This window comes from Diadema antillarum, unplaced genomic scaffold (assembly GCF_040938485.1).
Source record: "Diadema antillarum isolate AM-2024a unplaced genomic scaffold, OU_Dant_1.0 seq00001253_RagTag, whole genome shotgun sequence".
NCBI lineage: Eukaryota > Metazoa > Echinodermata > Echinoidea > Diadematoida > Diadematidae > Diadema > Diadema antillarum.
In genome coordinates this window covers 482,978-725,455 of record NW_027272039.1, presented here as the reverse complement: position 1 = coordinate 725,455, position 242,478 = coordinate 482,978, and the positions used below count along the sequence as shown (strand labels likewise).

At 38.8% G+C, this 242,478-nt stretch overlaps 5 protein-coding genes across 5 annotated transcripts; 2 read left to right on the top strand and 3 right to left on the bottom strand.

Moving 5' to 3' along the window:
* The first annotated feature begins 29,677 nt into the window (after positions 1 to 29,677).
* Positions 29,678 to 46,829, top strand: LOC139745333 (peptide-N(4)-(N-acetyl-beta-glucosaminyl)asparagine amidase-like). The gene is made up of 12 exons (XM_071655733.1): positions 29,678 to 29,790; positions 31,364 to 31,478; positions 32,121 to 32,246; positions 32,904 to 33,066; positions 33,803 to 34,031; positions 35,104 to 35,225; positions 36,594 to 36,739; positions 38,083 to 38,193; positions 42,652 to 42,846; positions 43,816 to 43,998; positions 45,638 to 45,818; positions 46,663 to 46,829. The coding sequence occupies exons 1-12, from the start codon at positions 29,678 to 29,680 to the stop codon at positions 46,827 to 46,829; spliced, it is 1,851 nt and encodes a 616-aa protein (XP_071511834.1).
* Positions 46,830 to 59,921: 13,092 nt separating this feature from the next.
* LOC139745335 (neurobeachin-like protein 1) lies at positions 59,922 to 153,618 on the bottom strand. The gene is made up of 50 exons (XM_071655735.1): positions 153,237 to 153,618; positions 146,559 to 146,650; positions 143,695 to 143,859; positions 133,771 to 133,852; positions 124,179 to 124,294; positions 123,370 to 123,443; positions 119,970 to 120,064; positions 119,203 to 119,382; positions 115,815 to 115,905; positions 114,710 to 114,822; positions 113,774 to 113,956; positions 111,374 to 111,620; positions 110,308 to 110,513; positions 109,209 to 109,330; positions 108,251 to 108,383; positions 107,458 to 107,577; positions 106,744 to 106,908; positions 106,138 to 106,279; positions 105,328 to 105,506; positions 102,586 to 102,760; positions 101,462 to 101,595; positions 101,154 to 101,310; positions 100,415 to 100,517; positions 99,040 to 99,190; positions 97,458 to 97,613; positions 96,522 to 96,675; positions 94,785 to 95,680; positions 93,031 to 93,270; positions 92,113 to 92,247; positions 91,307 to 91,436; positions 90,370 to 90,554; positions 89,502 to 89,651; positions 88,275 to 88,432; positions 87,065 to 87,189; positions 81,689 to 81,812; positions 80,770 to 80,921; positions 79,898 to 80,034; positions 78,827 to 79,030; positions 76,290 to 76,414; positions 75,395 to 75,535; positions 74,824 to 74,954; positions 74,126 to 74,232; positions 68,950 to 69,067; positions 68,184 to 68,416; positions 66,518 to 66,610; positions 65,824 to 65,933; positions 62,984 to 63,371; positions 61,939 to 62,112; positions 61,093 to 61,241; positions 59,922 to 60,075 (listed from the first exon to the last, which is right to left on the bottom strand). The coding sequence occupies exons 1-50, from the start codon at positions 153,285 to 153,287 to the stop codon at positions 59,922 to 59,924; spliced, it is 8,145 nt and encodes a 2,714-aa protein (XP_071511836.1). The 5' UTR covers positions 153,288 to 153,618.
* Positions 153,619 to 160,108: 6,490 nt separating this feature from the next.
* LOC139745325 (protein CNPPD1-like) lies at positions 160,109 to 178,507 on the top strand. Its single transcript, XM_071655726.1, has 9 exons — positions 160,109 to 160,236; positions 161,580 to 161,670; positions 169,512 to 169,593; positions 170,684 to 170,804; positions 171,610 to 171,682; positions 172,048 to 172,103; positions 172,920 to 172,981; positions 176,004 to 176,121; positions 177,611 to 178,507. Exons 1-9 carry the CDS (start codon positions 160,174 to 160,176, stop codon positions 178,466 to 178,468), a joined length of 1,524 nt encoding a protein of 507 aa, XP_071511827.1. The 5' UTR covers positions 160,109 to 160,173; the 3' UTR covers positions 178,469 to 178,507.
* A 7,543-nt stretch (positions 178,508 to 186,050) lies between these two features.
* LOC139745336 (angio-associated migratory cell protein-like) lies at positions 186,051 to 196,180 on the bottom strand. Its single transcript, XM_071655736.1, has 11 exons — positions 196,078 to 196,180; positions 195,096 to 195,248; positions 194,048 to 194,167; positions 192,970 to 193,109; positions 191,761 to 191,905; positions 191,282 to 191,365; positions 190,205 to 190,320; positions 189,787 to 189,869; positions 188,578 to 188,668; positions 187,592 to 187,746; positions 186,051 to 186,402 (listed from the first exon to the last, which is right to left on the bottom strand). The coding sequence occupies exons 1-11, from the start codon at positions 196,178 to 196,180 to the stop codon at positions 186,327 to 186,329; spliced, it is 1,266 nt and encodes a 421-aa protein (XP_071511837.1). The 3' UTR covers positions 186,051 to 186,326.
* A 23,881-nt stretch (positions 196,181 to 220,061) lies between these two features.
* On the bottom strand, positions 220,062 to 236,650 carry LOC139745332 (deoxyhypusine synthase-like). The gene is made up of 8 exons (XM_071655732.1): positions 236,273 to 236,650; positions 226,480 to 226,638; positions 225,799 to 226,017; positions 224,982 to 225,068; positions 223,669 to 223,780; positions 222,598 to 222,701; positions 221,760 to 221,891; positions 220,062 to 220,159 (listed from the first exon to the last, which is right to left on the bottom strand). Exons 1-8 carry the CDS (start codon positions 236,648 to 236,650, stop codon positions 220,076 to 220,078), a joined length of 1,275 nt encoding a protein of 424 aa, XP_071511833.1. The 3' UTR covers positions 220,062 to 220,075.
* Between the last annotated feature and the right edge of the window lie 5,828 nt (positions 236,651 to 242,478).

Genomic DNA, 242,478 nt, shown 5'->3' with positions numbered 1-242,478 from the left:
TCAACCAATCACTATAGAATACATTTTTTATTCAAAATATAATATCGACTGATCATACACAAATCTGACCGAGCCATACACTAATCTTCACTAAATTCTATTTGCTTTTCTCAAAAGAATCTTATTCTTTCAAACAAACAATATCTATCAAATAAATCACAAGTTGAAAAAGTATCCTTTGCACCATTTGTTTGTGTGTGTGTGTCTGTCTGTCTGTTGTAAAGATCACTTGGGGGAGTTGCTAATTGTCGACCAAATATATAGAATGTTCATGCATAAAATGTTGTGATGACCTTTTCTGACATTTCCGTCATTCTTTTCGTCTGGTTTTTCTGTTTACGTATTGTCTCTCGATTATAAATGCGCTTACAGGCAGTGCTTTATCAATATACTGGTTAAGGAAAGTTTTACCTTTATGCTTGCTATTATGGTTATACTTGCGGTTAGGGTCAGCGAAACAAAATGAAATGTCAGAAAGAAAGGAGGAAAGAATAATGACTTGGAGAATACCATGACCATGATAAATGTGTTATAACTCATCCTGTGTTTGAAATCATGGAGCCACAGACAAAACCGGTGTGTTGTAGCCCGTGGTCTCAGGAGCAAGGGAGTAGGCCCTACTCACAGCAGCAAGGAGGTGCCATTACCTCTTTGCTCACAGCAAACGTACCCGAAAATCACTCGTGGTTCGTGAACCTCTCTACACTGAATCCACTCATTACTACTATATCCTTTCGCCAAACGACTGTACATTATGACAGCTCGTTATAGCGTCTTTCCTTCCAAATCCAACTGCTTTTTACTTTTTTCAAAGTCACAAAAGGGACAACACATATCTCGTGCATATAACTATAGGCCTAAATGTCTGATTTAATACATTCATTCTGCGTCTTCACGCCAAAATAATGTACCAATAGGTCATAGGTAGAACTACGGCAATGCGAAATGAGAAATCGCGTGATGGTGGGGAAATCGGAATGAAATCGCATTTTGTTTGTGAGTAAAATGATTATGTCGATAATAAACTAGGAGAGTTTCCACAAGAAAAACAAACAAAACATGATATTGTCCGTGAAATGCACAGATTTAGTACGTCCTATGTGTGTTGATATCATGTGAGTATTTCTTAGTTAGGCCCCTATATGCGTAGGCGCCATTTTATCAGAAAATGTTTTGAGGGGGCATTGGCTGCTCCGGTCTATAAAGAAATTTTCGACTTCAGAAAGAGCATGGGCCTTCACGCGCCATGTAAAGAGGGTCTAAAATATGTCGTGCGTAGGCTGGAGTGTGTGAATTATCCATAAAAAACAGTGTCCCACGACAATAACGGCAGAAAATCCAGCGATGTCTGAAATCAGGCTATTATATCCCCTCACGCGGCCGTACGTCGGTCGGTCGATTCGTATCTATCCCGCCATAGGTCTCGGGTCATCGTCCGCCCAGTCCCCAAGCGTGTTTTAGCTGGCAGTGGCACACGGCACACTCCTGCGCTCTCCCCGCTTTTGTGCGCATTTTGCGCAGCGGGTGTTTGCACTATGCAATTTAACACGGGGCCACTGACGCTCCATGAAAGAGCTTTCGCAACACTTGCATTTCCTCCTCTTCTTCTTCTTCTTCTTCCGCTTCTTTTCTTTTCTTTTCTTTTCGTGCTTTTTGGACATCTCTCTGACTTTTTGGAAAGGGTTTTGTGGGATGGAAGCGCCAAGAAAAAAGAAAAACTCACACAAGAAAAATATAGCTCATATACTTGCGTGCTGTAAATCCAGATGGCAAGAATAAGCGCGAAAAGATTCTATAATTCTAACAAGAAGCTTTCCAAAGCTCCTTGCTTGTGTTGTGATTGTCCCTCCTCGTAAGGTATATAAGGAGGCATTGTCCATAAAGAGGAATGTACCCACTTTTAAATACATTACACTCATAAGAATTACATGCTGAACAAGTAGATGATGCACTTGCAAGCATGCCTTGCTTGTGGGTTGTGTGTACATTTGGGTGCAGCGGATGATTGGTTCAGGGACACTGGTTTGAGCCGTGCTCACTGCGTGCAAGAGCTGTAGTTCAATGGCTGCAGTTCACATGATCAGGGCAGGCAGCCGAGTTCCCACGGAGCCATAGGGTTTTAAAAAGCAAAGTCCATGCTCGAATCAACTCTCAATTCACCCCCACCTCCACCCCACCCCGCAGTTGCGAATGTCCAGTGTAGCTGCTATTCCAAAAGTGGATAATATTTTCACATGACTAGTAGCAGATTTAGAATAATAATGTATAACTGTGTTTACTTTAAGAAATAAATAATACGATTTATACTTTGGCGGTGAACGATGATGACGCAGAAGCATCCCTTTTAGTCCAGTCATGGTTTCTTACCTCTATACAATTCTCTCTCATTACAGACTGAAAAAAAATGACTGACAACTTTCCAACTTTTTTAACCGATATGTATGCCCCGTTACATTTTATACTGATAGGAGCATGCATTTGAGTACCCCAGCTTCCATCCCCCAGACAGCGAATCTATCTATGAATAACATTAGAAGAATAACTTTATGATAATGATCATTGCGACCTTTGCAATCGATTGTCTATACCAGTGATTATTGTTATATGATTACTGATGGTGACTTTGAGAACTGAGGAATTTTACCTGATAAAGAATTATCGATTAAAGTATTTTATCGGTATGTACAAACCAACGTTTTAATTAAATAACTAAGCGTGAGCGTAGCGTGAACGTGAGGAAAATGTTCGTTTTATCTAAATACATTTGTTTTTTATGGGTTTTGTATGGGTTTTCCTCATGTTTTGCTCATGAAATCTACAATGTGTATGTGACGTCAGGTTATGAAACAATGACAGCATTTTCGTTTCTGTGCGTGTGTTGGAAATTTCCATTGTCAATGCAGACGATGCATGATACATGCTATACATTGCGTTTCTATTTTCAGACCTTCAGGCGGTCATCATTAACATCTTGACTACAGTTTCTTCTTTTTTAATGCATTCTTCATCAATTCGTAAAGTAAATGTATGAAAAATCAAAGCGAATCACAAAATGATAAGAAGTGTGGTTTGTATGTACAATGATCAATTCTAGCTCAAACCATGAAACATGATATTTCATTTCAATATACAAAACAATGAAGCATTAATTGATTGAGTATAATATAATTACGTTTTTCCTTCATAGCCTTATTTATGACAATGATGGTGATGATGATGATGATGATGATGATAATGGTTCTTAAACTAATCGTTTTCTGTTATTGTTACTTTGATCATTATTTTCAATAACATTGCCAATAACCATTGTTATTTTCACCACCACCATCGTCGTCGTTATCACTATCAATGTAATAATCATATTGTTGTTGCCGTTTGTACTATAGTTTCGTTGTCGTTGATGATGATGTACGTGTATTCCTTATGCTTCCTATTTGAGATCCTTTCCCAGACATTACAAAATAAATGGAGTAGCAAAGTGTGATGTCACAGCCATTCATCGCAGTGGAAACTGGTTCTAAACAACCTCACCTGGCCCGAATGTTCATGCATCGCGCACACCTGTTGGTCCGAACCTAAGCCGTAACAAAAGACTGTGACTTCACCACTTCCAGATGACTTCCTACTACATTACCACTGCTATACTCTCTCAACCAAATGCTTTTATCATGGTGATGGCGTCGCGACGCATCTGAAAAGGATTATCAGGAGACTGGAACCACAGGGCCAGCGTCGGGGGCGCGCATTTTGCCACCGTCGTCCTTTACACCCGGCATCATTTCACTTGGACAGGTGACACAATGACTTTGATAATTGGGGTGCTTTTTAGTTTTAAAAGAAAAAGACAAAAGGAGACGAAACAATGGTGGTTTTTCTTCTCATAGTTGTACTCGTTAATTGTGTATCATCCAATCAAAACTTCAGGGGGCCTCCTCTTTTTTTTGTAACAGGCCGCCTCAAAGGCATTAGACCGTCTGGCTTCGCGCGTATAGGCCTAACCATAAGGTTGCAAATAAAAGGTATAGACTTGAAGATTAGGGTATCCTGAAGATGACAAAAGAAGAGATTTCTGCACCACTGACTGTAACCATCAAGTTGAAAATCTATAGCCTTCTATAGTATACGCTCTCTAAATTCCTAGTATAAAATAGATGGAAAATCAATCTATAAGATTGTGGTTAGGGTCAAATCCAAAATTAGACTTGAAAATTAGATTAACTTCTAAATCTATCAGATTGAGATTTTAAATCTATCAGATTGAGATTAACAAGCTAATTTTGGATTTGTCCCTCATCTAAATCTGAGGAATTAAGAGAGTACCTTAACTATGAAGCAGCTGGTGAAGGTCTTTCGCTCCAAATTTATTTTGTAGAAGTGCCAATTATTGCAGAAACATTTAATTCCTTTTACAAGATTTACAATAATTTTCTTATACATACGGTAAGGTGGAAACACCGAGTAGATGAACAACCATAATATTAGTATATGTATGTCATTGCACAGACTTGCTCTTCTTTATATACACTGATGAAGAGAACTCGTTTAGGCACAATTTCACTGAATGACTGTTGCGTAATATGTTCTGTCAGAACAATGTTATCGATCACAATAAAGCAATTATGCAAATAATGACGTCACACTTGGTCTCGAATAAAGTTATACACTTGCATTCACGCAAATCTTCAGTGGATTCATTCTCTCATGATATACGTCGCGGAGCTTCAGTTTTAGTTGTAGTTGTCGTTCTTTATACCATTCTGGTATATGCTACTCTGCTCATTATGTTTAGTTGTCTCTATGATGTTATTTTATTTTCGTGGGCCTGAGCAAAATAAGTTGTGTTTTTTAGTGAGCCCCCCCCCCCCTATTTGGTTCTTATTACTACTACTTATTTACCATTTGTTGTAAACGTCTTAGAATATACGTTTCAGTTATTTTTGAATATATATATGTAGTTATGAATTATTGACAAAAATACAAATTTTCATAATAATTCTATGTGTGATCATCAAGGCTAAAGAGATGTGTCACAACAATTAAATTGTTTTGCAAAAACAAGATTTGTTAGACAATAAATTTCCATATAACCCCGTCTTTTGGGAAAACTGTAGTGAAACTTGATGCTCTTTTTGCATGATTGCACATTTCCCCCAATAAGATTAAACAGCAGAAATCAGTGTATGGGTGTGTTATGTCATTTCTTGTTCATTGTCTGCGGTGTTCCCTTCCTGCTTTTTTTTTCCTCCTAATTAAGAATCAGAAAGTTGCCATGAATGAATTGATATGATATGTGTATTTTCAATACAACCTGTCGCTATCACTCTACTCATATCTCTTTTCTCCTTCTATTTAGCTACCCTATATATTACTAATTGATTGAAGGCTTACTTGCGCATCGAACAAGACTATAGTTCCTTCTCCTGTGCTAGAGCATATAATCATTACGTCACTCATTTAATTGTTTTAGCTTTGGCACGCTTCGACAGAGTTATTGACTGTTTCCAAGAAAATTTCGTTGACTCTCGTTTTTCCACTCGTGCCCCACATGAAAAGGCTTGGTGATATGTGTTCAGACACCAGAGGCAAATAATTATTTTGCTCTTCTGATATGAATTAGTGAATAATGAATGGTGACAAAAAAGGAAAATAAAAAGCAAAGTATAGTAGCACATTTTGCAACACGCTCAGGAGCAGAAGATAATGAATAGAAGATTATTCATATTATCCACTCACCTTTCTAATGCGATGACTCATAACCATCAAACAGAGTTCGAAGTTCCATATCCAATGCTTCCACAGCTCGTCATATAACATGAATGGACGACAAAGGTGATAAAGGTAAAAGCGATGTAACGCAAACTGGATGTAATTAAAGAATGAACCACAAACAGTAAAATGGCGGAGGAATATATCCTGTAGAATAAATAACATATTCTCTTCCATGTCCTGTATACGTATAACCTATAGGAAAGTTCGATATAGAAACTCATGCTCATGCAATAACTTACGTGATGATACTCTAAATTATGTATTTATACATAGTTATAAAAATCACCTCCCTGCTTTTATGTCGATAAATACTAGTATATTAACATAATACTTAAAGTTGTTGCATAATATGCACTTTTTCGTATTTCTGACATGTACAATATAATGATTTGTTTTTATAGGCAGTTCCCTGCACTTACAAATTCAACACAATCCCAACGTCTCTTGGAAAGGCTACGTTAGATTCAGGATCCGAAGTTGCTCCATATTATTTCTCACAATACGATTATCTTTCATTCGTATAAAAGACATAATATTGTGTTCCAAAACCACAGCCTTGACCGTAATCCCAGTTTCGTAGTTTGTAGGAAGAACGGAGGATGCACTTTTTCCGATTGTCGCATCCTTTCCACATGCGATTTCGACTAGTCTAGCCATTTTCTAACGTTTTTAATTCATGGACAATTCCTGACCACACAGAAAGTTCAAAGCATGCATGCTCCATCCTGCCTCAACTCGCAATGAGGAATAATAGTTTTAGTTAGTCTGGTACTGAGACTAGAGGTAAAGCAGTCGGAAGTATGGCACGCTGCGAGTTCACTTGACAGTAAGTAACCCCTTGATAAGATCATTGACGAGCTATGGTGTAGCCAAGGGGGAAATCATATATGGGAGGGCATATTTTCATTCACTTTCTTAAACTGTCTACATCCCAAGTTCATGATAATAGTTTTGGTACGCCCTCTTGCGCCGAATATGAGATTGATAGGACTTACATCTCCATTTTGTATAACTGAGGAGCTTTAAAGGGGCTGTACAGTACTGGTTGAGGTGGGGATTCATGTTTTTTACATTCCTAAGTGAGATAATGAGAAACCTCTTATGAAGTATGAAAGAGCATGTTATTTTAAGAAGGATTCAACGTTTATTTGATGAAAATTGGTTTTCAGATGGCTGTGATATTCAAAAAAGTGATAATAATAAAAGACTACATGCCCCAACTTTATTAGGATCTCTTTGTTTCACCTTGTTTTTTGGATATCTCGGCCACGTCAAAACCGATTTTCATCAAATAAACTTTTGATACTCCTTAGAATTGCATGCTCTATGACATCTCATGGAGTGGTTTCTGAATATCTCGCAAAATGTTAAAAGCTAAATCCTCACCTCGACCAGAACTGTACACATCCTTTAAACACATAACACTGTATGTATACAGCGTTGACTCCTGTTTTTTGTTTTGTTTTGTTTTTTGTCTGCACATTAGAAGTGTTGTGTGACAAGTCATGGACAAATCAAGAGAATAGAGGCGAAAAGTCTATACCATGTGTTGAAAGCAGAGACCCAATGTCCGAAAATAGTTACTTCACACGCCTCATTTACCATTTTCAATAATAGCAACAACAAAAAAAAGGAAGAAGAAGAGAGGGGGAGAGGCAGCATAAGACTTCCTTTCGAATTATTAATAAACCTACAATGGAGACAGATATGTGCCTTAAAAGACAAGTGCTCTGTTCTACTCTTTCCCACTCTTTCCTATATGACTCTTTACAGACAACTACTATAATGTTCAAGTTGATTTCATTTATTTTCATACAGTTTGAAGGAAAATAAAATAATTACGGGCTCTTACACTTACACAGGCTTCCACGAAAAGATTATCTATAACAATTATTCTATTACATATCTCTATTCGATTCATATACCCCATTTTTTCGCATAATGAATTAGACCTGTTCACAAAATACATGTATCTAATAACCATCTTTTTAAATCCTTTCTTATTTTTTTCAATTCATTCTATACATAGATTAAATTTTGATGGACTGCTGTGGACTTGAGGGAAGAGTTATACAAAGGTATCATCATTATTATCATAAAAATTCCACAACATTTTATTTTTCATAAAAAAGTACACATTCCATCGACTCAGAGTTAAGAGCAAGAGAAATGTTATATTATATTGTATTATATCATATTATATTATATCATATTATATTATATTATATTATATTATATTATATTATATTATATTATATTATATTATATTATATTATATTATATTATATTTTATTTTTTTATTTTATTTCATTTTATATTATATCATATCATATCATATTATATCATATTATATTATATTGTATCATATTCCCCTGCTTTCTGAAATAGGTAAGTCGGGTGTTCTCTCGTTATGCTGTAAAAAAAAAAAATGCAGAATTTTCTTTTTGTTTTCTATATTGTTGTCCACAATGACGTCATGAAGTGTAGGAGTGTCCTTATCCGGCAAACGGATGGCACCGAAACTTTTGAATCGATCGTCAGATTTTCTTCAAACTTTCACTGCTGTGTTTTTACTTATCTTGCTGCTTTCACTCAACCCATATTTTGAGCTTTGTTTTCCTTGAAATGTGGATAACGTTAGTCGCTCGAGTCTTGTCACAGAGTATATCATTCACACCCCTGACAAACCGCAGTGTCAGGCGCCCTGGGTCTGTGACGTGACTTACGAGTCGGTACCACAACACATGCCTACTAGTACTCCACTGGCAGCATGAAGAAAGATAGGAAGGGAATATTTATACAGTACATTGCAGAACCATTTTACGTCTTCCTGAGGCTCCCACCCGCCTCGTCCATATAGAGTCAATCTCCATAAGTGACGGTTATGAATCAAACTGGGCTGCGGATGTCGACATGGTTTAATTGGTCCTTTTTGTCTCTTGTCTTCACGATTCCATCGGATCGGAAAATCCCGGGATTAAACGCTGGAGCCCCTTTGTCCCGTCCTTTTTAATGCCCCCCCCCCCCCCCCGGCCCCCTTCCCCGCTGGCGGCGCTAGACCTGGTCTTTGCGATCCTGGATCCGTTGTGCAAGAAACATACGAAGACAAAAGAGGAATCAGAGAAAAAATGAATGTGTACCATGGTGATTATGAAGAAAATGTATAAGCACAAAATAATGGCGTTAGTTAAAAAATGGCTAAGTAAAATTGACAAGGTAAAAAAGATCACCTTATACTGATGAAGGAGACGATAGCATCTCACAACCAATTGTGATTCGGGGCTTACGTGTCCATTACAACAGATACTTGTCTCCCTGCAGTTAAATAGGAGATCTCCTTTTCCACATTGAAACGCAACAGTCCGGGGAAGTAAATCGTTCCGGTATAAGAAGCACACTGTACTGCGTGACTTCGGACATCTCAGTTGGAGCCCGTCATGTTAGGCTGCATGACCGTTCCCCGGCCGATACCCCACATCGCAACACCCTTACGAACCATGCATGACTCGAGCTTAAAGGGATATTACAGTTTGATTTTTTAAAGGGGAACCTCTTTATACTGAGATGACACAATATGCATGTAAACTAATGGGAAAACAGTGATGGGTTTAGTGAAACAAATTTGTTTGTTCGTTTGTTTCTAAAGGAATGTCGGATGCACATTTAGATAAGTGATAGGGCCTACGTGTGTGGTATGAACCGTTGAAATTCAGAGTCATCTAAGATAGAGTTGTATAACGTGATTTCTGATGAAGTATAATGGGAATTTAAATGATGTTAGTTTTGACCCGTAAAACACGCTAAAATATTCATATAATAAATTGGCCAACACTGAGCATACTTTCCGTCTTTCTTCGAATTGTCTCTCCCAGTTGTTTGTTTTACATGAACCTGCGTTCTCACTATGAACCAAAGAAAGTGCTTGATGTGTTTTACCTCGCGTGCACACCATCTGCACTTAACTGCAGCAAATAACAGTAATAAATAAATACATAAATAAATAACAAATGAAAAATGCACACTTTTGATATGATATTGAGATGACTCAGTGGAGTAAAAGAAAATAAATAAATACGAGCTTTGCAGACTGAATTGTATTTAATAAAGTCCACGTGAATGAAGAAATGTTCTTGTATACCAAAACTTGGAAAATCATGCTATCCCTTTATGCAGATATTTTGTCAAATAACAGCATCGTGACAGCAAACCGTTTAGAAGGGGTTTCTTTTAATTGCGTTTGTTCTATTTTCTTTTATTTCTACTTTATCGTTTCTGGACAAATCGAATGCGATAACGATCCTGTTCGTTACAAGTTTCGGCTCCTTAATCGCTATCTTTGAGAGTCATTTTAACCCAAAGTGTTTTTGTATTTTGTTTTTCGTAGATTTATGTCTACATAATACTAGAGACATACGCTGTTGGTGTATACTTGTACTACCTGTAGTTCATATTTTCAATATGGAAACATCGCTAAGTAATGTCGTCATATTTATTTATTTCAAGCCGTTATTTTACATTGCACGCATCAAGCGTTCAGTCAAATTCAAATGACGTACCGTTGACGTCAAATTAAAGTATTTCATGTGGCACAAAACAAACATTAAAATGGCAATCAACTGAAACTATGACTGTGCAAAAAAAAAAAAAAAAAAAAAAAAAAAAACCTGGTGCGCAGACGGATATTAGACAAAGTCACCTACGTGAGCGAGATCGATAGAGCAAATCAACGTTTATGTAGCCTGAATATGTGATACAGAGCAAGTTTGGTTATCTGCGACCAACCGAAGATGGCGTGTCTTCTTGACAAAAGAAAAGAATGTAAGAAATTTGACGCCTAGGAAGAATGATGCCTAAACAGTATTACACAGGAGGCTTACACAATTGCAGCGGTCTGAGACGACCAACCATGATATGGTTTTGAAATAATCCAGTGTATTTATACAAACTCAGAGATGTACTCTGGTCCTCGGTGAAATTCGATGCTAGTGACACATGACGGATGTAAAGATGTAGCAATGTGAAAAAAAGTAAAGATATCAAAAGAACGCTGAGCGCTCAAAGCGCCAGAAAAGTGAAAATCTGTAAGTGACCGAATTTCCCATACTCATTTTTTCCATGGCATACACAGTTGCTCCTAATGTGAAAATAACTCATTCCTACACGATGAACACATATTTTAACCATAATTATGACTGTATTCACAGTATAATGTAGAATAATAATTTTCAAAGGCGATATCATACATGCTAGAGGGTTTTCTTCATCCATGTAAATTTTTGAACATCATTGTGAAATCAGTTAGAAAATGTGACAATTGATGTAAAAATTGAGCAACTGCAATGTTTACCAGTATCGTGTATCTCTGAGCCAATGATTGTCTGTATAGTTTATAGCTATTGTATCTTAGGAGATGATTATCCTCATAAATGCATACTGATACCATCGCCGTATGTTTTTTTTTTTCCTCGTTTCACTAGCATCTCCTTATTTTCAACATCCATAAGGGCTTTTTACACTTGTAAATTTTTGCTTAGCCCCGGACCAACGGTGGGGCTAAGGGGGGGCCTTAGCCCCACCGTTGGTACGGGACTATCCTTAGCCCACTTTCTGTTTACACTCGTTTTTGCCAAAGTGGGCTAGCCCCACCGATAGTACCGTACTATCTGGCCCTGCAAAATAGCAGGGGTTAGCACCGCAATTGCGGTGCCAAGCAAGTGAGTGTAAACAGAACGAAAAAATAATCCTGGGCTAAGCGACGGAGACGAAGTCCGACCCTCACTGACCAATCAGAAACGAGGTAATCAAGTGCTGCCGGTGCGTACGTGTACGTGTACAGTACACAGCGTAATTATGAATATTCATGTGGTTTGGAAAGTCCGGGGCTAAGAAATACGAGTGTAAAAAGGTCAGTTTTCTCCTTAGCCCCGGACAAGAGATAGTACGGGACTAATTGGCGAGTGTAAAAAGCTGAAAAAATTGGTACGGGACTAACGATAGTCCTGGGTCAGAGAAAGTCCGGGGTTAAGAAACACAAGTGTAAAAAGCCCTTAAGAGAAATATTTTGGGATTGCATGCGAGAATCGGACGACATGCAGCGTTTATAGAGAGCGCCACCTACGTTCCTACATGACCGCCACACTACAAGCTAGGGTGTGTTGCCCAATCACAAGTTAAGATAATTAAACGAAATTGTCTTTAGGTACAACCCCGGCAAAGTGGAACAAATTGGCAAAAATCTATCATAATGCTGACCGTCAAATTGAAATGTACGTCTCTAGTAATCAATGCTGCATCCGCAAATGCACAGTTTGTTGACCTTATATTTGGGGTTTCATTGTCATCTTGCTAAATTACGCGAACTGACACCGCAGTGATATAATATCATGCGATGCACAATAATATAATTTTTCCTCTCTCTTTCTCCGATGACAATACATCATAATCTAATGGGGAGGGCGCATAAACGGGGACTAATTCGAACGAATGGGCGACTGGAAATCTTTTATTTCCGACGCGCATTAAACTGGACCTCCGGAATTAGAATTAATGCGAGGATTCAATCATTGTGGGCCAGGTATACGACAGCCTTTCTTTCTCTTCCTCTTCCCTCTTTTTCTTCTCAAATGGGGAAAGAATAATCTTGGCGGTCATCGCAGATCTTTTGTTTGTAACGGATGCACAAAATGTCATGAAAGTGTATCGAAGTTCAGGCCTACATTATACGCAATGGGCATAATGCCTATAAGACTCTTACAGCCGCGGAGTGGTATTACATTTTGTAATAGTGTATCGCTGTATGTATTGTATATTGGTATCGCAACTGTTAATTAGAACAAACTAAAGTGGAACTTATACCCTGAATTGAAATTTTTGTATTGTAGCGTTATTTAGAACAAAATAGAGTGGAACTTACCTCTGAATCAAACATCAATCTAGATCTCATGTTCTGATTCATTTAATGCTCTGTGTAGAGCATATAATGTAGAGCATTAAACTGAATGATGATAAATCTGAGTTTTTGTTATTGGGTTCAAAGCATAATACAATATGTTAAGTAAAGTCGATTACCAATCATGTCATGTCAACATCAGTAGCACTTGAATTATTCCGTCAGAAACAGCCCGTAATTTAGGTGTTATATCTGATCAGGAAATGTCATTTCGAAGTCATATATTACTCAAATTCAGCGGAATGTTAGATATCAGTTGCGTAATTTAAGTTTCATAAGGAAATATTTCTCTAAATCTGCAGCTGAGATACTTATTCATGCTTTGATTTCTTCTCGGTTGGATTTTCGAATTCGTTGTTGTGTAATCTTCCAAAAAAAGATGTCACCAAACTTCAACGGTTGCAAAATTCTGCTGCCCACTTGTTAACTTTTACTAATGAGTTTGATTCCATATCACCAATTCTCCGTTCCTTACATTGGTTACCTGTCAAAAAAAAGGATTATTTTCAAGATTCTGTTATTAGTACATCATTCAGTTCATTCTTTTTCCCCCGTATACCTACGTGACTCTGTTAAAAAATACAATCCGACACGAAGCCTAACTTCATCATCAGATGCATTGTTACTCCAAACACCCAGAGTGTATATAAAACATGGATGGGGTGATCGTGCTTTCTCCGTTATGAGACAGGCAACTGTCATCTACAGAAACATTCAAATCCAACACTTAAAACGTATCTGTTCCTCTCACACTGATCGGACTATAAATTGCTGTCTATCAATGTTCGGAACAATTGTTTATGGGTTTGTTTGTTGTTTGCCATTTTCTTCTCTGTTGTCATGTTTGAACATGTACACATGTAGGCCTATATCTTTTTTTTTAATATCTTTTTTTTTTATTTTTGAAGCGTCATGAGCACTGAAAGGTGAACCTCTGCACTATACAAGTAGCCATTATTATTATTATTATTATCATTATTATTATTGTTATTATTATTATAGAGGGTCAAATATTGCGGCAATAACGCACATAACGTTCCGTTATTCACTGATACGAATATAGCGGGCCTATACTAGACATGACCCTAATCATTTCCACGGTATAGTCATGTGCACACTTGCAATGTATCTTCATAACCACTGATGGCTTTATTCTAATGCGATCTATTAGTAATCGTCACTTGGGGACAATGATAACAAAATTACTAGTCGGTGTATATCAAAACCGTTTTATTTCAATTTTCAGTGTTGACAAAATGTCTGCATTTTGAAAGATAGAAGCATATGGCATGTACTTGCTCTAAAACGTAATTTGGACAAAACGAAATACGTTATACAAAGTGCATTTCTACATACAACGACTTTATGCAACAGACGTCATAAATCGTTGTAATCTTGTCGGAATCGGAAATGCAGGAGAACATCCCCTTTTTAAGCAAATTTCATGAAATCATTATCCGATTAGTTTTGACTGGAACAGAGCTGCTTTGCTGACTAAACTAAGAATCATTAACAATCTTGACAGTTTTTCCAACAATTTCGTTATCAACATACAACGTTGCTTGATGGACATTCACACCGATTTGATAACGCTACATTGCAAAATGGCAACTCAAGGCGCGTACACAGTCAGACAGACAGACACACACACACACACACAGATACACACATGTATATGTATAATAGTATGTATATACACTTGTATGTGTGATTATGTGTGTGCGTGCGTGTACGTGTACGTACATGTGTATTCATTTTGATTGTCGTTGTTTTTTTAATATTTGTTTAATCACAAAACAGTCGTTCATCTCTGCCCACCAGGGGCGTCACCAGCATTTTTTCAAGGGGGGTGCGTTTTGACACTAAAATGTTTACGAGATTTTTTTGGACAGACATTTGGAATATAGGAAGCTCTCAATCCCTAGACTTTTACTGTTTTTTTTGTTTTTTTTTTTTTGGGGGGGGGGGAACCAAGCGGGGAAAGGGCACCGGCGTAACTAGGATTTCATCTTGGGGGGGGGGGGTGGGGGGAGGGGGGTTAGTATGCGAGGGAGCGAGAAAGGGTGGGGGAGGGTGTAGAAGTGCCGGAGGGGGGTGTACCCCCTATAAATGGATTATGGAATGACGGTGTGAAACGACAAATTACTGGCAACGATATCAGGAGAATGGCATAACGACTACATGCGAGCGAGGGGAGCGAGCGAGCTTGAAAATTTTGACATTTTACAGTCCAAGAACTGCCGTTTGTAGCCATATTTTTGTGCTTTGTAAATTAAGGGGGGGGGGGGGCGCGTACCGGGCGCAACTGCTGGTAATTACTGGCAGCAACATCAGGAGAATGGCATAATAATTAAATGCGAGCGAGCAAAGAGAGCGAGCTTGGAAATTTTGACATTTTACAGTCCAAAAACTGCCATTTGGAGCCATGTTTTTTCGCTTTGGAAATAAAGGAGGGGTGGGGGGCGTAACGGGCGCAACTGCGGGTAATTACTGACAGCAACATCAGGAGAACTGCATAACAATTAAATGCGAGATTGAAAATTTTGACATTTTACAGTCCAAAAACTGCCGTTTGTATAGCCATATTTTTTTGCTTTGGAAATTAAGGGGGGGGGGGGGCGCACCGGGCGCAACTGCTGGCAATTACTGGCAGCAACATCAGGTGAATGGCATAACAATTAAATGCGAGCGGGCGAAGAGAGCGAGCTTGAAAATTTTGACATTTTACAGTCCCAAAACTGCCATTTGGAGCCATATTTTTTCGCTTTGGAAATAAAGGAGGGGTGGGGGCGCAACGGGCGCAACTGCCGGTAATTACTGGCAGCAACATCAGGAGAATTGCATAACAATTAAATGCGAGCGAGCGAGCGAGCAAGCTTGAAAATTTTGACATTTTAAAGTCCAAAAACTGCCGATTGTATAGCCATATTTTTTTGCTTTGGAAATTAAGGGGGGGCGCACCGGGCGCAACTGCTGGCAATTACTGGCAGCAACATCAGGTGAATGGCATAACAATTAAATGCGAGCGGGCGAAGAGAGCGAGCTTGAAAATTTTGACATTTTACAGTCCCAAAACTGCCATTTGGAGCCATATTTTTTCGCTTTGGAAATAAAGGAGGGGTGGGGGCGCAACGGGCGCAACTGCCGGTAATTACTGGCAGCAACATCAGGAGAATTGCATAACAATTAAATGCGAGCGAGCGAGCGAGCGAGCGAGCGAGCTTGAAAATTTTGACATTTTAAAGTCCAAAAACTGCCGATTGTATAGCCATATTTTTTTTGCTTTGGAAATTAAGAGGGGGCGCAACGGGCGCAACTGCTGGCAATTACTGGCAGCAACATCAGGTGAATGGCATAACAATTAAATGCGAGCGGGCGAAGAGAGCGAGCTTGAAAACTTTGACATTTTACAGTCCAAAAACTGCCATTTGGAGCCATATTTTTTCGCTTTGGAAATAAAGGAGAGGTGGGGGCGCAACGGGCGCAACTGCCGGTAATTACTGGCAGCAACATCAGGAGAATTGCATCACAATTAAATGCGAGCGAGCGAGCGAGCTTGAAAATTTTGACATTTTAAAGTCCAAAAACTGCCGTTTGTAGCCATATTTTTTTTGCTTTGGAAATTAAGGGGGCGCACCGGGCGCAACTGCTGGTAATTACTGGCAGCAACATCAGGAGAATGGCATAATAATTAAATGCGAGCGAGCAAAGAGAGCGAGCTTGGAAATTTTGACATTTTACAGTCCAAAAACTGCCATTTGGAGCCATATTTTTTCGCTTTGGAAATAAAGGAGGGGTGGGGGGCGTAACGGGCGCAACTGCGGGTAATTACTGGCAGCAACATCAGGAGAACTGCATAACAATTAAATGCGAGCTTGAAAATTTTGACATTTTACAGTCCAAAAACTGCCGTTTGTATAGCCATATTTTTTTGCTTTGGAAATTAAGGGGGGCGCACCGGGCGCAACTGCTGGCAATTACTGGCAGCAACATCAGGTGAATGGCATAACAATTAAATGCCAGCGGGCGAAGAGAGCGAGCTTGAAAATTTTGACATTTTACAGTCCCAAAACTGCCATTTGGAGCCATATTTTTTCGCTTTGGAAATAAAGGAGGGGTGGGGGCGCAACGGGCGCAACTGCCGGTAATTACTGGCAGCAACATCAGGAGAATTGCATAACAATTAAATGCGAGCGAGCGAGCGAGCAAGCTTGAAAATTTTGACATTTTAAAGTCCAAAAACTGCCGATTGTATAGCCATATTTTTTTGCTTTGGAAATTAAGGGGGGGCGCACCGGGCGCAACTGCTGGCAATTACTGGCAGCAACATCAGGTGAATGGCATAACAATTAAATGCGAGCGGGCGAAGAGAGCGAGCTTGAAAACTTTGACATTTTACAGTCCCCAAACTGCCATTTGGAGCCATATTTTTTCGCTTTGGAAATAAAGGAGAGGTGGGGGCGCAACGGGCGCAACTGCCGGTAATTACTGGCAGCAACATCAGGAGAATTGCATAACAATTAAATGCGAGCGAGCTTGAAAATTTTGACATTTTAAAGTCCAAAAACTGCCGTTTGTAGCCATATTTTTTTTGCTTTGGAAATTAAGGGGGGCGCACCGGGCGCAACTGCTGGTAATTACTGGCAGCAACATCAGGAGAATGGCATAATAATTAAATGCGAGCGAGCAAAGAGAGCGAGCTTGGAAATTTTGACATTTTACAGTCCAAAACTGCCATTTGGAGCCATATTTTTTCGCTTTGGAAATAAAGGAGGGGTGGGGGGCGTAACGGGCGCAACTGCGGGTAATTACTGGCAGCAACATCAGGAGAACTGCATAACAATTAAATGCGAGCTTGAAAATTTTGACATTTTACAGTCCAAAAACTGCCGTTTGTATAGCCATATTTTTTTGCTTTGGAAATTAAGGGGGGCGCACCGGGCGCAACTGCTGGCAATTACTGGCAGCAACATCAGGAGAATGGCATAATAATTAAATGCGAGCGAGCAAAGAGAGCGAGCTTGGAAATTTTGACATTTTACAGTCCAAAAACTGCCATTTGGAGCCATGTTTTTTCGCTTTGGAAATAAAGGAGGGGTGGGGGGCGTAACGGGCGCAACTGCGGGTAATTACTGACAGCAACATCAGGAGAACTGCATAACAATTAAATGCGAGATTGAAAATTTTGACATTTTACAGTCCAAAAACTGCCGTTTGTATAGCCATATTTTTTTGCTTTGGAAATTAAGGGGGGGGGGGGGCGCACCGGGCGCAACTGCTGGCAATTACTGGCAGCAACATCAGGTGAATGGCATAACAATTAAATGCGAGCGGGCGAAGAGAGCGAGCTTGAAAATTTTGACATTTTACAGTCCCAAAACTGCCATTTGGAGCCATATTTTTTCGCTTTGGAAATAAAGGAGGGGTGGGGGCGCAACGGGCGCAACTGCGGGTAATTACTGGCAGCAACATCAGGAGAATTGCATAACAATTAAATGCGAGCGAGCGAGCGAGCGAGCTTGAAAATTTTGACATTTTACAGTCCAAAAACTGCCGTTTGTATAGCCATATTTTTTTGCTTTGGAAATTAAGGGGGGGCGCAACGGGCGCAACTGCTGGCAATTACTGGCAGCAACATCAGGTGAATGGCATAACAATTAAATGCGAGCGGGCGAAGAGAGCGAGCTTGAAAATTTTGACATTTTACAGTCCCAAAACTGCCATTTGGAGCCATATTTTTTCGCTTTGGAAATAAAGGAGGGGTGGGGGCGCAACGGGCGCAACTGCCGGTAATTACTGGCAGCAACATCAGGAGAATTGCATAACAATTAAATGCGAGCGAGCGAGCGAGCAAGCTTGAAAATTTTGACATTTTAAAGTCCAAAAACTGCCGATTGTATAGCCATATTTTTTTGCTTTGGAAATTAAGGGGGGGCGCACCGGGCGCAACTGCTGGCAATTACTGGCAGCAACATCAGGTGAATGGCATAACAATTAAATGCGAGCGGGCGAAGAGAGCGAGCTTGAAAATTTTGACATTTTACAGTCCCAAAACTGCCATTTGGAGCCATATTTTTTCGCTTTGGAAATAAAGGAGGGGTGGGGGCGCAACGGGCGCAACTGCCGGTAATTACTGGCAGCAACATCAAGAGAATTGCATAACAATTAAATGCGAGCGAGCGAGCGAGCAAGCTTGAAAATTTTGACATTTTAAAGTCCAAAAACTGCCGATTGTATAGCCATATTTTTTTGCTTTGGAAATTAAGGGGGGGCGCACCGGGCGCAACTGCTGGCAATTACTGGCAGCAACATCAGGTGAATGGCATAACAATTAAATGCGAGCGGGCGAAGAGAGCGAGCTTGAAAACTTTGACATTTTACAGTCCCCAAACTGCCATTTGGAGCCATATTTTTTCGCTTTGGAGCCATATTTTTTCGCTTTGGAAATAAAGGAGAGGTGGGGGCGCAACGGGCGCAACTGCCGGTAATTACTGGCAGCAACATCAGGAGAATTGCATAACAATTAAATGCGAGCGAGCGAGAGAGCGAGCTTGAAAATTTTGACATTTTAAAGTCCAAAAAATGCCGTTTGTAGCCATATTTTTTTGCTTTGGAAATTAAGGGGGGCGCACCGGGCGCAACTGCTGGCAATTACTGGCAGCAACATCAGGTGAATGGCATAACAATTAAATGCGAGCGAGCGAAGAGAGCGAGCTTGAAAATATTGACATTTTACAGTCCTAAAACTGCCATTTGTAGCCATATTTTTTCGCTTTGGAAATAAAGGAGGGGGGGGGGGCGCACCGGCCTAACTGCTTGTAATTACTGGTAGTAACATCAGGAGAATTGCGTAACAATTAAATGCGAGCGAGCGAGCGAGCTTGAAAATTTTGACATTTACAGTAAAAAACAAACTGCCGTTTGTAGCTATATTTCTTCGCTTTAGAATTTAAGGGGGCGCATCGGGCGCAACTGCTGGCAAATAATGGCAGCATTATCAGGAGAGCATAATGATTACATTCGAGCGAGCGGAACGAGCGAGCTTGAAAATTTTACATTTCACAGTCCAAAAACTGCCGTTCTTAGCCATATTTTTTCGTCTTGGAAATTAAGGGGGAGGGGCACCGGGCGGAACTGCTGGCAATTAATGGCAGCAACATCAGGTGAATTACATAACGATTAAATGCGAGGGAGCGGAGAGAGCGAGCTTGAAAATTTTACATTTTACAGTCCAAAAATTATTTAATTATGGTTTAAAGAAATCATAGAAAAAATATCTTATTTCTTGATCACCCTTTCATTCAAAAAGCAGTTTACTAACACTTGAACTACTATTTCGGTAGGTTTTGTTTGTTTTTTTAACCAGCGGATTGGGAGGGGGCGCACCCCCCCCCCCCTCCGTAGTTACGCCACTGCTTTTGGGTGAAATAATTGGACAGATTTCTTAAATTCTAACAAAAAAGCAAGAAAATCTTTTCATCGCGGGAATTATGATTATGTGGGGTGGGGCAAATGGTGCGCTTGCCTTCCAATATTTTTATGGGGGCAACATTTTTGTTTTCTTTCAAAAGCAAGAAAATCTTCTCATTACGGGAATTATTAATTATGGGGGGGGGGGGCAAAATTCAAATATGCTTGCCCCTCCAATATTTTTATGGGGGTAACATTTTGTTTTTCTGTCAAAAAAAAAAGAAAATCTTCTCGTCTCTGGAATTATGGAGAGGGGGGGGGGTGGGCAAAATGATATGCTTGCCCCTCCCTTTTTTTTTTCATTTTTTTTTTTTTTTATGAGGCTAAGGCTCGCTCTTGGGCTGGCAATATGGATTGGTCAGAAGTAACGTACATAGTCCCTACATACTTGTAAGTAGCACACGTACATGCAAACGTGACTATAAAGTGCTCCGTATCGCACGGATGTACGATACGGTCGATAGATAGTAAACACTGTAGAATACTAATAGATATGTATAAAATCAGTGCTGCCAGAACCAGGGGTGCGAATTGTTTTTGCCGACGATTTGTGTGTGTGTGTGTGTGTGTGTGTGTGTGTGTGTGTGTGTGTGTGTGTGTGTCCCTGGTGTCAAATATCTAAAAAAAAATAGAAAAGAATAATTATTTTGCGTCCGGCGTTGAGGTCGCTCGCAGACTGATTTTTTTTTTTTTTTTTTTTTTTTTTTTTTTTTTTTTTTTTTAAGGATCTGAAGGGGGGTGCGTTCGCACCCAACGCACCCCCCCTGGTGACGCCCATGCCCACCCATTTTCCGCTAACTTCTCTTGCGCGAAGGGTGTGGTACCAGAGCGTGATGTTATAATCCGTCATACTATGCTCTTCGCTTTCGCAGAATCCCCGCCAGCCGACCCGGGAGGCCTTCCCATGAGCGACTGCTTCCAGGAGGATGGACGCCTCTAATGATACGGTGAATGACTTCTTATCAATTGTTCTCAATTCAGAGAATAGTATACTCGCACGACCCCCCCCCCCCCCCCACACACACACACACATTAAGAAAAAAAGCAACAACAACAACAGCAGCAACAGCAACAAATCAAACGAGGAAAGATGTGACAGAACCAATAACGGCTTCTATAATATAAAACTGCGTAGGAGCCATAGATTTCAAGCCTGCATCAGAAAACATTTTTAGAGTATTTCCTTTTTCCTGGGGGAGGGGGTGTTTTAAATTTCCGAAATGTCAAGATTATAGTGAAAACAGCAATGCTACCAGTAATCAAAACGTCAACGTCGATAATGATGATTGAAAGAAACAACAACCGGGGGGGGGGGGGGGTGTTTCATAAAGCTGTTCGTAACGTTACGAATGACTTACGAGCGACTGGTGATCAGTTCTTACGCTGAATTATGGAAATTCTGATAAGTATAGCACATCGGAACTGATCACCAGTCGCTCGTAAGTCGTTCGTAACCTTACGAACAGCTTTATGAAACACCCCCTGGATAACTACCGTTACCAAATCAGTGTACGAAGGATATCCATTTCGAACATATTGATGATAATATGGTGACCGTGCTGACGGTGATCATCTTTGTTATTTACGTTCATGTCATCATTGTCGCTGTCGTCGTCACTATCGTTATTGAATTTTGAAAGGAGAGTTCGAACCGGCAAGACTAATTTATTCAGAATGCACCAAAGTGGGATCGTGGAGAGAAGCCTGATGAGATTGTGGAAAGAGATGAACAAAGGGTTATAGGGTTACAGTTCGTTATTCCGAAGGTTCGTTATTCTGAAGGTTAGTGGAAATGTTTTGAAGATTCGTTATTCCAAAGGTTCGTTGATCCGAAAATGAAATAAAGTTTGTTATTCCATAAAGGTTCGTTAATCCAAAAACGAAATAAGGTAATTCGTAATTCCGAAAATTCGTTATAGTACGCATTTGTTTTTATAATTTTCGTCCTATATAGAACATTGTTTCACTTTCGGACAAGCGAACTTTCGGAATAGGGAACCTTATTTCATTTTCGGATTAACGAACCTTTGGAATGACGAACATCATTCGAACCAACTTTGACATGTGAATATTGTGTCGTCTTGTCCGATGAAATCGATTATTACTTGCCGGAGACAAAGCAAAACAAAGCAACAAAAAAAAAATTATCGAGAATCAGGCCCCATCGTATCCAATTCAGAACAGTGCATGGTACACTATATATCATCCATGAGTAATCCTTCAGAGTACATCTCTTGTGACACAGTCATCGTTTAAAAGAGATTCTCGGGACTCCGTCTAACTCTAACAGCGCAGTAAAAGCGATCTAGATTTTGTCTTCCTCGAAAGAGAAAATAATTGTTGGCACGGTGTGGTTTTTCTAACGCGAACATGCAAAACAATTACTTTCACGTTTCATGCGACACCCTCATGCACCCACAAAGTCTCAGCGCAAATTAATTGAATTTATTTCTATGGCGCTGCAGTGCGTCATAGTGCAAACAATTCTTGTTTCCCCCCAGAACCAGATTATTATGATAATCATGTTTACTCTACAAAAAAAAGCACATTACACAAGAGGTGTTTTGTAATCTAAAGATCCGGTGTATAATATTGACAGATATTTTCTCATATTTAGAGGGAGAGAGAGAGAGCGGAGGAGGGGAAGAGGGGAGGGGGGGGGGGGTAAGAAGAGGGAGGGAGCGTAAGTTAGAGATTGCCTTATGGATATCGATATCATTAGCGAATTAACTTCCATCTATCAGCATATTCTACAGGAGCTTGTTACACCATCCGTTATGTGTGAATTCCCATTTTGTCTCAAAATCTCAGTCATTGTATTTAGTTTTCTCTCTAGAAGGATGATCCTTTTGATATCAGCAGCCGGATAGTATCAAGTAAGTTTGTTTCAATGAATAGATAGTGAAATATAGCACCGCAGATCTTAGAAATGCAGAGCCTTGTAAAAACCAGGGTCTATTATACCATATATATAGAGGTATACTGTTACATGCAATATTTCTATATAGCCCTACAGTCTATACCAACTTAATTAAGGCAGTAGATATTACCACTGTCTAGATGCATTAGTGTTCACTGTGTCACATAAGATACAGCTGCAAACATGGCAAATAAAGTGTATTGATAATTATCGTTGCAAAACCTCGGGTGATGAAAAGTGGGTGGGTTCACGGAGAGAGAGAGAGAGAGAGAGAGAGAAATAATAATAATGACTTAAAAAGGTGAACCACTCATCGCGTAAAACAAAGGCGCAGTGACCTAGATGTGCGTCCCAGCCGTCACGAGCTATTCTGCGAAAATTAACAAGAAACACGTCATGGGGATCACGGGCTCCAGCGAAAGAGACAGAGAAAATAGAGAAAGGGGAGGGGAGAGACTGACAGAGGGAGAGATGGGGGGGGGGGGGGGGGGAGGGGAAGAGACGAAGAAAGAGAATTAATGCACCTGATTTTACACGCTTAGATTCCGGATGGTGCCCGTGGTAGAAACGCAGCAAGACATCGCGCCAATTACTTCCGACGCCCTACCCCGCGCCATTTTAAAAAACAGAACTGAAGCAAAATGAACGACGGGAGAATACAAGAGATTACCCCCTCCCTGTCACATTTCAGTAATTAGCCACACTGGGGACCTAGTCTCATGTTTCGGTCTTTGAATCTTGCGAATCAAATTATCCTTGGGGAAATTTGATTTAATCGTTATAACTAATATAGTCCGTATACATGGCCATCAATTTGCAAAGGGAAATTCAGGAAAGAGAGTGCATCGAAAGTATGCCGGAACACCACTAGAGGAGATAAGGTTCTGAATATTATGCATCGTATACTATGAAATAGCCAGATATTCATAATTATTATATTATGGACAGAATCATTACAATGTGTATGTCTGCATAGAAGACATGCAGGGAGAAATAGACACACTAGGTATAGATAGATGAATAGATTAGTATTCGTTATACACATTTTTTTTATGGGGGGGGGGGTAGGCACAAAGAGGGAGAGAGGGGAGCATGACTGAAATTTCACAGCGAAAAGTGTTGGGAACTGTGAGACATGTTGTAAAATGCCACTCTTGTGAATGAAAGAAAGTGTTCGCAGTTTGACAAGAAGGGGCGATTATTACTTTTGATGTAAAAGTAGAAAGCAATCGTCTTTATCGCCCGGTCTAGTAATGTGAAAAGAGTTGGCAGCAGATGCGAAATGAGATTAAAATGGCGTCTTCTTATGAAATCACGTGCGGATTGGCCAGATTAGGGCTGAATTGTGCTTTCATTCAGCTCTAATACTCATCTAATTACTACACCTCCCTCCGAGACTGTCTCGCCTTTAATTCCCTTTAATAGGCAGTAATGCTCTTGAACAAACACTCTCCAAAGTGCCAACTAAAAATAATCTTTCAACCGAAAGTGGTATCCGAAATACGCATCTTTATAAGGAATCAAAATTGTATACACGTGGGTGTATACAACAGTGTGTGGAGAATAAGCTTTTTGTAAACACTTCCAAAAATGTCCACAGTTGCAGTTCTTCAATTAAATCGGAATTGGTATTTTACACACACACGCACACACACACATACACACACACACACACACACACACACACGCACATACACATTCACACACAAAGTTTGATATTTTTCATACAGAACTGACAATGATTGAAGAAAAATGAGAAGAAGGAGAACTGAAAGAAGACCCACGTGATACAAGTCTTTATGACGAAGTTGAATGAACTGCGGTTTCCTTATAAATACAGCAGATTTTCCGCTGAACAAGAGCTTATACTTCTGAAGATCATTAATTCATCACAGTTCGTTGCCCATCCACCCCGGGGCCATCTACCCTTCCAGCCGTCCACCATTTTCTCTATCCATCGATCGTTTCATCTGTCCATCTTTCCATCCATTCATTCAGTCACTCGTTAATCATGCATCCATTGATCTATCTATCCATCCCCAGGCGGCAACACTTTAGAACGGCTATGAAAGAGTCCATCCTAAAGGAAACTTGCATGGCGTTTGCATAAATATACATTTTCTACAAGCGCGTGTTGTCTTGACAATGCCCAATATGAAAATGAAAGGTTGTTGCGGCTTGGGGGAAGGATGGTGGGGAAGGGGGGGGGGGGGTACAGGGGATACAGCTCGCCTTTTGGGGTTCAAAACGAATCCAGCATAAACATTTACATATTTGGCCCGACGAGTAGCCAGGGGGATTCTGATAAGATGAATACAATGGCCAATCGGAATCCAAGCAACCCTCAATGTGGTACCCCCTTTTTTCCAGGATTTTTTTTTTTTTTTTTTTTTTATGCGTGGACGGAATGAACATGTAGGTCAATTCTTGAAAGGGTCATCTTGTCGTTGTTTTTGTTTGTTCTTTATATTTTTCTTCAGAATAAGCGCAAATATTTTCCAGTATGATATGCAAAAAATGTAACTGTCCATAGGGGAAAAAAAAGAAAATGAACCCTCTTACTACATATCTCAATAGACATTGTACTGCCACAATCCTTTTGACAACAATGGTAACAAACGAACACAACAACTTATCAAAATCACAATAACAATATTGAATTAACACCATTGATCGTGGAGAATATAAAAAGTTCTATAGCCAAATAGTATGGAAATAAGGCCTGCTATTTTACAGTCCCCAGACAAGACAACCGATGGTCTCTGATAACGTATATAACGAACACAGAAACACTAAATGTGTAGTGGGTGTGGGTTTGTTTGTGTTTGTGTGTGGGTGTGGGTGCGTGCGTAATGTACAGCAGTTTCACTATGAAAATAAGGGGTATAGTCTACAAAAAAAAATCAATCATGTATATACTTTGAAGATTCATTGTGGCATTATCTGATACACAATATGTAATGGCATGTATATCAACACTCTGGAAAAAAGAAGGTTCAACTTTGCACCTTTACCTGTGTCAAGGTGCAATTTTGAACCTTTCAGACCAGTGTCGATCTTTAGGTTCTCCGATTGTATAAGTACAAATTTGAACAAGTCTTTCTTAGAGCGCAGTTTTATAAAATCATGAGGTTATATTGATGATGTATAATATTATAACATATTTTGTTTCTTGCATGTATATATAGACTATGGATATAGTAAATACTTATTTCCAATTTAGATTAGGCTTGTGTACTTATCTCCGTCTATAGAGGGACATGGTGGGTAAAATATGTAATTCAAGGACGTACAAAGCACCTGACGGGATTCGAACTGTCAACCTCCTTTTGAAAGCCAAGAATCTTATCCACTATACCACGGTACTCTTACTCTGCTTTTGGAAATTACGCAAGTTGAAGAAATATGCATGGTTATCAATCATGCAACAGCTTCCTACGGAAATTCAATTCAATTCAATTCAATTTAATTTAATTTAATTTAATTCACTTCAATTCAATTCAATTCAATTCAATTCAATTCAATTCAATTCAATTCAATTCAATTCAATTCAATTCAATTCAATTCAACTTATTTCATTTCCTTTTTCTCAGAACATTATAACGTAATGTAGGAAAATTACGCAATGATCTTGAATACACAATAGTTGACTGTGTATGATGAAAAGGAGAGGTATAAACGAATTAAAAGCATATCGTATATATACAATAGTTTCTAACCAATTATGTAATGTGTCACATTATCTATATCCCCCCCCCTTGAGGGAAAAAGGAAAAACTGAGAAGTCCACTAAAAAGCAAAGCTTATATAAGCCTACTGCGTGGACAACTCATAATTTGTGATGGCCGCCAAACGGATTCACCACTTTGAGAGCATTCAATGAAAATGATGCGTTGTCTAACAATCTGACAGTCCCATCTAGATTTACACATTATTTCGTCCGCCTTTTGTTTCGTTATCATGAAAAGATAATAACTAAACAGTCATGATTATGTTAACCAACCCTGCAAACCATTTGGAATATCTAAAATGATGAGCAATGGAACAAGCCGCTTCCTATGTCGTTAAATCTGGATAATATTCTCATCTCGAGCCAGTGTTCAGGAAAATAAAATGATGCGACAAAGAAAGAGAATGGTAAAAGTGGACGCAACAGTAACCTCGGTTTTAGAAAATGCCAATTTCGCGAGGATGTAAAAGCAGAGTGAAACGAGGGAAATTGTTGAAATATTCATGCTTAGGCCTATATGCTCAATCTTACATTGTTCATTATCTGTTCACATTTCAGGAATAATGCATGTCTCTGTCACGCTTGCGAGAATGGAAGAGCATAAACTGACTTGAAGATGGAATGTATTTCTTAATCTATTATGAAGAGCCCGAGTGGACTTAAATAGCTTTACTTTCTGTTGCTGCCAATGTGTTTATAGAGTGTCAAAACTTGTTATTTCATGCATTGATCCATAACGCATAAATGAGTGTTTGTGAGAGAGATAAAAAAGAAAGAAGAGAGAATTGGTAACACGTTCTCGCTTGAAAATAAAACGCCTCCACAATGTATGTTCACCGCCTTCTTCGACGGTGGCACGTCTCCCCTCCCGCCGCCCAGGCACGAGCGCTGGCCAAGAAGCACGGCGGAAGCCGTCGCCGCGTCTTTCTCGTGCGTCAGGGCGCAAGCTCCGACGTCACGCCGGCACTCGGCAATGACGTCCAGTGCTGCCCTTGCTTTCCTCCCGCCGTTCGGGCAGGGCGGCGGCTCGCTCTAGAGCCGTTCATAAAAGTGGGGCCCGTGTTGAATCTCGCGTCTCCGACAGCCGGTTGTTGGGCATGATGTTGTTTGTGATGATGGGCGATTTGGGGTTTAGATAAGAGACGATCAACCTCTCGAAAGAGCTATGATAATAACATGATGACCTTTTGACAGGAGTGTTTATGCGTTGATCATTTTTCACAAATATTTCCCCTTAGTAATTTTCAACCAGCCCACAGTAACATTGCCAGTGAGTATAGTATACCTAAAATGTGTACCTAAAATATTCATTACGATGCATACAAAAGCAGTTCCACAGCGTGGTCAATATAGGCTTAAATGAATCAGAGTAAAAATCAAACAAGCAGAAAAATATTTCATCAAGGACGGATCGAAAATACAATGATAATAAAGTATTTAAGAGTTTCACCGATTACCTGGAAGCATTAGGCCCTACTTTTGGTTGGATGGAAATAAAGAATATGATATAGGGCCTAAATGAATTGATTTAAAAAGTACAAAAGACATCTATCTATATTAGATGAGATGATGATGGTAAAATCCAAGGAACCTACAAGGTTCCCATGTCACAATAATCTAGACCTACATTGAATTTTACTGTTGACATGAAATCAAAAAGAAAAACGTGTTTCCTTCACGCTGCAGAGTTTCTGCATGTTGCAGTTAATAATCTATAACCAGTGATGATGAGTTCAGGAGGAGGAGTTTGTAGTTTACCAAATCATCGACTTAAGCAATACAATCATGTTGGATATACGAGGTAGTGGGCAAGACGCCACATCAGCACCTAAGATATTATTATCACTCTTCGGTAAAACTAGTCATATGAAACTTTAAAATCAAAATTCAGTGTTAATGTACACTATACTAAATTTACTGTGGGGCCTTTATTTTGGTGAGATGTGTTTTGTGCATGTTAGGTATTTTGTGTTTCCAGAAAGTATTGCTTATCTTTTGAGAACTATGAAAATAAACCAAAACTAACAGCTTTAATGTGTGATTTTTATGAAACTTAAATCATTTTTTTTTCGTATGAGCTTACTATACTTTGAAAACAAAAACACCACCCCCATTACCTTAAATTTAAGCATGTCTTTAAAATTCGGCACTGTAAGCTTTATCTTTTTTTATTCTCCTTTCTAAAAGATTTTCCCGAAGTTAAAAATGCTATCGACGACAGTTATGTTGATATATTACAGTACTTACTGTAAGAATATAGATATTCATTGTAGAAACTGTATGATGAGTCAATAAGAGCACGCAGGTTGAAATAAATTCACGTGTTTATCTTTCTCTGCATTCTTCTGATGTGTAGCCCTATCTCATACTTCTGAGTAACTTATATCCATAAAATAGAAAGCATAATTTCTTGTATCACAGTAGGCATACGAAATTTGAATACTGAAAATTTAAATGTATTACTTTCTTCTTGTTCTTTTTTTTTTTTTGGGGGGGGGGGTCTTTAATACCACAGAGTTTTGAAAGTTTGTTTTTTCACTGAGCTTTGCCCGAAGAAGCAACATTTATTGTAATAATGCATTTGCAAATGGGTCCAATTTCCGCAATCCCAGTTTAAAACAGGGATATAATAGCAGCAATCGGATCCCTGGCATTTCAGCCAGAGAGATATCTATGAGCCTGGATGCAAACATGTATTTTTTTTTTTTTTTTTTTTTTTTTTCATGAGAATGAGTCACTGTTTACAAAATTGAAAATTATGAAAAAATAAAATCTTAGTGACTGGCAGGTAGGCTAACATACAATTACGAGTAGATTTTGTGACAACAAAATCCGTACAATGGATGACAATAGGGAAATACTCAGCGTTTTCCGCGAACTTTCTCAGAATGATACGACGGCCTTTCTGGACGTCTCCGAATTGCTGCTGAAATATGTAAACAATATCATCAAGTATGTGTTCTGTTACGCAGCTTTCGAGGTTTATTTCAGATTTCTACGTACAATGATCTTTTTGTGATAGTGTAAATTGTGGAGCAGGATAATATTTTGCTGTGTCCCACACGTAGGTTTTTATGTTAGTAGATCCTTTCTTTTTATGCTACGATGATAGATGGGCTAGCGTTACGCTGATATGCATGCCAATCTTGCGTAAACTAGAAGTCTGTTTATAGAGGGAGCCAATGATGATGTATGGGCATAAACTAGATAGTATAGAACTACTTCTGAAGCTTCTTGCTACAGTATAAACTACTAAATCCTAATGGCATTCTAGGCTGTGCTAATTAAATATCGTGTCGTCGTTGCCTAACGTTGGTTAAACTTTAATTCTTCTTCTTCTTTCTTCTTCTTCTTCTTCTTCCAGTAAAGTACAGCCCACTGTTGGCGTATTATCGTACTTGTGCTTGTCAAGTGCCCAGATGAAAAGTGCGAGTAAAAGGATCACTACAGATTCTATATGTGCAGTTAAAAAAGACAGAAGAGGCTTAACGAAGCCTAATCTGTTGCACCCCCTGTTTGAAGAACTGTAGGGAGGTGCTTCTACTTATACTTGGTGGTAAAGAGTTCCATAGTTTAATTGCGTCAGGAAAGAATGTCTTCTGATATGTTTGGGTTCTGGCATACAGGATTTGAAATTTGTTTGGATTCCCTCGTGTAGATGGTCCAGTGGCTGGTATGAAGTGTTCATGCGGGATGTCGATCAGCCTGTGCTGATTATGGAGTATACCATGCACACTCTCTGCTGAGCCCTTCTCTCCTGAAGAGTGGCCCACTGAAGTTGCTTCAACATGTCAGTTACGCTGCTTGTACGGCTAAAATCTCCTACGGCAAAGCGAGCGTAGCGGCGTTGCACCATTTCCAATTTCATGATATTCTTCTGGGTAAATGGGTCCCACACCACGGCAGCATATTCTACTAGAAGTGGGAGGACAAGTGTTTTGTAGCAGAGCACTTTTGTCTTTAGGGGGCAGTCTCTAATGTTTCTCTGAAGGAAGCTGCTTGTTGAGTTAGCAGACTTGGTAGTGACATCCACATGTTTGTTCCATTTGAGATTACCCTGGAGATTGAGGCCAAGGTATTTTGTCTTTTCAGTTTCTGTCAATGGTATTCCATGTATGCAGTGAGGTGTTGAACTCTTGACCAACTTCCTCTTGTTGGTAACATGCATGACTTGGCATTTCTGAGGGTGAAATTTCATGAGCCAGTCTGTTTCCCACACTTGGAGTGCATCCAGATCCCTCCGCAGTTGTTCAGTATCTTCCTCCGTCTTGACCCTCCTGATACACGATGCAGTCATCCGCAAAAAGTCGCACAGTGGTCTCTGCAGAGACATACTCGGGGAGGTCATTGTGATTGTGATTGTGCATTAAATTCAGTCACTACTGGCTTAATCTGTTGACGTGTTACTGTGCATTTGAGGATTGGATTTAACAACTATTTTGCTTGCAGCCGTCAACTCATCTACCCATCTTCTCATAATTGTAATTTTATATTCCAATTTTTGTCATGTTTTAACCACCAACAGACACCCAGAAGTCTCCAAGTACCGTTCCATTCGCCTCGGCAACAAATCCTTTGAGAGTCGAGTCCTTCCAGTGAGCGGCGCCCTCGAGTGTCTGTTCACCGTCGGCTTTCAAGAGGTATTTTGATTGAATAAATTTCCTCCTGGATATTGTACAAAGTAGTTTTATTTTTCCTTCTTAGATGAGAAGAATTACATGTATTAAACCCAATTTGTTTTGGTAGGTGAGATTGATTTTGCAATGCAGAACAGTGACTGTGGATTGATACTGTTGTGTGTGCTGCCATAATGCTTTGATTCATAATGTGGCAGTAGTCACCTGTGTGAATAGCTTGCTCAGCGGCTGTGGTAATTTTCCTAATATTGTCGTCTGTGGTCAATCAGATGAGCTTCCACCATATTGCATTGTGCTGATTGTTAAGTAGTTTTTAAGTGAAATACATTAACTTTGATGAGAGGTAATGTGAGTATTGATATTGTATTGTTACTATGACTGTTTTCAATATTATGATGATGATGACAATAAGAATATTAAAAAAATAATAAATGAAGTTTACGTATGATCTGAACCAAAAAAGAGCAGGTGATTTTTTATTACAGTAGTTCTGCTGATGACAGTGATGTAATGCTGCTGTTGCTGCTGCTGAAAAAGATAATGACAATGATGGTGATGATGATGATGATGGTGGTGATGCTGATTGAATTATCATCGTATCAATAATAAATGAAGAATACTTGTGATATTGTGCTGCTGTTTCAGAATGACGATAAGATCACCCTGAATGAGACCGACTCTCTGGAGGGACTGAGATTGTTTCAGAAGCTGCTTGGCCAGGAGAGACTGGTGGTCATCTCTTCTCAGCTCAACAATCACATCTTTGTACAGGTGAGACTTCCATGATAATGTTAGTTCAGTCCCCAGGACATCACTGCAACCCATTTTTTTGTTTTTTGTTTTTGTTTTCTCTCTCAAAACTAGCCATCACATGGAGATACAGCAGCAGCTATGGTATTGTGTATGAAAAGATTCAGGCAGTCATTTCAGGTTAAAACTTCATTGTGTTATGATTGTACTGCAAGCAATATGAATGGAAACATGAATGTTATGTTCCCCTTTGCCGATGAGTATCTATCCCACTGACTTCCAATGTTTGCCATCTTCTGAGTATAACTTTTTTGTTCATAATACTGTCTTATTCTGGTGATGTAAACGAAGAAAAACAACAGCATAAAAACACAGAGATTTTAGATATGAACTCTAAGTATGTGATAAATCATTTATTGTGTTTAATACAAGAGATTATCTTGTCCTTGAGATCCGTTGGTGCGAGTGATGATGGATTGTCTTATATTTCTATCGATTTGATCAGAAATGAAGGTAGTCGCGTCAGTTTTTGTCAGCAACGCTTTCAGCTTCAAGTACAATGTGATAAATCCCTAACAAACAGCAAATGCATGACCTTAAAGTAGTCCCATGTATTGGAAAGAGTGGGTTTAAATATACCGACATTGTTTTGCATCATTTCTCCATTTCCCATTCAAGGCTCAAGAACAGAGCTTTGCACAGAAGTTAACAAGCTCTGCATCTCATGTGATGATTTATGAGGATCCCCTCCTACAGCAGAAAGCCAGGGACAAGATACCATATGAAGAGCTGAGGCAGAAGGCTCAACAGAGACTGAACAGGATCGCCACGGCAACATCCGGTAACATCACCTTCTCTCCCCCCCCCCCCTCCTAATTTCTGTACTTCAATTCGTGAAGCACATGGAAAAGAATTGCAACTTGTAATGACTGCAGTCAATATTGCAGCACGCGTATCGATTCAAATCAATAATTGATGCGTTGGTTGTCCATTGTTATCCCGTCACTCATTTTGTCATTCAGACTCTTTTAACTTGCTGTTCATTTGTGCCTTCAACTATGAATCACCAAAGCTTCCAAAATAAAAAGCCCTTGCTTTCTCTTCAAGTGTTTTGTTATTTTGTGTTGTGAGTGTGTGTGTGTGTGTGTGTGTGTGTGTGTGTGTGTACTCGAGGGATTATGGAAAAGCTGTATGAGAGAGGATAAAAGATATATGCTAGATTTTCTTACGTCAGAATTCATTCAACACAGTCATCTTGAGTCAATTGGCATGCAATGAATTCAATGCTAAACATACATTTTCAGATATTTATATTCATAATGGTCTTTCAATAGTGGTTACCTGTACTTTGTTATATAAATGCATGTTTGCAGCTTTTAATAAATTCATAAAACAAATAATGACCCCATGATGCATAATCGCATGCGGGCATTTATATGTATTCACTGCATAATCAGCTGTTAAGAACAGAACTCAAACAATATCCCACCTTCCCAACTCAGTAACATAATAATGTATGTATCACCCTTCGATGTTTGATTGTCATGCTGCGTCATATGTTTGTAATCTGCTGACAGATGAAGATGACGCTCCTCTAGATCTGCGAGACTGTCTCCTGTTGGAGCTCCTGAAGTGGTTCAAGGAGCGCTTCTTCCGCTGGATGAACGCTCCCAAGTGCAGCTCCTGCCGGGGCCAGACGAGGAGCGTGGGTATGCTGGAGCCGACGGCTGAGGAGCTGAGATGGGATGCAGGCAGGGTGGAAGGGTACACGTGTACTCGCTGCAACACCATGGAAAGATTTCCCAGGTATGGCACTCACTGTGAACATTTTGAGTTTTTTATGTACTGTATATACCATGTATTCTTTGTGGGTATAGGCTTTAATGCGTTGGGACTTGTAGGATACTTTTGCAAGTGGTTGGATTCGTAAGTTAGTACTGCATTATTGATAAAATGAGAAATTAGCATATTCCTTTTCAGAAGAAAAAATGTGAGCAATTTGCCACCATGGATACAATGTACTTCCAGTAATGCACCATATTATTAGTGTCACAGACGGCAATAATTTATTGAGTTGTTAAATTTGCAAGTATTGATTGGTGAGATATTTTGCGTATATAGTACACAGAGTGTGTGTTTTAGTGTGTATATTTGCGTGAATGTCCTTGAGTTTCGAGATTTTTTTTTTTTGTGTGTATGTGTGTGTGTGTGTGTGTTTTGAGGGTTGTATGATATGTGTCTGTGCCAGTGGTATGGATATAATTCATTAATTCATTCATTTTTCCTTTTCCAACAGAAACATATAAATATTTTACAGAAATTGAATACATAAAATTTCATCACAATAAATAATAAAGGATAAGTTTACAAAATATTGTAAGTGTACAGAAATGCTGGAAATGAGGAGAAATGCTAAAAAGCATAATTGTATGTTCTTGCAGAATTTGTCCAGTTATTTGCAAGTATAAGAGGGGAACATCAGTCTATGGTCAAGTTAACTTTTATGAATAAGACTGGGAGAATTTTATTTTGATTTTGAGGATTTCATTGTCTCAGAAATATCTTGTTGGTTTATACATTTAAAAAGATGCAGCCATATAATGATGTAAAGAATTACACCATAGACAGTATTACACAAATTAGCATAGCATACTGTACTTACATGAGGCTGGATGCAGTCTTGCTGATATCTCTCAAATGTCAGCCAAGATCATTACTAAGTGACAGTTTAATGTGTCTTCTACAGGAACAGAAATTGGATTTTTGTTTATCTTCATTTTGGATTTTTGTTTATCTGTCATTTTGACACAGAATTCATGGCTGGATTCCAATTTTGTTATTTGAAGCAGCTAATCATTGCTCCCGTATGTTGCTACAGATACAACCACCCAGAGAAGTTGTTGGAGACGCGGACGGGGCGATGCGGGGAGTGGGCCAACTGTTTCACGCTCTGCTGCCGGGCACTGGGTTTTGAGGCCAGACACGTGTTGGACTGGACTGGTGGGTTGTCATTCCTATCATTAATTTTCCCTCCCTCTGAATACCACCAGTTGAAATACTCATTGCCACAATGTAGAGTGTTGTTGCCTGGGGTGCTGAAAGACTTAAGACTACTTTATCTTCTGGTTCTGGTTCTTGTTCTGGATGTGTACGATGCAGGGCCCTACTGGGCATAACGCATCGGACGAGAGAGGGCGTAGGGGTAATTAGGCAGTTCTATCGATGGCCTTTTTGAATGAGTCGATTGATGGCGAGTTGATAGTGGCGTCACTCAGGTGGTTCCACTCGATGACAGTAGATGGAAAGAATGAGTTCCTGAATTGTTCTGTTCGTGCTCTTATTTGATTAAAGCACTTACTGTTATTTGTCACTTGTCTATCTAGGATATTTACAGTATCACAGTTTGTAAATTGCTTGACACGGATACGTCGTCTAAATTTTGTAGGTTGAATTTTGTAGGTCGTCTGAGTTTTGTCGGTTAAACTGTTAGTTCTATTCCCTGTTTTGTCTTAAGGTTCTTTAAAAGCCAGAACTTAGTTTGTGTATGCCTGCAGAACTGTTGATTGTTGTTCCAAAATCTACATGCATGCATAAAAAATGAGTGAAATAACACTGTAATAACACATCTTCAATTGTGTAATGCCGAAAATGCAAAATATTAGCCAAAAAGGTTTGCTGGAAGTCCACAATCTTATGGCTTATCCATTTGTGGTTGCTTCATAATTTTTCATTATCAATTATAAATACTCAGCAAATCGGGACACAATGATGTCCATTGATCATATGCACTAGAGTGTATCACATGCAGATTACGATTGCAAGGGCACAATCAATCATCATGTAACATGCTACCTCCCCACAATGCTGTATGGGGAGGGTCCTTCCGGAATACAAGTTGTGCACTACGGTCAAAATTATTCTCCACTTTTGATCTCAAAATACTCTCAAACTACTCACCATCCTGGCAAATCGCATCAGCCAGTTAAGTTTCTTAGTAGACCCTTTTGATGTATTGCAAGCAAGATCCGCATAATGGAAAATAAGTTTTGAGCCCTTCTGAGAACTATGTTTTGGCTTTAATTTACATATACCTGTAGATAGACTGATTGATAGATTGATAGATTGACAGATAGATTGATAGATAAGACAGAGAGAGACAGACAGACACACAGACAGACATATACAATTATATATTTAGTATATGTGATATATGTATTTCATCTACTGATAAGATTGAGAGAGAGAGAGATGAGATAGATGCACAAACATATGGAGGTAGAGAGACAGTCAAAGATTATTCACAAAATGATATAGATATTTGTTTATTATATACATTCATATATACATTTTTTTTTGTCTTGATTGTAGATCACGTCTGGACAGAAGTCTTCTCACAGTCACAGCAGCGCTGGATGCACACCGACCCATGCGAGAACTGCTGCGACAAGCCTCTGCTCTACGAACACGGCTGGAACAAGAGACTCTCCTACATCATTGCATTTTCCTTTGAGGAGGTCAGCCCCCCCCCCCCCACCACCCCCACAATCATTTCCTTATCCTACTGTTTGCAGCCCTGTGTTTGAGTGATCGTTATTCAGTGTTTACTTGTTTTCCAAGGTCTGCTCAAACCTACCTTAGTGACCACCTGTCCCTAGCAACCACCTGCACTCAGCACCACCTCATCCCATTGATTATGAGGACGGGTTGATTTTGCTACAACACTCATTTCCCAGAGACAATTGCCCGAGTATACTCGGGACTCGTTCTCAACGGGTTAAAAATCCCTCGTACAGAGATCGTGTAGTGAGGAAATCACATACAATGTCTGACCTCACCTATTGCAACTAGTGACAACTGATATGCTGCTTCTGTACAGTTCTAATTTGTGCATGATGTTCGGCGCAGATGCCATTGGACATAAAAAGAAGAAAGAAGACATTGAAAATGGCCCGTGGCAAGCACAAAGTCAGGATATAAAGAATAGTTTCATGCGGACATCTCCATGTCGAGTAAAGTGTGGAGATCACATATCTAGAAAATACTTTTCATGAACACATTCTTCTATATCTGTACATAATAGTGGATGATGTTATGATGGTTATTAGGTAGGTAATGAAGCATGTGTGCATGTATTACAATGTATTAGGAACAGTGAAAATGTCCATGTCTATTATAGTGGCAGCCACATTCAATCTGTTTGTAAAAACCACTTGTGTGCAATGACCACCTGTTTGTAAAGACCTGTGTGTAAAATTCACATTTTGTGTTTTCTTTGAGTGGCATTTTCAGGCAGGTATGTCTGTAACTTATACTTCTCATAGTTGGATAAGCTGGCTCAGTTTGTCGCTTTTCTGTCATACAATCTGGAAGTCCCCAGTTCATGGCCCAGTGAGTCAAACATAAGTCCCCCTCACACCAGACCGTACCAAAATCGCTCAGAGCAATCGCATAAAAACCATTACGGCTACTGTTCTGGTTACCACAGTTCACATTTGGTGTGAACAGTCACATTAGAATAGCACACGACCAATTATTTCCACCCATTTTTTGTACATATTTTTCTTTATCTTACCATCTCCTTTGTCACAAGACTCAAACACATTTTTCCTCATATGGGACATACGATGAAGGTCTTGTGAATGAGGGAGGCACAAACTTGCCGGTGTGAAAGATCCCGCTTCACTTTTTATTAGCAGTAAGGTACATGCCCAATCATGGCAAGACTGGGGAATGAGGCATGTACAAGAATATATTTTTACAAAATTTGAATGATTTGTCAACCAACACAGTCACTTTGTTGGAAGAGGAAAAAAAAGAATAATGTCATCTGCTGACGCTGTTCTTTCGGTCGGAACAGGTGGTGGATGTTACATGGAGGTACACCGCCAAGGAGCACGAGGTCATCGGACGGAGGAAGGACTGCCGGGAGAAATGGTTGGTGGACTTCATCGCAAAGCTGAATCGTCAGGTGAGTTGATTCAAATCCCGGCTAGTTCCTCCAGGGAGATGTTTTAAATCTTTCCCCTTCTGTCTCATCTGATGATTTCTCTAGCTTGCTCAAAGAGCAGTTTTCACACTATGTTCAAGTTAGCTTTAAAGGCAGCCGATCGCCATCCCTAATGTTACGTAAACTCCGAACGACCGAAGTTTGTGCATGCAATTGCGCAATGCCAGACTCGCTGCTATAGCCATAAAGGTGTGGAACAATGCTGCCACTGAGACACGTGTGTGTGTGTGCGTGTGTGTGTACGCATTATACACAAACATTGTCACCGCGAGCTGCGGTGATTGGAGGAGAGAGGCCAGAAGACGTGTGTGTGTGTGTACGTGTGTGTACGCATCATACACAAATATTGTCACGGCGAGCTGCGGTGATCGGAGGAGAGAGGTCAGAAGCCGCGTGGCTCTTTTGGCCTCTCTTCATGCGCATGCGCACTGAGAGTGTGCGTCCATTCGGAAGCTCCTGTGGCTCGCTCGGACAGCCATTTTGGGTTAGGAGATTAGCACAGAGAGCTCTCTTGTAGCCCACAGAACTCTTACGTTTTGTTCGCTGACCCATTGAGCCAGCGCTATTCTCATTCGGGGTCACTACATTTGATACAGAATGGGGAAGGCAGCGTGTTGCGTTCGTCTCCGTGCCGCACAAACCACTCGCCACGACTGAGTGTCTTTAAATAAAGTGACTAAGATCAGATGAACAAAATTATAGAAGTTGCATCAAAATTGAACCTGGAAAAAAAGAGTTCATGGAAAATCAATTTCATGTTTTCTGGAAATTTAGAGATTAGCAACCAGGTATTCGAATGAGATGAGACAGTCATGTCATGACCTCACTTGAAGTCTCTCATTGAACTACACTCAAATATTTCCCAAAATCGATGTTTTATATTAACCTGTTGATGGCGAGTCACGAGTATACTCGGGCAGGTGTCTATGGGAAATGCGTGTTGTAGCAAAATCAGTCCGTCCTCAACGGGTTATTAAAATAATTACCAATGAAACTTTATCCTTTCAGGAAACATTTGTTTTGTTTCAAAAGTAAAGCAATGATGATTTTTTTTTTTTATTTGAATGGGGCAGGTTGGTAGTCGCCAATTCATCAACCAATAACTTTTTTTTTTTAAACCGTTGAGGACGGACTGATTTTGCTACAACATACATTTGCCATAGACACCTGCCTGAATATAATCGAAACTTGTCCATAAAGGGGTCGTATAGTAAAAACAAAGCAATCGTAATAAAATGTGGGACCCACATTTTATTACGATTGCTTTGTTTTTCTTTGTTTTTGAATGTCTCAGCCATTTTAAAACAGATTTTCATGAAATAAACTTTGAATTCCTCTTAGAATGGCATGCTCTGTACCATTTCATAAGTGGTTTCTTGGTATCTCGCAAAAAGTTAAAAGCCAAATCCTCGGCTCCACCAATACTGTACCGTCCCTTTAAGGGTTAACATTTTTGTGTACATGTCAGTTGGAGATTTTAAGCTGATGACATCATCACCTCCGCTGATTCTGACACATGTTTTCAACCAATATCATGATTTGATGAAAATCACTAAAGAATCATGAAATTTCTCATAATTTTCTCACTTTTCAATCCACTTTTGATAAAAAGTCTGATTTCACTCTCTTCATTAAAGTCGATTTGAACGCAATGTGGAATGTCACCTATCTGTCTCTCAAGCTTTTGTGTCTTTTCAAGATTTGTGTCCTTTGATGCCAGGTTAATTTGAGAGAAAAAAAGATGTGTAAACCATTAACAGTGGAATGCTACTCCATCTCTAGTATGACTTTAAAGGGGAATTCTTTTCAGCAAAACGTTAGTCTCAAAAGGAAGGTTAAAGGGACATTCGAGACGATTTTCATAATTTCACATCATGTAGTACATAAATCGACAACTCCATGTATAGATTTGTGGAATTTATTGTGGTTCTTGTGCAGAGAAACAATACTTTGAAAAATCTTAAACAAATTACACTGAACAAGGATGATGACATAGGAGGCTCACATATTTCAGAAATGTAGCAGTGTAATTCCATATTACAATACCGCTTTCTTGTGAGTTCACCTGTGTATAATCTATGCATGCCTTCTTCTTTTGTTCTGCTTCCTTGAGCCCCAACTCATGCATTCTTATGGTGACTCTGCCATGTCATCATCCTTGTTCATTGCAGTTTGTTCTAAATTTTGAAAATATTCTTATTCTTCATCCCAATTATAATAAGTTCTGAAACTCTGTCCTCAGTATAACTAATTTATAGTTGTTCAAATGTAAAAATCTGAAAATTATCAGGTCTCCTTTAACACTTGATAAGCACAATAATGAAAATTTGATCAAAAGTGGATGAAAAGTTAAGGAAGTCGAGTGGACTTTTAATTTAAAATGTAATCTTCCATAATGCAATCATCAAATGTCCAATGTTGTCGCTGTGTCTGTGGATTGACAGTGAAATGCAATAGTCGGCTAGAAACTGAGCATTGAAGCAATGATGGATTATCTTTCGGTGAGTGCACTTTGTGTCACATCAGTCCTGAGGAAGTGCAGTGAAGTAGATAAAGGTCAATTCTCTCAGACAGGATTCTTATATTACCAGGTTTCATATTTCCGGAGGAATACAGTAACAGTACAGTATGTCACCCCCCCCCCCCCCCCCCCCAAAAAAAAAAAAAAAAAGAAAGAAAGAAAAAGAAAAGATACAACCGGATTTCCACATTGATAACTTTCAATATGATTAAACTGTCTGAGTGCTATTTCAGGGTCTAGAAATATAACATCTTTATCTATATTTTGCAGAAAACCCTATTCAATTTGGCTAAGTGATTCCAGAGAAATGTGGATCATTGTAAAGCATTCCATGGGTTTGTTTCTTCCAAGTTTAGCACTTGGAACTGCACATTAATGTGTGAACACAATGGAAAGGACTTGGAGAGAAAGGATTCCTGAGGTGCTCTACAAAGATCCTCATTTCTTTTTGACCACTGAAGCAAATCGGATGGGGTTTTCTGTAAGATGTGGTTGATAAATCATAGTTTCATATCCTGAAATTGCATTTGGATTGATTCTTTATTTTCAAAGTTATCGTTGTGGAGGGTCCCGTTGTAATTTTTTGGGGGGACATACGGTATAGACAACTGTTACGTAGTATCATGAAAAAAAGGAATAGTCAATACAAAGGTTGCATTATCTATAGTATGGATAAAGGTTGAAAGCCTGAGGCATATGCATCACAGTAATAAGTACAAATCTATCATGTGTTTCCTTCGGTGCAGATATGTTGTTGTTGTTATTTTTTCCCCATTTTGGTAACATATCTTCACACCACCAGCACTTGTCATTCTTAAAGGGAAATTCCATTTTGATAGTATGTTGTACAATTGTGTGAAATCTAAAAAAAAGATAATAATATTAATAAGAGAAATAGATCAGTGAAACTTATGGAAAAAAATCGGATGCATAAAAAATAGTTGTGAATTTCAACAATTTAGAGAGTAGAGCAAATTAGCAACTCTGTATGAGTTTGATGCTGAGCAGCTCTCCACTCGTTTTGTTCCCCCCCCCCCCAAAAAAAAAAAGAAAAAAGAAAAAAATCACCAACTTTCATTTTTTTGCCCTAGAAAAATATTTTCTTCAGACCTGTTCTCAGTATATAATTAAGAGTAATACCTATTTGTCTGTCCTCCTCAGCTGTTAAGTTCTGTCTGTGCCGAAATACTTGAGGAAAATAAAAATTAGTGAAATTTTGTGTGCAAAACATGTGGCGAGCTGCTCAACACCTCTCAAGATCACACAGAGTTGCCAATTTGGCTTACTCTCTAAACTTGTACAATTCATAATTTTTTACATATGTCCAATTTCTTCCCCAAAATTTTCGCTGATGTGCTTCTCAGATTTTGTGGTTTTCATACAAAGTAACACAATCTTCTCCTTCGTCTTCTTCTGACTTATGATGCAATACAACGGAGTGGATGGGGGTCATAGTCTTATAGATTGATATCTAAGCTGTGGATCCAGTTCAGGGCAGCATCACTTGCTTGAGCAAGTTCTTCAAGCCGGCCTGGGAACTTCCGCAGGTGGCAGTCTTCCACAATGTGACGCAGGGTTTGGTCAGGATGACCGCAATCACACGCCGGGCTAGCCGAGAACTCTCATTTGTGTAGACAATGGCCTGTCCTTGCATGGAGGGTTCGGGTGCGGTTCGGGGTGAGCCACTGTTTCCGAGGGAGGTTGAAGCCCTCTGGCTTTGCTGTCGGGTCAGTGATGGTGATGCACGTAACTTGAGTTGTGTTGGAGATAGCAACATACCAGCATCTGCGCCATTCACTTTTGGAGTCAAAAGTCACACAATGTCAGGTTGGCATTTCCCTCTAAAAAGCAATTCTTCAAATTGGTGTGTGTGTTTTTTTTTTCCTGTTCGATGACAGCGACAAGCCAACCAGACGGGAGCCAGGAGGCGCCAACTGCAGGAGAGGTTTGCCCGGGAGCTGGTGGAGTTCCTGTCCCCTAAGAGAGCCAGGGACGGCGAGGACCAGGGGCGGTCGTCGGGGTCCCTAACCTGGAGGGCAGCAAGAGGGGAAACGGGCACAGGAGGCCTAGGGGGTGCCACGCCCAGCTCACAGGTACATCTGTGGTCACACAAGAAGTAGCTGAGAGGAGTACCTCCCCCTCCTACCTATATCTTGCAGATAACACACTACTTTTTTCCCCTTTTTAGAAAATGGTAAATGAAATTTAAGTATGAGCTGGACATTAATAATGATAATGATAATAATAATAATAATAATAATAATAATAATAGTAATAATAATAATAATAATAATAATAATAATGATAATGATGATAATGATAATAATAATAATAATAATAATAATAATAATAATGATAATAATAATAATAATAATGATAATAATGATAATAATGATAATGATAATAATAATAATAATAATGATAATAATGATAATAATGATAATGATAATAATAATAATAATAATGATAGTAATAATAATAATAATGATAATAATAATAATAATAATAATAATAATAATAATAATAATAATAATAATAATAATAATAATAATAATAATAATAATAATAATAATAATAATAATAATAATGATGATGATGATGATGATGATGATGATGATGATAATGATAATAATAATAATAAAAATAATGATGATGATGATGACAATGGTAACAATAATCATCATCATCATTTTTATCATAGAGATGATGATGATAACAATGATAATAAGGGCTGCACATACAAGTATGTAATATTAACGGAAACTTTCAACAATGTGTAACTTTTGAACAGATTAATCTTCCACAAACTTTAAATGAGTGTTTCACTAGTCATTCTGCATTTCCTGAATCCACATTATGCAGTGGGGGGAATTGCCCCCTGAATGAATGTTCTTTCAATGTAAATATTTCTTCTCTGTTCCTGTGGTTTTGCCAAGTTTTATGTACAAGACAGCTTTCTCTACGTCCTGAAATTCCCTCTTGAATGGACAAATACTTCGTGGCCACTTCTGTCACGAAACACTGATATCTATCTCTTTCTCATGCAATCACCGCCTGCCCAGGTCGGGTTTGTCTTCCGACCGACTCCATCGGAGAAACAGTCGAGGTGCATCCACGTGCAATACAACACGGCCAGCAATAAGTATGTCAGGCTGTCGGACGGGAGCGCAGAGACGGAAGACTGGGAGAGCTGTGTGTGGACCAGCACCAACATGTTTAGAAAGCACGAATTTGATTGGCAGATGGTGAGTTCATTAACCCTTTCTGTGCTAGGGACTTTGGACAGTTGGTGATTTCAAGTTCGGTGCTAGTGCTAGTTCTAGTGCTATCTCAGCACTAGCACCGGCGATAAAACCAAACTTGAGATCAGTAGGTGTTGGGAGGTTGACCTAAAAATTATGATGAGGACTTTTTCCTGCGGTTGTCGCGGTGGTTTGGTGCCAACACCTAGTGTTAGGGATCGATAATTGTGATCCGTATCATTGCATTAATCTGACCGTCAGTGTTGGAGCTTGATTTACGGCAGTTGTTTGGGAGATAGCACCAGCACTAGCACTACCACTGGAGTTGAAATCACCCAGTGTGCACAAAGCCAGTCGGCATTCAAGGCACATAAAGTGTTAACAAAATTTGATGAAACTTCACTCAGAGTTTAAGGTGACTTTAATGAATTAATGAATGAGGGAAAACTTGAATAAATTGAGTAAGATAAAAGCATCTATAACCCTTTCTGATCCAGGGACTTTTGACGGTGTGTATAACGCTATGGGGTTTTCTGTGTCAATCAACACTCAAAGCACACACAGGGTTAAAAAACTAGAAAAAAATTCCCTTAGAGTTCAAGGTGACTTTAATGAATGACCTTATTGAACCTTAATAAATGACCTCAATGAACAACCTAATAATGAGGGAAGACTCAAACAAAGTGAGTGAGATTGAAGCATCTTTAACCCTATCTGTCCCGGGGACTTTTGACAGTGTATACGATGCTAAAGGGTTTTCTCTGTCAGTCGATACTCAAAGCACACAGTGGGTTAAAGAAGGAAGTGAAACTCCATTCTGAGTTGAAGGTGGATTGAATGGATTCATGAATGGGGGAAGACTCAAATGAATTGAGTAAGATGAAAGCATTATTAAAAATTATCTGTGCCAGGGACAGTGTACGCAAAGCTATTGGGTTTGCTGTTCCAGTCAGCACCCAAAGCACAGAAAGAGCTGAAGGATGTAGAACTCACACCAAGTCTTCTCAGAGTCATAATTACTTGGCAATATTCACTTGTTTGTTTAGAAGGGCATAATATGTTGCCAGAGCTTTGAGCACAACTCATATCCATGATATTCTTTGCGTACAGAACCAATGGTGGAGTTTCAAAGCAGAGCTCCTGTCAGTCTCATCCAATATTAGTTTTCTGATCTACTGTATGATTACTGTCAGTTTTTAATGAAAATTTTGTGTGTCATAAGTTCCTTTGTAGTGTTCTGATTTTGATGACACCTTCAATGTTCTATCATTATAGGATGAAACTCTTTAAATTAATGTGAACTGGAATACGAGATGGAATTTCTCGTGAATTTCTTACCCAGGTGAATATTCCTTATTTCTTGAGACATTTTTTTCCCCCGTACAATAGCTTGCTCTAAGGGGCCAAAGGTGATGACTGTCGGTAATCATCCTGAATTTTGCCATCACTCCACTGGTAGAAACAAATTCTTGTGTGTGACATCATATCAAACATGCATCTCATTAGATCGGCCCTATGGCATCATCGAGAGCATGTTGGCTCGACACAGTCGACATGCCCCATTGGTGGTACTGTTGGGCACCAGCAATGCTCTCATTCCCTTGACCAATAAAATCCTCAACATGTTTCTCCCTTCTCCTAGGTCTATCTGGCAAGAGAGGAGTTCACCGACCATGGCTCCGTTTCCTGGAGATTTGATGTCACCGGTTCCGGCCTCGTCGTCGACTGGATCAAGGTCAGGGCCGCCAGCACCACCTATGAGGACGCCCTCGTGGCTTGGACCCTGCAAGGGGAAGGGAGCTCCACCGAGTTGGATGGATCAAGTAAGAATATGAATCCAAAGGTTTCAGAGATGTACAGTGGACTCCCGTTATCATAAAGTCCTCAGGACCAGCAGTTTTCTTTCATTACATGAAAATTTCATTATAACCAAACAAATAAACAATAGAAATACATAGACTGGATAATGTTAAGGCCTGAATTTTTACTTTGTTGCAACTGGAATGTTGTTATAACCATGTTCGTTATAACTGGAGTGCACTGTAGTACAAAGAGTGATATCCAGAAGAGATGGAGGCATGAGCGCTTGGGAATGAAACATCTCAAAGTATTGCTTCTCTTTCCTCCCTCTTATTCATGTTCTATGATAATTGCCATTCTAGACAAACTTTCCTGTACCTCAAATTTTTGTAACCTAACAGTGGTTCAAAGTAACATCTTTTGATAAACACTTTGATTGGCCAGGCACATGGCTGTAACTTGGTAAGCTTTTCATTACCATTTGCTCAGTTTCCCCAAACTTGACTTTCCTTTTATGGTTGAAAAGCACTACTAAGGCATAACAATGCCTCAGTGTAATAGGAAGGCCATGGTGACTTAGTGGGGATTAGTGGGAATTAGTGAGATTAGGTAATCTTTTGAGTAGATTGTTAGTTAAATACATCTGTGCCAATAGGTGAAGGAACTCACTCCATTGCAAGTGCCAGTCAGTGAGGGAAGCACAGTATGTGGGTTAAATGCCATTGTATAGGAGACCGATAAGTTATTGTAGATTCTGCTGCTTGTGTGCAACAAAATGGTCTGAGAATACAGTAAAGGTGAACTACATTTTGATGAGAGACAAGATTTTATCAGCCTCGTTCACTCCAAAATAAACCTTTCTCCAAGGTCAATTCCACGAAGTGAGAGACGACATCTCGGGGTCCAGCCACGCCGAGTTGCGGGCGGAGCTGAGCGGCGGTCAGATGTGGCAGCACACGCAGCTGTTTCGGCAGGAGGAGGACGCCACCACACAACACCTCCTGGACATTTGCATCCACCTCAGAGAGGGCTAATGGTCACCTAACTAAAAAGAGTGAAAAAAAAAGTAATAATGATAACTAGACCTCCACCAAGCAGCTCATTTCCACCCTTACAAACATGCTGAGTGTATGAAAATCGCCCATTCTTTCCAATGATGAAGTAGCTTTTCTGTTTATGTGTATGTGTACATCACTGCACTTTGAATGCATGCTCAGTGCGCATATGCACACCTCAAATACGAGCAGCTTGAACTCCCTCTTTTGTCGGCCCATTTGCTGATGATAGCCTTCAAAAAAATTTTGAAACAGTATTGTGGGTCCAGATGCTTATGGTTATCCAGATCACCAGCAATGTTTCATCATTTGTTCCTATGTGTTGCCATCAACTTTTCCTGCAAGTTTCATCCAAGTCCATCTACCACTTTTTGAGGTATTTTGCAAACAGACAGACAGACAAACAAACAAATAAATGAACAAACGAACAAATGCCGCCAAAAATAACCTCCTTCGCAGATGTAATGATGATACTGAAGTACTCATCATCACTTCAAAACCAGATCAGAGTTTAACCCTGTGAGGACTGCCAGTTTATTGAAGAAAGATACCATTCATATCTAGTTTTGAAAATTGGGCTGACAGGGTTTGATGTAGCCTTTTGACAAGGCCCTTTTTGCTGTATGGTATTTTATGCCTATATGGCTATCGAGTTCGACTGGGCTCGTTTTGCTCGCCATCATACAGCAAGAGAGCCTTGTCAAAAGGCTAGGTCTGATGAGGTCCATTGTGTTCCCATCTGAAATTGTTGTGCTCTATTTGTACCATGTGGTGTCTGCAATTACTTTATAGAGGTATACACTGTGTGACAATTTGTACAAATGTGTTATAATTTTTTCTTTGTGCATTTAGAAAGAAACTAAAGATATGAGAGTCTATAATAGTACTACATGTATCTCAGAAAATTGTCCTCATTCTAAAATGAAAAGTTATGTGTATTTTGTTGACAATGGTTTTTTTTTTATATTCTGCACATTCCTTTGTGGCATGACATAAAAAATGTGTCAATTTCTTTCTGTTTATCTTTAACATAGTGTACAGTATAATTCAATAAATGAACCTATTTCTGTATATCTTCAAAGCAATAATCATGTCTCTGTGTGTGATTAAAAGAGTTAGATTTTTGTTGCGTTAATGATTTACCCTAACACGACAAGGGCTGAACTTATTAGGCTTTGTGTTCAATGGCTGCCTAGCAATCGAGTAAATGCATATGAGAACTCTTGTGTGAGTGTTGTACCTGGGGTCCCTTTCTAAGAACTTTCACGAACCCTCTGTGTCTGCTCACAGAGTTGCAAAATTCAGTTTTGGCATTCTTGATGAGAGGCTTTTTTCTAGCCCACCTGAGCCAAGATACCTTTACAGTGCACTCCAGTTATATAACTCACACTGTTATGGCGGAATTTTGGTACAGCGAAGTAAAAATTCAGGCTCCAAAATTATTATCTATATATCTTTTTATACTGTAATTGTGTGGCTATAACGAAAGTTTGATACAACGAAAGAAAACTTCCAGTCCTGAGGAATTTCATTTTAATAATGGGAGTCACCTGTTTATAGGGGGGAAGATGAGGAAATAGTCTTGTCACCTTTGTTCAGAGCACATTCTGGTCAGATTTTGGCCGGGATCATCTACAGAGGTAGGGAATGCTGAGCTGCTCCAAATATGTAACATGGTTTCGAAGTAGCTTTGGGCCGGGGCTAGTGAGGGCCAACACACTTAGCTTTTAAAGAGCCAGTAGCATGAGGATACCATGCAATGGGAGGGCTGGCCCGACCTGGACATATTTGTGAATCCCCATAACAAGTCATAATCAAGCTTTATCATTAATCTCTATGTACATGTAAGTACACACACACACACTTGATAAATCTTGACTAGAGTTGAATGTTACCAACGAGTGTATGCTTCAGTGCACATATTCGCTGACGGGCAAGTCTGTTTTAGCAGGCCTGTGCTAGTCATGCTCTTCTATCCATTTAGTTGATGAGATAAATCTTATAAAGTGTAGATACCCACACATATTTAATGACAAAAGAAATAGATATATATGTACAATTGTCCGAGATGCCCCCAAAGAGGTTGTTATTAGCAGTCAGTGACATAGATTTGTACCATCAAGATTCAGATGATATACCAGTAGCTAAGCATAGAGCACTAAAGCCTGCGTGTTTGCATCACAACCAGATTCACAAGTGAAAATTGATTGTCTGTTTCTATACCTTATACCATTTTAAGACAAAACGTACAGTAGTCGAGACTCATTGCCGGGAGAAATACTCTTTGTATCTTCACTCCTCCCACAGCTGCTGCTTTACCTTTTGCTACATATTTTTCACTGGTATTGTATCCACACTTGCTTGTCGACCTTAGTGTGACACGGGAGAGAATTTGATCATTACAAGGCAAATAAATCATGCAAGTTAAAGTTTGCTTTAGAAGGTCACAAGATCATACCATCTTGGAATGCAGTGGAGATAGAAATATTTTCATATACTTCTTTGGGCAAGGAAGCACTATATACCAAATGTGTGGTAAAACAGGAATTAGGATAGCAGTGTGTAATTTTGCACATACAGTGTACAACAGCCTGTTTCATGCCTACAGGAGTTGATCCAGGAGTGATGGTGGAGATCACTGTAAGATATTCTCATGTAGGTTTTTGTACCACACTCTGAAGGCGATTGAAAAACAAAATAGGAAAGAATTACCTATAGTTGCTATTTCGTAGACCATTGTCACGCAAGAGTGTTTCTTACAAGCTTGGCCCGATTGAAAACAACGTACAATTTTGTAGTTTGTGTGCATGTACAGCACTGGTACCTCACCAACTGCCGGTAATGTTGATACAGTGTACGTTACAAAATATGTCCATGTACACTGTATATTTCATATGACTCATCACATCAATTTCTGTACAAACAGAAGAAAGTGATTGCACAATTGATTCCATCCCATTGCTCGAGAAGAAATTTGCATTGTTGGCACTTCAGCAAAGCAAAATCTAGCCGTTTTTTTTTTCTTTGCCAGAAATCAAGTGCTCCCATCCCCTCCCTCCCCCCCCCCCCCCAAAAAAAAAAGCCACAATACTTTCTTTAGGACTTGATATTCTAGAGCTTACCCTCCCACCCTCACATAACTCTTAGAATACCAATATTACATGAAAAAGTAACTAACAGTGATTCTAATTGTCACAAAAAAGCAAACTCCTGACAGAAATCAGCTCAAAGTGTGAATCTTATCTCATTTCTGCCAGCCAGCCAAGTTTCACCCATCGATACTGCTTAGCATCGTACATGTGGCTGCAAATAACATCTATTTTGCTTTTGTCAATACCAGTCCTACACTGCTCATTGTTATGTTATTGTCACGTTATTTATGTGGATTATGGAATGCTGATCATCTTTCTTGGACAATTCTTGTGCCCAAATGAATTCAGAAATGCTATTATGACCAGATTGTGTAGATTTTATAGGTATGCATAGTCTATCAATTTTTTACTGCTCTGAACATTTTTGTGAAAATAAGCAAATAAAAGAGTGATGACATACCGGAAGGTTGCCTGCTCCAAAAGTAGCATACAATGTATTTTGTTTTGCATGTTTTGTCTTGAACAAGATTCCTACACCTTACACAAAGGTCCAGAAACCCCATTATAAGGAGGTTGTGTGGAACAAGGTAATGCTTTTAATGAGGTTAATTTGGCAGTCCCGATATTTCCATCATTGTATAGCTGATCTCTTTATTTAGTACAGTGCACTCCCGTTATAACGAAGTCCTTGGGACAAGCAGTTTTCTTTCATTATGTCGAAATTTCATCATAGCCGAACTGTAAAACATATAAAGATATATAGCTGTTAATTTGGGGAGCTGAATTTTTATTTTGTTGTAACGAGAATTTCGTTATAACAGTGTTCGTTATAACAGGAGTGCACTGTATGCTAAGAAGGAGGGACACTATAATGTCTATGAGGTTAAATTGGTGGTCCTGGCGACCTTATAACGGGGTTTTTCTGTGTTTCTCTTCAAGTTCAAGTGGGTACGTGGCTCATAGATATTGAGAATTAATCTGTTTGCATGGATTATGATGTTATTTGAAGTGTGAACTCTTAAAACATTGTGTTTTCAAGATAACATTGACAGGTTTAAAGAAGAGTCAACAAACATAAACAGTCTGTATAAACATGAGAAAGATTTGCCACAAATGGTATCATCTCTTCAATTTGATGAAGGCGATTATCTACGCTTCTCGAATCAACCACAAAATAATCAAGCATGACTTGTGTACTTTTTCAAAGAGGTGTTCTCACTTTATTTGTATCATAGGATATAAATTACGTCAATGTAACATCTCTAGAGTACGTAAACATCTGTCACACACATACACACATGCTCTCTCTCTCTCTCTATCTAGTTTTCTCTCCCTCTCTCTCTCTCTTTGTAGTTGTTTCACTCAAATCTTAAACACTTTTTTTTTTCGCTAGGTATCATATAAAATGCATATATAAATGTTCTGTATAAAACAGAACCCCTTTCCACACATGTACCAGACGTGCAAATTACAGAGTGGCGAAGAAAATAAGTGTGCGCTGATGAATCGTGTGATGCACGGAACTGCAAGTGTGGCGATGCGACATGTCAAACGAAACTAAAAGGATGCTCTTACGTGGAAAGCGGACTTCTATGAGCGGATTATGTGTTGTGCGAGCGCCGAAAGCGCACTTCCTAGAAGTCCACACAGGAATGGTTGGAAGTTCCTTACACCGAATGAATACAGAGTCGGGATGGAAGAGGTCTCGCCCCAAGAAGGTGGAACAAAGTCACTCCCAGAAAGTTGGAATGACACACAAGGAAAAAAAGAAAACTACAGCTGATTGTAATAACGAGTTCATAAACATATCACAGGGACTTTGGACAGTGGCCCACTCTCTACTATACTATAATCTCATAATGCTCTGTCTTATTGCATCAATATACAAACATAGTTTTTATCTACATCTTTTTCACAGAGAATGAATACATTTCACACAAGAAAGAAAAGAAAACAGGAGTTTGAGCAATAAATGTTGGCAGAGGTACACAAGTTAATTTAGCAATACAGAGGAAATGTACTGTCAGTACACTGCATTTATATAGAATTTTTTACACTAGTTGCAAGAGACAATGATTAGCAAACAGTCGCAGCTCTTTTAGAGTAAATCATCAAATCACTGATTTTGCTGAAGAGCTGCATACTCACACAAAAAATATGTACTCTCTACAGTTTTCATAACTTGATGACTGATACAAAATTTAGGCACTGTGTCAGAGAGATTGTAATGTCGTGTTCTGGCACAAGACACACTGTGCTAATTGCCCGAGGAAAGATTACAGTCAAATGCATTCAATTTTGGTCAGCAGGCAATTCACCACCATCATAATTTTTCCCCAACTTGACAGACTACAAATCAGATGCGCTTCATTTGCTTATTACGCACAGATTATTCAATCTCCAGAACTGAAGAAAGAGTGCAAGCATTTTTTTTGGTTCACGAGTAGCTTTTCTCTCTCCTTGGCAAATCTATATTTCAAGATAATGGCCCAGTGCATACAATAACCATTCATACATAATATCCTTTTTCACAAAATGTTTGATAAATCTAAACTGACCTGAAAATAATACATTCACTTTACCTACGATTCATCAACACAATGATGCAAAAATCATATATTCATTACTCTTTAGACGTCTTGAAGATAGCAAAAGTTAGTCAAATATCAAAACAGAGTGCACAAACATAAACGGAAATGTTAGAGCTATTTGGTATTCTCATTTCATCTCACAGGTATTGCCCGTAAACACAAACAAACATAATCACTACCTACATGTACATGTATGCACAACATGTGTGTGTAGTATCTTGGTAAGATATTGCAAATGCACATCTGACTGTAATTTTCAGTCAGAAATTGAGTATCAAAATGCCTGCTTATTGTGACGACAAAAGAGTACAAGGCATCAATGCAGGTACATGTAAGAGTTTACAGCGACAACAATCATGCCCATTGGTGGCAACGTATGACACACCGGTACCCTTCCTTGTCCCTTTTGGAGACCCACACACTTCAAAGGAAATCAAAGGAATGCGTCACGTTTTCATTTTGATGCTTCTTGAAATACACAAAACTCACACTGTTAGGCAATTACAAGTGTACTTCTCCCTTCAAGTTTTTTTTCTTCCAATGAACATACAGAATACAGTTCTTCTCTCTCTCCTTTAGTTGACTAATCTTGAGAACTTCACAAACCTTTTACTTTGATTAATGCTTCTATCATAGAAATCTGCTCAGAAAAACAAAAAACTCGCCCACTCCTAAGCTTGGCTGGTCACAGATCTGCAATTAATGCAAGAATCCTCTACCATTAGAGCTGGCAAAATTCAGCACACTCTACTTTCTGCGTCACACTGTCCAACAGGACATCTCTAGCTAGCATAATCATCTACATGATGTAACAGTAATGACACACAGAGCCTTTGGCCCTTGACCCTTGAAATGACCACCACAACAAACTTTGCACCTTCTTACAGAGGGCAATACAACAAGAGGGCAAAAAGTTATGAGCACCATTGTACAACACACTTTATAACTTACAAGTTTTGTGACCTTTACTTAACTCTGCATGGTGGACAAGGCATAAATTGAAACTAGCATGCATATTTCTGTCTGAAATCAATGCATTTTGAAAATACACATGAGCAATGTCAAATGTTTGTTTTCAGTAGGTTAAAAGAAGGAAAAAAAAAAAGAAATCACACTTCATGATTGGTACCAGTTATGAATTTGTTGATATTAATGTAAAAGTTTGTCATCTAATGTAACTCACATCACATATATGTACTCCTGTTGTTCAAATGCAGAAGTGCCAGCATCAGAAGATGGCTCTACATGCTTTGACAAGAAAAAACAAAACAACCCCCCCCCCCAAAAAAAAAAACAAACAAAAAAACAAAAAAACCTCCAAAGGAGGCATGCTGCAGAATTGATACATCAAGCTGTTCCCAATTTGTGAACAAGATTTGATTTGTTGACAGACATACTTTCAGAACTCTCTGGAGAGGAATGGACAGCGTCCCGCCCTTCTTTCGAAAGAGAGAAAGAAAAATCGTGATTTCTCATCAAACAGTCAGTATCACACAACAACAACAACGGTCCTGACAACTTCAGCAAGTTTATGATACATGATCTAAACTTTGACAGCATTACGACGTTTCCCATACACCTGCCCCTCTTTAAGATTTCACAAACGAAATAAAATAGCTTCACGTGAGACATAAACAAGGCAGTTTGGCTTGAGTCCTACCATTTCAAGCTGTCTTACATCACAGAAAAGTCTGGATCAAAAATCTTGTCAGTGACACCACCTCTAAATTTCTGGAAATGTGTCCATAGAAATGACAATTTTTCACACAGTTTGTGCATTTCTGTAGACAGCTAAACCTGTCTAAAGCCGTCACCTGTCTATAACGGCCACTTTCTTTGTCTCCCTTGGGTAGCTGCTATAGACTGGTTTGACTGTATCTTTTATTTTTCTACCTCGGACCATTTGGAATGTCTTGTCTGAAGTTACACCACACTTTTATCAGCTTGGTATCTGCTTGATCAGTATACCCTTGTAGGCATTATACCCACCATTTAAACGGCGTCTCAAACACTTCATTCCAACTCTTGCATGCTTCAAACTGTAAACACAATTTCAAAATACCAAGTCTGCTGTCTGAAAAAAAAAGAATCTACAATAAAATTAAATTCCAACATTCTCAATCATATCATGAAAAACTTATAATAAAGGATGCCACTTGAGTTAACTGACAATCCAAAAAGGCAAATTTGCATTACATGCTAGTCTTTCACTGAGCCACTTCGGAATATATTTGCACTTGATATACATGTATGCCTATATCACACAACACAAATCTCTACCAAGCAAGAATAGGTGCGACAAAGAGTAAGATTAAACATCCGTATACGGCCATAAGCAACATTCAAGTGTTCCATTCACAAAAATAAATCACATATAGATTTCATGAACTAGCTATTAAAGTGCGATTACAGGCCACACAATTGTCAAACTTTGGAAAAGTATGCATCAGCATGTATCTTTACACATACAGTACGGTATTCAAAATATAATCAATTCACAAAAAATAACTCTTGATAGAAACTATCTCCATGATATACAAACAAAATCCTAACATATGTCTTTACCAAGTCATGTTTCTTTTTGTTGTTGTTGAAATGGTCATAAATACAAAAAGACTTGACCAACAGTGCAACTGATTTTACAGCTAAAGCTCAATAACTGAACAAATTATCCAACAAGTTGTGAGCATACTATACAAACCATATTGACATTCAGTATGACTCGGGATTCATCAAAAATAATATTTTAAGATAATGAAACAAAACATCGACTTTCCAGTTTTTTGTTTCCAATCTAGGGCATCATTTACATATGTACCTAGCCAACATACAATAATGACAGCTTTCTACATAAGAATCAGAAACACTGTAAGTGAACCACCCATCTTACTCAACCATGAAACCTTGGTTCCACAAGTGTGACCATAGTGCCAATGAACAAAATAGAGGAAAAAGTAGGTGCAGACTTTGTTATTATGTATTTCTTCCATGTTAGATGACACATACTATGTACTTCTTCAAAGCGAGTGATTAGCTATGATGCAATTTATCAACACAAACAAAAATCAAGCATGTACATCTGTGATCACTTCGGTGTTCTAGTGTTGTCCGACTCCCCAAAATCTAAAGCATAAAAGCATGACAGGTTTGTAATAACAAACTCATTTCTAGAGTGAGGCACAATCATTCCTAATAAATAGACTCGGACGATAGCACCAAGCTCTCCTGCACTCAAGCTGTACAATGATGACTGCGTTGCCAATTTGAGTAGTCACCTTGAGTTGCCAACTTGATGTAAATAGTCATTTGATTTTGTCCTTTGATCCATCCAGGAGCAATGCTGTTTTCATTCAGCGATTCATGGAACAATGTCCCTTAACTGTAGCATGCCTTCCTACATTCTTCATTGTTGCAGACGAATGCAACCATGCTTCAAGATTTTGCAAAAGTTAAAAACAAACAAAAACAAAACAATCCCCCCCCAATTAAAAAAACAACAAAAACAACAACAACAACAACCCAAACAAACAAACAAACAAAAACAAAATCAAAACAAAACAAAAGACAGAAAATATCCAAGTCTTTACCCTGCAACAATCCAGGATTTATCTTTCACACTCGGGGCAAGGTAGAGCCAATTGCTGCTCTGGGCCTGATATTGGAGTCAGACAATATTCTTTCCCAGGTTGCCATGGATACCACTAAAAGCAAGCAGACTGTAGCAGCATAATGATAGATTGAAATGGAAGGTCAAAAGGAGTGGACTGGGACCCCTTACAATGGAGTGATTTCTCGAGAGTAGTTGATGACCGAGATGAGGTGAAACTTCTGTAGTAAGATTATGTCCTGACTTGTTCTTTTTTTTTTTCCTCGGCACTTGCATGAATTTCTGAAGTAGCTCTACTTATGTCTGTTGTTCTTCACATAATACATTTTCTTTATCAGTCTGTATTAGCAGTAAAATGTCAATGAGACTGTATGGTCACTGATTCATAACAAATTATGATTATCTTGTTGTTCATTGATTGAAAACAGGTACCAACAAGAAATGAAGTACAAGATCATCAAATATCAAACACCAAAAATTTTACAACAGCCACCTGTGAATTTTGTAAAGTTTCATATGGCCTAGGCTAGATATGGCATGTGTAAAATGATTTCACTCGCCAAACTACTGTATTAACTTAATTTGTAGTGTGTGGTAAACATGAAATATTCTTGAACACTGATTTGTGTGTCCATGACAAACAGAATGGTCTAGATGAAACCCCCTAACAAGTTCATTATCTTTTTTTTTGGGGGGGGGGGGGGTGGGGGTGAATGCTCTCTTTCCCCCTCACACCATTATATGAGGTAGTACAGCAGTCCCTTTTATCAACAAACATACAGCAAGGAGGGTGGCCTCAGGCAAGGCACTGTATCCAGGGAGGTGGGTGTAGGGAGTGTATGGACAAAGGTGGGGGGGGGGGGATTTAAAGCCATCAGTTCCATGGTCGCCTGGCGCTTGTGATTAGCTGATTATTTCCTTGGCAGCTAAGTGGTACTTAAATCCATACTCAAACACTCGATACTAGTAGGAACAGTTCGGCCACTGCACGACCTCATCTCAAATAAATCCCTATTGCCTGGTGAGTTTGAAGATTCTATCACATCAAAATTCGCATTTCAAACATTGTAGTCTGCATTTGGCAACTGAAATGCTGGTTGCGCAAGCTACCATCAGAGTGACATCTTTAAGTCTCCTCCGACGGACTTCGTAAGTTCCGCTTCAAAAGACTTGCCAAAACATCCAATACCAGGGCCCTGTTTTATGAAGAGTTAAAATTGATTATAAAGTTGATTTCAACTGTAAGTCTATAGCAGCCTGCGTGGTAAGGAAATTTTAAATTGATTTTATCTCTTGATAAAACGGGGCCCTGGTTTGTGACAGGGCCAAACTTGACATATTGTGACCAGTGGAAAACTTCATTCCTCTTATTCAATTCAATTCATATCAGTTTTACACTCTTCTACTCATTTAGACTTGATGTTTTTGAAAAAAGGGCATACGAGCATCATGATACATATCAAAACTAGGCCTAGATGCATTTTTTCCGGAGCTGAGGTGGTGTTTGGTAATGTATGATGCCACTTTCTCCCATTAAAGAAGTGCCAACTCATACTGTACATGCAATTCAGCTCTGCGAGTTGAGGGAAAATGTCACAATTTACATCTAACATTCTGTTGTATGCAATAATGGGCACATATCTCCACACAGTGCACAATTCTTTTCGCTGCTCTCTACTCAGCCTACCAGATACTCAACTTGTCAGCTGCCAAATCAGTAGCAGAAGCAGCGAAGATGAAGGCAGGTGTTAGAATATTTGCAAGGCATTTTATAGGTAATTGTTTTTCATCTGAACGGTGGCCAGATGTGTAACATTGACAAACATTATAACTATCTACCTTTGCTTCTGCCCGCAACAACGCAACGTGAGGTTAAAAACAAGTGCAAGACTTACTTAAAACTTTAATCAGATTCCATAATATCTAGGCGTGTTGCAGAGCATATTGAGCAATATTGATAGAAAAATTGATATTCTGGGGTCAGTCAAAGTGGTAAGGACAACCCAAGCAAATCATAGTAAGGCCAGCAGCTGTCACACACACATGGAAAAAGTGTGAAATTCATCCTTTGGTATCTCGGAGCAAGACAATACACACTGCAGTCAAGGTGTTTCTTGCAAGGATCTACACTTTAGGGATAGAAAATACTGTCAAACCTGCCTCAGTGATCACCTGTCTATAGCAGTCACCTGCCATATGTGGTCACTGAAAAATCTCCCCCTCCCCTTAAGAGAAAAGCCACATTAGCTACCTATTTATAAAGGCCACTTGTTAGGTCTCCCTTGGGTAGCTGCTATAGACAGGTTCGACTGTATTAACCCATTGAGGATGAACCGATTTTGCTATGACAATCATTTCCCATAAAAAACCTGCCCGAGTATACTCGGGACTAGTCTTTAATGGGTTAATGTGCAAATGCTCATGATAGTTGAACAGTTTTCTATCGACTGCAATTTGCCGGCAAATGACTTAAAAAACAGAATAGCAGGGAAAATTCCAGAAGTGCCGGTTAACTTAAGACACTACTATTCTGTCAGACCAAGAGTGACAAGGAAACAAAAAAAAAGACAAATATACTACTCAATCCTTTACATGTCAGGCATAAGGCTCTTAAACACGGAACAAACACAAACAGAAACAAGAATAAGAAAACCCACAAAGAAGGTCTCAAATTATCATCTAAAACTTGTGATGGTGAATGCCGACTCCTGGGCAGCCGAGTCTAAGTGCCACAGACAAGCCTGCAAGATCACGACTGCACGCTGGCTTTGGAAGAACCATCGGCATGCATCTTTCTGTGCTGGATGAGGCTGACATTCGCGATGCTGGGTGTTCTCTATATCAATTCCTCTATTTCGTTACTATTTTCTCTCCCTTGTTTATAGGCAAAGACATGCTCGGGCTTGGCATCGGTGCTCATGACATCGGAATTTACTCTGGACTGGGAAGACACTAGTACACAAGATCCCTGAGAGTTTAGCGTCTGTGGAAAGAAAAGAATGCAAGGAAAAGACAAAACAGAATAAAATAATAACATATATTCAAAGCCTGACTGGTTGGAACGATGGCACAAAAGGAAGACTGTGATTCAATCAGCATGCTCTTTGTTCAATATGATACAACCTCACAAACTCACTTCATCTGCCTTTATTTGATACATAACAATAGGGTAATAACATATCTGTTGCTGTAAGAACAAACCCTTCAAGAAGTTCAATGATTGCTCTGCAAAGCTGCTGTACAATACTTGGTAAAACATTGAGAACACAAATGTATGACACTGTAAAACATAAAACACTTGGCCCACGATGACAGAGAATCACAGGGTGCACACCATCTTATAAATGAAAGCAAATCTCACGTTCAATTCATCTTTGGTCCATAGCTAGACTCCTGTCACAGTCACTTCAAAAAAACAGGTAAAACAAACAACTAGCTACAGTATCTGCCCACCTTAGTTGTTTTTTTTTTTCCATATTGGGGCAATTACCCCCCAAGGGCAATTAACCCCCAGCTAAATACTGGTTAGTGACAAGGTTAGAGTAAAGATTAGGTTTGGGTTAGATTTAGGGTTAGAGTTTGGGTTAGGATTAGGTTCAGGATTAGGATTAGGGTTAGGATTAGAGAAAGGGGAAGGGGAAGGGGTAATTGCCCAGGGGGCAATTGCCCAGGGGGCAATTGCCCTAGACCCGTTTTCTTCTCACTGCCCTCTAGACTGCTGCAACAGTCGCTTCAAAGAAATTATGTCACAATATCAAGATGAGAAAATATGCCTATGTACTCACCCTAGTAGTTTCCTTGCCTCGGGAGGTCTGTCTATCGAGACTATGATGAGCTTGCCATCCCTGAGACCGGCTAGTACATGGCTCTTGGTCGGAACCACTGACAGGCAGTGAATGGGCAGCTGTAGACGCATGGTGGTGATGACCTTTAACCTTTGCGAATAGAGAGAACAAGCAATAGATCAGTTTCATATCATGTTCAAATAAATTGAGACTTCTGTAACATCTGCTCAATCATCCTCCAGATGGAGGCTGATGATGAGAAAGACAATGTGAGGGAAATATACCTGGTATTCTCACTTATTACATACGGGCCACTCTCATTGGCTTTGAAACTCGCTTAGTTAGACATCTTTCAAATTTAGGGTGAAGGTTGACTAGCAATTTTTACCAATTTCACAAAAAAAAACTCACACGTCAGAGTGCAAAGTTTCTAACTTCACACGAAACTTCACAAAGTGTTAAGTAATGAGAACACACACAGCAGAAAAATCATAAAGTTACTCATGTGACTTTTAAATCCCTTCTTCCTTTAGTCCCTGCTGAACAAGTAAACCGGACATGTGCAATTCTTCTAGAAACTTCACAGTTTTTGTTGTTGTTGTCGGAGCTAACTTCACAAGTGTTTGTTGGAGTAATAAGGACATGCAGTGTTCAATCTTCGCGATTTGTCATGTCACATTTTTATCTTTGGGTGCGTTCGAGCGCTCTCCTAAAGCGAATTGTACCGTACCGTACCGTACCCGCGCCAGAGGAGTGCTCGAACGCTCCTAAAGTGTACCGTACCGTACTGTACCGAGCCAAAAGTGGACCACTTCTCGATGTGCTCCAAAAGCGTACCAAAAGCGTACCAAAAGTTCGCTGTAAAGCATGCGCGTATCATGTGCATACGTCACAATGCAAAGACATCATTCTCTTTGTTCGGCACAGCTGTAAGTAGTTCAAGCACCAGGTGCATGACATTCTTGCTACAAAAATGCGTGACCTTTTCTAAAAATAACTCGTGAGGTACGCTTTCTTGACTGAGCGCTCGAACGCTTCAAATCTGGCATGGTACAGTACGGTACGCTTTGGTTCAGATCGCTTTGGTTCGCTTTAGAGCGCTTGAACGCACCCTTTGTGATGAGAATGACCCTACAGGGAGGCAGACGTAAGCTATTGCAGACTTACTCAAATATTTTCCTGAAACAGAGGAACCCCCTGCTGTCAGCTGTCAGTAGGAAGTCATCCACAACCTCCATGTCAGTCAAGTAGCCCACGGTGGTCTCTGTAGTCAGGTGCTTGCCATTGATGGAGTACAGCTGAAGACTGCAGTGATCCTGAGAGAGTCAAGGGTCAAAGTTCAAAGGTCACAGGGAGGATAATCTAAAACATAGTAATCCTAACATAAATTAAGCACATCTTGAGGTGATGGAATAGCTCACTGGTTATCCAACTACCATACACTGTAGCTATCAAATACAAAAAAAGAAGAAAAAAAAGAAGAAGGAAGAAATGAACTAGATATGACCACGAATCTGAATTCCCTTTAATTTTAGTTTTTTTTTTTTCTTAAGCCCTTTGGAGCCAGAGGAAGTACTGATGTCGACAAGTCAATCAACACACAAAATAACTGCAAAGCATACACTTGCTGCATCACCACTGTTGTGAAAGAAGAGGCATACCTGCCCACCCAGATAGTGTAAAAATAAAGAATAAATGGGAGAAAATACTGCAAAATAGAAAAAAAAAAACTGAAACTTTTACCAATCTCTCATATATGACAATTAGGAATTTTTCACAAAAGGAATACAAGGTTAAATAAAGGTGCCTTCTTTCAAGGGAAAAAAAAGAAAGGAGTATTCCTCTTTCATAGGACTAGTTGCAAGGTAAGCAAAGGCTAAGTATACTAAAGCATCCATAGTATCTTAACCACTTCCAAGGCTATCTACTCAACAGGTAAGTAAAACGAAAACAACAAAATCAAACAAACAAATAACAGTAACAAAACAGTTACTGACACCTCCATCCACACACTGGACTCACCTGCATGTGCTTGCTGGCCGCCGGCTGTCTGAGGTGGACAATGATCTGACCCTCTTCTGAGATAGCCAAGCAGGGGATGGAGAGGGGAGCGTTGGGGTCACACGGAGGCCGGAGGGTGCGCACGTAGTGACCTTTCAAGATGGTGTTGACAATGATGGTTCCATCCTGGGAGTTGGACGAAAATGGAAAAATAGCAAACAATTGGTGTTTTCATTCACATTTCAGGTTGCATAACTTGTGTCATTTGAGGACTAGAAGGGCAGCACATTTTATATTGTAAATTATGAGGCAGAAGAGTGTCTGCTTGAAGATCAAACTGCTGTAATGTTGAAAAATGCATACTATTTTTCAATTGTACCTATAGTGCTAGTTATAGGTCACATGACTTGACTGCCAATATGCAGTATGTTTGTAGGAAGCAGAAAAATAAAATCCTTTACAAGTCTTTATTAATGAGTGTATGCAGGTGAAAATGCCACATGCTCCATCTTTTAGAATGATTTGAACTTTGCAAAGTTTGCTGGTCTGAAGATATTCAGGACTATAAGAAAACACCAAAATAATAACCTCCTTCACCACACATTCAGTGTACATCACTTTGAAGGGAAGGTATTGTTAAATTTGTTTCCAGAAAAATGGACGATATACATCCCTGAGGCTCTCCATCTTGAAGCTACCACTCAACATATCGTCTGTTGAGAATGAGAAGGGCGTTAAGTGGTCTTGAACACTATGGGTTTTGTGGCAACTTAACGCCCTTATCATTCTCAACCAACGATATTGTCTTTTTAGAGTCCCGATTAGCTTAATATCATGACAGCCATACACATAGCTAAGTTTATACAGTGCACTCCCATTATAACAAGCACAGTTATAATGAAATTTTGCTACAATGAGGTAAACATTGTTATCATCTATATGTCTTTATATACTTTATTTGTTTGGCTAAAAATGAAATTTTGATTAATGAAAGGAAACCGACAGTCTCAAGGACTTTGTTATAACAGGAGTCATCTGTATAGTTGTTACAATGTACCTTGGAGGCTGAGACTGCCATGTCCAGCTGTGAGCTGAGCGCCACACACGTGACTTCGTCATCATGTCCGTACAGCGTCTGGACGGGCTTGTTGTTGATGCCGCTCGCCATGCCGTTCTGGTACGTCACCTCCCACACCATACACGTGGTGTCCCGCGACCCCGTGATCAGCTGCATGCCGCAGCTGTCCAGCGCCACGCAGGTGACGACGCCCATGTGCCGTGTGACGTGGCCGACCAGCCGTCCGCTGCTCTTCAGATTGAAGACGCGCAGGCTGTTGTCCCAGTGGCCACCGACGAAGAGGAGGCGGGCGTCGTGCGTCGCCACGAAGAGTCGCGAAGTGATGCTCAGGCCGGGCGCAAAGGGTCCACTCACCAGTTTGCGAGTCCTATTCATTCATAACAAGCAAATGTAAATTATTAATCATGAATTTCAAAATCATTCTTTTTTTTTCAATTTGCAATTCTCCAAAAGTCAAGCTATGAAATGTCTCTTTTTCCTGGCTAAGTCTGGGTCATCGACTATAAGCTATCTTAAGGACATAGTATCGGTTGATGTCTCAAAATAATTTGGATTAGTTGCACAAAGCCTAGATAATTATCATAAATAGATGAAACTTATTATTAAAATGTACCGCAATTAATACAGAAATGACAATTATGGACTGATGTAGGATTATTAAGTCTGAAACATGAAATTTTTCATTTTTGTCTTTACTTAGTTCTGTCTTTATTTCATAAAAAAGAATTCCACTCTTAACATGGTTCAAGAACTTTTCATCATCAAAACATAATGTCAATGTGGATAATGCAAGTGCTGAGAACACACATATTTGGTTTGTCTTAAAAAAAAAGATTTTTGTCTTCAGGTAAAAGGTCGACTAGTGGATAATTAACACTTACTTACATTTACTCATCAAATCAAGTCAGGAACACCCTGATTAACAAACTCACAACAATTCTTTTAACAAAGTCACACAAATAAGACAAAGCTTGTTGGCTGCCCACCAAAAGACAAGGGCGTATGGACCATGAATCATGACCGGGCACAGGGTATGTCTATGGGCAGCCAACAAGATCACATTTTATTTTTTCAACAGCAAGATGCACCTCCAGACCGGTAGAGCAAGTGGTGGGGGGGGGGGGGGGGGGGGAGGGGTTAAATCGATTGGGGTCGGATCATCATCAGCAAAAACTCCAGGAGCTCAACACATTGAAGGAAATTGATCGGAAATACACGACAACTGAAGTGTTCAAGTCCTGAGGTCAATTTCCCCTTGTCTATGCATACAGGATATCTATCTAACCAGTGGTATGGGAAACACAACGCAACTCTTGTGTCTATCATCCACTCCTTTGAATCGGATGAAATCTACATAGCAGCAGCAGCTGTCATTCATTGTCTGTAACTTATCAAAATGGCAGATGGATAGCTGAAGGCATTCATTTGTATGTGATATTAAAGCAATATAATGCACTTGAAGCATGCCACTGAGACCCTACTATTTCTTCCACTTAAATCGCTCTTCCAGAGATCCAAATTTCAAGAGAAGCACTCACTCAAAGTAGCATGAGCAAGTCAGCATGTAATCTTACCATGCTACTTGCTAAAAAACGGTATATTATCATTCCTAAAAAAATGTGGCAGAGTTATCATGCAATCATGCAATCATGCAGTATGCTGTGTTTGACGCAGCCAACAAAAATTGCAATGCATGTACAATTTCTTATTAAACAAAAACAACTCCTATGATACCCTCCTTGAAGGGAGAACATAGCGGGGCAATCTCATGGAATATTCTTAGCCATCCCCCATCTTATCACATCACCAAAATGAAAAACAATTCAAATCATGCAATGCTGTCATGGGCCATGCAAGACCTGAAAAACAGTCTGAGGCATATCAGAAGAAAGAGATAGCTTACTGGTAGATCTCAGGGACAGCCTTGACCAAAGACTAGTTACCTTCCTTTTTTTTAGCTTAAGTGTAGCCGCTCAAACATATGAGCAATACTATTCAAATAGTGCATGCTCTATCATGATTACTACCGGATTATCGAACGACAAATTTTATATTATCCCGAGTGCCATTTTCTTTCAAATCAAAAATATTTGCTTCAAAAACTTTTGTTTCACAAATATAACTGCATGAGGGATGATTTAGTATTTGGAGTTCTATAGTTCAATACTGGTGTATCAATAGAACATGCGCTAATTGTTTTAGTTGTTATTGTAAATAGATTGTTATTGTTTGACTGATTGTTATTGTAAATAGACCTCTTGATCTACATATTTAGTGTACATGCATTTTCCATTAGTCTAGGCCCTAGTAGATCTAGACTATAATCCTGATTTCGTGCACACAGAGTATAAAGACAATCTTGCTTAAGTACAGCCGCCAAGTGCTCAGTAGACTTGCGTACAAACTACATACTTTCTGCGTCCTGTGATTTACGTATATGCTGAAAGGCTTTGCTTAGCCCTACATCCCCCCAACTGCGTATTGTTTCTTCACCTTTACCCATCCCTTACATCAGTTTACCATGTAAGATGCCACACCCTCTTCTGACTACCAGAGTCTACCAGTAAGCGTAGCCTGATGCATTCCGATACCAATCCTTGCATGCCAGTCCCATCATCCAAGCAAAGAGTGCAAGGGGAGAACAAGGATAAATGCGGAAGTCCCTCTCCCCTTGTCCCTCTTCCCCTTTCCCCCCTTTCTTGCTCTACCTAAAGCCGGGCGGGCCCAACTCGCCCGACCCCCAGTAGGGGGCCGCTGCCGGCGGGCGGGGCCCGGAGAACTTGCTGAAGACCCGGGAGACGAGCCCCAGGGGCACGTACTTGGGGCTGAGGAGGGTGGAATCCCGGTCAAAGGTGAAGTAGTTCAGGATGTGCCTGTCGTAGGGTAGCCAGCTGTGAGTGCCGACGACGCCTCGCTGGGTCACCGTCACCTTGACGACCGCGAGAGGAGAGAAGATAATTGATGACATTTACCCATTTATACATGTCCCACATCCTTGACAACCATTCCCCCCCCCCCCCCCCCCCACAAAACACAACAACAACAAAGAACAGGGGGGACTCCAGGCCATTTACAATCTCCCATTGATGACGATGAATACTAGAAAGAAACTTTCAAATAGAAAACAAACAGACAATATATGACAAAATGAATATAGATTAGAAGTCTCATAATGACATTGATAACAATGATGATCATAACAATCCTCCTCCTTCTCCTCATTATCATTACAATGTCATGCTTTTATTTACTCAGGGTAGCTTCTTTAATACTAGCGATGCTCTCTCAGAAGGCTCTGCCATTGATATTACTCCAGCATTGCCAGATAGCTTGGCACCTATCCATACACCTGTTTTAACAGGAACATAGTGGGGGGAAGCACCCACGAAAATGGATGTTTGCACTGGGCAGGGATTTGAACTGAGGGCCTTCCGTTTCAAGAGCCCAGAGCCTAAACCACTAGACCACAATGCTAGATACTACAACAGGCTTTCTTGGGGGATGTGCACTCACCATGGTATCCGGCATTCCCTGGTAGATGAAAGACTTGGCCTGGCTCTTGGGGACCCTCACATAAACGAGCGGGTCAAAATCAGAGGTGGAAGCCTGTGGAAACAATAATAGTACGATTAAAAGCAGTGGTACTAAAGGACAAGTTCACCTTCATAGACATGCGGGTTGAGTGAATGCAGCAATATTAGTAGAACACATCAATGAGAGTTTGAGGAAAATCGGACAATCCGTTCAAAAGTTATGAATTTTTGAAGTTTCTGCTCAGTCACGGCTGGATGAAAAGACTACTATAGCTTGTGATGTCACATGAGTACAATGATATAAAGAAAGAATTAAAAAAATTCAACATATTTCCATTTTTCTCGCATAACAAAAGAACACTCAACTTCTCTCTTTCAGAAGGCAGGGGGAATAATATTACCCTTAACATACGTCAGTAGCAAGTCGAAGAAATGTGCATTTTATTCAAAAAGTAAAGTTTTGTGAAATTCTCTTTTTATTCTCCTTATATAGTTGTACGCATGTGACATCATACATTGCAGTACTCTTCTCTTCCAGCAGTGACTGCGCAGATACTTAAAATATTCGTAACTTTTGAACGGATTGTTCAATTTTCCTCAAACTTTCACTAATATATTCTACTAATATTGCTGCATTCTCTCAATCCTTATGTATATGAAGGTGGACTTATCCTTTAAGCAAGTTGATTCCATTCTCAAACTAGAAAGGCACTCAGAGAGTGCAGACCTCCACCAAGCAACTCATTTTCACCCATACATGCACAATGAAAATTGCCCAGTTTCCCAGTATAGAAGCCTTTTGCTTACATCATCAACTTCCAGAGCACGCGCTTTAGTGCGAGTATGCAAACCTCAAATACGCGCAGCTTGAACTCCCAAGTTCATTGACCCTATCCAGCCAAAAGATTAAAAAATCCTTCAAAAATCCATAAAAAAGTACACATTTCCTTGACTTTTTACTAACATACAATTGTATGTTAAGGGTAATACTACTCCTCCTGCCTTCTGAAAGAGGCAAGTCGATTGTTCTTTAATTATGCGAGAAGAGTGAAAATCTGTTAAATTTGCTTTATATTTTCTTTATGTGGTTGTCTGCATGTGACATCACTAGCCGTAGTAGTCCTCTCATCCAACGATGGCGGCTATATTCACTCAATCCACATGTTTATGAAGGTGAACTTGTTTTTTAAGGCGCATGGCAATTGTAGTCAGTTACTTTATACAAGCAGGCCCCCTATCAAGGCAATACCCGTACATCTCTCTTGTGCGTCACTGTCAAATAAGGCTGGCCATTTCTTCAAGCTATGTTTAACACAGCAGCCATCTGCACTTTTCAGCTGTTATACACATACACTGTATACACCAATACCTACATTCATAAATTCAGTTTATTTAAATATTTCTGTTCTGAGTTGATTATTGATTGTAATTTACATATGAAAACTAAATGTTATCACATTCGTCATTTCCTGGTGTTAATCAATTCTATGTCATATCTTGTTGTACCATATCAGGTAACACATGCTGAAAATGCAGAAATAAAGTCCTTTCTTATTTTAGGAAGTAAACCCTAAAACACTCTCCGGCTCACTTCAGGGGTGAAAAAGAGTGTAGTGAACTGAAAAAAGAACAAACAGACCACTCGCCTCAACAAAGAAGGCCTTGAGCTCGGTGAGGTGCTCGAAGACGTTGTGGAAGTTGGGCTGGCTGCGGATCAGCCCCTTGCCCTTGGCGCTCCCTTCCTCCACGGCCGAGGCCAGGCGGCGTTGGGGGTGGGGCTCCTTCAGCAGCTGGCAGGGCGTCTGGCCAAAGTTATTGATCATCCCCTCCACAGCCCGCCGCTCCAAGTCATTCTTGATGGCGTCCAGGTCCACGGCGCCTACCGGTAAGAGCATCAAGGTGTAGAATCAGAGGAAGAAACCATGGGAGAAAAATGAGTCGGCCAACTTTGACTTAAAACAAGTCTAACTTAAAACCCAGAAATAGCTCTAAAAAGTTGAATACCATTAGCACATCACTTAGTGACAAGAATGGGGTAAAAATTAAACTAGTTATGGTCTGAAATAAGACTCATACAAAACTTGGAAATATCACATAAGGTGATGAATACTACTGCTACATCACTCTGTGAGAGGAAAAAAAATAGTCATGAATTACAGATGCCATGGTAAGATCCTGTCAGATATTTACAAAGAGGATATCTTGCACATCAATTAGTACCTCAGCATCACAACATGTAGCAAATTTCCTCTAAACTGAAAAAAAAAAAAAAAAAAAAATCTTTAAAAGATGCTTACTCTGCCCAGCATCTATGACCATTAAAAATGATTTTAAAGACAGTTGATCTCCTGGGTAACTAGGCCTCCAGATACACTGATGCACCAAATATGGCAATCAATGCGATGAGCTCACCTTCATAGGTACAGTAGTAGAAGACATTGAGGGCTTCCACTGCAGCGGGTCCCTTCTGTTTGTAGCCAAAGATGAGATCAATCCACTCATGGAGGTGGCTAGACACATAGTCACTCTCCTGTCAGATAGAACAATAGATACGAGCAAGATAGACAGATAAACAAGAACGGATACATAGAGAAGTATATGGATAAATGAAAGAAGAAATATATAAATATATATTAATAAAAATATAGACAGACATAAGATAGATACCCAGTACACATAGATAGACAGATTAAAAGAAATACAGAAAGGGAGACAATAATAATAATAAAAGGACATTTATATTGCGCAGCTACTATAATGATATACTCTACTGCGCATTACAAAATGACATGCATACAAGAAATTCAAACAGAAAATACACTACTTCAAGAGATGACTTTTTAACCTGGTCTTAAACTCATTAATTGTAACTGCTTGTCTTACAAACAAAGGGAGATTATTCCATAATTTTGGTGCAGCGTACAAAAATGCCCTGTCACCAAGAGTAACTTTTGATTTCCCCGATGGATATTTCAATAATGTTTGATCCCGTGAACTTCGAAGATGATAAAATGTTTGAAATGATGTTTTTAACTCTACAAGTTCCTGTATGTACACTGGTGCTGTACCATGAATAGCTCTATATACAATTAGCAGAGTTTTAAATATGATTCTCTGCTTTACAGGCAACCAATGTAATGCACGTAGTAATGGACGACAGTGAGAAAAACGAGGAGAATTACAAACTAATCTAGCACATGCATTTTGCACCCTTTGTAGTTTACCTAACTGATTATCAGGTAAACCATAAAATAAACTGTTACAATAATCCAATCTGCTTGTGACAAACGCATGGATAATTTTTTCAGTACTTTCCCGCGTCAAATGCTTCCGAATATGTGCCATATTAAACAAATGATAAAATGAATTTTTACATACTTCAGAGATATGTCTGTCAAAAGCTAGGCGTGAATCAAACCACACTCCCAGATTCCGTGCAGAATCAACAGGATAAATATCAACATCAATCACTTTCAGGCTTTCAGTGCGTAATTTTGAAACTTGCTGTTGAGTGCCACATATTACAAATTCGGTTTTCTTATCATTGAGTAGAAGATTGTTGGATAATAACCAATTGTGAAGATGCACAATACATCGCTCTATAATAGACACAGTATAATTTTCATCTGCTGCAGTAGGTGAAAAAGATATGTACAGCTGTGTATCATCCGCATAGGTATGACACATTACTTCTGGGAAATTGTGTTGGATTTCATGGAACAACCTACTAGCATACAAAGTAAAAAGAAGGGGACCCAGGCAGGAGCCTTGGGGCACACCCCAGGGTACATCAAACTCCTTGGACATACTGGAATCGACCTGAACCCTCTGTCTCCTATCGTTCAAATAGGACTCAAACCATGACAATGCTCTGTCAGTTATTCCAAAATGTGTTTGGAGAACATTTACAAGAATGTCGTGTCTAATTAAATCAAAAGCTGCACTCATGTCCAGTAGAACCAAGAATACCACCTGTTGCTTATTCATTGCTAACAGCAAATCATTCTTCACCTTTAATAGGGCTGTTTCTGTGCTGTGGTTTTGTCTATATGCTGACTGCATTGGTGGTAGTAAATCATTGGTTACAAGATGTTGCTGAATTTGACCTGCTACTGCTGCTTCAACCAGTTTGGACACATATTGCAAATTACTAACAGGTCTACAATTTGAAAACTGTAAATCTGCACCGGGCTTTTTCAGTAATGGTCTAACTACAGCCAACTTCCAATTCCTGTGAAAGTGTCCACTTGTCAGAGACAGGTTGATAATTTTTGTAAGAACTGGCAATAAAATATCAATGTTCCTTACAACCAGCTTTGTGGATATTGGATCCAATATACATGTCTTCTTGTTTAACTTCAGAACCAACTTTTGCACATCATGTGCACATAACGGAGAAAACTGTGACAACTTATTTTGAACTTCTGAATAAGAAGATTGGTTTGGGAGTCCATCTGCTCTTTTCGACTGAATGTCTTCACACATTTTCACTACTTTCTGCTCAAAATACATACCCAACTCATTTACAAAATTTTCAGTATCAATGTGTGGTGGTAAATCAACTATGGACTTCTTCATATTTAACAAAGACTTTGCTATATGAAACAACTTTTTCTGATCAGCAGCATTCTCAGTTATACATTCATTATAATAATCTTGTCTAGCACGATTCATTAAAGACAAAGTCATATTCCGTATACTCTTATAATCATCATGATCACATTTGTTGTGGCTCTTCATCCACTTCTTTTCTGCTTTACGTCTCTTTCGTTTCATTTGCCGAATATCTTCATTGAACCAAGGTGTTTTGGGCCTCTCACTCACATATTTTGTTACAAGTGGTGCATGTTTGTCAAGAACAGATGTCAAAGAGTTTTCATACAATAAGACCAATTCATCTAAATCATCACACATGCAAGTACTGAGATCGCTTGCTTTCAAATCATTCTGAAAAGTGTCAAAATCAATTGATGCAATCTTACGACACATAACTTTCTTTACTTTTACTGATGGTTTTTGTGTTCTCAAATGACACATGACTGACATATGATCGGAAACCAATGAATCAGCCCAAGGCTTTCCAACAACTATGTCATCTGAACTTCTACTGATGATAAGATCTAAAGTATGACCATGAGTATGAGTACTGACATCTACATGCTGTATACAGCTAACAGACTCAAGCAATTCTCGGAGAGCTATCGCATCCAAATTATCATTCACATCAACATGAACATTAAAATCACCTGTTACTATAAGAGGGATTTTACAAAAGAGGTGTGGTTGCAGAAACTCACTGAACTCATGCAAGAAAACTCCAAATGAAATTCGGTGTTGTTCAGAATAAGGTGGTCTGTACAAATTGATAATTCTAAACTGAAAAGAGTTGATAGTGATATTATGCACACTGAATTCGAATGATTGTTTTTCACCATCATCTACTTTCTTAACATGCAAACAATCTCTATACATCAATGCTGTACCACCTCCCCGACGGCCTGTTCTAGGCCTATGACTGAATTTGTAACCGGTAGGAACAACATCACCAATAACAGCCGAATCTTTGTCGGTGAGCCAAGTTTCTGTGAAAGCATACAAATCTGCCTTACTATCACATATATAATCAAACACTGCGATTGACTTATTGCGCAGGGAACGCACATTGAGAGAGCAAAGCTTGAAATAACTTGCAAAAGAAGACTGGGGAATAATCTTAGTCAGATTACTCAATTGCCTATTTCTTTTATGATGCTTGACACAACGCCTTGATGGAGTGATAACAGAGATTTGAGTATCTTTGGGAAGATTACATGTAAGTTGAGCAGCAGGATGTGTGATGTTAGCGTTACTGCTGGAAGAACATACACTTGGACTAGGAGTACCCCGTTGGTGGCGCCAACTTCTGGTTTTTACCCCACCTCGCTTGCTTCGCCTTGTGGGTTTAATGCAATTCAATCCAAGTGTCTTAATTGTAGCATACACATGTTTAGGCAGGAGATAATTACTTCCATACTGCAGCTCGAATAAATCTTGCGAAGTATATTGTGATTGACATAATGACTTGCATGTTGATTCCCTGTTGAATTCACGCTCATCCGGACCTGGGTTAGGATGTACATCACCATCCCTCAGCAGCTGACATTGGAAGGTCGCTGACCCGTTCACATAGTAGGCAATTCTTCTTTGAAGAAACTGTTTCCTTGTGAATGGCTGCTGCACAATGTGATGCAAGGATGGGAAATTAGCACATTCCCCTTCCACATTCAGCAAGGCTAAAATGCCAAGGGTAGCAACCAAAACAGGATGAATAGGACTCATTGTCAGAAGATCAGACTGATGCTTTTATTCCACAGGTGCTGGTGTTGTAGGTCCAAACAATGCATGGCCAGGTACTGAAGGAGCTGTTGCAGGTTCTGCAGCTAAACATGGCTCCAGCACAAACTCAAGAAACTGACGTGATTCACAAATAAAATTTCTTCAAAATTCTCTTCCATTTAATGCCGATATGTCCTCTAATAAGTCCTGCAGAATCTCTGAGCTTAGTTCTTCAGGATGGTACAACTTTGAAACAAAGACCAGGTCAATAAATCACTCAAGATCAATGCTGAATGGAGAGCACAGAGGAGAGCTGCATCATGCGCTCGATCCATGCCCTTACAATCAGACAGACAGACAGACTGACTGACAGATGAATGGTCAAATGGACAGACAGACAGATAGATGAATTGTTACATACGGGGAAAAAGTGTCTGTGAGAGAATGAGATTGCACACAAAACATACACAATTCACAGTTGTTTTGACAATGTTCTCTTCTGTTTAGAAATTGTTCATTCCCTTCTAAAACACATCAGTTTGCACCCCTTTTCACAAAACTGAATTGTCCATCTCACCAAATTTGCATGGCAATATGTCATTGTAACATAACAATTGCAAATAAATATTATACATGTATTCGGTGCTCATTATAGCAAAAAAAAAAAAAAAAGAAAGCTTTAACACGGACATATTACTTGAGATCTGACAGACAATACCACATGCTTCTAGAAGCAGGGGAGATATGAACCCATTACACCATGCCTTCAACGCAGCAACAGAACCACTGGATCATGATACATGTTAAATATTTCTCCATATCAGAAAACAAAATCTGAGAATAATTTGATATACATTTCATTTACATTCTTTTTTTCCCCAAATGGTCTGATGATTATTCAAAGCATTAATTACCCCTAAATATGCACAAATCCCTAATCTGTGAATGAAGAGACGGTTGCATCTTTTAATGTCTTCCTTAACCATTCACGTTCAGATTTTACTGTGAACATTTAATGGGATCTCTGGCTGTAAACTGTCTTGACTTTTCATGTACAGATATACCCAGTATGTTTGTAAATATGAATATACATCCATTCCAGGCAAGTGCATCATTAAAAGTTACTATCTATTGTAAGATGGGTGTCACTGCAAAGTTCAATGGTAGACCAAGTATCAAATGCATCTATGATCTGTCAGAACTCTTGACAGTTCTAGGGCCCCCTGAAAACACATCATTGCTGACAAGATTGACTGATGTCTTGTCTGCTCACCAATGCTTGTCTGTGTTGGTAGATGAAATCTTCGGGGGACTTGGCCCAGTTTGGAAGGATGACATCCTCCACTTTCTCCCCTGTCTGAAGGTGTCCCAAGTCAAAATCTGTCACAAATTATAATGGTTGGACAAATATTTTGAGACAAAGGTGATGACTACAAACCACTTCATCAACAACATCAACAGAAAATCTGGGGATCTACTTGTCCGAACAAGAAACCTAATTTTCATCTGAATGTTTCTTAAAAATGGCAAGACTATGGAAAGTGAACGCTCATGTTAATGACAGGAGCAATAATGTAAAATGATGATGATGATGATGATGGTGATTGTGACAATGATGATGACTATGAAGATCATAATGATGATGATGATGATGAAGATGAGATTATGACAGTGGCGATGATGATGATGATGATGATGATGATGATGATGATGATGATAATGATGATGATGGTGATGGCAATAATGATGAAAAAGATGACCAAATGTTGATGGTAGAAATGATGATGATGATGATGATGATGATGATGATGATGATGATGATGATGATGAAGTTGATAACATGAGGACGGTAGTGATGATGATGGTGATGATAATGCCGATGATAATGACAATGACACAGATGTTGACAGTATTCAGCAATGCTGTTTGTGAGGGTGCCAACAATGAAGAAAGCCATGGCATCACACTCACCATTAGCGTTGACAAGAAACTCTGGCAAGTAGAAGAATTCTGGGATGAGTTCCTTGACATCGTTTGGGTTCTCCATCAGAGTATCCCAGAGAGATGCTATGGAGTGAAACTGGCGATCAGCGCAGTCAAACCTGGCAAGAGAAAACGTATTTAAGTGACACTCTACTTTCAAGATCATGTGAACTGGAACTCCATGTTCAAGTTGACCCTAATTATTAGAGTTCAGTTTGCTTGGGGTCTGGAAATCAGGCTAAACTGACCAGAACAAAGATTTTTACAAGGTACTGAAATTAAATCTCAATGAAGGTTTGCAGAAATAAATGTTATTGTTGTCGTGGTGGTTAAGAGGCATGTGATTCAAATTTGAATATTTGTGTCTTAATCTTAATCAAATTACATGTATCACAAAAACAATAACCCCCTCATTAAGAGTACTTTGTACTTATTTTATCTTATTTTTTAATTTGGGGAGCAGTTTTCTATCGTATGGTTGAGGCGGGGAGTAGTCTGCTATCATACAACTGAAAAAAGAAAAGAAATATAGTCTTGGTTCAAGGCAAAATGCTCTTACCTGCCACTCTGGAGCTGGATGTGGAGTGTTGTGAAAGGTTCCATGCGAACCAGATAGTGCATTACACCCGCCGCATTGGAGTAGTGGGTGCCGTAGTGGAACTTGTCAATAGTTCCCGATGGATCTTCAAAATTCTCATACCTAGAGAAAAAAAGATAAATAAACCAAGGGGTGCATCATTTCCAAGACACAGATAACCTTTGATGTCGCTTTCTTGCATTCAAAACAGAGGGCTACATTTCTTTTGAGACTTCCACTTAGAACCTATATTTCAAAAATTGTATGAATTGCTTTTGTTGCCTATCAATTTGACTTGCTGTAGAGAGAACTTTGTCAAGGCAAAAGCCTACACTCACATAATATCCCCACAGTAAAACTGTCAACAGAATATTGACAAGTCAGATGAACTGTAGTATACAAAATGCTCACTACCAGCAACTACACATTTCAGCAGCAAAAGGCAATGGGTGGACATTTATATCTAACCCTTAAAAAGTCTGCCAAGTACGTACAGCCTACAGGCTTGAATCCTGAGTTCAAAATTCAATTGAAATCTATCACTCATCAAAACTGGCTGCATCCACTATGCATTATTTTCATCTGTGCTGTTTGGCAAATCATATTCTTATCACAACAATGCCAAATTGCACAAGACCTATACTCAAGTTAAGACAGATATAACCTATTGTGGAAAAAATAACAACAACAATTCCCAACCATATCTAATCACACAATTTGATCTTACTTGCATTTGATTAATGTATGTGAGAGAAAGAAGAAGGACTTGACCCTATGTGAGCTTTTGAGTGTCAATTGCTACAAAACGCTCCACAGCTGTGTACACACTGTTCCACTTTGCTAACACATTAAGGGCTAGCAGGTAAAATATCCTTACTTGCTCTTGACCTCCGCAATGTTCTTTGGATTGACAACACCGATCGGCTTGGAAAGGTCACGAAATACTTCCGGGTTATTCAGGTCGAGCTCCTCGGAGGTGTAGTCAGAGAGAATCCAGGGGAACTGACAAGAATAACAGCGAGAAAAATAGAAATGGAAATGAAAGGAAACAATCCCTTTTGTTATGGGTGAACATTGCCTATGAAATGACCACTTTTGATCAAAGTGATGGTGTCTCTTGAGACGAGATGAGATGAGATCACCAGAGCTACCCAACTCACTCGCTAGCGTTATTGTCTTTCAATCGAACTGCTGGAGATTGGGCGTGGGTTTAAATCCTAATGAGTCTTACCGAGCAATGTTGTGTGTAATCACACCATCCCCTCTGGTAAGAGGCAAAGCACTCTGTCCCTCGGTGTCACATTGAAAATGCATTTCCAGGTTGTTTCATGTACATCACCTATCGGTCATTCAACTAGACAAACATGTTTACGCGTAGGGATGACGAGACAAAGAGTGCGAGTGAGTGAGCGAGAGAGAAAGCGAGAGTGAGAGAGAGAAAGTGCTAGGACAGGTGTAAATGTTTTACAAGTCGCGCCATCGATGACCGAGAGGAGTTCATTTATTTTTGCATGTCAATTAATGTAGAAAGAAAAGACAGGAAATAGCTCCAGTTCCGGGAGAGTGCGGTATAGGTGTTTTCGTTCAAGTCCTTTTAGTTGTATCAAATATTCCAAATGCCTCGAAAAGGAGTGTCGTAGTCGAGTAGCAATTTAACAGTAAAGTTGGATCTTTTCGGGGCAGACACCATTTTGATTTCACCGAGAGAACATTGAGTTAGCTCCGTGATGGCAGGAAACAAACCTGCCACACCCAGGCGCCAGTTGGCAAGATAATTTTGTGTCTAAGCCCAATTTCGTTTGCGGCCAGGAGCCGTCCGTCCACCTTACCGTCAGCCTGTATACTGGCTGATTTGAGTTCAGATTTTGTTTGCTGCCAGAAGGCGTATTCCAACAGCCTTTGCAGCCTTCCAGTAGCCAAGAAGAAGAGGCATTTTGGTTATATTACACCGGTCATTGGTAAGTTAAATTGCGATTTGATTTCGGCTTTGTCGTGTAAAAGGATGTGAATGTGTTTCAGGGCACCACATATAGCCCCGGAGAACCCCGTGAATAAGTGATAAAGTATATTATAATGGTGTACAGTTTTTGAAAACGATGCGGTGATGTTTAATAAGCTATGCACTGTTATATTTCCAATGTTTGAAACATTTCATTATGTGAATTTTGTATGTTAATTGGATAATAAGGCAGTTCTCAAATTTTCACTGTGATGTCAGGATTTGAAGCTGATAATCTTTTTGTGTGTGTGGTTAGAACACACCCCATTGGTATATGTTGCATTTAAATAATTTTGTAGATGGCGCCGAGGCCGAGGTCGAATCTACTCCCAGGCCGACGCATTCGCAGCAGAGTGACTGTGCCCGCCCCTCGCTAGGGAGAACTTTGGACGCCAGCGAATACGGAACGCGGGTCCCTCGCGACACTTTGGAGCTGGAACAGCAACCTCGCATATAAGGACGCTCCACCCACGAATCAGTTCATGTTCTGGAAGCGAACAGTTTGACAATTAATGTGAATCTGTGGACAACGCAGGTGAGCGATGAACCTGGCGGGTGCATGACACCCTGTAGATATGATTGGTTATGACGTGGAAGTGTCGCTGAAGTAGAGAGATGAAGGTCAGCTTAAATTGGTAAAAAGATGAAAATAATGTGCACATAATTCGAATATTGGTAGTTATACACTTCATGATAATTGCGGGTTAGCACAGAACCCGGAGGTAAACGGAAGCAGTGTAATTGAAGGCAAGTGTTATAACCGTGGTAAACCGTCGTGCATGCAGGCTGGTCATCTCAGGATCAGCACTACGGTGGTGTGAACCAAATAGTGTTGCGCTTGATAGCAGATAGTGTATTGTCAGGGATAACGAATTGATAGTGAAGCTGGTATAATTATTCTGAACAAGTGTCAAGCCAAAATTACAGGTGGAACCGGACCAAGACAGGGTCCCGTTCACATGGTTGTCGAATATAAGAGTATTGTAATTTAATTTATCTCACTCAGAATTTTGATTTTGCATTTTATGTTGGTCACAACTCCTTGATTTCAGTCCTGTAAATATTCCACAAATGCTTATATTAAATTGTACATTAAAGTGAATGGCACGAGTATGATGGAGTATTACTTGAGTCCGCCCATGTGACACTCGGATAGGACATAAAATGGAGGTCTTGTGCATGAGAGAGTAACAACTCATGCTCATAAAAGATCCTGCTTCATTCACTCATCGCAAAGAGCAGGATGCATAACCCGGTGAAGTGGTTCTTCCCCACGTACTGTACATACAACTGGACCCAATAGAAGACCAGCTAGTACAGCTGAATACGGGCTATCCAGCCATCTAGTTACATGGAAAAATGGAAGCAAAATGAAATGAAAAAACAAAGATAAGTCTGTGAGACATGATGCCTACCACGGGGTACTGGCTGAGGTCATTGTAGGTCCGCCCCGCGATGGTGTTGAGTTGCATCAGGTAGTCAAAGTTGGAGATTTCCCTCTGGACCCACTTCTGGGTCAGACCCGAGGCCTTGAGCAGGTCTGCCGGGGACTTGGCCCCCGTGTAGTACAGATTGGGCGGCCGCAGTCCCAGGATGCGACTGTAGGCCTTGTTCCTGATCTACAAATGGGGTGAAGGAATATTGTGAGAAAATCAATTCCTTTTGTTAATTTTCACTTTGTGAAAAACATATATATATTTTAAAACATGGAATAAGAACATACAGACTTATTAAGTTGGTGTTTTTAAAGAAATCATGTACACAGGTGTCTAAAATTAGTGTCATAAAGACATATACACGTGTATGACCACCCAGCTCAAAACCCACAAAAAGTTGCAGATTAGGATTCTTTGTAATGGAACAAAATATGCAATTTACAAAGTAGGTTGTCAGACTCAAATTTTTAAAGTTCGTCTTACCTTGAAGAGTAATCTTTTCCCTATCGGCTGTCAAAATTTGGCGGCTTAAAACTAAACCGAAATCAAGATATTACCAGTTTTTCTACACAATATTTTTTTCGGACAGACACTGCTTTCACTGAGAAATAGGAGATGTTTTCATTGATATTGCTGCACACCACACCTGAAGGACCATAATCTTTAGGCCATCTTTTCTCCCTTTTCTATGAAACCGCACCTCTTAACTCTCTCTTGTTTAAGTCACATTTCGAACGGGTTAGGATGGTGCAATTTTAACAAGTTATATATCATTTTAAAGCTTAGAGTTCATTCTTTCAAACTATGTAGAAAGTGAAAATTTATTTCAGCCTTCTTTTTGTGGGTTTTGAGCTGGGCAGTCACATTTTTCTTTTTAAATGCTGAATAATGGATAGTGGTTAAAACTTCAAGCGACTGTAATGCTGGTTTTGTTCATTTTGTAATCCAATGAAATGCACTCTGAAAACCACCACATTACAATGAAAACACACTGTACACACAATCAAAAACTGTAACCATCATAAAGGGGGTCTGTCAGTTAGGTCTCACCTTCCTGTCGCTGAAGTTGATGAAGTAGTTGGTCTGGTTGATGAAGAAGACCTCAATGGCACTCCGCCTCAGGTTGTAGCGTCTCAGATGGACCTCTCGGAGGTGAGACAGGGACCATTTGAAGTCCTGGCCAAACACTGCTCAGATCGAATTCAAAAAGGGACACAAACTTTGAAGTCTGTACCATTTTATATCATTCTGACTTTGAGCGGAAACAATTTAGAACAACTCTTTTAAATGATTAGACTGACCAGGTGGGAGTAAAAAAAGCCCAAATGAACAAAAAAAAAACACAAACAAACAAACAAACAAACAAATGCTCAAAATCTATTTCAATTTTGCAAACTGTGCATTTTGTGGATTTTTTCATTGTTTATGAATGATATGGAGCTACTATGGGCCAGTGGATAAGGCAACTGTATCTCACCGTTCCCAGTATAAGCCAGTTGGCAGCAGTGGCTGCAATTTAGAACAGCATTTGTACCCCATAGCCAAGTCCAATTAGAGGGACTACAAGCAGACTACTACTAGACTACTAGTAACATTCAAATGACGATCCATGCACCACTTAAAGTATAACGTTTTCACAATAGTCCCACTTTTTTTCTGAAAAGTCATGATATTTGCGATGCAAAGAGTGTATGAACGCTGTCCAAAGTTGTACCAGGTTTTATACTCCATCATGCAAGGCTTACGGGACTGTTGGGTCAAAGCCAGGTCAAACTCTGAGACTTATACATGCACGGTTTGGCCTCGCTCAAACCAATGCGATTTGAGTCATGATTTTGCTTTGTAAACTGATGTGATTTGGATCATGATTTTTTTTTTCAGTGCGTGTGAATGGGCCGACAGAGAATTCTGCAGGCACCCACCTTCTTCCTTCTCGGGGCTGGTGTCGTAGAAGTAGACGTGGGTGGTGGTGACCTCCAGTTTGCCCGGGATGACGTCCACTAAGGTGATGAGCTGGCAGTCCTCTGAGACGACCACCTTCTCCTTCACCGTCTCACCCTGGTCCTCTCCTCCCCTGGTATCAAAATAGAAATTGAAGGAATGCTGTCAAGACTCGACAGTCTTTGCTTCATCTGTGGCCCCTTTTTTCTCTCTCTAACCCATCTTCCTATCTCCTCTTAACTAGCCTCAAAATTTCTCTCCCTTTCTTCTTTACCTCCTTCTCCTATTTCTTGTTTCGGTTCTTCTGTTCCCAAAAGTGCTGATTTTATTGATGCAGATTTCCATACTGCAAAGTTTGCAAACAGAGCGTAACAACTTGGAGACAAATCCTTACTCTTTTGAGGTCTTTGCTGATTAGAATGTGTTATAAAACCAAAAAGAAAATGTTATTATGGAAATCACCACAAACAATTTTTAAAAAGTATTTCGGTGTCAATGATGTCCATCTCTACTCTCTGTTTGAAGTTCATCATACCTCTTTTATACAAGAACAATATCACTAAGGCCATGTATGTACAATACTAACACCATCGCCACCACCACCACCACCACCACCACCATTACCACCATCGTCTTCGTCGTCGCCGTCGTCATGGTCGTCATTGTCGTCATCATATTCATCATAATAGTCAGAGTATTGCCCTTGTAATCACTCTCACAATCACTGTCATCACCATCATCACCACCATCACCACCACCACCTCCTCCATCATCATCATCATCATCACAACCCTCATCATGAGCTCATCATAAGAATCAGTGTCATCTTCAGTATGAACGATCATCATCATCAGTATCATCATCATCACCATGTCCACTCGTGTTGTCATCCGTCTTTACCCCTCAACATTGACGAGATTCCACTCCTCGTCTCCCAGCCTGTCGTCCTGTAGCTCCATGTCGCTGACCCGCGCCTCTTTCGCCACCGCCAGAGGGAGAGCTTGTGACTCCTCCTTGGCCACTCCTTAAGGACGAAAAGAGGTCTTTGTTCAAACTTTCTTTTGCAGACATTTTTGTTTTTTGCCACTGTTTGACAAATTGCCCTAACATTGTTGTAAACAAGCACTGAATTAGTCAGTGTTTTATTCGTAGCCATAATGGAAAATCATGGCTTTACATGTACATACTCAGACAGGAATTGAACCTACAGCCCTTAGATGATAGGTTTGAATCTTGTTTGTGTATGCATGACCAAGATTTTTTATAATGGCTACTATCAAACACTGATTAATTCGGTGCTTATTTATATTGATGTACGACAATTTGTCAATCAGTTGCAATAGAAACTTGATGCTAGATTTCATTAATTTGAACAGAAATTTTTGGTCACTGTGAATTCATTAATGCTTTCTCAAATTTGGCCTTGTTTAGTAACTGAACCAATTTTGGATGGACCTCCCTCTCTCTCCTACATGTTTACACTAATATGATAAACATAGGCCATTGCATGGAAAAATGCCAGTTACGGTCAGGCTAGGGGAAGGTTCAATTCATTTCATTCATTCAATTCATTCGTTTATTCATCTCATTTTCGGATAAAACAATACAACAGTATTGGATTTTACAATACACAAAAAGATAATCAATCATTTACATATAACAGTGAAAATGAAAAAAGAGAACTTGAGTAAAGCCAAAAAGGCCTTGTGAAGTAAGTTCCCTTACGAGTATGCACAAAATAATTGATTTTTAAGGTACAAAGTGTAGACATGGATAGAAAACCAACAAAAACAACAAAACATAACATAACAAAACAAAACAAAAACATAAGACAAATGATATGATAAATTGACTATGTGTGATTTGCTAGAAGGTTTATTTTCAAAAATTTCTTAAATGAGGACAGGCTATTTCGTGAACAAATATCTCTAGGAATCGAATACCAGATTAACGGAAATTGGTGACGTACGGAGTTTGAAACCAGATTTGTTTTTACTACCCACATATGAAATCTATTGCAGTTTCATGTATTGTATTTATGAATTTCATTATTAGTTGAAAACATACATGAAATATTATGAGGTAACATATCTTTGAAATAATAAAATCCCAAAACAGCGGTATTATAAGTATACAAATCAAATACATTCAAAGTATTAAATTTACGAAAAAGAGGAGCCGAATGAGCAAGATAATGACTACAAGAGCATATTCGTAATGCTTTTTTCTGCAATTTATGTAAAACTTCTATCTTTGTTTTACTATATTTGCCCCATACAGATACACAATAATTAAGATACGGAAGCATAAATGTATTATACAGCAAAAAAAGTGCAAACTCTGGAAGAATATTTTTCAATCTATATAATATGCCTACACATTTAGATACCTTATTTGCTACATTCGTTATATGTACATCCCAATGCATATTACTCTGAATATAAACACCAAGAAAATTTACCGAATCAACTTTCTTTAGAGGAACAGAATCAATAGAACATAACACATCATCAAAAATATATTTATCATCACAAACATTACGGTGAAATATAACATAATTAGTCTTAATAAAATTAACAATCAATTTATTTACTTTAAACCAATTACTAACTTTATCTAACTCCTGATTAACTTTAATCTCAATATCAATCAAACTTGGATGAGTATAAAACAAAGTAGTATCATCAGCATACATCACATACTTAAAGGACAAGTTCACCTTCATAAACATAAGGATTGAGAGAATGTAGCAACATTAGTAGAACACATCATTGAAAGTTTGAGGAAAATCAGACCATCGGTTCAAAAGTTATGAATTTTTGAAGTTTTTGTGCAGTACCCGCTGGATGAGAAGACTACTGCAACGCATGAATAACTTAGATGTCACATGCGTACAACAATATAAGGAAAATATAAAGAGAATTTCACAAAATTCCATCTTTTGAAAAAAGTACACATTCCCCTGACTCCTTACCGACAAATGTTATGGGTAATATCATTCCCCCTGCCTTTAGAAAGAGGCAAGTCAAGTGCTCTTTTATTATGCGAAAAAAGTGAAAATATGTTGAATTTTCTTTTACATTTTCTTTATACTGTTGTACGCATATGACTCACAAGCTGAAGTAGTCTCCTCATCCAGCGGTTCCAACACAAAAATTTAAAAAATTCATAACTTTTGCATCGATTGTCTGATTTTCCTCAAACTTTCACTGATGTGTTCTACTGATATTGTTGCATTTTCTCAATCCTTATGTTTATGAAGGTGAACTTGTCCTTTAAACATAGTAGAACTTTGAACAATATCATTAATATAATTTATCAAAAACAATAAAGGACCTAAAATAGAACCTTGCGGAACACCACGGGTTATTAATGAATAATTTGAGGAACAATTCTTAAATGATGTATATTGAAATCTATCAGACAAATAATTTTTAAACCAGAGTAAAGGTGTCCCACGTACCCCATAATGTTCTATCTTATATAAAAGAATAGTATGATCAACAACATCAAAAGCTTTTGACAAATCCATGAATATTCCAATAGCATATTTGTTGAGGGTTAGAGCAGAAATAATCTTATCTTGTAAATCTATAACAGCATGAGTGGTTGAATGATTTCGTCTGAAGCCATATTGACAATTAGAAAGTATATCAAATTTTATTAGAAAAGAATACAAACGGTTATATATACACTTTTCAAGTAGTTTTGATATGACAGGGAGAACTGATATAGGTCTATAGTTTTGTAATAAATGCGGGTCATCTTTCTTGTATATTGGAATAATTTTTGCAATTTTCAATTTTGTTGGGACATCACCAGAACTTAAAGGCAAATTAAATATATAAACAAGAGGTTTAACAATGGAAAATATTATCTGTTTCAAAATATTACAACTTAGATAACCAAAACCACAAGAATACGTTGTTTTTAAAGCATTACAAATTTCCAAGAGTTCACTCTCTGTGGTAGGGTTAAAAAATAAAGAATGGAAAAAATCACATTGGAGATAATCTTTAAAATGCATATCAGAACTAGGTTTTGATAAAGATAATAATGTTTCATTACAAATATTTGTGAAATATGAATAAAAATTGTTTGCAATCATTTGAGAATCTGTTATTTTTTCTTCATGTCTTATAAAAAATGTAAGCATTTCGTTTGGTGATTTATTAAGCAGTGAATTTATAACAGACCAAGTTTTATTCACATTATTTCTATATTCATTTAATTTACTACAATAAAATTTTTTCTTGGCGTGTCGTAATAAATTATTAACTTTATTCCTATAATCTTTATATTTCTTTTCCTTTGTTAAAGATCTATCACATAAAAATTTCTTATATAATTTATGCTTCTTATTTATACACCAAAGATGAAAAGGAGTTATCCACGGTTTGCGAATCTTTTTCTTTTTTACTTTCATTAAGGGAAATATATCATCATATAAGAAATTAAATTTCGCAATGAATATATCATATGCTGCAGTTGCATTGGAAGTATCATATACTGCTGACCAATCTGCACTAATCAGTTTCTCATTCAATAAACAAATTCCTTCATCTGTTATTTTACGGGAATAATTCTGATTAATGTTTTTGTTTTTCCTTATCTTATTCAACATTAGAAATATAAGTAAATGGTCTGTAATATCATTACTAAATGTACCAAAACATAATTGACAATTCATAACATTTGTGAAAAAATTATCCAAAAGAGTTGCACTGTTTAAAGTAACGCGAGTTGCACTCTTTATAAGGGGTTCAAACCCAAATGAAAAATTAGCAATTAAGAACTTACAAGCACCTTGATTTTCTAAATACTTAAGGAGGTCTACATTAAAATCACCTGTTATAAATATATTTCTATGTTCCTTCGTTACAGTACAGAGGGCTTCAGAATAAAATTCTATGAAATCGTCAACATTTGAGTCCGGTTTTCTATAAATGACACCAACAGTGTATTTGGAGTTATTATGTACAAAATCAATAAACAAATACTCACAAATACCGCGACTATCAATTTCACTTGAAAGCAAAATATCCGATCGAATTTGAAAAAAAAAAAAAATTCTTTATAAAGAGACCAACACCTCCTCCACGACCAAAAACTCTATCTGAATGAATGAAAGTATAACCGGGTAAATTAAATGGAATCACAGGGTCTTTACATATCCATGTTTCTGATATTGCAATTATACTAAAAGAGTGCTTCAGTGAGGACAAAAATGTGGATATATCTTCAAAATTCTTCGGGAGACTACGGGCATTAAAATGAATCATACTAAGTTCTGAGGTGTATTTGCAATGCCCATTAAATTCATCAGAGGTAAAACAATTAAATGAACTGTGGGTATTAAACAAATGAAAATCAGGATCGATGCTAGTGAATGGATTATTCATGTCGCACGAGATTGAGTTGGTATATCTGCAATGAGCGGAAATAAACATACGACAGCATTGTTGTTCTGGCAATAAACTGAAAAAGCATAGTATTGATACACTCCACGTTATATACCGATTCAAGAATCATAACACAAACAACACATCTACCATCCTCAACGTGAACAAACATGGAAGAAAACACACACATAAAAAAGGAAATCATACAAATGAAATCTTACAGAAAAAAAAAAAAATTCAGGAGAGCGAGTGAAAGGTGCAAAGAGAGATGTTGGAGTCAGTACGCATTTTTAAATTATTAACTCTGTAATCCACATCCATTTAAATTTTCAAAAGTAATACCTACAAGCTGTATATGTTATTATAAAAGAGCTTTCATCTTGTGTAGGTATACATCATGTGTGTTCAGTTTCAACAGGCTGACTGGTCTTCAATTCAAGAGACAGGTAAGTATAGCAGGTCAGTTATAGGTATTGTAGCTTAAGTCTTCAGTGCAGTTGATGATTTTCTTCTGTACAATGTACATTCCAATTCCTTTTCTTCATCATATTGATATTTTTGCAATAATTGACAGATAATGTCACTCGCAGCATCGTGGTTTGGAAGTTTTTTTGTGGGTGAATCTAGGTAATCTGGCAAATAATAATACAAAATTAGGACAAAATACATGACAAGTACTTAGATACTACTTTGGTCCCATAGGAGATGTTTAGGGTATCATAAATTAACACAAGTCAACATGCACTTGCATTGCATAAGTCTTTTAACCCGTTGAGAATGGACTAATTTTGCTACAACAGACATTTCCCATAGACACTTGCCCGAGTATACTTGGAGCCCATCCTCAACGGGTCAAACAGGGATCTCTGCTAACCTGTATTATCTCTCTGCTGGCTGGCCTCCAGGTGACAGTCATAGTTGTAGTTCTGGGTCAGCTTCAGCCTCATGCGGGAGAAGTTCTCCTGCGAGGACAGCTTCCAGTAGATCTCCTCAGGATTCCTGCGTGGAAAGGAGTGGGAGGCAAGTTCTTAAATCATTTCTCTACAAGCCACAACCATAGTCTGCATACAGGCAAATCTCTTTTGGAAATAAACTCTATCGTAACGTCTTCAAAATACCATTGCCCTGAGAGTTGAGTCCTAATATTCCTCTGATAAAAGACACCAAATTCATCTTCGGTGTATTTTGTTGCATTTTTTATTTTAAAAAGGATTTATAGATAGATTTTCCTCACTGCTACCGAAAAGGAACATATTCTATGATGAAACCATTTGTTAATCTCGAGTCTGGTCTGATGAAAACACCTTCTTTATTCATCTTAAAGACATGCAGTTCATGCAGAAAAACACAAAGTACAGAGCATTCACAACAAGAAACAGATTGCTGTTTATGTTAACATTAATCATGACTGCATTCATATCATAATACTTTACATCAAGTAACTAGAGAAGCACTCTGCTAGCACTGACCTCCGCCAAGCAGCTCATTTTCATCAATGATCTTGTTCTCCAAATGAGATTAGTGATTTCAACTCGTACATAAATGCATGCTGAAAATTGCCCGATTTCCCAATATAGAACCTTTTGTTACATCATCAGCTTTCAGCTGCACGGAGCCTGCACGGAGCAACGGAGCCTGAGCGGAGCAACGGAGCCTGAGCAAAGCAAGCACTGTAATGCGTGTATGCAAACTTCAAAAATGTGCAGCTTGAACTCCCAAGTTTATTGACCCTACCTGCCAAAATATAAAAAATCCTTCATAAAACCATAAAAATTTCCGAAACACTACAAAAATCAAATCACCTGTTCCTTGTGTTATTCTCAACCTTTCCAATAAGTTTCATCCAAATTCGTTTACAACTTTTTGAGTTATTTTGAACAATGACAAACAAACAAACAAACAAACTAACAAACAAATGCCAATGAAAACATAACCTCCTTCCTTGATGGAGTAATAATATACAACCAATTTGGTGAGAAGGATAATGCTTCAGGAGAGGGAGGGAGAGAGAGGTTGTAATTGTAAATGTATAAGAATCAAGTGTTTAACGTTTGTAACTCCAGCAGTGTCTGGGTATGTCTCACCTCTCTGCCCACGCTCCCCTCTCTCCAATCAGGAACCTCTTTGCTGCCCTCCACTGTCTCATGGTAGACTGATGCTGATTGGTCAATTTGGTGCACATGGAGGCGTACCTGGCATTCTCTGTCTTGCAGAGAGCATTGAACGGCTCTGTCACCTGAGCCTGATAATCAGACACAACAAGAAACAGGTTTTACTGTATTTGTGAGGTGAAATTATATTCTGTGGTAAATGATGCACAAATTTGCAATGGGGATGCAAAAAACAACAACAAGAACAACAAACCAACACCAAGAGGTGCTGAATGAAAGAAAGATATTATTCAGAGGGGTGAAGGTTCAGGTGTTAACCTGTAAAGGGAGACAAATTGAAGAAACTCACCCCTGAACCAAGAGATGCTATTTGCAAATGAGAACAGTGCAGCCTGTTTTGCTATCATTACACCATGAGCTTGTGCTTCATCGAGCTCATTGCATAATATTACACTGTCATACAAACATTGAATCTTGTACTGACACTGGCTGTTCTTGAAATTACAAGGAAGTAACAACATTCGTCTAACTCTCTAAACTGTAACAGTTCATAACTTTTCTTTCTTTTTTTTTGGTGTGTGTCTGATTTTCAGCCAAAATTTTCACTGGTCCACTTCTCTGAATTTTTCTGTATTGATAAAAAGCAACATAATATGAGGATGGAATTTCCTTTTTGCATCAGAGTGGACATTGTACATTCTGGTGGCAGCAAAAATGTCACATAAATAGGAAAGAAAATGCCTTTCACCCTTTGAATACGGTTACTAGATGTGCTAAGTGTTAGTTCTATGGGAATCTTTGGTTATTGGAGGTGACGATTTAAGCCACTGTTTACCATTGGGAGCAGTGATTAAAAAAATACTCAAATTATCACATTTGATGCATATTTATAGTTCAGTTGTATCCCAAAACATCCTATCATATAAAATTTGGCAATAAAGTCACAACTATAAGGAGATACATTGTATCACTTATTTTCTCAATAAACCGTAACTGTAGATGGCTTATTCTAGAAACGATTATAATCAAAGCACTGTTCACATTTTGTATATCTAACAATACTTACGTTGATTATACTGATTAACATTTTTACGTTGGATGTTTCTATCCCCAACTCACATTTCAGAACTATTTTGAAGTACGAAAGCTGTTTTTTTTTTTTTAATCTGCAAATGATAAAAAGTGACTCTGAAAACTCACAGTGAATTTCAGCTTGCTCTCCCCTCTCTCCCGCTCCCTCTTGTGGATATTTGTGTTCATCACGTCGAAACACTTCCTCCAGAAGCGCGACATCTTCGCCGAAATGTCCGAGTAGTTGTTGGTGATGAACTCATGCATAAAGGGTTTCACCTACGCAGCGGCGCATTTGCAAAAATACCAAAGATTTGATTAAACTTGATCTGATTTGATTTCTGCATTCTTCAAAGAATGCACACATGCTTTGATACATGATATGATAAACTACAAAGTATAATCCTACATGAATGTATATAACGGCCGGAAGCAATACATTTTTGAAACACATATCATTATGTAGTATTCTTCTCCCTTCATGAAGAGTGAAATTTTTAAACGATTTTGACATGAAAGAGATCGGAATCCACTCTCAAACCATAATGATCTTGAAAACTCCAGTAAAAGCTTCTGAAAGAAAATACTATATCGTGGGGGAATTTGAACATAACAATACAACACAAGAATTACAAACAAAAAGAAATTAGAAAACAAACTCTTGAATAAGAGGAGATATTTGCGATAAATACATGTAGCTATGACATCACACTTTGGTACTGGCAGTGAAAATGTAAGAAACTGAACATTGCGAAATCCAGCCTTTATAATAGAGCAGTCGCACATTTAGGCCTGATTGTTTGTTCGTTTCTAAATGATGGATAGCAGTGTCACTTGTATATGGCCAAACAATTCCAGGTGTAATATTTAAGTTATGAGCCAAATCTCCAATGATATCAGAGTTACCTAGACCACTCTCCCCCTAACTTACAATGATACCTAGAAAGGTTTCTCACAGAACGTCCATATTTTCATTTCCCCTTTACAGACCCCATACCTGCTTCTCTATGTACATCCTCCACTCGTCGGAGCGGCAGTATTCCTTGAAATCCTCCACAAAGGTCGGACTCGTCTCAGTGGACGGGAGGTTGAGGAGGAAGGTGGCCATGCCCAGAGTGTCCCGGTACTTGTCGATCATCGCCCTGGCCAGCGGGATCATGTAGGCAAAGGAGTCTTCGGCACCTGTTGTGAGGAGAGTTGAGAAAGAACACACACTTGTACGTGAATGAAATAAGCCAGTTTGTTCCAATCTGAGCATGTGCAGAAAAATGTCATTGCAGACCTTCTCTTGAAATGGATTTGCAACTAAGGTATTCAAAACCTTGATAGGGCTCCATGACAACTGTGTTATAGATGAACCAGGTGCAGATTGGTATTTAAAGGTAAATGCGCATTCTTTTCAGCAACATTAACATATGCCATTCATGCAGCACTGACATGTGAATTACCACTTCCTGCATGGCTGTCTTCAACTGCTCTTCTTGAAGACTATTCCATGTTTTGCAAAGTATGTGGTTGGAGAGGTCATTGCAGACTAGTGCTAACTGTGAAATAGTCTATTTAAACCAATCATAACTTGATTTCAATGTAGTTGGAGCAACTAAGAACTGCACATTGCTTCTGAAAATACTATTTTACAAGCAATATTACCTCATCTATGACAAATAAACACACAAGAAATAAAAGGGTGATTCAGAAGATGCAATAAGAAAGTATTACAGGTGACAATGACTACGTTAGGCAACTGGTCCCTTGCAAATAAGAACCTGGGCCCCTTTTCATAGAAGATGTTAGGACAGCAAGTCTAGCTAGAATAGCAACAGCCAATCAGGATGCTGGATTCTTGTTGTTACCATGACATTTGCCATTCCAGCAAGAGTTGCTATCCTAACATCTCTTTATGAAATGGGGCCCAGGTGTTGCTCTTTGCTCACCATCAGTGTCATCCATGCTGGAGACGAGAGCCTCATCCAGAGAGCCCAGGAAAAAACAGGCCTCACTCGGCTCGGCGATTGGTCGAGACTGGATCAGGTGATGCAGTCTTGCCGATGCCATCGCACAAATCTGTGGTATGATTGAAGTGAGGGGATATCTCCTGGATGAACTTCAAAAGCTCTCAGAACAACCACCACCAACACCACTGTCAACCTCGCTGAGCAATCATTACCTCCATAATGACTAGATCTGTCACAGCTATCTTTGCTTCAACAATCACTATCATCATCTTCACAGTCATCATTACCACCACCGTTATCACAACCAGCAGCAACACCATCACCACCACCACCACCACTTACATTTATCACCATCATCACCCTCACCGACATCAATACTGTCACCTTTCCATCATCATCATACGACCATTATCATCATGAACAATGCTTTAGTCCTCCTCCTCCCCCTCCTCCTCCTCCTCCTCATCATCATCATCATTACCATCATCATCATCATCACCATCACCACCATCATCATCGTCATCATAGTCATCATCGTCATCATCGTCATCATCATCATTGTCATCATCATCATCACTCATGATTATCCTCACCATTTCCATCACCAACATCCCGATGCACCCTTTCACTCACTTTATCTAGCCTAAACAGCTATTCAAGGCCTTGACTTTATGCTATTTCATACAAAATAAGCTCAGTACCAGTATAAGAGGTACTTGAAAGTCCCCTCCTCTCCCTATCCACCCCCTCTCCACACCCCTTGAGGTGTAGGGTGCATCGCTTACCTCCAGATCTTTATGAGATGCAAACCGAAGGAGAAGCCTCAGTCCCAGCTGCGACATGTCCTTCCACTCGTCAAACTCCGCTGTCAGCGTCCACACCTGGAGTACATCCAGTAAGTCGACCACACCCTCCTCAAGCTACAGAGGGGTGACAGGCCAGGGTTAATATTACGGCAAATTGATAACTATGGATGGAGAAGGGTGACACTACATTTGCTCCTGCCCCAATTGCTCCGTCCTTATTTTCTCCAAGGACTTAGGGTTAGGTTTAGGGTTGTTATAGGATTTTAAGTTTAGTTTGATGTGAGGATTAGGATCAGGGTTGGGGTTATATTTGTGGGTAGAATCTATGTTTGGCTTAGTGTGCAGATATTTCATGGGAGCAATTGTTGTAGGAGCAAATGCCATGGAACTATGAAGAAGATCTATCTATGCTTCTTTAACCTCTCTACAGGCTGACAGGGGTTGACTTTAAATATTCATCTATTCCTAGCAAATCATTAAAAAAAAAAAAATCAACACAGTTTACTGTTTCCACTAAATGAATTCTAGAAAGAATACAATTTTTTGTTTGTAGTTAACTCATAGTATCCTATCAAATTTTCGAATATTCACGTAGTGATAACTGCAAAACAAGCCAATGCTGAGAACATGTATCATGGTAAAGACCTGATGAAGACTGTTGAATGGTCAACATGAACACACTCATGCTAGCATTTATACTTTTTTGTTAAAATGTACTTCTTCCTGTCTATAGATGTGCAGACCACTAATGACATCACATCCCTGTCTGATTGATTGTTACCAGTGATTTTTGTTGGATGCCTTGCTGGTGATTGTCATTGTACTCAACAGCATTAAAAAGCGATATAGCCTTAGGTTGTGTGCTTATCACGTGAAGAAGACTGTGAGGTGACCCACCTTCACGCTCCAGCTCTGCGCGTCCGACCCGCTGACCCCGAAGAGGAAGTCGTAGACGAGCTTGACGACATAGAGGGCGTTCTCCGAGGTGGAGAGATTGCCCGGGCCGGACGACCTCACGTCCCCCGCGGCGCCCTCTAGCAGCTTTTCCAGCATCTGGCGTTTGATCAGGTTGACCGACCGGAGGATTTGATGGGAGCCAGCCAGGTCACTGATACATTTGAAGACCTGACCCCTGGCCTGGAGGACAGTACATGAATGTATGCATGTGGGACTGAGTAATGCATTAACAGGGGAATGAAACCCCAATACACATGTGGATTGAGTGAATGCAGCAATATCTGTAAAATACATCAGCAAAGTTTGAGGAAACTCAGACAATCTGTTGAAAAGTCAACATTTTTTATAGTTTCAGTGCAGCCATCGCTTGATGAGAAGACTACTACAGTTCCTGATGTCACAAAGCTATCACAAAAGTTTAGAGAGAATTCCCCAAAATTACATATTCCCTCAACTTGCTACTGATACGTGATTAAGGGCAACATTATTCCCTCTGCTTTCTGAAAGAGGTAAGTCAAGTGCTCTTTCATTGTGCTAGAAATGTGAAAATATGTTGAATTCTCTTTATTCTTTCTTTACATCGTTTTCCATACATAACGTCACAAAATGTTGTAGTCTTCCCATTCAGTGATGGCTGCATGAAAACTTTGAAACCTCATAACTTTTGAATGAATTGTTTGATTTTCCTCAAACTTCCCATATGTGTTCTACTGATATTTCTGCATTCCCTCAGTTCACATATGTATTTTGGTTTCATTCTTCAAGCTGTCTACATGTAGTACTTCATGAGAAATGACTGCTGGTAGCAGAATTATCCATCCTTCAAATATACAATATATGCAGAGTAATGGGGCATACTTCACAAATATCACCTTACATTGCCTCTAGGCATCAGCTTTCAAAGAAAAAAATTGAGAAAAGATGCAAAAGCATATTTTGCCAAGATCCGCAGGATGACAAGAATTGTGCTGCTTGAATTTTCTTCAGATTTCCAAAGAGCACTTTTCATATTTATAAGAAGCTACCACCAGATGAATACATGTGCCTCAGGATTCCACAATGGATTTACATGAACATGTTTGACTTCCTGTATATCCTCGACAACAAATGGATCACAAGCAATCCTAATTCTGATGGTGGGAATTTTCCTCTCCTCATTGGGAAAACAATTGCCAACTGTGTAATTTGAGGTCCACACTGAACTGGTGGACAAGTGACAAAATATAAAGTAGCAGTTGAAATGCCCTGCGGCGCATTGTATTCCTCAGAGTTAAGACTGGTTAGAATAAAAATATTGAAATTCATGCACAAATTCATGAGCTTTTGCTTGGCTAAATGCCAAATCTAGTAACTTGTGAGAATTCTTGACTTTTGAAAAAAAAAGGAGCATTGTGTTACAGGGTATGAGGCCCATGACCCTCAAATGGAAGAGCTGTGGTTCAAAGCCTGCCACATGCCAATATGTAGGTCTGATAATAGAGTGCTTGACCAGTTCTGTCCCTCTTGATCCTAACTTAAAGATGGGCATCTTGCAAAGCTGGGGTGATTACGACTGCAATGCCTTTAGGAACAGCAGTGCTAACACTGTAGATGATACCATCAGTCAAGTAAGATAATGCTATGACCGTTTTCGTGACTGTTTAAACGGAATCTGGGCCCTGAAATTGTTGCTGACTGGTCTGTGCAGGACTTACCACCCATGCATCCTCAGTACATCCTTCTTGTCCAACCCACATGATCTGGACCAGGATTTCAATCAGGGTGTCCACCAAGGTCTGCTCGTTGCGCTCCCTCTGCATGACTCCGCCCGGACTCACGTCGAAGGGTGCCATCTCCCGGTCCGAGGAGGAAATGTCCAGGTCTGAGGGCCGGGTCAGGCTCACGCCGCTGTCCACGACGCACACAATGCTGGAGTTGTCGGGCGTGTCTATGCTCAGCATGCTCTCCGTGGCGATGGAGTCCGTGTCGACCGAGATCGGCAGGGACCAGCTCGACTCAGACTGGGACGGGGGCATGCCGGGAATCGAGGGGGAACACTCCGAAGCGGGGGTGTGGTCGATGACGATTTGCATGGGTCTCGGCGGCGGGTTGCTCGCCGAGGAGTCGCTGTGTTCGCGATCCAAGGATGTCGCCTCCTGGCTGAGTTGCTCTGAGCTGGCATGTGAGGCAGTGTCGTAGTTCACCACCGCCCCGTTCCCTGTTGGCGTCGGTGTCAGGGGACCCTCCATAAACCCCTCCAAGGTCGACGACACCGTTGTGAACGGGGGATGGTCTGGCGTCAGCGGGGGCGTCTGGTTGTTGTTGTTCTCCGTCGGAAGGCTGTCCAGAGATGACTCGGATGCCTGCAGCTGTTTGGTGCTGAAGAATCCATTCATGTCCACGCTCAGGCTGTTGTTGGAGTACTCCGTCTTGATCAGGAGACGCACCAGCGTATCCTGCCAGCCTGAAATCTGGGAGATCTTCGTCTTGGCCTCGGGCTGAGTGTACAGTATGTGAAGAAGCTGAGTGCAAGCCTCTAGCTTGACCAAGGCATCTGCAGTGTGAAGAACCTGAAGCACTGCCAGCAAACCCCTGTGGTTGAGCTGTCCCTCTGTAAGAGCACATATCACAAGAAATGCTTTCAAACATGCTTCATGAAACTGCAATTCCATGGATCTAGCTGAAATAGGCTTTATATGGTGACCAATATTTGAGCACACATCACAATAAACTGCTTAATAATCATTGCATTATGTTTATTCAGAGGTTTTTTTTGGCTTTTTTTACAGCTGTAGATATAATTTATACAGGATAGTTCTTGAGGAATAATTATGATGCCTATATAGTGGAAGCATTAGAAGAGCAACAAGAAAGGAAGAGAAATGAGTAGGGAGGAAAAGAATGTGACTGGAGAAAAGGAAGATGAAGAGGAAGGAGAGAATGAAAAAAAGAAGAAGATGAAGAGTAGAAAAATGAAGGAGGTAAAAAAAAGGCACAAGAAGATGAAAAAGGAAAGGAGTACGAGAAGAGAAATGATAGATAATTTTAAAGGAATGAAGTATCAGAACATCGAGAGAATATGAGATGAAGGAAAAGATGATGATGGTGACAATAGTGTTGATGATTATGATAATGCTGATGATAACGATAATGATGAATATGATGATGATAATGATGATATCGATAATGATGTTGATGATGATAATGCTGACGATAATGATGATAACAATAATGACAATGATGATGGCGATGATGATGATGATAATGATAATGATTATGACGACGATAATAACAATGATGATGATGATGATGATGATGATAATGGTGATGAAAATGATGATAACGATGATAATAATGATAATAATGATGATGAAAATAATAGCGATGATGATGATGATGCTGATGATGGAGGAAGAACAGGACCAAACTATGAAGCTTGGAATGCGACCCACCTGTGACTAGCTCCATGAGGGTCTTGGCCACCGACATGCTGATGTTGGAATGCTCCATGAGCAGCGTCAAGCCAGAGAAGCCGATGTCCAGGAGGCGGATCCTCGTCTTGTTCTTGTCGCTCACTTTGGTGGAATGAAGCATGGCAGCAAATAACTGAAAGGAAAAAATATACACATCGCAATAAGAGAGAGAAAAAAAGCACCACATGACCTGAATACTTAACCCGTTGAGGACAAGCTGATTTTGCTACAACATGCATTTCCCATGGACACCTGCCCATGTATACTCAGGACTAGTTTTCAACGGGGTTAATGCAATCAAACCTATTTAGAGACATTACTCACGGGGAAACATAAATGTAGGGCATTTTAATATTTCATTTTTGTTTTCATCTTTCATCTGTACAAGACAAATTTGATAGCCCATGGAAAGCTGCACTATCAGTGCCCCTGATTTTCCATTGGGACAAGCAGTATGGATTGTGTGTACTGGGGGTAAGTCATCTCACCTTCATAGACAGGCTGCCACCACACGAAGGTAGGCGGACAATGAGGTTTAATCCCATAGTGTGTGTTATATCCACATAATGTAAAACGAGGAATGTTCGCATGCATTTTAATTTCGAAAAATTTAGTGAGAACAGAGAAATTAAAGTGCATGCAAAAGTTATTGTGTACACTACATGTATATGCATTGAATGCCAGTGGTAATTTGCAAAAATTTCACAACGGGAAAATGGCCATCGGCTCCAATTCATAAAAATTTCATGTCACGAATATATCTTGTTTTACAGTAATGTGCATTACTGCAAAAAGTCATAAAAAGTTTTAACATGTCCCATGTCAGAAATAAATCAGTTCAATAAAAAGAAATAATGATAAATAATTTCACGAGGGGAGAAGAGTTGAATCTGGTTGTTTCCTCCAGGACTTTACCTTGAGGACTCGGACCTGGACCCCATCGGGGTACTCCTTCCGGGTGAGGAGGACGTAGAGAAGGTCCGCTGAGCCGTGCTCGAAGAGGAGGGAGAGGAGCTGGTCTTTGCCTGGCGTCTCCAGGAGTGTCAGAAGGAGGTCCAGAGCTTCGTTGACCTGGAGAAACCATCACGGGGGAGAAAGATCATGGGACTACTGTTAAACCAGAAATTTTCTTTCACATCAAACTTTCACAAATTTCACGAGAGGCCACGCTTTGCGAAAGTAAAATGCATGTGTAATGTTTTTTATCAACACAATGCCTTAAATGCCAGTGGCAATTCGCAAAAAGTTTCATGCCGCGAAAATGGCTGTCGCTTCCAATCCGCTTCCATAATCCAAAGTTCCATGCGGCAAAATGTTTCGGGTTTTACAGTAGCAACGGCTGACACTGCCACAATATACAGGGCGTTCCCGTAATGATGAAGACAGTCATTATAAAAGATTTTATTACAACGAAGTAAAAACTCAGGTCCCAAAATTATTATCTATATATCTTTATAGTCCTTATTTGTTCAGCTATAACAAAATTTTGATGTAACACAAGAAAAACGCTGGTTCTGCTGACTTCACTACAACGGGAGTTGTATTCATATTTCTGTTCTCATGGCAATAATAACATTAACTTTCCTTATAGTGAATATTGCAAATTTAAAGTTTGCTCTTTTCACTTCCATTTTGTTTATTCATTTACCTTGACAGATTAGAATGGGTTGAGTGTTGAAAGTCAACACAGTCTTGCATGTAACAGTGGTTCTTGTGTAGACACAAGAATATTATCCAGCAATTCAGCAGTTGGAAATGACTTATTGATGGAAGTATTCTTCCATTTACCTGGTATATACATGTATATACATGTAGATGATGAGCCCTGATCAATGAATATTTAATATCCATCTTCTCTGTATGGTACAGAATGGTACAATCTGCTTGGTTCATACCATTTGCCGACTATTGCTAGTCACCTGGGGCAAACCACGAGGGGTCGGCATCATCCGCCCATTTTCTGGTATGGGTATATGGGTGGACCCCTTCATCAGGTTAGCACCCCGCCCTTTGTGATAAATTACCTCCCATGTACATGAATGAGTAGTGACTCTCTCACACAATGAACCTCCATTAAATGTCCTGTCTGAGGGACAGAGTGTCTTAACCTCTTACTAGAGGGGACAGCATGACCACACTCAGCATTGCTCTGCTAGACTCGATGGGAATCGGACCCAAGCCGTTTGATGGCTAGGCAGATGCACTACCGGCTGAGCCACATCTTAGCCCTAATGAATATTTGCTTCAATGACATTTGCTCCTGCGACAATTGCTCCGATGAAATATCTGCACGCTAAGCCAAACATAAATTCTACTCACAAACATAACCCTAACCCTAATCCTCACATCAAACTGAACCTAAAACCCTATCACAACCCTAACCCTAACCCTAAGTCCTTGGAGGAAATAAGACTGCAGCAACTGTCGCAGGGGGAAATGTCGTGTCACTGAATATTCATAAAGGTGGACGACTACTATAAAAAGCTGGATGACTCACCAGAGCATCCTCCTTGACGGCAACAGTGAATCCCAGAATGCTTTGCAGCTCCACATGGCTGATGTTGCGGTAGACGTAGTAACGGATCAGACCCCTCAGGGAGTGGCGGATGGCCTTGGCGTCATCGGCTGCCAGGTCCGTGTTGTTGCAGCTGCGGGATTATTGTTTTACAAATCCGAATAAAACAGGATGTGTAAATACTTGGATATCAGCAGCACAGAGGGAAATGCATGTTTAGTGAGCAAAGTTCAGAGTGAAATTACTGTACTGGAATGAGGCAAACTTTGTTTGCTTCATTTCCATCTGAGAAGATGGCTGGTGAGCCCATATTCAGCTGCAATAGCTGGTCTTCCATGGGGTCCAGTTGGATTATTGCAGGGGCCGCGGAATCGGGGGGGGGGGGGGGGGGGGGGGGGGGGGGGGGGGGCTGCAGGGCTGCAGCCCCCCCCCCCCCACACTTTTGGATCGTGAAAAAAAAAAGAAAGAAAGAAAGGGGAAAAATCACACTACGCGAATTTCTCACAAAAAGTGTCCTTCAGATCGCGTTATCTTGATTTTTTTTTTTAAATGCAAAAGCTCCGTCGAGCGGGAGGGGGCATCCTCCTCTGACACCCTCCCCCTCTACCTCATGAAATATAAAATAAAAAATTCCAAGTATTGCACCAAAAGTTTGCACCAGATCGCTGAATTTCCGGTCTGAAAATGTAAAATCACCTTCGTGTGGGAGGAGAAATATCCCTTTTGTACACCCTCGTGTGCATGCTTTTTCTGTTTGATTGCTTAACAGACAACGTTCATGAAATTAATTATAACAATAAATTAATACAGGAAGTGTATTTAAGTGCTACCACTTTATAGGCAAATTGTTCAATAATAATCCACATCAAAATATCCTGCTACCTTAAACAAGTGGGGCCGTTTGAAGTCGATAAAAGACGCAAAAACATGCATCAAATTGCACCCCCCCGGCTGCGCAGCCCCCCCCCCCCCACACTAAAAAACGTTCCGCAGCCCCTGGAAATAGCCTATGCTTAATGTGCATATGAATGTTAACTTTGATAATTACTTATTTATTCATCTTTCAAGAGATCAATTCATCGATCTAGAGATTTTAATATGTTTGTCGAGTTGTTTCATCAATCTGTGTATCAGTGAAAATGGTTTATTTATAGTCAAAAGTTTCAGACAAAGGAGCACTATATGACCAACATGACTACCGGAATATTAACTGATCTAAGTAATCTAATACAAAGGTGACTACCCATGGGAACCTACATTTGTAAAATCAATGCCTCAGTTATTATCATTACCAAGATATTAATACAACGACCTTTACTTCTCATTTGCTAATACTTCACTTCAAGTTGCCTTTTACCTGTAATAGGTCCGGATCACGTCCAGCATGAACTGGACGCCATACGCCTTGCGGAAATTCTTGCGATTGTCCTTGATGATGGTCGACAAGTACTGAATGTGACCTACAAAAAATTCAGACAAGAATACAGAGGCATCATTAGGAACAGTAGTAACAGCCTATGCTTAACGCACATATGAATGCAAAGTAACAATGCTGTGTCGCTTTCATAGCAAAGAGCACCTTCGACAAACAGTCCCATGTAAAAGAATTGTCAGACATTTTTATGTTACTAGTAGAAGATTTGTTCCATCATTTTCCTTTTGAATGGGTAAAAGCCCATTTGCTGTGAGTCAAAAGAATGGGAGATCGGGTAGTTTGGTGTACATGTAGTTTACAAGGCTTTAGTTACAGGAAGTTGCATCAAATTTCAAAATGTTGTTTTTGGTTTCCCTGTCTAAAATTGGGGGGGGGGGGGGGTTGGGTGGGGGAAAATAGGAAAAAACTCTTGGCACGGGTCTGTCCAGAAATCTGCAGGACTGAAACGGAGCTTGAGGTAGAGAGGTGGAGCCTGGATGCTGAAAATTGTGACTCCTTTAACATCAGCTTTATCATTAACAACGTCAAATTCCTGGATGCCTCTCCATTCACTTTATCAAAAGCTGTACATCGCATCAAGTAATGTATCTCCATGAAACCAAGACAGCAAAGCAAATCTGGGATGTTTGTGGTGTAGTGGGTATCTCGACCCGGATCGTACCTATCCTGACTGGAAAGTCACTGCGGCTCCAGATCCGGAAGTCGAAGAGGATGTGTCTGTGGGCCGTCTTGAGGAGGTGAGGGTTGCCCATACACACAGCTTCAACCAGGAGCTGGACGGCCATCAGGACGTTGACGTCAATCAGCGATGGTTCAGCCTTTGATGATTGTGTGGAAGAAGAGAAGAAATACATTTGTATGAAACATAATGCCTTTGAACCTTTCAGGGGAGAGAGAAATAAACACCCAACCCCCCCCCCCCCAACAATAAAACATGGAGTTGGTATAAAAGAAACAGCAATGTCCAACCTTTTGTAGCAGAGCTCCGATGGTTGCTAACCCCTGGGTCTTGTGTAGGAGCTCCTGGTTGATGGAGTGTCCGATGCAGATGTTCTTCAAGAGGACGAGGAAACCCGAGATACGAGTCCTCTCAAGTTTGGCTTCTGGAAACGAGAAAGAGAGAGAATGAGGGAGGGTCCCATGATGACAGCTTTCACTTAATAATAGTCACGTCTCGTTGAAATCACCAACAATTACGAGTGGCAAACTTGAAGCTCTGTGTCTGCATCAAATCACAGCTCTACGAAAAAACATGCGCATGACAATGTATCTAGATGCATCTACTGTAGACAGCATTTATTTCAAGAGCATGATATTTTGTGGTTCTTGACTTGTAAGATAATTTTTGTGGATGAGTTCATATTTGTGATTGAGAGCCAGAGTGAATCAATGTAAAACTAGAAAAGCACTCTGAGAGCGCAGACCTCCGCCAAGCAGCTACTTTCCAATGATGATCTTGCTCTTCCATAGAGATCAGTAATTTCCCCCAATACGTATGCGTGCCGAAAAATCGTCCGATTTCCCAATATAGAAACCTTTGTTACGTTATAAACCCTCAGCTGCGCGGCACGCCTTGCCCTAGCAGAAACTAGGGCACGCACTTTAGTGCGTGTATGAAAACCTAAAAAATGCACAGCTTGAACTCCCAAGTTCATTGACCCTTCCTGCCAAAATATCGAAAATTCTTCATAAAATCCATAAAAATTTCCGGATCACTACCAAAATTTAATCATCTGTTCCTTGTGTCATTCTCAACCTTTCCTGCAAGTTTCATCCAAATCCGTGCACATCTTCTTGAGTTATTTTGCACACAGACAAACAAACAAACTAACAAACTAACTAACTAACAAACATACCAACGGTAACGATAACATAACCTCCTCCCTTGGCGGAGGTAATAAGTGCATCATCCATTTTCACTTAACAAAGTTGGTGATTTCCTACACTGGAAATAATATGCACAGCACACAGTTCCAGGAGGTAATTTTTTGGGCATGTTTTTCAATTTCCAAAATATCGATTTTACCCGCAAAATTTGCAAAGACCATGAAATACATGTATACAGTATCAAAGATTGGTGCACAAAATCGTACCGCACTGCATGTTAGCGGGCAGGATTTCCCACTCTCCGTCCGTGTTGCCGTCGGCCGACGTGGGAGAATCCACTTCCTCTGGGGTCGTGACATCCTGGGCGACGCTGGTGTCTTGCAGCGAGAGCTCCAGCAGGGGGAACAGGATCTGCACCCCTCCGATCCCATTCAACACATCCTGAAGAACAAGATACATGGGGATAAAAAAACCAGTGAAATAAAAAGATCTTTGAGAGAAGTTATGAAGAGTTATATTGTTAAACAGGTCAAGTATCATTTTTAAAATGTGAAAGTAAGTCCATCATCAGACAGAGCAAAATAAAACCTTTCCAATGATGCCTCATTTGTTACATAACAAGGAATATTCTTGAAGTTATGACTACAAATATCCCATATCTTATCATTATTTTCTTTGCTTTTTTAGCAGGTTTTAATTGCAAATATCTTACATTGACATGAATGGAGTTAATTCCTTTTGCGATCAAACTCTTTATATCATATGATACAAATACTGTTGTGATGTCTAAAATGTGACAGAACATAACATTTTGAGTAACTATCACACATCCACTGGTTGTCACCAACTGATGTTCAATCGATATGTCATACTCTTATGGCATACTATGAACACTGACTAGGGTTTGAACCTTAGACCTAACAAACAATGGTCGCAAGACACTACCATACCCCCACTTGATTTCATGGAAGAATAGCACCAGTCTTTTAAGATTCCTTGACAGTGTCATGGCCCTCTGCGGAAGGGGGACGTTATGTACCTTTGAATGTCATACCTCTTTGAAATACTAGTCACATCGACCAGGGTTTGAACCCTAAACCTCGCACACCACACAATACAGGTGTCACATTGAAAATGCATTTCCAGGTTGTTTCATGTACAACACCTATCGGTCATTCAACTAGACAAACATGTTTACGGGTAGGGATAACGAGACAAAAAGTGCGAGTGAGTGAGCGAGAGAGAAAGCGAGAGTGAGAGAGAGAAAGTGCCAGGACAGGTGTAAATGTTTTACAAGTCGCGCCATCGATGACCGAGAGGAGTTCATTTATTTTTGCATGTCAATTAATGTAGAAAGAAAAGACAGGAAATAGCTCCAGTTCCGGGAGAGTGCGGTATAGGTGTTTTCGTTCAAGTCCTTTTAGTTGTATCAAATATTCCAAATGCCTCGAAAAGGAGTGTCGTAGTCGAGTAGCAATTTAACAGTAGAGTTGGATCTTTTCGTGGCAGACACCATTTTGATTTCACCGAGAGAACATTGAGTTAGCTCCGTGATGGCAGAAAACCAACCTGCCACACCCAGGCGCCAGTTGGCAAGATAATTTTGTGTCTAAGCCCAATTTCTTTTGCGGCCAGGAGCCGTCCGTCCACCTTACCGTCAGCCTGTATACTGGCTGATTTGAGTTCAGATTTTGTTTGCTGCCAGAAGGCGTATTCCAACAGCCTTGCAGCCTTCCAGTAGCCAAGAAGAAGAGGCATTTTGGTTATATTACACCGGTCATTGGTAAGTTAAATTGCGATTTGATTTCTGCTTTGTCGTATAAAAGGATGTGAATGTGTTTCAGGGCACCACATATAGCCCCGGAGAACCCCGTGAATAAGTGATAAAGTATATTATAATGGTGTACAGTTTTTGAAAACGATGCGGTGATGTTTGATAAGCTATGCACTGTTATATTTCCAATGTTTGAAACATTTCATTATGTGAATTTTGTATGTTAATTGGATAATAATGCAGTTCTCAAATTTTCACTGTGATGTCAGGATTTTAAGCTGATAATGTTTTTGTGTGTGTGGTTAGAACACACCCCATTGGTATATGTTGCATTTAAATAATTTTGTAGATGGCGCCGAGGCCGAGGTCGAATCTACTCCCAGGCCGACGCATTCGCAGCGGAGCGACTGTGCCCGCCCCTCGCTAGGGAGAACTTTTGACGCCCATGAATACGGAACGCGGGTCCCTCGCGAGACTTTGGAGCTGGAACAGCAACCTCGCATACAAGGACGCTCCACCCACGGATCAGTTATGTTCTGGAAGCGAATAGTTTGACAATTAAGGTGACTCTGTGGACAACGCAGGTGAGCGATGAACCTGGCGGGTGCATGACACCCTGTTGATATGATTGGTTACGACGAGGAAGTGTCGCCGAAGTAGAGAGGTGAAGGTCATGTTAAATTGGTAAAAGGATGAATATGATGTGCACATAATTCGAATGTTGGTATTTATACACTCCATGATAGTTGCGGGTTAACACAGAACCCGGATGTAAACGGAAGCAGTGTAATTGAAGGCAAGTGTTATAACCGCGGTAAACCGTCGTGCGTGCAGGCTGGTCATCTCAGGATCAGCACTACGGTGGTGTGAACCATATAGTGTTGCGCTTGATAGCAGATAGTGTATTGTCAGGGATAACGAATTAATAGTGAAGCTGTTATAATTATTCTGAAGAAGTGTCAAGCCAAAAGTACAGGTGGAACCGGACCAAGACAGGGTCCCGTTCACATGGTTGTCGAACATAAGAGTATTGTAATTTAATTTATCTCACTCAGAAGTTTGATTTTGCATTTTATGTTGGTCACAACTCCTTGATTTCAGTCTTGTAAATATTCTACAAATGGTTTATTAAATTGTACATTAAAGTGAATGGCACGAGTGTGATTGAGTATTATTTAAGTCCGCCCATGTGACAACAGGGTACAGCCTCAATGGGCAATGGGGCAGCACAGACCTTAAGATCACCAGTGCTGCAGCTGTGACCTGCCAGGGTGCCGTCGTAGGGCGGGTTCCGGGAGAGGTCCATGCAGGTGGCATCCTTGCAGGCTTTTCCGTGGTAGTAGATCAGCACTTTACTGTTCAGGTCAGCGAGGTCCGCGTCGTCCACTTGGAATAGGGTCAGAACGTTTGGACCTTTCCATCACAGGAGAGGAAGTAAAGAGGAAAGTAGCATACTTTAACGGAAGATGAATTACATTCTATTTTTCAATATAGTAGTGGGGGAGGGTCTACATTCATTGCAGACAAACACTTTGTTCATACATGTATCATACTTCGATATCTCTGGTAAATATCTCTGAAAAAGATGATGGCATATGACGAGAGAACCGCAATGAGGATGACCAAAGTAATGATGAGGATAGAGGTGATGATGGAAATGATGCCTATGATAACACTAATGAGATGATAGTGGTTATATTCATGAAGAAGATATTGACGGCAGAAATAATTTCAATATGGTTGAATACTACTAGGATGCATACCACGAGACTGCTTCCACAGATGATAATGGGATTATGATGGTAATGAAAATGAAAATGATGATGATAAGGGTGATGATTACATGATAATGATGGTAAAGATTTTGATGAAGGTAATAACATTGATGGTAATGATCCTGATGATGTAAATGATGATGATAATGCCAATGAAAATAATACTGATGATGATGACAATTCCGATGGTGACGGTGATAATGATATTAGAGAAGATGATAATGATGACGAGGAAATACAATGTATAATGCCCAGTAAGGATCTCTTACCTGCTGTGTAGAGTTTCTTGACCTGAACTGGGCTCAGCGTGTCATGGAAGACACAGGCACTTCCCATTTGACCCTGAAGTGACCTTGACGGACCCCACTCCAAGTACTTCATGTTGGCTGGAACCATACTCACCGAGGAATCCTGGAGGAAAAAAAGAGGAAATTACAATGACTGATGTAGACATGAAATACACTGACCCTCAAAATAAAATGGGGGGGGGGGGGGGAAGGGAGGATAAAGAAGAAAAAAAGAAATAAGGGTCAACTGTACTTAGTTTTATAGTAGGCTCTTGCATGTCTGTCATGCATGGAAAATTCTGCATGAAGGTGCAATCCTCATTATGTTTCACCTTAGTGTAGAAGGCTATACTTTTGATTTATCAAATTTCAAAAGCAATCATTTATTGAGTTTTTATCTAACTATCTGAAAAACATAGGTAACACTCAGTGTCTGCTTTGCGTACAATTCATAATTCAAAGTCTCCTTTTGATTTCTCCCTCATCTACAGAAACACTTTCAAGATTTACTGTCACCACTAGCAAGACTGATCCCATCACAACAAATTGTGTTGTTGTCACTATGTCACTGTGCATTACATTTCCAACCTCAGAAGCCGACTGCGACTGCCCGCCCAGCATGCGGAAGGCGAAATTCCTCCTGGTCGTGGTGGAGGCGGAGCGTGGCCGCGCCCCTGATGACACGTCCACCTCCGTGCTGTGGTCAAATGAGCTGAAAGTCGGCGGTGAGCTGATGACACTGGACACAAAAGGCTGACGGTGGGAAATGCAGAGAGGACAAGAAAAGAATACATTACAATTTTTTCTTTGCCTGACATGCTCATATGTGGCTGGCAGAAGTGTGTGAGTTTATTATTTTTTTTAACCTGAAAATTAATGTGATGCATTGATGAAACTGTGAAGGTTCTTTTGCATGATATGTTATGAGTGTACAGTAACGGCAGACTGACGATACTAGCTATAGCATAATTCTTGCACAAAGCACAGCTTTATTTGGGTCAAAGCCAGAAAAATCTTAAGTTAGGCTTGTACATCATTTGGTGCAATACAATGATTAACTTCAAGAGTACAAACACATATTACACACTTGGTAAGAGCGCATTAACCCCAAAACACCAAATTTCTTTCACAATTCATAATTGCAGAAATGAATTATACATGCCTCTTTCTTTAATTTTTTTTTTTTAAGGTTATTTCATGGGCATGACACATTGACAAAAACTACAAATCCAGAAACAAGCAACTCTTATCACTGTTATCACTTAAGGTAATCACACAGCAAGTTTTTGTTTGAAAACTGACCTCTCCCATTGATGGAAATTTCAGCTGTGAGGTCTGCCGGAGAAAACCGTCCACGTAGATGGACAGTTGACTCTGCACAAATGGACGCTTTGAACCAGAGTGGACAATGTTCACTTGATGCTGTGGAGGAGAGAAACCATGACAACAACATCCATTTAAGCCCGGCATAGAAGATAACCCGTTCGTAAAAACTCTTAACAAAAAAAGGAAACGTAAGCACAGCAAAGGTCTGCTTGATATCAATCACATCTTCAACTAACTGACCGATCATCATCATCATCATCACAGACAGAAACACAGACAGATGCACACTAAATAAACTCTCTTTTATTTAGCCAGTATGTGCCAGGTATCAAAACCCACTAACTGCCAAATTGAATTACTGGGACCTACACTAAAGAGATGTGTATTAGCACAATAAAAGTGCAACAACTGCTACATTTTGTCTTTGCTACAGCACAGGTGCACTTTACACGAAGAAGAGAGAGAGAGAATAAAAAAAACTGCAAGGAAGTTGAATGTGATATCACTTATTCAGTACTTTGCATTTCATATCTACAATGCATAAAAATAAAGTCATCTGCAGTGCTGTAATTGTAGGGAAAGTGCTGCTGTTGCTTTCTATGTCACAATTTGGGAACCTCTGGAGTATGCGGGTTTGCAACATCCTACAGTGTGTGTTTGGACAATGCAACTGAAGAAAATTCTTTTAACATATCGCACTACTATATTTGCCAAAAGTAACTCTTCATAACTACGGCTTGCTGAAATGAGTAAAGACTTGCGCACTCACCCAGTTATTGTCTGTGATGGGGTAGTCTGTGAGGGAGACAGAGAAGAATTCCTTCTTGGTGCAGACGGCCACCACCAGTACGCCGTCGAGGGTGAAGAACGCCTCAAAGCCACACCCGCTTGCGGTGTAAAAGCTGAAAATAATAAAGAGGCAGGTCATTTTCCTCCTTTGCTTTCAATTACCAACACAAACACAGATGCTAACATGTTCTATTCACATGACCATTTAGAGTAGTAGCAATCAAGTTTCATTTTTGCATACGGGAGGGGTCGTCATGACAACAGTCAGCCAATGACTCCCTCTGATTTTGGTAATGAAGTACTCCCTTCATGGTCATACATCTTCCATCAAGTAGTCTTTCTTCCCCATGAAGACCACTATCCTTGTCCTGCTAATACTTGTGATGACTGTCTCTACAGTCTGTCCTACTTTCATTGGGCAGTGTTCAAATGATTTTGAATTGTTCTAATAAAAAAGATACATGCACCTAATGTAATGACATAAAGTCAGGGCAGTGATGTAATTTGAATGGTAGCGAGTCTGCCTTGCAATAAAACGCTGTGGTTTTATTTCCATTTTTTTTGCGGAGTAACATTGTGTGTAATGATGCCACCCCCTCTTGTGAGAGGACAAAAACACTCTGTCCCTTGGATAGGACTTTAAATGGAGGTTCCCTTATTCCTTCATCAGAAAGAGCAGGGTGCTAAACCAGTTAAGTGGTCCACCCACTTACTTGCACAAGAGAATGGGCAACTCATGTCCACCCCTTGTGGTTTGCCCCAGGTGACTAGCAATGATCAGCAAACCGTACATCAACCAAGCAGACTGTACCACACAAAGAAGAAGAAGATTACATAAGTTCAAGATCCACACATGTGCTTTAACCCGAAGACATGCAATGAATGAAAACTACAATGCTACAAACGAAATATTCGATGTGAGGAGGAGGGAAGAGTACCTGTAAAGCTGCCTCCTGTAGAACCCTTTCTCCAGGGTAACGTGGGTGGTGTTGAGGCAGACCCAGCTGTGAAAACTAAAGCTGTTGCCAGGCCACTTTTTGATCTGCGGTATCGTGATGCCCTGTAGCGCCACAAACAAACGGAAACAAATGCAAGTGAACATCGTTTGGGGCCTTAACTTCAACTGCGTGTGCCACATGATCTAGCACTTTGTATAACCATCATCAACAAGACTATGGAGAACAAAACAACGGCCACTAAAAAAAAAAAAAAAAAATCGTACCGACATCATAAGGCTCCAAGCAGTCAAGACTGCTTCAAAGAGCTTTTAGACAGATTCTTGTGAGTTACATACACCTCATTAGGTGAAAAATAATTACCAGTAGACAAGTAAAGAATGTCTTCATATTCTTTTGTCAGGATATGATTTTTTTTTTTTTTTTTTAAATATAGGGAGCCTGATGTAGAAATCGGTAGACTTGGCAGGTCTAGTGTCATAATCAGTTTGATCGAAAGCATAAACCTGTTTCTCTTAGGTGCATGCTTAATTGATTCCAACTGCAATCTCTGAATGTACATGAATTTGTTTGATGTATTCAACTAGATTTGCAAAGAATTCTAAGACTTCTTGTTGTTTGCTTAATACACAACCTGTGACAGCATATACATGTAAATGCCAGACTGTAACATCTCACTTTTGGTGCCCCAACTCTTCAAAATATGATTTAGGCACAATTTCTTGATTATAATGTTTTTGCATTTGAATGCACATTGTACACGTTCAGAAGTTCACTTATGACAAAGGAAAATGAACAAGTTTTCATTGAACTTTGAATGAACTACTGTAAAAGTGGACATTTTCGCGGTGTTGAAATTTTCTCAGTGTTGAAATTTTCGCGCAACCAGAAATTAGCGCTAAAATAAAAACATCCAAATATTTTTGCTTGCTATGTGTTCCAGTAGCTGATGTCTCAATTCCGCGGAACTAAAAACACGCAAAACTCTTCTTACCCGACCAAGAGCGAAAAATTAGTCGCGTGAAAATATCCACTTTTACAGTATCCCAAGTCATCTGACATTTTGAAGCTGAAAACTCACGGTCTGATCTGCCTGGAAATCATAGTAGTGATGCGCGCTCAGCTTGCCCTCCTTCCGCGCCATGTGTGAGACCGCCCTCATGAGGCGGGTGCAGTTCGGCGACAGGGACTGGTCGTCGGGGCCTCGCATGAGGCCAATGAGAGTCTTGAACTGAGAGGCTGTGATACTGTAGGACCCAAGAGACTCCAACAAACCTATTAACCTCTCTGGTAGATAAGAACAGACAGAGAAATATAACATATAACAATATATACAGGACATACATGTATATGTATAAAACATGATATCATGTAAACAGAAATATACAGTGTATATCATATACAAAAAGTATAAAACATATAAAACACAGCATAATGGAAAGAGACATATATAACATATATAGAATACAAAGCACATTTAAACATGATATACTGTGAACGCTGCTATCTTTGCGTACCGATATTTTTGAGAATGAGGAGCTCACAAACACTTTTTTTGAGATCTTTTTAGGTGATTTCATCATTTACAATATATCAGGCCGAGGCAGTATCCATTGCATGAGAGTGAATTGCATGCAGTTGTTAGCTGTGTGCGATTCAGTACTACTGCAGCTACGCGTAGGATGTGATTCAATCATCACATACTTTAACATTCTACCCATCCACAAATGAATGGGGTGGGCATTTCAGGAATTAAAGTCGTGTAATACAATCAAACTTATTTTACACATTTGATCTCAAAATAATCAACAGCAACTCATAATCCTGGTAAATCGCGTCAGCCAGACAAGTTTCTGGATATAGCCTTTTGATATACTGCAAGCAAATTCAACAAGGTGGAACTTTACTGGAAGATGAATGTGAGCCCTTCTGAGAACTATGTTTTAGCTTTCACATGTAAAGTTCTACGTACTTCATGATCAAATTTCATCAGAACTCTGTGTCCCATGTATTGGATTTGTTTGGCTTTATTTGGCTTTGTACAATTGAACTTTGTGCAGCAGAAACAGTTTTTTACTAATGTCCTTCTTGCATTATATAGCAAAGAAAAAAAAAACACCCTCATGAACAGCCGCCTCAATCTTCACCTTCGGTCTTGCGGTGCAGCTGCTCCCGGCTCTGCAGGGCCCCGATGACCCCCGACACAATGCCGTCGTAGCAGCACTGCATGCGGTTGTAGTCGCAGGAGACGCAGCTCTGGGCAAGCCCCGCGATGACCGTCTCCTGGAGCGACGGGAGGTGGTGGATGTGGGGGAGGAGGAAGAGGAGGAGCGAGACGACCCCGGTGTTCTGGATGAGCAGCTTGCTGTCTGACTTGTACGGGGTGTCCAACACCTGTGGGGAGGGGCGGAAGAAGGATTTTGGATGACAAGTTAAATTCACTATTCTACGATCACATCAATGCAGGATTGCTGACATGGACATATCAAAATTGATTGCAACAGAATGCAGTGCTGCTATGACGGCACTGTGTCTGGGGTCATTGGGGCCCTGCAGAGCCGCGAGCAGCTGCACCGCAAGACCGCAGGTGAAGATTGAGGGGACTGTTCATTAGGGGTTTTATAAAACTATTTCTTTATGTTTTTAATGCAAGAAGGGCATTAGTAACTGTTTCTGCTACATAAAGTACAATTGTAGGTGTTAACAGGCATCTACAGATGTTGAGTTGAGTTGAGTTGAGTTGAGTTTATTGACAACATACATACGAATATGACAACATGATAACATGAAATTCCACAGTGTAACATACAATAACATGAAATTTTTATGAGAATACAATGATTTTGTACAAGGTTCTTACAGCTTTGCAAGCATATATTTTACATACTTATGTCTACCTTGCATAAGAATACATGTGTTATAATACATTTAGTTTCGTTGTGATACATTTATCACTGAAAAGGCAAAGAGAATGAATAAGTATGTAATGTAGACATATATGCATAGACAGAGGTTCTGAAAAAAAATAATCGAAAAAAGAAAAAAAAGAAAAACAGAAGATAATGTTGTTAAAGGGGGAACCAAAAGTTAGCACAAGTGCTAGTCGAGAATGGTTCTCCCATCGTAGCTACATGTACATTTAAGCTGCTTATTGCAAGGTCTACTCTTTTAAAGTAACTGTACTATAGAAGTACATTAAACTGAACATTGAAATTTCTTTTCATCACTAAACTTCTTTTAACAAGTGATTTTTTAGGTTTCTTCGAAATGAAGATCTTGTTCTTTCCTCTTGAACATTTTTGGGCAAACTATTCCAAAACTTTGATCCGACAAAAGATATAGAAAATGTACCATGTGTCGTTTTACATTTCGGGAGTCTAAGCATGGAATGATCTTTGCCTCTAGTCCTGTATGCATGATTCATTGGCTCATAATATTGCGTTACAGAATGTGGTAAATATCCCTTGTGTAGATCATATACAAAGGTTGACACTGCAACCTTATGCAGGTCAAAAACATCTAACACTCCTAGACTGGTGAATAATGGCCTAGAACCTGTTCTTAAGGGGGAAAATGTAATTGCTCTCATGGCCATTTTTTGCGCTAAAAATATACAATATAAGTGGCTTCTGTAGGTACTTCCCCATACTTCAATTCCATAAAGTATATGTGATTGTATAAAGAATTTATATAAAAGCATGAGAACATGCCTTGGAACAAAGTATCTTAACTTGAAGATTAAGCCAATTTTGCGCCTAATGCATTTGTTGATACATTTAATCTGATCCTTCCACATCAAGGTCTCATCAATTTGGATACCTACAAAAGATGCTACATTTACTCTTTCTATAACCATTTCAGATACTGTTAACACACCTTTAACTGCAATTGGTTGTCTTGGTCCTTTAATAATCATACAATTTGTTTTCTTCAAGTTAATATTAATTTATAAATAGGGAAATCTAATTCCCAAATTAGGGAGGCTTTCAACATGATTTGTAAGGATGGAGAGAGGTTGTTCATGTTTAGGGAGACTCCTGTGGAATCAGGGAGAATTACTACTACTACTACTACTACTACTACTACTACTACTATCACCACAAACACCACTACAAGTACTATCACCACTACCACTACCACTGCTACTACCATCACCATCAATACTACTAATACATCGACCCTAACCCACTACCACTACCATCACCACCACCAACAGCTCTACCACTATATCCACCACCACCACAACCACCACCACTAGCTCCACCACTACTACCACAGCTACCACTACAGCTACCACTACCACTACCACTATCGCTTCTACCACCACCACCACCACTACTACAACTACTACTATGTACTACTACAACTGCCACTGACACCTACACTACTATCTATGCAGGGCTACTAAAAATACTATCAGTACTGGGTTTTGCCATATGAGACTGCAGATTTTTCTCAACCCATTCTATAACATAAACTAGTGACTCCAGTCCGTTAGTAGATACACATACATGTGTAAATGTTTGAATTCTGTGAGGTGATCTCACCATGTCGAGTAACGTCCCTATGAGTTCTTGAGATGGGCTTCCCAGTCGGATGATGAGCTCGCCAAGCTTCTCATAGCCGATCGTCTCTTTGAAGACCTCCTTAGCGTACTGGGAGCCATTCAAAATGGCCCCCAGCAGGTGGACGGTGAAGAATAGGGCAAGCTGCTTGTTGCCGTCGGAAACCTGGATGGTTTGGAGTACAGGAATAGCACCTTTTTTGTACTTTGTATTTTTAAGCTGAGCACTGCAGATAAACTAGAACATGAAATGTCTTTTGATCAAAAGTGTCATGATCTAACTGTACAGAAAGATATGATACTGCATATGAAGCATGCATTCTTCTTCCAACAATACAGAAAATGGTACTTACAATGTGAATGTCTGTACATTGTAGCTGATGCTGTATATTATTTTCTTTAAATATGAAATTGCACCACACAATAATTCTTAGCAAGTAAGAACTGCTACTCTAGAAAATGCTAAAAATGCTACCATAGAGACTATGGACCGAATTCACAAACGTAGAATAAACCAGATCAAAGATCTGAATTTAGTCCATTGACTCAAACAAGCAGGAAACAGGCCTACTTTGTATATGCGTGTGTCTGTGCACATTCATTATTGGACGTCTGTTGGCAGACGCAATATACACTGTATCAGGCACATATAGGCAAATGAAATTTGCATCACGTGGACCAAACTTCCTTTGTGTATTCTGACTTACAAGTTTTAATTGGAAGTTTACATAGGCAAATGTTCTTCTTTTACAAGAAATGGACCTATGATACTCAATTTCAATACGATTGTGAGATTTACTTGGTACAACAAAATATGGAAAGGAAAATAAATAATCGAAAGTGAAACAAAAAAAAACATAACCATACACAAGACAAATCCCTTCTTACAAACATTAAATAGTACCAGCATTGAGCTTACTGTTGCAGTCTCCAGAATTGTTAATAAAGTTGTGAATACATCTGCTTTGACAAAGGACCGCTGTAGACTTTGTTTGCTGACTCGGGAATCCAGCAGTGTCTGTGGTATACTTCCTGTAATTCAATGAATGAGATGAGAGGACACTGCAAACACCAAAAGTTTCGCATAAAGTGTAATACAAAATATCTTTCATAATGTGTTATTCTAACTTATGATCTAAAAAGATAGAATTTCATATTCTTTTCAAAAGAAAATTTTAAAAATTGCACACTTGAAATGATATATTTTGCAAAGTGATTAAAACTTTGAAATTCAGACAGTCACAAATGGAATGTAAATAGCATTCAATATAAGAATGTCTACCAATATTTCTGCTATGTGTACAAATTTATGATGAGTTCTGCCAAACCATCCTGTGTTTGTATTTTGCTTGCACGAGTTGTTGCTATGTCAGGCAAATCCTGGTCAAGCTTCCTGTTTGGCAAAAACAACCTTCTCACCTCTAATGGTATCGCAGGGTGAATAAAACTTTGATATTCAGACAGTCACAAATGGAATGTAAATCCCATTAAACATATGAGTGTCTTCCAATATTTCTGCTACATGTATGCTTACAAATTCATGATGAGTTCTACCAAACCATCCTGAGTTTGTATTTTGTTTGCATGAGTTGCTGCTATGTTGGGCAAATCCCGGTCAAGCTTTCGGCCTACCAAGAAACAACTTTTTCACCTTAACGGTACTAATGTCGAAAGTTTGAATGCGTTAGTTAATAAAGTGGTTCATTAATTCTACCCATTCTCGTATTAAAGGGAGAGGCTCCCAGAAATCTGAAAATGTTAGGATACTGTAAAAGTGGATATTTTTGCGCCAGTAATTTTTTGAGCTCAGCCGGGTTAGATGGATTTCGTGTGTTTTTAATTCCGCAGAATCAGGACAATAAATACTGGAACATAATTATGGCATGGAAAAATATTCGGATGCTTTTATTTTTGCACTAGCATCTGGTTGCGCGAAATGCGCAAATATTTCCACTTTTACAGTACTGGTTCAATGTCTCGAAGGAGGGCAAACGTGATGGGCAACAACAAGATGTTGTACTTACTGAAGATTGCATATTGGACATCACTGTTTCTATGGCTACTCCTCAACGCTTGTAGGAGCTGTTCCAGCAGCTCACTCAATTCCACTTGTCTCTGCGGGAAGTAACAAAACAAGCCAAAGAAACACATTACCACAAAACTTGCAATTTTTGTGTGCACGAAACTTTCACAAATTTCGCGAGGAGACAAAATATTTGTGAAATTACTATGCAAACGAAAGTGTCTGTCTACACAATGCATTGAATGTCAGTGGCGATTTGCGAAAGTTTCATGCAGCGAAAAAGGCCGTCGGCTCCAATTTACAGGAATTTTATGTTGTGAATGTTTCTGGTCTTACGGTACACATATGAAAAGTTTGATTGCAGAACAAGTTAAGAGTCATTTTCAGACATTTTAGATGAAGCCCTATTAGCAAATAGAGCAATATCAAACCTTTCCAGTGACAGCTCACTCGTTACACAACAAAGAATACTCTGGAAGTCATGATGAATTTTTCTTTTTCTTTTTCTTTTTTGTTTTTGAGCAGCTTCAATCACAAATATCTAAAATTGACAAAAATGGAGATAAGTTCATTTTTTGATCAAACTCAAATACACCATGCACTGAGAGGCCCTAGAATCATGGTTTCTGAGGAGGCAGGACTTTGCAAATTGCAATTGCTGTCATTAAGAAAACCATACTTTCACGACTGGCTCGGAAAAGAATCTTAAATTATGGAATACTCAACCTTGTTAGAAGTATAACTTCAAAATGTTTACATTTAAAATTAGAAAAATAGCAAACTTGTTTAATAGCAAAATGTTTACACATGGAAAGGCAGACAAAAGTGTATGCTACAGCCACAGTGTCTGTGAATAGCGGTCTTTGAGTCCAATCCTGATATCACTTTACGTATGATATCAATGAAACAGCATTCATCAATTGCGCATGTATACAAAGTAATATTTAAAGTATACTGTAAAGCAAGATATTTTAGCGGCATCAAATTTTTGCGAATTGGAGCCAACAACCTTTTTGCGGCATGAAATTTTTGTTAATTGCCACTGGCATTCAATGCATATAGTGTCAAAAAGAACTTTCGCGTGCATCTTAATTTTGCAAATTTTGGCTCTCACGAATTCGCTTAATTAAAATGTACATGAACATTTCTGGTTTTACAGTTGTGCACAATACCACAAATATCTAGTCAAGAAATAGAACACTCTTCTCCAAAGGCATGTTGTCTTCAACATAGTAATGTTATATTTGGTCACATGACCATATGTCAACCAATTACTACAAAACAGGATGTTATTAATGAAGGATATGAATAAAATATGAACTTTCAATGAAGTGTAAGGTTAAAGAAGATGCCTGTTTACATCAGAAGTGGTTTATTTCCCCATCCCACCCCCACAAAAAAAGAAATAATGATGATATATACATCAAATAATTTGTTGGCTATTCATACAACTACAAATAACATGAACGTATGAAAAAAATACAGCGATGTTCTATAGTGCTCACAGAGAGAGAGAGAGAAAAAAAAGTGAACAAACATCTCATGAATATCAACAAAAAAAAAATGTTTTTGAAGAAGAAGAAAACAAACAAGCAATTCCCAATTCAGGTAACATCTGTCTGCTAGGAAAACAGTGTTCCGATGCTATCTATCATATCAAGAATAGAATGCTATGTCTTCATGAATTTAATCACAAGCCCTTACAAGGAATGCTATTGGGAGCCAAATGCATGACCTAGATACAAGTTTGTATGAGGTGTAAAAGCGCCTTGACTATGGTGTGCTTTAGGGGATGCCGTAAAAAGAATAGTTTCGACCGATCACAATGTTGTTAATGTCACGTCATTTCTTCTGGGTGATGGTGCAAGAAAGATCAGTAGATCGCTGCTTCTTAAATTTCCTCAGGGAAACCCAGTTTTAAATCAAATTGGGCTAGCTTCTTACAGAAGAAAAAAAAAATGTTTAGTTCTTTCCATTTCCTCTCAAGATGTTTTTGGAGTCAGGAAACAACATTCAAATTGAGATAAAATGCATTTATTTTTAGGTTTAATCAATAACAGTGAATCTCTAAACAGAGTTTTTGGCATTTTTTTTGCACAAAGTTGCCACATTGACTATCTATATGGAATAATGGAGATTGAAGTAACTACAACAATGAAAAAATGCACTTCATTTGTTCCATATACTGGTTGTACAGAAGGTACAAGATGTAATTCTGACATCTTATATGTCTTAAGTGTACAAGTGTAAACTACGCAAAGGTTTGCGAGCGTGTCTCTGAGTGTCCGGACAAATTTTAATTGGATACAATTTAAGAATTGAAGGAGATTGCATGGGCTGCATAGCAACACGCCTACACAAAGCTAATCATTCCCTTTAAGAGAGCAGGAATGCTTGGTTCTGGGATATCAATTCAGGCATCTAATTGTCTTGTCATGTCAGCTTGAAATGATGCATTTCCTTGACTAATATGCGACAACTCAGATTCATCATCATTGTCTATTTATGACCAAAACAAACCTTAATGATTTCATTAATGCAATACCCCAAACTTCAATGGCTTTTATTCGTAAAGCAAAGGTTCTGAGAGTTTTCAGAGATCAAATATGAAAAATTAATAATATCATCTGTGATGAGATATATTTAAAAGCTATTCTTTATTCAAGTATACTCAAATCAAATCAAAACAATCAGTGACTCCGTCCAGGTATATTCTATTTATGGATGTATACTTCATATTGCAAGGGAGAAGTTAATAATCATGGACAAATTAAAAACATTTTGTTGTAATGCCATGCTATTTGTCTGCATTCATCTACATTCTGAAGGAAGTTGAATGCTCTGAAATGCGAGACAATTCCCAAGTGACCACAAAGTAGGATGATTGGAGTAGATGAGAAAGGTCTGGTTACTATCATACAACCAATATTTGGCTAATTTGATTCTCTCTTCTCAAATCTCAGACATGATTAGATGAAGCAACGACTGATTTCTCAAGAGAAGATGAACGAATGTTCAATTACATAAATGTATACTTAATAACACATGCATAGGTAGCGAATTCGGACGACTTGATTTTTTTTTTTCCTGGTCAAGTCTGTCACAAAGTAAAGCATTACAAATACTCTGAATTTGGCAACAAACAATAATCACAGCCAGACGAAGGAAATGAGAAACAAACGAAAACTAAAACAAACACAAAGGCAATGAAATCTGTGACAACCAAAGCCCCTACTTTGCATTTTCCACCACACCTTTCAATATTAAGTATTCGTCTCTTTGTAAAGCTCGCCAAACAAATTTGAAAGTGTTTGGAGATCAACAATATATGCAACTCGCAGTATGTTTATGATCAAACTACCCATTTTTTAAACTGTGATCGGACTAACCTCTTCTGGCGAACAGCTGTGAATGACCTTAATCATCTGGACAAGACAGCGTAAGACGAGCGTTGTGACCGTGTGACTCTCCGTGGGGGGTCCCTTGGTCACCCCATTGTCTGACTCGCTTGTCAGCAGCCGGAACAGCATGTCCACCGTCGGGGGCGTCGTGGCCATTTGCGCATTGGACTAGGATGAGAAAAACAGAGATACACAGGCTTGAAAATCGTTACTTCCTTTAACCCATGCAGATTTCTGAAATATACATGCACGTGAATCTTGAATGGTGTCTGTGAGATATTTTGTGCTTATACCAAAAGAAAGAAAGCTGGGCAATTTGCACAAAGATATCTTAATAGCATTTTAAACGAGAGAATAATGCAAAAAGATTCAGCCCAATTGGAACAAGATTCCAACCTCCCCTTAGAATTTGTATTAGACCAACCAGCTTTGCATTGGCAATGGGTTATGAGGCACTGCAGACAAAAAATCTTCAATACTCATACATTTGTATCTGAAGGTGGAAGTATGCATGAAGAAAAGTTCTTCGACTAAACCTATAGAACATAGCAGATGAGAACTTCTGTTCTTCAGAATACACAGAACGTACTAGCCTCCAGTTTTGAAATGCTATTTCTGTGGAGGTAACGGATTGTAAGGCCCCCGACTTCCATCTTGGGAAATATAACTTCCTTCACTAGCATTTCAATCCATTTGGATGGGCCATGTCCCATCCAATGCCACACATCATCCATGTATCGTATCGTACAATGTACCTTGTAACCTGTGACGATTGCACCAAACATGTGTAGTATATGACAATGGAGTCCAACTTTGATTGCTGTCGACCACGTGGGTTCCATAAGGCAGTCTAGACAAAAGAACGCACAACAAAACAACATGAAATAAAGCATGACACAATGCAAACAGATTACTGTAAAAGTGGAAATTTTCGCGGTGTAATTTTCGCGCATTTCGCGCAACCAAAAACTAGCGCGAAAATAAAAGCACGCGAATGTTTTTGCTTGCCATATGTTCCTGTGCGTGATGTCTTGATTCCGCCGAATAAAAAACATGCGAAACTCTTCTTAGCGGGCCAAGCGCGAAAAATTAGTCGCGCGAAAATATCCACTTTTACAGTACATGGTAAGTTAATGAATTATGCTATGTTAACACCATGTTCCACGATGCCTCGGGCAGCAATGTTTTTTTCAAAACACAGTGCCCAATGGGCAGGTAGGATATTTCATTCTTTTATCTTAGCATATTCTAGTTTTGTTACAAGAGTATCCTCACTCCTGTGAGCCTGTAGCTACAAATGTATCTATCAGACGCTGTTCTCATGGCCTTCAGTCAGGCTAGACTACACATATTTTCCACTACGGACCACTATGCCTCCAAGTTTTCTTAGGTTTATTATATGCAATCACGTTTTGTTGCATTCACCCTTTTTTATCACAGCTTTCCAGGTTACTCATCAGCACCATGACTGCTGTGGCATTTTTTTTTGACAGTTTAAAAATCTGACAGCCTGTCAATTTTGCCCACCCTGTCCCTTCCCCCCCCCCCCCCCCCCCCCACCCCCTTGGTAGCCTGAAATGAGATCGTCGTGGCCGCCTAAAACACGGTGTAAGCATACCGGACAACCCCAGGAATGTCAAACTTATCAACAAAAGCTGCAGTATTCCAAAGACTGAAAAGGCATACATTTTTTTGTGGACAAATAATGTTTTTACCTTTCTTGCAAGAGTTGTGTGCAGTCATGCAATTTGCGAAAAACAGTATTTTTGGCAAAACCCCTCCCCCCCCCAAAAAAAAAAAAAAAAAAAATATTGTGAACAACAGTAGGGTCTATTTTTGGGGGAAAATACAAAATATTGATAAGAAAGTAACAGATGGCATCTCTGCAATCAATGCAAGAATTATGAATTTTTAAAATTTTGGTTGAATCCATGCACCCCTATCTTTAAACGGGATGGTAAAACAGTAATGGTACAGCATGTACACTCTTTACATGATATGAACACTACATCTACAGTTGTAGCTAACAGGAATTTCACAAATCCTCATTCTTTGCGAAGATACATTCTCTTGACCAGTTAGTAAGATGTGTTGAAGTATCAAATATCATTCTCTGTGCCAACTTATGTATGTAAAGCTAGGTACAAAGTGATCTTTCCATATCCTGCAGAAAAACTAATTTGTGTGAAATTCCTTTCAAGTTTTCTTCCAATCACAGAATGGACAGGTGTAAAAGTAGTGCAGATTTCCCAAGGCTCCATGAACAAAACCTTTTTGACCTTTCTCGTACAATTTGGATGCAGATAATTTAACCATGATTACAAGAAACCTAAGCATCACAAATCAATAAAGGATATGCTCACCCAAATGGTTGCCATGGAAACAACAGGCTCCCAAGGGAAGGACATATGATACCTTACTATACTTACGCAAGGATAATATAATATGTCATAGGCCTCTTTGTACGTACATGCACATATTCATTACATGAAAGCTGCTTTTTTTCTTGAGTACATAGTGTAAGTGGATCAAGCAATTCAGCCTTTGCCTTTGCAATCCTTTTTTTTTTTCACTAGGGATTATAAAATATTTTTTTAGAGCTTCAAGGATACATTATTATCACTCTGTGTGTGTGTGTGTGTGTGTGTACAAGAATCAGCTTTCCATTTAAACAGATTCTTTGCGTGTATCTGTATCTCGTGTCCTTGAAATATCTTCAACAAATTCTCATACTTTTCTTCACTGCTCCAATATGGCAATACAAATACAAGGCACACATGCATACAAATTGTATACACACACTGTAGGGCCTTACGAAATAGAGACAACACCATACAGAATACTGGCTTTGCTTGGTATATCACTGATGTGCTATTTTGAAAATCAACATCGTTGCCGCCACCCAAATTAATTTATTCATGCAAGCACTTATGTGTAATGCCTTGCATTACTTTTTATGAAAATAAAATTATTTGAAATGAATTGAATTGAAGTGAATTGAACATGGATATTGGCAGTTGAGGTGCCGGTCATGTAAAGCTTTTGACAGTGCTTTTAAGGATAAGACACGTCTGCTATGAGGCTCATTCTCAGGCATGTTGCACCCAAAATGGTAGCTTCATACTCCCTTTCCAGGGCTTTATCCAAAACGTAGTCAGCGACTCCTGTGATACTTGCATCGTCAGTCGCTCTCAAACACAGCGAAATGCATTCTGGGACACCAAACAAGTAGAGATTTCTGCTTTTAGCGCGAGTGCCTATCATTGCTGAGCATTCTTTTCTGATCTTGTTTAAAGGGTGTGTACAGTTCTGGTCGAGGTGAGGATTTAGCTTTCAATGTTTTGCGAGATATTAAGAAACAACTCTATGAGATGCCAAAGAGCATGCAATTCTAAGGGGTATCAAAAGTTTATTTGATGAAAATCAGTTTTGAAATGGCTGAGATATCCAAAAACAAGGTGAAACAAAGAGATCGTAAAGTTGTGGCATGTCGCCTTTTATTATTATCACTTTTTTGGATATCTCAGCCATTTGAAAACCAATTTCATCAAATAAATGTTGAATACTTCTTAAATTTACATGCTCTTTCATATTTCGTAAGAGGTTTCTCATTATCTCACTTAGGAATGTTCAAAACATAAATCCCCACCTCAACCAGTACTGTGCAGTCCCTTTAACTCACTGAAGACTAGTCCCAAGTATACTCGGGCAGATGTCAATGAGAAATATGTGTTACAGCAAAATCAGCTTGTCCTAAATGGGTTAACACTACAACTGTATGCACTCACTGAAGCACAGCATACACTCGTAGTAGCGTATAAGGGCAATTATCCCTGAGGACAATTACCCCCTCCCCCCTCCCCGGCTAAATACTGGTTAGTGATAAGGTTAGAGGAAAGAATAGGGATAAGGTTAGGTTTAGGGTTAGAGTTTGGGTTAGTATTATTAGGTTCAGGATTAGGGTTAGGGTCAGGGGAAGGGCCTGGGATAATCATCCAGGGGGTAATTGCCCTAGAACCTGCAGTAAATTTCAGAAGTGTGACTCATGGGTTTGACACAAGTGAACCCTTTCAGTTTGTTTGAAAAGTGATGACTACAAGCTTTCAGACACTGTCAGATGACTTGGGGGTGGGGGGCAAGGAGGTTGATACTTACCATAGAAGAACGGAACAACTTCTACGCTGAGGAGAGCGGGACCAAAAACTTGTGTGGAGGTGTTTCCAGAGTGACTGCAAAGATTGTCAAGAATGAAAACTGATCATGAGGTATCCAACAGAATTGACTTTTTGATTTCAAACATAAAAAATTTGATGTGCATATCTCCACAAAGAAGTAGTTTTGGGCTTCAATAAGCTTTCATACACTTAGACCTGCCATGTACTCTGGCTCTGAATTCTGGTCTTTGAAAAAGTGCATGACTGAAAGAACGTATCGACGTAACATACACGTACATCATTATGGGTAAATTGTATAAGGGGGATTATGTTTTATGATATATGCACATTCTATTAGCACATGAACCAATAGTAAACAGAGTAAGTTTTTTTATATACAAAATGTAGCTGTGGCTCTCTGTATTAAAGTATAATAGCACTGATCAATCAGCAAATATAACAGATCATGTAAAAAAAAAAATATGGAAGCAGCCCACGATTTGATCTCATAACTCACTGTTTGCAGTATATCCTACTGTTTAAAATACATTCTCACTGTTTGAAGTAGATACGGTATCCTTACACCGAACAGTGGCATTATCAACTGAGGTAAAACCAGTTCACTTTCGTCCAGCTTTGGGATTGTTGTTTTCTTATTCTATATCAAAGAAAAAAACAAGCTAGGGAAAATCATATACATGTACTCATCAATGATATAACATCTTAGGTCGCTGCATCCTGACATACAGACAGACAAACAGACAGACAGACATACAGACAGACAAACAATCCAAATGAAGAGATGCTTACTTGGATAGATGCCTCCTCCATAGATGCAGAGGGTCGTACATACACTCTATGAGATGGAGAGAATGCTGGATGAAGTTGACGAGGAGTTCTCTGTAGAGACCTTCTTGATCTGGAATCTGGCACAATACAAGAAAAAAAAAGGAATAGAAAAGAAAAGGAAGAAGAGAATAACTAAGTTTCTTCTTAGCTTCAAGCCCTGAAGAGATTATTGAAAAAATTCCCTCCAAATACACACATACATGTACAAACATGATACATGTATACATACATACACACACACAGTATCCACACATACAGTGTATATACACATCAAAGTGAGATGCACATACACACATACATATATGCACATGTCTACAAGTCTATACAGATATCTAGTTGAATTTATGAACAGAATGTAGCTGTTCATTTGTGCATTATTATAGTATGTACATGCACATATTTGCCGCGAAAACAGCCGTAGACTCCAATTCGCAAAAATTTCATGCCGCGAACATATCGTGCTTTACAGTATCCGCATTCACTGCCATTTCACAGGTCTTTCTCAAGCTGGTACAGTAGTACATCACAAGAGTCATATGGATAGTGAAACCTCCGATCTCAAGAAACTATCATCCTTACTAATGATACCAGACACTATTTTCATTCATACAATCTGCAACATTCAGTGAGCAGAAAGACTCAAAATGGCAGAGAAATGGGAGCCCATACAATGAACAATGTACATCTGAGTGATGTAGAGTTTTCAACCTGTGGATGGAGGTAGCTTAAAGGTCCTGTTTACCTTTGGGAACAGTGATTTAAAAAATTTTCAAGATATGAAATTTAGTGCATATATATGTGTAGGTCTGTTGTACCACAAAACATCCTATCATATAAAATTTGCGCAATAAAGCCTAAATGGAGATATCTGTATTTTTCTCATTAAATCCTAAGAGTGTAGACAGTTTAGTCTGGATGCATTTTTATCTTAACAGTTACTATTATTTACATTTTGCATATACTTAACAATACTTAACATCGATTTTACGGATTCAGGTTTTTTTACAGTGGTTATTTCTATCCCAAACTCACATTTTGGATCTATTTTAAAGCACTAATAAATGCTGGGTTTTGTTTCATCTGCAAATGGTAAATTATGCCTTTAACCCATTGTATGCTTGAGTGCCTATAATTGCATCAAGAAATCCCCACAGTGCTATACACACTATCCACAGGCTCTGGCACAAAAAGGGTTAATGCTTCTGGAACAACCATCCTGAAATGTAATTGACTTTGTACATCCAGGGAGGTCACCTCCCTGGTACATCACAAACCTTGCCAACGTGACTCAAACAGAGTTAAAGCCTTTTCTTACCACAAAATGGGGCATAATTGCTTTCTACCAAATATGCAACATCAATATCAACATCTCAGAGAGAAACAACTTTTTTTTTTTAAATCATTAAGTTAAAAAAGAACAAAAGTTATGATGTAACATGTGGAATCATGATGCACGATTACTAAAATTTGAACTTCCTTGTTTACACAAAATCTTTTATGGGATCTGCGTCATTCTGGTCATCAATTTCCTGCTACTTTTTACAATAAGTACACACTACATGTTTTCTTTCTGCCTCATATTCTATCTTTCCTCTGTCACAGTTTAGGTTAGACTGTATTGTAAGTTGATTCTTGAACAGATGTGTGTGTGTGTGTGTGTGTGTGTGCACACATGTGTGTGTTCTGCAATTGATCTACCACTGTGTGTGACACCGTTATAGGCAAACAATAAGACATGGATGCTGTAAACAACAACAACCCCAGACAGACACATTACACTTGTAAATTCATGAGATTCTCTTCCAGATTCTTAAAAGCCAAAACCTAAATGAGAATTCCAAGGACAAAAACATTAAAGAATGTGCCCTGAACATCAGGCAATGTGACTTTTCTAAACATAGAACCACTTGTCCCTGAACCAGGTCTCCGAACGCAGACAGATAATTGCATGGGGCGAAATAAAGTGCCTCAACACTGTATTTGATAACAAACACTTTTTGAGGAACATCAAATGGTTGAGCAAATAAGGCATGCACAGGGAATTGGCAGCAGCTCACATGTAATGTACTAGACTGCCCCTCCTTATCTCAGTCTTTAGCTTGTTTCAGTTTGTGTGTTTGGTTGTGTGTACATTTCGTGATAAGGCATGTTTCATATCGCAAAACATCAATTCACTTGAAACTACAGTACGGTAAGTATCAACACTATTTATAGATTGCAGATCTCGTTGACATGCTCTAAGCGGAGTTAAGCTGGTCTTGCACTGGGATCTACCAATGCAGCTTCAAAACAAAGAAAAAAAACTCACAAAAATGTGCAGGCTTCTCCTTCCCCCACCCCCCCCCCCCCAAAAAAAAAAGGATACAACATTAAAATGAAGTATTATATCGTCACCAGGCGGGTATGTTGCATATGTGACCCTGCACCTCAAAACAAACAAAAAGTCGCCAGACATGAATTTTTAGTTAAGATCTTATTCTGAAAGAGCAGACTTTAAGCTTTAAAATGATGTATAACTCAAATCAAATGGACTCTCCTAACCTATCTAAATATTGGAAAGAAAGCACAAACTCAGGAAAAGTGTGAACTGAGAAAAGAGGCTCTGAAGTACAGTGTCTATTCAAGCGCTTAATCTTTACCAAACCATGCTGGCTGTGCGATGAATGGGACAAAAAAAAAAGGGAAATAAACCACCAGAGTAACAACAATGAAGGGATTATCAGATTGAACTGAAATTAAGCATGCCTCATTAACACATTCTGTCTATAATTAATGCCAAGTTTCAAAGCAGTAGCACTATCCTTTCAAAAGTTATTAGAGTTGAAAGTGAAGAGTGTGGAGAAGGTTTTTCAGAAATGAAAAAGGGATTCTAAAGACACACTTAATCACACTATTCTACCAAAAATGTTCGAGATAAACTGCTAAAAAACACACTTTCCTGCCCGTTTTATGATACCAAATTTTAGCATAATGTAAAAGAAGACCCGCTCTTTCAGAAAATATGAAAAAGTCAAGTTCGGCTAGGTTGACCCATTTCACTTATTTTCAGTCCTCACGCAAAATCAGTGTGTGCGACTTTATGTTCGTTTTGAGGTGCACGGTCACATATAAACTCTTCATTAAAGGACAAGTTCACCTTCATAAACATAAGGATTGAGAGAATGCAACAATATTAGTAGAACACATCAGTGAAAGTTTGAGGAAAATTGGACAATCGATGCAAAAGTTATGAATTTTTAAAATTTTTGTGTTGGAACCGCTGGATGAGGAGACTACTACAGCTTGTGAGTCATATGCGTACAACAGTATAAAGAAAATGTAAAAGAAAATTCAACATATTTTCACTTTTTTCGCATAATAAAAGAGCTCTTGACTTGCCTCTTTCTAAATGCAGGGGGAATAATATTGCCCATAACATTTGTCGGTAACGAGTCAGGGGAATGTGTACTTTTTTCAAAAGATGGCATTTTGTGAAATTCTCTTTTTATTTTCCTTATATCGTTGTACGCATGCGACATCTAAGTTATTCATACACTGCAGTAGTCTTCTCATCCAGCGGTTACTGCACAAAAACTTCAAAAATTCATAACTTTTGAACGGATTGTCTGATTTTCCTCAAACATTCAATGATGTGTTCTACTAATATTGCTACATTCTCTCAATCCTTATGTTTATGAAGGTGAACTTGTCCTTTAAGTACAAAAGGATTGGGACAGATGTGTATGAACATGATTAACTTTGACAGAACATCAAAGAGGAGAATATTTTTTAGGACCAATTTGCTGTTTGGAATAAAAGTAGTAAAAGGTCAACGACTGATGGAAATAAAAATTGAACAGAATCATATAATGAACAAGAAAGCGATGGTCATTTGATTTGCATATTGAATATGAATATATTATCTAAAGAGCCTCAATTGCCTTGATACTTGCCCTATTTGAATCATTTATTTGTAAAAATAAAGGGGTGGGGGGGAATGAATATTCCCAAAATTAGCACAAGGGTATTGACACACTTTATGTAACTCTCATATTTAAGTAACATACAAAGTCATTGGCATTATGTGTAAATCGGGTTGCAGCAGTACTAATAGCTTTTAGAAAGGGATGTATACAGTCTAACTATTAAAAAGTCAGTGCATACTCTGTGCAACTGGTATCAAGGGGGACTGAATCTTTTGAGAAGATCTGAAAAAAATGCTATTGCACACTTTTAGAAATGAATAAATGATCGATAGAAAGAATGGATGAATGATTGATTGAATGAATGTGCATTTATTTAATGAAGGGCATTTAACAGATCACTTCTGGCTGTGTTGTTCATATGGAAGATACCAATTACTGGGTTCCAACTGCTGTCGATGTAATCATAAAGTGTGATCTAATGAATAATGTAATGTTTGTCTGATTTCTCAGAAATCAGCACTCATCCATGTAGAATTTCTCCTGAACTACATTACTGCAAATTGAAAGACAGTGTGATGATTCACTTTGCCTGTCCCTAGTGAAGTCACCTCTGCTGAAAATCAACAGGCAAACACTACATACTGCAACGGAAACCCATGTTTTCATTGTCTACTGATATTGATGATGATATGAAGCGTATCTTAGTAATAATAATGATGATGTTAATACCTATACGACTGCTAATAATGATAATGACATTGATACTGCTAACAATAGTAATAATACTGGCAATAATGACAACAATAACATAAAACAATGCTGCCACTACATTGTGGGTTTAGCTTCTTCAACTGAATATGACTGATTTTAATACTTCTTCACTATGATACCACAATAACATCTTGAACACTGATAAAACAGTTATTTTTTGTGTGGATAAATAACACTGATTTGATCAAGGTTAATCAACAGCAAGCTTATGAGTATTTCCGTCCCTGACAATGCACTCTGCTCATTTTTCGTTGACTGTTTCAACAAATTTGGTTCCCTGCTCCTAAACACTGATCTCTCATTGAATCTGCTGCTCTTGTGCAAATCAAACATGAGGGGCCCCCCTAAATATCTACACAGCTGATCCAAAAGCAGATATATGGGTCAAAACCGTAAATACACTGCCACAGTATCTTGTTCCAGCATCACATCTGTAATGTTGCAGAGCCTGAGAACTTGTTAATTCTGCGATTACCGCGCCACAATCCCCGGCAGTTTCCATCAAGCCCATGTGATCTTTGCAAATCCACATAAATTCTTCTGATCAGGGGGAGCACGCCGATTTTGTTGAGGGGCTACACGTACCTAACAATCCTGCCCTCTCAAACAACATCCATTCATCACTAAAACAGAAAATTCTGTGTGAAAATTAAAATGCCGCCCCGCATGTGGAAAATGCCAAGCATGAGAATATCCGGTGCATTTTCAACCTTCAATTATCATCAATGTAGTATTCGAGTGATAATAATTAGAGGCAACACACACGTGTTTGATTGTACAGTTTTTGTTGGATATATGATAAGCTTGATCTCAAAATGGGTAATGCGGCACTTTCATCCAGCATGACTCATGATGCTATCAATAAAACAACACACTGTGGGGTATGAAAATCATTTTAAACTGTATCTGTAGCAGTGTCTTGCTAGAGAAATATCCTGAATTGCAAATCTATTGTTACATGTGTACCTTAAAGAGTATGCAATCTCATATAATCATACTAATGATCATATCTTCTATGAAGTTTTAATAATGTAGTATGACAAAGCTTTGAAAACAACAACAAAAAATACAACATAAAACTCAATCAATAAATCAATAAATGACTGATCAATTACAATTACCTTTGATACTGATATTCTGGCATAATGCCTACTGGTACAATGAAAGTAACAGGTTCTGGAATGATTCTTAACAGGTGCTTTACAGGTGCTTGAATGGTTCTGGAATTGTTCTTAACAGGTGCTTTACAGGTGCTTGAATGGTTCTGGAATGGTTCCTAACAGGTGCGTAACAGGTGCTTGAATGGTTCTGAACAGGTCAGCTATATTGTTCATAATCAGACAAATGTAACAAAGCATCATTAACTTTAACAACACAGTTGCAAAGAATTGATTTTCCAATAGGCCTCAAAATAATGCATTTGGGTCAAATACATTGTTGTACTCTGCAGGTGATGATGGGGTTTTATGCTGTCTCTGACTGGGAGTACGTTGTCAATACGCATATTAAATGTAGATGATCAATATTTGAAGCCTTTCTTGCCAAATATCTCCTATTCTATAACAAGTGTTTTCCACTACAAACGTGCATGCACAGAGTAAAAAGGAATGACAAACCATGGTTTAATAGCACGCTTTGAAAAATGTGTAAAAAGAAGTATTTATTTCATCGTAAGTATCTCAGGAATCGTACTGCCACCAATGAACAGAAATTTAAACAGCATAGGAATTTAGTTAATAAGGAAATACGTAAAAGGAAGCGTGAATATTATTACAAGAAATTCAGTTGTGTGCATGGGAATTTAAAGAAAACACGGTCTCTTATTAATGATGTAATGAATAAACAAAGGCAGAATAATCATATCGAATCATTGCAAGTCAATGATCATTTTATCGACCCTGCAGAGTCTGTAGCAACACATTTTAATGAGTATTTTTGTGTAATAGGAAGAAATATTGTATCAGAAGTGTCTAATTCATCTGCTTCTGTTTATACTTTAAACAGTTTGATAACAGCATGGAAAGATGTGTTAATTTTGATCTATCCAAGATAGAGGAATACATGGTGATGTATTGGCGGAATTGGAATGCATAAGGCTGTCGTAAAATGAGCAAATAGCTTCAAGATATGACAGCTTGAGAAAGGATAAAATGAACATGAAGTGTATTTTGCATGCATGTACATAAAGAAGACAGGTCATCTATTGACCGATTCGGGTTCGTTGAGGGCAGCAGACATTTTACGGCACAGGGCGCAGCCATAGTGGGTGTATCGGTGTGTATCAGCGACCCCCCTGCTCTCCCCCACCCCGGGGCAACATGTTTATCACGCACTTGTAACAAAGGTTCGCGCACTAGCAAGCATTCGCGCACTCAGTACGAGACGCCCATTGGCTAAAGCAGTTTTTCATTCTGCGCGCGTGCTAATGTAGGGAGAGGGGTGGGGGAGTGCGGAGGGGGGGTCGGATGATACACCCAGTATGGCTGCGCGCATGCCAAAAATACACATAGCGCGTCACAGAATCGGTCAATAAATCTGGCATTGCATAGTGCCAATAACAATGAAATGATCATGAACAGCAAGGTTGTTGTTGTTGTTGTTGTTGTTGTTGTCATTGTTATGATGGCTGTGTGTGTGCGTTTTTTTTTTTCAGTGAAAGTACATATGAAGTTTTCAACTCTGGTAATCTCTTTACAGTGGTTGCTAGGGAGATTTAAATCCCTTTTGTTCCGCACACAATTGGCAAGGTGACTCAGTGCACCTAAGTAGACTCTTCTGAAAAATGTAGGCATTCCTGCACGTTTGCTTATTCCATCATTAATTCTTGGTGGGGTAGGAACATCAAATTTGGATGAAGGTTCCACATTTTTTGAGAGCTACAAATCTTCTCTCTCAGAATTAGACTTCACCTACACAAAAAACATAAACAAACAAATGAACAAACACACACACAAAGAAACAAAACAAGACAGATCTGGCAACATATTGCTGGCTTGTTATGCAATGTCACAAGTATTGAGAAAGTATGAGTGGTTGATTTCAAAATAATCTTTTGACATGGTTTTTCATTAATAGGTATCTAAGACTGTGTGACATCATCGAAAAGCAGAGCCCTCCGGTGCTCTCGAAACACGCCCATTTTCATTGCAAAATATCTCAACATTGGAAAATTGTAATATTTGTGCTTTTCTGCTATTAACACTGCAACAAAAAGAACTGCAAAGTTTAACCTACTGAAGACTAGTCCTGAGTATACTCGGGCAGGTGTCTACAGCGATATGAGCTCATCCTCAATAGGATAAGAAGCATTGCAAGTTTGCTACTCACACAACTTTGATTGTGATGTCACAATAGTCTGGCCAGCTGGCTTCACATTGCATTTTGGCCATGGGGGTGTGCATAGTGGAAGTCACATGACAAGCACAAATTTTAGGCAGTAAGTTTTCTCATTGCAAAGTGTCACATACACTGTATCAAAAAGTGCCGTTTATAGAAAAATTGCAATGTGTCATGAATATACATAATGGGATTACACGAAACTTGTGATTATAACATTCACCTGTACCATATATAAGAGATTGCATTGTTATTGTTTGGATACTAAAGTGACTGCATTGTTATTGTTTGGATATCAAAGTGATTACATTGTCATTGTATTGATATATAAGTAATTGTGTATTAATTATACTGATTGACAAGTCTGTACACAATACATCAAACTGCCTGAACATCAACATATTTTGGTTCTTGTGTGCAATCATTCTCAGTGTGATTTTGGTCATAACAAATGTGGGGAGCAATTTTTCCAGCAATGTTTCGGATGGCATTTAGGTTCACTTGCCTGGTAACTTTCAACTATTAATGCCTCAATCTTTAAATAATATATAAAATGTCACAACTTTTTATTTCCACATGCAGTGTCAATGGCCCTCATGACACGACATTACTGTGACGGTAAACCGAACATTACACTCTTCACACATACCCCTGCTCACGAAAAAGCTACTGCACCGTCGACATGCCGTCTGAACACATCCGACAAAACAGAATACATGGCAAATCCTTTAAAAGTCAGCAACGCTGATATTCACAGTCTTTGCAGGTTTAAAAGGAATTGAGACAGCAACTGAATTCACACTTGGAAGTTACCAGCTTTTGCAACACGATGCAAAAAAACAAACAAACCCAAAACCCAAGATTTTATTTGCCACAGTTAAACCTAATTAATGGGGGAAAAAAAATCACTCCACTGCAAAATAACGTGCTTTGAATCTCCAGACTGGGCAAACCTATAGCTACACAATGACCAGAGTATGACTCTGGGCACCTGAGTGTGTAAATCTGATGTTGAGAGTTGCATTATGGGATCAAAAAGATTGATGCTTTCTTTTGCATGTCATTTATATAAATTCTGTTATGCTCACACACAGGAATTAACGATTTTGCATTACGTTCATAAAAGTAATTTCATACACCAGTTTTGGTTGTGTGTGGGTGGGACTCAAAAGAGCTGTTCCAGATACCTAAAATAGACTGCACTAGGATACTTGTTCACATTCAAATGCTCTTGACTTCCACATTATTTGCTTACAAGTTTCTAAAGATAGTCACTTTAATATATGTAATGCCTGTATCTCATCACAATTGCAAAGTACAAGAATTTGTAGTCTATATTTGCTTTCATTTGTGATTAAAATGTATGACCCTCCTGTAAACAATGACAGAAATTGAAGTGCACAAATCAAACTTGTAGATGACAGTGTACACCCAGTTTACCCTTTAGCACCCTCCTTTTTTTTTGGGGGGGGGGGGTAGGATGATCTGGTCTGATTTTTGTGCTGGTTCGTTCATGGATTAACATGGAAGAAGATACTCACTGTTTTGAAGGCAGCTGTCGCTAGTGGAATGATGTGCTTGAAGTATTCACATGACCCAACGAGGGCGATGTTGTCATGGTGCCTGAATGTATCAAGGGTAGAAACGGAGAAGAGAGAGAAAAAAACAGCGTCAAACCACAGGGGCTATTTTTGTATACCACGCATGACGTTGTTTGGGAGAACCAGTCTTCTGGACTGCACCTCTGGAGGAAATTTGAAGGTTAATTAATTAGAGCTGCTTCACAAACACACTCAGAAGCATGGAGCTTAGGATGTTACCCCCATGGAACCTGATTTACAACAGGCTTCCTGACATTTTTAGCACTCGACATGAAAGTAAAGCAGACAATATGAGTGAGTGTTCTTTAATAATACATTTATCTTGTAGCTGAGAGCACTTTGTTCCAAAAATACAGACATGCACAAAATGTACATTGTACTAACATGCACAAGATGTACAATGTATACATTGTACATACACACACACACATGTGTACAATACACATGCTAAATCTCCTACAATTGACATACACCTGTAAATCACTGAGAATTTTCATCATTTTGGTAGATGCACATACAAGTGTGTACACATGGTAGGCCAAAAGCAGCAATCTTGGGACAAAGGGATACTATTCATAGGCATGGTCATAACTGACCGATACCATCTGAATGGTTTTGCTTCCTGTAATATTGATACATTTCATTTTTAATGATACAGTGTGACATAGAACTGGAGAGAGGTATGATCAAGCAGGATTAGCCAAAGGATGTATGATACTACAAACATATGCAAACATACCCTGAGATAGCAGTATGTGTAATATATGCATTGTTTGTACAAGATAATACATACATTGTACATGTACACTGTATAATGAATAACACTTATATAGCGCTTAATAGTCAAATACTGATGTTTCTAAGCGCATTAATCCGGAAAAAATATATTGAGGTAAGATACAGCATTATGTACATAACAACAGCAAAATGTACAGTATACATTGTACATGTACATACATTGTGCATACACATGTAAGGGATACATAGTGTACACGTAAACATAATATGCATAGTACAGTACATGCATACCCAGTACATTTGTAGTATATTGAAGTAATATCAATGCCAGCAATTTGTATTTTACTCAATGACTTTGTACAAAGCACACATAATACATGTACAATCGTAGTACATACATTGTACTGTACCATAAAAGTGTACTTTTAATACTACAGTATAACATGCAAATGAATTTCTTTTGCAGCTCTATGTCTACATGGTAATTTTGTCCTGAGCTCTGAGAATGTAAGGTATTGTTTAGAAAAAGAAAATAAAATGACAACAAAAAGACTCAAAAGGACATCTGTCTTCAGTCGTGTTCAGACAATAGTACAATGTACCTTGGTACACTTCCTAAAAAGGACATTAGGGTGTGGTCACTATCAACAGAGAACCAAATGTGTGTGTATTCTATGAAAATGGTGCAAGATAAATGTCCCTCATTTTCATACATCAAGATATTTGTGACATATCACACCAGAAAGTCTCCCTCAAATTCACTGAACATCAAGTTTCTGATTTGGGTACAGAAGTTAATTTTAAAACACTACAGCATGTACATGTAGCTTCTAAGACACAGCCAGTTCTCCAGACTTTCAATCACACAAAATGTGTCCCATTTTCTTTTTCAAGCAACCACTGCAAAATATGGTACAGTGGCAAAAGCTGGCTACTACATTTTTGCAGATCAATAAAAATGTGAGAAAATAAGCTCTGAAAAACAGGCTATGCACTCCGAGCATGCATGAAATGAGGTATTCAACCACAATAGTGCTTAATATTAATTCATGATTTACTGTCAGAAAAAAAAAATCAAACACCTAGCAACATGAAAAATGAACATTTCTGATTCAAAAACTCTCTCAGACTTTGACATTTGGAAAGGAGGTTTTTACGATGACTGCATCTCAATTCTGTCGCGAAACCAAATGTCTTATTTTGCAACCAATTTGTGTCATTTGGCGATTTTCGTAACATGAACACATCCAACTTTTACCAAAATGCAAACAAACAGATAAACAAAACATTTTTGTACATTTAAACCATACATTGAAGACAAAAACCACGTTCTGATTCACATTCTACGAAAGAACGCACACCTACAAGTACTATGCATGTTTGATCAAATTTCAGAAAAAAAAATGTTTACAAAAATCTTATTTCAAGAAACGTTATTTTTTACAGTACCTTTAATGACCTCCCCCCCCCCCCCCATATTAAACATTGATATTAAAAATATTACATTTGTAACTGGCTACACTGAATATATCTGTCTGCCCCTATGTATTAAAGCAGCATAAAAATTGTTTGAGCTTTGGGTGGAATTCCTCTATGTCTCGGGGGAAACCATGGACTTTGATCTGCATGCTGAGAGCAACGATCCTGGAGGAATTACAGAGATATTACAGATATTAATTTCCTGCTACTGAGGCTCAATGCAAAATGCAAACTGCCCACTCAGTACAGAACAACTGCATGATTTGTTGTTGTTGTTGTTGTTGTTGATGGTCTCTGACTGACAATGCATACTCAATACAAAATGCAGAATAGCCATTCAATACAAAACAAGTGCACAACTTCTCAATGACCAGTACTGTGCAGCAGGTGTTTTTTATATGCACTTTGTACTGCCATAAATCACCAGTTTGAATAATGATATGAATTGAAGGAGAATTAAAAATAATATGTATGGGATGTGTGTCCCATTTTAATGGATTGTCCTCTTCATTGAGAATTATGGCCAAAGTCCAAAATATTCGCCTGTTGCTATTTGCGTATTTCCAAGGTATAGGAAAAAATGTCAATTTCAGGGATGTCAAGTTATTTTCTGTTTCCAATGTGCATTACCCAGCAATATGCTATGATCTTTTGAGAACACTTCAATGACAGATAACTTTGCCCCAAAATTGCTTCAAACAAGCAATTTATTAGTATTCATGCCACAATTAAAAGTTTTGGACAAAAGTAAATGTACATGTATGTACAAGCAATGCTGGACTGACATATGAAGGTCAAATGATAAACATTCACTGAAAAGTTGTTGTTTTTCAACTGAATGGCCTGATATTGATTAGAAAATATAACATCAGCCCTTAAATTCTATTGAACACTGCCTTTTATTCCATTTCTTGACTTAGTGGTGAACGTACATTTAAATATGTGGACTGACAAAACCAACACATTTTTGTCAGTCCACCAAATGTACACTTACACGTACATCAACCTATTCCTTTGTTTGGCAAATTGAATTTAATAGATCAAAGAAGAAATTTCCCACTCTGTGATTGGCTTTTTCCGTACAACTTGATTTTACTCACAAAATGAAATTTATTACATATCAATCATATAACCAATGCAGGACGAGCTGATTTTGCTCTAACATCAGGGCTGCCAACACTGAAAACTAGTTGAGAGTGAGAATCCCATAGGCCAATGCTATAATTTAGGAGTCAAAATGAGTGAGATCAATAGAAATGCATGCAAATGAAATAAAGTTTTAGAGTGAGAAAGGACCAAAATGGGTGAGTCTCACGCTCAATGCGTGAGGGTTGGCAGCCCTGTCTAACATGCGTCTCCCATAGACACCAGCCGAAGCACTCTCAGGACTTGTCTCCAATGGGTTTATAAACATACGTAAATAGACAGTGCCTCATAAATACTGAAACTGCCACAGTGAGCTATAATAGCAAACTCCTTTCATACATTTTTTATGGAAGAAAAAAAAAAAGAAGAAGATGCCTTCATTGAAATCTTAGCAGCACCACACCAACAACCACTATTCTTTACATGACAAAACAGCTATGAAGTATGTATGTGCAGTATACGTCAGAATCGGCTAAAATCGTCATAAAAGATGTACCGGTATCACAAAAAACAGCGTGCCAGATGCCTGCCAGGCATTTATTCAGACCACTGTATAGATTACAGTAGGTATGATTTTCGCTGCTGATGTTGCTATGCTTTTCCTCAATCACAATAGTGGAGATACATGTAGGATAAAGCCACTGTTTAATGGTAAAATATGAGCTGCAAGGTCCCATATGCTTCAAGTGTGTGTGTGTGTCTGTATGATAATGCATAACAATGAAGTGTGTCAAATTTGCAATCAAAATGACATGCTAAATGCTTCCCTTTTTTTTTTTTTTTTTTGGTAAAGTGGAAATGTGTGAATGATCACAATGAATTTGCAGAATGCATCATATTCATCTTTTCCCGCAGACAGCAGTGTTAGAAAAGACTATGTCGGGAATGGAATATCAGCATGGCAATATTTGTTTATGAATATCATATCTGACAGTGACAGCATAATTCCAGGTGAGCAATGAAAACACAAAACAACGGATTTGAAATATACCAACTGTAATATATACAAGTACTGCATTCGTAAGCACTGATTTTTGTTTATTTTGAGGGTCACATACAAACCCAACTGTCATTGACGGACAGAGCACTGACCTTTTGAAATAAGAATAGCAAGGACTCTCAAATGATGAGTCTAGTGTGGGCAAGGTACTGTACTATTAAAGAGATGATGGCATTCCTTTCACGGCTGCATTGCACACTCTACAGAGTAACGGCTATACAAAATGTACATTACGTATGTGATGATGGCAAGAGATTTTGATGATGCCCTTTAGAGGATATAACTCTATGCATCATAAAATTCATTCTAAAACATACACATACACACACACACACACACACACACACACACACACACACAATGGGACACACTGATCTGCATCCAATGTTTTGTAAATCCCTTACAAAAATAAGGTAAACAGATGCATGAAATATAAAATCCAAAAACTGAGTCTACTGTATAACATGACATATTCGCGGCATGAAATTTTCGCAAATTGGAGCCGACAGCCTTATTCAAGGCATGAAATTTTTGCGAACCACCACTGGCATTCAATGCATAGAGTGTAGACAAGAACTTTCATGTGCATTTTAATTTCGTGAATTTTGGCGCTTGCGAACTTCGCGAAATTGAAATGCACGTGAACATTCCTCGTTTTACAGTATTCAAATGACTATTTCACAATTTTAAGATTTCTTTAGAGGAGACTACTGTAAGACATAATGCCATCTGTTTTAAATGTTTATCAATGACCGGAATACGATTGAACAATAAAGCCAAATATTTGTCGAACAATAAAGCCAAATATTTTACTGACATTATCATGACACTCAGGCTGCCAGAAAAATGATATGAAGTCATTTCTTTTAAAGTTGTAAAAAAAAAAAGAAAGACACAAAATATTGAGACTTTAGTTCAATTTCTGTGGCTATGGATAAACTTATCAAAAGAGGATGTCTTTGGACTGCCATTGTGGAAATCTCAAGTACAGTAAGCTGTTGTCAAACTTTTATACCAAGGCATTCGAGACAGTGCGATACTGATACTGTGACGGGGCATAATACCTCATTCAAGAATTTCTTACAGTTTGCACATACTTGTGTCAAAAATTCAGGTACGTACGTATTGGTGATACTGTGATGATGGAGCAAGTGCATTTCATTTTGTAGCATGGTACATTTCATTTTATAGCAAGATTAGCATAAACCCCCCCCCAAAAAAAAAAAAAAAAATGAATATTTTGAATGTAAAGTGGTAGTTCAATCTGAAAAATCTATGATCATATCACAACTCAAATTTTATGCATACACCTGTATGTGCACAATACAGAAGTACTGATAATACAACTTTGCATCATCTGCAAAACGTTTGTTTGTTTGTTTGTTTTTTCTGAAATTCATCCATTGACGTAGTCACAAGACATTATTATGATTAAAAAATGTTGTCTGGTTATTGCCATCGCCTAGCTATCGCAGTATAGTACCACAAAGGGGAGGGGGCATATTTTACAGTACTGTATCTCACTGGAAAAAATTATCTCATTATTTTTTATAGTTCATAGGTAGTGGCTGGCATTCAGTCTGAGAGCTGCATTAAAAGGCACTGCCGTGGCATTAAAGGGCACTGCCGGGCAAGGACTTTATTCTTGCTACACTGTTGAAAATGACGGATGTATCATTCATAAACGTACATACCATACCATACCACAACAACTATTTTCATCTCAGAATTTCTACCAACTCCACAAAAGGACAACATGAGTGCAATCTCCTAGACTGATAGGGGCTGATGCCCTGTAGCGATGCATCAATCGATGCAATTGATGTATAACATAGAGCGATATATCACTGGTCCCTGTATGAATCCAGTTACAAGCCATGTGCATTGCAGAACAATAATTCAAAAAGGGTTCGAGACTGTAACCAGTCAGAAGTGCTAAAATGATCGAATCATGTGTGTGCTATTCATCTACTTTTTCTTTCCTTTTTCTTTTTGCTTAAGCGTGGGAGTGCATGAAGTGTATCATTTATTCATTTGTACTCAATTCACTTTTTAGTATTTTATTAATACAATAAAAAGCAAAAATCTGTTCAATGAGTCTTTTGCTGTTCATTTACAATGGTTGTTTTAATTACAGCATTTTCGAGGATTTACAATGTACAGGATCCTTAACCCATTGAGGACGAGTCCCAAGTTACTCAGGTAAGCGTCTATGGGAAATGCCTGTTTTAGCAAAATTAGTTCGTCCTCAATGGGTTAAATTGGTGACGCATCTCAGATTGTTTGTTTCTGTCCCTAAATGGCAAGTTTGATTGTAAATATCATTCTGATTTCACACAGATTGAATTTATCTATAAACCTGTCCCTGCTCATCTTTCTGCATTAATACAAAGCAAAATCCAGAGGAGTCCACATGTATGTACTTTATGAATACTAAACTACTCTGTGGAGTAAAATGTGGTAATTTTTCATGCAATATATTTTATGTTTAATTGTGATTTCTGATGCGGATGTTATGTACGACGGTTCAATTTGTTCTATTTAATTTGGAAGTATTTATATGTCATTGCAATGTATTTTAGCCTTCGGGCTATGATTTTGCAAATTTTTTACCAAATAAATCATTCTAATAATAATAATAATGATAATAATAATAATAATAAAAAACATGACAAGATGATTATCATTGCAGTAAAATCCACCCAGCCTCAATGGGGCGATGTACACATTGTGGACAGTCCTGATCGAGTCATAATCAGCCACTTTCTTTACATCAATGGATGATGATGTCACAAGGTAAACAATCCATCTGAAATCACACATGAATTCATCACAGTGTGTGTTTGTACATATGACTCACCAAGACTGTCAAAAGATTCTACAGACTGTTTACAAGAGTACTTCCAGTGAACACTGCATACAAAGTTGTACGTACATCAATGACATACCCTACTGCTTTTAGACAATACAGAGCTTAATGATATTAAAGGTATTAGCCCACATTTGTAAACCTGCAGCAATTGGTCTCATAGTTAGCATGGAGTTTGGGTATGATTGCAGTAACACCTGTGCAAAATTTCGTTCCAATTAGTCCAGTACTTTCATAAAAATAAATGAAAATGCACCGTATGCATGCGTATAACGCTCGCTAGCTCCGGTCCACGTACGTACTACATGCATGCGATACATGTGTAAGTTACATGTACGTAGCTAGCCCGCGCTCGTAATTCGATTTTGGGTCGGGTTGACCCGGTTTGAAAATTGATTTTAAAACGATGATTTTCTCTCTTTTATCGAATGGTATAGACAAAGAGCAACAGGTCAGGTATGTTATTGTTATAACTTGTACTTGAAGTCATATTGGACCTGTTTTATGCAGTTTTGATTTTCGTGGGTTTGCAAATGTGGGCTAATACCTTTAACCACTTGGCTTTTTTTGGAAACAATCAAAAGGATATAAATACTAACCCAGTAATGGTTGTTGAGCAGTGGGTGGTGAGAGTCAGAATAACTTACTAGGATTTCATGCAATACAATATGTGAATTAAAAAAAGCAAACAAACAAAATAGATTGCAAAGTACGTATATATAAATTTTGCAAAATTGGAGCTGCCTTCTTTGTTTTTGCAGCATTAAACTTTTCATGAATTCTCAATGGCATTTAATGCATATAAGTGCAGACAAGAAGTTGCATTGTAATTTCGTGAATCTTGATTTTCGTGAAATTCATCAATTTGATATGCATGCAAACATTCCTTGTTTTACAGTACTTACAAGAATAGTAACTTCTCTACATTTCTTTCCTAATTTTTCAAATTTTATTCCTCTTTATTTCTTCCAGAGTTACAGTATTTGTCTTCATCTTTCCAATATTTGCCAAAAAAATGCCATCATATCAACCGTATCTGTGCATGAACTGCATCCCCGACTTCTGACCAGTTTCTCAACAAACTGACAAATGGTGTCAGCACTTATGACGCCTGCAAATGGTATCTACAGTTCGGTTTCATTTTATTCACCGTTTCAGTGTTAGCTGAGTATGAGCAGGGAGGGGTTCCCACCTCCCTGGTATGAGTGGCTTTGATTGTGGGTGGGTATAGCATGCAGCACCTCGGAGCTCAATGGGAACTACAAGAAGCCTTGCCATTTTAAACTTCCATGACTTCAAAAAGAATCATTCAATATCCCAAATAACATAATCAAGCATATTTTACCCCTTGCTCTTTTCATTTCATTTACATGTAATTTCATTTCATTTATTTCCACTTTAAATCATCATTGGGTTTACAAAGTTTGCATTAAAAACAAACAAACTTTTGCTAAAATTTGTGCTTTTGCTTTGTTTTTCTGGGAGGACACATTTTTTTGTTACCAGGCATTGACCATACTCTTCATTTTGAGGGTTTTCACGCAAATACAGCAGCGATGCACCAAATCATTCACAACGTCTATGACGACACCGTCACTGACAATGACAACAGAAAAGTGATGCCTATGTCTCACTTATGCTTTGCAGGTGAGACAAATAGAACACTTGGCGTTCCTTGCAATTCACTGCAAAATTGTCCCTCATTGATGTACGTAAATAAGCACTTAATCATTCAGGGTTTTAGTGGTATGCACTGTATATGACCAATGACTTCTTGATTGCTGGACACACATCACATACTCTAGCCACTTGCAGTATCCCTTGTAGATTTGTTTGTTTGTTTGTTTGTTTGTTGTTGTTGTTGTTGTTGTTTGTTTTTTTTTTTTTTGGGGGGGGGATACACTGTCATTGTAGCTCCCTCAACATACGAAACCACTCGAGCATCAAGTCAGTCAAACTGACCTCATTAAGAGGTGCTGACAATAACAGTCTGGGCACTTTGTATAGATCTGTTCTTTACATGCCCCTGCTAAACAGGCCGAAAAAAAAAAAAGTGAAGAAGAAAAAACATGAATCATCCATTTGTTTGCCTGCTTTGAATGGGATAGGAGATACATTTGTAGATAGTCTCATTCCCAGGCTTTCTGCTGTTTTCTGTCAACACTGCTGACCAATGTACATTGTATCTGCATAGCACATCTGACTGCAGTAAACATTATAGGGGAAACTAACCATAAATTCCATGTTACTGATCGTAGACGGCATTGTACAATTTCATTCCTCAATTTTCATATGATCCACAGAAACATTCACGCAATGCAATTTCTTGTGAGGAAATACTGTATGCGATACATTTAGAGAGTCTAATTTTTCGTAAATCGGGAATTCCCCATGATTTCGCAAGTGGTTAAATTTGCAATTGTGGAATAAAGTACTCAATGGAGAAATGTACGCGTGTACGTCATATTCACGTTACGATCAGAGTTGATATTTTCCGTGTCTTGAAATTTACAACAGCACCTGACTCGCAAAATTCGTGAAAATAAATTCTCTCAAAATATTCAGCGTATACAGTATATTGACTCTAATTTGTTTTGCATTGTTTTGTGTTTAAATATTTTCTGGTCCTTACCTGCACGTGGCTATAAGCACCTGGACAATCTGCGTGGCGTAGCGCAGGACGTCCCAGTCGGCGACGACGCCCCTGCATTGGCGGCTGCAGGAGGCGAGCTCTACCACCAAGGTTTCTAGGAGGCCATCTGGGAGAGAGGCAGAGTTTGGTCCTGCCAAGGTCTTCCTGCATGGCGACAAAAAAAAAATATATATGTGGAATTATGAGGGTAATGATAGTGATGATAATGAACATCCGTACTTGTAAATGATACCAAAAATGATAACAACAATAATGATTGCAACTGATTGACAAATTGCCCTACGTCAATGTAGGGCAATTTGTCAATCAGTTGCAATGAAGACATCCCGATGGAAGAATTTCATGAATTTGAACAATAATGATGATAATAATCAATATAATAACAATAAGACCAGTATTTATAATAAAATACTACTACTTAGTACTACTACAATAAAAGTGATGATGATGATGATGATAATAACAATAATAATAATAATAATAATAATAATATTATTATTATTATTATTATTATTATTATCATTATTATTATTATTACTACTACTACTACTACTAATAATAATAATAATAATAATAAGCATAACAACACCAGCAATGTTAATGACAACAATACTTTTTTTTACGTCAATGTAGGGCAATTTGTCAATCAGTTGCAATGAAGACATCCCGACGGAAGAATTTCATGAATTTGAACAATAATGATGATAATAATCAATATAATAACAATAAGACCAGTATTTATAATAAAATACTACTACTAGTACTACTACAATAAAAGTGATGATGATGATGATGATAATAATAATAATAATAATAATAATAATAATATTATTATTATTATTATTATCATTATTATTATTATTACTACTACTACTACTACTACTACTAATAATAATAATAATAAGCATAACAACACCAGCAATGTTAATGACAACAATACTTCTTTTAAAGGGACATTCCAGACGATTTTCATAATTTCAAATCATGTAGTACATAAATCGACAACTCTACGTACAGATTTGTGGAATTCATTGTGGTTCTTTAGCAGAGAAACAATGCTTTGAAAAACCTTAAACAAATTACACTGAACAAGGATGATGACATAGGAGGTTCACACATTTCAGAAATGTACAGGTGTAGCAGTGTAATTCCATTACAATACCGCTTGCTTGCGAGTTCACCTGTGCATAATCTATGCATGCCTTCTTCTTTTGTTCTGTTTCCTTGAGCCCCAACTCATGCATTCTTATGGTGACTCTGCCATGTCATCATCCTTGTTCATTGCAATTTGTTCTAAATTTTGAAAATATTCTTCATCCAAATTATCACAAATTCTGAAACTCTGTCCTCACTATAACTAATTTATAGTTGTTCAAATGAAAAAATCTGAAAATCATCCGGTCTCCTTTAACTGATGTTTTATAGGCCTGCCAGAAAATACCATTTATGCCTCCAAGCACTTGAAGAAAAACCAAAACAATAAAAGCAAAAAAAAAAAAAAAAATGTGCATACAATGTACTTTCATTTTCATGCTAGTTTCATGTTATGCGAAAGACACAAAATTTTTCCACACAGAGAAAATGTCAACATTTGCAATAGATGGGGAAGTTCTACAAATTACTCTGGTCAACAAAATAGGGTACTCTTCTCTACTAAAAGCATTGCGACATACAGTATGAAATTTTCTTTGATTTAATGGTACACTGCACCCATACAGGTGGTCATTTCTTTTACATCCTGCTATAAAACAGTCATGCAAAGACCACACACACATACACCAATCATGGTACAATGTACATTGTATGGGAATTCATCATCATCATTCTCTGGATCGCAAAATGGCAACTCTGACCCCAGCAAAGTAAAGTGCATCACTGTCAATCATAGGCCCTTGTTGTCTGCGTACACAAAGCGTGGTCATGAGTCACACACGTATCTAGTTCAAGACTTGGCTTTCTCCGGCCTTTGTACAGTCGGTACAGTTGTGTGTGACATGCAGGGGGCTACCACAGCACCACCTATTTAAAGTTCACTGTGAACATCAAGGAGGCCTTCACTAACATGTTGATTTATCCTACCATGTCAGTTCACTAGCTCTCTACAATGACACACACATGGTATCACACGTGGGACTAAGCAAAAGTTGAACCCTTTCAGGATTCCCTATATGCTTGAGTTCTTACACTTCAATTACACTAACATATATACACCCCTTTAATACATAAATGCATATAATTACCCTAATAGCCATCATGTTCTCTAACATTTATTACAATAATTTGATGAGACTGCTGCAAAATAAAGATCAACCAACCATAAAAGGCACGGCAAAAGATTATAATGTCAACAAAAATTGGGTAAAAAAAAAAATCTGCTGGCAATTGCACTGAGATATTTGTAGCTGGTGAGTACTAAAGAATTCCCTCTGTGCAACCACTGAAGACTACATGTACAATTTGTAGTCCTGAATTTATACCCCAGCATGTGTCCATTATTAAAGGGAAATGCTGGCTATAGCGAATGGATCCTAAACAGGTTAAACATGACAGATTATGTGCATCTTGAGATATGCTCAGCAACATCCAGCCCCTCGTGACTGTTTGGAAAGAACAGTGCATCATGTATTCCAAAAAGATGTAAACTAAACCAGTCCATTTGGAAACCTTTAAATTAATTGTTCAATGCTCAATTCCAATCATCCAAAACAATTATGCATCTGATGATTGCTACCTATTGCATTATTGCATGGCTTTTGACCTCATATCACAGTCAATCAGACTCTGATAAAAAATGCCTGGACTCTCAAAAACATGCCAAGAGCTGAAAAAACGAGTGGTCTTACCCTTCGGCAATGTGACTAAATGACAGGTCCAGTGAGGCCTGGTATTGCTGCAAAAACCGCTCCACGTAGGTCTTGAAGAGTTGGATATCCCTCTGCAAAAGAAAGGAACAGAAAGGCATTATAATATTTTATCACATCTATGTAATATAATACAAAAGTGGATAGCAAATGTACATATGACAGGTGCCAGTTTACCACATTAGTGGCCTCAGGTTCTATATCAAGCGTTATCTGTGTCTGAACCCATGCCCTTATCCCTGTTCTGCATTAACTCTATCACTACCAAAGTCGTCAATGCTGCATAAGGTGTCAATGGCATTTAACAGTTTGTGGTCCTGAGGGATTATTGTTATGTTCGGGCCAGAGCCATTTCTACATGTACAGTAAAGAGTCTGGCCAGCTATGCTCCAGTGGGCAGTAGCACTGTGACGGCATGCTGCTTTGTTTTATAAGCAACCATGTGACAAAGGATTGCACGCCATGTTGGGACCAGCTGAAACCGAGTTGGCCTACATAACTCCGTGTATAATAGATGGCTTTGGTTTGGGTATTCAGCTAAATGTAGTGCTCACGTTCACACAGTTTCTAATGTGTATTAAAGCTTCCTTTAATACATTAATCTTTGTGCGCCCCTTGTCTTTGCCTGCTGTATACATTTGTCATTCTCAACTGCAGCCCTTATTTTTTGTTAAGCCGTTGAGGATGGACTGATTTTGCTATCATACATGTACAATCACACATTTCCTACAGACACGTGCCTATTCTCGGACTCGCCTTCAACTGGTTCAGAAAATAACATTCATATCATGCACAGTGTATGAGCTTCATTGTATATCATCATGAAAAACATATTGCATTATATCATACTTCAAAAGGCAAGTGAATAAAAATAAGCAAAACCTAATGAAATGGAAAAGAAAAGGGCAATACAGGATATCATATCGACACTAGTTTATAGATATCACCACTACTTACTGTAGGTTTGCTACCATCTCTAACCGAGTTGGCCAAGCTCTGTGTACAGATACGGTACAGTAAATGTGTAGTCCTCAGGTTCACGCAGTTTCTGATATAAAAGCTTTTGTTACATTAATTTAACTTTATTTGTTTTCCTTGCTTACACATCTATTTGAAATGGTGACAGCAAAGTACATGTACTAAAAGATGCACTCTGCTACTGTGTCATTACGGGTGTATCAATAAAATTGCCATAGAGAGTTATTAGTGCATTGAAAAGTGGTAGAAATATTATTAATTTACAAACTTGTGTACGTTATGTAGGCCTATTCTCAGAATTCTCAGTGTAGAACACTGAACAAGGACATATCACAAAATATTTATTGTAATGTTTATTGGCCCATCCACATGAAAACCCAAACAGTTTATAATGCTATCACAACACACACATTGTATCCACATTAATCACGATGTACGTGTACTGCACATTTGTAGTTTATCTTAGCACATGCTCACTCATACATCTATATGCACAAATGGATGTAATGTAGTTTGTTGAATTATGGTTTGTTTAATGCCATATTACAACACATTGCACCAGGAAAATGTTGCCAATTAAAGGACAAGTTCACCTTCATAAACATAAGGATTGAGAGAATGTAGCAATATTAGTAGAACACATCATTGAAAGTTTGAGGAAAATCGGACAATCCGTTCAAAAGTTATGAAGTTTTTAAGTTTTTGTGCAGTAACCGCTGGATGAGAAGACTACTGCAGTGTGTGAAAAACTTAGATGTCACATGCGTACAACAATATAAGGAAAATATAAAGAGAATTTCACAAAATTTCATCTTATGAAAAAAGTACACATTCCCCCGACTCGTTACCGACAAATGTTATGGGTAATATTATTCCCCCTGCCTTTAGAAAGAGGCAAGTCAAGTGCTCTTTTATTATGCGAAAAAAGTGAAAATATGTTGAATTTTCTTTATATTTTCTTTATACTGTTGTACGCATATGACTCACAAGCTGTAGTAGTCTCCTCAGCCAGCGGTTCCAACACAAAAATTTTAAAAATTCATAACTTTTGCATCGATTGTCCAATTTTCCTCAAACTTTCACTGATGGGCAAGTCCAAGATAAGGTCCCCTCAGAAGGCAAAATTTCATCTTTGCTCAATATTGACAAGTTTGGTATCATTTTGAAGCTTATGAGTTGAAGTTTTGATTTCCGTGAAGGAAATAATGATATTATGTAAATTTATGCAAATTTCAAGGGCTTCATTTGCATAAATGTGAAACACAGCGTTACGTATGGGACATTTATAAAAATTCATATTAATTCAAAGGAAAGCAAATAATATTTGATTAATATGTGGACATAAGAAGTTCATCACATAGTTTAACTTGGTATGAAAATTTAGGGATTATGCAAGTGATTATGCAAATTAGCTCGTGTCCTATCATGGGATGTCCCATACGTAACAAAATGAGGTCATTTTTTTAGGTTTGTTCTGAAATTGCTAAGGTTATTTTAATGCCCTTTTGGAAAGTTCTAATTTATTGTTTAAAGAAATTAAATACCAGAGAAAAAAGAAAAAAAAAGTAAAAGAAATATTTTTTATTAGGCATTGAAATAATGTTACGTATGGGATAAATGCGTTACGTATGGGACATCCTCATACATATTGCATGTGAATGCATGTAGCTAGCTGGGAAGGTCTCTCAGTACACAAATGGTCAATCATCCTGAAGAAAGCATCCCAACATTGTAGCTACTTTTTGAGTTATAGACACTTGAAACAATACATGAACTTGACTGAACAATTTTCAGAAAGGGGGAGGGGAAAATGGCAAAATACACAATGAAAAATCAACATTAAAGGGATGGTATAGTTTTTTGTAGAAATGGGGATTCAATTTTCAACATTTAAAGAGATGATTGGAAACCAATTATATGAATTACAGTACTTACAGCTGTAAGAGCATAAAATCCTAAGACTAGAGGAATTCAAAGTTTATGTGATGGAGATCCAATTTGAAATGGTTGTGATATATATATAGAAGAAAAATAAAGTAAAATGATTTTTTTTTTATTGCAAGTGATACACAAATTGTCCTTATTCAGTTTTCAGTAGTAGCCACAACAAAATTCATGGGTATACATACTGAGGTGTGACTCGAATCAATGACCTGACTGCTAGGCAGACATCATATATCTACTCGATCACGGGGGTTCCACGCAGCAGGTATTGCTTATTTATTAAACTTAATATTTCTTGTGTCAAGTTGTTTTTTATTGAAACTAAATGGCAAACTGCCCTTCATCAATGCAAGTAAACACTTTAAACTATTCAATTTTTCAGTAGTAACTATCTTGATAAAAATAGGGTATACATACTCAGGTTGGTCATAAAAAATATATGATTGAATGTGATTATGATGGTAAATATCTGAGGAATATTGTTCCCTTGTCAATCTGGATCAGTATTTGAGTAATTTCAACTGATTCCACCTCAATAATTATGCAAAAATTTGTTTAAATGGGTATTTTGCAAAATTATTTTGCAAAATACCCATAAACATGGTTCTCCACACACTAAACGAATGGGGGACAAAGGGCATGCATACCCAGGTTGGTCATAAAAATATAAAAATATGATTGAATATGATTATGATAGTGAATATTTGGGGAATATTGTTTCCTTGACAATCTGGATCAGTATTTGAATAGTTTCAACTGATTTTACTTCAATAATTATGCAAAATACCCATAAACATGGTTCTTCACACACTAAATGAATGGGGGACAAACTGTCCCATACGTAACTGTCCCATACGTAACACGTCATGTCTGTCTTTAATTAGAACCTGTAATTAGAGCTTTTTGCCTAATGACATGAAACTTACCTGTGATAATCTTGAGTGTTGTGACTTTCATCACAGTGAGTTACAAGTTGTAGAATGATATACTTTCAGAGAGTTTTGAGGTTGAAAAAAATGTTCCAAAAAACAAAATTTTTCTGGTCCCATACGTAACGGCACATATTTTCTCTTCTAGAATATAATTGTCAAGGTCATTTTTCTCAATTTTTTACATGATTATACTTCTTCTAGATATCAATCACCATGATGAAGTTCAATATGATCAAAGGCCATTAACACTATTTTTCAGGTCATAAAAGTCTCTGAATGTCCCATACGTAACGTGCGCGTTATCTTGGACTTGCCCTGATGTGTTCTACTAATATTGTTGCATTTTCTCAATCCTTATGTTTATGAAGGTGAACTTGTCCTTTAAGGGCAACATCTCAGTCACATAATTTCCAATAATCTTTAAAGTTCTGATCAAGTTTTGGTGATACATTTTTAGCATCTCCTCCTCACTTGACTCTACAAAGTGAACCTTTCTTCATTGTCTTTCCCACAATGAATGAGTGAGTGATTTCTATGAATAAGTCATGCCTTGTGTAAACACGTAAATATTTTACTGAAAGAAGAAAAATGCAAATAATGAGGCAGATTCACACAACAAGTATTCACATATTAAGTTGTAACAATCTGACTTACTTCATTTTTGTTTGCACATATATCTAGGTGTCTTTTGTAAGAACTGTGATAGACTTGATCTACACTGCAGGCCTATTGGGATACATCACATTTAATACCTGTCAAGTACATTGTACATTGTATAAAGATAATAATAATATTAACGACAGTAATAATAGTACCGGTAATACTAATAGTAATAGTGATGATGATGATGATGATGATGATGATGATGATGATAATAATAATAATAATAATAATAATAATAATAATAATGATAATAATAATAATAATAATAATAATAATAATGATAATACATACAATATAATAACAGTCATCATTATCATCATCATCATTAAAAAAAAATGTGCTGGGCAATCCTGGGGTTTAGGGACCATGCACAGTTTGGACCTAAAAATTACTCTTGTTGCTGATAGCACATGTTACAGGAGAGTAAAAATTCCCACATTATAATTTTAGTTTGTAAGTTTGGTATTTTTTTCTCTCTCTCTTTCTCCCTCTCTTGTTGCTCTGAGTCTGAGAGAGTGCAGTGGGAGAACAACAAATAAAATCGACAAAGGGGAAAATACCACATTTGTTCCACAGTTTACATTGTATTCAGGAGCGTTATTAGAAGCAAGCATTATACCCCAAGAATTCTACAGTGGCTGCCTAATTTCAGCAGAACATGCACACATGCTAGGCTAGGTACAATTGTAGGTGTACATTTGTAGTTGTGTAGACAAATGACAGGAGGAGTAGCATGCCACTATTAATTCTTACACACATCCAGCAACATCAATGGCGATGTTTGCATTATATACACCATGGTACTGCTGATACAATGACGTCTGGATGGTCAAAGTTGGTTCGTAGCCTGGGCATTGTTTGACATTGTGAAGTTGAAACATAGGACCAGATATAGACTAGGCCCGAGTATGAGTATACTCAGCATCAGGCAGGCAGGTGTCCACCGAAAATACATGTTTTAACCAGCATAATAATTAAATATCAGTTTGTCCTCTATGCCATGGCCCATGGATTATTCAAAGGTCATATGACTCATTAACTGTGAATGACCTCTAAATCCTTGGGTTGCTTTAATTTGTAACCAATCTTTAAAGTCTTTGATACTGTTGTATAGAATGTGGTCGAGACGATGTTAATTTATAATCTATGATCACACTATCGTATTCATATAGACTATATTCACACACAGATTATCACTGTACTATCACTATCAATTTTTATCTGATTGGACTGCAGAGAAAATGCTGAAATTTTGGGCACAACATGTGACATGTCAAAGAAAAGAAGGAAAATCACCCAAGTGAACATTGATACCACAACATTCACAAGCAAACATGACAGGGCACACAAGAAATTGACACCTCCTGAGCTACATTTTGTAGCTAGTCTATCATTGCCGTTATGATTGTATGTAAAGTAATGCTGCTGTGTATGGCAAGAGGCCCTAATTCCAAACGGGCCCTAATCCTGGACAAAATAGAATACGAAATTTGGGCCATCAAAAAAAACTTTTGCGCCATGATAATGTTGAATTTAAACACGTAAACCATTACAGGGAAGCTATTTCATCAAATGCAGTTTAAAATCTATAAAAATAATCACAATGTTTACCATTTTACCGGCATTTTTGTAACTCACTTCGTTTTCAACAAGAATCAATCTTGTTTTCAACTGTCCCATAGACAATGCACGCACGCTTGTGATTGTTGAAATGTTGGATAAAATCGAAGATCAGTTGTTTGAATTCGTCTTCGTATTTTCTGAAATACTTCATTTTTTACCAAGATAGCTCTTAAGGTATCAAAGAGAGGCATTTTCTCGGTAGATTCATATTATCAGAAATTATAAGTGTTCTATTTTGTTAAAGTTTTGCCATGAAAGTTGATGTTTCTTAACTTAGTGTCCGGGAATAGGGCCCCCATCACTGCCCATCCTACAATGTAGCAGTGTATCAACGGCACGGATCCGCCTCTAGCTCTACCCAACCTCGGGGGGCTCGTTCGCTTTGCCACTAGCGCCTACCGCACAGTACCGTGGTACTGCAAGTCAAAGCAGTGCAAAGTGAAGGAGATTGAACTTCCCGACGTGTAACGTCTAGCATGGGAATGCGGAAATGCTTGTTTTCGAGACATCTAAAGCTTACCTTAGTACTATAATGTAGCCACAACTCATACATCTGTTCTTGAGAACCCATTTTGCCAGCATTTGACCGTTGTCAGCGGCTCCACTGGGCTGCAACCACTGCGAACAGCAAAAATTTCCGCCTCCGTACTCGCAATAGAAACACAAGTTTTTGCTCACAACGGCATAGCTGACATGTTGATGTTGGTTTATTGTCCTCGTGAAATAACGAGATTTTAATGACACTCTCGCGTAACCCGAGAAAACGCCCCTTTTTGCAGAGAAAATGTCGGTCGCTGAAACCGGAGATCTACACACTACATAGCGGTTAAAAATAAATATTGATCATTCTTCCCCAAAGTAGTGTTCAGTGCGATGATGGACAAAGTTTGATGATTAATTAGTCTTTCGACTGATCCAACACATCCAACCCTAGCAAGTCAAAGACTATAGTAGTATAGGCTCTATACTAAAATGCACATCAGTCCGGCAAACATTAATTCTACTCCAGAAAATGAACTTTGATCTAATTCAAAAGCCAGTAAAGTGAACGGACTTTTATAGGTTTCTTATGGCATTTTTAAATGACACAAAACTGTTTTTTTTTAGATATTTAAGTATTTATTGGTAAAGAACTTAATAAATGGCATTTACAGCAAAGAATAAAAAACTCAAGTGAATTGCAAAATCACGTAATAAAGGAAAAATGCAGCATAACAAAATGATTACATAAAACATTACCTATCATATTTGACAAAAATTATACCTTGTAGGATAACTACACAGTTTCAAATCAAATTCCAAACCTCCATTTTTTAAATGAGTTGCAAGTTTATCTTACTTTTTGGAAATTCTATATTCTATTTTTTATTGGTTTTTTTTTTTAAATAAGCATGAAAAGATTGCAAAATAGGGGTCTTATAATAATAATTAATAATGATTGCATTTATATGGCGCTTCACACTGACGTTTCTAAGCGCACTTTTGCTACTTATACGAATAGACTAGAAAACACAATAACATTAACAAAATCAGTGTTAACAGTAACAAAAGAAGAAGAAAGAAAAGAAAAGAAAAGAAAAATACATGCGATACAATATTCTAGAATTACAGACATATGAAGTACTTTATGAAACATATAAGAATCTCCACGTAAACCGTACATTTTCTAAAAAATAGAAAAATTGTAATTTTTCTTTTCCTTGTGATTAATAAGATCTGTCATCTTTTGCCATAAAAGTAGTATATAGGGCATAAAATGAACAGGTGTAAAAAAAAATCAGGCGATTTATTACAACAACGGGAGAATCTTTTCTCTTGATTTTAAAGGACAAGTTCACCTTCATAAACATAAGGATTGAGAAAATGCAACAATATTAGTAGAACACATCAGTGAAAGTTTGAGGAAAATTAGACAATCGATGCAGAAGTTATGAATTTTTTAAATTTTTGTGTTGGAACCGCTGGATGAGGAGACTACTACAGCTTGTGAGTCATATGCGTACAACAGTATAAAGAAAATGTAAAAGAAAATTCAACATATTTTCACTTTTTTCGCATAATAAAAGAGCACTTGACTTGCCTCTTTCTAAAGGCAGGGGGAATAATATTACCCATAACATTTGTCGGTAACGAGTCAGGGGAATGTGTACTTTTTTCAAAAGATGGAATTTTGTGAAATTCTCTTTATATTTTCCTTATATTGTTGTACGCATGTGACATCTAAATTATTCATACACTGCAGTAGTCTTCTCATCCAGCGGGTACTACACAAAAACTTCAAAAATTCATAACTTTTGAACGGATTGTCTGATTTTCCTCAAACTTTCAATGATGTGTTCTACTAATATTGCTACATTCTCTCAATCCTTATGTTTATGAAGGTGAACTTGTCCTTTAAATAGAAAGTCATAAGGCTATTGGCCTTTGAAAAAAAAATTAAAAAAAGATTGTAATCGAGTCAACTGACTTCTCAAATATTTTTCCCAGATAGGAAAATTTAGGTTAAATAAGTCGTTCCAAAAAGGAAGGTGATTAACTGGAATAGACTTGTCCAACATTAATTATTATCATATATCCCACATACTTGGAAATCTTACGAGTTTGCATAAGTTTACCCATAGTCGTTTCAAAAATAAGATCTTGGTTTATTTCTTAGTGTGTGAGCCATTCTTGCCGGATATTCTTCAAGAAATGATATTTCCTCCTATAAATCTGATATATCTATATCATAATCAAGCACTAACTCTTCAAATAATTTACTCCCAGGGTGGACAGGATCTAATAAATCATATGACAAAAATTGTGATAGGACCTAGTTAAGTATCAAACTCTATTTTAGGTAAGAGGGGCCTATAGGCCTAGGCCTATAGGCCCCTATTATGATGATTATGAAAACATGGGAATGATGCATTAAAAGGGGATCCTATTGTGTTCAGCAGATTATTATACACCTTCAAATTATGGTCTGTGCATGCTCGCAGTCACATTCGCAGATTTGGCAGAGATTGTGTCATCACCCTCTAAAGTTTCCCAAAGTCGATTTCAACTCAAAATATTTTTTATACCAAGTTTAGGCCTATACCCCCCCCCCCTCATGTAAAACACACACACACATACACACATACAACACACACACACACACACACACACACACACATACACACATACACATACACATACACACATGTATACACATACACTTGGCCTACCCAATCCCGACGTTTCGGCAAGCCGCATGCATGTTCTCGCCGCCACGGAAGCCTTCAAAGATTTCACGATATCCGTCGTCGCATAAGAGATGAACAACAATTTATTGACCCGAAATGAGGGAAGAAAAAAAGAATGCATGTAATATCAGAATTGATTTGTAAAGTGTACAAGCCAGTGCATGGGAAAACTGACGTATATTATATACTTATTTGCACTTATGAAGTTGGGGCTGATCACCATTATTTTTGCAAGAACCGTAATAGGTTGCCTATAGTCCTGCACCGATCCATGACTGCAGTGGCCAATCTAACCCGAATGAAACTCCATGATGCCATCCTGTTTGCTTCACTATAGTTCTTTTCAATGTTATATAAAGTCAATCCCATCACGGTGCTGAAATGACATTTCACATAGATGAGCAAACAAACAAACAAACAAACAAACAAACAAATCGGAACACTCATATACGACCTGCAGCGCAGATCACTGGCGCAGATCAGAAGGCTCAGCCCCAGATCATAATGAGACGCCCTCTATCATCAATGCGATCTACCAAGGCTTGTGTACTAGTGATACTACAGGGCTCACACCCATAAATATTTCCCCATAGGGATGTGTGTTAAAAATCAAATTTCAAAAAATTCTGTAAAATAGCTGGGAGAAATGAGGTGTTTCAGCTTCTCTAACCTGGATAAGTTAGATATACCCTTTCATCCATCAAATTCTCAGGGTGGATAATTTAGTTCAAATTCTGTCCAGGGGTCCGCAAAGCCAGACTACGAGTTCTTGTCACTCAAAAAATCACCCATTTTCCGCACACGTACCCAATGAAATATAGTCCCCTCAAATTCCACCAGAAAAGCTTTCATCTTCCAACCAAAATGCAATTTGTAGAGGAATTCATACTCAATATCTACAGCTATTCAGTTTTTTGCCAAACTACATCATTGTAGGGCTCATACCCGTAAATACAAAGGAATGTCCCAGACCCCTTCACATATTCGTACCAAAGATAGCAAAATAAATGAAGAAAAAAAAAATAATTAAAGATCAGTAATGCAGTTTGGCAGAAAACTAAATAGCTGCAGATATTGAGTATGAATTCCTTTACAAACTGCATTTTGGTTTGAAGATGAAAGCTTTTCTCATGGAATTTGAAGAGACTATATTTCATTGGGTGCATGTACGGAAAATAGGTGATTTTTTTGTTTAAGAACTCGTAGTCTGGCTTTGCGGACCCTTGGACAGAGTTTGAGCTGAAGAACCTGCCTTGGAAATTATTTGATGAATGAGAGGGTATTTATAGCTCACTTATCCAGGTTAGTGAAGATGAAACACCTCATTTCTCCCAGCTATTTTACAGAATTTTTTGAATTTTGAATTTTAACACACGTCTCTGTGGGGAATTATTTACACGTGTGAGCCCTACACTGAGAAGAGAATGTATTGATATACAACAAAAAATGATTTAGAAGTTATAGCGGACACCTGCCGTATATGTACGGTCAATTTAAAACAATTTCCCCGAGGGAAAAGTTAACGAACATGTTTATGGCGACCTTTTTTTTTTTTCTTTTTTTTTCCCTCTGGTGGCCGCTATAGACCAGGTTTGAATATTGTAATAACTATATAAAAAGATATGAGGGAAATATCGAGTTCACTCGATATTCGCAGATTGCATAAGTCAATCAAAATGTCTTGTATATAAAGGACTCGGTTTTAGAGTTTGTTTGTTTGCTTTTTTTAAGGCATGTGTTCAAGTACATAGATCCTTCATATCTCGACATAGTAAGAATTCCAGTCCGGTTGTAAGCGTCTGGTTGTATATAAAAGAAAAAAAATGTTGTATAAGACTGAAGAGAATTACAAGAATAACAGTGAAATTGACCAGATTGAATAGAGCTTATTTAGGGAAGTAATTAAAAATTTTGAAGCCCGCATGTTCGCCCGCATGTTCGCCTGCAGAACAGTTTTTGAACAGTTAATATGAATATATTTGAGTGAGCTATGATATATCGCGTTACCTCTCAACTTTCCACTTACATGCACTCGATCACTCTGTACAAAAAAAAAAGTGACGAAAATTCAATGTTTCCGTTGATAAAGTGTAAAACATGATATTATTCCTGCACCTGGATGAAAAACTTCAGAATAATGGTGAGTACAGATGAATCAGGATTTGAGAATGGAGCATAATTGCATTTGAATGATATAAAGGTGGAAAAGTAAAAGTTTTATATGTACAACTGTATAACTATAGCAAGTTGTGAGGGAATGACATAATTACCTCACCTGTAGTGTATAGTGTATTTGCATATTCATTGACTGTTCAAAGTGTTCCTGCACTCTAAAAAAAACCCGAGTCAGAACTGACCCGGAACTGGGTCCGTTGGGGTCATACACCATTCCGGGTCAAAAATGACTTGGAATTTGGTCATGAAGACTCCGAATGGGGTCACCCTGACCCAATGCATGACTCTGAATGGGTCATATCTGACCCCATTCCTCGTCATTTCTGACCCGGAACGGTGTGTGACCCCAACGGGACCCAGTTCCGGGTCAGTTCTGACTCGGATGTTTTAAGAGTGTGAATAGGGAAAATTCAAAATGTCGTATTATATAAGCCTTCCTTTTCACCTAAATCTAATCAAAATGTTAATTGTTGTGTTGAGAAAATTTCTCTCCTTCTTTTCAGACTAACTGCACTGAAATTCCATTTTAAGACCCACTGCATAGCTAAATTCACAGACCTGAAAACAAAACTCAAAGCCAAACAAAAACAAAACGTGAATATGCGACATAAGTAACAGACTAAGATTCAAAATGATGAAGCAAATCGAAACAACTTGTAAAAATGCATAATCGACTTCTTAGACAGAATAAGACAGTTAACAGACATTTATAATCCTAAAATGGTGATAGGCAAGCGATAATATCATACAACCAGTGCCCTGTTGCATAAAACCCTTACACCGCTGGACTTACCGCTCCTTTCTAGCGGTAAGTCTTCAAATTAGCGGTAAATTTCATAATCCTTGATGCTGATTGGCTGTGACGCCTAATTTTGACGGTAGTTACCATTGAAATTCAACGGTAAGTTTTATGTAACGGGCCACAGAGTCCAATGCACGTATCATGCACTCTAAAAACATCCGGGTCAGTCTGACCCGGAAAAGGGTCTGTTGGGGTCACACTCCGTTCCGGGTCAGAAATGACAAGGAATGGGGTCAGATATGACCCCATTCAGAGTCATGAATTGGGTCAGGGTGACCCCATTCCGGGTCTTCATGACCAAACTCCAAGTCATTTTTGACTTGGAACGGAGTGACACCAACATACCCTTTTCGGGTCAGTTTTGACCTGGATGGTTTTAGAGTGGGCATGATCCCATCTACTCTCCATCGTCTCTTTACCCATCAAGAACAATTATTCACATTAAAACTTAAATTCTCTATCACATTATTACTAGGCCCTATACTTCTTTTTCCCTACACCTCACTCCAATAATTTTGGATTTTTCTTCCTCAGATATATATGGTGGTATACGAATGCTGTGGATCATCATCATCATCATCATCATCATCTTCATCATCAATTAAGATTCCATTCCCGCAAGACACACCCTCCTCCCCTCTTTCTATTTAAAAAAAAAAAAAAAAAAATGCTTGGCATATTGCTTTCATGAGACATTCACATTATTCTTTCGGTGAAAGGACGTTGGTGTTTTACACCTATGCACATTTTTCATTATCATCCAATTGCAACAAACAAAGAAATATATTCTGAGTACGTTTCGTGGAAATTTGCTGTTTCGATATTTTTCGGCCGCAGTGACTTTCGTTTAGTCTGACTCGCAGACATTTTTTCAAGTTTACACGGCGAGTGAACAAAGTCTCTTTTTTTTTCAGTCCTTCTGGTTCTGGGCCAAACTGTATGGGTGCAAGGAATGGTGAGTAGTAGTAGTAAGTAATATATGAAGAAGTTTTGGGCCTACCCCTCGAGAATACCGTTGCAGTTTTAGATTCTAGGACAACATGGAGAGCGAGGCTGGCTCGGCTGAAAGATTATCGGTTTGCGACTTGAGACTAGTTTCCGAGCTAGCGACGCGACGACGAGCGAGCGAGGAGAGTTCAACAAACATGCCAACCCAACCGTTGGCGGCGATATTCATTTCGCAAGTAAGGAAGACATACGGTATGGTGGCCCTGCCGTTACCACGATGAACTGACACGTAATTTTGCTTAAATATGGAGTTTTTAGCAAGCCTTAGGCGTCTTGAAGAAGACGCAGAGAATTTTGAAGACTTTGAGGTGAGTTTTCTCTGCTTTATTTCCTAATGAGTCTCGAAAGTCTTTCTTGAATTCGATCTAAATATCCACGCCCTTACCAACCCCATTGTTGATTTAGTTTTTGATGCCAAATGGTTTCACGTACCCGCGCAATGACCAATGGCAATGTTCGTTGCTGTGGTGTGCATGGAGGAACGTGGTGATTATTCATGACAACAGATGCATGTAAAAGTTTAAAAATGTAGGCCTTAGTAGAAGTCAGTCGTAGGAAAGGACTGAGGGTGAACATGGTGAAAGGAGTGAGGACTGTTGTGAATTATTCCGACGTACCGTAGTTTACTGTAGGCCTACACACGGCCTGGAGTATGTACATGAAGCATGTTCTTTTCCATTTTACAGACAGTGACAAACTGTGAGTCAGTCCTCTTTGTGTTTGCGGTTGTGTTACAATATTGTCAGTAATCATGTGTGTGTGTGTGGGGGGGGAGGGGGGGGGGGATGAATTGTATTTCAACATTCCAACAAATCTGTGAGTGTGACTAGCCCGGCTGCCCGGCTGCGCTGCGGCGAGTCAACACAGCACATCATGGGACCACGATGACGAACAATGTCAATGATGAACAGGACAGGTTAAATTCCTTGTGTCATGTGTAGATTTAGAGTTATTCTACTATCTGGTCAGAAATCCTTTTTTTACATATCAAGTGCAATCTAACTTGGTATTAATTATTTACTGAACAGGGGCTGCAGCAGTGTATGCAGCTGCAGGACCGAAGAAGTGGGGGTGGGGGGGGGGGGGGGGGGGGGGGCAAGGTTGATAATGATTCACCACGAATATGTTTTGATTTTTTGATTTTTTTTTTTCACCAGATTTTTGTCTCCCTTTTTTTTTTTTTTTTTTTGGTCCGTTTAGTTTTTGCCTGGAGTTCTAGCAAAAAAGTGGGGCTGCAATTCTTGTTTTCCTGCTCTTTTTAGTCTTAATGTGTGTAGTTTTTTATTTTATTTTTTATATAGTTTTGATAAACCTTGCACAACATGAAGTGGACACACAGTCAGTAGGGACTTAAACTAAAATTGCTTACATGTTTAATATATTTATTTCCTCCTCACTTGGTTCCAGATGGAACATTGAGGAGTATTTTGAAGAAGAAGAAGAAGAAGAAACAGCTATAAAGTACAAATGGGCGGTAGAACTAGAGGAGCTACAGCAAGCAGTATAAAATGACAAATTATCACATTCTCCCAGCAAGTGTAAGCTGTTTACAATAGTGAGAAGACAGTTTGAATTACCTAAATTACCTTGATTGCACGTTTGAAAACTGAAACTTTATTTTGTTTCTTCCCCACTTCCGTTTTCTCAACAGCATCTACCAGTGCATGCAGAGTTGGAGAAACGGTTCCGCAACACTTTATACCTAGGGAAGGGAGTGGAAGGAATCTCACTCCCTGTTGCAGGTAAATATCCTGAAGAGTCTGTATACAGGGATACAGATGTACAATCCAACAGATAAAGTGTCTTTTGCACCATTTAGGTACTTTAATATTTATTTATAAAATGGGTTCAAGAATGTAGCCAATAGGAAGCGCTGAAATGAGTCACGTGTGCTTCCTTTATTCTAGTCCCATTGCACTGCGTGTAAAATCCTATTGCCGATCGTCTGTGCGCGCGGCGGCTCCTTTGAATTGCATGCATATGCGCTGTCAATCCTGTAAACAACTTGTTCTAGTTCGGGCTGCCGGCCGGCCGGCCTTTCTTCCCTTGTGCATAACATGTGTGACGTACGTATTGTTGGGACCGCCGAGTTGGTACCCAAGACAGTTAGAGTTAAACTCTAAGGGACACAAGAAGAAACCAGGCAACTAGTCATTTCGATGGTTCATGTCTCAAAAGTAGTGTTTTATTCCAGCTCGCAAGATCACATAATTATCACACGCCAGTGCTCATTCCAAGACTGCCTTTTACTCCAGTCAGCGTCCCAAGATATACTCCTCAACACTCACTCTTAATTTCTTACATTATCAAAGCATCATTCATCACCTTCTTGTATACAATGACTGTCTTCTACAGTGACCGTTACCAACGACCATTTGTGGTCTGGTCTGGGGACAGGGAGTCTACTTGGGGGTGATAAACTCTAGGGGGCTCGTCCGTGGTAAGGGGAAAGGAAGAACCACAGATACAAACAATGTTCTCAGTTAATGTGTCCGCCCATAAGACTTGCCCTACCAACTTTCAAGTGGAGTCCCAATTTGCCTAACTCTGGGACCGTAACACTCTTCCCCCCTTTGAAAAAGAGGTATTGTCCGCAATACCAGAATGCGAGAGAGAAATGTGTTAACGATACATCAAATTTTTGACCCCAAAGAACCTTCCAATTAAATGAAATTGTAAATAAATGTCAAATCATAACGAAATATGTTTGTTTTTTTTTTAAACATTGACGAACCTACTCCAAAAGTTTTGAAAAAAAGGGAACAGAAAAGAAGTCGAGACACAATGACCCCAATACAAGAGAGACATATGTTTCATAAAAATCTATGCTAACTCTGACAACAGATACGAAAATCTATACTAACTATTCTACGTACATGTATAAGCTTACACATACTCACACTTCATGATATTTAACAACAAACTGGAAAATGAAACAAAGAGCACTAACACCGGCTGAAGAAAAAATGGCACGGAATTACATCTCCCCTATTGGAGACAGGAAACAAAATCACTTTAAAAACAACATAATAATGACCACACCAAATGCATGATAGACAGTGCAGACAGGTGCCGACCGTCTATGGTCACCCGCCTACTAGAATTCCTTATCTATTACTCAGACCAGAAGTCGGGCACAAACCATGCAGATGACGGAATTATGTAGCTGGACATTATCAAAATACATCTCAGAGTTATCTTTCCCAAGTTTATGGAGCAGGCACATGCCTCAAGTCTGACCTCATGTAACCTCCTATCCTGTGCAGGCTCATGCCAAGGAGAGTGGAATTAGCTACTCTGATTGGTCAGTGAACGCACCCTTTGTGGACGAATCAAATGCTCAATAGAGGAAAAACATTGAGAAAGGAACAGGAGAGAGAGAAACAGAGGAGGGGAGCTAGAGGAAAGGAAGGGAGAGAAGCGGAGGGAGCTGAGCGGTAAAATTAATGGGGAAACCCATTTCTCCGAAATAAAAACTCGAAGTATCCAACATGTGTCATGCGCATCAGTAACAACAGTTTGTATGTACATCAACAAAACGAGTAACTCTACATTGTAACAACGCTCGTGCCCAAGCTAAAACAAAATGAAACACATCAGCAAATTATAATAGTGCTGCTACAATAAAGAAAAGGATGGTTTTCAGCAAAGAGAGCAAAGAAGTGGAAGAACTGAACGAGAGATAGAAATACAAACAGAGTGAGATGAATTGGTGAAGAATACATTGAAAAATCCGAGGAAAGGAAGGGAGCAGCGTCTTTGCAATAAAAACAATTAAAAGAAAAGACTGTACTAATACACAATACGGAGCACCTCCATCAGGGTTTGTAAACTAGAATGCCTGTACCATCCATTTTACAAGATGGATAATCAAACAAAGGCAAGACGATTTCTTTTAACATACAACACAGCATTGGTAAAAACGTCAAATCACATTCATATAATCACAATGCGAAAAAAAAATGGCACAGCTAATGAGCGAGTTGAAGAAGCACCTATTTACATAGAGAATGGGGGAGACAGAGTTAGAAGTAGAAAGGGAGAGAAAGGGGGAAGAGAGGGGAAAAAGACTGCCTCAACAACAACAAAAGCAAAAAAAAAAAAAGAGATGGATACATGTTCGTTTTCCTGTAGGCTCCTGAATTATACATCGCTTATTGGCTGTAGGTATTGAAAAAAAATACACAACAAACATTTTGAACAGGACTTACTGTTCTCATGACACATACAGCGATCATGACTACAATACTACTACAGTATCTTAGTCACCGAAAAGACATTAATCAAGCAGTAAACAAAAATGCATTCTTACAGCGTCCACAATCACATAACGCAACGATAATGGCCAGTCACAACAATCAGAGGCGGCAGAAAGAAAAAAAAAAGAAATCCTCCAAACATCGTAAAACATTTGCCATGGCCTTTGTGACCCTTTGTAGTCCATTGACTGAGAGAGAAAAAAAAATGTGTGCAATGGGCACGCGAAGGGAGGGAGAGCCAATAAAACCAACGCGTTAGTTCTCCTTACAGTTCTCCATCACTCATAGTCTTTCTGCAGTACTTTGGCATGATCTAAGCTAAAACAAAGTTAAAACGTTGTTCATCAGAGCCGACTGACAATCACAACTCTATTTACAAGTATACACACAAATATAAGCTTAAATCAAATGAAATACTGCGAACCTCTACGTGTACTTGTACTTTGGGAACCAAATCTGGAAAGTTATTGCTAAGGTTGTACTGCTTCAATCTGTCGTGGTGGACCACTTTTGGCTGAGACTTAATCTGTCTAATCACAAACAGCTGAACATTATTTATCTTTCTACTAACAAATCGTTCAGTTTACGTGTTACGACAAATAAAGCAACTTCGGCCATTATCTAACAAATTTCGTACGATCAGGAACCAATTGCTGCCTGAAATTCAATCCAGCGAGGCGTCTTTTTCTGAGACGCAGGGCAATATAGCCTCCTTACACCCACAACATTCGTTAGAAATCAGGAAAAGTTTTCAACTATTGCCAAACCGTGATCAACGGTGATCGATTAATGCTTATCTTCCAGAGTTTTGTGTGATCGACATGAAAGACTTACACTCCACTTAAACTGTGTAAACACTCCTCTCGCTATGTTTTCGATAAACTTTCGCTTTATTCCTATATGTATGCTGTTACAAGTTGGATCATTGCTGCCTGAAAATTTCAGCTATGGCGACTTTGTCGGAGTCGCAGGGCAAGTTACCACTAACAACGTACACATTAGAACAACAATGCGCATCATTGAATTATTCCTCTTATTCTTCATGTTAGGCACCTTCATCATCATCTTATTGACAACCCTGACCAGTGGGTTTCAATTTCATCTTCATCGTGCCAATTTCACCATATTTCATTTTTAACCTTATGCGCAATCTTCCATGCAGTTTCTACAGAATATCGAAAACTAACATAAACTGACAATAGCACACAGTCATAGAACGAAAGGAACCCCACAAATGTTTTCTTGCATTAAAGATATGTGTGCAGTTAAGCTACAACACCAGGGTTGAGTGTATAATGATGTGAAACATAATGACAATAACTTTTTGGTCCAAACAATAATTGACGGAGAATGAGCACAAACAATACCAGTTCCCGAGTCCAATGTTAGACCTTCATGTGCCTGTATGAGGTATATTCTTGGCCCCAGTGTTCGATTCTTGGCTGTCTTGATTCTCTGTCGCACTCATAGTCGGTAGTCATGTGGATGGTCGTATATGGTCGCTGCATCCTCGTTGCCATGGTGATATGTGCCGGGTCTATCCGATGATGTGCTCCCTGTCCAACAAAGATGTATCCTTAGTCGCGATGATGAAGTTATGATAATTATGATCCGTCCATGTTCCTGCCAGCGCCTGCCATACTCAGCAACCAGACTTGAAGTAGCTCAGCAGAAGTTGTTGTCATCATCGAACCCGTCGCCACTAGCTTGCCTCCATCAGTGCTATCTCCATGACTGACGTCCTCGCCTTGGATCATGAAATCCTTGATGACGAAGTTGAATTTGCTACCATCATATCCAAATGCTTTCAAATGACTTCCAAGAGAGGAAGAGTTCTGTGTTGACTTTGGTAATGTTTTCCCAGGAAGGCCATGTCTCCCCATCTCCTTTTGTCTGATCACAGTGTCAGAGAAAACACTTGCGATAACCATTGATCCTTTTTCCGATAATTTCATTCGCTTGTGGGCATGGGCTGCTACAAGAGCTACTGATGCCATCAACAGAATGAGAGTTAGGGCCTTCATCGTGTTCAATGTCCTTGAGTTGAGAGTTATTTAGCAAATCTCATACTGGTAATCATAGTTCAAGCAAGTCGCCGGCTATTGCCTTGTCCTAGCTCCTCCCTTCCTCACAACATGCAAACTTGCCATGTCGCTTCGATATGGCGTCTTCCCGAAATTAAATAATCACTGCTTTACCGCTGCCACCATTGTTGGGACCGCCGAGTTGGTACCCAAGACAGAGTTAAACTCTAAAGGACGTACACAAGAAGAAACCAGGCAACCAGTCATTCCGATGGTTCATGTCTCAAAAGTAGTCTTTTATTCGAGCTCGCAAGATTACATGACTATGACAAGCCAGTGCTCATTCCAAGACTGCCTTTTACTCCAGTCAGCGTCCCAAGATATACTCTTCAACACTCACTCTTAATTTCTTACATTATCAAAGCATCATTCATCACCTTCTTGTATACAATGACTGTCTTCTACAGTGACCGTTACCAACGACCATTTGTGGTCTGGTCTGGGGACAGGGAGTCTACTTGGGGGTGATAAACTCTAGGGGGCTCGTCCGTGGTAAGGGGAAAGGAAGAACCACAGATACAAACAATGTTCTCAGTTAATGTGTCCGCCCATAAGACTTGCCCTACCAACTTTCAAGTGGAGTCCCAATTTGCCTAACTCTGGGACCGTAACAGTATACTCTACTGTAATACGTACACTTTGTACAGTACAGTAGACCAAGCGTTGTGGGAAAGGACGCGTACATGGAGTCACTTTGAAGGGCAAATCCAACGATTTAGCAGGTTAATTCTCACACCGTTTTCAGAGTATGTTGGCTAGTAGGCCTATATGAGGAGTCTATATCAAGTCTTTATGGTAAAGGGTGCATATTCTATGTAAAATAAGTAAGTTTTCATGCGGGAACTTAAGTGTCCGGAAACCCAACCCCCCATCATACTTATACTGTATGTGCGGGATTTCCGAGTGCGACGTGCGTAAATGTTTGGGACGAACATCTTCGGACATCTTGACCCACAAAGGTACATGAAAAACGCTGAAAATGCTGTTAGTTTTCGAATTTTCGACCCATTTTATAAAACAAATGATGCACAGGATTATTTCGTGGCGTTAGTGGAGGCGTAGCTCACTCTCGGGTATTTACAATGTAGTGCAACATGCACTCGGCTTCTCCTCGTGCATGTTTCACAATTGTAAATACCCTCGAGTGCACTATACGCCTCCACTAACGCACTCTATCCTGTGCATCATTTGTATACTTCTAGAAAACAAATGTGACCGGCGACAACGGTTTCAGGCAAAAGTCGGGCATTTTGAAAATTCATTTTTTCACTGAATCACATTGCCCATTTCCTAAGCTTTGCATTGATATAAAACACTTGCATTCTTCGGCACCGTAAGTGGGCATGGAAAGCGAATTAGTAATGCACTTTTTAAGTTTTTAGCCTGACAAAATTGCGAGAAAACGGGCTTTGAAGATTCACCACTTTCTCAAAGACAATGTCCGAGCGGCGATGCGAGGTGAGAATCACCCATCCGTACGATGGTGCCAATCGATGTTAAGCTCCGCCTCTAGCAACCGCATCGCCTTCTGATTGGCTCACTGAGAGAGTCAAATTTCCCGGGCACCCTTCCTAGCAGCTCAGCGTATGGAGCCGAAAAACAATGCAGTTCGCTCGGGTTTGTTTTACCATTACGTCTTTCAAGATGGCGGATACGATAATTGCACGTATGGTGTACATGTGTATGGTGCACGCATTATGCAATGGCATCCACACGCCATGACCATGTGCATGTAACAGGAGCGGGTGGAGAATCCACACATTTACAAATCGCGTTTTCATTGTTGTTGATTTGACTTTATCGTTGCCGACCCTTTTGAAGGCAGATAAATGACAGTGCTGGCAAAGGTCACGCTTCCTGTTTGTTTTACTTATTACAAGCCGTGCATATGTTGCCTTGTTTGGTGGTGTTAATTATATTAAAACAAACAAACACGACTCGTTAGTTTCGTGCGATCTTGATGTGTAGTATTTGAATATAACTGGTTTCATGTGACCTCTCCTTTCCTCTCATCTACCTTCCCTTGAGTCAGTCTGCTGTCATAATTTTTACCACATGTACAAGTAGACTATTGTGTTTTTTTTCTTTTCACACGATTATGTCGTGCTACGTACATGATATTTGTTTCACTTCCGTTGTCGAACATTGCGGTAGAAGAGTTTGGATAGAAAGCCAAACGAAGAGCACGCACTACAGCGTATAAACCACTATAGCAAGAACAATGGAGCATGTAATCACATGCACGCGTGGACAAAGCATTCCCCAAACGCTGCAGCTGGTGTCTCCGAAAGCCGAATTATGTAAATGTGCGCGACGCACCAGCCAATCGCATGCGAGACCTTGCGCCGTAGCAACGCTGGGGATATTGGCGCGGCGTTCGAAAGAAGCTCGAAACTGACGAGTGCGATCCAACAAAGGGTGCTTAAAATTCCATTTTCGATAGGAAGAACGTAGTCTTATGCTACGAAATTTAGTGTAGATGTAGAAAACATATCAAAGATTCGATTTCTGCTAAAGACCCAAATCGGCAAAAATAATGGTAAAGATCTTTGTACTCCGCCTAGGAGGAAATTTGCTATTGCGACTTTTGCATGAAACCGTTGTCGCCGGTCACAAATGAAGTTTTGAGACATCTTGTAAATTACAAATATATAATCAGCTAGATTGAGCAAAACATCCTTCAGGGAAGTCTGCACAGTCAACCCTGATGATGGAACATGAGACTATTGAAGGTAGTGTTTTTGATATACACAGAGTACATACATACAGAATATTTACAACTGCCATGCCAACCATAGACTGACTGATAGATCGGTCAAGAGGAAAATAGTATCTTTACTGTAAATGATTGAACAACCAGAGTCAACTCTGCACACGTTGAAGATGCACACAAGTGAAAGCTGCACAAAGTGAAAGTTCAAGAAAATTCTTGAGCCGAAATATGGAGTAATGACATCAGTCTAAGTTCAGTATTGCCCAAGTCAAAGTGGATTCCGAATAGATTTGACTTACACAGAGTTGAAGTTTGTTATTCATTTTGGTAGTCCATAAAAACCCTGCCTAAAAACAGGGCTTCCTTAAGATAAGTGCTAGACCACCTTGGTCTCATGCATTTATCTATTTTCTTCAGCAATGACAGTGAAAACAAGTTTTGCTTGATGTTTTGTTTTTATTTTGGTAATACCATTTATGCATACACTGGAACCTTTTTTTTTTTGCCTTGTCTTTTTAATCTCACAGACGTTGCTGTGGACCTCTTCCAAAACGCTGCTGAGAAAAATCTTGGAACGTTTACCCGTCGTCATGTTGCAAAATTCAATCGGTAAGATTATGTGTCTCTCTAATAATCTATTTCACATACAAAGTTGTCATCAGGAAGGGTAGGATAGTGGTACCCGGATGTTTTTAGCCCATTTGGAGAATATCTGACCTCATTTTCCATGCAGGTTTAAATGTGACCGTGCACCTCAAAACGAACATAAAGTCGCACACACTGAATCTGCCTGAGGACTGAAAATAAGTGAAATGGGTCAACCTAGCCGAACTTGACTTGTTCATATTTTCTGAAAGACCGGGTCTTCTTTTGCATTATGCTAAAATTTGGTATCATAAAACGGGCAGGAAAGTGTGTTTTTCTAGCAGTTTATCTCGAACATTTTTGGTAGAATAGTGTGATTAGGTGTGTCTTTAGAATCCCTTTTTCATTTCTGAAAAATCTTGTCCACACTCTTCACTTTCAACTCTAATAACTTTTGAAAGGATAGTGCTACTGCTTTGAAAGTTGGCATTAATTATGGACAGAATGTGTTAATGAGGCAAGTTTAATTTCAGAATCTGATAATCCCTTCATTGTTGTTACCCTGGTGGTTTACTTCCTGTTTTTTGTGCCATTCATCGCACAGCCAGCACGGTTTGGTAAAGATTAAGCGCTTGAATAGACACTGTACTTCAGAGCCTCTTTTCTCAGTTCACACTTTTCCTGAGTTTGTGCTTTCTTTCCAATATTTAGATAGGTTAGGAGAGTCCATTTGATTTGAATTATACATCATTTTAAAGCTTAAAGTCTGCTCTTTCAGAATATGGTCTTAACTAAAAATTCATGTCTGGCGACTTTTTGTTTGTTTTGAGGTGCAGGGTCACAAATAGAGAATTTTGTGAGTCGGGGAAGTGTAAGCTCTGTTATAAGTGCATACCCCAGTACAGCAGTAACTTAGCAGATTTTAATTTTGTCATTGTTAAATGTATTCTATTACCCAATAGTTTGGTATTAAAGTATGCAATTTTCAGGGACTTAAATACATTGTTAATGTATCATGGATGTGTATGGTCACGAAAGCATGCGTGGATGTGTATGGTTATTTCAACACACATGGATGAATGATCATCTTGTTCTTCCATTTTTTTTTTTCCAGTAATGGCCAGGTCAACCCATCGTCTTCCGTGTTGGGAATGATGTACGCCCGTCGACTGAAGCAACGGAAATCTGATTACCTGAATAAAGTGACCTCGACTGAACTGTTTCTTGTCTCAATGGTAGGCTTATTTTCTACACTGAAGTGCATTTTGATTCTAGAACATCCTACTCTTTTCTGTATTCCTGAGTGAGACCTTATGCATAACAGGATGTTTTATATAAACATATTTTCTTTTCTTGGAATGAATTGAGAATAAATAGAATGTGACTGTAAAGTATCAGATAGATAGATAAATAGATGAAGAAATGAGGAACAGCATTTACTATGAGTAGGTAAATGAATAGATAAATGAGATAGAAATATGTTGTATCAAATGGCAACATTACAGCATTTAAAGGGGATGGCTAGCAACTGATCAGTGGGAATCAGTGGGAATGCTGGAGGATGATTGTTCCAATCCTTGTGGAATTCATTTAAGAGTATGTTATGTATCTATTGTTGTGTAAAAATTATTTGCTTCAGAATGGTCTCATATTCAAGTAATGTGCAGCGTAATGTTTCCAGGTTAGCGTGCCTGGTCAGTGACGGGGCATTAATCTGCACATTACTTGAATATGAGACCGTTCTGAAGCAAATAATTTTCACACAACAGTAGATATATTATGTACTCTTGAATGAATCCCACAAGGATTGGAAGAATCATCCCTCAGCATTCCCACTGATTCCCACTGATCGGTTACTAGCCATCCCCTTTAAATGTAACTGGTGCACAGGCATGAGTAATTTGACATATCAGCCGTATACTACACATGTATTCTTTGGAACTTAAAAAAAACAACAACAACAAATAAACTTATATTTTAACAATCTTTTAAATCATTAGTCTTATTCTCTGTGCTATTCTCTTGTGATGTCATTGACAGATGCTGGCTACCAAGTTTTTGTATGATGAAGGAGAAGATGAGGAGATTTTCAGCGATGAATGGGCGGAGAGTGGTAAGTGTCGCTCTTGGAAATGTAGACAAGCCCTAGAATTATGTGCTGGCCACTAGGAAATGTACCTGGTTCTCTAATTGCATTCAGATATTGTTTCTTTAGTGTTGCTGTGGTACTCCGTACTGAGGATGAAGCATCTCGAAACAACATTCTGCTACTTCCAATGACATGGCACAACAGAAATTATGTTCATACCCAGAAAATCAATGATGAAACTGATGGAAGTTTGTGCCCTCCCAGTATTTGTTTTATTTGAACAATACATGAACATTACATTTTATGCTGCTACATGTACTTGCAAAAGACAAAAGGAAAGAAAGACTGCAAAGATCATTGATTCTCATGCTGTGTTCTTTACATTTCAGCTAATTTGGATGTCAAGCGGGTCAACGAACTTGAAAGAGAATTCCTGGAAGCGATTGTGAGTACAGTGGTTAGATGAGAATGCAGATATTATGATCGAATAGCAATATGACATCTCAATGCCAAATGCAAATTTGCAATCGAGGTTTGCTGTTCAGTGTGTTTGTCACAGGAAATCATTTTTTGAGCCTGATGTACATGTATCACAAGTGAACTTTGTATATAATGTACTTATGACTGTGCAGGGACAAATGCATTAGATATTAAGCAATGAGATCAAAGTTATCACAGCTCACTGCTGAAATGCAAAGGCCATGTCGTATTGTATGGATTGTTTTAAATGACGTAGTGTTTATTTAAAATTTGGACAGAGACATACATTACACTAAATCACCTGTCTAATTTTAGAAATGAGATCTAATTAAAATTCAGAATTAAAGTCTATGCCTGAAATTCTTCTGTTTTATGCCACTCTGTAAGAATGTCTCACCAAAATGTAAATGTGAAATTGTTATTACCATTGAATTATTCACATGTAAGGTAGGAATATATCTATCTACTGAGAACTGAATAACAAACTTATTTTGTTTTGTGTTTTTCACTCAGTGTATTTACACAAAGATCATATGTGTGATATGTATTTCAAAGATAGGTTCTCAAGATGTTTTTCTCATTTGTAGATTGCATACAGTCAGTCCTGACGATAGAAGTGAAATCAGAACAGCTTGTTGTCTGTAAAGAAAAAATAAACAATTGTACCATACTTCTTCGTATGTATCTATAATTTATATAAAAGTAAGTGAAAGTATTTTGCCTTGATGTGGAGTAGATAGCATGATTTTGTAATTGTCATTGGTTTGTGTTCATCTAATAGGATTGGGACTTGTACATCGAACCGGATGAGTTCTACGAATTCTTGCACCAAATGGAAACCTGGTAAGTCATTCATCAGCTTTATTAGTGTCAAATGCAGTTTCATAGCTATGTATGATGGAATGCATTACTTGCTTTTGTCTCACTTTTACTATTCATATTATGCACATTTTCCTTGTGGTGGTAAAAATTGTCTCCACAAATTTGGTTGGTGTGAAATGCATGAAAATATGGTATTAGCTCTGAGCTTCTGTGTTTAAAAAACCCAATTGCTGAACATTTTGCCTGAGGTTTTACATCCTGTGGTGTAATATTGTTTCGGAAACATGGACATACATGTATTTGAATTGTGATATGGCCATGTGTGCTATCAGAATTATGTGATGTGTAATGCCCAATAACTGCACTTGGTCAGGGAATGTTTGATGTATATCAGTTAAGGGCAAGTCCAAGATAAGGTCCCCTCAGAAGGCAAAATTTCATCTTTGCTCAATATTGACATGTTTGGTATCATTTTGAAGCATATGAGTTGAAGTTTTGATTTCCGTGGAGGAAAAAATGATATTATGTAAATTTATGCAAATTTCAAGGGCTTCATTTGCATAAATGTGAAACACAGCGTTACGTATGGGACATTTATAAAAATTCATATTAATTCAAAGGAAAGCAAATGATATTTGATTAATATGTGGACATAAGAAGTTCATCACATAGTTCAACTTGGTATGAAAATTTAGGGATTATGCAAATGATTATGCAAATTAGCTCGTGTCCTATCATGAGATGTCCCATACGTAACAAAATGAGGTCATTTTTTTAGGTTTTTTCTGAAATTGCTAAGGTTATTTTAATGCCCTTTTGGAAAGTTCTAATTTATTGTTTAGCAAAATTAAATACCAGAGAAAAAAGAAAAAAAAGTAAAAGAAATATTTTTTATTAGGCATTGAAATAATGTTACGTATGGGACAAATGCGTTACGTATGGGACATCCTCATACATATTGCATGTGAATGCATGTAGCTAGCTGGGAAGGTCTCTCAATACACAAATGGTCAATTATCCTGAAGAAAAGATCCCAACATTGTAGCTACTTTTTGAGTTATAGACACTTGAAACAATACATGAACTTGACTGAACAATTTTCAGAAAGGGGGAAGGGAAAATGGCAAAATACACAATGAAAAATCAGCATTAAAGGGATGGTATAGTTTTTTGTAGAAATGGGGATTCAGTATTCAACATTTAAAGAGATGATTGGAAACCGATTATATGAATTACTTAAGAGCATAAAATCCTAAGACTAGAGGAATTCAAAGTTTATGTGATGGAGATCCAATTTGAAATGGTTGTGATATATATATATATTTTTAAAAAAAAAGTAAAATGATTTTTTTTTTTTAATTGCAAGTGATACACAAATTGTCCTTATTCAGTTTTCAGTAGTAGCCACAACAAAATTCATGGGTATACATACTGAGGTGTGACTCGAATCAATGACCTGACTGCTAGACAGACATCATATATCTACTCGATCACTGGGGTTCCACGCAGCAGGTATTGCTTATTTATTGAACTTAATATTTCTTGTGTCAAGTTCTTTTTTATTGAAAGTAAATGGCAAATTGCCCTTCATCAGTGGAAGTAAACACTTTAAACTATTCAATTTTTCAGTAGTAACTATCCTGATAAAAATAGGGCATACATACTCAGGTTGGTCATAAAAAATATAGAATATGATTGAATGTGATTATGATGGTAAATATCTGGGGAATATTGTTCCCTTGTTAATCTGGATCAGTATTTGAGTAATTTCAACTGATTCCACCTCAATAATTATGCAAAAATTTGTTTATGGGTATTTTGCAAAATTATTTTGCAAAATACCAATAAACATGGTTCTCCACACACTAAACAAATGGGGGACAAAGGGCATGCATACCCAGGTTGGTCATAAAAATATAAAAATATGATTGAATATGATTATGATGGTGAATATTTGGGGAATATTGTTTCCTTGACAATCTGGATCAGTATTTGAGTAGTTTCAACTGATTTTACTTCAATAATTATGCAAAATACCCATAAAAATGGTTCTTCACACACTAAATGAATGGGGGACAAACTGTCCCATACGTAACTGTCCCATACGTAACACGTCATGTCTGTCTTTAATTAGAACCTGTAATTAGAGCTTTTTGCCTAATGACATGAAACTTACCTGTGATAATCTTGAGTGTTGTGACTTTCATCACAGTGAGTTACAAGTTGTAGAATGATATACTTTCAGAGAGTTTTGAGGTTGAAAAAAAAGTTAAAAAAAACAAAATTTTTCTGGTCCCATACGTAACGGCACATATTTTCTCTTCTAGAATATAATTGTCAAGGTCATTTTTCTCAATTTTTTACAGGATTATACTTCTTCTAGATTTCAATCACCATGATGAAGTTCAATATGATCAAAGGCCATTAACACTATTTTTTAGGTCATAAAAGTCTCTGAATGTCCCATACGTAACGTGCGCGTTATCTTGGACTTGCCCTTAACCATGGACATCAAAACCCACTAGATTACTAGAAAAGTTATCGTTCAATCTCTTGACAAAAAATGTATATTGTATGAATAGATGTAGATATTAAAAATGCTTCACTGGAATACAATGGCTCTTGTAATCTATAAATTCATTTTGGTTATGAATGACTTTATTTTGACAAAATTAATCATTTAGAAGCTGTCAGGGATTGAAATACATTCAAAGGTCAGTGGTGGATCCAGGAATTCCGTAAAGGGGAGATGCCTTTACAAAATTAAAGGGGGCACACGCCCCCCTTTTTTCTTTTTGTTTCTTTTGTTTTAACAAAAAATAAAGAAGGGGCACGTGCTCGGTGCGCCCTCCTCTGGATCTGCCACTTAAGATGTTACTATGCACTAAAAAAGAAAAGAATATTTCGGTCATTCAGCAGTACTTAACATTAAAATCTGCCAAATTCTGATCCAGTGTCAAATGCTTGCAAAAGATCATTCGAAAAACTTTGTCAGAGTGTATGAAGACAGTAACTGTGTATACCTTAAACATCAACTTTAAAGGATCGCCCTGAACGAAGGCCACCGGAGAGGCTGGTTCTCCTACTCGGACATGAATGTGCTCATGGAGCACGCGGACTGGTATTCCACGCTGTCTAGTCTCTTGGAACAGTCTGTGAAGGTTGGTACAGGCCTGCGGTGGAGGAGGGAGTCAAGTTACGACTGAGCACGCCGAATAAAAATAAGCTCCCTACCAATTTTTGCTATCTCCTGATAATTCATTTTCTCGTACCATTATTCTGATGCAAAGCCTCGCTCAGAAATGATGATGATGATGATGATGATGATGATGATGATGATGATGATGATGATGATGATGATGATGGTGATGGTGGTGATGGTGGTGGTGGTGATGATGGTGGTGGTGGTGATGGTGGTGATGGTGATGGTGGTGGTGGTGGTGGTGATGGTGATGATGGTGGTGGTGGTGGTGGTGGTGAGTGAATGAATGTTTATCAAGATTGTGATAAAAAGAACCTGTGTATGGTGCAAGAAATCCATCAGAAAATATGCACGTCATGTTCCTGCACCTCAATGAGGGATTACATTTTACTTAATAATTGTGACCCTGCACCTTAAAACAAACAAAATGTCGCCAGTCATGAATTTTTAGTTAAGACCATATTCTGAAAGAGCAGACTTTAAGCTTTAAAATGATGTAAACTCAAATCAAATGGACTCTCCTAACCTATCTAAATATTGGAAAGAAAGCACAAACTCAGGAAAAGTGGGAACTGAGAAAAGAGGCTCTGAAGTACAGTGTCTATTCAAGCGCTTAATCTTTACCAAACCGTGCTGGCTGTGCGACGAATGGGACAAAAAACAGGAAGTAAACCACCAGAGTAACAACAATGAAAGGATTATCAAATTAAACTGAAACTAAGTATGCCTCATTAACACATTCTGTCCATAAGTAATGCCAACTTTCAAAGCAGTAGCACTATCCTTTCAAAAGTTATTAGAGTTGAAAGTGAAGAGTATGGACAAGGTTTTTCAGAAATGAAAAAGGGATTCTAGAGACACACCAAATCACACTATTCTACCAAAAATGTTCGAGATAAACTGCTAAAAAAACACACTTTTTATGATACTAAATTTTAGCATAATGTAAAAGAAGACCCGCTCTTTCAGAAAATATGAAAAAGTCAAGTTCGGCTAGGTTGACCCATTTCACTTATTTTCAGTCCTCACGCAAAATCAGTGTGTGCGACTTTATGTTCGTTTTGAGGTGCACGGTCACAATTGGAAATGTTACCAAGATACCATTATATTGTGCCTGCGGTGTATATACGCACATGGCACAGGATGTCACTGTTGGCTAATAGTGCAATGTTCAGTGTGTAGATTTCATTTTGCCTTTGCCCTAAGATACTTCCAGCTCAGAAAGATGAATAGATTGATAACAGTTTCAGCTGTCCTCAAATGAGACATCCTTTTTTGATCTCATCCCCAGGAGCACCATGAAAAGTTTTAAGTCTTTTTTTTTTGTTATGGAAAATGTTAATGTTATTGTAAACTTCAGTTGTAGAGTCATAGCTGTGAAGTCTTGTACAGTGTAGTTGTGGTGGTCTAGTTGGAAGTGTTATCTGTGTACTCTCTATCTCTGGCAGGTTCTGGGGCTCTGTGTAGCGATGTACTCCCTGTGTAGCGCCACGCTGTGTTGGTCCCTGCTCGTGCTTCAGCATCACTCGTCGATTCCCGGAATGTCTCTGGACGGGGGCAACCACTCCCACGTCTATGGCGGGATGCGCCCCATCAAGGGCACCCAGGTCGCCACCCACCAGAGCGAAATCCTGCTGCCGCCCCGCGACGTCCCGTCAGAGGCAGGGTCCATCCTCACTGAACATCTTCCGGCTTTGGAGACCCTCACCCCCTGCCCTAGCTGCAGGGAGTGTAGCCGCTCAGCTGGAGAGGGGTTCTTGGCATGGCAGACACCACACTGCGCTGAGGAGCATCGCCTCTCTGTTGGTACTGACATGAATGGCTTCGCCACCTGTGGGCAGTGCCTCACCAGACACAAACCCGAAGACTACTGGTTGCGGAATCAGATCGACAGAGCGCGCCGCGCCATGGTCTCCTTCTACCACGCCCTCCTCGTCGCCTACTATGACACCGATACAGAAAGTCTTGCCACTCGGAACGCCCTGCGAAATCCCATTCAGAACCACTCCTGTCACCGTGCAAACGGCTCGCAAAGTCACCAGGAACCGTCGGTCGTGTACGATACTTCATTTGAGGTCAGATGCCCCCGCCTTGCCCAAAGTGATGAGGAATCAGAAACCCCGTTGGACTCAAACGCCGACGTCTTCTCCGGAGTGGCCGATTCTTCTCGTCACCAGTGCTCCTTGTGCGATGGTGCCAGGAACCCCGGTCTATTTCACAAGACCATCCACATGGTGCTACGGACTTCGCTTGATGACAGTGCTGTTGGTTCCACAACTGGCACCTTACCCATCATAGTAGCCTGAATCCTGCTTTGCTTCACGGCCATTACGACCTCGAGAGTTTTTAAAATCTTGTTTTAATACCATAGGGCAAGGCATAATTATTCCACATGAAGGCAACATTGCTTTCTCAAGCAGCATAATCATAGACTGGATAATTGCATGTCCTTGCTTCACAGTCAAATCACACCTGTGAAGTGAAGAAATGTGGACTTGCCCTCGACCTAACTTCTGTTCCCAGTGCTATGTGTAGGGATTCAAATTCATTCAATGTGCGCAGAACAGAATTCCTACGAAATCCTTGTAGGATTTATAAATCTACCATTAAAAAATCAAATGCTTGACGTAGGTTAGAGTTTGTGTCTGCATGGGCTGTCACATCTAATTAATGAAGCCAACCTAGTAATCCATTTTGGCTGGGAAAAATAGTCTTTTGCCACATTGACTTTGTCAGATTTTTGTTGTCCACCATAAAAGTGGAAGTATATGAACTTTAGCACCTGCACATCACCTCAATTAGTTTCATTTGTATGAAGGTGACTTATGAGAAGTTATGGGGTACCAAAAGGAATCAGAATGCCACTTACCGAAAATAAGAAAGTAATTTGGCTAATTTGACTCATACCGTGCCTCGGAAATTAGGCCTGTATGGAGTAGGGATATATCCATATTTAGCAATTTAGTGCGACTAATCCTGTTCATTCTTAATCCACCTTTCAGTACTTCATATTTTTCAACTGATGGTACTACATATATATGCAGCTCATGCTTGCATTCAAACCCACATTTTCAGGACATAGTCATTTAAGGCGTGTCTGTGGGACAGTTAATTTTTTTTTGAGAGAGAGAGAGGTTTCTGTTCCCGATATTCAGAGGTATGAATTTGAGAGAAGACTTTAAACTGAGTCTACAAATGACACCTCATACATATTTCCATCTGTGCTAGTCATCATTAGTGAAATTACGGCACTGTTTGACTGCAGATTTGTTTAGATATTTTGAGAATGCAACCCCTGGCCATTACCAGTATTTCATTTCCTGCAAGAAATACCATGCATTCCCAAGTCAGTGTCGAGTAATGCCTGGCAAGACCTCGTATCTGGGTGCTGCACATAGATGTATTGTAAATTGTGATATGTTTTTCTCATGAAGGTTAGGAAAATCAATCACTCGAAAGAAATAAACAAAGCCGTTCTTTTGTCAGTTTTATAATTTGTAGACTTAAACTGATGTGTAGACTGAGGTTTTCTTTTATTGAAAATGGAACAAGAATGGTGAATGAGAGAGTAAAACCTTCATAAGAAGTACGACTTTGTGCAGACATGCACTTGTGACTCATATTATGATATTTAGGATTTGGGGGAATATTGGAAACTGATATTTTATGCCATATACAGGGTATGGGCTGATGACAGAAGTACATGTATTTACCATCATGATTTTTTACTCTGTTGAATGATATCATTCTCATTCAATATATTACTTGCCGCATTACATTTAAACCCATTGCACTCCTAATAAGCTCATTTGTATTTTCATTCTCTTTTATAACTACTGGTATCCACTATCATATTCCATATCCAGTTAAAGGTATTGTATACATGTGTAGCTACAGGCAATGCAAGTGACCTGGAAATAGACAATGATTTAAATGCAGGTTCCCATCATAGGGTGCGTTCGAGCGCTCTAAAGCGAACCAAAGCGAACTGAACCAAAGCGTACCGTACCGAACTGTGCCAGTTTTGGAGCGTTCGAGCGCTCTCTGTGGAGAAAGCGTACCTCATGAGTTATTTTTAGAAAAGGTCATGCTTGTTTGTCAAGAATGTCATCCACCTGGCTCTTTACTACTTACAGCTGTCCCGAACAAAGAGAATGATGTATTTGCATTGTGATGTATGTGCATGATACGCGCATGCTTTACAGCGAACTTATGGTACGCTTTTGGTACGCTTTTGGTACGCTTTTGGAGCACATCGGGAAGTGGTCCACTTTTGGCTCCGTATAGTACGGTACGGTACACTTTAGGAGCGTTCAAGCGCTCCTCTGGCGCGGGTACAGTACGGTACAGTTCGCTTTAGGAGAGTGCTCAAACGCACCCAAAGAGCACCTAAGTGTGATGTCATAGCCTTTCATCACCATGGAAACTGGATCTAAACAACCTCACCTGGCTCGAGTGTTTATGCTGGCATCTGGTTCCAACCCATGCTATAACAAAAGACTGTGACATCATTACTTTGGTATTCTATCGAACATCCAAGTTAGCATAAAGCCAAGACATGCGTGGAGTTAATAGATTTCTCCTCAGATGCAAATTTGAGTTCAGCTGTGTTGCCGAGGTTACAGCTCCCCACGCCGACTGTCTGCGATGAAATTGTTACACAGCAGTCTTGGCTTGGGGTCTTCTGGTCATTTCGGACAGCCCGGCATCTCCAGACCCACTTTCTTTGTAGCATCCACAGTGACCAACACAGTGACCACCACAGTGACCTCTTGGTGGCTGTGCACATAAACTAAAGGTCATTGTTTTTGATAGTCACGTGTTTTCAAGGGACCCAACTGACACAATGTGTGCTATTACTTAGCTGCGTATTGCACAATTCTCTTTCACCAGAGTGTATCTTTCGTAGAGCATGTTAGAAAGTATTTGCATCCAAAGCTCTGCACTTTGTTTCATCATTATTTGCTGCAGAAAACATCAATTATGACTAAGGTTTAGATAAGACCAAACTATATACCATGGATTTACTAGTCTGGGAGTATCATATCTTAGTAATCAAATCTAATCATACTATTCTATAGTGCTTCCATGTTATTACATGTAGTCTTAATTAAGTCGTAATGATTTTTTTTTCTCCAGCTGCCCATCCACATGATTAGGAATATAAGGAGTATTACCCTTTTTTATCAGTGATAACAAAAAAGAATCGGTTCTCCGTCAATTATATTCGGCACCAAGACTATATTGGTGTCTTTAACCATGTATCTCTATGCATGCAAATGAGTGCATGTATTAAAATTGGCCATAGATTTGTCCTGGAATTTCTGTGAATGGATAGCCAAACCAGCGGGATTTCATATATAATACATGTATACTTGCTTGAAGTTACCCTTTCCATATACTGGCACTCTCGGAAAGGTGTATCTGTGTAGGCACATTTCAGGGTATCCTGCAAAAAGCAAGAATTTATTTAGGAGGCCAATTTATTTGATAGATAAATGTGATAAATGCACCAACTAAAGCGTACTTTTGACCAACATGCTGAAGTTTTGCAACCTTTAGGAACATCCTGTAGTCCCACCCAAACCACTAACTCATTTGTGGTGGTCAATTCAATCTTAACAGACACATATTGCTGATCTCATGCCAGTATATATTTTATTTATATCCTTGCTTCTGTGTATCATGTCTTGCGAAAGAATTAGTTATGGCGTCATTTTAGGTAGGTGCATGTATTCATTTTCTACTAAATTATTTACCGGTACCTCTTTGTATATGTTGCAGTGGGTGGTGCAAGAATTAGGCTAAGGAGATGATTTCATATTTAGTTTCAGTGCAAGTGTTTCATATTTATTTTAAGCCTTTTGTCTTAAAGGTAAAATCCCTCTTTCATACCAATTTCTGTTCTCTCAATTAACCCAGTGGTTCACTTGTGACATACAGAAGTGCATATCTATGATGCCTCTGTACAAGATTAAGTGACATAATCATTCTAAATTTGTTCTGCTTTTCCGTTTCTAATGCACGGATGTCCTCTTGTCCCCGCATGTTAAAATATTAACATTTGTGCAAATTTGATTCACAATGTGATGGGAATTAAATTATGTGTCATGTTACTTACATGTACATGTACCTACAAAGAGTGTCTTCTTGACAACCCCCACTCCCTGTCCCCTTTTCGGTGAACATGAGGGATTTTACCTTTAAAGATGGTTGAGGTTGCATGTTCATTTTTGCTTTTGGAATCAGAAGGCATCTGCCTTTTCTACGCAAAGCATATTATATCAAGTAGCGATTAAAGCAGGAGATATCAATGTACCGGTGTTATTTTGTGGTAGCATTTTGGGCATTAGCATCTCTCTTCCAGTACTCCTGTGACACCACAACATGGGTATATATATATGCAGCAGCTGCTCTGTGTCTGAGTTCCACCAGTATGACGCAGTGTGAATTTGCTGCCATAGCAGTGGTCATGCTTCAGTGGGCATCAGTGTTGCTACCATGCTGCAGTAGTCTTACCCAAGCGTCACGAAAATTCCTTGTTATCCCAGGCCTATGCAAGTACAGGTGAACCCCGTTGTAAAAAAACATGAATAGATTTTGTTTGTACGAGAGGATTTTACAGGTAAAACTGTAATCTCTCGGTCATTTTTTGCAAAATTTCACGTGAACAAGGAAATTTTTGCGGTTTGACTGTTAAAAAACGTAGTACACCCGTCTCCTGAATAAAGTCAAGCTGCTTCACTCTACGCAAGCTGGAGATCAACGGCAACGTTGATCATTCTCTTGAAGACACAGGTGAAAGTATTATACAATATGTATATCCATTTTCATGCATACTGACTCAATAAAGGCATTCGGACTGTTTGAAACTATACAGTGTAACAAAACTTTGTCTTGGTCTAATAGAAGTTGAAAAGATTGTATTTGTGTAATTAGTATTGGGCGTGTGAGATGCTTCTTCTGAAAGAAAGTTACAATCATTACGTACATTAATCTACAACATCACTGCTTCTGTACACTTGGAATAAAATGCTGTATACAAATGTATGATAAACACAAATCCACAACTCGATGTATACATGGTACAAATACAATTATAAATTCCTTTTATTTTATGAAGATGCCTCGCCTTTCATTACATAATATATGCTTTTTTAAAGCACAATTAGTCAACCAACATAACTGGCACTAATTAGATTTCAAAGTGTTCCAGTAATAAAAGCAAACACTCATTATATCAATGCATTAATAGATCTAACTTCGTAAAAAATATGAATGTGAGTGACATGATCGACAGAATCACTGCAGTGTACACTTTTCTCTCTGCCGTATGAAGTTGAAAAAAAAAAGTCAAATAACAACACTAAATAAAGGATGGCATAATGCTACACAAGATATTGATGTCATGATGGAAAATATAACTGACATTTTACAAGTGCATAATTAGTATACTATGCATATTTACATGGAATAAAAAATTTGAGAAAAAAAAAAAATCAGAAATCGGACAACTAATTTATGCCTGCACATGATGGGGCCATACTTGCAATACTGTGAAAATCAGCTTTGGAAAATGACTTTTCCTGTCACATCTGATCAAAATGTTGCAGTTTTTTCTGCCTGCCTCAAGACCCTTCAACATTCATGGGATGTACATGCACTGTGTTTTAACCTTATCAGACACACCTCTCACACAAGCTTTGCACATGTTGTCTACATTGGAGTCGTGTGGTATACAACTGTTACTGTGAATGGTCCCGATGTTTCTCGGCCTCGACTACATGAGTCCGAAACTATTAACTGTTGCAGCCCAGAGTTATATTATGGAGAGCTAATGACAATTACTGGAGGCCTAGGCTAATCCCCTACAGCCTACTTTGGTGCTTGGACATATTCCCATCAGTCTTATTTCAAGTGAAATTTCTGACAAAACTCCTTAATGGCCACCTAAGGGAGACAAAAACATGCTTTTTCTTTCCGAAGAAATTGTTTTCAGAGGTCGTATACGGCAGGTGGCCGCTATAGACAGATGGTCACTAAGACAGGTTTGACTGTATTAACATGGTGCTATTGCGCGAGTGCACCATATTAAATGAACCACGTTTCATTTTGAATGCTGTACTAATATGCCAGAAAGTCTTTGGCCCGTATTCACGAAGGTGGTTTAAACTTAGACCATGGTACAAATTTAGGCCACGGTTTAAAATAAGTGTGAAATAGGCATACCTTTGACATGCGTGTATCAATGCAAACTTTTTTGTCTCCATCTTCCCAAAACACACACACAAAATCTTCTGAATCTTCCAAAATCAAGTTGGAAGACTTCGTGTCATGTGTGCAGATAACACAATGACGTGGAGACGACCTTAAAACAAATATTTTTAACAACTGACGAACATTTTGAAGCATTACAATCAGAGATACACTACTTTCCCACAGTAAATCTACATTTTTCCGCTAGGCCCTGTTAAAGCAGCAAAGAAGATATTCCAACACTATTAGTGCTTTGTCCAAGACACAAGTGGTTTCACTCTAAAACAGGCTGTCTTCATTGCAAGACATTTTTTTTGCTGTCTGACTTAATTTAATTTTCTGCTTGTCAACATGAGTTAGAATGTATGATCACTTATTTAATCCTTCAGAAAAGAGCACTACACAATATAATTTTATTTCATGACTAATCAATAGTAGAATGCAAGAACCTTATGAACATGTCTTCACATTACACAATAGAATCAGCACTCAGTGATCTGCACCTATATTTCATCGAGTCTCATCAAAAATTGAGCAAATATCGTTTTAAAAAGTCCTTCGATATGCACTCACATCTTATTGAAAATAATCATACCAAAAATGTGCAATTTTGTATAAGTCAGCATTCAAACTTTTCATGATACTCAAAAAAAACCTTTGTCCTAAAATGACTCCTTGAAGGGAAAAGATATTCTGACTTCCTGATTCCAAATGCTGTACAGCAAGAAAACCTTCGCGGCATACAATTTTTCATGAATTGGAGCCAACAGCCTTTTTGGCAGCATGAAATCGTCGTGAACTGCCATTGGCATTCAATGCATACAGTGCAGACAAGAACTTTCGTGTGCATTTTTAATAATTTTGCGAATCTTGGCTCTCACGAAATTAAAATGCATGTGAACATTTCTGGTTTTACAGTAATTTGTCAGCACACTATTTTATCAGTACCCATGTACTGAGCAATATCCGACAAATATCTAAACATGTGTATAATCTAATGCAATGTCTTCATTTGATGAATACTAAAGGTATTAAGCAAACAGCCCATGAAGTTGTTCATCATTAAAGTTATTTAGTGCTTGGATCACTAACAGATCATTCACCATTACTGGAGTAGCACCATGCAAAGTCTCTGATAGATACATATCTCGCATCTTCCATTACAATACTTCTAATGCATGGCTTGCATTTGTTGTGACTTTGAATGAACAGCAAACAGTGCAGTGATGAGAACTGATCTGCTAGACTAACTATTCTTGTGTGTGTTTGCGTGTGTGCACTTACCCATGGTGTAAAACAAGGACACACATACGAACTTTACATTTAAACCGCGGACACAAAGAGAACCGAGGACGTCCTCGGTATGTAGACCATTCCAAATGCTCTGCTTTTGCATGCTTTTGCATGTAGGGGTACATATTTTTAGGTCGTCGATTAGCATTATTGTAATAAGTCCTCGGTTGGATGGTAATATACGAATGAGTCCTCGGTTGACAAGAGTCCTACTGACACACAGGTCCTCGATTATGTGGTAAAATTCTTATGGGTTTAACAGGTCCTCGGTTTCCACCATAGACGCATGTGTGTGTGTGTGTGTGTGCATGTGTGTGTGTGTGTGTGTGTGTGTGTGTGTGTGTGTGTGTGTGTGTGTGTGTGTGTGTGTGTGTGTGTGTGTGTGGTTTCAGTCTTGAAGTAGGACTCAGTACACAACAATGCTTATGCCTGTAATCACCATGGTCTCATTTGCCATAGAATTCTTCATTCCTGCACGACAACTCCAGCACTTCTCTTAAAGTCCACTGCACATATCAAACACCATCATCACTGGTCCATTGAGTTACAGAGTCACATGGGTTTTCCAAATCCCTTCAGAAGACAAAGATGGCGGTGTTGATGATCCATTTGTGATTATCTGTCTGGTTGTTGGACTTTGAAAACTCTCGCTGACGTGTCTCCAGATGATGTCACCACTGTGTTGCCATCCCTGTAAAAACATTTGGAATGGAATGGAATGTAATGTATGTTATGACTGTAGGGATGGAGCATACAGAATGTCCCATCCACAGGGTTTGAAATGCTACTGAGGGAATCACAACCTCCCTGACATCGCATTTTTAACTCCAAAGTGTAAACATGCTGTTCCTGACCAGAGATTGAATCGTTTGTTATACAGTCAAATCTGCCTATAGCGGCCACCCAAAGGGAGATGAAAAAAGTGGCCATTGTAGACAGGTGGCCGCTACAGACAGGGTCGTCAACACGGCTTTTCTTTTGGGGAGAACTGTGTTAAGTAGTTGCATACTGCAGGTGGTTGCTATAGACAGGTTTTTGACTGTATCATATGTGATAAATTCAAAGTAATCTGAGTTTTTGAGCAGAGTCAGCTTTTGTGCCTCATATACATGCAATGCATTCAGTCTAACAGCACAGATGAGTTAAGCTACATTGTATCTGACAGGACAACTGGTACATTTGGGAAATCACGGCAAATTTTTAGTCTTGGGTACCCACCCAATGCAATATCAACATGCTGATAAAATGCAGGATCTGAACATGCATCGCATGTTTACAACTTCAGAATGTACAACGGCAAGGTACACATAAAATATATGTGACCCTTACGTCGCTGGAAGCTGAGCCGAGAAAATCAAGTTTGAAGTCAAATCATCAAAATCGGTCGAAACCATCGACTTTCTGTTTTTGACATAATTTTGTAGTCTAATGTTTCGTCTATCATCTGTCGAAATTTTAGAGCCCAGTGATTTAAGGAAGGCAAGAAATTAGCTTGAATGAACATCACAGAGGTTGCTGGGGGGGGGGGGGGGGGGGGGATACCTTCTATTGTTCAGAGGTGAAAACTGTCTAATACCTCCCTTTGATCAAGATTCCGTTGGAAGGAAAACTTTGAAGGCGGTTTTCTTGAAACTCTGATTTCTTAGACCACTCGACATAATCTCATAAAGTCATTGATATCTCCACAACTGAGTACTTTTATGCATTGTGTTATATATGAAATTACAATGGAAGAAGGGAATAATGTCATGTCGTTTTCAGAAAATCAACCTCCCCCGACTTTCGGATCCTTTTGTTGTAGCAGATCACATATCTTCTCAAAGAATGATGAAACTGGTGAAGTAAAATATGTACAAGACTAAAAAAATCCCCAAACTGACCTGCTTATGGCCAGATCCAGAATCTCCCCTTGGTGTCCGACCCACGAGGAGACTAACTGAGCTGACCGACTGTCCCAAAGCTTCACCGCTCCATCCAGACCGGCGGTGAAAACCATCGGACTCTCTGGGTCCCACTTTAGGCGGACAATGCCAGCCTGGTAGTGGGATAGGGGGCAGGTACAGGGTTGAGTGGGGTAGTTTGGGAAGGAAAATGAGTTATTGTTGATAAAAGTATCCAAAACATCTTATCTAGCCATCACATCGACACTCATATGAAAAATGTGTACAATTACCTTGTATTATCATCATCACTACTATCATTACAGAGTGCTTCTAAGTGACTTGCATCAAAGTGACACAAGTTACACAGTGTGTCTCAAGAGTTCATTTGGTATTGGCAATGGAGCATGACATCCTGATTTATTTTTTTTTTTGGGGGGGGGGGGAGGGGGGAGAGGGGTGACTGGTCTAATGCATTAAAATCACAACACACACCACACTCGATAGAAGGATATAGAATCTTTATATTTTTGTTATCATTTGTTCTCTTCTGCTTTGGAAAAATGAATAATCTGGTATAGACATTTGTGATGATTCTCTCAAGTTAATGTCATCTCATTAATCCTTTTTCTCGTTTTTTTTTTTTTTTTTTCTGAGCACGTCTTCAGCAATCTTCTTTTCATCCTGCAGCCCAGTGTTTGTTTCCATCCTCAAACGCTCAAGAGAAACCATGAGAAGGTTGCTGACTTGTCTGTCCAATCTCTGTGATGAATGGTTGGTGAATTTTATTTTATGAAAGTCATTGATCATAGCAGGGTTTGTTGATAAATACATACACATTTAGCCTGCCCATTAGCTGGAATGATATTTTTCATGTCAATCTTATGCCCTATGAAACTGGTAACCATGGCAACATTTGTCTGGAGATAGCATCACTGCGGCAAACTTTCTCTCTCTCTCTCATATCATTTTGGTGATGCACCCACCTCATGGTGGCACTGATGCCGGAGTTTTTGGGTGGGGATGTCCCAGACGCTCAGAATTCCATTCAGGGAGCCAATGGCTGCCATGGACTGGCTGGAAAATGTCAAGAAAGGGAAGGGCAAAATTTGATTTAGTCTTTTCGTCAAATAACATGACAGAAAAAAATAAATTCTAAAAAGTTTTTAAGAGAGAGAACAAGTCAAAGATCAAAGCTGTTGTTGTTGTTTGTTTGTTTGTTTGTTTGTTTGTTTGTTCGTTTGTTTTTTATAACTCCTGGAATCATGATGACAAAGTCTGGGTTGCACAGACACACTGACAAGCAACAGATTCCCAACATTCATACTTCCAAGTTGAACTTGAGGCTGGAAAATGATATTTTGAGTAGGATTCAGTGACCTTAGCAACAAACGTTTAACCTTTCACCCAAACAAGCAATGAAAAAACAAAAAAACAAACTGTAAATATCTATCTCTCCTACCAAATAACACTACCATTTATCACTTTTTGAAGTTATCAATTGAAAACGACATGTTGGTCATAATTGTCGCCCTGACCTTTGACCTCAAGAGATTTTTGTTTTTCTAGAATTGGATCAACACATCTACATGCCATGTAATTAATGCGGATCAAGTATAAAGGAAATCCATCAAAGTTGTTTGTTTGTTTGTTTGTTTGTTTGTTTGTTTGTTTGTTTGTTTTTAATGCCTGGGACCATGCTGACAACCTTCAGGTTACACAGGCATGCTGACAAGCAATTAGCTGAAAACACTCATGCTCCTGAAACCAAACAGGAATTGAGGTGTAACATACAGCACAGCATGACAGTGGTGCCATTACAACTCTTTTTCAGGCCACCAGAATTTCAACTTTAAAGATTTTAGTGGCTGGAACAGGCCAACACACAATAAAGTTAGTGTCCAGCCCTGCATACAGATATGCATTATGTGGCATTTCCTTCACTCCATTGTGTAACACTGATCACAGAATTGTGTCAGAATGAATATGCAGGTGCTCCTATTTGAAAAGAGGCACATAACAAAAATTTTGTTTAACAATGAAGTAGATTCAGGTCCCAAAATTATTATCATTACAGTCTATGGTGCAAAATTCACTTTGGTCAAAACGAAATTTTGATGTAACAAAAGAGATTTGCCGGTCCCAGGGACTTCATAATAATGTGAGTCGCCTCATCATGTTTAACACACACTCACCTGGGGGAGATACCCACTGATTCCACCGAGTTAGTTTCTCCAATATCTTCATTGACTGGTCCGGCGGTAAATGTTGCTAAAACCTGGAAAGAATTTGGTGCAAAGCTTGTGTTACGAGCATCTAAAATCCTGCCAACAACAACAAAAAAATGCCACAAAGATTATACACTACTAAAACTAAAAGCATGTGAAAGGAAACATTGCCGTTTCCCAGCAAATGTAAACGTGAAGTGATGTTGAAAATATTGAAAATGTTAAAAATGGATGTGTGTTTTTCATTCTGTCGGTGCAGTATAGGCATATGGCATATTGGTGTTTCATCCACTTGTGACATTGTCTTACATGTCGTGATTAATGACAGATCCTGCTTGCGTACTACTTGGCATGTTCAATAATGTGGTATACAAAAGCCAATTACCTTTCCTGTACCACTGTTTAGAAGCTTGGACGATCCATCCACCGCACCCGTCAGTACTAAGTTGTTGTCATGGTGACAATCTAACGTCGTCACTCCTCCCTCATGACCACTCCCACCTAGTGATGGCATCAATGGAAGAAAATCGGACTGTGGGTAAGAAAATTGTTCCTTACATACCAGCAGACATTCACATTACAGTGATGGTTACATGTGAATTGGAAGTCACTTGTCAAACCTCAAATGTATTCAAGACATCATTACAAATTCCCACCAAGATACTGCACTCTTTTTTGCACGAGTCTCATGTCATACCAAATAATTATGCAAAAATTTCCACTTTTACAGTATGCTGAATGAGAAGGTTCATTGGCTTGTGGCAAATCTCAGCCTTTCTTGTGTGGAAAAGCCTTATTTTCTTTAGTGACCGTTGCAAACGACAGTAGTGACATATAGTAATATAATTCAGAATCTTTAGACATTACAAACATGTGTAAAACCATCTTAATCCACTAAAATGCCCTTCAAAAGAGAGATGTCATTAAAAAGAAGGACTGACACAGGAAAATTTGGTTTCAAACAAAGTGGATGGTGGCTATTGAGTGAATATGAACGAATGACATAAAATTGATGTCATGACCACATGAACGTCAGTCAGTAATCTTACATGTAAAGTCCTCCTGCTGCCCATACGCATATAAAAATAACTCTGGTGCTGCCTTTGCATAACTTGCGCAATCACAAACTAACCAAAACTTTGCAAGATGGAATGGATGCACTTTGCCTTGAAGAACATGTCTGAACATGATGACATATCATCTGTAGACTGTTGTGCAGTATTTTTTCTTTCAATTAATGCCATTTGAAACATAATATTGATCACTTTCACTTTTATGGAATTGCATTTATGTAATCAACACAGCCACATATGGAGGTACCCGCAAGATGATATGACAGATGATCTAATAGCATTTTCAGTGATAAGTTTGTTTGGTTGTGTTTTTTTTTTGTAACATCTGCCAAACTGTGCACAAATTTGGGGAGAATTGTCCTCGTAAGGGAGACTAAATGACCTCTGACCTTTGAAGTGATGGATGGCCGTTGCCTGCTTGAGATCCCAAACCTTGACCGTACCATCCTCATAGCCAGCACAGCATCTCTTTCCTGTAAGGACAAACACAAGTGTGATAACACATTCCAATCATAGGGGCAAGTTCAGTTGCTTAACAGTCTATCACCCTATTCATGCAAGAGCAAAGAGCTTCAGCAACTCACTTCAATATTTTTTTCCCAGTTCATTTGTCTTCTTTGTAAAGTTTTTACATGACTTTGAGTTTATTAAAGTATCTGGATGGAGTACACAGACAGGTTTGATTATCTGCAATCAATTATCAAGACGTAAACACAGCTGTATTCATGACATATTAAATAAATTATGTCTGGTCTCTCTGTCTTCTAAAAAATAAAGTCATTGCCCCAGTGGCACCCATCAAACGTTTTGCTTAGGACCAAGAGTGCTCAGCAACAAGAGGACTGCTGAGAGAGATGTTAAGCCTTACCGTCTGGGAACAATTTTCCACACGTTGTCTGGCAGCCATGCCCCTGCATCATCTTGCAGTCACCAGAGGGAACCTTCCACATCCAGACGTCTCCGTCCACAGTCCCACCCAGCAGAACAGGTGCACTGCTATGCCACGTGAGCCACTGACAAAAATAAAAGAAATAAAAAATAAATAAAAATTGCTACGATTTACTTCTTTGGTGCTATAACACTCCAAGAAGAATACAAGAACAACAACAACAACAAAAACACTGAGAAACTCTACATATTGAAAACAAATTTTCAACACTTCAAATTATTAAGTTTGCTATTTTCGTATCCGGGCAACTACCCCCAGAGAGCAATTACCACCCGGCTAAATACCGGTTAGTGGTAAGGTTAGAGTAATGACTAGGGTTAGGTTTAGGGTTAGGGTTAGGGTTTGGGTTAGGATTAGGTTCAGGATTAGGATTAGGATTAGGGCCAGGGGAAGGGTCCGGGGTAATTGCCCTAGACCCACTATTTTATGTTGCACAATCCCACTATCACTTTTATACACTTGCTCTCACTGACAAAAGAATCTATGGCATTAATATGTGTAACAGACTTCTGCTTCCTATCCAGGAGGAAATTTATTTGTTTATTGAAAGGTATTTACAGAATAACATCTCTTGCAGCCAGGAAGCTGAATTGCGGACATCTTACAAGGATCATCATGAATACATTCAATATACAAACATACATTAAAAATATTAACTATTGCACAATAAAGTTAACCTTTACCATTAACAAAACAAAAAAATAATACAATTACAAGACATCTCATATTTCTCTATTTAATCAATCATCAACTGCTCCCTTATTCATTAACTAATCGAATGAAAGCTGAATTCATCCATACATTCATTTATATATTCATTCTATTGGCCTAGGCCTGGAATACATTCTATTTTTTAAAACACTTTGTAAGTAGAGACTCATACACCACAGATTTGATTACAGTTGAAATCTATTCAAATAAGTTCATAGGTTAATTCACTGCTTCATTAAAATTCCCCTTGTGTTTATGGGTCTATGATCGGGGAGGTTTTTTATTTATTATTTTTTTGTTTTACACTTCCACTACTTCATAATAGCAGCTACCATGCAACTTCATTTTATTTTATACTTTTTGGTTTTAACAAAACAAGAAAAGGGGACAATAGTAAAGAGAGATTTGTGAGTTTACCTCCAAGTCCGAGCACTCGTAGCTCCAGATCTCGTCCTTGGCGGACACCTTCCACACCTTGATGAGCCCACTCATGTCGCCCGTGGCAACCAGCTCTCCGTCATGGCTGAAGCAGACACAGGTCACCGAGTCGTTGTGGCCTGCGAAAGCAAAGGAAGATAAGTAATAGTGTGTAGATGACTAACAGTAAGATATAGAAATTAATGCTGTGTCCACACTCCTAAAACTTAACTGGGAGTGTAGCCCTCAATCTTTGATACAAGTAACTCACCAGTCTATGACTTTCCCAATTAGGGAAGGATTTTAACCCGTAGAAGACTAATCAAAAGAATACTGGGGCAGGTGCCTATAGGAAACATGTGTTATAGCATAATCAGCTCATCTAAACATGTTAAAGGTGCGTAGACCCGGTAGCTGCGGGGGCACTGTTGGATGATAGTGCCGATCACCATTAGCACTGATACAAAGATTGTCGAAGTTGAGCTGTCATCAAGAGGAAAAGCGCGTAGGTTTTGCTAGGTAACGTTACCTTCATTGTCTTCTCTGCGAATCACGCAGTCTGTAGTGATGCCAGGGTGCGTGCTTCTGTGCTTCTTAGTGTGACGTCACAGAAGTTTGCTAAAGCCGTCATCATCAGCCAAATCATAAGCCAAACTGTGATCAGACCACTGACTACAGTGGATTGGACCTCTTCGGACTCATGGAAATGGGTCAAAGCGTAAGCACTAAAGAGGAGTCGATAGCATAGGTCTCTGTAGGAAACTTGCGCCATGTGCCCGCATTGATGCATTCGACTAAACCACCGAGTCTATGTGCCTTTAACACAAACAGATGCACTGGTAATTTGAGGGTGATGAAATGCAATATGTTTCAATAACAAACATATGGAAGTTTGACTCATAGTGTCTAGGAAAAAAAAACAGTCTGCAACATAATGGCTTAGGAAAGTTGTTAATGTGTATGATGAAACATACTTTGTCTGCCTTGTAAGCCACCATCTATATATCCACCTAATTTACAGAAGGTGCAAATTCTTCTAGTTGAGCTAACACAACAGCTGTACTCTCTCGAATCTCACCTGTGCATTCCAGGACTGACTCGCCGTCCGTGGTGCTCCAGATGTAGGCCTTGTCGTCTTCACCCCCCGTGACTGCCAGCATGCCCCCTGCTGGATGGATGTCGCAGCAGAACACCGAACCTGGAGTGCGATGAAAGGAGTGCTGGCAGTGACAGCTGGCATCCTTGCACACAAGTACCTGCAATCACCTTTAACTCTACTGCACTTCAAGCCTTTACAAATGGCTGCTTTGTGCTGGACTAAAAATGCATGCCTACTTTGCTGGTGATTGCCTTGGGAGTGAGCTTCAATACAAATAAAGTGATATGCCTTCAAAGAAATTATTTCATTTATAAAATGACTTGGGTAAAATATGGAGTGCAAAGGGTCTGATATATTTTAAATGATAATAAGTACAGAAGGTGTAGTATTTGGACTGAAAGCCTAATTTTTCAAACTTGATTTTCCTGGTGCAGTTGAACCTCTCTTATCCGGCCTCCCTTTATCTGGATCTCTCTATTATACGGACGCAATCTCGCTGTGATTTTTTTTAAAAAAATAATTACGGGAGGAAAGGGGGATTCCCAACTCCTTGAGAACTCCTACACAAACACACATGAATTACATATTACTTCCAACATGATTAACATACATTACATCAAATTTCCTTCCAAATTGCTTACCTTCAGACATTTTAACATCCCCAAACACCCCCAAATGTAACAATGAAAGGTGGTACTACAATGGGCTACATCAGTACATGTGTATACAATGTACATGTATAAAGTATTGAGTCTCCTGTATCCGGCCAAATCCCTTATCCGGATGAGCCCCGGTCCCGACTTGTCCGGATACGAGCGGTTCAACTGTAATTCAAAGCTCTTAGTAGTATATTACAGAGTAAAATTATTAGGTACTCAGCTTTCCCCTCAAAACTGACATATCTGCTATCAAATGGCCATTTATACATTTTTGCTTAGAATGTGTGAACAGATACTATCCCTCCTTCTTAACTAGTGGTACTTATGCAAATGATGAGACACTATGACAAGAATCCAATGACACAGACCGGAATGGCTTTCAAACTTCGCTACTGCATCGTCCCTGGCGTTAGCCTCTGAATCTCCTTCTGTGGCTTCAGTCCCTTCCGCATCGTCATCCTCCTCATTCTCCCCGTCGTAGTCGTAGAAGTCCATGTCACCCATTTCTTCTGCTATCAAGTCTACAGGGAAACCATCACATGCATGGATTCTGATTAGTAGAATGCCTATTGATGATGGCCGTAAACACTTTAATGTTGTGACATGATAGAATTGTGACCACAATTTCAACAATCTACAACTCTCTACACTTTACCCTAACCCAAAGGCAAATTTATGTGCAATCATGCACTTGAAGACAGTGTCTGAAGCAAAATTATTTCAGGAAAATTACTAGGGAACTACTGAAGAGAAAACATTGATCTTGAAATATATTTTGGTAGTCAATATCACAACATGATTTTATAAAAATATATACATGTATTTATGTGTATGGCAGTTGTATTCCTACATCATTATATGCATGATCTGTTATCACTTCAAGCTAACATAATTACTTTGTTGACAATAGTTTTCGTTTCACTATTTGAAGGGAGCTACTTTGAATCTAAACAGGTGGACAAAATTTTATCAGGACGACATGACTGAAAAGCAAATGAAAGAATCTTCAAATTGGGATCTAGGATCTTTTTTTGTTAAAGAGCATCATGCTACCACTAGACATCTCAAAGGTTTTAATTGATTTTTTCAAAGGTAGTTTGAAATTCAGGAAAGGAACTTTTCTCTCGCTAGTCCAATTCTTACAATGACCTGCAGACAAGAATGCAACATGGTCATAATCTCGGCCATTTATGCCATTTCGAGGTTGGTTTTCTCTCATTTAGACATGCATTATGAAACAGATATTATGTGCGCACAAGTAAATACCATGTAAAAGTGTACATATACATATATGTTTATATTCTTTGTCAATACCATAGGTCAGTTTTGGGTTGAAAAGAAAATACCAACCAGCTGGCATGCTTCCATCATCTTCTATGATTTCTACTTCTTCATCTTCTTCTTGCTGGTCATTTTGATTTGGATCCAACTCTTCATTATGATTAGGATCCATCCTTTATAGTATCTGTATAAGACAGAGAGAGAGAGAGAGAGAGAGAGAGAGAGAGAGAGAGAGAAAGAGAGAAAGAAAGAAAACACAGTAAAATTTAAAGGCATTCCATGTAATGACTTACATTTGTAGAAATTGTTTTCTACTTGGTGTCTCATACAGTCTCAAACTTAGCAATCCTGGTCTTAGAGGGATAAATGATTCTAGGTGACTTACCTCAGTTCAGACCTTCTCATGCACAAAGTATTAAGAGTATTAGACTACTGTAAAAGTGAAATTTTTGTGTTGTGGATATTTTCGCCCATTTTGCACAGCAAGAAAACATGCACTATATAAAAAGCTCACAAAGTATTTTGCTTGCTATTAATTACAAAAATTACTTTCATGACAATTTATTCATTTACAGTGCAGTAATTTATGAATCACCGACTATGATAAAGGGGAGTATCTAGAGTAACTGCGTCAGTAAGCGGCCGTGCAGCCGTTCGCGGCAGGTACAACATACACGGTAATATACAGCTAAACACAGCATTGCACTGTTGCATGCACACTACACATATACTAACACACTAGCAATCAACAAAAACCAACCGATAAAATGGGCACGATCTCTGACGAAAGTGAAATTTTCTCACCTAAATGACAACATATCGCATCCAAAATGAAACTTTCGGTACTTCTTAACATAACAGTTAAGAAACAATGGTCCAAGAAACTGGATTTTTTGTCGTTTTCTCGATGTTCATGGATTTTGAAAACATATCCTCACGTAAAATAGAATTTTCGCGAGCCGATGTGGGCCGCCATTTTTTTCGGAAAGTGGATGTTACCATCGAAAAAAAATGAGAAAAACACGAGAAAGACATCAACAACACCGCCAGAATTGCGACCTTGTTTGCGGCCAATGCATGTGCGCACGCTATTTTCACGTGCTTTCGCAATGGGAATTGGCGCTTACGCAATGTTCGCGAGACATGTGAAGGCGTTCAGCTAAAGATCGCGGAGCACGCGCGTATTGCATAGGGATTGTACATCGTGCCGCAAGCAGAAATACTACGTCGCATATCGCCCTTATCGGCGAAAATTGTGCCGGGTTTTGCCCTGGTAAATCATGAAAACTGCGTTGGTCAATGGTAAATTTCTTTCATGAAAACAATTGCGTTAATGAATAATCTTGTCTATGATATATGAAATGGTTGAAAATAATTTGCCTGATTTGTTTACAAGTTGGAAAAACTCTTAACAATGCTTAAACTGCCGCAAACGGGATATTTTACTCTAGTTAAGGTTGGGATGTCACAAATGCAGGCTTTATGTGTGTAGACCTAACCATAAAGCAAGCCGCCCATAGTTTGGATGAGAAGACTATGTACTACTACAGTGTACGATGTCACATGCATAGAACGGTAAACTTTATAAAGAGAATTCCACAAAATTTCATTTTTTGAGAAAAAGTACACATTCCCTTGACTCACCACTGACATATCATGTTAAGGGTAATATTCTTCAACCTGAATTCCAAAAGAGGGAAGTCAAGTGCTCTATTAAGCAAGAAAAGAGAAAATATGTTGAATTTTCCTTACTTTTACAGAGCTGTATTATTCTACGCACGTGATATCACAAGCAGTAGTTGACAGTCTAGCCTACTCATCCAGCAATGGCGGCACTGAAACTTCAAAAATTCATAACTTTTGAACATATTGTCCAAGTTTCCTCAAACTTTCACTGATGTGTTCTACTGTACAGAGTGATATTGGTGCATTCTCTCACTGTCTGACTCAATCCTGATCCACGTACACGCATGAATGTTGTATTGTTGACTTGTCCTTTGGCTTTACTTGCCTTTAAACTTAGTTTATAAAAGAAAGAGGGTTGGTAATTCTACAATAATTATTTACAATTATTCCTATAGGGGTCATGGGGTAGCAAATAATAACACTCTGGCGACAATCTGGCGACAATGATAAACGGAACCCTCAAGCGATTGATTAGAAAGAAAAATAGGGCGTTTTATAGTGCCAAAACAGATGGATCCCATCGGAACTGGTGCCGTTATAGGCAGCTTCGTAAGCAAGTCCAAAAAGAACTTCGAAAAGCTGAACAACATTTTTTAGGAACAACAGTTTTTGACTCACTCACTTCTAACCCCAAGAAATTTTGGTCTTTTATTAAGCAAAAGAGGCGTGACACAAATGGTATATCGGCTTTATACTCCAAGGGAAAACTAGCCGATACAGCTCGTGAAAAAGCTGAAGTCTTAAGTGATCAATATCAATCAGTTTTCACTAAAGAAGATTTGATTAATATTCCTCATATGGGACAGAGACAAATCCCAACAATATCAGATTTGATTATTTCTACAGAAGGTATTATGAAACTTCTTAAGAACTTAGATGTGAATAAAGCTTCTGGCCCAGACGGCATTTCTCCCAAATTTCTCAAGTTATGTGCTGCACAAGTAGCACCTATATTGCAAGTCATATTCACGCAAAGTCTTCGGACTGGCACGCTACCCCGAGATTGGAGACAAGCTAATATAAATGCTCTGTATAAGAATGGTAGTAGATCCGACCCAGCCAACTACAGGCCGGTATCCCTCACATCCACCTGCTGCAAAGTCTTAGAACATATCATTTATCGCCACATTATGAGCCATCTGGAGGATAACAATATCCTCAGTAACACACAACATGGATTCAGATCCAGACGGTCGTGTGAGTCCCAACTGATTACAACAATTCATCATATTTTCTCCTCTGTCGAAACCATTAAGCAAGTTGACGCTGTTGTGTTAGACTTTGCAAAAGCGTTTGATACTGTACCACATCAGAGGCTCCTTCATCGCCTCAAGTATCTTGGAATCCAGGGCTCATTACTTTCATGGATTTCACAATTTCTCACAGAAAGGGAACAAACAGTCGTAGTCCAAGGGTCATCCTCAAGACCCGTTCATGTTTCTTCAGGAGTGCCCCAAGGCACTGTTCTGGGCCCATTGCTTTTCTTATCATATATTAACAATCTCCCTGATCAAGTTTCATCCAACGTCTGCCTATTCGCAGACGATTGTGTAGTTTACCGTCCCATTAAGACACATAAAGATTGTGTCATATTTCAACAAGATCTACGTACCTTAGAGGCTTGGGGAAAAAAAATGGCAAATGAAATACAAGCTTGACAAATGCAACGTTATGCGCTTCACAAGGAAGTCTCGTCCCATTCATCACACGTACACCTTAGCCGGTCACCAGATAGAAACAGTGTCCAGTCACAAATACCTAGGAGTTGTCTTATCAGACAATTTAAAATGGAATAGACATATTGATATAACTACAGCCAGAGCAAGCAGCATGATTGGCTTTCTCCGTCGTAATCTACATAATGCACCGAGAAATGTTAAATTACAAGCATACAAGAGCCTAGTGCGTCCCCACTTGGAGTATTGCTGTACAGTATGGGACCCCTTCACTCAACGTAACATCTCCAAGATTCAAGCAGTACAAAATAGAGCAGCCAGATTCATCTGTAATGATTACAAGTGGCAATCTTCCGTCTCCGGAATGATAAAGGATCTCAAACTTCATCCACTCCCAGAACGACGCAAGCTTTTAAGGCTATCAACATTTCATAAAATAAAGCACAGCAATATTGATCTAAATCTCGAGGATTATATCAGTCCTGCTCAAGCACCGAGAGGTATGACAACCCGAAGTTATCATCCGGACAATTACTCTACTTTACACGGTTCCTCAACTGCTCTCGCCAACTCCTTCTTCCATAGAACAGCGAAGGATTGGAATAATCTGCCGAGTAACATAAAGCAGATTCATAAATTTGACACATTCAAAGAAGCGCTCCAGCGTCACCTCCGTTGTGATTAGCTGCACATCACACACCACAGTGCTGAGTGATACTCTATCCAGAGTTTTTCAGCGTATTCATCCAGATCCAGATCCAGACAATCCACAATCAACAACCGTAAATTCATATTACGACTATTACACAGGATGACGAAATATAACTCGTGAGTGCGTAAATGTGGTACATGTGGAGAAGGACTAGAATTATCGACACATCACACAAATATGAATATATGGGACACACACTAAACAGTCATCATATGGCGGCATGCGAGGCGAGGGACAGTTCCATTCATTTAGTGCTTTCACCACGCTTTCACTGTTCTCGTACGATGTAACGTTAGTTGTGGGTTCCATGCAAATCATCGTCATGTTGAAAGGGATAGATTCTTACCGCTTATTTAGTCCAACTGCAACGGATTTGAGCCAGTGTCAGCAGTGATCTGGACACACAACGTAGCGCTATGCCTACAGCACGTAGTGTGGTAGACGTAGGATCAAGAGGCAAGAAAAGCACGCTCGATCGTGGGGGTGGGGGCGGGGTTGGGGTGGGGCGGGGGTACGGGTGGGGTGGGGTGGTGGAGGGCAAAGGGCCATGGGGGGATGGGGATGGGGGGGGGGGGTCCAGCAAGGTGAATGACGCTAGACACTTGCAAGAGCTAGATTTTGATTGACAATGAAAGTTATGATTTTACAATGGACAACTGACAATGATTTTAATTTTTATACGGACCCTAATGGGGGCATAGAAGAAATACATGTAGGAACCTACATATTGACATTATCAAAATACTGCAAACATATCTATAGGTAAGAATTGCAGAAGTTGGCAGAATATTAGAACATTTTCCAAATACCATTTGACAGAGTGATCAACAAAAGGGAAGAAGAAGAAGAAGAACTGAAGAAGAAGAAAGTAATCAAAATGGACCTCCAGACGATCAGGTTGTTGTGAAAGTACTGGTACATATTAAAATCAAGCACGCATTAAAGAGAGTGTCCAAACGATAGAATAAAAAGTTTTTCATTACTATTATGCCCAAAAATGCAACCCAAGGTGGACTTCTGAAAAATCATGTGGAGGGTCCCCCTTTAAAAACTTTGCACCTAAGTGAAGATTTAAAAAAAAAAAAAATCTAACCATGTACAAAATAGTCTATCAATTTATATTCATCTAAAGTGCAAGAAACTGTTGTTTACGAAATCTTGACAGGTTTTTCGAGCTCTTTCGTATTGGCAGTATCTTAGACATACATTTGTATAGCATTTTTTATTACAAACCATCCTTTCGTTAGACACTGAAGGACAATTTAAAACAAAGTGAAGATGATGATGATGATGATGATGATGATGATGGTGATGACGATGATGATGATGATTCCCAAATGTAGCCTACACCATATTATCTTCAAGAAGAGTCGAGATTATCCAGAAGCGTGCAACGCTGTCGGGAAAAAAAGTGTATCGATCGAGGGGACCTCAAGTTATTACCCCTTTACAAAGCAACGTCGGTATAGTTATAAAGTCATATTCTTCGTTTAAAAACAACAACAACAACTGGCCATTGATTGCTCACAATGCAATCACTTGACTGTTATGCAGGGGGATTAAGTCGTTATACTGCGACCAGTCCCCGGGACCAGTCACGTCACGTCATGTAACATAATTCCAGAGTTTGATCTGATTTGTCGATACCGATGGGGCTAGAATGAAATGATATGTATTATTTATGACCGTATAATTTGTAATATGATAAGTGTTACCTTGTCTATCGGTGGTACTTGACAGTCCGTTGGAAGTTGTATTTTCCCGGAGAGACAAAACTTTCCCTCAGCGCGTTGCGTGCTTCGGGAAAATATATCTCTTCGGGGGAAATATATCAAAACTCTCGCGGGGATGTCAACAAGTGTTATCACACCTCTATAAAACAGGCAATACAAATGCGCGCAACAATGCACAACAAGCATGCGCGATTACTTACCGTCAGTGGCCTTTTTCAAATTGATAACAGGCATGCATGATACTCAGAATTGTGGTCTGCTTTCCAGCGGACTCAGTCGATGTGCATCTTCACTGCAAAAAATCCGGTGTTAAATAGTGAACACCGAGCTGGTGTTAAATTTTCGGTGCTCATTTATGGTGTTAAATCAACACCTCCGGGTGTCATTTCCAAATTTTAAACTGTTTTTTGAAGAGTTTCTTAGTAATGCACTTCTTGTTGATTTCTAATTTAAACAAGACGATCAAGAATTTTACATTAAAATACTAGATTTTTGAAAAAATGTGAAAATAAATTTACACCAAAGTAACACCAGCTGGTGTGGTCTCTTATTGAAGCTGGACGGGTGTTAAACCATTGATATTAACACCAACAAATATCAAATCAACACCATGTGGTGTCATTTTTGAATTAACACCACTACAGTGTCAAAATAACACCAGGTACAGTGTCAAATTAACACCACGAAGTGTCAGGTGAACACTTTTCAACACCATCTCAGTGCATTTTTAACACCTGTGGGTGTGGTCCTTTATTGAAGTTTGATCGGTGTTAGATTTAACACCCGTGGTGTTAAATCTAACACCGATGTTTTTACAGTGTTCCCTCCGGGTGTTAAATCTAACACCGATGTTTTTACAGTGTTCCCTCCATCGGATATATAGATCGGGAACACATCAGGAACTTTCCACACAATGGGAGCCTTGTAAAGAGGTTGTACATAAAATGTGCAATTTCTTTGGAACCTTAAAGCTTGTTAGTCATCACTTTACTAAAGTTGATCAAACAACAAGAAAGGAAAACATTTGAATTCGAACTTAGAATAGCCCCTCCCCCCCCCCAAAAAAAAAAATGAATTTAAATGAACTTAATATTCAACTCGATATATCAAAGTCTGGATCATAGAATATTATACCGAGAAAACAAAAACAAAACACGTATATCAAAAGGGAATATGTGTATAAGCACGCGTAAACACAAACAAGCAAACAAACAAACTCTAACAAGTAAAACTGATTATTTCTTGGATGTAAAAATATCTTAACAATATATGATACAGACGGATTAACAGACAAAGGGTGAATTTTAGGAGTATAACCGAAATCATTGCTTGGGTGTAGATTGATAATGTGAATGTGTGGGCGTGACATGGTGCATGAGATGGTGTAAAATATGTGCTTGTGTGTGAATGTCTCCTCTTCTTCTTCTTCTTTGAGATAGTCCAACACCCCTAAGCAGGGGCCAACCGGACAGGGGTGCGCTGATGTTGGGAGCGCGGAGAGAGAAACTATAGTTGCTTCGCTGTTGGATGTAGTGGAGGGTTGCTGTTTTGAAAGAATCCTTGTATGTGATGCCAGTGACTGTCGGTGGTAGTGTATTCGTGTGTGTGGGAGTCACGGAGATTCAGGAAAACCTAGGGATTGGGAAAGTTGTCCTCAGGTCCCATTTGAGTTCCTTCTTTGCCGTGTAAATCACACACACACACAAAAAAGAGCGATGGTGATGCCGATGCGCTGTGGTTACTAAAATAATGCCGCGGTAGCCCCCTACTTGTGAGAACTTGCAAGGTAGGACTATAATTATTGTAGCTGTACCTTGCTGGCTGTACTCAAATACTGTGTAATAGACCCAAATCTTCTCATAGTGTATGCTGTAGATTTTATTCGATGAAATTTCCCAGGTGTAGCTCAAACAATTGGTAGAATAATAGAGGATATATCAACCAGAAGCTACCAGAATCCAGTATTATCATTTAGACGGACGACCTTTTGTCGTCTGCTACGACCCCATGCCTTTAGATTGTACAATGTACGTCTCCTATGTTGCTCGATGCATTTCCTCACGTAACGCACGTACTAGTATGACATAAGCATGCAGTACGCATCCGTACGTACACATGTATTGCATTTGCTGTTCACTGAGTTTTGAGTGAGTACGGAAGGTGCGAAAGTTACTGCCATGGCACTAGGTAAATCTGCCAAAATAATGCTGAGTTGGTAAGTATAAGGCATAGAATCAGTATTTAGGTTTTTTGATTTTTGAAGAACTTTGATCTACTGCAATTCGAGTGACAGCAAACATTGTGCCTCGAATGTGGATCGGTGTCTCAGGTCATAGTCCCATGTCTTCATTTTAAAGTTGTTTTACATTTACTTGTGTATCTGCACATATTCCCCTTGTCACATGATGGATTCATTCGATATAAAATAGATCGTGACATTCCTGATCATGAATAGAGAATCATGATTTTGATTAGATAGTAAAATTGTAATGCATACTTATTTTGCTTTGTACTTCAATATTATTAAAACCAGAAGCTGTAGAACACCTATATGGATTGCAGGATAGAACTCTAAAATAAATTATCAGGATTTCTAAAAATCTCCTTATTTGAAATGATCGTTGATGGCTTGCTACATTATACTGCAGCAACCAAGTGTAAATTTAATGACCCATAATAAACATGCTCAGTAATATGTATAGTAGTCAATACTTTAAACTCTGTTATCTGATCACCACTTATCCACAATTCTTAATTATCATGGACATGGGCTGGCATACAATTTACATGTCTTGAAGTTTTCATGTGCATTCTGTGTGGAATGTTTTTAGAAAAGTAACACAAACTACAATCTCTTGCAAATACTGTGCAATGAAAAGTTGGGACATAAGTGATGATCACTATTATGATATTATGACATGATGCACATTAAATACCAGTCACACTGCTGTAGCTAGAAGGAAAATGTGCTTCTTGTCAGATTGTGTGATAATGCTATAAATGGAGTTCTTTTTTTTGGGGGGGGGGGCAGGGGGAGGATGAGGGGAGGGGAAGAACTCAAAACCTAGTTTTGACAGCCTTCACTTGTCAACCAGTTCGAAGGATCGAAGGCACATAAAAAGTTTTTTTTTTTTACTTGTATTTCATATAGTAACTAGAGATTGTAATTTGTCATTACTGACAAATTAAGGTGATCCGATTTTTTTTTAATCAATGATTCGAATCATGATCGCAATAGGCAAGACCATACAGGTTTCATCTGTGTTTAGAGACATTGGCCGTGTCATGTTTGGATTCTCATTTAGAAAAGGGAGTCATGTCTGCCATCTTTGGTACTAATTCTGTATACACTAGATAACGAAGATACAGCAACAAATACATATGACCTTTGACCCACCTTTACACTCCCAAGATGGCATCTGAGGAAAAAGTGGTTATTTTGTGAAATGATTCTCACAATATGGTCTTTGCGTGTGCAAAATATGGGAAAGATAGGACATGTATTCCCCAAGACACAAGATGAAACATTTATGACCTTTGACCCTATTTTACATACCCAAGATGGTGTCCGATCAAGTAGTTGTAATATTATGAAATAAGGTACGTGACATGAACTAAACAGGTGCAAAACATGGAGGTGGTAGGGGCTGTTTTTCTTGAGTTATTGCAAAGAAAGTTGCACAAAGAAAGAAATATCTCAATACATCGAAGATAAGCTTTAATTTCAACCAAGTTTTTAACATGATTCCGACATTGTATGAAAAAACGAAGGCACACTCTCGATAGCGTAACGTCTCAGCTACAACATAATAAAATCTGGGAGAAATTCACTGATTGGTAAGTGAGCTAGTGCTCGATAAAGACAATCATGTTAATTGTCACATTCAAAACAATTCCCTCCCATAGAGATAACACGTCATAACGAAGATAAAGAAAGAAGTACATATGACCTTTGACCCCAATTTGCACAGACAAAATGGCATCTGAGCAAAAAGTGGTTATTTTGTGAAATGATTCTTGTAACATGGTCTTTGCGTGTGCAAAATATGGGAGAGATAGGACATGTATTCACCAAGATACAGGATGAAACATTTATGACCTTTGACCCTAATTTACATACCCTAGATGGTGTCCGATCAAGTAATTGTTATCTTATGAAATAATGTACGTGACACGAACAAAATATGTGCAAAATATGGGATTAATAGCCATTGTTGTTGTTCATCTATTGCACAGAAAGTAGTAGAAAGAAAGAAAAATAAAGAAAAAAATTATGTTAATCTTATAGAAATTTGAAGGAGAAGCATGAAAAAATCAGAAAAAGGTAAAGTTAGGAAAGGAGATTAAGACTAATTAAAGAAAAAGAAGAAAAAAGTGTTTAAAAAAATTTAAAAAAACATTGGCAGGGGTGAGCCTCGAACCAGGGACCTTAGGATTACTAGTCGGATGCGCTATGCAATGACCTATTTCATGCTCCATAGGCCCTGTGTATTAAGCAAAATGACGTTGCATCGAAGCCACGTGCCATTTTTCAACCAAGTTTTTCGACGTGATGCCGACGTCGTACGAAAAAATGGAGGGCACACTCACGATAGCCCAAAGTCTCAGCTACAACATACTAAAATCTTGGAAAAATTCACCGAAGCATAAGTGAGCTAGTGCTCGAAAAAAATAGTCATGTCAATTTTCACTGCCAGAAAAACTGCTCTCCCATAGAGATAACACGTAAACTGGTCAAATTTTACAAGGATACTTTCAATACATTTTTACGAGGTGATGACGTTATCCAATCAAAATGTTGTTTTTACATTAATGAAAGAACATTTCATGAGCTACAACATACTGAGATCTGGGTGCAAATTGGCGAAATTTAAGTGAGATACGCTCGAGTGAATTTGAAATTTGATGACGTCATTTTGAAAATTTACTTTTTTTACTTTATTAAGAAATTTGATATCTTTTAATCATTTTGTCAGCATAGCCAGCCCATGAAATGACATGTACAACTCATCAGCTTTCAAAATATGTAAAGAAAATGGGGGGTCACCGTTCATCCTGACGAGTAAAATCAGATTTAAAATCATTGGTTTTTTGGCATAGTTGCACTGTATATCGCCATTGACGCGCGCGCGGAATTTCAACTTTGATTGGCCCGTATGACGTCATATTGAGTCAGATTGACTTGAAACTTGGTAGAAATATACCTTGACATTTCAGACATCTGATCCGTGTGAAGAAATTGGAAATTTTTATTGCATATGAGCTTTGCGTGCGTATATGCGCGCGCGCGTACGCGTCCGTCCGATTTTTTCAATTTTTCAAAAAATGCTCCAAATGTTCTGAAACGTGTGCAAAAAAATTTTGAGCTGGATTTGAGCATACAAATATTTCAACGCGCGCGTACGCGCACGTTTTAAGGTATAGATGAATTTTTTAGAATATGAGTAGAATGCGTTTGACTTGAAATATATGTGACGTAAATTTCATTGAAAAACTCCATTCCATTAATGAGATATAATTGAGAATGTGTTTTCATATAATGACGTCATAGTGACGTCACGGTCGACTGATCACTTTGATTTTAGTTCGATTGCCGTCTTTGTGACACGATACATACATGGTATAAGTTTGAACTTGATAGGCATAACACTTTCTGAGCTAACCTCTGCACAACTTTTGGGGAGAAATAAAGAAAGAAGAAGAAAGAATCCGTACAGATACAGAAGGTGATCCGAGAGGATACTCGGATCACCTAATAATGACAATTTAAATTTACAAATACTCAAACACAGCCTGCACAACAAAGTGCTGTACTTGAGTATACTGTAAAAGTGTTGACATTTTCGCGCAACCAGAAACAAGTGCGAAAATAAAAGCATGCGAGTATTTTTGCTTGCCATATGTTTCAGTAGTGGATGTTTTGATTCCGTGGAATTAAAAACACGCCAAACTCCTCTTACTTGACCGAGCACGAAAAATTAATCGTGCAAAAATATCCACTTTTACAGTATCTTGCTCATCTGGTAATGCCATTTACCTGGATGACTGCTGGCCCAGACATTGACCAGATAATGACATTGAACTGTACCATGTTCCAATTGGACTGATCTGGTCTATATCTGTATATCTGTGTTTTTTGTAAGAGCCTGTCAAGAACCACTTTTATTCCAGTGAATTAGCTAATAATCTTTGGAGTTACGTAGATTAACGGGCTGATTTTGCTATAACATGCATTTCCCATAGACACCTGCCTTTGACTCGGGACTAGTTGTCAACTGGTAAATGGATTATATGAATAATACATTGTAGGTTACTAGCATTTAGAAGACAGGCTCCAAATCAAACACAATGTAAGTGTCAGTTTACAGGTGTGCAGTACATATTTCTATGTGGCATGGTATGGTGCTATTTGAATTGGGGGATTGCGTTGAATTGTGCATAGAAAAGTGTGTCTGGTGCACTCAAAGTGTGCACCAGATCATTGAATTTCAATTCAAAATATGCAAAATCTCTCCCCCTCTGTGCCTCTTTCCCTAGCTAAGTACACTTTTTAGATTTACAAAAAATTATGAATAATTCTGAGTGCACAAGACTTATCACTTATATTCCGAAAACTCAAGGTTCCCTCATGTATAAGGGGAATTTCCCCTTTTAATCGACCCTTTCCTCCCTCAGCCCCCCCCCCATTTTTTTTTTTTTTTTTTTGGTGATTTCCCAAACGTTGATTCCATCAAATATGGGTATACGATAGATATCTCAATTTCAACCTTAAAAAGGCAAAAGCTCCATCGGAAGGGAAGGGTGGAGATAACACTCGCCAACGCCTTCTCCCTGCTCGCCCACCCCCCCCCCCCCCCCTCCGCCATGCATAGAAGTAGACTGTGGCTATACCCAGATCGCTTTATTTCAATTCTAAAAACGCAAAAGCTCCGCGAGCGGGAGGGGGAATCCCCCTTCCCCTGAGCTCTACCTCACTAGACTTTATACATACACACAGATGGTGCACATTCGGAATAAGAGCTAAATTCCGTGATTTTAACACTTCGATGAAAAAGTATTGCACCAAAACTTTGCACCAGATCGCTGAATTTCAGGTCTGAAAACGCAAAATCACCTTCGTGTGGCAGGGGATATGCCCCTATCTACACCCTCGTGTGCATGCTTTTTCTGCTTGATTGCTGAACAGACAGCGTTCATGATATTCAGTGTAAGAATTAATACAAGAAGACTAGTGTATTTAAATTATACCATTTTATAGGCAAATTGTTCAATAATAATCTACACTAAAATATACTGCAACCTTAAACAAGTGGGACTGTTTCAACTCGTTAAAACACGTAAAAACATGCATCAAATTGCACCATTTGCAACGTCAAAATGCAAAAAGTTCTCACCGTGGGAGGGGGGACACCCCCCTCCCACACCCTCCCCTCCCCCCTCGCTCGCTCCACTCGCTCGGGTTCAGTCGCGTTCATGATATTCAGTGAAAAGAATTAATACAAGAAGTGCATTTAGATTACACCATTTTAAAGGCAAATTGTTCAATAATAATCTACACTAAAATATACTGCTATTATATACCTTAAACAAGTGGGACTGTTTCACGTCGATAAAACGTGCAAAAACATGCATCAAATTGCACCATTTGCAACATAAAAATGCAAAAAGTTCTTACCGTGGGAGGGGGGACACCCCCCTCCCACACCCTCCCCTACCCCCTCGCTCGCTCCGCTCGCTCGGGTTCAGTCACGTTCATGATATTCACTGAAAAGAATTAATACAAGAAGTGTATCTAAATTATACCATTTTATAGGCAAATTGTTCAATAATAATCTACATCAAAATAAACTGCTACCATAGACAAGTGGGACTGTTTCACGTCGATAAAACGCGCAAAAACATGCATCAAATTGCACCATTTACAACATCAAAATGCAAAAAGTTCTTACCGTGGGAGGGGGGGAAACCCCCCTCCCACCCCCTCGCTCGCTCCGCTCGCTCGGGCTCGGTCGCTTCGCTCCCTCGCAGACTAACCGCCCCCCCTAAGATGAAATCCTGGCTACGCCGTTGCTGGTGCATAGAGGCATTTAATCAAATATAAGCCTGAAATGGCATGATAACAGTGTAAGCTCATCTGCTCCCTTTAATACCTGGCAAATATTTGGCTTATCTGACAGATTGCTTGCATGGACACATAGTTAAAAGAGGCGCCAAACATAATCATGTAACAGTTCAAATTAATGATGTTCATGATGTAGGGGATGCAGCAATGTAATATTATTTGATTTCAGAGGAAAACTCATGGTAATGAATTGCTGCTAGTTGCTACACCATTCACACCTCTAGGCTTGTATCTCCGCTCAAAAAACAAACAAACAAACAAACCCCAAAACAACAACAACATACAAACAAAATAATAAAATGGGTTGCATTTGTAGTGAAAAACATACCAGTGTTTGATATCTGGCATGGTTTCCATTTCAATTTTGCTTGGTCCATGAGGGAGGGCAGTGCTGTTTCAACACTTGATCTGTTTTTACTTTTGTTCTTCCTTTTTTTTTTTACATTTTATCTTCCAGGATTGGGATCATTGGCGTTGGAGTGGGATCCTTTGCATACGCGAAGATCACTGTGGACAAAAATCGCTATGAAATTCTTAGGAGCAAGAACAGGATGAAGAAGGCAAATCAAGCCATATCTGATGAGGAGCATGTGAGATACAGGAACATATCAAAATGAAGAACAAGTTGTTATTCACAGGTGGCATGGCTAAATGAGACCAGACCAAATATGGAGCGTTGAATGCTGAATCTCTGGATTACTAATTGGCGTAGGCTGTGTGAGACCGCTTTAACTGTTGAAGCAATTTTCCTGTGTCAAGGAGGATGTGGACCAGATAACAATAGAAATGGTGTGGCTGGACACGTTTCACCCAAATGATTGACAGTGTTCTCGGCAAGAAAAATCTGTGGAGTCCACATGTAATCACAGTTAAAGATAATAGCAGTGTGAGCCTGAGGCATGTTCGTGTGCACAGCATGTATATATGGGATTGCCAGAGAGAGCACAGCATGTATATATGAGATTGCCAGAGTTTGGGAAAAGCAACATCATCTAGAAAAGAAAGTGTACACTCACGAAATCACAGAACAAGTAATTATTTTCAGAAGTACGTGCGAGATTCTGCTTTTAGTCACGTTTGATATTTTTATTTTCCATTTTTATAAACTAAGTTTACACAGTTCTCAGCATATGTATGTGCAGTCAACTCTGCATCAATTCGATCTTGAGGCAACTGAGGAAAATGCAATGACTTAGGCGATTTTCGACTTCAATCGTGTGTAGAGGAAGAACACATGTGAGGCTTTGAGTGTAAGTTGGGACTTTCGTATTTTCATGGATGAAGCGCTGACACAAAACATGCACAGTCGATGTACTTGGAGTTGACTGCAGTTTCATTATAGGTTGAGCTACAGTATACTGTAGTCTGAAACCCTTTCTATCTTAGTCTCCGTGTAGACAGGAAAGTTATAAAATGTAATATGTAGCAGTGGGGGATCCAGAGGGGGGCGCACCAGGCACGCACCCCCTCTGTGTTTTTTGTTAAAACAAAAGAAAAAAAAATGGGGGCACATGCGCCCGCCCCCTTTAAGTTTGTAAAGGTGCCTCCCCTTTACGGAATTCCTAGATCTGTCCCTGTGTTATTCTATGTACATGTATCTGGAATTTCAAACACAGGTACAGCATTTTGGGATTTTATTTTTGGAGTATTTTTAACTACTGCTGTACATTAGGTCTTGCTGGCTGTATTTTTTTTTTTGTCTCACCTTGTATTGTATTATTTACAGTCAGAAGTTAAAATGTTTTCCTTCTATGAAAATGCAAGCACTCTGAGTGAATACAGTGCTCTGTGTCTTCTTATGAAAAGGTACAACTGCTTTTTTCTGTCAGCATAATAAGCCATGCTAGACATGTATGTTAGAGTGCATCAGGGCAATTCCACGGTAACTGACGTTACACGTAAGGATTTTCATGAAATTGTTTACCTTGTAGTTTTGTGAAGGAAAGCACCTTGGGCTTGCTATTAGCATTGATGAATAAGTTCATGAGAATGAAGAAATAGGTGGAAAGTTTTTCTCTCAAACTGCATTTCTTATCACATAGCAAGTGAAAATGTGTCGGTAACTGACGTTACGGAAAAAGGACATGGGAAATTATGGTGTAGATGTAAATGGAAATATCTCATGTCCCTGACTTTTAGCCTTTATGTGTTTAATATGGCAATACACCTAGGTTCTTAGGAACAGGTGTGCAAAATAATGTGCACTTTAGTTGTCTCCTTTTACCACCATGCCAATTTCAGTGAAGGCATGACGGTAACTGACGTTACGTAACTGACGTTACGCTTACATTTGCCATAGGGTTTACACATGCAAAATCATGATTGGGAATAGCTATGTGATATTTCATAATTTTGACCATTCAGAATGATTTGGTTGATATGGAGTCATACCTTGGTTCATCAGTCATAAATACACAATGAAATGAAACAGTAGTCCATTTTCTTTGTGTTCTATGAAAACTTAAAGGTAAACATGTCAGTAACTGACGTTACGTAACTGACGTTACACATACTTTGCCGTGGGGTTTACAGAGAACTAATTTATTTAACAGGCTATTATACTGCTGCAATGTACCAGTGACAATCCCAGGCAACTACAGCAACAAATTAAAACAAAATCTAAAGACACAAATAATATTGGGTGGGACCTTAGGGGGCACCCCCCCCCCCCCCCCCCATGCCATAGCACAGTTGGGCAAAAATAATGTAAATGCACAAGAGGATATTTCTTGACATTTGTCTGAAGATTTAACTTTTATTCAACATTTATGATTACACAGAGCCATTAATAGATTAAGCAGTTCCAAGTATAAATATATTGACATGACTAAGGGCTTTTTTGTTTGTTTGTTTGTTTGTTTGTTTTTTAATGAACAGGAAAGTTTTTATCTTGTGCTCCACCCATAATACCTTGTAGTACTACACAAAACATGGATATTTTTGTGCTTGAAAAAAATATCAGAATATCTTCCAGGTCATGGGGAAAAAAACATGTATCAACTCATAAATATGCATAAATATGTATGAAATCTATTGTGATGTATTTCTCCTTCTTTTCTTTATTTTACTCCTGATGATCTCCATCATCAATTTATTTAAATGAAAAGTGTCGCATTTTTAATATTTCTCTGTGAAGAAGAAAAATAAATGCTTTTTTGGTCAAAAGAGCGTTACTGTTTTATTCCTAGCTTGAAGTAATTTAACTGTTTTTCTTTTCCTTTTCACTGATATATCACGGCTTGCAAATACATTCGAGATACCAAGAAATTGGACTTTGCAATGAAAGAATACTAAAATCAATATAAAAACTCTTCCTGTTCATAATTATCATGTGTTGTATTACAAAATGTCCCTGCATGAATAGAATAAAGTAGTCAACAAATACACACTGTATGAACAATTTTTTTAAAACCCTATAGAATCCTCTCTCACTTTGAGCAACATCAGTGTTAAGTTTCAAACAATAATGAGTACATGCCCTACGTACCATAATACAAGATGAGCCATGTTAACTACACCACACATTTAAGTGCAAGAGAAGAAATATCTGTTTGTGCATTTGCCTTGAGGTAGAAACTTGACTAAGCTTCCTGAAAAAAACAAATGCCAGCAAAAGCAAACATTGGTGAAGATTGTTAAACTGTTGGTACTAACATACAGCTGTGCAGAAGTTTGTTTGTTTGTTTGTTTGTTTTTATAGAAAATGTGGTTAACATGCAATCATGTCACTGATTAGGCCTACAAACTTTGGTAGCTTTATCATCCCGTAGGACTGGGAATGTACTAATTTGAGTGCATATACTGCATGTGGCAAACTAAACTTCCAGATGATTTAACCTTAAACTTGTGCTGAATCAAAAAAAAAAAATGGTAAATGAATGAATAAATGAATTTAGAAATAAAATAAATTTTAAAAAAATATCCATGGACATACCATGGTAATGACATCATTCCCTATGAAAGGGATAGCTGCTCTTTGTTGTAAGTTGACTTCCCAGATGTATTGAAATGGTCAAAAGTCAAAAAATTTGCCTCAGTTATAATTACTGTCATGGTAACTGACGTTACATACTCGTGTATGACGTTTCGGTAACTGACGTTACACATTTTGTAGTGTTCATTTTGACTCTCCAGTATGCCAAGTATCCTTATTTCTGGTATTAAAATAAAGGCATATGGGCATACATTAGAAATCCCAAGTTACATCATACAGGTCACTTCCTTTGATGAATAAACTTAAAAATTCCTTGTTTTTGGTAACTGACGTTACATCCATCATTATCAAAGTAATTAACAGTTTTTATCAAATTCTTTAAAGCTACCAGCTTTTTTTTCTATCGTGTGGTAAAAGACTTCTTTGGTAACTGCATACATATGAAAGATTGTTTTTTAGAGTACTAATAAAGTGGATATACAGAGAGTAAGTTATGCGATAATACACTCTTTTCGCCATTGAGTTATAGGCATATTTTGGCAGCCATTTTGAAATTCAAAATGGCCGCTTTTATTGAAAAACATAATGATTCTTAAAACTTCAACTCAAGTACTGTCTGAAAATGTATGGTGTTTGAAACAAATATCATTTTGAATTTTTGGCACCTGTGTCCTAGTTACCGTGGAATTGCCCATCAGCGTCTTTGCATAGGTAGTAAAGACATTGAGTTTCATTTTACTGTAATTTGAGCAGTTAGTCTCTCAAGAAGGGTTGTCTTTCTCTGATAAAGGTATTTAAGGCTAGAATTTTTTGTCGTGTGTTGTTACCGCACATTATATGACTGGTGATACCTAAACAGTTTGTGGTTCTCCTTTTCATTTGTTACTCAATCTTGCATCAGTAATGAGAAAGAGGAATGTATGAAAGAATTACATATGTACATACTTCACTGAAAAGATTCATCTGATTGGAATATCAACTGGGTAAAAGTTCATATTGTCACAATCAGTTGCAAATTACCTGTTCTTGATGAGACTTTCGCCTACTGGATCTGCAGCATTTTGATCTGAAGAAGCCTCCAGATCCAGAAGGCAAAAGTCTCATCGAGAACAGGTAATTTGCAATTGATTGTGACAAAATGAACTTTTAACCAGAATTACGTACATGTAATTTTTGTCATGGTACTTCCTTGTAACATCAGTTTTCCAAATTATTGATTTCGCTTTTGTTTGACCCATACCTCATATACAGTAATGCCTTTAAAACTCTACATAAAGTAATATGTATGGGACCAGAGAAAAATTTGTAGACTTGTGCAGAAACTCAACAAAATAACAACCAAAAATAAAAGGAAAACCTCTGGACTCTTCCACTGTGGTAGCTTTTGCGATTTGTCAACCTATATGCGATGTCAACTTGTGCAAGGTTTAATGAGTTGTAGTGAAATAGGTTAAATGGTACAGATATTTCTTTGTGAATCTCACTAATTTCAGTGATTGTGACATCATGTGGTGTCCATCCTTACACTCTCTATGATGTCATTATGCTGCAGTAGGTCTTTATCCAAATGAATTCAGCAGCTTATTTAAGAATGACACACATTGAGTTAATATCAAAAAATAGATTAGCTCCCACTTGGAAGTTACCAAAGAATAACTTGCCCTTTGATTCTTTAGCAGACTTATCAGGTAAACGTTGACATTCATGTAATGTGAAGTGCAGACATTTTGTGCTCAAGGCATGAAGAAAGTAAAAAGGCAAAAGTATCCATGGTTATACTCGGACTTTGTTGTGGACATGTTTTTATTGAGACTTCATGAGAGGGACATAACTGATAGGCTGTGTTGCATGGGCCTGAGCATCACTATACAGTAATTGGATTCATTTGTGTTGATAATCCTGTATTGCAGATACATGCATATGGTGCAGATTCAATTGACAAATCAATGTTGATGATGGTATTTCATGAATACATGTATTATTTCTCAGTTTGTGTTTCTTTTTAATGTGTGGTCTTTGTGTGGATGTACTTGTATGTGTCTGTATATTTGAGCATGATATGTGTGAGCATACAAGAAAAAAAAAAGACAACAAAATACAAATGTAGTATTATGTAATATACCTCTGTGTTGTTGACCAAAGGGAAGTGGAAGAAGAGTGGTACATTAGAGGAATGTTGATGTCAAATCTTGATTATCTGTGAAAGGAGACACTGTCCCAGTGAGAAACTTCTGAAACAAAAGCAACGGCTCAGTGAAATTTGAGGAAAAGTGCTCAGATAGTGATAGCCAATTCAATGTCATTAGATCGATGTACTGTTTCATGAAAGTTGTCAGCCCTGACAAGTTATCAGTCTTCGACAATTTCAGTAAAATCCTTGGTTTCGATTGGCTGAGAAGCCCTGGTCACTGACTGTTACTATGGTAATTGTCAGAGACTGACAACTTGTCAGTGCGTACAACTTTCATGAAAAGGTAGATATACACTGTATGTACATCAAGAACTGTGGAGACGTCAAGATTTCCACCACGCTCACGACCGTAAAGTTTTGACAGGACAGTGTGTAACATGTAAACATACTTCTCATGTTCATGTTTTGTTTTCCTTTTTTGTGCAGTGTCTTGAATGTCTTATTTTGTGTATGAAGATGTATTCGCTCTGTGATTCCTCACCTGATAAATCATAGATACATTGTCTCAACCAGGAATAACAAGACAGGCCACTAGAGACCCCTCCTCCTCCCCGCCACCCTATCCCACCAGCACCATCACCACCTTCCTCCGTTCCTTGGTCAGTCAGTCCCCCCTCCCCCATATCCATACGAAGACCTGAATATAAGAACGACCCAAGTCCAATTTTTGGCCAAATTCAGTTTGACATGGGAAATTGTAGCTTATGCATGGACTCATCTTGTGTATAAATGATAAATCCTAATTGCCCCCGGAAGTGCCTGAAATAAATGAGTTAAATCTTATATGAATGTAAGAATGAAGGACTTGGGTCATTCTTACATACATATTATAGCGCCCTCTCTCGTCCTTCTCTCATCTCTATAGCAGAATATCATGTATATGAATCAAAGAACGACCCAAGTCCATCACACAAAATGGCCTCTCCACAATTAATGTAAATGTTAATTGTCATAATAATATATGTTCTAATTTGTATATACAATGTTGCCTTCCCATCACAGTTAAATAGAATATTATTGGACAAATAAAGAAGATATGAAGTTCTTTTAAGTTTACTCGAAATGGTCTTCCATGGACTTGGGTCGTTCTTATATTCATATACTCATACATTAAAAACGTTTCCGCTGCTGCAGCACAGTCAAACTTCGTCATTTTGAACACCTCATATATATGACACAGTTGCTTCTCACATGGTTTTCACCGAAGTGTAAAACAGTAAGGAAGATATGAATTGAGAATAACTCACACATCGATCGGATGAGTAACGTACACATGCATATAAAGTTCCATGGAAATCGTAATTGTTTTACCCTGTTGTAAACTTTATTAGCATGTGTGATTATGCACGTGTATATTAATATAATGTATATATCATCGAGTTTTGAGATCATTATCACCATCGAACATATGATTTCCATGAACGCTTAGCACCAAAGTACTGAAGAATGACTAAATAGAAGGCTGAAAGCCCATTGGTACAGTGGTAAACCTGCACGAATTATGGAAGACTTCATAGCAAGACGAAACCAAAGCTTAAAAGACCACTGTTTCATGCAAAATATTCATACAATATTTGAAAGTCCATAAAATACTTCAGCAGAACTTGAATACGCAGCAAAGTAGCGCACAGAAATGCGCGAGAAACGTCATTTTACCCGAGACCGCCACCATACTCCCAAACTAGGGCCTACTCACTTGCTTTTCAGCTGTAACAAAATGAAAGCTCTGATCCCTCCCCTGACCACAATTAGGCTTACCCTAATCCTAATCCTGAACCTAATCCTAATTCTAACTGAAATTCTAACCCTAAATTTTACCATATGATAACTAACCGGTATTTAGCCGGGGTAATAAACTATTGTCCTGATACACAATGATTATTTTTATCACCATCCGTAATCTCACTATAACAATAAACAAAATCACTCTACCACCGACATAATTATGGAGGTAAAAACATACTCCTCAAAAACATTCGATATCAGAAAAGGCGAAAATTTGAACTAATACACTGACACTGCGGTTTCCTGCATGTGGAAGGACGCCAAAAGGGCAAAATCATATTACATTATTGCAGTTCTGTACGATATGACATGCATACTGCGAATTCCAACAAAAGCGTCCATAAACATCAGCCCTGGTCTGCGCCGATTGAGTTCTGACTCATTCGTGGATTCCAAAATACGATTTGCTATATAACATTTACATTTGAAAGGGTACGACGGAAACGCTTTGTGGTATGTGCGCTTCACCAAGCAATTATTATTGTGTTTTTTCCCCCAAGTTATTATTTCCATATAGTTTATTAAAGTGCGTCATCATACTATTTTGCACCAGTGCATATACTACAATTTGCCTTGCAACTCAAATGCACTTCAACTAAGATTAATTAGTCTGCATATCAGACGAAAAAGTCAATTGATAGACTTCGAAATTTCGCACGTTATCCTTGGTAGGGCCTGTACATGATGAAATTTCATGGAACTGATAGGTCCTCATGAAAGAATCTTGATTTAACGACAGTGTACAAGGGGATTTAGATTTGAAGTAAGCATTTCGTCAGTACGCTTTCAAGGTCAGATCTAAAAGGTCAAAGGAGACATCATTAGTCATTGTGCCGTCCCTCTTGCGTACTGATCGCCAGAACTCGACAAAACGTGACCGCGTAATTTTGCGTACCTTTGTGCTAAAGGTCATCAATATTTTCTCCATTTTGTTTGCGAGGCACAGAGGCTTTGACAGAGCTTAGAGTCATATACACTGGGAAAGAGAAACCCCATCATATTTTTATGTTCACCTTTACTTTACTACTGTATCTACAGTAAAATCTATAACAAACCAGTGTAAGTTTTTATCACAATCAGACTACAATATGAGGAAGATAGAATTTCAATAAATGATATTTTCACTCAACAAAAGTGTCGACCACAACCACATTAAAGGACAAGTTCACCTTCATAAACATAAGGATTGAGAAAATACAACAATATTAGTAGAACACATCAGTGAAAGTTTGAGGAAAATTGGACAATCGATGCAAAAGTTATGAATTTTTTACATTTTTGTGTTGGAACCGCTGGATGAGGAGACTACTACAGCTTGTGAGTCATATGCGTACAACAGTATAAAGAAAATATAAAAGAAAATTCGACATATTTTCACTTTTTTCGCATAATAAAAGAGCAATTGACTTGCCTCTTTCTAAAGGCAGGGGGAATAATATTACCCATAACATTTATCGGTAACGAGTCAGGGGAATGTGTACTTTTTTCAAAAGATGGAATTTTGTGAAATTCTCTTTATATTTTCCTTATATTGTTGTACGCATGTGACATCTAAGTTATTCATACACTGCAGTAGTCTTCTCATCCAGCGGGTACTGCAAAAAAACTTCAAAAATTCATAACTTTTGAACGGATTGTCTGATTTTCCTCAAACTTTCAATGATGTGTTCTACTAATATTGCTACATTCTCTCAATCCTTATGTTTATGAAGGTGAACTTGTCCTTTAAATGCAAACTGAATCAAGTGATAAAACGTCATCTCCTCAAGTCGTTCACTGAATCTTAAACAAAGTTATGACACATTCTCTATTTTTTAATGAAAATGAATTAACATAATCAAATGAATTAAACTATCATATTTCGTCTGTTTATGGTACGACTGTTCGCACTTTCTCAAATCAGCATTACGAACCAAATCTCCATCATTCTTTCCATGAAAACATGAAGATATATTATACTGCAACCTAAGCAATGAACTCAATTTTGAACCGATTGTTCTGAATTTTTTCAGCGTTGTTTGATTAGAGCTCTATACTGTTTTATTTTTTTTTTTTAAATAAAGTCAGCTTGGAAATGAAGTGGAGATTTCCCAAAAATTGTGGAGAGCGTGGGCAATCAAAGGAACCATACTGAAGGAACAAGTTACAAAGAGGTGATTCATCTATTCATAGCAATGGCCATTGCACGGCTTGAGTCTCTTCTGCCCGACACGCAGCTGGAAGATGTCTCAGTTTGAGTCTGGAGGATAGACTAGTTTCGCAAAAGTTTCCGCGACGAGGAATGGCAAGAGGAGGGAGGCTTCTCCATGTATCTAGGAAAGCGTTAAAAAATGGATTGAAGTATTAAAGATAATAATGAATACATATAAGATTTAAAAAAAATGTGATGCATTACAGTGTATTCCCGTTACAACGAACACGTTTATAACGAAATTCCGGTTACAATAAAGTAAAAACTCAGGCCGCAACATTATCCATTCTATGTATTTCTATTGTTTATTTGTTCGGTTATAACGAAATTTCGATACACTTATAACGAAAGGAAACTGTCAGTCCCGAAGACTTCGTTTTAACGGGAGTCCACTGTATTATAGCGTCCAACAATTTTGAATGGTTGCATCAAATTTTCAACTCGTCACTCGTCTTCTTCAGGGTTTTGGACAGTATACAATAATATGCATAAAAATTAATATGTTTTTTTTTTCATATTTGCTTGCTTTTTGCATATTTGTCTTTTTTCCCTTTCTGGCCCAAAGTGCTCTCAGCGATTCCTAAAGGCAAATATCGAGTTATCACAGACTGCACGTGTTTGTGCGAACCCATGCCTGCAGCTAAATGCGGTGGATTTAGATGAGGAATTCATCAAGCAGTACAGCTATGAAATTGTCATAAAGAATATCAATTATAAACAAGGCATTTCTTCTTTTTTTTCTGAATGTTCCTCGACATACTTATAGATATGATCTCTGGTACACTCTATTTCAAAGTAATTGGGCTTTAATAGGAAGGTCCGGGGTTTTTTTTCCACAGGTGTGAAAACAGAGAGAGATAGTTTGGGCTACAACAGTAATTGGCATTGGACAACTGTTTTCCACGTTGTGGAGATTTCATTCACACGGACAGAAATATGAAGAAGATGAAGAACGAAAGGTGTAGAGAAGGAGGAGCACACAGCAAGGTGAAGAAAAAGAGAGACAGAGATGGAGAAAGAAAGAGATAGAGATGGAAAAAAGAGAAAGACAGAGATGGAGAAAAACAGAGATAGAGATGGAAAAAAGAGAAAGATAGAGATGGAGAAAAAGAGATAGAAATGGAAAAACGAGAGATAGAAATGGAGAAAAAGAGAGACGGGCATGGAAACAAAAGAGATATAGAGATGGAGAAAAACAGAAATAGAGATGGAGAAATAGATAGACAGAAATGGAGAAACGAGAGATAGAGATGGAAAAACGAGAGAAAAGGATGGAGAAACGAACGATAGAGATGGAGAAAAAGAGAGATAGAGAGAGAGAAAAAGAGAGAGAGAGATGGAGAAATGAGAGGGAGAGAGATGAAGATAATGAGAGAGAGAGAGGGAGGGAAACGAAAGATAGAGATGGAGAAAAAGAGAGATAGATAGAGAGGGAGAGAGATGAAGAAAATGAGAGAGAGAGAGGGAGAGAAACAAAAGGTAGAGATGGAGAAAAAGAGAGATAGAGAGGGAGAGAGATGAAGAAAACGAGAGAGAGAGAGAGGGAGAGAAACGAAAGATAGAGAGGGAGAGAGAGAGAGATAGATAGATCGAGAGAGATGGAAGAAAAGAGAGATAGAGATAGAGAAACGTGAGATAGAGAGGGAGAGGGAGAGAGGGTGAAGGAGTGAGAAAAAAAGAGAGAAAATAATTAGGACATTGTCAGGAAAAAGACATGATACCTTGACAGCGTTGGCAGTTGGTTTTATCTTGCCCCACGATACGGCCTCCTCGGTCCGGGCCCCGGAGTCTGAGCCGTCAAACTCGTGGCCGGTGTTGAGGTACACGGCGTAGTCGGCGCCCGCTGGTTCTCGCTAAAAAACAACAACAAAAAAACAAAAAACAGAAAAAGCAAATTCATGGAATTCTTCCGTAGAGATGTTTTCATTGCAACTGATTGACAGATTGCCCTATATCGACGTAAATAAGCACTGAATTGATCAGTGTTTTAGTAGTAGCCATAATAAAAATCATGGGCGTACCACGGGCGTATCATGGGCGATCAATATTATTCAGTGATTATTTACGTCGATGTAGGGCAATTTGTCAATCAGTTGCAAAGAAACAAGCAAAGTAATTATAAGGGCTACTGAAAATGAATTTTGTCATTAGCATTGCTGGCACACCTAGCCAACATTCAATGACGTAAAATGTCACTTATGTTCTGAAGCTGCGGTAAGGAGAGGATTTTTTGTTGTTGCTTTTTTCAGAGCGATTGAAAAACCATGATTATGGAGACGTCTATTCCATTCGGCTGAAAGTCCATATAAAATGAACGAATATGACACGGTGGAATAATATCACCTTTTTTTTAATGTTTCTATTTTTCGATTTCGATTTTGCTGTGGTTGTTGTTGTTGGTTTTTTTTAAATAATCATATAGATGAGCCGCAGTCATAATCTTTGCGTCGTAGGGGTCTACAGCAATTCCCTACATCCATTCAACATTGCATTTGCCCGTCTGCAATGTGTACATAATTATGTACAATTATGTAACATGTAATTGTAATCTTAACTCACATGTGCGTTGCTGTTGCAGATGTGATGCTTGGCTACGCCTCCACCGGCCGTTACAATGCCGGTATGATACGAGTCCTGCGCATGACGGATGATTCGCACGATATCTGAAAAAAAAAAGACAGCAGGATTTAACTTGAGAGGATGAGTTATATTCCCCCCCTTATAGTTCCAGGCGGAAAACAGAAACGTAAACATCCGAAGCACTCCTCTGGTTTTTCATTAACCTTTATTCGTCATTTTTGCCACTGAAGAAGATAGTGCTGAACCGGAAGCTCAGCAGACCCCTTTGCTTCCTTTCTAGCCTTTATTTGAATATATCACACCCCTGGCAAAATAGGAAGCTTGATAGATTTGGGACGCGGACGTTAAGACGACTATTGCGTTGGCCGTTCTCCTCTCTCCCATGCGTCGTGTTGCAAAGTAGCTTTAGATCTCGCGTAGACGCAGCCTATACGAAGTAAAATGGCGTCCCCATTTTATGCTCATTGTACCAAGTTATTAGCTCTCTGCGTTGTGAATTTGAGCGAACGCTAAAATGACCCAGCAGAACTGATATGAAAACTCAGACGACGCGAGATCGATTTTGATAAGCGGTCTTGCGCATGCGTAGAACAGGGTCTTATTCCCTCTTAATGTCCGAGTCGTAAATCTATAAAAGCTAACACACATTTTACTAATCTGAAACAAAAATGCGACGATACCGATAAGGTCGGTGGAGTTAGCTCAGTCGGTATCGCTTCTGCCTCACGATCTGAAGGACCCCGGTTCAATTCCCGGGTCCCACTGAGCAATGTTGTGTGTAATCATACCATCCCCTCAAGTAAGAGGCAAAATACTCTGTCCCTCTGATAGGACATAAAATGGAGCTCCCGTGTGTGAGAGAGTCATAACTCATGCACTTAAAATATCCCGCTTCATTTATTCATCGCACAGAGCAAGGTGTTTAACCCGTTGAAGTGGTCCCGCCTCACATCCAACTGGACCCCACGGAAGACCAGCTATTGCAGCTGAATATGAGCCATCCAGCCCTCTTCTCAGATGGAAATGAAGCAAACAAACGAACAAACAAACCTTCCGAGATGTCGACGCGAAGATGGCGACCCGGGTTGCGCTGCTTGAAGTAGAGTAGCTCATCACCCAGTCCCCCGTCAGTCAGAGCTGGACAGAACACCGGGATGTTGTTCTGGTGGTCAGGTCAAAAGTTACACCCCATATTTGAAATAATAACAAAGTAAAGCAGAACCGAGCAAAGTAAAACAAACCAGAATACATCAACACAAACGAAATAAAGAAAGTACGCCAGTTAAGCCAGCTTCGGGAAATATCAACTCGGCGTAAATATTCAGAGCTTTCCTCTTATTTTCGTCCAAACATAGTTTACGGAAAATAGTTGTAATAACGACTTGTTATACAATGACTTGTTATTCATTCAAGACTGTGCTTGTTAGGCCTATATACGAGCACATTTCAGCGTTGGAGAATATTTATCATCCCAGAAATGTATAGGCGCAACCCTCATAGCTCCGTTGATTTGTGGTACCCCACTTTGATAAATTTGACGTTCCTGTCGATAAGTCTGGTGAGTATAGATCCAGGTTTCATCATACAAAGGATTCACAGGACAGAGTGGATCGGTGAGAACTGGATGCGCGAGTTTAACTTTGGAACTGTTTAAACCCACGAGCGCAGTGAGTGGGTTTTAGACTGTTCCAAAGTTAAACGAGAGCATCAAATTCTCACTGATCCACGAAATAGGCCTGTGCATAACTTGTGTTATAAAATGGGCCCGTAAATTCATGAAATACTACTCTTGTACAACCATTTTCCCCATCATGCGTCCGGTACACCTACTACACTACACAAGACTTGAGCCATGCGTTCGGATTTTACCGGACGCATGGCTCATTGTGGATCAGTAAAAATCAATGCATGACAATTGACCGATCAGATTGCAGCGTTTCTAAAGCTCATTTTATAAAATACTATGATCTCACTCACTCGTAGTTCCCCACAAACCAACGGGAGCTGGGACCTCTCAACCTTCGAACCTTCACCAACAGAAACGTGTGGCTTCATCGATATTCTCGATTCTTTATACTTTATTCTGTCAATTGACTTATTCTGAATTATCTTTCTCTCAGTTATCATTACTGTTGTTATTGTTATGATGATGATTGATATTATCATTATCATTACTATTATTATTACTACTAATATACTACTATTGCTATTATTATTATCATTATTACTTTTATTATTATTACCATTGTTGTTCTTGTTTCCGTTATTACTACTATCATCATCATTATCATCATCATACACAGATATATTCATTTGGACAGAGAGGTAGGGAAAGGGAGAGAGAGCGCTGCTAGCTAACCAACCTTGTATGCCCAATAATAGACGGAAGATTCTTCGTTGATTTCTTTGCCCATTCTTGCGATCATCTTCGATGGAGTCCAGTTGAAACCCTGTATGCAGTCAACAATAAGAGAAAGAGATGTCACAACAACAACAACAACAACAAACAACTGATTCACTTCCCTTGCGCTTGAAGAATTCATGGAGCAAGGTGATGCATATGGCCTATATTCTCTGATATGATAATGGAGACTTCATGAACTGTTTTGTACACATCACATCAGAACTATCAGAACACATAACACCAAACCAAAACCTAAAAGAACCTACATGCCTGTAAAAGGTTGTCTCCCTGACCCACCCTTCTTAGAACACTTTGACACCTAATTCTTCACATAATATGAATGATACAGTAAACACCAAACACCCAACCGTATACGCTCAACACCGGTGTCATCCCACGAGACCGACACCTACGACTCATATAGCCCACGAGTCATACAGCCATGAGTTATAGACATTGGAAAAAGGACCATGTTTCACATAGCCCACGAGTCATGCAGCAAATCAGTTCTACTCTAGGCAAATAAGGCCCTTGAGTTCGATATCAGGCAAGTAAGGCCTGGCCATGAGTTCAATATCACGACACGAGGCTTAAGTGTCCGTCTCGCGGGCCTTGCTTGCTCAGTGTCGAACTCATGGGTTGTATGGTTCGTGGGCTGTATAGCTTGTGTGCCGCACGACTCACGGGCTGTATGACTCGTGGGCTTTATGACTCGTGGGTGTTGGTCTCGTGACATGCTCCCGCCGCCACAGCACCGCAACACTTCCTACACTCACATGGTTCTCCTGTTCATTCATCATATCCTCCAGGACGGGCTGAAGAAAGTCCGTGAAGTGGTAGTAGAGGCTTTCAGGAATCAGTAAGTTCCCGGCACGGTTAAGACGCCGATTAAACAGCTCCTCACCGTTCTCCTCAAAGCTCGCGAGGTAGTAATCACCGAAACACTTAATGAAGTCCTCTTCGATACCACCTGCCGTAGTGACAATGCAGTCGACCTCGATTTGGCAGAAGAGGAATATCATTATGCTTCTCATTTCGAGAATAATTATAGAATTGTACAAATATTTAACTTCTCATTGGAACATCTTTGGCATATAAACTTAAAGTATAGAGCACGACATTTTAGATGAAATTTCACAAAGAATGATCACAATAGATATTTATTTTTGATATTGACAATATTGATGATAATATCATTTAGTTTGTACATATTATCATATATTATATGCTGTAAAACGAGGACTGTTCGCGTGCATTTTAATTTCGCGAATCTTGGCTCTCGAGAAATTCGCGAAAAATGCACGTGAAAGTTCATGTCTACACTATGCGCACTGAATGTTAGAGGCAAAACTTCATGCCGCAAAAATATCGTGTTTTACAGAGTGTAGTAGTAGGCCTACATGTATATCATAATCATTCGGTCAATAACCAGAAAGTATAATCTATCCCAAACTCACCAGATTGTGTTTCGCGAGAAAGCAGATAACTTCTCTCAGACCACTGGTGATGATGCTTGAGGTGTAGCCCAGAAATATGGTGCAGTTCGAAATCTCCCTCCCGCAAGCCGCTCTCCGTTCCGGTTCCTCATTGGTCAAAGGCTCGGCTCTCTTATTGAGCTGATGGTCATCAAACAAACAAGCGAGCAAATGAACAAAGAATAAAACATACTAAAAGCCTACAATTAAATGGAACCACCCTCGAATGAAAACTGATAAAACGAATAAGATGATTGGCAAGCTGAGTGACAATTTGTTTGATGGAAGAGGATGCACATGCCCTATATGCTGACGCCCGAGTTGTATCAAGTGGTTGATGAGGCTACTACTAAAACACTGATTAATTTGGTGCTTTACGTCGTTGTAGAGCAATTTGTTATTCAGTTGCAATAAAGTTAAGTAAATCTTACAAAAAGAAAAGAAATACTGATCCATAATTAACTTAATTTTTGTTTTAAATGATTTGTCGACAATGGATTATTTGAGCTCATCATCTTCCTGCAACCATCAAACGAAGCAGGATGCTTTTCTCGTTTTTAAAGACTTGTGCACTGGAGTTGAAGACCGTGACTGTAAGCTACTTATTTCGCGTGATCATAAGATATTCGTGCTCGTTACGTTGATTCTCTTCGCAAATAGAAGTGTTCTTTATAAATTTGGTCCATGACACACAATTTGTATAAATGTGTCCACACATTTGGTACCCTGCTACAATACTGCAGGTTAAAATGCTACAATACTGCAGGTTAAAAGGAAGTGAATTCAAACACTTTTGCGTGTCAGGATTAGAATTTCGAAGAGGAAACATAATTCACTGCGATAGTGGACCATACATTTTACTGATGTTTCCAAATCGATGGACAACTTTTTCCTCCACAGACATATTAGTAGAGCAGATAAGCCGAAAAATTGTGCAAAATTTGAATAAAGCATGAAACTTTCACCAGTGCTAGTACATGTTATAAGATTCATTTTAAGATCGGGAGGTAAGTCTGAATTGACCTCTGATGACCTCCAAAGGTCAATGACCTCAAAATTTGATAAAAATAGTTATTTTGCATCATTGATGAATGTTAATGGTAATGATGTACTAAAACTCATTTTTTGTTACAGTGGAATTGTCTTCATGTTCCATAGAACCCTGACAGGTTTCTACCTTTGACCTCTGACCTCCAGAGGTCAATGACCTCAAAATATCAGACTATTGATATTTTGTCACTGATTAATGATAAGCACGGCAATGATGTACTAAAACCATGTTTGTTTGCTTTTTTACAGTGGATTGCCTCAATGTTCCACCGATCCTTTACAGGTTTTTACCTTTGCCCTTTGATGACCTTTAGAGGTCAATGACCTCAAATTATCAGAATGTTGATAGTTGGTGCAATTGGTTGATGATAAACATGATAACGATGTCTTAAAAATTCATTTGTGTTACAACTGAATCGCTTTCCTATTCCTCAGATCAAGGAAGATTATTTACACGTCTCTGCCTTTGACCACCGAGGACTGTGACAGGTCAATGACCTCAAAATATCAGAATATTGATATTTGACGTATATTCAATGGTTAACCATATATCTGGTGTGCAATCATGCATTATGCTATTAGCATTTATGCTACAATAGAAGTGTCTTCTCATTCCACAGAACATTGGTTATTACCCTGTGTATATCCAACTTTGGCATCGAAGGACAATGTGAGGTCAGACTTTTAGAATATCAAAATTTGTGTATAGGATTACAAATATTGATGTTTGGCTTCATTGGTTTAATCCTATAAATTTGATCATGTACAAATCACGCCTTGACGTTATAATCAAAGCATGTATGCATATTCCACAGAGTATAGTTCATAATAAAAGGTCCCAGGAATATGAGCGGTCAATTACTTCAGAAATGAAGCTTAGGCCTACGTGTCTTCAGCGATGGCAGTGACCTCAAATATGATATTTATGTTTGGGTTAGTTATGCAGCCTAGCTTGCATGAAATCATGTGCAACATTATCCAATTTGCACTGGACAAAATTTGTACGCTTAAACATGGAAGGTGGGGAGAGGAGTACCATATTTTGGGTTGATGCTTAAGTGAACAGGCATATGGCAAAGTCCCTTGAACTGGATGAAAGGGTGAAAGATGCTAACCAGAAAACAACAGGCCCACCTCATCAGGTGTACGTCACAAGTCAAACAACTCAAGAGTCGTACAGCCCATGAGTTACGCAGCCCACGAGTCATACATCCTGTGACCAAAACACTAGATGAACAAGGTCCATGAGCTCGACATGAAATATCGAGTACCTGGTACCTGGTATAATAGGCCCACAAGCTGTGCGGTCCGCGAGCTCGACACTCGAGGAAAACTTGGCTCACGGTACCAGATTAATTATGTATTTCAGAGAGCTTAATCTATTCAGCGTATAGGTCTTGTGGACCTCTCCCCCCCCCCCATGTGTCAGACTCTTATGGGATTGGTTTGCCTAAACTTAGCGTCAAGCTCATGGGCAATGCTACCTAGTTTCGAGCTCGTGGGCTGCTGTATGGTTCCAATTAATGATTCATGGTCCTGGAGCATACAGTGACGTCATGGACCATCTGGAAAACGACATACTGTGAGGCCTAACATGCATTCCACAGGAAGTAATCCTGTGTCTTACTATTGTCATCCAGTTAAGTTTAGGTCGTTAAGTCAGGCAACTTGGGGCATTTTTTTTAATGACATCTTTAGGTACCTCACTTTCAAATAGGAGTGCAACTATACTATTTGCTCTAATTGTCTTCTTTATACTCGATACTCATTAACTGGCCAAGAGTTGTGCCCCCATGCTCAAATATTGCTTGTTTCCAATATGGCCGCCATCCGGTTTGCATCCAATGTGTGAATCAGGGTACGCTGGCAGCGGGTAATATCACCTGAATGATCCGGTTAAAACTCTCTGCCAGCAATTAGTGATGATTCAGTGTAACCTCCTGCTGAAATTGGACTAGATGTATACCCTCGATCTCTTTCAAGACAGGGCAGCATCTGCGTCTTCAGTGAAGCACGCGATTGAGCTTGTACATTGCACGGGTCGGCACACAGATCTCCACCACGACTTAACTGGATCAAGGAGCTTCAAACACAGCTCCTTGACTGGATAGACATCCTGAGGTCAGACCAGCGTTCTCCAGGTGCACAGCCACTGTATGCGATCATCAGAGTCTTCCATTGGCAATAGTTGTATCTAAACAGTTTGGGGAAGGCAAACTTGTCTCTCTGATGAGTACATTGCACATAGAGTACAGGATGAAGAAAGCTTCTTTTTGACTCACGGGATAGGCTACAATCTTTTCTCACGCAGAGGTTCTGAATTATCGGGTCGTGCTCAGTCTGCACTCAGTGAGCTGAACACCATATCAAGTAGGGGGCATCCCACGAGACCAACACCCACGAGTCATACGGTCCACGAGATCGACATCAATAATAGGTCCATGAGTCATACAGCCCACGAGTTATACGGCTCAGGAGTCATACAGCCCATGAGTTCGACACTACGCACAAAAGGCTCATGAGACCGACACAAAGCAAACATAGCCCACGAGACCGACACTAAGCAATAAAGGCTCACGAGACCGACACTAAGCAAAGAAAGCCCACGAGACCGACAGTAGGCGAAAAAGGCCCACGAGACCGACACTAAGATAAAAAGGCTCACGAGACCGACACTAAGCAAAGAAAGCCGACGAGACCGACAGTACGCAAAGAAGGCCCACGAGACCGACAGGATAAACAGCGCCATCTACATGTCAATCACCTGTACAGGGTGTTCCATGAACGGAAAAATAACATACTGGCGGATGTAATTTCGTAACGCTATCAATTGAAAGATGGATGAACGTCATCAAATATGTATTTCTACATACCTCGGGGGGGGGGGGGGGGCAAGTGTGTCATGGAGCGACATTGTAGACAAGTAGACATTGTAGACAAGTAGAAAAATTGAATTGTATTCTTCATGGCCCCGCCCCCCCCCCCCAAAAAAAAAAAAAAAAAAAAAAAGAAGAATTAGTATTCTTCATCCCCCCTCAAAAAATAAAAGAGACAAAAAACACAAATGAATTTAAAAGAGGACAATAACGATGTATGGATTAATTTTAGAGCTTTGATAATGTCATCGTGCTATTCTAATAGGCTTTCCCAGTTTTTGGCTAGAAGATGGACAAGATATAAATTTTCCCTCTTCTCTTTCCCGATGCACTACTTACTTATTCTATTTTAGATATTCTACCCTCCTGCTTTGACGTTTTGCAGTACGATCTATCTGTAATTTTCTCTGTAACTACAATGTAATTCTACTGAAACGTTTTATATCGCAGGGATTCACCTCAATTTTGTGGCTTGTGTTATTCTCCTCCGAACAGTACATTTTATTGTGAAATACAATAGCTGTTTTCATGGATGCATCTGGGTTTTTTTTCCGGATACCTAACGCTACCTTTATGGACGATTACGTTTTTTTTTTATTTTTTATTGATACTAAATCTACACCATCGCAGGTTTATTGTGGAAAGATCTGTTACACACTTTTACTGTACTTTGTTAATTTTTTTTTCACAAACACACACCCATGCAAACACAATTAAAGATCCTGATCATTTCGGGGGGGGGGGGGGGGGAACTGATGGGGTAACACCCTGCCGGAGATGGCAACTCTTCTTTTCCATCTCTCGTATCTTCCTATGCTATTATCAGAACACCCTATACAATTTCATGGTCTATGGGTGGCGCTGTTCATCCTGTCGGTCTCGTGGGCCTTCTTTGCTTAGTGTCGGTCTCGTGAACCTCTTTTGCGTAATGTCGGTCTCGTGAGCCTTGTTTGCGTAGCGTCGGTCTCGTGAACCTTAAGTGTAGTGTCGGTCTCGTGGGCTTTGTTTCCTTACTGTCGGTCTCATGAGCCTTTTGTGCGTAGTGTCGGTCTCGTGAGCCGTATAACTCCTGGGCTTATTTTACTTGATGTCGAACTCGTGGGCTTTATTCACTCAGTGTCGAACTCGTGGGCTGTATAACTGTGAGCTGTATGACTCGTGGGCTGTATGACTTGTGAGCTGTATAACTTGTGGGCTGTATGACTCGTGGGTGTCGGTCTCGTGACGTGCACCCATCAAGTATACGTGTGCAATGATTGTGTGTAATGCTACGGGAAAACGCATGGAGAAATCAAAATGCATGTTTATGTATTTTACTTGGAATCAGTTCCCGTCTGTTGTCTTCATCAATCTTGCAATGTTGTTGTTTATTATTTTCCCTCTCCATCACGAGTATGATATATGGAACGTGTTGATCATTTCACGTGATGTTGTTGTGATGTCGGAAAGTGCAATGCTGTATTGCAGGTGGCCTATTGCAGGTGACCTTCAATTTGTTTTTCACATTATATTGACATGTTTAACAGACTGTTACTCACCAAGATGCCTCTTGAAATGTTTTGAAAAACTTCTCCTTGATTTCACACGAGCGGATGATTATCAGTTGTCTTTCTGCTATCATCGTGTGTGAAACAAAGTATTGTTTCTCTTCAAAAGATAGCGCGCCCATTAATCTGCACTAAGACATTCCAACCCACCTCCAGCCTAGACATCCGTAGGTGTTGTGGTGTAGAGCGGGATCTGAACATCTCTCATGAACTGAGACTTCTCTTTTCTTTTCTTTTCTTTTCTTTTCTCCACTAACAATGTGAAACAAAGTATTGTTTCTCTTCAAAAGATAGCGTGCCAATTAATCTGTACTTAGGTTGGTGCTCTAAACAAGACATTCCAACCCATCTCCAGGTTAGACATCCGTAGGCATTGTGGTGTAGACATGGTAGAGCGAGACTTCTCTTTTCTTTTCTTTTCTTTTCTCCACTAACAATGTGAAACAAAGTATTGTTTCTCTTCAAAAGATAGCGTGCCAATTAATCTGTACTTAGGTTGGTGCTCTAAACAAGACATTCCAACCCATCTCCAGGTTAGACATCCGTAGGCATTGTGGTGTAGACATGGTAGAGCGAGACTTCTCTTTTCTTTTCTTTTCTTTTCCCCACTAACAAATAAGTTTAGCGGTAAACATAGAAGCATTCGCACATACTGTTTACATTTCCCATCACTTGCTTTTAACATTGGAATTTTCACGTACACATTTTCCCTAGAATTTTGCCAAGAACTTTTAAACACGTACAATACATGTTCAAAAGAAACCATTTGGTTCATACATAATTTGATTAAAGGGGCTTGCTTATCACCGTCCATGTACTCGAACAGTTTTCGCTAAAGATACAAGTGTGTTTATAGAACTGCAAACAGTAGAATGATTTGCCCCTTAACAAATCAGACTACATCTCTTCATGTCTTCAAACGTAAGTTAAAGTCATTCCTCTTAAACGATTTCTCTCTTGTATACTTAGTATATATATATATATATATATATATATATATATATATATATATATAAACACCTATTGTCCTACTTTAACGGGGGGGGGGGGTCGACAAATTACTCAAATCCGATTAAATTTATTGATGTTTTCCTGGAAAAGAATATGGCGTATAAATCAATCCAATTGAGATATATCATTGGAATCGCCAGCGCAATATCTTTTTTTTTTTTCATTTATAAGAAATATATCGCATTTGTCACTTGCTGCCTTTTTTCCAGGGTGGGGCGGTACAGGTTTGTCAGATCTGCAAGTGCAGTATATACAGTGTAATTTCTTCCCCGTGGACATGGTGACATGCACTTCACAATTCCATGTTCAATTTTCCTAAAGAGTACACCTAAACATAGGGGCGGTGGAATGTGTGTGTGTGTGTGTGTGTGTGTGTGTGTGTGTGTGTGTGTGTGTGTGTGTTTTCTAAGCGTGTGGGGGTGGGGGCTCCGGGGCAGTGGCAAGGGTCAATGGTCGATTTTTTAATTATGCATTTTCAGTATGCAGCAGACCAGGGCCCCGTTGCATAAAAGTTAAATTATGGTAACTTTGCCATCCAGTGGTAACTTCCATGGAATTCTTGATTTTGATTGGCTGTTGAGTATTGTTGCCATGGTAGTTACCACTGGATGGCAAAGTTACCATAATTGTAACTTTTATGCAACAGGCCCCAGGTCGTACGACCCTCCCATCCCCCCCCCCCCTTGCATATACACCCATGCTAGATAAGCTATAGATTGAGTAGGTCTTTCTAAAGAATGGCGCCAATCCGGGAAGGGAATTGTGCACAGTAACCAGCGGAACTATACCATTAGGTTTATAAACAAAGAACCGGTAAGTGTCTTGGTTATCACCAAATTCTTTCGTTAATTGCTGTCTTTTTTTCCTCTTTTTTTTTTTTGGATCAGGACAAATATATTCACTTTAAATAAAGGCAAATCTGCAGGTTGTACATAATGTCATCGGGCATCACCCGCCTCGCTAGCAAAAGACAAACAATTCGCTGTTATGTTGTATAATAATGTAAGCCTATTCAATGATACACAATGGATAGTCAAGGTGCTTCGTCACGGCAGAGAAGTGTTGCGGATAGCTATTATTTTGGGGATGCGACTTTGTTTATTCGCAAACTACCTGAGTATTCATTTATTGACTTTGTCTTCTTTGTTGGGTGGATAATGGCAATTGAGGATTTTCTTTTTGAATTCTAGGCTGAGGGGCGGATTTACATGCACAGATTACAGTACTTGTCGACAAAGTAAAATTGATGATGTTAGTTGTAGCACGAATGTTTGGTGATGATTGTGCATGACTATGATATAATGTTGATAACAATAATGATGATGATTATAATAATGAAAACAACAATGATAATGCAAGAAACCAATTTTATCCCAATGACATGTTATTTTTTCGGTCAGTAGCTTCTCTAGTGATAGTTTTGTCATGACCCGAGCATATTAGGGCGGTGATTTGGCTCAGTCTGTAGCGAGTCTGCCTTCAGATCCAAGGGTACCGGGTTCGATTCTCGAGTCTCACTGAGCAATGTTGTGTGTAAGCATTCTGTCCCCTCTAGTAGGAATTAGCAAAACACTTGATAGGACATAAAATGGAGGTTCCGTGTGTGAGCAGGGAGGTGAGACAAAACACCTCCCTGGTGTGAGTTAGCCACGACTCAGGCACGTTAAAGATCCCATTTCATTCATTTATCGCAAAGAGCATGGTGCTAACCCGGTAAAGTGGGCAGGTCCCCTTATACGCACCCACACAAGAAAACATGCAAAATGCTGCCGACTCCTTGTGTTCGTCCCAGGTGACTAGAAAGTCTGCAAACGGTATCAACCAGGCACATTGTGCCAAATGAAAACAAACAAACAAACAAAAAGACAAACAAACTCAAGCGTAGGCATTTAGCCCTTTATTTCATATTCATGGGCCAGGACGGAACAGCAGGTAAAATATTTTGTCAAATGATTATACAGGGTTTCAACACAAGGTACTAGGTGTTTCAAAAAACATTTCCCACTTTTGATCATTAATAGCTCAAAAGCTATTCATCCGATAAAACTGTCATTGATAGAAATAATAGCTGAATAGTGTACAATTTGGTTGAAGGTGATTTGAATGTGAAAGCATAAATCAGTTTCATTAAATCTAAGATTGATTTTGAAGTAAGGTTTCAGATTTTGGTCAAATTTTAACCCTCTGTACAAAAATTGAACCTTGCACAGGAACCAATAACGTGTATGTGAGTGTGTGCTGACAATGGCCCTGAACAATGGACATGCCTGAACCACCTGTTGACTAGGCGTCAGTCTCTCGTGCTCCCAGGCACATGAATGCTTAATCAATAATTCATGTGGATTGCCCTGGGCACTGCTAGTCTGGATTCATGCACGGTAAAGGGTAAACTGCATGCACATGGAAAAAGGAAGCACACGTTTCCATGTGCTTGCAAACACCACATTCCATTCCAGCTGGCAATCATTTTCAGTTTTTGCTTCACATATCACTAAATTTGGGATATGAATAAGCATAAATGATCTAAAGTTCCTACTTTTTAATACAACTGTCTACTAATTAAATAGTCTGACAAATTTTTCGCTTTTTGATAAAAAGAAATCATTTTTGGTGAAGAGTTCAGCAGCATTTATCATTGGGGCGATATGTTTCACAGTAGATTTATTTAAGGCTCCATTTACACAAGTGTATGCTCTAATTGATTTTCTTTGCTTCCTGTCACCATGTTTACGATAGAACAGAAGGTATTCATTGTAATTTCGTTTTTCAGAAGTAGGGAGAGCACTGTCGAGACCCAACGACAGTATCGGCAGGCATTTGACTTTACACAGATACTGCCAGAGGCTGAATAAAGACTAGTTGTGATAGTGGAATTTCTCATGAATAAATAATGAAGCATTCAAACCCTAACCATTGTTTAGGACCATTGTCAGGGTGTTAACCACACACTCCCATACACACCCATTGACCCCTGTGCAAAGTGAAATTTTGTACAGAGGGTTGAAAATAAAGCAAAATCTGGAACCTAACTGTGAAATTAATCATGGATTTCATGAAACTGATTTATGTTTTCATATTCAAACCACCTTCAACCAAATTGTACACTATTCAGCTATTACTCATATCAATGACAGTGTTATCTGATATATAGTTTATGAATTATTAACAATCAAAAGTGGGAAATGTTTTTTGAAACACCTAGTATCTCACTTAAGAGCACATTCTTTCATCATTTAGTATCATAGTGCTGTTATGGACAGATCTTAAAATCAATCGAAACGAAATTCTCACCATCTTATTGATTTCTTCCACAGCCGTGGCGAAGTTTGTCGCCTGGAATCCCGTCCTCTGCATGGCAGACAGAATCGCCTGGTGGTCGATGCCCTCCGCGAAGTCGTGCCCCTTCACGGTAACGGGTTCGCGCGACGTCGCCCCGGCGACATTCTCCTCGGCATCCCTGTTCACGCACTCGGGCATTTCCCGAATTACCGTCCCTCTCCTTGCCCGGTCCTTGACCGACGTGGCCGCGGCCGAGAACACGGACGATGACGACGACGGGGAGGAGAAGCATGGGAAGGTCGACGACAGAGAGGATGGCAGAGTCGATGACTTTTGTCCGCTCGAGCGAATGAGGTGGAGTCTAGATAAGAAGCGATGAACTGCTGCCATGTTTTAACGCTCGTCCTGCTTCTTCAATCATCAAGTATAGGCTGTCAGTGTTGACACCGTCGCTGAGGGTTTCTTTTTATATGAGGCCTGCAAGATGAGGTTTGACAAAGGCGGGGAAGTGAAACAAAAGAGTTATAAACGATATTTTTTTTTCTTTTGCTACGGCATCATTTACCACTCCGCCATTCATCATTCCCATATTTATGATTTGTATATAAATACAAGGATTGGTTTTCAAAATTAGAAAAGGTCAAAGCTATATTAAAGTTCTGGAGAATGAGAAATTTAACATTGTATGGTAAAGTGGTAATTATCAAATGATTGATCATTTCACAATTTTGTGTATGTAGCTTTAGTGCTACCATTTCCAGAGAAGTTCATTATGGAATTGAATAAATTGATTTATTGCGTTAAACAAATGAGTATATGAATATAAGAACGACCCAAGTCCATGGAAGATCATTTCGAGTAAACTAAAAAAAAACTTCATATCTTTTTTATTTGTCCAATAAAATTCTATTTAACTGTGATGGGAAGGCAACATTGTATATACAAATTAGAACATATATTATTATGACAATTAACATTTACAATAATTGTGGAGAGGCCATTTTGTGTGGTGGACTTGGGTCGTTCTTTGATTCATATGGACTTGGGTCGTTCTTTGATTCATATACATGATATTCTGCTATAGAGATGGGACAAGGATGAGAGAGGGCGCTATTATATGAATGTAAGAATGACCCAAGTCCTTCATTCTTACATTAATATAAGATTTAACTCATTCATTTCAGGCACTTCCGGGGGTAATTAGGATTTATCATTTACACACAAGATGAGTCCATGCATAAGCTACAATTTCCCATGTCAAACTGAACTTGGCCAAAAATTGGACTTGGGTCGTTCTTATATTCATATACTCAAATACATACTACTGAACGTTTTCGACGCGCACTCGTCGGAGTAGAACCGCACGTATGAAACAAGAAGCGCGAACATAACAATATAGACAAAACGAGCAAACCATTCAAGCGAAACAGTGCGTACGCTGATTGGCTGACGCCAACATGAGTCAGAATCTAAATCAAAAGAGCGCCAATGTGCGTACAAACTCCTTTTGTTGAACCACGAGTGATCTTTACAACTCGACGCATGCTCTCCGCAGAACGCAAGGATGCTATCCCTATCACACAAATGAAAATTGATTTATAATTTCCTTTGGAATTCTTGGAGAGAAAAGGTGAAGCGATCTGTTTTATTAAATCCTATTGAAGAAGGCGGTTTGAATATGTTTAATTAACATGCTCGATTTCAATCGTTGTATTTGTCGTGGTTCGCAAATTATCAAAATTGTCATTCAGACTCGCCATGGAAGTTCATGTTCAAATTTTGGGTCGAGAAAATAGGTCCAAGTCCTCTGATAATGAAAACGAACTGTTCATGTAAGGATATGTTAGCACTATGCACGAAGCATAAACTACATCGTTTCTACACTCATTGCTTACTTTCCTGGTGCGAATTAAGATATTATATTGATTTTCTTCGTGTGAGCAACATACTAGATGAAGTATTGTGGTATAACAGAAATATATGTTTTAATGGAAAAACTTTGTTTTTTGAAGACTGGCACAAGAAAGGTATCTTGACACTTAATGATGTAGTTGAAAATGGATGTTTTAAATTTCGCGAGTCAATTTGTTGTGCTCTCAATTGTGATAATTTATTAGTGGACTTTAAGTATCCAAAAATTAAAAAGGCAATTCCAAACATATGGGTGGAACGTATTAGAAGTAGATCAATGTGAAAACGCGCACAAAGATTACGATATTGATTTACATGCAATAAAGGACAATGATTATATCAGATTATCTAGAGCAACGTTGAAACAATTTCATAGTTTGTTATGTGAGAGTAAGAAAAGTGATCTAACTATACTGTTATATTGGAAAGACAGATTTGATTTGAGTACTGATTTTGATTGGAATACTGTTTTGAAACAAAAATTTCGAAAACTAAGGAACAACAAAGTTAAGCAATGCCACTTAAAGACATTACATCGTATTCTAGATATAATCTTTTCAAATGGAAAATTGTAAGTGACAATTTGTGTATATTTTGCTCTGAAACAGAAACCTTTAGTCATGCTCTTCTGCAGTGTCTTGAAGTGTCTATGTTTTGGAAAAAGATTACTGATTTTATTCAGTTCGCTTTTAGAGAAACAATTTTATTAAACGAGAAATTATTGATTATTGGAGTGAAATCAAAGAGTCCAAATGTAACAAATATAAATAAGATATTGATATATGCGCAGTATGCAATTTATAAACAATACATGATGCATTTATTTCAAGGGCATTCATATACAATAGTTTGAAAATATGGATTAGTTTTAGAAATGAAATATTGTTAGATAATGTTTCTGAGATTGTAACAAACATGATGAAATCATCTACTTGGTAACCAATGAAGAATCTGTACTTTTTGAGTATGTGCTCAATCATTGTTTAAAAAAAAAAGAAATCGCTTGATGTAAAGCTTTGGAAATGAATGAATAAAGTACCTCATAGTCTGTAGAGGGAAAAAAATGAATAAATACAAGGATGTTGATGAAAATTATCTCAGCCACATTAGCTCAACCCCCAACCAACGACAACGAAAAAGTAAGCAATTAGATAAACGACTGACCAGCTGGGTTTTCATTTATCGAGGGAAAGATCTCCATGTGTTTTTAGCGTGAACATATAAACCCTTTATTTACCTTATGAGTGCCGATTAGCACAGAAAACTTCATAATGCAGGGTAGTCTTTAAAAGCAGGGTAGTCCCATTCAGTGCCACAAAGGCCTGCTTTACAAGGGAGCCCTGCGTTGATATACATTACATTCAAGTGACATTACATGTGCACACAATAAAAAACAAGAACAAACGAACATAGATATAATACAGCTAAAGAACAATAGGTTCGTAAGAACATAAAACACATAAGAAAGAACATAAAACGAGCAGAGAAAATAGATATCTGAATAATTCATAGCTAGTGCAAAGGGTTCATATGAAATGAGAGATTGATGTTGGCGCACACGATTCTATTATGATCACCAAACTTCAAGATCTTACTTTCTAAATGATCGGCAGCACAAACTGTATAGTTTCCCGATTGTTTTCCTGATAGTGATACATGTACAGTCAGACCTGTCCAGAGCGGCCACCCAATGGAGATGAAACTAGTGACCGTTACAGACAGGTCTCCGACTTGTAGTGTCGAACAACTGCTAGAGCGATGATTTCCCAATATACACTACAACTGCAAATGCATTTTTCTTTATTTAAGAGAATTACTATCTTCTGTGCACATAGGTTTTTTTTTTTTTTGCTTATTTGTTTTTTTTTTTCTAAAGATTTCTCAAAGCGCCATCCTCTGTATCCAGGCTGGGTCAGAAGCGATGAGATCAAAGCAGGAAAGCGTATTATAGCATATATATATATATATATATATATGACGCTTTTGACAGAAACGAGCGCATAAATCATTCAACAAGCAATGAATGTCTATTGGTAGTAGGTCCACGGCAAAATACACTGAGTATGTTCAGGTTGATGGAATACTTTACCTCATAATGTATTTATAGAGCGGAAAATATGCCTGAATTTGAATACACTATCACATTTGTTTATTGCCATGGAGAAAATACAATTCACTTTTAGAAGGCAACAGAGCGAGCGAGTCCGAATTCATTGTGTCGAAAGTCATGCGTTACAGCGTGCTTTAGCATACCGTCTTCAAGGTCACAAACAGTCTATTTCCCCGAAGGCCGATATTCCGCCAAATTATACACACCCCATGTATTCCTGAGCCTAGAACCCAGTCTGCGTACATTAGCCCGCTCGGAGATAGCTCATGTTCACGTTACATAGGTACAAAGTATACCCCTCTCTGTTTTTTTGTTTTTTGTTTTTGTTTTGTTTTTGTTTGTTTTTTTTCTGAGTTGGCCGGTTAGGTACTTTACTCGTTTTCAAATCGACATTAGAAGATATTGCACGTATAGCTTGCCCAAAGTACTAGTATCAATCTATGGAATTCATCAGTCATGTTACAATAAAGCATGAACTTGTCGTATAGACCAGGGGGGTGTTTCATGAAACTTTTTGTCAGTGATTTACACTGACAACTGTTAAAAGCTACTGAAATCCTTGCGTCTGATTGGCTGAGAGCAAATTTGTCGGTGAAAACCTCCGACGAACTCGTTGATGAAATGCCCCCCCCCCGATTGTCCAGCAATTAATCATTAATTACCCAAACAATTTATTTCATTGTTTTGCAATGAATGTCATAACACCTTTTCTCATTATTATTGTAAAAACTCAGGTTTGTTGTCTGGTGGATGTGCTGACAAGTACTATTTATGATGATTACATGAATAATCATTACAACACGGATGCTTATCTCACCGAATGGCAATAATAGTTATAAATGACATTTATATTGCTCAGCTGTTATTGCTCACAGCAAAAAAAAAAAAAAAAAATAGTCATGACATTTTCAAACCTAGTAGGGTTTTTTTAAAAGTTGAGTTTCTAACCTGTCGTGAACTGTACAGCTGAATTTAAAAACCATGATACCTGTTCGTATAAAAATGATTTTTTTTTTCTCTGCTCGAGATGGAACACAGACTAATCTTATTTTCTGCTGTCATGTCGAGTAAGCCTCACGTTGGTTTCTGGTTAACGTCTTATGTTAAGGAAGTATAATTATGAAGAGTTTGATGGGAAAAGGAGTTAACTCCATTCGTGTTAAATTGAGATATTTGCGATTAAACCTGTCACCTAAAAGGAAAGAAAACGATAATCTAGAATTTGATGCATTTAATCATAACTTCAAGAATGTTCCTTGTTGTGTAACAACAACTGAAGTTCCACTGGTAAGGTTTTATTTTGTCATATCTGACGGTTGACTTGAATAATTCAAAATGTTGAAAATGTTGACCCGTCTTGCGATTAAAGTCTCCATATGCATAACATTTCAATTTGTTTGTAAACTGGGTGTAATGTTCATACACACTTCTGCAAACTTCACCTACCATACATTGCCCGTCTTTAACACATCTTTCTATAGTTTGTATGGGACAGTGCTTTTCATTCATGTACCACATGAAAAAAAAAAAGAAAAAAAGTTGTAACTGCAGATCATTTGGCCAAAAAGTGAAGTCGATATCATGCTGTTGGTGAGGATAGTACACGATAATAATTTATATAATGGTATCAAAACGAAGATTAAGTCTTAGTTTCTTTGTTTCATCCATTTTCAATGTTTATCAGTCAATCGATCATATAATTTCTTGTATATTACGTGTGGGGGGAATGCACCCTACAAGCTCAGCTTTATAGCATTCCTCCCCATTTCCAACATTTTCCTATACCTACAAGTTTTCTGTAAATGTATCCTTTACTTTGTATAATGAAAATTATGCACTGTATTCAATTCTTGTAATATATTTATATGTTTTTGTTGGAAATGAAAAATAAATGAATGAATGAATGAATGAATGAATGAAAATGAATGAATGAAAAAAGATAACGATTACGATAGCTACGTAAACCACGCTCATATTCAGTGTTACAGGCGTCGTCATAATTCAGCAATAAAGCAATACATCATGCAGGATGATAATAACATACTCACACCATAGAGTTACAACCGTTGTTGGTCCATGCTCACACACGCCCACATAAAATACTTCATGGATATACCAGAAGATCATAATCACTCTGTATACTTCGCTGTATTGTCCCTATACCAGGGAGGTGTTAGAAAAGGAGAGACAACTCCTG

Excerpts from the sequence above, each read along its gene's own strand:
- LOC139745335 (XM_071655735.1), bottom strand. The coding sequence starts at position 153,287 with ATGGGTTCTCAAGAACAGATGTATGAGTTGTGGCTACATTATAGTACT. Across the intron at positions 123,444-124,178 it reads TGGAGGAGGCATCTATCCAA|TCACTCTGGAAACACCTCCA; the intron begins GTAAGCATCTCT and ends CAATCTTTGCAG. Across the intron at positions 88,433-89,501 it reads AGAGCAAGCTGAAATTCACT|GCTCAGGTGACAGAGCCGTT; the intron begins GTGAGTTTTCAG and ends TCTGATTATCAG.
- LOC139745336 (XM_071655736.1), bottom strand. The coding sequence starts at position 196,180 with ATGGATCCTAATCATAATGAAGAGTTGGATCCAAATCAAAATGACCAG. Across the intron at positions 191,366-191,760 it reads TGGAAAATTGTTCCCAGACG|GAAAGAGATGCTGTGCTGGC; the intron begins GTAAGGCTTAAC and ends TTGTCCTTACAG. Across the intron at positions 190,321-191,281 it reads GGCCATCCATCACTTCAAAG|GTGGGAGTGGTCATGAGGGA; the intron begins GTCAGAGGTCAT and ends TGCCATCACTAG.
- LOC139745332 (XM_071655732.1), bottom strand. The coding sequence starts at position 236,650 with ATGGCAGCAGTTCATCGCTTCTTATCTAGACTCCACCTCATTCGCTCG. Across the intron at positions 226,018-226,479 it reads TTCTCGCGAAACACAATCTG|GTCGACTGCATTGTCACTAC; the intron begins GTGAGTTTGGGA and ends TGCCAAATCGAG. Across the intron at positions 222,702-223,668 it reads TCGCGTCGACATCTCGGAAG|ATATCGTGCGAATCATCCGT; the intron begins GTTTGTTTGTTC and ends TTTTTTTTTCAG.
- LOC139745325 (XM_071655726.1), top strand. The coding sequence starts at position 160,174 with ATGGAGTTTTTAGCAAGCCTTAGGCGTCTTGAAGAAGACGCAGAGAAT. Across the intron at positions 161,671-169,511 it reads AATCTCACTCCCTGTTGCAG|ACGTTGCTGTGGACCTCTTC; the intron begins GTAAATATCCTG and ends TTAATCTCACAG. Across the intron at positions 172,104-172,919 it reads GAGAATTCCTGGAAGCGATT|GATTGGGACTTGTACATCGA; the intron begins GTGAGTACAGTG and ends TTCATCTAATAG.
- LOC139745333 (XM_071655733.1), top strand. The coding sequence starts at position 29,678 with ATGGATGACAATAGGGAAATACTCAGCGTTTTCCGCGAACTTTCTCAG. Across the intron at positions 29,791-31,363 it reads TATGTAAACAATATCATCAA|ACACCCAGAAGTCTCCAAGT; the intron begins GTATGTGTTCTG and ends AACCACCAACAG. Across the intron at positions 34,032-35,103 it reads ACCATGGAAAGATTTCCCAG|ATACAACCACCCAGAGAAGT; the intron begins GTATGGCACTCA and ends ATGTTGCTACAG.